Source organism: Microcaecilia unicolor, chromosome 3 (genome assembly GCF_901765095.1).
Source record: "Microcaecilia unicolor chromosome 3, aMicUni1.1, whole genome shotgun sequence".
Classification (NCBI taxonomy): domain Eukaryota; kingdom Metazoa; phylum Chordata; class Amphibia; order Gymnophiona; family Siphonopidae; genus Microcaecilia; species Microcaecilia unicolor.
Window position 1 is genome coordinate 404,443,887 of NC_044033.1, and position 288,358 is coordinate 404,732,244.

Genomic DNA, 288,358 nt, shown 5'->3' on the forward strand with positions numbered 1-288,358 from the left:
GCCCAGTCAGAAAGAAAATACTTAAGCGAAGTCATCTCTACCTCTCTACATACATTTACCCATATTTTTAAAAAAGACTCTAGTCCTTGAGACTTGCGGACAGTGGTAGTGTTAAAACCCAACAAACAAGAAAAAAAAAATAACCCTGAAAGAATCGAGGCAAAAGAAAGAAGAGCCCGTGGATGCGGTGTACCTCTAGCCGTGGGGTGCTCATGTCCTCTCGCAGCTGAGCGAGCCGCAGCTCGGGCAACTCACGGCGTTCCTCCTGCCCTGTAGTGGGGTTGGGGGTGGGCGCGAGGGGGCTCCGGCGTCTCGCGCTGTCCAGAGGAAAAGACAGGCGCGCGCGCGCGCTGGTGGTGAGAGGACCCGATCCCAACAGAGAAAGACGCACGAGAAGAGACTGCAGAAGAACCCGTGCCCGGGACGCGCGCGCGCGCTGACACACACACACACACACACATCCTCTTTCCATCCACACGCGCGCGCACACACACACACACACTGTAGAGCAGAAGCGGCGAGAAACGCTCAGCGAGCCAGGGACACGCTCTGCACCCGCTCTCCTCTGCCACAACCACCGCCGCCGCTGACACAGTCCGGGAGCCTCGTCCTGCCTTCTCTCGCTCAAGCCTCAAAAACACATTCTCCCTGGCTCTCGTATCACCACCGAGCGGGAACTCAAACTAGAACTTGAAACCTGATTACCGCTGCACTTGAAAAAGCCAAAAAGACATTCTTTTTTTTGTTGTTGTTGTTGTTTTGATTTTCTTCTTCATTTTTGGGGGTCATTTTGCTGCACTTTGATTTTTCTTTTATGCCACTTCGTGTTTCTTCTGACTCTTGTTATTAATTTTTTTTGTTCTTGTAGGTGCCTTGTCCCATTACCCCGCACCCTTGCCCCCCACCCCTAGCCCCCCACCGCTCCCCGAGTGGCCCCCCCTTTTGCTAACTTGTGGCTGTTGTGATGCGTATTCCCATAGATCCGAGCACGAGCCGGAGGTTCAGCCCCCCCTCCAGCAGCCTGCAGCCCGTAGCCGGGAAGATGAGCGACGTGAGCCCGGTGTCGGTTCAGCAGGAGGCGGCGGCGGCGGCGGTGCCCAGACTGCGCCCGCACGATAACCGTACCATGGTGGAGATCATCGCCGATCACCCGGCGGAGCTGGTCCGGACCGACAGCCCCAACTTCCTCTGCTCGGTGCTGCCCTCGCACTGGCGCTGCAACAAGACCCTGCCCGTGGCCTTCAAGGTAAGAGAGGCTGAGACCTGCCCCGTTGCTCACAGCTTCCTCTCCCCGACCCCCATCAGGCTCTGTCTGTCTGTTTGCCTATCTGTCAGTCTGTCCATGTGCAGCCACCTCTGGCGCGCGCTCATCTTTAGCCTCCGACTCTTAGCTGCTCATAACCTGACTGCATTCCGGCTCTCTTTCCTCGCACCCTCATTCAGGAATCTTACTTCTAGCTCAGACTACACATGCAATAACTGTCTTTGCACTGCTAGCTTTGTAGTATCCAAAAAAGATCTGGGATTTTTAACTTACAGTAAAATGATTGCAGTGATATTTAGCTCCTAGAACCGTTGTTGTGTTTACCTAGCAGCCGCTGAAGAAGTCAGAAAAACTTTGTGTGTGGCTGGCGGAAGCGCTGCTGCAGAACCAGGTGTCAGCGGCAGAGACTTTCCAAGAGGACAGGCTAAGTAAACCCCCTCCCCCCCTTCCGGAACGCTGGGTCTCTGTTCCCAGAGCACAGGGCTCCCCGGCAACTGGGGGGTGATCGCTGCAGTCAGGGCACCCGAGCACACACACAGGTGATACATATGGAGAGGTACGGCTGGAGGGCAGGCTGGGTAAGCTCTGTCTGAGGAAGTCTCGAAGCGATCAGATGCTTCGCAAATTACTCATCTTTCTCCCAAGCTGACAAGGGCAGCGTGGTGGTGACTGATTTTTTTTTTCTGTAGCTCGTAGATGTTGTCAATTAAGTGATTCATTTTCATTTAGTGCAGTTTTTTTAAATTTCTAATTCTCACCCCCCCCCCCCCCCCCAGCGGCCCGTTCAAATCGGGTAGTTGTGTAGCCCTTGGAGAGTTCTCCCGTCCTGGGGAGTGTGAATGGAGCCTCCTTTATGCGGCTTGGTTGTAGGTCTTTGCGCCCTGCGGTGTACTTTGCCGACCTTGACCGCTTTTCTGTCACATCCTTTCCCTGGCTGATTGACTTTACTGATGCCTGCAGCTCCTGCTCTTCCCTCCCATTGCGTTTTGTGGTCGCCAGACCAACAAACTTCTTTATAGCCGTAGATCTGATCAGTTAAATTGGATTATAGTCACTCCCAATTTTATGCCCCCCCCCCCCGTCACTCCATCCTTAACACTGTTAAGAGCTGATAGAAAATAAGGTTAAAATCGCAACTGACAAATAATCATAAAAATACAATTCCTTCACCTGTAGGCAATTCAAAGTTGTAAATTCAGTTGTCCAGATTTTTTTTTTTTTTGGGGGGGGGGGAGGAGAGAATTCCTCAACTAGATCGAAACTTTATGACTTTCATCCCATCTAATATTGTTCACTTGTGGACCAGAATCCCAGATTAATTTTACATGGGGTGGAAAGATGCTAAACAAACAAACAAACAAACAAACAAAAAAGGCAGCCCTGATGCTGGAAGGTGTTTGCTTTTACTGTAAAAGTTCTCCTTGGTCTGTTCACAAATAATCGTCAGTGCTAAGCTTTGTTGCAGTCACTTCTCTACACTACCAGCACTCCTTTTCTGTTTTATCTTTTATGCCAGTTTCTCTCCAGTTTTGTCTTTTATGCCAGTTTCTCTCCCATTAACCTTTTACGCACCACCTTGGGTGAATCTCTTCATAAAGGCAGTTAATAAACCCCAATAAATAAATTAAATAAACAGGTTAATGTGTTATTTAAGTATTGAATAAGGGCATCTTTTACCAAAGATTATATTGCATGTTATCTGCAGCAGGACTCATAGGAATAAAATGGGCCCTGTGGCAGATAACATGAGCTAAGCTTTAGTAAAACACCCCCTAAGGCAGGACTTTACAAATCATTTCTCTTTTCATGTGAAATGTTTTTGTGCAATAATAATCAAGAAAATGATTTTATACAAGGGGATACATGTTTAAATTTTAAAAAAGTATTCTAACATTATTTTTTATGTATTGCATGTATACACTATTTTAAAAAAAGTGATACCAGTAACATAATGATTATTTATTTATTGCATTTGTATCCCACATTATCCCACCTTTTTGCAGGCTCAATGTGGCTTTCAATTCAACATGAGTTGTGGAAATCTGTCTGAGAAAATACATTTAGTATGGGCTCCTTTTACAAAACGGTGCTATTGATTAGCGGCACACTGAATGTGAAGAAGCCCATTCAGTTCCCATGGGCTTCTTCACATTCATTGGTAGCGCCGCTTTGTAAAAGGAGACCTAGAAATGTTTTATTGGAAATTTTTTTTAAGTGCTAACATTTAATGATGTGCAGAGCAGAATATGGTGGCACACTAACTCACAGGTGTCAACATTATCAAATGATTGGGGGGTGCTAAATGCTGCAGAAATGACCCTTTCTTGGGTGCAAAGAAAGAGCTTACTCAGTATTGGGGGGGGGGGGGGGGGGGGTTGCTCAGCACCTACTGGCTGCCACAGAACTGGCCCTGTGTAACTAAATTACATAGTTTTACCTTTTGAAAACTATGAGGGTTTTTTACAAAAAAAATGAGTCCATGTTATCTGCAGTAGGGCTCATGGGAATAAAATGGGCCCTGTGGCAGACAACATGCACCAATATTTAATAAAAGACCCCCTATGTTAGGCCTTAAACTAGAAACCATCTGATATGGAAAAAAAAAAAGCTATTTGGTTTACTACTGATGATGACACATACCTTATACTTCGTTTCCAAGTAAGCCCATTAAAATGGCAGATTAAAATAAATAGTTATCAATTTATTTTGCTTATTTATAACTCTAAGGGCTCCTTTTAAAAAGCCATGCTAGCGATTCTGGCGGGGCAAATGCAATGAAGGCCATTCAGTTCGTATGGGCTTTGTTGCACTTGCTGCACAGGATTCGCTAGTGCGGCTTTGTAAAAGGAGCCCTAAGGAAGTAACATGAGCAAGAACCAAAAGTAAAAAGTGCTGCTTCACAGGCATAAATTGATGGCATCATAAATCATAATCACAAAGGGGGGTATTTTACTAAGGTGAACATAAAAACATAAGAATAGACACACTGGGTCTGACCAATGGTCCATCTAGCCCAGTATCCTGCTTCCAACATTGACCAATCCAGGTCACAAATACTTGACAAAAACCAAATTAGTAGCAGCAAATATAAACACTCTTAACAATTAAAAAATGAATGTGAAAAACCAAAGATGCCATTACATGGAAATGAAACACAGCACTTCCTGATGCTGGCATGAGACTGCCCAACCTGGGACCCTAAGGTGTAAGTTTCAGTGATAAATCTGGCACAGTCGCGCTCCTCGTGTTGCTGTCAAACACAGTGAGGACAGCGTGTGCATTCAAAAATCATTCTGCAGAGAACTGGACAGCGTTTAGCGCCAGTTGATTTTTAAGCGTGAGCTAAAAATGGTAGTGCACCTTAGGAAAAGACCTCCCCCAAATCTCTCTTTCCTGACTAGGTAACTGGATATGAATATCTAAAAATAGAAAAGAATTGTACCTCAGTTAGGTGGCTGTGATGTGGGACGTATGCAAAATCATAACCTGAAAAGGGCATTTTCTCTGAAGATTTTTTTTTTCTGAGAATAGTAAGGTAGTAACATAGCACAATAATATATGTTATATAGTATATTGATGAGCGTGGCAACCACAGAACTATGGTATACAATTCTGCAAACAACAAAACAATAATCCTAAATTATTCACTATACTGAAAGAGAAATCACAAATCAGATAAATACTAATCCTTATAGATTATCTCAATTTTAAAGCATTTCACTAATGGAAAAATAAACAGAACAGATAATACCTCAATAATCCGATAAGTGGATGCATCATAATGTTCACTAAGTACATGTAATAAAATGTAATTTGTTGTTGGAAGCTATAATATATGTTTGATTTTAATATAGATCTCTTATTGTATAATATAATGCCAAGTAGATTAATTTTCAGTATCTACATTTATTTTGCAATCATTGCTTAGATATCTTCAGATGGATTGTGACTGTGGAGTGCAATTTTTTTGTTTTATAAGGTGCTGCTGATATGAACTTAAAGATAACAATGTAAAAATAACCAGATTCTCGGTTTACTGCTGTAACAGCTGATACAAAAGAACCCTTGCTAAAGTTATATTCCTGCCAAATGGATGCACATCTCATCTACTAAGCTGAGGTGTATATGGAAGCATGATTCACTGTAAAAGAATGTCTCAGAAGGATACCTGTCAAGGATGAACATTTTGATGGATGAACAGTGCAACATGCAACTTCTGTTTCACCAAATACTTTTTACTTACCTTTAAGCAATGAAGTTTATTAATAGCATAATTAACTACTTTGGATTTTCTCATAAATGTTAGTACGATCATAAACATTATTAGGTTAATCTGGCCCAGTTTCAGCAACCGAACTAATACCTAAAGAAACACTGGTTTACATATAATCAATATGATGAAAATATATGCTAAACTCTATCTTAGCATTTTCATTTGTGTTTTACAAATCATACCAGTTGTGAAGTTCAGCAAATTAGTTCAGCTGCTTTTTTTTTTCTCTGTCCTTATTTCTAGCTATTAGAGATGACTTTTACAGCTTGTTCCTCTTTTCAGTCTTCTCTTGAGAAAAGACATCATTACAGTTTAAAAAATCCTTATTGAGTTTATCGTTAACATTATTATGGCATAGACTTAGAAAACAGCAGACTTAAGAGAATAACTGCTAAAAGAGTGAAAGATACAGTAATTACTTTTTTTTTTCCCAAACCTGAAACTAGACAGAGGCATAGTGCCCTTCGACTAACGGACATAGTTTTAGGCTTAACGTGCTATAAAGCAGAATTTTAACATGTGGTAAGCCCAAAACTAATGCTGCATCTTCAAGAAGTGGTATTTCTTCTGTTTATTTATTGCAGGTTATGCATTAATGTTCAGATTAATACAAGGTACCTGCTCCTGGTTAATATGGAATCATTTAGCACCTCCTGTTTAGGAGGTGGTAAGTGGCCCTGTCTTATCTCAGCGTTAGCCAGTTAGCATATGATAAGTGTAACATGCTAGCTGGCTAATGCTTCCATGCTATGCCCCCCTGATAGAAAAAGTCAGAAAATTCAGTAATGCACGGTTTAATTTACGGAAGCAGGCAAACTACCGCAAAACTCTGTGCGTTAAGGGCTAGGTTCTATGCATGGCACCTGAAAATTCTGCGCGGAAAAAAATATGCCTAGGCATATTCTCAAAGTGCACCTACATTTTATAGAATTGGCTTAAATTTCCACACGGTATATAGAATTACACCGAGCGCCTCTCCACTTGACCAAATTTAGTTGTGGCCATTTACCACGTTTTACTTGGCATAAATCCCAACACCCACAGAGCGGGTGTATTCTATAATAACACCCATGCCCCACCCATGGCCAGTGCTCCCTTTTCAACTATAAGCATTTATCATGTTACAAAATACGCTTAGCAAGTTGTGCGTGTAAATCTTAATGCCAATTACTGCTTGTTAGCATCCAATTGACAGCGCTGATTAGTTAGTTAACCAATTAAGTTACACGCATTGTTATAGAATACGCTTCGATGTCCATGCAGAAATTAAGACACAATATATAGAATCTGGCAGTAAGTGCTTAACTCCCTTTTAGTAATAGGGGCCCCAGATTGGCTGAGATGATAATTCTTCCAGTGCATGATTGGGTAAATTCAGTTCAAAAACTGAAATATAAAGGAGTAAATAGATTGAGTAAAATTCTTTGCATCACAGCATCATACAAAAGTCTTATGTCTTTTTTTTAAAATGAAAACCTGTCCAGAAAATTGCATAAAGAGAATCTGTCTGTGTGTTTTAGAGTGTTCAGTGTTTTTTTGACTGTTATGTAAATTCTTTGTAGTCCTTTTAATAAGTGGTGGTAAGCAATAACTTGTGCTTTCCCTTGCATCAAAATGCAGTACCGCGGGGTGCACTCGGGCGCCCTGTGGTAGTTCAGGCATCTGTGCACGCTTCCTCAATGACGGGGGGGGGGGGGGGGTGTTTGGAGGGCGGAGAGTAGGCATGCCCAGTGCTAATCAATTAGTGCAGCTACATTGCTGCCTGCCAACAGGTTAGTGCATAGTTAGGGCAGGAGCCTTTTCTGCCTACTAAATAGGGGTCGTTAAGGGCTCACACGTCATTAATAGAAAAAAATGGAAAAGCAGCCAATTTACAGCTGCGCTAAAAGTGGCCTCAGTGTGCAGGGAAATCCATGTACTATTCATAGTTTGTTTCTTATCTGTCCAGGATGTTCCCATTTTGTTTTCATTATTATGTTAGAGCTAGAAAACTAACCCCCTTTTCACTAAGCTTTGCCAGCGGCTACTGTGCGCTAATGCCGACACAGCCCATTCACTTTAAATGGGCTGTATCGGCATTGCCGCGTGGCAGCTGCTAGTTTATTTATTTATTACATTTGTACCCCGCGCTTTCCCACACATGGCAGGCTCAATGCGGCTTACATAGTAACAGTATAAAGAATTACAAAGTCGTAAGAAGAATATACAATTTGTTGTAAACGTAATATTAATAGGGTTAATGGATAAGTAAATTGAACATAGGAGGAATTGGGTGCAGAAGGAAGTGAGCGTTGGGAGGTAGGCGTAGGAAGATGGAGAGGAGTAGATATGGGATAGCAATAAGGATAGTTCAGCTTAGTAAACATGGGGTTGAGGAAAAATATCAGTAATTCAAACTTGTGCTTTCAAGTTGCTCATCAGTGACAAACTTGTAAGCCTTGGGAGATGGAAAAGCCAAAAGTTGAATAGATCTATAAAATGACAAGAACAGTCAGTGAGGGTAAAACAAAAAAACCTAGGAATGACCTTTTTAGTTAGTGTATGAAAAAAAATATTAAGATTATATACTGTGTGCATTTTAAGTAGTGATTTTGTCAGTATGGAAAAGTTCACAGAATAGTTGACCCTTATTTATTTATTAATGTAGTTATCTACAGGCTCACTTGTTCAGAGCAGGAGAACAAAATTATACAGTGGATTGTTACCTGTGATATAGTGAAATATACTGCCAGAAAAGAGAACACTTGGTTGCCTGCTTGTTTCACAGATCCTTGTGTCCTTTACTTCCCTTCACCATAGGTAGTAGCCCTGGGAGAGGTACCAGATGGAACCGTGGTCACCGTCATGGCTGGCAATGATGAGAATTATTCCGCAGAACTCAGAAATGCCTCTGCTGTCATGAAAAACCAAGTAGCAAGGTTCAATGACCTGAGATTTGTGGGCAGAAGTGGAAGAGGTAGGCTGCAATGCTGACCAGTTGTCAAATAAATCACCAGTCTTTCATATACAGGGGGCAGCTCTTGTTTTTATTTGCAAACTTCAGATTTGTACAATGCATGTTTAAAGAGCAATTCTGTAACTGCATGCATAAATGTACAGAGTTCCAGTATTTTTGCGGGTAAGTGTACACTTATTCATGTAAGTTACAGGAAAGGGGCCCTTTTACTGAGCTGCATCAGGTGCTCTTTTTGGTGCTGATTTTTTTGGCACCCTATATAGAATCTAGCTCTTAGCGCCTTCTATTTAGAGGAGGTAAGTGGTCCTGCGTTAACTGTGCAGTAGCCAGTTAGCATTTGGTAGGTCCAGCATTCTACCTGGCTAATGCTTCCATGCCAGTTCTCCACTCATGCCACGCCCCCCAACACAAAAAGCACTTAACTTGAAGGTTACGATGCTTTAACTGCTAAACTACTGCACACCCTTAACTTGGTTGTGTGCTAGCAGTTACTGCGCAGTAACCCCGTGCATTAAGGAGGCAATTCTATAAAGGATACTTAAAGTTAGGTGCCCAAAATCTAGGTGATAAGCTAGTATTCTGTAACAGCAAATTTGTGCACTTAGGGGTGAATTCTATAAATCGCGCCTAAAAGATCAGTGTGGGAAAAAAATGTTTAAGCGTTATTTTATAAGCCAGTCCTAAAGGTAGGTGTGGTTTATGGAATAGTGCTTAAGCGCAGGGGTTGCGCAAATGCCCTCGCCTGAATTTATGCGCACAACCCCCTTATTCTGTAATTGCACGTGTAACTGGAATCCACGCCCACGCTCCTCCCCAGAAGGCCCATGACCCTCCCATTTCTGCTTCCCTTTTCCGGGTCACTCATACCTGTTAATTGATTTCAGTTAGCACCAATAATTGCTTGTTAAAAAACCAATTATTGGCTCTAATTTGCTCGTTATTCAATTAAATTGCGCATGCAAATTGGGCACCCAGCCAAATTAGCACACACAGAGGCATATTTTCAAAGCACTTAGCCTTCCAAAGTTCCACAGAAACCTATGGAACTTTGGAAGGCTAAGTGCTTTGAAAATATGCCTCACAGTGTTTGACAGCTTTGATAGAATTAGGGGGGCTAATGTGTTATAAAATACTGGCACAATTCAGCAACTAGGCATCTAAATGTAGTGGTGCACTGCTTATGCTTGCTCTACAGCAGGTGTAAATATGAATGCCTAATGCAGCAGTTAGGCGCCTAACTGACAGTATTCAGTAAAACATGTGCTGAACACCCATGAACTGCCTACGTCAAAGCCCCCTTTGCAGTTACATGCTGGAACACTTAAGTGCCCAGTTATAGAATAGAGCTTAAGGGGCCCTTTTACAAAGTGGCGGTAAGCCCAACGCGGGTTTACCGCTCGCTAAAAGGGAAGTGCCACCAGGCTACTGCAGCAGCCCGGCGGTGGTTCCCTCCCTCAGTGTGCACCATTAGCGTGGGAGCCCTTACCGCCATCTCATGGGTGGTGGTAAGTGCTCCCTTCCTGAAATGGCCACGCGGCAAATGCTTCACTTGCTGATGGCCTTTTCTTTAAGAAAAAGGAAACCTGCCATTTACCCACTGCGGTAAAAGGGGGCCTCGGCGCTCGTCAAAAACATGCGCTGATGCCAGCGCAAGCCCCTTTTGCCACAGCTTCGTAAAAGGACCCCTAAGTGCACTTAGGTGCCTAACTTTCACCCTTGTCTTCTGTTAACTGCCATTTGAGCACCAAAAGTTAGTTGTCTCATTGGAGTCTAACTTTATAGAATTACCCTGTAAGGGCCAGATTCTGTGTAAGGCGTCTAAAAAAATCCGCATGGTAAACATTTCCGCCTAAGTGTATTCTATAAGTGGTGCCTTGATCTAGGTGCGGTATATAGAATACGCTTAGTTGATATTCCAGTGCCTAAAAGTATGTGTGTCCATTTACACCAACGAAAATGTTCCATAAATCCCTGTGTGTAGATTTATGTGCACTGGGCCATATTCTATAATTATACTTCTAAATTTTGGAATGCCCACAAAACACCTATTTCCCCACCCATAGCCATGCCCCTTTTGAACTGCGGGCGTTAGAATTTAGGCACAGTTCATTACAGAATACGTTCAGCAAGTTGTGCGCGTAAATTCTAATTATTACCAGTTAGTGCTTATTTTTGCTTGTTAAGTGCTGTTATCAATGCTGATTAGCTTGTTAAGCCAATTAAGTTACGTGCGTTATTACAGAATATACGCTATATAGAATCCAAGGTATGTGTTTAATGCACTTTAGTAAAAGGGCTCCTTGGTGTTATTGCAAAAGTACACAGGACTATTTAATTTCACAGTATGCAAATCATATTTCACTAATTGTCAGAGCCTTGCTTATGTTCAGGGGCAGATTTCATTGTATTTGATTTTTTTGTTTCAATATTTATAGTTGTTTTCTGCTCAGCTATGCCCTAACATTTAGTACATTTGCTTAGTTCAGGGAGGCAGCGGGAACAGCCAGCAAATCCTAATTCCTTGAGGTTTGAGAAGTCTTAAGTTATCTATTTGCTTTTTAAGAATTTTATACATTTCAAAAATGTGTATTACTGAAACTCTGGAAGGTTTTTTTGTAATGGGGTTGGATTTCCTCTTACGGTTTTCACTCTTCCTCCTTTAACTGGAGTGTGAGTGTTTGGACTGGGGATTTAAAAGAACCTGATACTTGAATTTTTACATAACTAGTTCTTTGAGAGTTTATTTATTTATTTATTTATTTATTTATTTTTGCTGGCCACTGGTTTTCTTGTGATCTTTGCTGCTTATTTGAATTATTTTATTCCAATGCAAACTTGGGGGTCTGTACCTTAATTTCAGAAAACTTTCATTTAAAAATGATTTACAGTATGTTACCTGCCAAAGAATAATAACAACACAGCAGTCAGGTTCATAGATATGCATGAAGGTGTTTCAGTTTTGTGTGAGAAAGAGCAAGCAATTTGGGGGCAGAGGGTCCTGAATTTTAGATGTTTTCCACAAACACTGGGGGATGGGGGGATTCATGGAAAAATGGACTTGAGATGATAAATAATTCCAATAGATAAAGGGCTTCTTTTACAAAGCGACACTACCAATTAGTGTCACACTGAATTCAAAGAAGCCCATTCAATTCCCATGGGCATCTTCTCATTCAGCACATTCTAATCAGTAGCGCCAATTTACAAAAGGTGCCCACAATAACTTAAATACTTTTAATAATAATAATAAAATAAAACTTTATTTATAACCCACTATATCTATAGAAGTCTAAGCGGGGAACAAGCCACATACAAAATATAAGAGGACAAAACAATAAAAATTATTTCTTCGCTCAACAAACTATACAAAAATTGCTATATTCCTCTTAAAATAAAACATACAGCAAATTAAAATTTACATGATAATAAAATGTCATACATCAAAGGAACCAAAAGCCTGAAGAAATAAATGAGTTTTTAGAGTTTTTTTAAACTGATCTATGTTCTGCAGTAGTTTTCCTTTTAGGAGCAGAATAAGGAATATGTAGATATTAAAAAAAAAAAACCCCAACAACAACAAAAACGCTTTTTTTGAGACCCTTTTATTGTTAGAAAGTACCTTGGGGAGGGCACTGTGCAAATGCTGTAAATAAATATATCAAGCAGCAAAAGAGAGGGTCAAAGAACACACACAGGAATGAAGAAAAAAAAAAGCACCAAAATCCATCAGGTATGGGACAATGAAAAGTCCTTTATTAATAGACCCGACATGGGCTGTGTTTTGCCATCAGGGGCCAAATGAATTGGACTGTTGAAAAAGTATTTCAATAGTAAGCCCCCTGACACAGGCATATCTACGAAGAAACACGGCCCGTGTTGGATCTATTAATAAAGTCTTTTGATTGTGCCCTTGGTGCTTTTTTTCTTTGTAAATAAGTATATAAAACAAATCATGTTTTATTAAAAAAAAACTATTTAAAAAAGTAATATGATACAAAAAGAGGTCAGCACCTCTTGTAAGCATGTGGCTTGCAGAAATGCTATCAGGGTTGTTCTTAGAGAAACATGAAAGTTTCCAGAAGAAAAATTGTTATTTTATTGTTATTTGTTTTGCCTATTTAGCTGCGTGATGCATTCTATTAGTCTTGTGGCAATTTGGCTTTTTTCAAACTTTTTAAAATTGAGAAGGTTTAAAGCCATGGTTTACCACATTGCTTTGGCTGGTGTGTTCACTGCCTTCTGTGAAGCAGCAAGGATGCAGACCAAAGGGGCAGGGATTTGGCAGCCAGTTCCACTACTGCAGCCTGATTATCTTTGATGTTAAAATGCTAGCAATTTTGAAATAGGTGTAAAGTGGGATTCTTGGCATTTAGCGCACCTTAATAAAAGGATCCCTAAGTGTGTTTCCTTTAAAAAAACAAACCCTGAATTAGCCTCTGGGCACTGGCTTGCTTTTCTTTTGGCTAAGAGCATGATGAACTAAAGGGTTTCTCATAATTTGGGTCTGATTCAGTAAGGTTTATTGCCCTCCCCCCCCACCTCCACATTCTTTGTCTGTGAGGAAAAGGCTTAGGGGCCCTTTAACAAGCCACACTAAAAAGTGGCCTTTGATATTTTTAGTGTGTGGATTTTCCATGTGCAGAGGCCATTTTTAGCATGGCTGTAAAATGTGTTCAATTTGTTTTTTTTCATTAATGGCCACGTGCTAATTTCCTAATTAGCGTGTGGCCATTAGCGTGGAAGCCCTTACCCCGCCACCTATTTGGAGATGGTAGGGGATCCTGTGGTAATCGGTCAGCATGTGCTAACCGATTAGTGGAGGGCACGCCTACTTTCTGCTTCCAAACACGCCCTCCATGCGCTAAAAAGCAAAATCTATTTTTTTTACCATGTAGGAAGTGTGTGCTAATTCCAAAACTACCGTGGAATGCCTGAGCACATCCCACGGTAGTGCCTTTTTAAATTGCAGTCAGCATTAATGTGCGGCAGTTAACAAAAATTAGTACGTGAGGCCTTACTTCCACCTGTTTTGTAGGCAGTAAGTGCTCATGTGCCAATCAGTTAGCACACAGTAGTGCAGACACGCTAACTGATTAGCACAGAAACGTCCCCCTCCATCCTCCAACCAAGAAGTGTGCACATTTGCAACTTACTGTGGGACACCTTAGCGCATTCTGAGATATGCCATTGTAAACTACAATGAGCATGCATTAGTGCTTACCACACCTTAGTATAAGGACCCCTAAATGATTCAGTGTTATCTGTCTGGGCTGGAAAGATTGCATTTTGTAATATTGGTGCAGCACTGGCATACTGATACTAAGCTAGAGGATAACAGCTAGGATATATTCCAGCTTATTTTTGAAAGAGAAAGACGCCCATATTTCGACCCAAATTGGGAGATGGGCGTCTTTTTCCCGTGGACACCCAAATCAGTAAAATCAAAAGCCGATTTTGAGCGTCTTCAACTGCAATCTGTCGCGGAAACGGGCAAACTTGAATGGGGCATGTCGGAGGCGTGGTGAAGGCGGGACTGGGGCGTGTTTATCGGCCGAGGAAAGATGGGCGCCCTTGGCCAATAATGGAAAAAAGAAAGGCGTTTTTAGCGCGAATTTAGGTCACTTTTTTGGACCCTTTTTTTCACGAACAAGTTCCAAAAAAGTGCCCTAAATGACTAGATGACCACCGGAGGGAATTGGGGATGACCACCCCTGACTCTCCCAGTGGTCACTAACCCCCTCTGACCAAAAAAAGAAACAACTTTAACAACTTTTTTTTTCCAGCTTGTATGCCAGCCTCAGAGGCCATAGCCAGCTCCATCACAGCAGTATGCAGGTCCCTGGAGCAGTTGTTAGTGGGTGCAGTGGACTTCAGCCAGGTGGACACAGGCCCATTCCTCCCCTACCTGTTACACTTGTGCTGGTAAATGGGAGCGCTTTAAACCACCCCCAAAACCCACTGTACCCACATCTAGGTGCCCCCCCTTCAGCCATAAGTGCTATGGTAATGGTGTAGACTTGTGGGGAGTGGGTTTTGGGGGGGATTTGCGGGGCGCAGCACCCAAGGGAAGGGAGCTATGGACTTGAGAGGTATTTTACTTTTTTTTAAAATTGTTACAAGTGCCCCCTAGGTGCCCGGTTGGTGTCCTGGCATGTGAGGGGGACCAGTGCACTACGAATCCTGGCCCCTCCCACGACCAAATGCCTTTGATGTGTTTGTTTTTGAGCTGGGCGCCTTCGGTTTCCATTATCGCTGAAAAATGATACCGCCCAGCTCAAGTCCGCACAAATACGGTGCTTTTGCCCGGCACAACCCGTATTATCGAAAAAAAAAGATGGATGCCATCTTTTTCGAAAACGGTCTGTCCCGCCCCTTCACGTACCCGTTCTCGGAGATAGACGCCCATGGAGATGGGCGTTCGCGTTCGATTATGCCCCTCATTATGTCTTAGAACAGTGCTTCCCAATCATTTTGTGCCTGTGACCCTAAGATTGTATTGGAGTTTCAGAGTAACGATGTACCTATGGAGAATCCACCTAGGTTGTGACCCGTAAAACAGATTATGTGACCTGATGTGGGATCCCAACCTACGGCCACAGTAAAAATGGCCTTCATTCACGTGAAAGACCCCCTGTAGGGGTGTGCTAAGGCCTATTATTAGTAAATAGGTCCCATTGCACAAAATGACACTTGTAGTAAATTATTATTTTTATTTATTTGGATTTTGCTCATAACTTTTCAGTAGTAGCTCAAGGTGAGTTACATTCAGGTACATGGGGTATTTCTCTTTCCCTGGAGAGCTCACAATCTAAGTTTGTACCTGAGGCAATGGAGGGTTAAAGGGGGGTCTTTTACTAAGGCGTGCTCACGTTTCTGGAGTGCACTAAAATTGTAGGTGCGCTAAATGTTAGAGACGTCAGTACATACCTATGGGCGTCTCTAATGTTTAGCGCATGCTAAAAATGTGATTGCCCTTTAGTAAAAGACTCCCTAAGTGATTTGCCTAAGCTCACAAGGAGCAGCGGTGGGATTTGAACTGAGCACTTCTGGATGTCAAGACCAGCACTCTAACCACTAGGCTGCTCCTCCACTCTCTATGCCATAATGCACTTCTGAGTGCTTTAACATGGTAGTGCATTAGTAAATTAATGTCATTGTATTCCTTAACCTGGCGATTTTGTTAGTTAATTTTATCCAGATAATTTAGCCCACAACAACTCTAGGTGAATATTTGGTCTCAGGTTCAGCAGAGAAAACTGTCCGGCTAACTTGAAACCAGGTATTTCAGGGGCCAGACTTACTGATACAGGTTTGTCTGGACAGTGTTGAATATCAGTGCTGTCAGGGCAAAGTCAGACCATACGCCTGGAATGCCTTCAGCACTACCTCACTTTTGGTGCTTAAATTTTGCTGGGTTAACAATTTGTTTAGACAAAATTTTGCTAAAGAGTACAGGAATGGGAGTGTGCAGTTTTGAAACCCTTGGCTTGTCTGACTGATTCCAAGAGATAGCTGGACAAGGCGTTTGTGAATCTCATTCTGTCAGTATTTTGTTTTGTTTACTTGCCAAGTTGTTGTCCTCCTTGTTGTTTATGGAACACACGGCTTATTGACAAGTTCTCACTGATCACTCTGAGTAAAAACAATACTATATTCTGCAACCCTCAACATATATTTACTTTAGCAACTTCAAAGAAAAACAAAGGGAGTACGCAGTTTGACTGTATTGGCTTTTTGTGTTTTGGCTGGTTTCCCAAGTAGCAATTTTTATATTAAAAAAAAAATAGAAAGACTTAACTGCATGCAGGCTTTTCACGCATGGAAGATGAAGAAAGCTTCTTTTGATGAAGTGTAATTATGTCCAAATAAAGCTGACCCCCCCCCCCCCCCCACACACACACACACACTCTGTGCTTCTTATGATCTTAGCGGAAGAAAGTACATTTTTTTTCCTTTGAAGCAGCCGGGACTTGCTGGAGGATCTGAAATGCTCCAGTCTGCTGCCAGAGGCAGGATGGAGAAATTGGTCCCGACTTGTCTCCTAGACTTAGAAGAGAGAGGAAGAATAAGAGGTATCGCTAATGATAGATTTTTATATATCACCACTTAGTGTGGCAGGAAAGACAACAGTAGCTGCCAACTGGAATGAGAAATATACTCAACACAGGAGTAGGGAAAAAAATTAATGGTATTTTGAAGACAAAATCAATACGGGAGGGTTTACATCTGTTCCGCAGATCCACTTTCCTTCTTACTGACTGAAACAATAAATAAATATCATTTGCTTATATAGATCTCCTGTCATCCAAACACGATCCCAATATGCTTCAAAATCATGGGACTACTGAAATGTGTAGGTGACCAGCTCCGCAAGCAACTTTTACTAAGATTCACTAAGAAATGGGTTTAGTGCATTTTAATGTGGGGTTTTTCTCTTATGCTAAGCTGATTTCTAGTGCATCCCTAAAACAGGGCTTGTTTTCTTTTTCCTTTTTTGCAGGTCCCATGCTAATTTTTACATTAGCACGCGAGACCTGTAAAAATAATAAAGTAGAAGTGTTTAGTGCTTCTTATTTCAGACACGCTCAGTGCTCCCACATTAAGCCAGCATTATCCAGTTAATCCGTGCTGTGAACGTGCTAGCTGGATAATGCCTCCATGCCCATTCCCCCATGACATGCCTCCTCCTGAAAAATATTTAAAAAAAAACATAGCACACAATTAGCAAATGTGCAGACAGTTAAATTACAGTTTTTAGGGGCCCTTTTACCAAGCTGCGGTAAAAGAGGCTCTGCGGTGACATCGACATGTGGATTTGCTGTGTGGCGAGGTCCCTTTTTCAGCAATGTTAGAAAAAAAAAAAGGAATTGCCTGTACAGTAAGTACAAACTTGCCATGTGGCCATTTCCTGAGGGAGCCTTTGCCGCCTCCTATTTAGGAGGTGGTAGTGGCTTCCATGCTAACCCGGCAGTAAAAATAAAAAAATATTTCCAGTTGCGCCAGAAATGGCACACGGTGGGGGCGGCATTACCACCAGCTCCCATGGTGGGCTGGCGGCAGTGCCGGATTGGCGCACACCAATGCCACAGTAGCTGTACCACGGCGTTGTAAAACAGCCCCTTCTTGCTTAATGTGGTTTAGTTAGAGGGCCCCTTATCACAGGTCACGCAGAAAGTTTTAATATTTAGTTTGTTTATTTAAATCTTTTGTTAACTGCTTCCCCACAAAAGAAGCATGATGTGGTGTACAATTTTATGAAGCTATAATGCAAAGCAGGTATGTAACACCAACACAACAAAACATTAAAAGCAACAATAAATTAGGCCAATAAACCATCATGAAATAGACAAATAACAATCCAGAAACAATTAATTATTTAATTAAAAAAAAAAATTTATTTGTAGCATTTGTATCCCACATTTTCCCACCTATTTGCAGAGTCAATGTGGCTTACATAGTACCGTAATGGCGTTCGCCAGTTCCGGTATAAACAAATACAAGGTGTTATTATGGTAGAATAGGGTTATGAATGGTGGGTATATAGGGGGTTTAAGGAGGGAGCGGGAAGTTGGGCTATGTCCATAACGATCTTTGGTTTTGTTGTGTTACGGGTAGTCAGTCTTTTATGTTGGGTCCGTGGGATATGCCTTCCTGAATAGGTTTGTTTTTAGTTCTTTCTGGAAATGTAGGTGGTTGTACGTTGGTTTCACTATTTTTGGCAATGTGTTCCATAGTTCTGTGCTTAAATAAGAGAAACTGGATGCGTACGTTGATTTGTGCTTGAGACCTTTACTGCTTGGGTAATGAAGATTTCGTGCTGATCTCATTGTGTTTCTGGTTGGTAGGTCTTTGAGGTCTGTCATGTATCCCGGGGCTTTGCCGTAGATGATTTTGTGAACCAGGGTGCATATTTTGAAAGCAATACATTCTTTGATTGGGAGCCAGTGCAGTTTTTTCGGAGGGGTTTTGCGCTTTCATAACGTGTTTTTCCAAATATAAGCCTATTATATTTTTCCAAATATAATAACATCATTCACCACTGCTCAAACCTTGTAAGTCATTGTCCAACACAGAGAGGGGCATAATTGAATGGGGCACCCAAGTTTTCATGAGAGTGTCCTCGCAGGACGGCCCCACGAACGGTGGGAAAACCCGTATTATCGAAACAAGATGGGTATCCATCTTTCATTTCGATAATACAGTCGGGAATGCCCAAATCTCAGCATTTAGGTTGACCTTAGAGATGGTCAACCTAAATGTTGAGATGGTCGACCTTAGAGATGGTGGTTCCCGGTTTTCGGCCATAATGGAAACCGAAGATGCCCATCTCAAAAACGACCAAATCCAAGCTCTTTGGTCGTGGGAGGAGCCAGAATTCGTAGTGCACTGGTCCCCCTGACATGCCAGGACACTAACCGGGCACCCTAGGGGGCACTGCAGTGGACTTCAGAAATTGCTCCCAGGTGCATAGCTCCCTTACCTTGGGTGCTGAGCCCCTCAACCTCCCCCAAAACCCACTCCCCACAACTGTACACCACTACCATAGCCCTAAGGGGTGAAGGGGGGCACCTACATGTGGGTACAGTGGGTTTCGGGTGGGGTTTGGAGGGCTCACATTTTCCAACACAAGTGTAACAGGTAGGGGGGATGGGCCTGGGTCCGCCTGCCTGAAGTGCACTGCACCCACTAAAACTGCTCCAGGGACCTGCATACTGCTGTCATGGAGCTGGGTATGACATTTGAGGCTGGCATAGAGGCTGGCAAAAAAAATTTTTATGTTTTTTTTAGGGTGGGAGGGGGTTGGTGACCACTGGGGGAGTATGGGGAGGTCATCCCCGATTCCCTCCGGTGGTCATCTGGTCAGTTCGGGCACCTTTTTGAGGCTTGGTCGCAAGAAAAGATGGACCAAGTAAAGTCGGCCAAGTGCTCGTCAGGGACGCCCTTCTTGTTTCTATTATCGGCCAAGGATGCCCATCTCTTAATCATGCCCCAGTCCCACCTTCGCTACGGTGCTGATACACCCCCATGAACTTTGCTCGTCCCCGCGATGGAAAGCAGTTGAGGACGCCCAAAATCGGCTTTCGATTATGCCGATTTGGGCGACCCTGAGAGAAGGACACCCATCTCCCGATTTGTGTCGGAAGATGGGCGCCCTTCTCTTTCAAAAATAAGCCTGCGAGTATAATATAAAAACCCCTTACCACCTCGCAAAAACCTAAAAAGATGTCATTGAGCAAAGAGTGCAATATAGACTCCAATCACCATTTCCTATATAAAATAACTAGCTCCGAGTGCGAAATCATCCATCTTTTTTCCAAAGTAAAGATAATTCAACTCTAATCTGAACTCAATGGGAAAACTATTCCAGAACTGTGGAGCTGCTGCTGATACAAATCCCCTGGCTGTTCCCTGGACTTTCCAAATAGTCTTCTGCATGACTGGCTTAGTCATCAGATAAACTAGGTGCACACTAGTTTTAATTTAAGCACACGCGTATTTCCTGGCCTATTAAAAAAAGCCCTTTTTCCCAGCCATGGTAAAAAAGTGGCCCAGTGTGCACCCAAAACACGCACCCACACTACCACAGGCCACTTTTTACCGTGGCTTAGTAAAAGGACCCCTAAGTCAAGCTTTCTCAATATGATTTTCTGCTCTGTCCCCCTCCTGTTTCATCTTTGGACTTAGTGGTAAGGGCTCATGCGCTACCCATGTGGTTACCATCCAGCATACACTAACTGCTGATTAGTACTGGGAACACCCCCCTGCGGTAGAAAAAAGAAAATAATTTTCTACTGTGGGATTCGTCGCACACGAAACTCAGAATTACTGCTGGGCACAATTGCAAGCCCGGTGGTAATGCCAATTTGGTACACTCTACCCACGAGTTAGCCATCCTGCACTTTAGCAAAAGGGCCCCTAAATAACAAAGATTTTAAGAGTTTTTTTTTTAAGATGGGATATGAGGATTGAAGCTTAAGGGTCAGAGGCAAAGTATTCCAAAGTTGAGGACCAGTGTAAGCAAAAGCAGTGGCTCTAGTGGTGTCCAGTTGTATGACGAAGGGGGGAGGGAGGTGAAGAAGGTGCTGCTGAGAGGAATGTAAGGGTTGGGAGAGTGATATGGTGTAAGTAGTCTCAAGATGTATTCAGGGGCGGATGGGGAGTAGGCCTTTATGTACAAGTAGAAGGAGCTTGTATGTGATCCTGGAAGATACTGGCAGCCAGTGTTCTTGTTGCAAAAGTGTAGAAACATGGTCAAATTTAAGAGCGTTATATAGAAGTTTAATTTATGAGCGTTATATAGAAGTTTAACTGCGGTAGACTGTGTAAGCTGTAGACATTTTAATGAAGAGAGGGGCAGGCCAGCAAGAAGAGAATTACAGTAATTTAAGTGAGATATGATGAGAGAGAGAAGGAGAATATGAATACATGGAGTAGGAAGATAAGACCTGACTGACCAAATCCATTGTAAGGCAAAGAAGGAAGATTGGATAGTTTTATCAATACAGTGTTTATATGTACAAAAACAGTTTAATATTTAAAAGATGTCCAAAAATGCCCTTTTTATTGGATCATTTTGGGAAGGCAATGTTGGGGTGATCATGATTGTTGAGTTTAATTATCAAGATCTTGGGATGTGGAGGGAAGGACATAGGTGCCTGGAAGTTAATTGAAGTTGTGTATTTGTGTGTGTGTGTGTGTGTGGGGGGGGGGGGGGGGTGCCTTCTGTTGTTGCATTGATCCTGGTGTAAATCACTCTGACCTGAGCACAACAATTGCCCTGGATAACAGCATTTTCATTTTAATTTATTAGATTCTAAGAATCATTCCTTTTGATGAATGTGAACTTTGACTGTTTTTTAGAGTGGAGGATTAGCCTAATGGTTATTGCAGTGGGCTGAGAACCTGGTGAATTGAGTTCAAGACCCATTATTGTTCTTTATGGCCCTAGGCAAGTCACTAAGCTATGGTAAAAATTGGCCCGTGCTAGTTTTGGTGCATGAAAGTTAAGTGCACTATGCCACTTTTACTGCCGTGGAAAAAAGGCCTTTTTTTCAATGGAGCATTAAATGGGCATCCGTTAATATTAAAATTAGTGTGCAGCAATTTAATGCCTGAGCCTTTACTGCCACCTATTTAGTAGGCAGTAAGGGCTCACGCAGTATCCCGGCGGTAATCGGGCAGCGTGCATCAGTGTGGTCGCACTGCCAGTTACCGCCGGGAATGCTCTCCGTGGTAGAAAATTATTTTCTACTGTGGGAAATGGCATGCGCCAAAAGCAGAACTACTGCTGGATGCCTCAGAGTGCCTGGCTGTAGTTCTATTTTGGCGTGTGCTACTCGCGTGGTAGCCCTACCGTGCCTTTGTAAAAGGGTCCCCAAATCCTTCATTACCCTAGGTACAAAACTTAGGGCCTTTTGTACTAAACCATGCTAGTGATTCTTGGTATGGCTAATGCGACGAAGCCAATTCTGGACTGTGTTGCATTTCCTGTTCTGGGAATCACTAGCATGGTTTAATAAAAGGGACCCTTAGATTGTGAGCCCACTAGAGACAAAGAAAGTACCTGCATATAACAAGTTAAATTGCTTTGGTTGTACATCAGATCCAAGACCCTTTACCCCCTTTATGATGATAACAGTATTAGTTAATGAATGTTAAAGATATAAACACTTGGAAGTACTTAGGCCCCTTCCTCAGAATTACTGTTTTTGAATTGTTTTAATTCTGCTTTGGTTATGAACCAGAATGTAATCGTGTTCCCGATGAGGATGAGTAGAAGGATGTCTCATATTGTACAAATTCTCAGTTTTAGCCAAAAGGCAGATAAGGAACCAGATAATTGTGAAGATGCTAATGGTGTAGGAAGAACCTAATTGAGATTTAAAACAAAATTCTAAGCACACAAACAGAGAACGTAGGCAAACAAGCAGTTCAAGTGGCTGCACAATAATGACGGATTTGGATGTTAGATTCCTTTGTAGGAATGCACAGTTTGGGGCAGGTAGTCCAGTAGTTCTAAATGAGTCCTCTGTCAATGAATTTCATGAATTAAAAACTCTAATATTAATCGCTAACAACCACAAATAATAATTGAAGCTTTAAAGGGCAGCGGGAAAGCTGTAAGACAGTGAGACGTAGGCAGAAAACCCCTCTCCTCTTTGGCTGTTGATAGGTAAGTATGAGGTAATGCAAATCTTCTCTGAAACCACCATGTGATGAGCAACATAAGCAAACATTCAGACTTGCCATCGGGGAAAATACAGAGTACAGGAGAGTGTATCACTTGTAAATTAAGCAGGTGACATTCACCAAATGCAGATCCAGAAATAAGTAAGCATCTTACTCTTACCTAAAATAGGAAGCAGTGAAAAGGAAGCTTTTTGTATTTTGAACTGGATGTTAAGCATATTACACTGTTTGTTGGTTAGATTATAAAAAGAAGCACCTTTCAAGACCAGGGTCTTACTAAGACTTATTGGGATTGTTCATGTTTGGCAGTAGCATTAAAGGGAAGAATATTCTTTTTAAACTCTTATATGAGATGGTTTACAGCTTTTGGAATAAATTCCTAAGGTGTTACAGATCTTCAGAATTTTAGATTTGAATATGGACCATCTTAAATATTGGATTGGATTAGATTTATTGATTTCAATATACCACATTTATACCTTAGGGGGTCTTTTACAAAGCTGTGCTAGCATTTTACCTCATGGTAAAAAATCAGCTGTTGGTAAACGCTGAGTCGTCCATTATATTTCTATGGGCATCTCAGCATTTTTCACCAGCTGATTTTTACCGCGAGCTAAAAACACTAACGCGGCTTCGTAAAAGGCCCCCCCTTAGTGTCAAAGAGTGTCATATCCCCTACCTCAATGCAAGTGGCGTCCTCGGGCTGCGTGGGGTCCCATCGACACGCGCATTTGACTGGCACTGCCTGAGCCATGTGTGTGTAGTCCTCTCTGGGTTTGTTCAGAAAGCAGTGGTTGCAGGCTCCTTAATTGCTTTGCTTCCATGCACCTGTTTCTGCTCTGTCTCTCTGCCTGGCTTCCAGGCTCCTTGACTGCTTTGCTTCCACCCACCTGGGTCTTCCTCTGCCTGGCTTCCCTTGCTTCTCTCCTATTGGTCTTCCGGTTCCTCCTTCCCCTGCTCTTGTCCTATGGCTGTGCCCCTTCTCCCTGCTGATGTCAGATGCCAGCACTTTATCAGCTGAGCTCTCCCTGGACTCCATGCTTCGGCTTCTACTTTGGTAGGTGTTTCTAACTCTGTAGTCTGCTTCTTTTCTACTGGTCCCTTGTTCCTGACTTTGCCTGCACCTGGATTACTATTCTGCCTGCCGCCTGCCTACTGACTTGCCTGTACCTGGATTACTCTCTTGCCTGCCGCTTGCCTACTGACTGCTGCTTTTACCTGGATTACTCTCTTGACCTGCTGCCTGCCTGGCCGATACATTCATCACCCCGCTTCCAGCTCCGTGCCGTAAGTCCTGCAGGCCGCCCGCACCTAGGGGCTCAACCTCTGGGGAACTGCGGTCAGTGCAGGTGAAACCCGGGGTTGTCCAGCCACCAAGCAGAACCTGGTCCGAGTACCGGGCTCAGCAGCGCTGTACTTGGTACAAGAACTCACAAGTCTGACAAAGAGGTTTACAAGTGACAATTATTAATACAAAATACAATAAACATACAGGGATCCTTTTACTAAGGTGTGCTAACAGATTTAGTGCATGCTAATGATTAGTGTGCACTAAGGGCCTCTTTTATCAAGCTGTGCTAGCGGTCCCTGGTGTGACAATGCTGACAAAGCCCATTCACTTTGGGTTTCATCAACGTTGCCACGTGGGATCCACTAGCTGTGGATTTGTTCACGACACTATGCAGGTGTGCTTTTCAAGTCCAGAGTTTGTTTTAAAACACTTAGTTTTCATTTATCCACAAGGCTTGATGTCTATCGTTTAAGCTCTAGCGACCCCTGAGGAAGGCATTATGTTGAAACACGGCCCGTGTCGGGTCACTTGGGTCACCGTCTCTTTGCTTTATAGACTTGTGAATTTTGACAAATAGACTATTTTAGAAGCTTGGACTTTAGTCTTGCCTTTGTTTTTTTTAGAACATTTCCTACCTTCCACCCCTGCTTTGCGTCTTTGCTCTTTTTGTGGAAACTGTTTGGAGCCTCCTGCTGCTTGAACTGTGCCAAACTGTTAACACATATAAATGTTGGCAGTCACATGTATAAGTACAGGTTTATTCCCTGTTCATATTTTCCACATTTAGGAGCTTAGTTAAGACTTTATTTTACCACTAACTTGTGCTATTTTTGCACAGATCCACTTTTATGCAGTGAGACCTAGTTACTAATAACTAAGGTTAACAGTAAAATAACCCATCTTAACAGCAGCCCACATTGCTAACTTCTGCCCTTAGCATTGTAAAATGGAAGCTCCTGCCATGTGTATAGTCACATACCCATGCCTTCCTCAGGGACGTAGCCAGACTTCGGTGGGAGGGGGGTCCAGAGCCCGAGGTGAGGGGGCACATTTTAGCCCCCCCCCCCCCCCCCGGCGCCACCACCACCACCAACTTTGATCCCCCTGCCGACGACCCTCTCGACCCCCCCTCCCGCCACCAACCCTCCCCCGCTGCAGCCGTTGCCTACCTTTGCTGGCGGGGGACCCCAACCCCCGCCAGCCGAGGCCCTCTTCTTCCTTCGTTCTGTTTCTGTGAGTCTGACGTCGTGCAGGACGTCAGACTCAGAAACAGAACGAAGGAAGAAGAGGACCTTGGCTGGCGGGGGACCCGGTTGGGGGTCCCCCGCCAGCAAAGGTAGGCGACGGCTGCAGCGGGGGAGGGTTGGCGGTGGGAGGGGGGGTCGAGAGGGTCGGCGGGAGGGGGTCCAGGGCCAAATCTACGGGGGCCCAGGCCCCAATGGCCCCACGTAGCTATGCCACTGGCCTTCCTACATGTATTTCAGTACAGGCTCTACATTGGCAGATCCTGTTCTGAAATACTACCAGAACTGCATAAATCCTGACCTTGACATGCCCAGTTCCGATTTCTGCATTCTATTTGAAATGGGGCTCTTTACATACTTGTGGGCCTCATTTACTAAGCTGTACTAAAGTTTTGCAGTTATTGCAAAAACCACTTCATTAAATGTTGGCATTGTAGGTGCCAGTGGATGCGGAGCACTCATAATATTCAGCAAGCTCCTTCGTTGTGTCCAGGAAGGGGTCATTTGTATTGTGTTTAGCACCCCTAGACTTTTTGAAATCTTGGCACTTACTGTTGTTATCACACATTAATTGCATGGCAAATAATGCAAGATGTGCAGTTATCAATACCTCTTGAGGCAGTGGTATCTGCTTGTGGTTATCTGCCACTTCAACAGTTAATGCACAATAATAACCTCCATGTTAACATTCTTTACCCATTCCATTCCCTTTCAATATTAGCTGTTTAATGCGGGAATTACTTATGCACTGTTAGTACACTGTAATTTCTGCATTAAATGGCTAGCACAGCTCAGTAAATAGGCCATTATGTTTATAAATGCTCACTGATTGCCGTCTCCACTCCTGAGAACACCTCCATTCAGGTGAAAAACACTATGCTATACAGCCTATATTATGTGCATAGGTTTATTGATTTGATCTGAGCAGAGATGAGGGGGAGGTTTGAGGGATTAGAGAGGAGTTACCAGTTATGTGCGTACCTATTAAAAAAAAAATTCTGTGTGTACTAACTAGCAAGTATAAATGTGTGCATGCAGGCCCAGATTTAGATATAGACAATGTGGAGGGGCATAATCGAACTGGGCGTCCATCTTTAAGGGCGCCCATCTCTAAAGACGTTCCGGCGAAGGGGCGGAGCATCCCGTATTATCGAAACAAGATGGACGTCCATCTTTCTTTTTGATAATATGGTTGGGGACGGCCAAATCTCAACATTTAGGTTGACCATCTTGACATTTAGGTCGACCTTAGAGATGGGTGGCCTCAGTTTTCGCCTATAGTGGAAACCGAGGATGCCCATCTCAAAAACGACCAAATCCAAGCCATTTGGTCGTGGGAGGAGCCAGCATTCGTAGTGCACTGGTCCCCTCTCACATGCCAGGACACCAACCGGGCACCCTAGGGGGCACTGCAGTGGACTTCACAAATTGCTCCCAGGTGCATAGCTCCCTTACCTTGGGTACTGAGCCCCCTAAAACCCCCCAAAACCCACTACCCACAACTGTACACCACTACCATAGCCCTTAAAGGGTAACAGGGGGCACTTAGATGTGGGTACAGTGAGTTTCAGGTGGGCTTTGGTACACTGCTGACATGCCCCCTTGAACTTTGGTTGTCCTTGAGACGCAAAGCAGTTGAGGACACCCAAAATCGGCTTTCGATTATGCCAATTTGGGTGCCCTTAGGAGAAGGACGCCCATCTCCCGATTTGTGTCAGAAGTTGGGCGCCCTTCTCCTTCGAAAATAAGCAGGATAGGCAACTGCATCTTGTGAACATTTAAAAAAAATATATTTTTTTAACTATCAAAGAATGTTCATGCTAGATCAACTGTAATAATATAACAGGTTTCAAATATTGGTAAGTATTCTGTAATGAACTTGTAGAAATCTGAACCTATCAGTTATATCTATAATAGTTCCCCAAAGCTTCCTCCTTCAATAATTTCGCCTCCTCCCTTGGCCCCTCTCTCCCCATCCAACCCTTCCCCCCAAACTCCCCCATACATTATTGCACAGCAAAACTCACTATGGTCTGAAACTTTCCTCCAGCCAATACATAGGTTGGGGGCTAATTACCTCAGACTGATTCTTGCCATCGCTCATATGGTTCCCATATTTTTTTAAAAGCAGGCAAATAGGATTTACAAAGTGCCATGAATTTATTTATAAGGTAAACATATCCCAATTTTGCTAACACTCTCAGTATTGAAGGCGGTTCAAGTTGTCTCCAGGCAGCTGTCAAAACCATCTGACTCGTAGTTGGTATAGATGCCACCAATTTCCATTGTTCAGCTCTCACCTGAAGGCATCTCACATTAAGTAGGGATCACAAGTCTCGTAATGGCTTTGATCAGATCTAGCACCCTGTCCCAATATCTCTGGACCTTTACACAGTCCCACCAAATATGTTGAAAAGCACCCTGCTCCCCGCACTCACACCAACACAAATCACTGACTTTCACATACATTTTATGAAGTCTCACTGGGGTGTAATACCACATAACCATTTTCAATTAAATTACTCAATATCGGTACTCTGAGCAGGCTGGTAAATATTTTCCCTCACTGTTTTCCAGTAAAATGTTTTCCCAGCTCTTGGTCCCACTGGTCTCTATATTTAGATGGAAGTGCTTTCTGAAGGAGTAGAACCAAGTAAAGATGTGAAATAATCCCCCTCTCATTATCACTCCTGAGAGCCCTTTCCATAATACAAGTTCATCTCAAGCCTTGCAATGGCTAAAATCTTGTATTTGGATATACAGAAATCTCTCTTTTCTCCAACCCATATTCTACCACCAATTCTTAGAAGTGCAGGATTTGTTCATCTTCCACTAAGGTCCCCAGAACTTTTAAGCCTGCATCTTCCCATCTTTTGTAAGTGGCATCTATCCTTCCTGGGAGAAAACCCCAAGCATATTGCATGGGATGGAACAACAGTAGTTCCTATCATATAGCAAGGAGGAGCACTGCCTATACCAACATTCCAACGCCAACTGATGATAAGGGTTGGGCTGGTCCCATAATTGGAGTAGCTCATCAGATGGTAACCACGGGGCTGCCCATAAAGGCAACATTGTTCCATAGTTAACCATCTCCTAGGGGCCCCATCCATCCAATAGGTTTTTAATTGAGATGGATGATAGTATAGAAACTTTGGCATAGCTATACTGCCCTGTAACTTTGGCAAGTAAAGTACTGCCTTTGAACTCATGGAGGCCTATGCCTCTAGATATATGCAAATACCTTGCAATTAAACGTCTGAAAGAATTTCCTAGATAATATAATTGGCAATGCTGTAATAAGACATAAAAGTTTAGGCAGGGCTGTCATTTTGATAGCACATTCCCTCCTGTGCCAGGAAGTGCTAAACTGATCCTAATGTTTCAATTCTTTCAAAGTTCAGCTGGCAAGGGGGGATAATTTAACACATACAGTTACTCCAGGTAAACTGTAAATATAGAAAGGTTGCAGTCGAGAAAGAAAGGTATTGTTGATGTGACAAATTTTAATAGTACCAGAGCAATACCACTGCTGTTACTACTGTCGATTTGCCTCCATCTGGTCATAGTAGGCTTTACGAGCAGTTACTGTAATAGGAAAGTTCAGTGTGCTATGGAGCAGATGCACTGTCACAGGCTCTGTGGCACCCCACCCTATCACAACTCTCCTCACAGTACATGCTTAGGGGTTCCCACATTTTAAATCTAGTCCTGTGTGCAAATAGTTTCAGGGGAGTAATTTTCAAACCAGGGTGCTTTCTCTTCCTCAGGGTAGAGGTCCTCAGGATGGAGGATCGAGACATTTTGTTGCAAGTTTCGTTAGCAACGGAGAGTGAACTTGCAAAAGAATGTCTCAGACCTCTACCCTGAGGAAGTAGTAGAAACCTGGTCATGTTAGCAAAGGCTCCATTTTTGAAAAAGCTAAGTAGCTGTATTATGCTTTCAGTTTTTCACTGCATATTACTTTAAAGAAAATGTTTCAAAAAAATGGATCAGTGAAGAATGGTTAGTACTACATAATAATAATGTTCAGTGGAGAATGTTCGATTAGCAGTGACAAGATAAAGTTGTTAGTTTGCTGGGATTTTTTTGTTGGTATGTATAAATATTGGCATTGTGTTTCTGAGCACTTATTTTAAGCAAAGCTAACCCCTGCAGTTTTATGAGCACTTACTGGAGCACATGAAATGCTGTTCTAGACATTCAAGTTGCTTATGAGATTATCTTCTGCAGTGTTCAACTCGAAAGTTTTACTGTGGGAAAAATCACCCTTGAATGGGCTTCTCTCTTGAAAGCCCTTGGTGAAGCAACAGCAGCAGTAGCAGCGATGGGGCCTGAGACTGCCGAATACTTTGAGTCACTGCTGCACGCCCACCTCTTCCTGTCTTGAAACAGTTTTCAGTTTTGACTATCTGACATGACTAACCGTTGAAAAACTGATTACATCTGTCAGTGATCCTGGCAGAGCCGAGGCCAGGGGATCGTCTTCTGCTGAAGACGTGCACTTAGATCAGTCCCACTGGATTCAGGCCTTTCATTTTATTTATTTATTTCATTTGTAGGTCAAATGATTCCAGATATCTAGTTTAAGAGCCACTCTTTGAAATGTAATAATAATAATAATGTCAAATTGAAACACGACTGGAAGGACAATTTCCATCTCTCATTGTAGTTATTTTACAGAGATTTGATGAGAGCAAACTCTCCAAAATAAAAAAAACAAAACAAAAAAAGGGAATTTTTCTTCAGATTCTGCTGAGATACTGGATCCCTATTCAACAAGTTCTGAGATGACTTTATTGTATTTAATACATTTTTAAACTGAGAGCGCAGACAGCGTAAATTTTGCTGTATAGTCAAGAATGACTTACAGTGCTGTTATTCTATCACTGAGCTATGATTAACAATAGATAGAGACTCCCAGGCGTCAACTTTTTGAGAGCATTCCTGGCTTGCATGGAAAAAATGAGAAATATTTGCATTTCCTGTAATATTGCTGCTTCAAGTAAACTGTGCCAGCTAATGCAGCAGGGATTTGTATGCAGACATGCTTGATTTATTAGGGAAGCGTACATCCAACTTTTCATTTCACTGTCTTGTTTTCCTGTTTTCAGGAAAGAGTTTTACCTTGACGATAACAGTCTTCACCAACCCTCCACAAGTAGCCACCTACCACAGAGCAATTAAAGTTACAGTGGATGGACCCAGGGAACCAAGGAGTGAGTACTATATTTGTCTTTTCGTAGAACACTGTCTCCCAAGGTGAGCTTGCGGGAGTAAAATGGTGTATCTGTCTTTGAAATTGGGCCTCCAGAGATAGAAGCCAAGTTCTATGAAAATGAAACTTCTGTGCTGGCTAGGAGACTCCTCTGTGACTTACAGCTCACATCTGTATAGCTCACTGATTAAAATTCCTTTATACAAAATATAGTGACAAGACAGTATGGTACATCATGTCTTACAATGATTGTTTTAGGAGTTTTTACCATTAGATACTACCTTAATATTACATATTTCAATGAGAATGGGTAAGTACTAGCACTTGCTATGTGTACTTTTGAAATCTTACATTTTACAAAAAGCAGATACATTTTGTAGTAGCTACCTTTCTTCATCTGAGGGTAATGTTATCCTAACATTTCACTGGGGTGTTGTTTATTCCCAGGCATGGGTTGCTACATAATGCACAAATTATTTGATTGCAGCTATAAAAATAATACAGAATGATGTGTCAGCCTTCTAAAGAAGGCTGTACCTCTGTGTGTTGTGCAGTATACAAAAAATATACACAGCGAGCAGCACTAAAAGTTTTCATTACAGGGTGAACATCACTACTTTTTCTGTATTCTTATGAAAGGTTAAACTGTACTCAGAGGGTGCAGCTTTCTGATATATGTAAAGTAAGACTCCCATAGGGCCTGTGTTCATCACACAGGGGTCCCAGGCAAAAGCAAAAGAGTGGACCTGGCCTGTTTGAGATGCCATGAAACTCTGCATTAGTGCCATGACTGAGCTTTGTCACGGGAGGCTCTTTTGACGTCGAGGCCCTGGGCAGTTGCCCTTCTTGCTCTCACCATTAAAACCTGCCCAGAATTCCCAGGCAGAAGATATAGTTGCATTTTGCAAGCTTCTTAAGTGAATAATGTGTTTGGAAACAGTAGACAGAAGAATCTGTGGTACCAATGTTTGCATAGGAACTGTTCCTACCTGGATAAATCCCTCTCACCAAGGCCATACCTGGATTTTCAGCAGCATTATTTGTATAGTGCTGCTGAAAATCTGGACAGACCACCTCAGCAGTATCTGGGTGGTGGCAGGGGTGGAGCCTGGGCAAAGCCAAATCATATCTTGGTATCGGTGATATTCATCGCTGGTACCTGGATAAGTATGCGCTTAAGTTAGAACAGTAAAAAACTGGATACTTATCCAGGTACCAGTGCTGAATGTCATCGACACCTGGATAATGGTGCTAGATATCACAATACCAAGAGTTTCAGTGCCACTATCCATATACCACCAGATTCTATAAATGGTGTGCTATTCTGAGATGCATCTGCAACTTAATGGGCTAATGAGCCAATTAGCGCCAGTAATTGGGTGCTAACAATCAATTATTGGCATTAATTGGCAACAATTTGGATTTGTGTGTGCATCTTGCTAGGCGCTATTCTATAAAGATCTGCGTGCCAATCATATGGTGCACAGCTCAAAAGGGGGTGTGGCCATGGGAAGAGCAAGGGCGGGACGGGTGTTCACTAAAGATATACACAGTATTGCTGATTAGCAGGGATCTGCACCTAAATTACATGCCAGATTTTACACCAGGTTGCAGTTGCTGTAAATCCTCGCGCCCGAAGTTTGACATGGAAATTGGCTGTAAGTGCTATTCTATAAACAGCACTGTGACGGGGTTTAAAGAACATTGCCCGTCACCTTTAAGAAAAGTCCCTCTTTAAATAGCCTTGGCCACCTTAAGAGTGCAGATCCCACGTTGGGAGTAAGTAAATTGGGAGGGGCAGAGTCACTACCAGGAAGTTCAAAACACAAGGCCAGGCAGAGGTTAAGTAGGTCCATGGAGGGAAAAAGTGAATGCCCACTGTATCCTGCTGAAGCGCCCATTCCCTAATTTATTTATTTATTGTATTTGTATCCCACATTTTCCCACCTATTCATGACCTGGCTGAGGTAAGCCATTGTTTCTATTGAATTAACTGTGCAGGTTTAGCTTTGAGGTCTGGCTGGAGCCAGACCTGGCTCTCAGAGAAACCCGAGAATTTGTAGGTTGTGTTTGTGGCGTGGCAACCCCTGGTAGCCCTGGACTGTGTTTGGCCTGCTGCCAGAGGCCTGCCTAAGACCCTGGATGCTGAACCTCAGAGGGCTTTCCACCCTATGTCTCAGGCCCTGTTAAGGAACAGACTCGAGAATCCATTTAAATAAAACACTTATATTGTGTTTCATCCTTTTGTCCTGCTGTATCATTTCACCGACCATGCCTAACCCCTGCTCAGGGTGTCACAGGCACATAACTTAGAGCGCTGTTTATAGAATAGAGCTCTATGTGGATTTTTTTTGCACTGTCTTTTGAGCACTATTTACTGAATCTAGTTCATAGCAGCTGCTGCCGAAAATCCAGGTATATCTTTACACGCCATGGCCAGTGTTAAGAGAAACAGTAACCACAGAGTTTAAATCTTTGGGAGGAGGGTGGGGAGGATGTATTTATTCACTCACAACTGCAAGTGTAATACTTTTGCCTGACCGGCTGTTCACTCTGTGCTTCCTTCAGATCTCAAGAGCCAGTAGGGGGAAAAAATAGCAGCCTGTCTGAGGGTTGTTTCAGTTGTGTTCGGTCATGCTTCAGTAATTGTTACAGATAGTGTGCATTGATGGATTTAGTCAGGCGTAGTTAATCCAGCTTGGTTTATCTGTCTGTCTGGGTATCTGAAAAATTTAACCAGTAACCAGTCTAGTAGCACGTATGCACCACTGACATGATAATGCTTTAAAAAAAATTGAATAATATTGTGCAAACTGATTAGGATTAAGTGGGCCTGGCTGTATTTAATTAAATAAATGTAGAGATTAAAGTTTATTTTAAGATCAACTACCATTTCAAACGTCTCCTAATGGAATCAATGTGCTCATCATTTTGTCTTTGATCTATGTATCTACTTGTATATTCAGGGCTTAGCCATAGCTGCCAAGCTACCCAGTTTCAGGAGGGGAGATGTTAGGCCAATCCTGAATTTCTGAGAACCCTCTCATGATTCATTCTGAGACCGGCAGCCCTGATTGCAGTGGGCAGAATCTAGAGCTACAAATACCACACTGCATTGGGATGTAAGTTCAAAACCTGGACTCGCTAAAAGGCATCCCTCCTGGAATTGGATAACTTGGCAGATCTTCTTTGCCATTGCTTTGTTTTTGTTTCACATACCTGACAAACACAGTAGAGTCCCTTCACCTTTTGGGACCACATAAAATTAGGCATGAAGTCAAATTGTACACTTATTGAACAATGCTGTTAAGGTTGCTACTAGGGCTGGTTACAGGAGAACAAAAATTTGGTTCATTTTCAGATTTTTGGCTTTTCCCCTGATTTCCAGATTGGTTTCCAGTTTCTTTTATTCATTTGCATTAATAAAAAATTTGTTAAAGCATGTTATAACTTATTAACATGTGCAAATCAACTTTCCATACATTGATTTATAAGTTAACATACATTAAATCGATTTTGTATGCAATGTTTTTAGGGCACACTAATGAACCGAATGTATATGAACAAAGGCACCTTCTTGTCTGCCAAGCTAGTGAACTTGGCTGCTCTCTTACTCTGTTATTTGTTGTTTTGGCTTTACTTCTATTTCATCTTCATTATTTTTGTCCTAATAAATTTTATCTCTTCTCTTTTTGACCCTTTCTTGAATGAAACATTCGCCTTTTCTTATTTTCACATCACTTGTTTGCACACAGATTCTCCTTCCGTGAGGCTGCTCTTTCAGCTGGCTCGTGCGTAAGTACAAGATTACAAGCCTCAGTCATACTCCCATGAGGGTCAACACTAAAACACCCCAATTTACTCAGGTTCATAATGCAGGAGGTGGCTACAGAGGAGAACATTGCAAAGTCATGTTTCTCCAGAGGTGTACAATAAAATTCTGAAAGGAAAGGAAAACCCTAATACAGTAATTTTGTTTCCCAAGTTGTTAAAAATGATTCATCTGCGTTCAGAAATTTATGCACAGCTTGTGAGAACCCAGTGCACCCTCCTTCTCTTCTCAGAGCTTTTAGGCAAACCCTTCCTTAGAATTGCATTATAAACTTCATTACAGTGTACATAATCTTCATTATTTCCTTACCATTGTGATACCATACATATGGAACTAAACAATAGTAGTGATCTGAGTATGTTGCCATTGATGCCAAAGGATAGAAAGAAACTTAGGAGCCCTTTTACTAAGTTGCGGTAAAAGGGACCCCACACTAGAAGTGGTGGCCATTTTTGCACTGCGCCATGGCCCTTTTTACCGCAGCGGGTGAAAAGGGCAAAAAAAAAAAAAAAAGAAATGGCCGTGCGGTAAGTTTGTACTTGCTGCGTGGCCATTTCTGGAGGCAGCACTTACCACCACCCATTGAGGTGGTGGTAAGGTCTCTCGTGCTAACCTGGGTAACCCCTGCGCTAGAAAATCAGACCTGATCTTCTGTAGTGCTGGAAATGGCGTGCACTAGGGATGGAACTACCGCCGGCACCCGTGTTGGGCTGGCGGTAGTTACAGGTTGCCATGTGGCAACCCTTTAGTAAAAGGGCCCACAACCGTTTACCCACTTTTCAGTCACCACACTGCCTGAATTAAATATGCCCCAAACCCCAGCCACTTACATGGCCCCGGTCTGTAGGAATCAGCGGAGAGAATCAACGTGACGTACTGTAACAGGTGCTCATTTTCTATTTGTTTATGATTTCCATTTCTTTATCATCCTCTCAGCTATTCATCTGCTTAGCGCAGTGTACAACAATAAAGCTAATCAAACCACAATGGCAAATAAAAGTTTCTTTAAAAAGTTAAAAATCCTAGAAGTATATGAAATAAAACAAGAGTAGAGATGTTCTCTCAAAATAACCTCAGTGGCAGCCTGCAACAACAGTAAATATTCCCTCATACAGGGGAAACTGTCGAAATTTCCAAATTTCCTGAGTTTTACATAAGGCTGGGTTTTATGTGACTGGAGAGGTTCAAACCTGGGATGGTATTAAAGAAAAAGCTCTGTCTTTTTTTTTTTTTTTTTGTGGAAGCCTTGCTTCCAAGAAGGCTGGAAATTTCAAACACTTCTTGAGAATATTGCAGTGGATAGATAGGATTGAAGAAATTTACGAGCCAATATTCAGCTGCTACGGTCAGCATTATTTTTAAATGCTGGGTGCAGCAGTCAAATATTTGGATATTCAGCCATCATCTATGATAATAAGGTCCTCCCAAAAATATCCCTAACCACACCTTCTCCAAAGGACATCACACGATGTAACACCCTACGGTGAGGGTTCTCCAGAGTAGCCCCCCACACTCTGGAAGGCACTCCCTGAAAGGTTTAAGAATATCTGTACCTGAGAAAGCAGGTGACAACTTGACTTTCCTCTTAAGCCTTTAATGGAAGAAGTAACTAACTTGCTAGTCACACACACACACATAGGGCTAGATTCTATATATGGCGTCTGAAAATTCCATGCAGAAAAAAAATACTTCTAGACGTATTCTGTATAATTTGCCTAAATTTTAATTTAGGCTTAAATTTCCGCACAGTATATAGAATTACGCCGAGCACCTCTCCATGAAACCAAATCTAGTCACAGCCATTTACGCCATGTTTTACTTGGTGTAAATCCCAATACCTAAATTAGGTACAGAACAGGTGTATTCTATAACACTGTGCATAGAGTTTAGAAACACCTATGCCCCGCCCATGGCTATGCCCCCTTTTCAACTATGCGACTTAGAATGTACACACATCATGTTGCAGAATATGCGTGGAGGGGCATAATCGAACGCGAACGCCCATCTCCATTGGCGTCTATCTCTGAGGACGGGTACGTGAAGGGGCGGGCCAGACCGTATTTTTGAAAAAAATGGGCATCCATCTTTTTTTTCGATAATACGGTTTGTGCCGGGCAAATGCATCGTATTTGGGCGGATTTGAGCTGGGCGGTTTCGTTTTTCAGTGCTCAAAAACGAACAAATCCAAGGCATTTGGTCATGGGAGGGGCCAGGATTCGTAGTGCACTGGTCCCCCTCACATGCCAGGACACCATCCGGGCACCCTAGGTGGCACTTGTAACAATTACCAAAGAAAATTAAAATACCTCCCAAGTCCATAGCTCCCTTCCCTTGGGTGCTGAGCCCCCCAAATCCCCCCAAAACCCACTGCCCACAACTCTATACCATTACCATAGCACCTATGGATGAAGAGGGGCACCTAGATGTGGGTACAGTGGGTTTTGGGGGCAGTTTGGAGCGCTCCCATTTACCAGCACAAGTGTAACAGGTAGGGGGGGGGATGGTTGTGGGAGGGGCCAGCATTCGTAGTGCACTGGTCCCCCTGAGATGCCTCTATGCCAGCCTCAAATATCATACCTAGCTCCATGACTGCAGTATGCAGGTCCCCAGAGCAATTTTAGTTTAGTTGGTGCTGCGCGGGACCCATGCAGAGAGGAAAAATCGGAAGAAAAAAAAAAACAAGCAAGCAAGTGCAGTCAGGGACGTCCAAATTTAACCATAGTAAAAGGGGGAATCAAACCAACAACCTTCTGATTATAAGCTCAGTGCTCTAGCCACTGCACCACGTTATTCAGTTGCTTAGATGTCCTTCCCTTTCCATTAAGTCCCTCCAAGTTTCTGTCAGCCAATCACAGCTGTTGAGCTGACACGGATGTCAGCTAAAAGAGCTGTGATTGGCTGACAGAAACTTGGAGGGACTTAATGGAAAGGGAAGGATATTTAAACCCCTGAATAATGTGGTGCAGTGGCTAGAGCACTGAGCTGGTAATCAGAAGGTTGCTGGTTTGATTCCCCCTTTCACTGTCGGTTTAATTTGGACGTCCCTGACTGCACTTGCTTGCTTGTTTTTTCTTTCTTCCGATTTTTCCTCTCTGCATGGGTCCCACGCAGCACCAACTAAACTAAAATTGCTCTGGGGACCTGCATATTGCAGTCATGGAGCTAGGTATGATATTTGAGGCTGGCATAGAGGCATCTCAGGGGGACCAGTGCACTACGAATGCTGGCCCCTCCCACAACCAAATGCCTTGGATTTGGTCGTTTTTGAGCTGGGGCGCTTCGGTTTCGATTATCGCTAAAAAACAAAAACGCCCAGCTCAAAAAAACGCCCTAATCCAATGTATTTTCGAAAAAAAAGATGGACGTCCATTTTTTTCGAAAATACAGTTCGGCCCGCCCCTTCACAGACCCGTTCTCAGAGATGGACGTTCTTACACATAGGCGTTCGCGTTTGATTATGCCCCTCCATGTATTCTTATTTGAATATTTTTATTGATGTAATTGTCTATTACCTACATTTGACTTATTCTTGCTGTACATTGCCTCGTGTGAATTTCTTCTAAAAGGTGGCAAATAAATGGTAATAAATAGATACCATGTTTGTGGATAAGAACCATTTGTCTGGTTGCTCCTGTCTACGCCAATCTAGCTGAGGATATTTTCCAGCTGTTAGTAAAATGAATTTGACCACATGCAGTGCTCTAGCTCTGGTCATCACCCTGCTTTGTCCACTAACTGTGTTTGGGATATTTCCCAGCTGTGGGTCGTACAAGCTTGAACAAATGAAGGAGATTGCTCTTTTGGTATTTTTTTCATCCTTAGCTGGGACAAGTAGCCAAATCATTGCAGCCCAACCTAGGGAACTTGCACTTCCCTTCAATATATCTCAGAATATACCAAATCAGGGCTACTCAATTCCAGTCTTCAAGGTTCACAGGTAGGCCAGGTTTTCAGGATGTCTACAATGAATATGCATGAGACAGATTTGCATGCACTGTCTCCTTGGTATGCAAATCTCCTCTCTCATGCTTATTCATTGTGGATATCCTGAAAACCTGGCCTGTTTGTAGACCTTGAGGACCAAAGCTGGGTAGCCCTTTACTAAGTTAGCCTTACCGATACTGAAAGATGGTTGTTCTGGCCTCCTTTTCTTGGGATCTTACAACAATCGTGGCACCACTTTAGGCTAGTTAAAGCTGTTATTTTCCTTTTTGGCTTCTACTGTTCTCAGTAGCTGTTTATATAAATTTCTGATTCTAATCTAACACCTTGATCTCCTCAGTTATTTTAACCTACTTCTCTCCCACCCCTGCTTTTGAAAAGAAAAGAAACATTGAAATCTTTCTTTTGTGTTGGAAAAAAACAGTCATAACTAAAAGAATGCTATCCAGGAGTTAAGAAAGATACACATTTATACAGAAATCTAAAAAATGAAAATAATATATTTTGAGTTTTACATTTATCTTGCCTTCACTGCTTTTTCAGCTGCTTTGTACATTAAACAAGAACAATCAGCTCATAAATAACGAGGAGTGGCCTAGTGGTTAGGGTGGTGGACTTTGGTCCTGAGGAACTGAGTTTGATTCCCACTTCAGGCAGGTCCCTGTGACGCTGGGCAAGTCACTTAACCCTCCATTGCCCCAGGTACAAATAAGTACCTATATACAATATGTAAGCCTCATTGAGCCTTCTGTGAGTGGGAAAGTGTGGGGTACAAATGTAACAAAAATAAAATATTTCCATTACATAGCTTCTTACTTCTCAGTACCTGTGGGATAGCTGTGTCCATCAACCAGCAGGTGGAGAAAGAGGGGCTGATATTCAGACTGCAGGAGGCAGCCCCATTAACTCTTGTGGTTGGTGGTGAACATTCAATGTGGTTTATTTTTGGCCGGTTTAAACTTGACTGTCCAAGTCAATATTCAGTGCCGGCCGGTTAAGTTTTTAGCAGCCAAAGGTAGGTCTGCTATTTGGGCAACCTGATTTGGCTGCCAAAGCCAGCAATGTGCTGAATATTCATGGCTAGCCGGCTATATTGCGTGATATACAGTCGACGCCGATTATCTGTACTATCCTCTGCAGGGGTGGTCCGGATAATCATAAAAACTGGATGACTGGACATGTTTGGTGAAAGGGAAAATTACTGCAGCTCGTACATGGTAAAAGGAATACAGGCTATCTCAACTTAAAACACAGTTGGTTGAACATGAAAAGGGAATGTGATTTTTGCGTGCTGATGTTTGGATGCTGTTTAGGCACTGTGACTTTTGGGCAGCAGCAGTCTGCTTCTTGACTTGCCAGTGGGCATCATTGGTCTGTGCTGGCAGTGGTGCACTTCCCTTCTGTGAGACAGTGCTGGTCCTCGGAGCAGAAGGGAGATAATAGCTGCCCCAGACAGTGCCTGTGAGAAACGATGCCTGGGGCAGCTATGATCTCCCTTCTACTCCAAGGACCAGCACTGCCTCACGAAAGGTTGATTGGCATGATATTGTTTTCAAATGAATGCCAACAAACCTGCAAAACTGCTTAATTAAATAGGCAATAAATAAAAGAGTGACTAGTAAAACTGGCAGAGTCTGGTAACATCACTGCTTCAAGTACAATGGAAGGTATTTTCGCTAAATTTTACCACCTCCTCTACACCTTCCAACTTTTCTCTGATCCGGATAATTGGACATCTGGATAGTCGGCATTTGGATAATCAGTGTCATACTGTAGCTGGTTAGCCACTCTCCTCCTAATTCTATAAAAATTTCCAAAGGTTGTTTACTTGCTTGTTTACTCACTAGAACTAAGAGGCACGCAATGAAGCTAAAAAGTAGTAAATTTAAAATGAATTGGAGAAAATATTTCTTCACTCAACATGTAATTAAACTCTGGAATTCATTGCCAGAGAATGTAGTAAAAGCAGTTGTGCGGACAGGAAATCCTTCTCTCTGTCAGCTAGAACACCCAATACCTTCCAAGCTTTGCAGTGATGCAAGGCTGATCCGCTCTTCTCTTCCTCCAGTGGGAGGATGTATTCAGGAGTTTCGGGAGGAGTGGGCCAAAATCACATCAGACCAGTGGGTTCTGGATAGTCTTAGAAGATTACAAGTTGGAATTCTCCTGCCCATTCACTCCTCTCGTAGTCTCCTTGTTGAAAGGGAGCCAAGGTGGTCGAGGTTCAGGCTACCATAGATTTCTTTCTGGTGTTTTAGGTCATTGTTCCAGTTCCCCAAGTTGATCAGGGACAAGGCAAATAATACGTATACTTTATTGTCCCAAAGAAGGAAGGCACCTATTGTCTTAGATCTCAAAGGTCTAAACTGCTGCCTCTGAGTGTCCTTCTTTTGCATGGAAACACTAAGAGCAGTCATAGCCTTGGTTCAAACGAGAGAAGGTGTGCTTCTATATACCCATATGGCCACCGCATTAGAGGTTTCTATATTTTGAGGTGCTGGGCTGTCACTTCCAGTTCAGGGTTTTGCCTTTAGTCTTGCCACAGCACCAAGAATATTTATGGTGGTGGTGGTGGCGGTGGCAGCCTTCTTTAGTGCCAGGGAATCAGAGTTCACACATATCTTGATGACTGGCTCATTTTGTGCATCATCCTATTTGGGCAGTGTGGCAGCAATGGACAAAGTTGTCTGTCTTCTGCAGTTGGGGTTCAGTGATCAATTTCAAGAAGGCAGATGCTGGAGCATCTGGGCATTCAGCCATTATGGAACAAAATGAAAATGTCCAGAACAGAAACTAAGAGGTTTTGAGCTAGACCTGTTTTAATAATGACTAAGGGGAAAGGTTACCGCCTGTCTGTGGTTACATTCAAAGTGGTTTACATATTAGATACAGGCACTTATTTAGTACCTGGGGCAATGGAGGGTTAAGTGACTTGCCCAGAGTCACAAGGAAGATGTTAGAAGAGTCAGGACTGGAGAGAGGGCAGTCTGGGGGATTTTGTTAGCCATATATGGTGTCACTGGGGAGTAGGTTGTCTAACTGGGATATTAAGTAGAGGGATCAGGGCTTTCTTTTCCCTCTGAGGTTGGAGATCAAGAAGACCCTTTGTTTTTTGTTGTAAGGGATAGTGCGGGATTGGGGATTGGAACCTCATCCAGGTTGGCATTACTTCTGTTAGTAATACAGATATATCATATTATCTTAATGTCTGCTGTTATCTCATGATGTATTATAGGCATTTCAAGAAACCCCATGGATATTTTTCACATACAAGGATTGCTTCAGAGGTGTAGCCTTGGGTGGGCCTAGATAGATCATGGCATTGTTATCTACTACTACTACTACTACTATTTATCATTTCTATAGCGCTATAAGGCATACGCAGCGCTGTACACAATGGAGACAGACCCACCCAGTCAGCAGATGGACCACTGGCTAATGACAGGAGAACTGGAGGCTGTCAGGCTTATTTTCGAAAGAGAAGGGCGCCCATCTTCCGACACAAATCGGGAGATGGGCGTCCTTCTCTCAGGGTTGCCCAAATTGGCATAATCGAAAGCCAATTTTGGGTGTCCTCAACTGCTTTCTGTCGTGGGGATAACCAAAGTTCACGGGTGAGTGTCGGCACCATAGCGAAGGCGGGACTGGGGCGTGATTAAGAGATGGGCATCCTCGGCCGATAATGGAAAAAAGGGCGTCCCAGACGAGCACTTTGCCGACTTTACTTGGTCCATTTTGTCTTGTGACTAAGCCATGAAAAGGTGACCACCGGAGGGTATCGGGGATGACCTCCCCTTACTCCCCCAGTGGTCACCAACCCCCTCCCACCCTAAAAAAAAACTTTAAAAGTTTTTTTTTTTGCCACCCTCAAATGTCATACCCAGCTCCAAGACAGCAGTATGCAGGTCCCTGGAGCAGTTTTAGTGGGTGCAGTGCACTTCAGGCAGATGGACCCAGGCCCATCCCCCCTACCTGTTACACTTGTAGTGGTAAATGTGAGCCCTCCAAAACCCAACAGAAACCCACTGTACCCACATGTAGGTGCCCCCCTTCACTTGTAAGGGCTATGGTAGTGGTGTACAGTTGTGGGGAGTGGGTTTTGAGGGGGGGGGGGGCTCAGCACCCAAGGTAAGGGAGCTATGCACCTGGGAGCAATTTGTGAAGTCCACTGCAGTGCCCCCTAGGGTGCCCGGTTGGTGTCCTGGCATGTCAGGGGGACCAGTGCACTACGAATTTTGGCTCCTCCCACGACCAAATGGCTTGGATTTGGTCGTTTTTGAGATGGGCGTCCTTGTTTCCATTATCGACAAAAACCAGGGACGACCATCTCTAACATCGACCATTTCAACATTTAGGTCGACCATCTCTAAGATCGACCAAAATGTTGAGATTTGGGCGTCCCCGACTGTATTATCGAAACAAAAGATGGACGCCCTTCTTGTTTCGATAATATGGGTTTCCCCGTCCCTTCGTGAGGCTGTCCTGCGACGACGCCCTCATGAAAACTTGGGCTCCCCGTTCGATTATGCCCCTCCACGTCAACTTCTGTACTACTTAGTGCCTGGCACAGCAAAACAGGACAGAATCTCTTCAAAAGAGCAGCACAGACAGGGAAAAGTAGAGGCTGGCCAAAAGACAAACCACCATAGGTAATGTTCCTTAATACCACTTTATTCAGAGCACCAATCGAAGGACCCGATACTGGCTGTATTTCAGTGGGGAAGTCTGCCTGATTCATGGGTCACAATCAAATTCTCTATAGACAAGAGAGGTGTTTACTTGCTAGTGCAGAAATGCTGGTAAATCACAAGGAAAGCAAAAAGAAGGCACTGGTCAGACATAGAAGCCTAAACCAGTCACCATATCAGTTTGAAAACTGTGTCTATGGCAGATGTAGCTTATTTATTTGTTTATTTAAAACATGTATTAACCACTTTATCCACAGTTCTAGGCAGTGAACATGGTAACACTCATTACAAGTTTCATAATAGCACACAACTCAGAAAACAAACATAAAATAGATAAAAATTACTAACTCCATAAAACATAAAAACAGCTTGTCAAATCATATACACAGAATTAAACACACCGCAGGCCAGAAAAAAAAATACTTAATTACAATAGGACAAATTAACTAAGTAGGCCCTCAGTAGTTTTCTAAAACAAAGAACAGAATCAACACTGTGGTGCTCGAAAGGAAGTGCATTCCATAAACAGGCACCTTCAACACAGACCATAGTGATCCGATAAACATCAAGTCTGATTTGTTTAAACGAAGGTACTTCTAACAGTAATTTCTCTGATGATCTCAAACTGTAGCTAGGTTGATATACTTGCAGAGCAGCTGCATTGGCAGGTGATGTTTTGATACATAATGTCTTGTAAACCACAGTAAGACCTTTAAATTGCACACAGAACTTAATTGGTAACCAGTGTAAATCTCTCAAAACTGGTGTAATATGGCAAGAACGAGCAAGACTTGTTAATAACCTAGCTGCTACATTCTGAGCTACTCATAAAGCCTGTAAAATATTACTTGGGACTCCTAACAATAGAGAATTACAATAGTCCATGGGAATGTTTATTAATAAAGTGATAGATTTTTCCAGAGCCTGGGGGATGGGGGGCAGGGAGGTCCCTGTCAGAGGGCTGGAGGGTACGATGTCCCTGGGTGGAAGGAAGCCCAGCCCATGGGGAGTAGTTTTGAAATAAAATGCAGAGAAATAGTGCCCTGGTACTGAAGAGTGACAGGGGGAGGAGTTTGGAATGAGATAAAGCTAAAGTTATGTTCTTTAGGGGGGTCTTTAGTTGCTTACAGGTTTGGTTGTCTGCAGGTCTGGAGTTGCCTGTACATCCTCTTCCATTGACCAGGAGGAGAGAGATGGGAGTCTTAAAACTGGAGAGATCCACTGGCTGTGAGAGGCAGGTTACAACTCCAATAAGTGGCAACCGGGAGATATTGTGCTACGGGTGGGTAGAAGAGGGCTCAGCCCGGGAGCAGGGGACTGGAGCCAGGAAAACTATGTTAAAAAGTAAAGCAGAAAGTGCTGAACCTTGAGGAACACCAGCACAGATGGAAAACCAGTCTGAACATTCACTTCCACTCTGTATGCAAAAGCATCATTTAGACAAAAAGATCTAAACTAACTCAGAACAGAACTGTGAATCCCAAAACCATCTATCCTATTAATGTGATGGAACATTACATTTTTGGCAGGCCATTGGTGGTTTGCACTAGTATTCTATAACGGAATCTTGGCACAAAGGTCCTGCTATAGAAATGATACTCAGAGTGTGCCAATGGGGCAGCAAAATTGGTGCAAAACTTTATTTAACTACCCCCTACATTTGCTGTTAATGGCCTCATTGAAACTGGTGTGTTAGTAGGCAGTTTTAGCATGGCTTAGTTCATGGCTTCCTTAGAGTTAAAAGGTGGATTCATTCTTATTTATTTTTCCTTGTTTGGCTAAACACATTTAAAAAAAAATATGACAAAAGTCGCTTTGATAGGATTTCAGGTGCGGACTGTGGGAGGAGAATAAAAGGTGTTGATTTTGTTGAATATTTTTTGTGGGAATGAATGCGCAGGGACGGAGAAAAAAGCATTAATGGAGTAGCTATTGTAACACCTTGTCCTCTGCATTCTTAAGTTTCTTTTTTTTTTTGCAAGTCATGAGCAATCTTTTTTCTGATGTTGATAAATATCTCCTAAATAGGTTTTCTGAAAGTTGCTATCTGAATTTTATATATGTGTAGTCACTTAAATCACCCACATTCTGAAAAGAATTTGGGTGATTTGAGTTCTTAGTTATTATAAAGGAAAATTATTTGTATTCCTTTTGTCTTATTATCTTGAAATGGGGTTAATTAAAGAGTTCTGTGTGTGATAGCTTTTATGATGGGAGGTGTGGTTGGTTCTAAGACCTTCTGCTCCTTGGAAAATAAGGTTCCAACCCTGCCCTGAAATACATGTTTCATTTCTCTTTATCTTTGAAGGGATTTTTGGGTTTAGTTCACACCTTTTTTCAGTAGCAGCTCAAAATGAGCTACATTCAGGTACAGTAGGTATTTCTCTCTCTATAGGATGCTGAAGCACACAGGCTTTGCACTTATCTCATGTTTAATGCAAACATTAATGGGTGGTAAGTGCAAAGCCTGTGTGCTAAATGTAGGGGGTATGCCCAGAATGTGCTCTGCATTTAGTACACACAGCACACACTTAAAGCACAGCCACTGTGTTACATGCCTGTCAACATTACCCCCCCTCCCACACTTGATGGCTATCCGAACCCCCTGATTACAAATCTGCAATAGCTAACCCTAGACTTTTACTACACAAGGCCAATGCCCAACTGTCTAATATGACTCCCCCCAATCCACCAACCCCACCCCCTGGAGAAGCTCTGGTCTCTGACAGACTATGCCCCCAAAGCCCGGGAATCAACATTGGTGGGGCAATGTTTCCTGGTGCTAGTTTTCCTCTGCCATTGCCGCCAAGTTCCAAAATGGCGCTGATGACCCCTACTGGTGCCATTTTGCATAAGGGCACGGAACAGCTTAGTAAATCAGCCCCTAAGCTTGTACCCAAGGCAATAAAGAGTTAAGTGACTTTTCCAATATCACAAGGAGTGGTAGTGGGATATGAACCCTGTCTTCCCTGCTTCTCAGGCCACTGCTCAATAATCATTTGGCTACCAGTCTATTCTTCCTGAAGATTGTTAACGTTAAGACTGCTACAGAAAATGCCAGTTCATTTCAATATTCCAATACAGTTGTTGCGATTGATTCATCTTTGATTTCTGGTGTTGCCTTTGCTATGTGGAGTTTCTATGCCTTAAGGCTGCATTTAGTGATTAAAGTGGCTTTTGGAGGTGGAAGAACTTTAACCACAACCTGCAAAAAGCAATTTGAAGCTGCCTAACCCTAAGTGAGTGCAGTGAGCCTCTTGTGGAGGGCGGCGTGTAGGTACATGACAAGGTGAACCTGAACATTGGTTTCATTTCTTTGGTGGTTGTGCCCCAGATTCAGTGGAGTGTGCACGCCTAGCTATCATTTAAACCACAGGTGGTAAACAACATCCTGCTCTCTCCCACAGCCTCATACACTTTAGACAAGACTAGCTCTTTCACTGAACATTTTCCAGTTTGAGCAATATAGTGCTTACTATAAGGTGTTACAGAATATTCTGTAGTTTTGAATTCAAATGTTCAACCACTACACTCTTTAGGGAATAGATAAATGAATATTTGTGGGAATCTTCAGAATGATGTGGTATTCTTCAGTCATCTCTTTTGAACAGGGGCTCTCAATTCTGTTCCTAAAGGGCCACATGTGGGTCTGGTTTCAGGTTATCCCTGCTGAATATTCATTTTCCATTTATCAACTGTCAAGGACTCTGATTAAAGAGGTGGTTGTTGGAAGTTTGAATATTGAACTATAGATTATTCTGATACACTTACAGGCATTATGGTGCTTATTTTAAAAGTGATATTATCATTTTAGATGTGTATAAACTTGCATTTTATTGCATAAAAGTCTAAATTGTGATTTTAAAAAGCTGAGATATACCCATTTAAAACTCAAAATATGTGTATGGCAGGAGGGCATAGTCTGTGTGGCACTAGGGTGGGCCTAAAAAATAAACATGTATTCCCGATTTCAGATGGAGAATGCATATTCTGTGTCTAAAAAGATTGACATTGGGTTTTACACCTGCTTCCCAAGGAATCTAGGTTTCAGAAATGTGCTCATATTGAGCGACCATGTGGATAAACCCTCATGGTTGCACTTACTCCTTCTTCCCGAATGGGACCAATGGAGATACCTGTGGGAATAGAATCAGTTCGACCTACTACCCCTCCGGCCTTAGTGGTAAAGAAACCTTTGAGAGAGGCAGAGAAAAATAAATCTAAATTGTCTGATCTTTTGGGAATATTCACCACACTGGGAACACCACAGACATTTGGAGCTCCTGGCCTGAACTCTAAGGACCACTCCTTCATACCTACTCCTCTGTGGCTGTCAGTTCTTCTATCTGACTAGAGGCCTGTTAAAAAAAATCGAGAAGAAATCAGCGAGGAAGTGGCAAGACTTATTTTTAAAGTCTCCATATTTTGGTAAGAGACATTCTGCTCACAAGGAGGACTCTCCTCAGAATAAACAGGCTCATGACGGGTCTGACCCCTGTCCTCTGCCTATGCCTTCATTATCTCCTACATACATTTCTGGGCTTCAGGCTGTGGAGAATGAAAATACAGCAATTCCTCTCATCCTCCTGAAAAAAATTCTAAAAGAGAGAGCTGTCTTGTGCTTAGCCTCAGGAGCACAACCCAGTGACACTGTACTGAGTACCTCAAGTCAGCAGACAGGTCTTCTGGATGTTGGCACTGAGAGTTACCTTCCCAAGGTCTGTCTTCCCCGCCCTCACTCATCTCCTTTTCTGCGGAGGAAGTGTGGTCTTCACTAGATCTAGTCATCACTCTTAGGAACCCTAAGGATGAAAATTCAGTCTCATGTTCTCTGAATATCTGCCCAGCTACAGATCTTCTACAGGATCCCCATCCTGTGACACAAACTGTAATTATTACAGAAAATGAGCTAAGTGCAGAATGAGGTGGGCATTCAAGTGTCCTCACCTGAGTGCTTTGGTTTTATTTTCGAGTTTGTCTACTCGATAATTGTTGAATTCTGTGGATTGTCAGCTAGGTTCTATGTGCTAATGTACTATTCTACCTTTGCATTATTAGGTGTCTGCTATGCTTTTACCTTTCATCCCTAGGGGTCTTTTTTGGGGCTGTTTTGGTTGTGTTTGGGGATTTGTTGATATCTGTTTATTTTGTATCAAATATGAAAATATAGTAAAGAATAAAGTTAAACAAAACAATCTAACTGACCAGTAGGAGGGTATCTCTGCTCAAATTGATGAAAGCTTGATTCTTAGGACCTATGGAAACTCCATATTCACAGGGAGACTTCCAGTCCATTCTGAAAGCCATGAAGACATCAAAAGAGTTGCTAGTATTCCGAGCTGATCAGATTTTGCAGGACTTGCAGTTTGATTTATGAAAAACATGTATCCACACAGGCAGGAGTGAATTCAAGAAAAGGTACCAAAATTTAGGTGCTGGGATGATGTAACAAAGTATCATAGTAACATAGTAGATGATGGCAGATAAAGACCTGTATGTTCCATCCAGTCTGCCCGAAGAGATAAACTCATTACATAAGGTATCAGGTCATGCAAGGTGATACAACATATATATACTTGAACTTGATTTGTCCATGCTGCTTTCAGGGCAAAGATCGTAGAAGTCTGCCTGACACTGTCCTTGTTCAAAAACTTTTGATGTTGTTATCGAAGCCCTTGATAAGCTCCATTCCAGCCCATCCAAATCTATTCAGCCATGATCAAGGCACAGACCATAGAAGTCTGCCCAGTACTGGCTTTGCTTCCCAATTACCAGTGTTGCCACCTAGTCTCTGCTAAGCTTCTTTGGATCGATTCCTTCAAAAAAGGATTCCTACGTGTTTATCCCACGCATTTTTCAATTCTGTTACGGTTTTCATCTCCACTACCTGCTGCAGTAGGGCATTCCAGGTATCCACCACCCTCTCGGTGAAAAAACACTTCCTGACATTATTCCTGAGTATAAACAAGTTTTGTTTGCGGATTAATACCTGTCAAATATTTGAACGTATGTATCATATCACCCCTGGTTCTCCTTTCCTCCAGGATATACATGTTCATGTCATCAATTCTCTCATATGTCTTACTACGCAAAACACATACCATTTGTGTCGCTTTTCTTTGAACCGCTTCCAGTCTTTTTACATCCTTAGCAAGATACGGCCTCCAAAACTGAACACAATACTCCAAGTGGGGGTCTCACCAATGACTTGTACAGGGGCATCAACACCTCCTTTCTTCTACTGGTTATACCCCTCTCTGTGCAGCTTAGCATCCTTCTGGCCATGGCCACAGCCTTGTCACATTGTTTAGTCACCTTGAGATCCTCAGACACCATCACTTCAATGTCTCTCTCCTGAGTCGAGCTTATCAATATCTCCTATCCGGTACATCTCTTTTGGATTTTTGGACTCCAAGTGCATCACTCTGCACTTCTTCACATTAATTTTTAATTGCCAGACCCTTGACCATTCTTCCAACGTTTGGAGATCCCTCCTCATGGTTCCTACACCCTCCAAAGTATCCACTCTATTGGCTATTGTTATAGAATACTAGCATAAAAGCGCAAGCACTTACATCATGTAAAAGGCTTGTGAAAGTGCTCGCACCTAACTGTTGGCAGTTAGGCGTATAGGGCTAGATTCTATATAGCCCGCCTAAAACATTTGTGCAGAAAAAAAATGCACCTAGGTGTATTCTATAAAGTACGCCTAGATTTAGGCATACTTTATAGAATATGCCGAGCAGCCATCCACACAATTAAATTCAGTCACGTGCATTTACGCCAAGTAAATGACCGTGACTAAATTAGGCATGGACCAGGTGTATTCTATAACAACATGCATAGATTTTAGAAATGCCCATGATCTGCCTATTCCACGCCCATGGCCATGCCCCTTTTTCTAATCTGTGTCTTTGAATTTACGTGCATCACTTTACAGAGTACACTCAGACAGTTGTGCACGTAAATTCTGATTCATGCCAATTAGTGTCAATAATTGCTTGTTAATTGGCAATGATCGGTGCTGATATTTATTTATTTGGATTTATTTACCGCCTTTTTGAAAGAATTCACTCAAGGCGGTGTACAGTAAGAATAAATCAAACATAAGCAATAGACAGTTACAGCGGTAAAATATTCAATAACAATACAAAGTATGGCACAGTATGCTACATTACAATGCCAACACAATACATAATAGAACATTTTAATAGACAGCTTAGGTGTAACAAAAGATGGAACATATAGATAGGTAAGAGAGTAAGAGGAGTTAGAAAATAAAGTGACTAATTTAAGAAAGTTGCACATGAGGTCAGAGAGATGACTAACAGGCTTATTTTCGAAAGAGAAGGACGCTCATCCGTCGACACAAATCAGGAGATGGGCGTCCTTCTCCCAGGGTCGCCGAAATTGGCATAATTGAAAGCCGATTTTGGGCGTCCTCAACTGCTTTCCGTCGCGGGGATGACCAAAGTTCACGGAGGCGTGTCGGAAGCACAGCGAAAGCGGGACTGGGGCGTGCTTAACACATGGGTGTCCTCAGCCAATAATGGAAAAAAGAAGGGCGTCCCTGACGAACACTTGGCCGACTTTACTTGGTCCTTTTTTATGACCAAGCCACAAAAATGTGCCCTAAATGACCAGATGACCACCGGAGGAAATCGGGGATGACCTCCCCTTACTCCCCCAGTGGTCACTAACCCCCTCCCACCCAAAAAAAGAATTTAAAATATTTTTTCCAGCCTCTATGCCAGCCTCAAATATCATACCCAGCTCCATGACAGCAGTATACAGGTCCCTGGAGCAGTTTTAGTGGGTGCTGCAGTGCACTTCAGGCAGGCGGACCCAGGCCCATCCCCCCCTACCTGTTATACTTGTGGTGGTAAATGTGAGCCCTCCAAAAACCCCCACAAACCCAATGTACCCACATCCCTAAGGGCTATGGTAGTGGTGTACAGTTGTGGGGAGTGGGTTTTGGGGGGCTCAGCACAGAAGGTAAGGGAGCTATTCACCTGGGAGCTTTTACTGAAGTCCACTGCAGTGCCCCCTAGGGTGCCCGGTTGGTGTCCTGTCATGTGAGGGGGACCAGTGCACTACGAATTCTGGCTTCTCCCATGACCAAATGGCTTGGATTTGGTCGTTTCTGAGATGGGCGTCCTCGGTTTCCATTATCGCCGAAAATCGGGGATGACCATCTCTAAGGTCGACCTAAATGTTGAGATTTGGGCGTCCCAGACTGTATTATCGAAACGAAAGATGGCTGCCCGTCTTGTTTTGAAAATACGGGTTTCCCTGCCCCTTCACCGGGACGTCCTGCGAGGACGTCCTCAGGAAATCCTGGGCGCCCCATTCGATTATGCCCCTCTATATGTTATCTCTGCTAGGGTAGGAGTGGATAAACATGTTCTGCTGCAGTATGTGTCGCCTGTGTTACTCCGTGTGTGTGTATGTGTGTGTATGTGTGAGAGACTAAGAATTTAGTTACTTCTTCTATTAAAGTCCTGGTTGAAGAGCCAAGCTTTCACCTGCTTCCTGAAAGATAGTCTTGTGTTAAGTGGAGCCTTTCAGGTAGTGCATTCCAGAGTGTGGGGGCTACTCTGGAGAAGGCTCACTTGCGGGTATCACATCGTGTAATGTCTTTTGGAGAAGGCGTGGTTAGGATACTCCTTGGGAGGACTTTAGTGTCCTTGGAGGTGTGTAGATTGTCATCCTGTTCTTCAAGTACTTGGGGCCATTTCCTTTAAGGGCCATGAAAATCAGACATAGAGTTTTAAATTTAGCCCTGTATTGTACTGGTAGTCAGTGATAGGATTAACTAATTAGGTTGTGCGCGCAAATCCAGAATACAACTGAATGTGTGTGCGCAACTTAAATCGTGCTATATAGAATACAGCGGATAACTCTTAGTATTCTATAGCCTACATAGTTAACCCTTAGACATACTCCTGATTACCCATTCACCTCCCAAATCCACACCCCCTCCCTAGAAGTTGTGCACAATAGAATTTGCGTGTGCAACTTCTAGAATAGTGACTAGAGCAATTGGGCGTGCAGTTGCTAACTAGTGCCAATTAACACCAATTTAAGCCAATTATTAAATTAAGTTGCACACCCAGCTGACATATTGTATAAATTGTGCACAGAAATTTGTGCGCTAATAGACACGTATGTTTACTGAATTAGTGGGACAGTACCTATATGTAGCTGGTTTGAACTTTTCCTTATACACAGTTTTTACCTGCAGTTTTGAACAGTAACATATGTTCACGTGCACCTGAATTCCACAAGCCCAGGAAACTAAAAACTTAAAAGGTTTTTTCCAAGCACTAGCTGAACCTTTGTCATGACATTTCATGAAGTGGAAAGTACTGTACCTAAGCAGAGTTGAAGCTGCTAATGAATGTGGTTGAATATATCCCAAAGGCATACTGTATATAGCACTGAAATGAAATTAAAGGAATTCAGGGGGTCTTTTACTAAGCATAGCTTGAGTTATATGCAGCAGGGCCCATTTTATTCCTGTGGGCCCTGCTTCAGATAACTCGAGCTAAGCTTTAGTAAAAGACCCCGTTAGTCTGGTAAAGGGCACTGAAGATGAGATTACTTTGGGTTTTGTCTCACACTGGCTCCATGTAATAGAGATGTACACATGCTTGTCACAAGAACCATTGGAGTAATGATTATTGTCTCTCCCATAATGCTGACTGTGCAGGGATAGTGTAAATATTTGGAATTAGGTACATGGAGAAAGAAGGAGAAGGATAAATATATAGATCCCAGAAGGAATAAATAAATGCACCATTTGAAGTCATGGAAGAACAGTATCAGGAGTTGTGTTAATGTTGTATGACAAGCGATTAAACGTGAGTGGTACACTTCTTGTCTTCTCTTTTGTGTGCACCTGTAAGAGTAATGTTATAAGGGGGTACCTATTTTAAGCTTGAAATTAGGCATCTACTTAGACATTATATTATAAAGAAAAGTGTGTGCCTAATTTAAAAAAGAAATACTAGTGTGTATAGCATAACCCATGATTACATTGGAGGAGTGGGCATTTTATAATCCACTAGTAAAAAAGGCCAGTTTCTGAGACAAATGAAACGGGCGCTAGCAAGGTTTTCCTCGGAGTGTGTGTGTTTGAGAGAGTGTGTGTGAGAGTGACTGTGTGAGAGAGAGAGACAGAGTGAATGTGCGAGTGTGTGTGTGTGTGACATAGAGTGAGACTGTCTGTGTGAGAGTGTGTGTGTGAGAATGAGAGTGTGTGTGTGAGAAAGAATGAGAGTGTGCCGCAGGGGACCCCCTCCGTCTCCCGCCCTCCTTCCCCCTCCCCCCTGTCTTCCCTCCCCCCCTTCCTTCCCCTCCCCCTCCCAGCTTTAGGGTCGTGGCCCCCCTCCCTCCGCCTTCAGGGTTGTGGCCCCCCCTCCCTCCCTCCAACGTTCAGGGTCCGTCCCTCCCACTCCCACATTCAGGCTGGCTCCCTCCCATGTTCAGACTGGCTGGCTGGCTCGCTCCCTCCCTCCCACATTCAGGCTGGCTCGCTCCCTTGCTCCCACATTCAGGCTGCTTTCCTCCCTCGCTTCCTCCCAGTTTCAATGAAATGTTCCCGTTCGCCGTGCGCTCTTACCCGGGTTCTTTTATTCTTTGCAACGCTCTGTTTTTCTTTGAAGCTACGCCTCTGCCCCTGTGCCCGTACCTGTGTTGTTGTATTGGTCGCGACGCTCTGTTTTTCTGTGTAGCTCCGCCTCCGCCCCGTGCCTTGTCCCTTTCGCCACTCCTCCTCGCACCTCCAGCATTGTAATGAAGCTTTCGGTGAGTGTCAGTGCTCCGCTCTCAACGTCATCACGTTGTGACACGAGGGCGGGGCAGACACTCATGGGGAAAAAACGATCTACACAACTACATCTTCCGGTTTCAGGCGTCCTTCCAGCTTCATTAGAACATTGGAGGTGCATTCTATATAGAGAGATATGTATAACTTCGTACTCTGCCCATGCTGTACCTAAATTATGGCCGTGTCCATGCCCACCTGCAAACTGTGTGCCATTTCTCCTATGCACTTATTTATAAAATCATGCCTAGATGAAAAGATTTTATGTACGTGTGTATGTGATCACATAAGCAAGTACGTGACTGAAATGCCATCATTTATTCTTATTCCTACCAGTTAAAACGAGGTATCGCCTTATGAAATTAGCCTCATGACGGACAGTTCTAAAACAGGGTGCCTACAGTTGGGCACCTGGGGCCCGATGATCAGACCGCAGAAGGCAAGCCCAGTTACCTCTTGTGGTTGGTGCTGAGCCCGGATATTTAATTGTTTTAAATATCAGGGGGGCTGGAGTGTACCTGATAGTTGCCTGTTCATTCCTTTGTAGAACACTAGTCTTGTTGAGTATATGTGTGCAGACGTGCTTACACGTGAACACTTATGCCAGCCGTAGAGCTGATGTAACTGCTCACACTTCCGTGTTGGAGATACATGTGTAACTTACCATATATTGACCGTAAGCCCTCTGGGAACAGGAAGGTATCCACTGTTCCTGAATGTAACTTGTCTTGAAATACTATTGAAGAAAGGCATGAACTAAGTCTATACTGAAGTTGGACAAGAAATTCTCCATATAGGAAAACGGGATGAATCAATGAATACTTCAATGAAGTTGATGATGTGTTGGATGATTCTAAGCTATGGCCAGTCTAAAATAAAGGAGGTTTACTTGGTATGTGTAGTGTCTTTGAAGAATACACATTTGCCTCATTTAGTGTATTTATGTTAATATTTGGTCATTTTACTATTTCTATGCTGTTAACAAAATTGTAAGTTTTTTGTTAAACTGTACCTGCTACATGCCTCCTTGGGTGAATGTCTTCGTAAAGGCAGTTAATAAATCCAAATAATAGTAATAAATGTTCTTCCTGCAATCCTGACAGTAGGATACTAGCATGAACTGGTATTGGTAGGCCAAACTGTAGGCACGCAAATTTATGCCAAATCTATGGCAGGCATAAATATGCGCGCCTAAATGCGGCATTTACATGCATACTGTAACTTACAGTATTCTGTAAAGTGTGTATATAAATTTGGGCCGTGACTATGACACGCTCATGCCCCACCCCTGTGAACGTTCCTTGTAATTACGTGCGATCTATTTTAGTGCATAATTACAGAATAGCAGTTAGGCGCGCTACTGCCATTTTTATATAAGTGTAAGTGTACAGGAGTAACCTCATGGTTAGTGCAGTGGCCTGAGAACAAAGCCTATTCGAATCCATCTTGTCATTTGCGGGACACAGACTGTAAAAGTCTGCCTGGCACTGTCCTCACATTCCAAATTACTGAAGTTTCTGTTGACGCTCTCTACAGCCCATCCTAAGCTGGATTGCTATATGCGGGACTCAGACCGTTAAAGCCAGCCCAGCACCGGCCATAGTTGATATAACCAGGGTTGCCATCTATGCACCACTTGACATGCAAACACATATGCAAACCTTTAAGCTTTCTTTTTTTATCCCATTCATTTTCTAATTAGAGATCCCCTGTGTTCATTCCAGGCCACCTTGAATTCCGTGACCTCCCTTGGGTCATTTGCTTGCCTTCTTGCCCCTCAACTAGGTTTTTCCTAGAGCTGGAGGAGAAAATGTCACAAATGCACTGCATCATGGAATTTGTTTTGTTAATAGCTGAAGTGTAGCTTTAGAACCAGTCATGTCCCATGCTGTCTGCTAGAGTGCATGAAGTGAGTAATGCATCACTACACTAATGGTAGAGATTAATGCATTTGGTAGAAAGCCAGTGAGAAATAGGGTTTATTCTCTCTAGTGAGGTATATCAGTAAACAATAGCATTCTCCGAGGACAAGCAGGCTGCTTGTTCTCACTGATGGGTGACGTCCACGGCAGCCCCTCCAATCGGAAACTTCACTAGCAAAGTCCTTTGCTAGCCCTCGCGCGCCCGCGCGCACCGCGCATGCGCGGCCGTCTTCCCGCCCGAAACCGGCTCGAGCCGGCCAGTCTTCTTTTGTCCGCACTCGGTACGGTCGTGTTTTCGCCGTGTCGAGCCCCGGAAAGTCGACCTCGCGCGTCCAATTCGTTTGAACGTGTTTTTTTTCCTTCGGGAAAGCTTTGTCATAGTCGGGAAGTGCTCCGGAAACCCCCCGCCGGGTTTCGTGTAAATCCTCCCCGTACTTCCAGCTTTTTTGCCCCGGTAAGTTTTCTTTCGTCGTCGGGGTAGGCCTTTTTTCGGCCTCGGTCGAGATTTTTTCTCCCTCTAAATTTGGTGCTTCGAATTTCGCCATTTCGGCTTTTGATTTCGCCGGCGTGATTTTTCCGCCCATGACATCGAAGCCTTCCAGCGGCTTCAAGAAGTGCACCCAGTGCGCCCGGGTTATCTCGCTCACTGATCGACACTCGTCGTGTCTTCAGTGTCTGGGGGCCGAGCACCGCCCTCAGAACTGCAGTCTGTGTTCCCTGCTTCAAAGGCGGACTCAGGTAGCGAGACTAGCCCAGTGGAACGTGTTGTTCTCGGGCTCTTCGTCGGCATCGGCACCGGGATCTTCGAGTGCATCGACGTCGTCAGCGTCCAGACCATCTTCCTCGGCCGCCCCTGCATCGAGTGCATCGAGGCATCGGGCCTCTGCATCGGCGCCGAGACATCGGATAGCTGCATCGACGTCGGTGGTACCAGGACCTCGTCTGCTGATGTCGTCGGACGGTGGTGCATCGGGTGGAGTGCAGGTGAGGGCTGTCCATTCCCCTGCTGGTGGCGGTGAGCCCTCGGGTGGGTCTCCGCCTACCCTGAGGGCTCCTGCGGTACAGCCCCCCCGAGATCGACCTTCTTCAGTCTCGGCCCCGAGGAAGCGACGGGTGGATTCGACGTCCTCCTCGTCGGTGCCGGGGAGCTCCGGTGACATGCTTCGGAAGAAATCGAAGAAGCATCGACACCGGTCTCCTCCCCGTGTCGGCACCGAGAGCTCTGGGTCGCCGAGGGATTCGGCACCCAGCAGGCATCGGCACCGAGAGGACCGCTCACCCTCTGTTCAGGAGGTGTCGATGCGCTCCGCTCTGGACAGCCCGGAACAGCCTCCACGCCCGGAACAGGTACTGACGTCGACGCCTGCATCGACCCCTCAGCCTTTCTCTGCAGCCGCTCTAAACGAGAGCCTCCGGGCCGTTCTCCCAGAGATTCTGGGAGAGCTGTTGCGCCCTACCCCTCCGGTACCGGCGGTGCTTGCGCCACCGGTACCGTCGAGCGTGGCGCCGGCTGGCCCATCGCCCAGGTTGAGGTCCCCGACGTCGGTACCGCGTGCGGTACCGACCGCGGCCACCTCCCAGGAAGGCTCCCCGACTACGTCGGCGGAGGGAGCTTCGCCGATGCGGGCGAGGGAGTCTACCTCTCGACGCCCCCATCGTGGACAGGGTTCCACGGAGTCGAGCAGGGCGAGGTTGCAGACACAGGTCCGTGAACTTGTGTCTGACACCGAGGGTGAGGCCTCGTGGGAGGAAGAGGAAGATCCCAGATATTTCTCTGACGAGGAGTCTGGGGGTCTTCCGTCTGATCCCACTCCCTCTCCTGAGAGACAGCTTTCTCCTCCCGAGAGTCTGTCTTTTGCCTCCTTTGTCCGGGAGATGTCTACGGCCATCCCCTTCCCGGTGGTTGTGGAGGACGAGCCCAGGGCTGAAATGTTTGAGCTCCTGGACTATCCTTCTCCACCTAAGGAAGCGTCCACTGTTCCCTTGCACCATGTCCTGAAGAAGACATTGCTTGCGAACTGGACCAAACCATTAACTAATCCCCACATTCCCAAGAAGATCGAGTCCCAGTACCGGATCCATGGGGACCCAGAGCTGATGCGCACTCAGTTGCCTCATGACTCTGGAGTTGTGGATTTGGCCCTAAAGAAGGCTAAGAGTTCTAGGGAACATGCTTCGGCGCCCCCGGGCAAGGACGCTAGAACCTTAGACTCCTTTGGGAGGAAGGCCTACCATTCCTCTATGCTCGTGTCCAAGATCCAGTCTTACCAGCTCTACACGAGCATACACATGCGGAATAATGTGCGGCAGTTGGCGGGCTTGGTTGATGCTCTTCCCCCTGAGCAAGCCAAGCCTTTTCAGGAGGTGGTCAGGCAGCTGAAGGCGTGCAGAAAATTCCTGGCCAGAGGAGTTTATGACACTTTTGATGTTGCGTCCAGGGCCGCTGCTCAAGGTGTGGTGATGCGCAGGCTCTCATGGCTGCGTGCCGCCGACCTGGAGAATAGAGTCCAGCAGCGGATTACGGACTTGCCTTGCCGTGCGGATAACATTTTTGGCGAAAAAGTCGAGCAGGTGGTAGAGTCTCTCCACCAGCGGGACACCGCATTCGACAAGTTCGCCCGCCGGCAGCCTTCAGCCTCTACCTCTACAGGTAGACGATTTTTCGGGGGAAGGAAGACTGTTCCCTATACTTCTGGCAAGCGTAGGTACAATCCTCCTTCCCGACAGCCTGCGGCCCAGGCTAAGCCCCAGCGCGCTCGCTCTCGTCAGCAGCGTGCGAATCAGCAAGGCCCCGCGGCTCCCCAGCAAAAGCAAGGGGCGAGCTTTTGACTGGCTCCAGCAGAGCATAGCCGACACCCAAGTGTCAGTGCCGGGCGACCTGCCTGTCGGAGGGAGGTTGAAAGCTTTTCACCAAAGGTGGCCTCTCATAACCTCCGATCAGTGGGTTCTCCAAATAGTCCGGCAAGGATACTCCCTCAATTTGGCCTCTCAACCTCCAAATTGTCCACCGGGAGCTCAGTCCTACAGCTTCCAGCACAAGCAGGTACTTGCAGAGGAACTCTCCGCCCTTCTCAGCGCCAATGCGGTCGAGCCCGTGCCATCCGGGCAAGAAGGGCTGGGGTTCTATTCCAGGTACTTCCTTGTGGAAAAGAAAACAGGGGGGATGCGTCCCATCCTAGACCTAAGGGCCCTGAACAAATATCTCGTAAAAGAAAAGTTCAGGATGCTTTCCCTGGGCACCCTTCTCCCCATGATTCAGCAAAACGATTGGCTATGCTCTCTGGACTTGAAGGATGCCTACACACACATCCCGATACTGCCAGCTCACAGACAGTATCTGCGATTTCAGCTGGGCGCACGCCACTTCCAGTACTGTGTGCTACCCTTTGGGCTCGCCTCTGCGCCCAGGGTGTTCACAAAGTGCCTAGCTGTGGTAGCAGCGGCGCTTCGCAGGCTGGGGGTGCACGTGTTCCCATATCTCGACGATTGGCTGGTGAAGAACACATCCGAGGCAGGAGCCCTGCAGTCCATGCAGATGACTATTCGCCTCCTGGAGCTACTGGGGTTTGTGATAAATTACCCAAAGTCCCATCTTCTCCCAGTGCAGAAACTCGAATTCATCGGAGCCCTGCTGGATTCTCGGACGGCTCGCGCCTATCTCCCAGAGGCGAGGGCCAACAACTTGTTGTCCCTCGTCTCGCGGGTACGAGCGTCCCAGCAGATCACAGCTCGGCAGATGTTGAGATTGCTGGGCCACATGGCCTCCACAGTTCATGTGACTCCCATGGCCCGCCTTCACATGAGATCTGCTCAATGGACCCTAGCCTCCCAGTGGTATCAGGCCGCCGGGGGTCTAGAGGACGTGATCCACCTGTCCACGAGTTTTCTCGAATCCCTGTATTGGTGGACGATTTGCTCCAATTTGACTCTGGGACGTCCCTTCCAAATTCCTCAGCCTCAAAAAGTGCTGACCACGGATGCGTCTCTCCTGGGATGGGGAGCTCATGTCGATGGGCTTCACACCCAAGGAAGGTGGTCCCTCCAAGAAAGCGATCTACAGATCAATCTTCTGGAGTTGCGAGCGATCTGGAACGCTCTGAAGGCTTTCAGAGATCGGCTGTCCCACCAAATTATCCAAATTCAGACAGACAATCAGGTTGCCATGTACTATGTCAACAAGCAGGGGGGCACCGGATCTCGCCCCCTGTGTCAGGAAGCCGTCAGCATGTGGCTCTGGGCTCGCCGTCAAGGCATGGTGCTCCAAGCCACATATCTGGCAGGCGTAAACAACAGTCTGGCCGACAGGTTGAGCAGGATTATGCAACCTCACGAGTGGTCGCTCAATTCCCGTGTGGTGCGGCAGATCTTCCGGGCGTGGGGCACCCCCCTGGTAGATCTCTTCGCATCTCAAGTGAACCACAAGGTCCCTCAGTTCTGTTCCAGGCTTCAGGCCCACGGCAGACTGGCGTCGGATGCCTTCCTCCTGGATTGGGGGGAAGGTCTGCTGTATGCTTATCCTCCCATTCCTCTGGTGGGGAAGACTTTGTTGAAACTCAAGCAAGACCGAGGCACCATGATTCTGATTGCTCCCTTTTGGCCGCGTCAGATCTGGTTCCCTCTTCTTCTGGAGTTATCCTCCGAAGAACCGTGGAGATTGGAGTGTTTTCCGACCCTCATCACGCAGGACGAAGGGGCTCTTCTGCATCCCAACCTCCAGTCCCTGGCTCTCACGGCCTGGATGTTGAGGGCGTAGACTTTGCCTCTTTGGGTCTGCCAGAGGGTGTCTCCCGCATCTTGCTTGCTTCCAGGAAAGACTCCACTAAGAGAAGTTACTTCTTTCATTGGAGGAGGTTTGCCGTCTGGTGTGACAGCAAGGCCCTAGATCCTCGCTCTTGTCCTACACAGACCCTGCTTGAATACCTTCTGCACTTGTCTGAGTCTGGTCTGAAGACCAACTCCGTAAGGGTTCACCTTAGTGCAATCAGTGCATACCATTACCAAGTGGAAGGTAAGCCGATCTCAGGACAGCCTTTAGTTGTTCGCTTCATGAGAGGTTTGCTTTTGTCAAAGCCCCCTGTCAAGCCTCCTACAGTGTCATGGGATCTCAATGTCGTTCTCACCCAGCTGATGAAACCTCCTTTCGAGCCACTGAATTCCTGCCATCCGAAGTACTTGACCTGGAAGGTCATTTTCTTGGTGGCAGTTACCTCGGCTCGTAGAGTCAGTGAGCTTCAGGCCCTGGTAGCCCAGGCCCCTTACACCAAATTTCATCACAACAGAGTAGTCCTCCGCACTCACCCTAAGTTTCTGCCAAAGATTGTGTCGGAGTTCCATCTGAACCAGTCAATTGTCTTGCCAACATTCTTTCCCCGTCCTCATTCCTGCCCTGCTGAACGTCAGCTGCACACATTGGACTGCAAGAGAGCATTGGCCTTCTATCTGGAGCGGACACAGCCCCACAGACAGTCCGCCCAATTGTTTGTTTCTTTTGACCCCAACAAGAGGGGAGTGGCTGTAGGGAAACGCACCATATCCAATTGGCTAGCAGATTGCATTTCCTTCACTTACGCCCAGGCTGGGCTGGCTCTTGAGGGTCATGTCACGGCTCATAATGTTAGAGCCATGGCAGCGTCGGTAGCCCACTTGAAGTCAGCCACCATGGAGGAAATTTGCAAAGCTGCGACGTGGTCATCTGTCCACACATTCACATCTCATTACTGCCTGCAGCAGGATACCCGACGTGACAGTCGGTTCGGGCAGTCAGTTCTTCAGAACCTGTTTGGGCTTTAGGATCCAACTCCACCCCCCGAGGGCCCTGTTTGTTCTGTTCCAGGCTACACTCTCAGTTAGTTGGTAAATTTTTTAGGTCAATCTCAGTTATGTCCTCGTCGTTGCGAGGCCCAATTGACCAATGTTGTTGTTTTGAGTGAGCCTGGGGGCTAGGGATACCCCATCAGTGAGAACAAGCAGCCTGCTTGTCCTCGGAGAAAGCGAATGCTACATACCTGTAGAAGGTATTCTCCGAGGACAGCAGGCTGATTGTTCTCACAAACCCGCCCGCCTCCCCTTTGGAGTTGTGTCTTCCCTTGAAGTGTATTGTCTTGCTACATACTGGACTGGCCGGCTCGAGCCGGTTTCGGGCGGGAAGACGGCCGCGCATGCGCGGTGCGCGCGGGCGCGCGAGGGCTAGCAAAGGACTTTGCTAGTGAAGTTTCCGATTGGAGGGGCTGCCGTGGACGTCACCCATCAGTGAGAACAATCAGCCTGCTGTCCTCGGAGAATACCTTCTACAGGTATGTAGCATTCGCTTTGTCTGAAATATGGCAGAAAAAAAAGCATCCATCAAAGCTTGTTTCTGGCTAAAACATGAGAATATTGTATACCCTCTGCTATTTCCCTTTTCTGGCAGCAAAACTGATGCTGTCACATCACAAACAACTTCTTTTCTTAATAAACACATCTGGCGTTAGCAGTTGGACTAGCTTCATAAGAGCACATGATCGTCATTCATTACAAGATTAAAAAGTGCCCTGTGGCATCATTGCTGCTTTGTAACTTTGATCTTCTGCAGTTGCGATTCATCTCTGCCTTAAAAGTTCCCTCCAATCTAAAAGCTGGAGATGACTTATGAAAGCCTTCATGTGAAGTAGCATAAACAATAATTTTTGTACTTCTTTCGAAACTATCATTGACTTCAGGTTGCCTGCTTATTATTTTAAGGCATGACATCATCGACAGGTTGGTTCACCCTGTAGACTCGCTTTTCCTGGCAGCAGTTTGACATTTTAACGGCAGACTGACTCAACAGAAAAAATTGTTTCCCACACGGTGTCAGGCCAATTGATCTCTTGATCATTTGCATATTAGCTGTACTGACTTTGAAGTAATATCAGTTAATGAACCACATTCTGCAGTAAAGGAATCCCTTTTCTGCTGTTTAAATATGTTTACCAGCCTGGCCCATGTCATTTGCAACGGCTGAGCCAGTCCTGGTTTACCTTATTGTGCTTTTGGACTTATGGGGTAATTTTATGAATTATTTTTCATGTGTACAGGCCTTCTTATGTCTGCAAAAGGGCTTTAAAAAATTGCCCCAGGGATTACATAAATAAGGGTATGTAGAAGAAGGTGCGTACTTTTATGTGACCTGTGTGTAGGCGTGCACAGGAGCAGAGTTTGGGCAAAGTTGCAATACACACATGAACATGTACCCCTGCTTCCAAGCAGGTGTAAATGTCCACAGCTTTAATCTAGGTACAATTTCTGCTGCTTTGCCCTTAGCATTTTATAAATACACATAGGTGTCTTTATAATATAAGATTGAAATAGCTGCCTACTTGCTCTTCACATATAAGGTGACCTCTTATAAATTGTCTCTAAGCACTTATTAGGTGCAGTGGGGCAAAACGATTGAATCAGCCTGCCAAATGACTTGGACCCAGCTGGTAATGTTTTTTTCAAGATTTAATAAAAGATGTAAATCCTCAGGTGTTCTCATTTTGGGAATATCTTTCAAACACATGATGTATGCATGGAACAATGTGAATGCAGTATGCCACACTTTCCCAAAATTGTTCCTTGTGATCTCCAGTAAGGTACAGATGTCAGGATACCCACTGTAAATTTGCATGAATTCTATTTGCATGGATTGGATATACAAACTTGTTTAATTTGCATATTATGATTATCCTTAGAACCTGACCCATTAAAGATCCTAAGGAATGAAATGGCAGCGTACAAACAAGAAACAGTGACACCTACTGAAATCTTCAGCTAATTGCAATATTGCATTCCTTGAGTTCTTTATATATTTCTACAGAATGGGACATATATGCAATAATTAACATTTTTTCCTCATAGGCACAAAATAGTACAAACCCTTAGGTACCTCTGATTATGTGTTTCCTGTTCTGTGTGTGATTTCTTCTTTTAAAGTAAAGTTAACCCATAACAGCATACTACATTGCCCTTGTGTCTACTGTGTACGTGGAGGGGCATAATCGAACGGGGACGACCATCTCTAAGGGCGTCCATCTCTAAGGATGTCCCGGCGAAGGGGCGGGGAAAACTGTATTACTGAAACAAGATGGGCATCCATCTTTCGTTTCGATAATACGGTCGGGGATGCCCAAATCTCAACATTTATGTCGACCTTAGAGATGGTTGACCTTAGAGATGGTCGTCCCAGGTTTTCAGCCATAATGTAAACCGAGGACGCCCATCTCAAAAATGACCAAATCCAAGCCCTTTGGTCGTGGGAGGAGCCAGAATTCGTAGTGCACTAGTCCCCCTCACATGCCAGGACACCAACTGGGCACCCTAGGGGGCACTGCAGTGGACTTCACAAATTGCTCCCAGGTGCATAGCTCCCTTACCTTGTGTGTTGAGCCCCCCAACCCCCCTCCCAAAACCCACTACCCACAACTATATACCACTACCATAGCCCTAAGGGGTGAAGGGGGGCACCTAGATGTGGGTACAGTGGGTTTTGGGTGAGTTTTGAAGGGCTTACATTTACTACCACAAGTGTAACAGGGGGGGATGGACCTGGGTCCGCCTGTGAAGTGCATTGCACCCACTAAAACTGCTCCAGGGACCTGCATACTGCTGTTAGGGAGTTGGGTATGACATTTGAGGCTGGCATAGAGGCTGGCAAAAAAATTTTTTAAGTTTTTTTTTTTAGTTTTTTAAATTTTCTTTTTAGGGTGGGAGGGGGTTGGTGACCACTGGGGAAGTAAGGGAAGGTCATCCCCGATTCCCTCCGGTGGTCATCTGGTCAGTTTGGGCACCTTTTTGAGGCTTGGTCATGAAAAAAAATGGACCAAGTAAAGTCGGCCAAGTGCTCGTCAGGGACGCCCTTCTTTATTCCATTGTTGGCTGAGGACGCCCATCTGTTAAGCACGCCCCAATCCTGCCTTCGCTACACCTCCGACACGCCCCCGTGAACTTTGGTCATCCCCGCGACGGAAAGCAGTTGAGGACGCCCAAAATCAGCTTTCGATTATGCCGATTTGGGCGACCCTGAGAGAAGGATGCCCATCTCCCGATTTGTGTCGGAAGATGGGTGCCCTTCTCTTTCGAAAATAAGCCTGATAGTGTGCAACAATGAAAACATTTGAAAAAGAGTAGGGTTGAAAAGTGGAAGAGATATAGATATCTTTATCTTTCAGTACAGTAGAGGACCAGTAAGTAAAGGAACTTCTAGAGAAAATTAAAAATGTTTTTTTGTTGTTGTAGTACAGTACGGTGTGCAATAATGTGCTAAATAACTGTAATGAAAAAAGTGGTCACTCTATTTTTTAAAATTATTTATTACACAAGGAGAAAAGAACTCAGATGCCCAGAATGGGTCATGGCTGCAAGAAAATAATTTTTCTATTTTGTCAGCACATCGTCGATCACTGGTCTAAAAACTCCTTGAATTTTTTCGAAACTTTTTTGCTGATTTCTCATTGAAAGGTGTAACCCAAGACAAGACTTGATAGTCAAAAAACATTGCACATCAGCATTTATCTTAACCATTTAGCCCAACAGGACCACCGTTTCACTTGTAAAAGCTTCTTCAGGGGTCCATGCCGCTTAAAGACTTCAAACTTGACAGATTTCCATTCTTGCTTGGACACCACTGCACAGATAGGAGCAGCAGAGGAGAGGACAAAGCAAGGGAGCAGACAGAAAGGTGCAGGGGTGGCGGCCCGAGTGTTGAAGGGGCAGGGGTGTGGCACGGCGGCAGCCCAGGTGGGGGGGGGCATGGAGGGTGCGCACATGTATGCGTGCACAGTGGTCCAGTCCTGTCTCTCAGCAGCCCTGCCTTGAGTAATCTAAGAAACCTGTTCTAGGAATTATGACCTGATTGCTAACACAGCAACAAAGAGCACTAATTATTGAGCTACTAGGTTTGTCTTAGGACATAGTATTAATAAGTGCTGAAGCTCGCTAGGCAGAGATATCTGAGCAGAAATTATTCTTGTTTTTGATGTTCTAGGATGATGACTGGCAGAATAAGGTTCAGCAGTCGTGAATTGAATTTTATTTATTTATTTTTACTACATTTGTATCCCGCGCTTTCCCACTCATGGCAGGCTCAATGCAGCTTACGTATTGTATACAGGTACTTATTTGTACCTGGGGCAATGGAGGGTTATGTGACTTGCCCAGAGTCACAAGGAGCTGCCAGTGCCTGAAGTGGGAATTGAACTCAGTTCCCCAGGACCAAAGTCCACCATCCTAACCACTAGGCCACTCCTCCACTAAATTGTATCAGCTGTACATTCAATAGACAAAAAAGTTGGAGAAATAGTAGACTGAACCACAGGCAGTATGGTTCACAAGCACCTTTATTGATTAGATGTCTGACGCGGCTGCATTTTAGCAAGTGCCTCCTTGGGGTAAACATCCATAATTCTCCAAACGTGCTCAAATTATCTCCTTCATAATGCTGAAGATATGCCAATGGAAGAGGAATACCTTAAGCTACTATTGAACAGGTGTGAGCCAAATCCACCTGGGTCAAATGTACCTTTCTGAAATACAATTTGGACCTTTGTGACTATTTCAGTTTTGAGCTTCTTGGAGTGGAGGAGTAGCCTAATGGTTAGTGCAGCAGCCTGACAACCAGGGGAACTGGGCCATTCCCACTACATTTCCTTGTGACTCTGGGCAAGTCACTTAAACTTTCATTGCAGCATGTATAAAATAAATACCTGTATATAATATCTAAAAAAACAAACAAACCAAAACCCACTTTGATTGTAACCATGGAAAGGCAGCATATCAAATCCCATCTGTTTTCCAGAGAGATGTTCTTGTCTCTCAGAACTTCCTCAGTTGTACATTCATATAAATACAAGATAATTATTAATTTTTGTGTTTTTGAGCTAAAAGGCAGCAGGAATAGAGGGGTCCTTTTACTAAGGTGCGCTGAAAAATGACCTGTGGTAGTGTAGATGCGTGTTTTGGGCGCACGCAGAATCAATTTTCAGCGCACCTGCAAAAAATACCTTTTTAAAATTTTTGCTGAAAATGGACATGCGGCAAAATGAAAATTGCCACACGTCCATTTTGGGTCTGAGACCTTTTCGCCAGCCATTGACCTAGTTGTTAAATCTCATGCGGTAACCGGGTGGTAATGACCTATGTGTGCCAAATGCCACTTGGAGTACGTAGCTGACGCGCGCCAGGCAATTGTTTTTCAGGTGCACGTAGTGTGCGCGCACAAAAAATGAAATTATCACAAGGGCCATGCGGTAGTCATGCGGTAACTCCATTTTGGCGTGCGTTGGGCGCACGTAGATGCTTATGCGGCTTAGTAAAAGGGCCCCAGAGTTCCTTATCTCAGTTTCAAAGACTTGCGGTTCTGTACCTAACTGATTAAAGATGAAATCAAACACTGCTTTCTGTGCTCAGTTAGAAGACATGCAAAATTCAGGAAGGAATGATTAATCTGCTCATTGTCCGTTTGTCTAGTCAATTTATTAAACTTGACTGAATGACTGGAGGGGTTCTTAGACTAGGTACAATAACATATTTTTTTTTTAAAGGAAGGATTCATTTCCCTTCTTTTAAGGGGGAGGAAAGGTTATGTCTGGCATTGGAGGAATGTACTCCTGAGCAGAGCAGCTTTAAATCTCTTTCAGTGTTTTGTTTTATTTTTTTGTTGACTTTCTGTCAGGAGCTGGGCACTGTGCCAAGCAGGAAATGACACATCGAGAAGCAGTTGTGTTGTGCAACTTTCTGGGGAACTGATTCAAAGATACAGGGCCTGTTTATGCATTCCTGTACTAACAGACTTCATGGAAGTAACTTCACTCACATACACATTGCATGCTACAGCAGGGGCATCCACAGTCTGTTAAGTTTTTAAAAATCTATAGAATTGCATATGAAGATGGTACGTAAAAGGGGGCCTAGGGGAAAAGTGGAAATCATATTAAAGGTATTGATGACCATAGAGGATAAGGGCGCATTTCTGAAAATGCTGTGTATCCCTTTAGCAACAGAATTTTGTTGTGGGCACAGAACAGGAAACTGACATTTTGAAAACAGGGCCCCTTAATTTAAACAAAATATATGTATAAAACATTGAACGTGTTTGTAGGGAAGACTTAAATGGCCCAAAATGCAGACTGAAGTACTCCAAACCAGCCTGAAAATGTCAATATATTTAAGCTTCAAAATCCGTTATATGGAACCTCAAAATGGATAACAGAGGCATGAGCTATGCAAAATCCAATACAAAATATGAATCATACTTCCTTGTAGTGGGCCATAATAACAAATCACAGAAACTGTATGGCAGTATACTTGTATATTTTTAGAAATGTTCAGTCTTGTTGGATAGCATAATCTTCTTAGTCACTAAACCAGTCCATCCCTGAGATAAACTTCTAAAGTAAACTATAGAACATCTGTTTTACCACACATTATGTACAGCTGTTCTGCATTCTGTTTTTACTTTCACATAAAACCTTAATAATTTTTCTGTTTAAAGAAAATGTTCTACAATGCTGTTCTTAACATTTTTCCCATTTATTTTCGATCTTTGCAAAATCTGTTTGAATAAGGATCTCAGAAGCATAGCAAAGCAAATGTGGTGTGGAGAAAGATATATATGAAGCAATTCTATAAATTGGCGGCTCATTTTTGGCACCTGCACATAGTGCCAATTCCATAACGGCATCTGGGCGCCAAGATTCTGTTATAGAACACTAGCATATGTTGGCATTGGTTCGCCCATATTTAGACGGACCAGTGCCTCTTACGCTATGTCAATAGCAGACAGAAGTTGGCATGCCTGAGTGCCCCAAATGATGTGCATAATTTATAGTGTGTAACTGGGAGAAATCCATGGCCTGCCCATGCGCCATCCCTGTGTATGCCTCCCTTGCAGTTAGGTGTTACCATATAGAATAACGTATAGTGTGCATAGGTGCCTAATTGTCAATTAATGGCGCCTTTAGCACGCGTAAGTGATGGCATACCTCTTAGGCACCAGTTTATAGAATTGCCCCAATAGATTACAAAAATGGGGCTGTAGTGTATAGATATGTTACAGAGTAACACAGTGAATGATAACAGATAAGGAACAATTAGCTGATCACGTCTGCCCAGTGTAGATTCATTCTCTTGGTAGATGTGCATATCAAATTTCTAAATGAAACCCAGTACCAATTCTCTTTTTGCTCGTGTCATCCACCCAACCCTTTCTCCATCTGTCTCCCAAGCATGACTAAAATATATTATAGCGGTGGCCTTTTTTGAGTCAGTTGTATCACTGCTGTTTAGGGTTGTAACTGCTGCTCCGTGCATGTCACTCCCGAAAATTTTTGAGTCAGTTGTATCACTGCTGTTTAGGGTTGCAACTGCTGTGTAGAAACTGACCAAATTTTTTGTTTTTGGTTTCAGTGCTGAAACTGGCATGAAATCTGTATTCACCCTTGTTTCAATTTCATCTGAAAATGCCAGTGCATATTTGGCTGAAACTGAAACCTTGTGTTCCGTAGCTCTCCCCGCGAAAAAGTTCCTTCTCCCTTCTCTGCCTCCTTCTCACTCTCCCCTCCCCTCCCCAAAGAGAAGTAGCCCCTCACAGGCCCATTCATAGGCCCCCTGTGTTCTACCTTACAATCACTGGTGATCTAGTGATGTAGTCAGGGCAGGAGCAAACCCCTCTTGTTCCTACCAATGCCTTCTCAGCTGTCAAAATGGCTGCCATGATCTCCAGCTACTGTCTTTGGGAAAGGGAAATGGGACTTGATATACCGCCTTTCTGAGGTTTTTTGCAACTACATTCAAAGCGGTTCAGGTTCTTATTTTGTACCATGGGCAATGGAGGGTTAGGTGACTTGCCTAGAGACACAAGGAGCTGCAGTGGGACTCGAACTCAGTTCCCCAGGATCAAAATCTACTGCACTAACCACTAGGCTACAAGTCTTGCAAGACTTCCATTAGAGGTTGTGGCAGCCATATTGAAACTTGAGCCAGCATAGGCATGCTGACTCCAGTCTCAAAATGACTGCTGTGATTTCTAACGGCAGTCTTGCGAGACTGCTGCTGGAGATCGTGACAGTGGAGATAGCATGGGCAGGAGCAAATTGCCCATAATTGTCTTAATTTTAAAAGAATTTTTTGTCATAATTTATCTCTGCTTCAAATGTAAGCTTTGAATCTACAATTACTTCTAGAATTCTGGATTTATGTTCAATTTTTAAGTCTTCAGCAGAAAGTAATGCTAATTTTTTTTTTGGTAAATATTAAAAAATATCAGTGTATCTTCAAATATATCCAGTGCCAGACACATGTGCAATGTAAAAATAGAGGCTCCCAACTCTTTAATAGCTTTGCCCAAAACTCTGAAGTAGATATTAAATAACAAGGGCGACAGTGGTGAGCCCTGAGGAAATCCATAGTTTGGTTGCCAAGACTGCAATATAGAAGAGCCCTTCCTTACTCCATATGTATGTTCTTTTATTCAAGAATTCTTTAAACCAGTTAAATACATTGCCACTCAAGCTCCACTCCTGGACTCTCTATAGAGAAGCCCAACTAATCTGGATAATAGTGCCCATTATCTGCTAAATGGCTTTGAATATTGCCCCATGTATTTGTACACTGCTTTCAGATCTTTTGTATGAATATATTTATAAATATTTGTATAATCCATTTTTAAAACAAACATGCTTAACACACTAGGGAGTTGATATTCAAAGTGATTTAATTGGCCAGAAATGGCTCCTGGCCAGTTAAATCACCTGTTCGGGGCTAAATGCTAATTTTCAGTGGCATTTAACCTTCACTATCTAGGGGTCACCTTTGACTATTTATCCTTTGGCCCACAGGTTTCCAATGTACTCAATATGGTCATTATTTTTCATCAGCTTCGCTTGGCCAGACAGTTCTTTGACCAGAACTCGCTTCATGCTCTCATTCTTTGTCTATTTACTTCTAGACTAGATTACTGTAATGTTGTTTACTATGGTCTTTCATGAGTCAGTTGGTGTGAGCAAAATCTAAATAAATAAATAAAATAAAATAAATTAACACATAGCCGGTTAAGAGGGTCTTTACTAAGGCGCACTCATGTTTTTGGCGCACGCTAAAATTGTGGGTGCACAAAATGTTAGACGCCAATGCATTCCTATGGGCGTCTCTAACGTTTAGCGCACCCACAATTTTAGCGCATGCTAAAAACGTGAGTGTGCCTTAGTAAAAGGCGCTGAATATCACACTTAACTAGCCATGTGCTAGCTAGCTCCAGAAACTCAAAAATTCAGTGCCAGTGCCTGGACATGGCCCAGCATTGAATTTCCGGGTTTAATACCGGAGGCGGTCAGCAAAATGCTGATCGCTGCTAGGTGAATATTAGGCCCTAGATTATCACTCCCCACCCCAAAGAGAGAGAAGAGCTAATTGCAAAAGGAAGAACAGAGCACTGCACATACCAGTATCCTCTCTAACTCAGGAAGAGTGTAGTTTTTAATGAACTGTGTGTTATTTAAGGGAAATGAATAGCAAAAGCATTATCTACAAGAACACCCAAGCACAACAACTCTAAAGTGGCAACTGGGAGGGCATTGGCTGGCTGTGCAGATTAGTTATTTATGCACCCTGACTTTAGGCAGAAGGAAGTGCTACATTTAGATTACTTAAGGCAAGCGTGCAAGTCTGAACATATGCTGTTTCCGGAACTATTTTAGTGCTGAAAGAGCCTTGGCTTCTGTCAGGAGAAGCCTGCTTACTCAGCTCCTCTGACCAAGTTAGACAAAACCATTGCATAAGAAGGTGATAAGTAAAAGGATGGAGCCCTAGGGGAAAAGAGGAAATCATATACAATACAGTATGAGTACTTATAGCCTGCCGTTGTTAATTAAGGAATGATTCCAAGCATATCGCACCAAATAAGCTAATCAGTTACTAGGGATTACAAAGAAATAGAAAACAAAATGTTCAAAGGTATTGATAAGGATGTATTTCTTAAAATGTAGTGTGTCCTGTTGGTAAAATACTTTGGCTATGCACAAAAATGGGAAAACTCAGACTGAAAATAGAATCTGTTAATTAAAAAAAAACGTGATATTGAAAATTTAGGGGCCCTTTTACTAAAGGATTGCTGCATGGCAACCCAGAACTACCACTGGCCTAATGTGACAACCAGCAATAGTTCTGCCTCCAGCATTTGCTTAAAAAAAAAAAAATACCGCAGGGGGTTACCGCCGGGGTAGTGTGGGAGCCCTTACCACCACCTCAGTGGGTGGTGGTAAGTCCTTCCTCCCCTCATGACAATGTGGAAAATGCAAGCTTACCTCATGGCCATGTGTTTTTTTGGGCTTTTTAAATGCTGCAGTAAAAAGGGCCCTGGCGCATGGCAAAATCAGCTCCTGCTGCTACTGCAGGGCCCTTTTTACAGCAGCTTGGTAAAAGGACCCCTTAGAGGGTTGTTTACTAAAGCTTAGCTCGAGTTACTTGCAGCTGGGCCCATAGGTATAAAATGGGCCCTTCTGCAGATTACTAAAATAAAGCTTAGCGTGAGTTAACGGGGTGGGGATGGGGGGTTAGTTTGTAGAGAAGGAAATTAGGGCCTCTTTTACAAAGCCGCACTAGTGATTGCTGCACAGTAAATGAGACGAAGCCCATAGGGATTGAATGGGCTTCTTCTCTTTTACCACTTTGTAAAAGAAGCCCTTAAATAGAAATGGATTTTATTTTTTTTAAAGAATTTTTGAGGTCAGTATTCAAAAAGCAGTCATATGTTTGACATACATAAATAAAAAAAAAAAAATTCAGGGGTCTTCTACTGTATATATAGGTCTCCATTTAGATAGGCCATAAAGATCATTAAACTGTTCTGGTAGTGTTTTACAAATGGCTTTGCTGAAAGTCAAGCTTTTTATAAAATACGTATAAGGAAGTGCAGGAGAGCATATGTGTGTTATCTGCAAGTCTATACAGCAGGAGCATCCATTATAGAAATATACATGTGCATAGCAAGAGCCACTGTAATGTGGCATTTTTCGTGTGTAAGTGTTGGAACTTACACATGGAAGCAGCCATTTTGCAATTTCTTTATGTAACTGCCAACACATATACATGTAGCTGGTCCCATTTTACAAACTGTATATCTAAGTGCTGACTATTAAGTAGTAAGACTCCCAATATGTATTGTAAAGGGGTCCGCTTCTTCCGCTCTCGGTTGGTGCCGGCAGCCTGGTTAGGCTCACAGGTGGCTGATAAAGAACAAGACTTAGGGCCAAAGTGTTTTATTCTCAATTCAGTTCCACTCCCAACATCAAAATGCAGTTCACAAAAATGGTTCAGGCTAGGTTCAGAACTCCAAGAAACATTCAGTTCCTTAACAGTTCAGGTCCACTTCCTTGGCACTACCTTACCTCTCCCTCAGAAGGGCTCAGTCAGCGTTCAGCCAGCTTTTCTATACATCCCTATAGTTCCAACACTTTCACAAACAGTCTCTTCACAGGAAACCAATACTCAATTCACCTGTCCTCTTCACAGCACCCAGGATGACCCTGTACCTCACAGCACCACAACCTCTGTGGCCTCTCACACTGCCTTCATGTGCTGGACAGGCCTGCGTTTTCATTCTCACCCTCCATGATAGCTTACTCTCCCCCCCAACCCCCTCAGGGAAGCTCCAGTGGCAGGCCCTCTCCATCCTCCACCTACTCCATGGATTCTCTCTCAATCAGTTTCCTCTCCCCCTGGTGGCAAATCTCTCCCTTCTTTCACAGCTGGGGGGAATTATATACTGGCAATGAAGCCAAGGGACTGAGCTCCACCTCCCCTTCTCCCTCTAGTGGGAAAGGGAGTAACTGGCTCACCTAGCACTGAGCCATTGCTCCCCCTGCTGGGGTTGGAAATCCATTCCATCCTTTTGGGGCTACCTTCCTCTTTCCTTCTTGCAAGGGCTTCTGGGAATCATAGTTCGGGGATTAGCTGCCTCTCTACAGGGCCCTGGATGTTAGCCTTGTCACAGTATATATATATATTTTTGAGGCAGAAATAATTAATCAGGATTAAAGAGAATTACTCTCTTAATCCCTCTTGTAAATCCGTGAGTGATGGTGAAATTTTTTAACACAGATGTGTATTTCATATGTTAAAATGGGGAATCCGTGAGTAGATTTTTGGCCTATGGCCCGGTGGTATCTACATGTACATTGCAGTTTTCTGAAATTACCATCTACACAGGTATGCAATCTACATGTTACATGCTGCTATTTTCATCTGGAGATGCATTTGAAATAGAGGTTGTAGTGTTATAGGTATTTTCAACTACACATACAAATCTGTACATAGAGCAGTGAAGTCTGGATTGTGGTGTTCTTGGGACAGAGCCAAGAACACCTATGGGGGCAATTCTACACCTGAGTGCCTCCATTTAGGTGCCCTGAGGCCATGCTGTACGACCCTATTCTATAAATGCACCTGGGTACCCCAGTTCTGCTATAGAATACTAGCATAACCCAATATCTGTGTGCCTAACATTTGTGCACAACAGTAACACGTACCATAGACCTGACATAACTGCGGGTGTCAAAATGTGGCTGGGATGTCCATTATTTACAGTATTCTGTGAGTTATAAGTGTAAATGGGAGCCCTGTCCATGTCCCACCTATGTGTTTGCCCCTCTTGAATTTATGCACTATGGGGTCCCTTTACTAAGCTGCAGTAAAAAGTGGCCTGTGGTAGTGTGGGTGCGTGTTTTGGGCATGTGCTGGGCCATTTTTCTTACCACGGCTGGAAGAAAAGGTATTTTTCAATGGGGCAGTAAATGGCCGTGCACTAAAATTAAAGGCAACGCATGGCTATTTACTGCCTGAGCCCTTGCCGACAGCCATTGGCCTAACGCGCTACTTGCACAGTAATCATGCAGCATGCGCCAGTGTGGGTGCGCTCCCAATTACTGCCAGGAACACCCCCGGGTAGAAAATTATTTTCTACCTTGAGAACCAGCGCACACCAACTTCGGAATTACTGCTGGCCGCCTGCACTATCCCGGCAGTAGAGCTGATTTGACTCGCACTACCTACATGTTAGCCCTACCGCTGCTTTGTAAAAGGACCGCTATATAAGTTAGGTATGCTAGGAGAGAAAAGTGCTTAGGCACCCTGCTGGCGCTTTCACAGGAAAGTGTACGCTTACTGTATAAGTTTTACTGTTCTAGACATTTATGTATTATAGGGCGCATAAGTGCGGGCCTCTGGATTACAGAATTGCCCTTCACACATATATGTTTATGATTATGTTTATTAAAACATTTTTATATACACCGCTTAAACGGGACCGTTGGAATCATCTAGCAAGCTGGAGTTCAATTATGCGAGATAAGTGCATTGAGCTGTAAAGCTGTGACACCGTTATTGACCACATTTGTCAAGTTTTTTGATGAACATGTAATTATGAATATTTTATTGATGTATTGAAAAATTAAGAAAAAGAGATATAAAAAATTCATGGGAGTTTTGAGTCGATGATGACTTTTTTTGCGTGCAACAAACCAGTTTGAAATGAAATGTTGCCGTAATTGTTGAGATTTTCCCCTCGCAGACATCACTAAACTGCTCAGTTTGGGAGCTTTGAGTGTGTGCTAATTTCACAATTAGCTTGCGGCCTTTACTGCCTGAACCAGGGGCGTAGCCAGACTCTGGTGGGAGGGGGGTCTAGCGCCCGAGGTGAGGGGGCACATTTTGGCCCCCCCCCGCCATTGCCGCCACCACCTTTTGACAACCTCCCGCCCTCTCGACCCCCCCTGCGAACCCTCCCCCGCCGTCGCCTACCTTCGGTTTTGCTGGCGGGGGACCCCAATCCCCGCCAGCCGACGTCCTCTTCGTCCTGCAGTGAAAAAAGTCTTCGTTCTTCTGTTGCATGCTACGTCCTGCTTGGGCGCCCCCGTTCGATTATGCCCCTCAATATCAACCAGCTCACCTTTATCCACATGCTTGATCACCCCTTCAAAGAAATGTATTAGTTTGGTGAGGCAAGATTTCTGTCACTAAATCCATGTTGGCTTTGTTTCATTAATCTGTGCTTTTCAATATGCTCTGCAATTTTGTTCTTTATAATGGTCTCTACCATTTTACCTGGCACTCACGCTAAGTGGAAAGCTTTGCAATAATTTAGTTAAGGGCCCCTCTGGTTGTGCTTCATTTTTCCTCATTTGAAAAAAACAAAACAAAACATAATGAATGACTGCTCTGTGGCATACAGAGGATGCTGAACGTATGAAAGAACTGTTGAACTCTCATGCATCCACTCTCATAGTGCAGAATTAAAGGCAGCTTGCAGGTCAGTATAGGTTATAGATCAGGGATGGGCTACCTTGGTCCCTGAGGACCTCACCCAGTTGGGTTTTCAAGATTTCTCCGATGAATATGCATAAGATTGATTTGCATGTTCTGCTTCCATCATATGCAATTGGTCTCATGCATATTCGTTGGGGAAATGCTGAAAATCTGACTGTATCCCAGTTTGGAACTGGGTTACACGATAGCTATGGGATCTGAGATTCTCTGTAACTGTTAGAAGTACATCTTCATGCATTCGCTAGGAGAATAGTCAGGGCTGGCTCAGCCTGTACCCATTGACATGGAGTTTTGCAGCCACTCTAGTTACAGGGTACAGTTGTAATAGTCACCCTGATCCTACCTCTAGCTGTACTGCCTGGCTTTTGTTTACCATTTAGTCTCAGGACTGAATAGAATGACTGTGCTACCACATTCCATGGGGGCCTTTAGATTTAATCTAAATCAATGTAATTTTTGGCAAAAAACAAATAAAGTAAATTTGCTGGCTTGGTGTATCTTACATATCACCTCATGGACAACTGTTTAGCATTTGAGTTGATTAGCATTTATAAGTGTGATACAAAGATTCTTGTATTGGTGACCATGTGAATAATAAACAGTAGGTTAGGATCATATTGCGGTGGGGGGTGAGGGGATGTGCATTAATGTCCTAATTTTCCTCATTTTATAACACTCTTTTTCCAGATAGCATACCTAGGAGACACATGATCCCTTGTTAGACAAGGGCAGAAGGGGAAGTCTTTTTTTAGGGAGGAAGTTATCAATGTGGGCTACCATTAAGATGGGTTATTTTACCACAAGTCATGCTATTTTAGCATAGGATCTCATTGCATAAATGGGACCCTGTACTAAAATAGCATCGGTAGCCGACAGCAGTAGTTACAACCACAGCAGGATCAACCTCCTTCCTTCCCTCCCAAAAACATAAATATGACACCTCCATGATGTGCCTTATCCCTTTTGAGATTAGGTACATGAGACTTGGGTTCAAGCCTATCACATTGTTATGCTTCATGGTGTGGACCAATCGCAGGGCAGCTAGGCATAGTGAGACCACAGCCTACAAAAAGTGTTTGCAAAAAACAGGTTTATTTTGTTCTTTGGCTGTGGCAAAAAAAACAAACAAACAAAAACAGATTGGAAATGGGATCGGGATCCTTTATAGTTACATTGCATATGTTTTCTGGTGACTAGTCAGGCTGTTTTTCATACTATAATTTATGGTTAATTTTGTTCTTTTTACATGAGACTTAAATCAGTTTAAAGTGCTTTGAGTTTCCAGGAATCTAATGTGAAACACTGCTAGCGTTATGAAAAATGTGCAGCACAGCAATATTTTGAGATCCCCTTGTTCTAGCATAGCAATTTAAAATTATTAGAACATAACATATTTTTATATGCCCTCTAATTGGAGGGTGAGTGGGGTACACAGCATGTTCAGCTCAATGCAATTTAAAATATCTGGAAGTCTGTAGTCCTGGACTGTGAAAACCTGCACTAATGTAAATATGATACTTTGCAGGAAATCTGTTTGTTTGTCTATCCTAATTTATAGTCAATTTTGAAAATTTATTTTTCATATTCAGCTCCATTTTAGTAAAATTGTGGAAGTGGAAATATAGACATTTTTGCCAAACATCTACAGCCTGTGACATATTTTACAAATGCAGGACTGAACATTTAAGACTATTGTAAAATCGACTTATCTCCTTCCCCTGACCAAGACACCTTAAAGGCTATAAAAAATGTAGAGTGCATCAATGGTGATGTGTCAAAATGTGTGAATGTGAAATGTATAAATAAACAAGTGTTCCAAAGGGTGGCCATGAAGCTGAAAACATCCCACATGAGCCCACTCCAACATGTCCTGCCTTCATGGGACAAGCACAGAGCACCCACATGGTCTCTGCGGTTGTCCCAGGTGTGCATGCAGCATCTGCGGCAGAAAACATGTAGCACCACCTGTGGCAGTGGGGCAAAACGTACTGCAGCAGATGCAAAATGTATAGCACCATCTGTCTTACACCAGGAGCAGTGCAAAATGTTTAGTGCAAGATATAGAGTCCCTCCCGCCATGACTTGGTCAGCCTTATGCCTGTGGGTCCCACGACTACTATATATATACTGCAGCCGCTACTGAGCCCTCACATGCATGTGGAAGATGGAGGCCAGGAGGGAGAGAAATTTCCCTGACAAGAAATCAGACTACCCCCCACCCTCCTGGACCTATGAGGACAGGTTATCTAGGGAGGGCAGGTGGAGGGTGCCCCTGCAGTTGATGCCCCATCTCTGCCGCTTGTTTCCCTCCCTGCTACCCATGGTGATGACTATGAAGACCAGGAGTCATAGTGGGTGTGTGAAGTCTGACAGGAGTTTACCAATCTTCATGGGCACATGCTGCCGGCCTTTACCCATCTACACAGGATCATGGGCCTCATGCTTACCACAATAGAGGGGATGTAGGCCAAGATATGTGCCTTAACGGTGGCCATGAGGCACCTAGATGCATGTATCTTGGCTCACGTATCCCATTCCCCTCCCTCTCCCCCTCCCAATTGTAAAATCTGTGCACCACCAGTAGAGCTGGGTGCCACATGCCACCCTGTTACTGCTGCTACCTGTACATATTGTACCCCAGTGTGGTTCAGTGATATGTTGTGAACAATATGCTGTGTACATACGTTCATTTATGATTAGTACAGTTAGACATCTATTTTTGTAGGAACTCCAACATATGTGAGAGATACATACATTGTTTTTCATAATAATATGTGCATGATATGCAGGACATGCAGGGCATGTCTTCTCATTTTGAAATCTACAGCCCAATTACTAAACTGAGTCACCCTGCTGCTCCCTGTCTGCCATTCCATGTAATAGATAATGCAAGTGACCGATCCCCAGGCAGTGCATCACAGCTACCTGTGGATCCCCACCTCTATGAACAGTCTCCTAGATTGTATTAACACCCCACAACTGATAAAACCAAAGAAGGCACATACCAAATCCCATTTAAAAACACCCTCAACCTACAGACTAACATTACAAACTACACAATTAAAAACAATTTCCACCCCCTCCCACCCAATGTCAAATCCCGCTTGGCATTAATCAGTACAACTGTCAAATTTCATCCCATGCATCGTCTGCTTCACACTGGAATCTGTGAAATAGGACAAGGACAGAAATAAGCAACATGTTTTTAGAGAAAAGGTCTCACCTACTCTCTCGATGGTGTCATCAAATCACATCTCGTGCGGCCAAAGGTCTGGGGGAACAAATACACATTGAACTATGTCTCCCACCAAGGCACTTCCAGGTGTGTCATGGCAATCAGGGTGCCTCACACATACCCATAGTTCTGCATAAGGTTTTTTAGGTATGCTTCATTGGCCAGGCTATTGGGGGGTCAGCATGTCTTGTGAGTAAACACATGGGCTAGGCACCAGTGCTGCTTCACACAGGACATGTGTCCACTTTACTACTACTACTACTATACTATTTAGCATTTCTATAGCGCTACAAGGCGTACGCAGCGCTGCACAAACATAGAAGAAGACAGTCCCTGCTCAAAGAGCTTACAATCTAATAGACAACAAAAAACTAAAGTAAGCAACTCAAATCAATAATGTGTACAGGAAGGAGGAGGAGGGTTAGGTGGAGGCGAGTGGTTACAAGTGGTTACGAGTCAAAGCAATGTCAAAGAGGTGGGCTTTCAGTCTAGATTTAAGGTGGCCAAGGATGGGGCAAGACGTTAGGGGCTCAGGAAGTTTATTCCAGGCGTGGGTGCAGCGAGACAGAAGGCGCGAAGTCTGGAGTTGGCAGTAGTGGAGAAGGGAACAGATAAGAAGGATTTATCCATGGAGCGGAGTGCACGAGAAGGGGTGTAGGGAAGGACGAGTATGGAGAGATACTGGGGAGCAGCAGAGTGAGTACATTTATAGGTTAGTAGAAGAAGTTTGAACAGGATGCGAAAATGGATAGGGAGCCAGTGAAGGGTCTTGAGGAGGGGGGTAGTATGAGTAAAGCGACCCTGGCGGAAGATGAGACGGGCAGCAGAGTTTTGAACCAACTGGAGAGGGGAGAGGTGACTAAGTGGGAGGCCAGCAAGAAGCAGATTGCAGTAGTCTAAACAAGAGGTGACAAGGGTGTGGATGAGGGTTTTGGTAGAGTGCTCGGAAAGAAAGGGGCGGATTTTACGGATGTTGTAAAGAAAGAAACGACAGGTCTTGGCAATCTGCTGGATATGAGCAGAGAAGGAGAGAGAAGAGTCAAAGATGACCCCAAGAATTACATTTATTCATAACCTTTTGCAGCTGCTTTGTAAAATGGCAGGCATAGTTATTTTGCAGCCCTAAATGTTTGCACCTGCCGCTAATTTCAGAACCTCACCGTACAACGTAACTATGTTTACAGCCTTCCCACCTAGATGTTTTTATAGTACATACTTAAACCTACAGCTTGCAATTTTACAATCTCTGCCAGTACCTGCACTGGGATATTTGTAATGGCTCCAAAACAGCAGCTCATGTCCTGCAAGGGAACGTTCTCAGGGGCAATTTCTCCAAATGGGTTAGTTTTGTGCATACCATGACAGGAATGAACCTCACTCCTAAGTCAGGTAGCACAGAGCACATGCAGCCGAGCTGTGACATGATGTGGCATCATTTGGACACTTTCCTGAAGGATGGAAATCAAATAACAATGCAATATATTGCTATCTATAACTCCTGTTGCCAGTTGGCTGGACATAATTAGATTTTCAGTTGACTGAATCTGACTTTTTTTTTTTTTTTTTTTGCCACAAAGCATCAAAACAATCAGGAGTTACTGCAGCTGGACTTCACATATTGGCTTCTGGTGTTTGTGCTAAAAGAGGAGAAATTGTAAAGTGCTAAGTTTGATTTTTTAAAGAATTGGTGCTGGTTTTTAAAGAATGTTCTCTGAAATATGGTCTGTAGGAAGGTGTTTGGCATATCTGGTGCTTGGCATTCTATTCATCTCTTTCCAAAAAAAATGAGGAAAGAGAAAAATTCACTGTGGAAAAAAGCTACTTCAATGATTCTAAAGAATAAACATACCAAAACTGTGTCCTGTTTACTCAATCTACAAAATTGCCAAAAATACATATATACTCAGTTCCAAGGATAAAAAAAGGCAGGCCCAACATTTAAACTTATCTGATAGGAAATCTTCCAAATGTCCAAGTAACTCATCCGATCCGTCAAGATAAAGAGCTGCCACTTGTGAATCCTGTACCCCGAAAAGGACCCCCTTGTTTTGAATTCTGCTTCAAGAGGAGGAACTTTACTATTGGAACAGTTGATTTACAATATGGCATCCGGTCTTATAACATCCAATCAAAGGAGAGAAGGAAGTGATCCTGCTCCAATCTTAACTATCAGTAGAATACGTCCTATTCTATAGCACCATTCAAACCTCTGGGAGCCATTGTTTGTAAGTGCAAACTCCAGTGTTGTTCCCGCTGTCTCAATAATTTTGAAATATCACCTCTCCACTGATTATCAATGAGATAGTCAATGGCCTTACATCTGAGATCAGAACACACATGATCATGTTCTTCACAGTGTTGTACTATCTCAGACCACACCTCCCAAATTGCAAAAAAGCGATCTACAAAACTGTCCACTCTGCAGACTTCACTTAACTAGGAACCAAATGGTGGAACTCCTTACCATCCAAAATAAGAAATATACAGGAATATTCTAGATTCTGCAAAATCCTCAAATCGTTCCTATTCAAACAAACCCTCACAAAGAACAACCATATATCAAACAATTAATTATTACCTGAATTGGTTATTGCTCTATTTACCATTAACTTTCTCTTTGCTTCATGTACAATTTCTCATTCTTAATAAATTTTCTAAATGCTAAATATCTATAGCTATCCCAGTATGTTTATGATATTGTATTATAAAATTGAATTCTTACAACAAATTACTTTCTTATGCATTATTCTTTGTTAAGTATCCTATACTGTTTATTGTAAGCCACATTGAACTCAAACTTGTTTGGGATAATGTGGGATATAAATGTCACAAATAAATAAAAAATAGGTGCTTGTACTTTCATGTCTAAACAACTTTTATGCTCCACAAGTCTTATCCAAAAGGAGCACTTCGTTTGACCAATATATGCATGGACACACGATTATGTACACCACACTCAATAGTACATGTCGTAGGGCTTAAAATTTGAATCATCCTGTTAACTTTAGGCCACTGTCTCATTGATAATCAGCGGAGAAGTGATATTTCAAAATTATTGAGACAACGGGAATAGGAACTTGGAATTGGGAAAAAAAAAGGCTCAACAGGAGCACTTTTGGTTGTTATTTTTAGGAAGTAGGGATTTCATAGAGCTTGGTGGAATATTTAATCTAAGCAAGCATGGAAAGGAGCTACACAGTGCTTATTAGTGTCTCAGGTTATACTTTGGAATCGTTTGTCATGGTTAGGCTCTTTGGTTTTGTGGGTGTTTTCCTAGTGACTAATGGGATGACAGCTCCACATGTTCCAGTCTAATGCTGTTCTTCACAATAGGAGCTGAAGTCGTGTGTGTTTGTTGGTGATATCATTGATGTGATGGATTGGAGTTTGGGTTTTTTTTTTTTTTTAAGCAGCTTACTGGGTTGCTAAGGCTGATTTCTAGCCGTGGTTTGGAGGTTAAAACCAAAAGTGTGTATGAAAGGAAATGTGTCTCCTTCTGAGCAAATAATTTTGATTCCAGATGAATGAAACACAAGGAGCTGGGCACCGAGTTTGTGTTCATTTTTGACATAACTGTCTGGAAATCACCAATTAAAATATTTGTGTGAGCCCTGGTGTGGTATTGTCTTACGGTGCAAGAGGAGAACAAGCTGCTTGCTTAACCCGGGCCTGGAGCTGACTGGCCAGAGTATTCGACTGATGTCATTAGCAGCTGGAACAGTGTAAAAGGTACAGTCAGCTGGCAAAGGTAGCAGCTGGGAGAGGGAGAGGTTTCCAGTAGCTGAAAGGAACTGCAGTAAAATGCCTTTGATCAGTGCCAAGACTGCTTTATATGGAGCTTTCTGTTTCAGTTTTCTTTCCTTTTGTTTCTGGTTTGTAGACAGTAGTGATCTTCAGCTTTGCAGAAGTGCCAGAGCTATGTCAAATCTGATAAATGCTGTGTACATAGGAGAAAAGTCTGCATCCTGCTGCTCGTTAATTGATTTGCTCTGGAATTAATTTGTCTATTCTGTGGTCAACCTGGAAACCAAAGCTAGTGTCCCGCACTGGAGGGTCACAGCTGCCTTTCATCTTTATAACTGCCTCCTATACTAACAGCATAGGAAAAACAATAAAATGTTCTGCTTTTCCTGTGGAGTGTGACTGTTTTAAGAGTGCATTCTGCTGATCCAGCACACAGACATCAAACTCCTTTTGGTTCCAAACTCTGCACAATAATTCTTGTTCTCATGCTATTACAGGGAAAAAAAAAATCTAACACTGGTTTCTGCGGAGGTGCTGCAAGAGATGGTGCTCATAGATGTTGGGAGTGAAGATGGGAGTCACAGCCATTCTGCAACAGCTACACTTAGTGGTTGGATTTTGGATCCATGGTTATATTGCTGTACTTGGGGGGGGGGGGGGGGGGGGGGCTGATGCAGAAAGACATGTGGTAGAGCTGGCTCAGGGCATGGCTTCTACTGCAAAAGTAACTTCCCAAAAATTCCACGACCATGCAGTAAGCAATGATTATTCAAACCACCACCGTATCAAAAATGTGCCTAAAAGGAGGAGTATTCTATAAAGGAAAGTAGGTGCCCAATTTCCTTTATAGAATGCTGGTGTAAATGAGCACATTCAGTCACCCGGTGGTAGTTCCCTACCCCAGCACACACCATTTCCTGCACTGCCAAAAATATTTCAATTTTTGTAGTGCTGTGTGTGTACTGGTGGTAATTGGGCAGTGCTGTGTGCTGCCTGGTTACCGCTGGGTTAGTATGGGAGCCCTTACTGCCACCTCAGTAGGTGGCGCTAAGTGCTTTCCCCTGAATGGCACTGTGGTAAGTGCTTCACTTTGCCGCACGGCCATTCTTGGAACAAAAACCCCAAAGGACATGCTTTTACCCGCTGCGGTAAAAGGGGGGCCTCGGCACACATCAAAAAACATGTGCCGATGCCAGCGCATGCCCCTTTTTGCCCGCAGCATCATAAAAGGACCCCCATCGTTTGTGTTCTGTAATATATGATTAGTTACAGCATAGGGCATTAGCCAGATTCTCGCATTTATGTGTATGTGCGTATATATGTGCTGGCATTCCAGATATTTATGCACATATTGCTGCATAAATGTTAGCACCCTTCGGCAATTACACCTGCTGCAAGTCCAGGCTTAAGTGTCAGCTAATTGCACTTTTGTAGTTAGGCTTTGTAGGAATGATTGAGGGAGCAGTTTACGGTACCCTTTCTGGCAGTTCAGATCACCTGAAAAAGTGGAATATTAGAGTTCAGAGCTTGAATCCTTAGTTGACTCCCCTTGTAAAATTCAGCAATTAAGTATGCAAGCGGCAGTGCTTTTATGTTCAGAACCCTGTAGGATGTTGCTCCTTTTGAATGTGTTTCTTTGTAAAATGGTTATTCCTGTTATATGTCCATGTGTATTTTTTCCAGTGGCCTTATTGGTACTTTAAAAGGGCTTTGCATTCAGTGAGCCTTTTTAAAAATACTCTGCCAGTTCTGAATATCCAAACTTGGATATCCTTTTTTTTTTTTTAACTTCTTGACAACTTGTTCAAATGTGGGCTTTATATTTGGGTAGATACCTGCTGTTTATACTATGTACATTAAGGATGTGCCCTCGTTAGCATTAGATTATTAAGGGGCCCTTTTACTAAGCAGTACTAAAAAGTGGCCTGCAGTAATCCTAACACGGGTTTTTCATGTGTGCTGAGGACACCTTTAGTGCTACCAGTCAAAAGCATATTGTACAAAACCAAACTAAACAATATTAGAAAATGGAGCCGAGGAATTTGTAAATTACCGCACTTCATCAGTAAGACTCTTCGTTCTGGTTAGCATTCTCAAGTTAGATCGGGAATTTAGTATCTAGAAACAACTGAAGATGTTAAGGGTCACTCCAGGTATAGAATTGTTTTCCAAGTCTAATAGCACATGTGAAGAAATTCCTATTGAAATGAAAATATGAAATGAATTGAAAAACAAATCTCCCTTTTAAGGAAGGCACGTCTGTATGATGTTGGAATAATGTTGTTTTGCATTTTTTTCATGTGTGTTTAGATTGCTTTTGCCTTGCTTCTGCTTTCATGATTATCTATATGTGACTGTGTAATAAAAAAAGTCCCAAGATTGGTAAAAAAGCTTAATTGATCTGAAAATGAACCGAAATGTTTTGCTTTGCTCTCATTCTTAATGCACATGATTACATTTTCATTTTTCTTCACAGAAAAGTGTTAACATTGATAGTTAGATGGATTCGTCTCATATTCCTAATCCTTTAATGTTCTCCGTCCTGCAGTTGTTATGGCTGAGAAACACTCTTTGCCAGTGCTTCTTCTCTGCACTGCGTTAATATGTGTGCTGCAAATAGGAAATAATTGCCAGCGGTTTTTGAAATAACTGTTTTGACATGTTTGCGAAGGTGCCATGCCAATACAACAAAGGTTAAACCAGCATCTTGAAATAATAGGTTTCATAACCACTAATTCTCTCCATAATTACCTTAGGACTATTGTTTTCATTATCTTCGTTAATTAGTTTGTACAGTGCACATGTGAACGCCGTTGGGCTGGATAATATGCACAATAGCGAAGAAGGCTTTTCCTCAGCACATGTTGTAAAACTGCATTCCCTACGTTGTTGGTGTCTGATTCATGAGAGCGTATTGCAGTTTTGTTTTCTGTTGCCTCTGTTCTGAAATAATTCCTTGGCCATTGTGAACGACTGAATATTAGAGGGTATTCACCCACAGCAGTTTTTCTGTGCTATAAACCAGCTACTGGGCAGCCTCAGTCCATATTCATCTTTGTTTCACAGAGATTTACTCCTAGGCATAATTTGTTTTTGTTGTTGTTGGTTTCCTAATTTTATAAGGCAAAATCCTACTCTTGTATTGACTGATTAGGACTTCTTATTTTAGGTTATTTTTAACTGCTAAAATACAACATCAGTAAAGACGTTCTCAATGCTAAAAAGTAAAATAGGTATTTCTTGGATAAGCACCAGAAAATCACAACTTCTCCTAGGGGTCCTTTTACTTTAGGGTTGCTGCTTGCCAGCCCAGATCTACCACCAGGCTACTGCAGGAGCCCGTTGGTAGTTCCCATCCCAGTGCACGCCATTTCTGGTGCTAAAGTAATTTAAAAAAAAAAATTTTGTAGTGCTGGAAATTAACTGGTGGCGCTGCCCTGTACCATTGGGTTAGCATGGGAGCCCTTACTGCCATCTCAATTGGTGGCGGTAAGGGCTTCCCACCAAAATGGCCAGCGTTTAACCTCTGAGGTAAAAGGTGACCTCAGCACTCATCAAAAACATGCGCTGATGCTAAGGCAGACCCCCTTTACCACAGCTTAGTAAAAGGACCCCCCTAGTACCCTCCCATTGGGGCCCTTTTACTAAGAGGCAGTAAGCACGGTACAGGCTTACCACACACAAATCTGGAGCTACCGCCTTCCCAATGTGGGCGCCAGTTCTACCCTCCCGCATGCAGCATTTCACTGAACTTTTTGTATCCTCAAGTGAACCCTACTTGGCTAGAAAATAGACACCTATTTTTACATTTATAAATATCTAGGAATAGAAGCCCTAAGTATGATTAATGCCTTTGCTATAAGAATCTGCTTTTCTTCTCCTCAGTAAAAGCTGCCTCAGACTAGTATACAGTAGTAATGGAATTAACTTTTTTAAATTAATTTATTTTCAGAAAAAAAATATAGGATGTAACTGTTCAGGTTTAATACTCTTTTTTTGTCAAGATAGTGCGGAAAGCACTCATGTTTAAATGTGAAGCTGTAGCTGTTCAGAGTTTTTTCACATAGAAGTTGCTGGGATTGTTTTGCTTTTGAGGCCCTATTACTGAAGCTTAGCGCAAGCTAGTTCTATTCTATTGTATGTATTTATATCCCGCTTCCATCAATAAAAAATCTAAGCAGGTTACAATAATATATAAAAAAAAAACCACACAAAAAACAGAAGTCAATAAGTATCCTTGTTATTTTCTAGATATTTTCCAAAAGAAAAGTTTTTAGTGCGTTACCAAACAGTAGGTATCCTGAAAGAATAATTTTGCTCAGGTATGAATTCTATAGTTCACTAGCTAGTAAATTAAAGAGCTATCAAAAACTTTTTTATAACAAACTTTTTTTAAAAGAGGAATCCCAGTAATAGAGTAGAATGTAGACAAGAATTTTTCCGAAAACTGGATAATCTATTATTTGAGTAAGAAGAGAAGAACATTAGCTCACGCTAAATTCTGCACATCCTATTCTGTACCTATGGGTTCACATGGCACTTAGGGCCCGATTCTATATATGGCGCCTAAAATAATGCGCGCTAGGTAATTACGCCTAAGCGTATTTCTAAATGCCGCATGTAAATCTACGCGCAGTATTTAGAATATGCTTAGGTGTAGTTAATGTGACTGAATCTATGAGTGTTCATAACGCCAATGAAATGGTGGGTAAATCCCTGCATGTAGATTACGTTCACTGGCCCATATTTTATAACAACAAGTGTAGATTTTGGAACACCCATGAAATGCCCATTTTCACGCCCGTAACCATGCCCCTTTTGCACGTGCGCATCAGAATTTAGGTGCAGTACATACAGAATATGTTTAGTAATGTACGCTTGTAAATTCTATTTTGCCAATTAGTGCTCGTTATTGCTTGTTAAGAGCTGTTAACACTTAATAGCTTGTTAAAACAATCTACATGTGTAGTTATAAAATAGTCCTAGATTTACGCATGGAATCGCATGTAACTCTAGGTGCGCTAATAGAATCCAGGGGTTAGGGCCTCTTTGTTTGCTCTGTGTTCAGTGCTTTTGAGAGGTGTTGGGTTGATCCACAGAACACAGAGTAGTACTCTAAATTTTCCTAGTACTGCCTCAGTGTGCTCCAGATCCTGCTGGAGAGACCAACTCTTGACAAGGCAATTCACTTATACATTCAGTGTTTGACTCCTTTGCTGATTGCCAACGCGGGTGACCGGTTATGGAGAAATTATGCTGTGTCGTAAACACCTGTTCATTGAAAACTGGACTAAGACCACAAACCTTTTCATATAGACCGCAATATAGCTTTTATTTATACAGTTGGAGAACAAGGCCAGTACTGGGCAGATGTTCTGTGTTCTGTGCCTGATTGTGGCCTGGACAGATTTGGATGGGCTGGAGTGGGATTCGATGACAGCTTCAGTAGTTGGAGAATAAGCCTAATGCCGGACAGTCTTCTATGGTCTGTGCCTTGAAAATGGCAAGGCCAAATGAAGATCAAGTATGCATATGTAGTATCACATCATACCTTATGCTATGAGTTTCTTGTTGGGCAGACTGGATGGACTGTACAGGTCTTTATCTGCTGTCATCTACCGTGTTACTATGATAAAGGCTTATGATCACCACCAGTTTTGTCCAATCCTGCTAAAGCTAGATGGAAATTGACTAGGACTAGCGCATTCTATATTGTGGCTTCTGCACTCTGGAATTCTCTACCAGACTACCTCAGGCTTGAAAAGTCTTCTATTACTTTTCACTCTTTATTAAAGACACATTTGTTTGAATTGGTGTTTTGCAATTACTAAGTACATTAAGAAGATTTTTTTTTCCCAGTTGAGGGGGCCCGCCAGCTTTGAAGTACAGGGGCATCAATCAATGTGAATGGTTCTTTTTCTTCTATTCTGTTAGTAAGAGTGATCCTATCCTATCATTTTGTGGAGTTCTGCTTTTCATTTCTTTTAAAACAAAAACAACCACAAAAGTGGAGAAAACTGGATCTGCTACGAGGGGGAAACACAGAGACAGAGGAGTATGATGATCAACAGGACACTTCCAAAGAGACCAAGGAGACAAAAAAAAATAAGGAATAAAAATGTTCTTTAATAGTGGAAGATAAGACTGAACACGGTTCTATGTTTCGATGATAAACTGCAAGAAGAATCTTGTCCACAAGAAAAAAATCTTGTCCACAGCAGTTTTGCTCGTGCTTTTTCACTAACATATCATGTATATTCACCAATCAGTCTTTTTAAAGGCTTGATTTGGTTCAGCTCTACCTATTGGCGTTACTACATACAGACTCCTGAGGCAGGCGTACGGTGCCATGTCGAATCATATCTTCCATTATTAAGAACATTTTTTATACCTTATTTTTTTGTCTCCTTGGTCTCTTTGGAAGTTTCATTTCTTTTAAACATGATTTATTGTTAACCACTTTGACTTGTTTGACAAAAGGAGCTGTAGATTTAAAAAAATGAATAATGATAAACCTGAATCAGCTCTGAGCCGGTGACCTGGAGGTGAAAGGTGAAAGGTCCAGTGTCCAGGAGCACTATGGGAATGCTTAATGGTAGTGGTACTCTGCAACTGCTTGGAATCCAATCCTGTAAAATGCTGAATATAGATTTTTTAAAAGGCTAAAACAAAGAAAGGAAATGATCTATCCATAATTTCACCCGCATCTTTTAACTTGAATAGTAAAGCCAGTTTGAATTTTTTTTCTTGCATGTTGGTAATAATTGCATGTGAACTTGAGGGGTTTGACATAATCATAATGTCTGTTTGAGACTTTGTTGCTGAAAATGTTGATGTTCTGTTAGTTTTCCTCATTCAGCTCTGACATCAGAGGATGAGTGCTCTACTGGTTAGTGAAATGGGCTAAGATCCCCACTTCTGCCACTGACACTCCTGGCACATCACTCTCTCTCATTGCTCAGGTACCTGCTTCAATTATAAGCTCTTTGGGGCAGGGACTTAGCACAGAATTGGAATATCCAGTACCACTCTATGGGGCCCCTCTAATAAAGAGGTCCCTTTATGAAGCTGCAGCAAAAGGGGGCCTGCGCTTGCGTCAGAGGTAGGAATTACCGCTGGGCTGCTGTGGTAGCCTGGGCGGTACTTCCCTTTTAGCGAGCAGTAAGCCCGCATTGGGCTTACTGCCGCTTTGTAAAAGGGCCCCAAAGAGCATTAAGCACTTAGGGACTAAATTCTATAAATGGTGCCTAAAAAACTGGCACTGAAAAAACAGCGCATAGCACCATTCTATAAATGGCAACTTAATATTAGGTGCTATTTATAGAATAGCGCTTGCTGCTGTGAACCACGTCTATATTTAGGTGCGACCATTTACATCAACGAAACCTTGGTGCAAATCCCCACGCCTAAATTAAGCGAGGATTCCTGCTATTATATAATAATGCACATAAATTGTAGGAATGCCCCAATCCACCATTACCCTCCCATGGCTGCACTGCCTTTTTGGATCTGTGTTTAAAGTTTATGAGCGTGTCCTGTGCCGAAATTTGCTTGTGTAAATTTTAATTAAATCCAATTAACAAAATAATTGTGTGTTAGGAAGCCAATTATCAGCTCTAATTACCCTGTTATTCAGTAAATTGTACACGCAAATTGGGCACATGCCCAAATTTCCACACACAATGTTATCAACTTTTAGAGAATTTGGGGATTAATGTTTGGTTAATTCGCTGAAAGAGGCTACAGTGTGGCTGCGTTAAGGAGTTGCGCTGTAGTTTGCCTGGTTTCTGTGGCCCTTTTACTAAGCTGCGGTTGGGCTAATGTGTGGTAGCTCGGGTGCCCTGCGGTAGTTTTGAAGTTGGCGCGTGCTGTTTGCCGTAATAGAAAATATTTTTCTATTTTCTACTGTAGGGTGTGTTCCCGCTGGTAATCGGCAGCGTGGTCACATTGGCGTGTGCTGCTGATTACCGCACGAGTAGCACATGAGCCCTTATCGCTAGGTCAATGGGTGGCGGTAAGGGCTCAGGCAGTAAATAGCTATGCCCTACTTTAATTTTAGTGCACGGCCATTTACTGCCCCATTAAAGAACTGCTTTTTTTTTCCAGCTGCGGAAATGAATGGCCCAGTGCATGCCAAAAACACATGCCCACATTACTGCAAGCTGCTTTTTACCGCGGCTTAGTAAAAGGACCCCTCGGTGTCTTAAACTGTATGCTACTGAATTTTTCTGTCAAAGTTGTGGCATGGGCGGAGAGTGGGCATGGAAGCGTTAGCCAGCTATCGTATTCCCTTTACCACTTTCCAACTGGCTAACTTTCTCTTCTATAAGAGGCAGTAATTGCTTCTGTGTTAACTGGGAGCAGACACTGTATGTAAATCTGAATGTTAACACACAACTTGCAATACAAAATAGGGGGACTGCCCCCTTTTGATGCAGCATTAGTTTAGGGCGTACTGCATGTTAAAATCCCATGTTATAGAGCGTTACACCCAAAATGTAATGCTTTTTTGTAGAAGGGCCCCTAAAATAGCTGTATATCATCTCCCTTTATTCAGAAATGAATATTCTTCTGTTATGGGGTAGTACTACAATATTATGTAGCGAATTTTCAGTACAGGCAGTTGGAAATTAATTGCCTTCCAATGCCATGTGGCTCCTCATTTTAAAGCAGGGGCGTAGCCCAGGACTTCGGCGGGAGGGGGGTCCAGAGCCTGAGGTGAGGGGGCACATTTTAGCCCCCCCTGGCGCGCTGACCCCCCCCCGGCATGCCCGCCACCAACATTGACCCCCCCCCTGCTGATGACCCTCTAGACCCCCTCCCGCCACCAACCCCTCCCCCGCCGTTCGCCTACCTTGCTGGCGGGGGACCCCAACCCCCGCCAGCCCAGGTCCTCTTCTTCCTTCATCTGTTTCTGAGTCTGCGTCCTGCAAAGTGGAAACATTAGGTCCTATAAATGCATTCCCTTTATGAAATGGGAAACATGTGTAGATTTTTGACCCATTCAAGCCACTGCTCAAACCACTTCCCCTTGCAATTTTTTATGTATTATGGGCATCCATGTGTAAACTGAGCCCTTTCTAAATCATCATTCACAGATAGATGTCGTTTCCACATGTAACCCCCATACGTAAGTTTGTGCCACAAGACATATGAGAAAGACTTGATGACATGGAGATAAGGAGAGACAGTGGTGATATGATACAGACATTCAAATATTTTGAAAGGTATTATATACAAACAAACCTTTTACAGAGATAAGAAGGCAGTAGAACTAGAGGGCTTGAATTGAGGTTTCAAGGGGGCCAACTCAGGAATAACGTCAGGAAGTACTTTTCACGGAGCTGGTGGTAGATACCTGGAATGCCCTCCCACAGGAGGTTGTGGAGATAAATATGGTAAGGGAATTCAAAATGTGTGGGATAAACACAAAAGAATCCTGTATGGAAAGAGAATGGAATCAAACAAACAGAGGGCAGCTTCAGTAATGGGAAACAAAGCCAGTGCCAACTTCTATGGTCTGTGCCTGAAAATGGCAAGAACAAATCAAGATAAAGTTTCATATGTAGTATCGCATCAACCTTATTCTATGAGATTAAATCATTGGGCAGACTGGATGGACTGTACATTCTTTATCTGCCATCTACAATGTTACTATGGCCCCTTTTACAAAGGCGCGTTGAAAAATTGCTGAAGTAATGTAGATGCGTGTTTTGGGTGTGCGCAGAACCAATTTTCACCGCACCTGTAAAAAAATGCCTTTTTAACATTTTTCTGAAATGGATGTGCGGCATCCAGGACATGTTGACCCAGAGGTGTACTCTGCACCTCACCAATAGTGCTGGAAGGCTTTCCTCTATCAGTGAACTCCTCCAACAATACACATAGGGAATCCGAGAAAAAGTCTCCAGAGCTCAATGAACCGGGTTGCAGCGGGGGAGTTCGCATATCAGGGGTGAGTGAGATGTCTGAGCCAAAGCCCGATGCAGCCCCACCTGGTAGCAGCGTTTGGGCAACTGGCAAACCCCAACCCTCTAAATCTAGAGGAACCGGACCCCTGTGGGCCACAAAAACATCTATAGGTCCTGCATTAGCGAGGGTTCTGAGAGAAAAAACCCTCACTTTACCCTTCATTTTCACCGTAACTGCTAGACCTGAAGGGAGCACTGCTACTGTGGTGCTGCCATCTTGAAACCTTCTTCAATTACATCAGTCTTACCGCATGACTTGCAGAATGTCAGGATTGGCTTTCTTGTGTTAGAGGATTCCTTCCAATACAGAGTTAAGTTTAATTTGGGGTGGTAAGACCATGGTTTTTTTTTCCTAGGATAGGTCCTCTTTTAAAATTATGTTTTGCTGGAAATCTGTGTGCTAGCAGATCTAGGATACGCCCCTTTGTGTGTGTGATGTTTACCTACGGACTGTAGCAGTCCCACAGTTGTAGGAATTCCATGCAGTCTTTGGTGTTTTCATCGGCTGGATTGTCTAGGTGGAGATTGATATCCCCTATTAAGAGCACATTGATGTAGGTGACACATATATTTGAGATGAAATCCTTGAATTCTGTCCGTACTCCTGGATTTGTTTTTGCAAATTAAGTCACTCTGTTTAGAACTGGGGGGGGGGGGGGGGGGAGTAAGTTTAAAGAATAGACCCTAAGTGTGGTTAATCGTGTAACTGCAAATTAGTGCCGATTAGCACCAACTATTGTCACTTAAGGGCTATTCCTTTTCGTCCATTCCAGACCAGTCCAGATGAAAGGGTTATGTCCATCTACCAGCGGATGGAGACAGAGAAAAATGCACTGGACTATGGTTAAAGAGAAGTCCTGGCCATGTCTTCAATTACTTGTAAAAAGAGTAGCCTAATAGAGCAGTGCCCTGAGCAGCAGGGAAACTAGGGTTCAAATCCCATTCTCCCCCACCCCCCAACTCATTCTGTCTTGGGCCAATCACTTTGGAGGTAATTTTAGAAGCCTTGTGCAGGCATTTAAATGTGTAGATGGCATTCGTGTGTAAAACACTAATTTTACAGTGCTGCTGTTTGTGTTTTGTAAATGCTGCTAAATGAATAGATTAAAATGATGTGTCATAGGAATGGTTTGGAAAGGTCAAAAAATTATATAGTTAATTCAGATTTTGCTTGAGAATGCACATATTTTAAAATAATACCCTTGTTGGATTTTGTATGTTAGCTGAGTCATGCATAAGTCAGAAAACAGCTCATTTCCAACAGGTTGTTAGAGCAGTGATTGAAGGGGCAATTGTACTGAACTCTTTGGTATTTTAAATGACCATAAGAATGTACAAAATGTGACTTCAGGAGCTTGACTTCTTAATTAGATACTATTGTATGTGTAGTTGTCTGAACTACAGTACTTATAATGTGTAAGTGCCAAAACTTACACCTGTAGGTTACAAAATTCAGCACTTACACATGTAAGTACTGACACCTGCATGTATAAGCTGCAAAGTAATGCTGAGTTTTTTTTTTTTAATGTGTATTTTTATTAGAGGGTCACTTCACATTTCCTATGAATCTGTACATATTTTACAGAAAGCTCCACATTCTACGAGCCTTTTGTAATATAGGTAGGAAATTACGAACATCCTGACTTGGATGTCCCATTTCTGACCTAGATAAGCCATATTAACAACTGTACTGCATATTTCCCATTGCTTCAAATACCCACCTAGATTGTATATTCTTTGGTACAGAAACTTATTCTGCCAGATTTACTAATCAAGTCCTAAACTTCCGGAACATTTATTTAATTATATTAGAAAGGAGGATAAAAATCCAAATTATGTACATTATATAAGGTACCTACCCCATTACTATTGATGCTCTATGGTCTTGGGAAAGTCATTTATCTCACTCTAGCGACCCAGTACCAAGGCACTTGCTGTAATCTTCCATTGTCAATCAACAATTTAATTCTTGTAAGTATATGTAAGAAGTTGTAATTCTAGAGCAGGATGGAAGGTCTCTTTCTTTTATCATGCTCTCTGCTCTGGGGTTTCAGATCAGTCCCTGAGGCCGCTTAGAAGAATAGAATCCCAGTACTATTTTTTGGATGATGTTATGGGGTAAATACATAAAGAGGTATCTCCTCTTTTGTGTCTGTAAGAAAAAGGCTTAGTACATGTGGCCTCATATCCTTTCAGCAACATCTGTTGGCTGCTTACCAAAATTTACAGGGAGTTGCAAAGATAGCCATGGGCTATCTTTTGGTCTGTTCTGTGGTTTGGCTGTAGTAGGTCTTATCTGAAGTCCCTGCATCCCGCTCTCCTTAGTCATTTGATCTGGGAAGTTTTGGGTTCACTTCAAACTTCAGTGATTGCCATGCATTTGCTATTGCGCACAGCATTCTTACAGGAATGCATGTGCTCCACATGCATGCAGCATGTATGCTCTCCGCCTCTAAAGCATTGCTGGATCCTAGAGATTTAGGTTAGTTATAAACCCTCACTAGATAAAAACATTGTGAATCTTAATACTGAAAATCATTTATCTGGTTTGCAGTGGTGCTGACCACATGAATTTTTTTTGTTTTAAATCTCAGGTGATTCTACTTATACCTTTGACCATTTTATTCACAAAACAGTCCACGTTGTATGTGCAGAAGAGGAGAATAGTTTTGAAGGAAAGGCTAAAGCAGCTAGGGCTCTTCAGCTTGGAGAAAAGGCGGCTGAGGGGAGATATGATAGAGGTCTATAAAATAATGAGTGGAGTTGAATGGGTAGATGTGAAGCGTCTGTTCACGCTTTCCAAAAATACTAGGACTAGGGGGCATGCGATGAAGCTACAATGTAGTAAATTTAAAACGAGTTGGAGAAAATTTTTCTTCACTCAACGTGTAATTAAACTCTGGAATTAGTTGCCAGAGAATGTGGTAAAGGCGGTTAGCTTAGCAGAGTTTAAAAAAGGTTTGGACAGCTTCCTAAAGGAAAAGTCCATAGACCGTTATTAAATTGGCTTGGGGAAATCCACTATTTCTGGGATGATCAGTATAAAATGTTTTGTACTTTTTTGGGATCTTGCCAGATATTTGTGATCTGGATTCGCCACTGTTGGAAACAGGATGCTGGGCTTGATGGACCTTTGGTCTTTCCCAGTATGGCAATACTTATGTACTTATGTAGGGGCAGAGAATAAACTAACACATTAACTTCTTAATTCTATATATGGAGCTCAAAATTGCACATGCAATAACATTTCATAATGTGCCAGTTAGTGCCAATAATTGGGTGCTAATCGGCAATCATTTGGAATTTACATGCGCATCTTTGTAGTCAATATTTTATAAATATGTGCGAGTAAGTTTTTACGTGTGGATTCGAAAAGGGGGCATGGCTGTGGGAGGGGCATGGGGCATTCCTAGAATTTGCATGCAGTTTTATAGAATAAGGCAGATTCGTGCATAATTTAGGTGCGAGGATTTACACCAGGTTTCAGTTGGTGTAAGTCCTTGCGCCCAAAATTGGGGTTGGATCCTGGCGCTAAGCACTATTCTATAAACAGTGCTCAACTCGGAGCACCGTCTTTAGAATAGCACTTAGTGCTCATTTTTTTCAGCGCCAATTTTTCAGTACCATATACAGAATCTAGTCCTAACTGGGTAATTCTATAAAGAGAGTGCCAACATTTAAATGACCAGAATACCAGCATTCTATTGCCCTCCAAGTGGATAAATTCAGCTACATATAAGTTATCTGTCTAAGTGGCGATGGGTAAATGGCAGGTTTGTTTATTTTAATTATTTATTCATTCTTGTATGTGTGTATTGAGATTACATTGGTGCATATGGTATAAATGTTCAGTAGTATAGTGTTACAACTGGTGCATTATGATTACAAGGTAGTGTAGGGTACATAGTTTTCAGTTATTTGGTGTTACATTGGCGCATTATGGTTACGAGTTGTGTTGTGCATGTGGTTATCCATAGAATTTCTTGAAAAGGTATGTCTTTAGGCCTTTTCTGAACTGGATATAGTTCATGATTCTTCTTGTGATCTTGGGTTTTGAGTTCCAGCATTTAGATCCCAGATAGCTAAATCCAGCTGTGTAGATGGATGGTCAGACTGGATGGACCGTACATATCTGTTGTCATTTACTATGTTATTTCTATGTTATATTTCTGCAGTTTGGAAGGTGCCAACTCCGACCCCAGACCGCCCACAAAATAGCTGGTTTTTAATTTGGCATTTAGTGCTGATATTCAGCAGATAGCTCTGCACAAGCGATTTATTATTTAGATTTAGATTTGCTCGCACCTTTTTCAGTAGTAGCTCAAGGTGAGTTACATTCAGGTACACTAGCGCCTATGTTTACTAAGGTGCACTATAGGCACTTTATTTATTTATTTATTACATTTGTATCCCACATTTTCCCACCTATTTGCAGGCTCAGTGTGGCTTACAGAGTTTGGTTATGACATAATCATTCCATGATATCAGATACAATTGGTGATGTACAAAGATTGAGTAAGGGAAGAGAGAAGGAAGGTGTTAGGCAGGATAGAAGGTGGACTTTAATGATTGGGTGGATTGGTGAGGTAGTTATGTAAGGTTATGGGTTCTCTTTGTAGGCCTTGTTGAAGTAAACATGGGCTTACCACTCGCTAAAAAGGAAGTACCACTGGGCTACCGCAGCAGCCTGGTGGCACTTCCAACTCCCAGGCCACCATCATATCTGGTGCTACAAAAATATATTTATTTTTGTAGTGCCGATGTATACTCGGCGGTAATCAGGCAGTGCTGCTCGCTGCTTGGTTACCTCTGGGTTAGTTCAGGGGCTCTTATCGCCACCTCAGTGGGTGACGGTAAGGGCTGGCCCCCGAAATGGCCACGCTGCAAGTGCTTTACTTGCCTCACGTTCATTTCTTTAAAAAAAAGAAAGACCTGTCTTTTACCCGCTGTGGTAAAAGGGGGCCTTGGCGCACGTCAAACACGCCAATGCCAGCGCAGACCCCATTTGCCGCAGCTTGATAAAAGGGGCCCTATGTGACTTATAATTTAGGTGCACTGCATAACAGAACAACACTTACTAGTGCTTATAAATTGTAATTAATGCCAATTAGTGCTGATAATTGCTTGTTAACATCCAGTTATCAGCGCTGATTAGCTTGTTAGCTAATTAAGTTGTGTACATTGTTATGGAATATGCTTTGATTTCTACGTGGAAATCTCTGTGCGATATATAGAATCGGGGGATATATGCTTAAGTGGCATTTGCAGTTAAAAACATGTTGTAGGTTTCATATTCTCCCAGCTAGTTAGGGTAATTAAATCAGATAAACACTATTTTGTTTTCCCTTGGAAATGCTGTGGGTTGAAATGTTTTCCTGCTGAAGGACAGTTTACCCTTTCAAGATAATTTCAATTACTATGCTCCTTCTGAGAATATAACTCTAACTTCTAATCATCTGTGCTTATTGTTTTACAGCCTTTATCTTGTTTGGATTCCCAGCTGGGTAGGCAGTGTTTATTCTTTGTCCTTTAGAAAACTGTAGGGATGCAACTGCTGGGGAAGGAGGGAGTTGCACCTGTCCCTACTTGTTAAGAAACAGGCTAATCCAGTCCTGATTTTACTCCAGTGCATGCACAGACTTGTGACCCTCTGTTAGAGAAGTCCATCCGTTTAAGAGTCAAATTGGGACCATGTTAGATTGCTTCTTATGAAACAGAAACAGATGGTAACCTTATTTGGGTTGATATTCAATGTGATTTAACCAGCCAGAAACACCTCCTGGCTGGTTAACCCTTTAGTGTCCAACGTTCCCGTAATAAGCCATATGGGAACAGATTGATGGGAACATTGGACACTAAAGGGTTGTTAAACCACTTTTTTGGGGGGGACTAACTGGTCATTTTCAATGGCACTTAACTGGCTAGTGCTACTGAAAATGTCCGGTTAGCGCCTAACACAAAATCAGCTATTTTCAGGGCATTCCGGGGGCAGAGTCAGGCCAGTTAAGTACCAATATTCAGCATTTAACCTGCCCCACAGCTGGTTTAATGTTGAATATTGTACTTAACCAGCATTATGGTGTAGCTGGCTCCATAAACCTGGAAATTCAGTGCTGGAGCCCAGACATGGCCTCATATTGAATTTCCAGGCATAATGTTGGTGGTTAGCAAAATACTGAGGGTTTTTTTTTTACAAAGGCGTGCTAGCATTTTTAGTGTCCCTCTGCTCTGCCAGTCCTGCCTTCCTGGCCCTGGTGAATGCGAGGAGCTGAAGTAGTTCCATGTCGCTCCTGGTCTTGCTTCGTGCTGTGGGTACCGCTTTCCTGGCTCTGGTACCACTGCTGTAGCTGCGGGTGCTGGGACAATGCCATTTAGCGCTGGTCTGCAGGTTAGAGATCTCTATTGGTTATTCCTTCACGTGAAGAAAGGGCGATGGATGGGGAGAAAATATTAACCCTTGTGGGTTGTTATTAACTCCTGCCAGGGCATGGCAACATTAATGCCCTTTCCTGGGATATAAGTTTTGTTTGTCCAATTAAAAAGGCATCATCTCTTTTTTTGTTTTGTTTTATTTCTATTTATTACCTTTTAAGTGGACTAATAGGGTATCCATCCTTCTTTATTAAAAGTTTGTAAAACCTTTTCAGGAGATATGACCAGGTTGTGGAGTTCTTTTCATGGTATTGCCCTTGAAGGATTAAAAAGTCTAGTCTGATTCCCTCCAAGAAACAAATGTAAATATCATCCTGATATTATTTTGGTTAACCCTAAAGGTCAGCCCTAAAGGTTGTAACTGTGTCCCTGAAGGACCTGGGCTCAATTCACAGATCAGATCTTCTGCTCCCTGTGGTGGCCATGGTTGGGGTCACTGCAGAGCAACTCTTGTATAACCCTATGAATTAGGGGAGGGGTGGGGGTGTGTTTGTAAGAGTTATAGCTGTTGTGCAATTGTGACACCTTGTGGCCAGATTTAGGACTCATGATTACAGGTTTCCTGGTGCATGCTCCTCCCCCAGTAGGACCATCACTGCAATGACTGGACTAAAACTTAAGTTGGGAGGGAATATAAAATATGGCAGAACTTCCCATGAAATTGTAAATTAAGGTTGATGGTGCTTCTCTGGTTCCAAATAACCTGAAAGCCCAATTGGTATTAAAAAAAAAATGATTCTCTTACATTGATAACAAGTTTATGAGAAAATGAATATTTTAATATTGAAATCTAAGAACCAAAGTGGGAATTTACTATGAATGATGGGAAACAAAAGCTTGTCCTCTGTGTCTCTAGGGAGGCACTGCTTTAATGTTTGTATATGATCTTCTATTCAATATGTCATTTGTATTTCCCATTGAGCTATCTGGAGATCCATCATGCACAGTCTCTAGTTTTTCCATGTCCCATGTCTCCTCCTGTCTCATCAGCCAAAGGCAGGATGTTGGTCTTTAATAAGCTATCTCCTGGTTCATAGGGGTGAGCATTAATCACTAGCCCATCAGGCTGGCCCCACTGTTCATTGTTAAGCTCCTATTAATTTTCCTTGGCGTTTTGTAACAGTTGAAGGGATTTTAATAAAACAGTAGAATAGATGTCTATGCAGTATGGCAAGAGCTAATCTTACAGGATGTTTTTCTTCCATCCCACATATTACAACCGATACCTATAAAATATAGCTTAATGTTTCTTGGTGGTGTCAGCAAACATGTGAATACTGCGCAGATTAGATTTGACTGAAAGTAATAGACTGACATTTATTTTTCTTAGTTGGATTGAGAATCTGTAGCCTTCCTTTAATCCACTCTGCAAACCTTATGGTATTGTTCTCCAAAGATGTGCAGTAATGGGGTGGGGGTGAGGGGCTTCCTCTTTTGTTCATCTTAACCTAGAACACACAGTATCAGGTAGATGTGTGCAATGTTAACTAGCTTCCATTGTGAATGTTACATCATAGTAGCAGGATTTCTTCAAAATGTATGAGCTGAGAATTGTGGTTGACGTGGTTGTTCACTTGGGGATTTGGAAAAAAGGTAATCAAACAAGCTGTAGGTGATACCTTTTTATTGTAGGTGCCTGCAATCCTTCTTCACAAACTTGTTGAACAAAAGATAACTCAGAAGCTTGTCACAGATATATTCAGCTAGTCCAATAAAAAGAAATAACTTCCAATTTGTTTGTTGACCCTTATTTTTGAAATATACACAATGACTTGTTTTTTTTTTTACTGCATATACCCCTATATAAAAAAGCATAGCTGCCTCTGGTAACATCACCTCAGTCATTGCAGGGCTGCTGCTGCTGGAAGGACAGGTGAAATACATCCTCTGAGCTTGACCCATCAGTGCCCTCATACGCCCCGCTTAGGGTTCTTAAACTGCTCGAATTGCTCATCTTAATAGGGTGCTATTAAGCTGTAAGGAAGATATATCCAAATTCCTTGCTCACCTTCTTGACTCAATTGAAAGCAGAGTTTTGCTGTTGGGGAGCCTACGTCACTTTCCACTTGATAAAACTGGTGGGGGAGCACCCTCCATCTGATATGTTACACTTGAATTTTGTTGACAAAAATCTATGACTGAAGCTTCAAGCATGTCCTGTAAGAGAACTGCTAATGGGGGCCCCTATTGTATTCCAGCAGGAAGCTGCTCTAAGTGCATGACTTAATTCAGGAGTGCATGTCAGGAAAGTGAGGGAAGAGACAGAGGAGAAACAGTTAGAGCTCATCGAGATATTAGTTGAGTTCAGGGAGACAGGTGTTGAAGTGGAATATGTCTATGAAGAGTAAAGCAAGGTATTCTTTGGTTCTGGCTAAATTTATCAGAACATCTAGAGATCAGACTGGAGAAAAAACCAGTATGGCTGAAAATTCAGAGAGTAGTGTTCCTGTGAGTGTGAGATTACATAAAGTTTACTAGTAAATGAGTTAGACCTGACCAAGCTAGTTCAAGAGATTAAAATATTGCATACGGACCTGTCTGATGTTGGGATCTGAGCTCAAAATACCGCATGAACAAGTGATCAAAATACATGTTGATGAACAAATTGAATTTGTGGCCTTTATCCAAATGAAGATCAAATCCACCAGAGCTAAAGACAAATAGAATGACTAGGAAATGGACTGAAATACTGCATCAGAAGCCTGGGGATAGTGGAACTAGAAGAGGGTAAAAAGGATGCATTTAGAATACTTAATAACCTTTTTGAGGGCAATATTCAAAGCCATTTCTGTGCACAGTACAATTACAGTTACAATTAATTAATGTATAGCCCACTAATACTAATCACATTACAACTAAGATACTAAATTACAGTAAGTCTAGGATGTAACAATATTGATCCTGAGTTACCATAGGTAATAGTATCACAATTGTCACTGTACTTCACACAAACATGTATTCACTGTTAACTGCAGTATATTACTTTCTAAGCACATGTTTATAAAACAACAGCATCTTTAATCCCTTTTTAAAACTACCTTAACTAGAAATATGCCTTAGTTTAAATAGCAGAGATGTCTATAAACCAACAGTCTATCTGAATAAACAGGTAAACAATTTTCTCAAGGTAATTCCCCGATGGCTAGGAAAGGAAAATAAGAACGAACTTCGAGTATTGTAATATTGTCCTACAGGGTTTTTTTTTTTTGCACAGAAATGCAAAGTTTGAAAATTGCCCACCCTATCCAGAGAGAAATTGATATGGATAGTTCCACTAGTTCACCCACACATCATGAAGGTATTACTGGGCGCATTGCTTGGTGGGGAGTAGGGGAAGCCACACAGAGAATTGTTTTTGCAGTCTTTTGTATTGCAATTGTTGTTTGAGGAGGTATTCTACAGATATACGTCTTGTGCTTTATTTCTGATGCAGGTGACAGCTGAAAAAAGGGCTGTGTCAGGTTTGAATAAAATATTGCTTCCTCTGAGATCTGAATCTGATTTCTTTGTTCCATATGTGGCCTAATACATTCTTCTACTTGACACCTTAGCAATGGAGCCATTTTACAGCTTCCATAAGGAATGGGGATGGTGTGCAAATGATTATGGTGGGTAAAGAAGTGCATGCTTATTTCATTGCATGCTGTCAGACTTGTGAGTTCTTGTACCAAGGATAGCGCTGCTGAGCCCAGTATTCGGACCAGGTTCTGCTTGGCGGCTGGACCCCGGGTTTCACCTGGGCTGACCACCGTTCCCCAGAGGTTGAGCCCCTATGTGTGGGTGGCCTGCAGGACTTACGGGATGGATCTGGAAGCGGGGTGATGAATGTATTGGTCAGGCAGGCAGCAGGTCAAGAGAGTAATCCAGGTACAAGTGGCAGTCAGTAGGCAGGCAGGCAAGAGAATAATCCAGGTACAGGCAAGTCAGTAGGCAGGCGGCAGGCAAGAGAGTAATCCAGGTACAGGCAAAAGTCAGTAGGCAGACGGCAGGCAAGCGAGTAATCCAGGTACAGGCGAAAGTCAGTAGGCAGGCAAGAGAGTAATCTAGATGCAGGCGAAAGTCAGTAGGCAGGCAGCAGACAGAAGAGTAATCCAGGTACAGGCAAAGTCAGCAACGAGGGACCAGTAGATAAGAAGCAGACTACAGAGCTAGAAACACCTACCAAAGTAGAAGCCGAAGCATGGAATCCAGGAGAGCTCAGCTGATAAAGTGCTGGCGTCTGACATCAGCAGGGAGAAGGGGCACAGCCATAGGACAAGAGCAGGGGAAGGAGGAACCGGAAGACCAATAGGAGAGAAGCAAGGGAAGCCATGCAGAGGAAGAGCAGACCCAGGTGGGTGGAAGCAAAGCAATCAAGAAAGATCAGAGCCAGGTACATGGAAGCAAAGCAATTAAGGAGCTTGTAACCACCGCTTTCTGAACAAACCCAGAGAGGACTACACACACATGGCTCAGGCAGTGCCAGTCAAATATGCGTGTCGATGGGACCTTGCACAGCCCGAGGATGCCGCTTGCGTTGAGGTAGAGGACATGACACATGCAGATGACATGCTGCTGTACCTAATGGATCTGATTGCTTCACTCCCACATGTTACGGATCTAATTATAGAGTTTGGATATGTTTCAGTCTGTACTGTGAATTATGCTAAATCTGTAATGATGTCATGCAGCTGGAGATTGTTGAACTCTGGGGTATCGGCTTTCAGATAGAATTAGAATATTTATTTATACACCGCCTTTAGCCAAGGCAGAAATACAAAAGAAACATACATAATAAAAACACAAACAAAGGCATATTCAGACAGTGAAGGACGATTGCAACACAGGCAAAAAAAATATCAGCTTAGAGTGAGTCCATGAGTTCATAAAACAGCAAAATCAAGAGGGCAAAAAAAATGCGAAACAGAATAAGTAGTCCCTCAAAATCTTCTTAAAAGACACCCTAAAAATTCTTGGAGTTACCATTGATCGACACTTAACACTTGAGAGTCACGCGAAAAACACCACCAAGAAAATGTTCCACTCAATGTGGAAATTAAAAAGAGTAAGACCTTTCTTCCCAGGGACCGTCTTCTGCAACCTGGTACAATCAATGGTACTCAGTCATCTAGACTACTGCAACGCACTCTACGCTGGCTGCAAAGAGCAAATAATCAAGAAACTTCAGACAGTTCAGAACACTGCAGCTAGACTCATATTCGGTAAAACAAAATATGAAGTGCTAAACCCCTACGAGAAAAGCTACACTGGCTCCCACTTTTAGAGTGCATCACGTTCAAAATATGTACCTGTTACACTACTGTCATGTTTTATCATTATCATGATCCTTCTGTAATACCAAATGTCTATATTCTTATATATTTTCACTACTCATGATGTATTGTAAGCCACATTGAGCCTGCAAAGAGGTGGGAAAATGTGGGATACAAATGCAATAAATAAATAAATAAATAAAAGTCTTGATTCAACCTTCAGTCGTAAAGGCAACTTGTTCCACTTCACTGGCGCAGTAATAGAAAATGAACCAGTTCTAGTTAGATTCAAACGAAAGTGTTGTAGAGCAGGCACCATAAGATTATGTTGCTCCTGTGATTGCAACGCATGTGCCGGCACATACCACGTCACAGCTTGCTTCAATAAGTAGACGAATCATGATACAATGCACAATGAGTAAGCAATAGCAATTTATACAAAAGATGGTACTTAACAGGCAACCATCTCAAATGTTTAAGACAGACTGTCACATGCTCAGACCTAGACAATCCAAACAGTAACCTCACCGCTGAGTTTTTCCCTACTTGGAGTGACTGTACACAAGGAATGGGTAACCCCAAATAGATGACATTACAGTAGTCCAGACTTCCCAAAATCAGAGCCTGGACTACTTTTTTAAAGTCATTCTGCAATAACAACAGTTTCAATTTACACAAGATACGCTTCTTAAAATACACATTGCATACCAAAACCTGCTCGTGAGGTGAAAAGAAAAACATATTATCCAGTAAAATTCCTAAATTCTTCACATGTAAAGATGTCAGAACCCCAGATAGCATTTACTAATTGTCCCCAGTGATCTAGGATTAGATTTACTAAAGTGTATTACTAGGTTTGCCATGTTATTGCGTTTAGGGGGTATTTCTGTAACATAAATGCTAACATTTATTTATTTATTACATTTGTATCCCATATTTTCCCACTTATTTGCAGGCTCAATGTGGCTTACATAGTACCGTAATGGCGATCGCCAATTCCGGTATGAACAAATACAAAGTGATGTTGTGATAGAATAAAGATCATGTACACATCCATCACACATTCTGATGTTTAGATAATGGCATTTACATATATATATAAGTGCGTACATATTAAATGCCAAAATTCTGCCTAAGTACTATTCTATAAGCACCTGTTTAACTTGGTGTGTATTTGGGAGGGGATGTACATATGGGGCTCACACTTACAAATGTAAATTATAGAATGCTATAATTTATGTGCATAACTCTGACATTTAGGTGCTAAAACTTATACTGTCTCTATGCACGTATATATCCAGTTAGGTATTTTGATAGAATGGGCTCCTACTAGCTGCCCTTTGGTTGCTTAATTTTAAGTGCCCTGTTAATAGAATTGCCCTGCACATGTGTGCTATTAGTAAGTAGGTCCCATTGTATAAATTGGTTCCTCTGGAAAATAACAGTAGTGAATGCATATTAGCACACTGTAACGTGGTTGTGCACTGTAGTAAATCTAGCATTTAAGTCTCTTAAATTCCCTGAATTATTATCAATTACTTAAAAGTTTGGTGCACGGAAAGTTGCACCAATTTCTTGGCCTGATGAACTAATATTAAGAAGATAGTGCTCCTTCATACTCTTTTCTTCATTTTCCCCAATTCCATTCTCCTTTAGGTGTGTTTTCTCTGGTTTTATTTGGCAGAGACGCCAGCAAAGCCAGGCCTGTTTTTGAAACCTTATCACTACCAAAAGAGGAGTGAGCTTACCTAATATCAAACCGTATCACTGGAGCATGGCTTTCCATACTGTTTCTTATTGCTCAACCTGTTGTCTATGATATGGGAGGAAGGTATGGGACATGGTCACTGAAGGAATGAGAATTGTGTCTTTTTGATCTGTGTAGTTGACAGATTTCCTTTATTCCAATTTTTTTTCAAATTTCGATTTCACAGATCTATGAGGCTTTGGCAGAAGTAGTTTGTGTTATACCATATAAGTATGTGAGCTGATGGGAGATTACTTTTGAGCCACAGGAAGAACAGTTTTTTTGCATTCCTCATTGAAAATACACTTTTATCTGTCTTTAAACGAATCTCTTCATAAAGGCAGTTAATAAATCCCAATAAAAAAATAAATAATCTTTGAATATGGTGAAAACACATCAAAACCTTTGATGCAGTCTTGTTTAACTTTGCAAAGGCTTTGCAAGGGTGGTTCCAAAATTGACCTATTTTTTGTTGACCTGTGTGCTAGTGGAAGATTTTGAGCACACGTGTGGCAGTTCTATAAATGGGCACCTCTTTGTGGGCACTCTAATATTGCATGGTGAGAGTCTATTCTATAATGGCATCTGGGCACCCAGATTCAAGTGTAACCTGGCAGTTAGACCAGGCTTAGACTTAATGTAACTGAGTGTGTATAAATGCAGGAAGGGCGCATGCAACTTATAGGATTCTATTAAGGGTAAAAGAGTCATGGATTTGATATACCACCTTCAAGTGTGTACAGCTAAAGTAGTTTACATATATTATATGGCGATACTTTATCTGTCCCTAGTGGGTTGACAATCTAAAGGTCCTTTTTACTGAGCTGAGCTATAGGTGTGCTAGCGTTTTATCACATGCTAACGTTAGAAACACCCATAGGAATATATGGGTGTTTCTAGCGTTTAGCATGTGCTAATTTTATCACGTGATAAACATGATAGCACACCTTAGTAAACAGGTCCCTGAGTTTTGTAGCTGGGGCAATGGAGTGTTAAGTGAGTTGCTCAGAGTCACAAGGAGCTGCAGTGGGAATTGAGCCCCAGTTCCCCAGGTTCCACCCATCTATACTTATATGTGCCCTTAAAGAATAGTGCTTAGGGCACTTACATGTGTAAGGGATAATTTGTGTCAATGGGACATCTAACCTTAGGTGCCTACTTGTAGAATTTCCCTTATTTATTTATTTAGATTTTGCTCACACCTTTTTCAGTAGTAGCTCAAGGTGAGTTACATTCAGGTACACTGGATATTTCTCTGTCTCAGTACGGCTCACAATCTAAGTTTGTACCTGAGGCAATGGAGGGTTAAGTGACTTGCCCAAGATCACAAGGAGCAGCAGTGGGATTTGAACTGGCCACCTCTGGATTGCAAGACCAGTGATCTAACCACTAGGCCACTCCTCCACTCTGCTTATGGTGTGGGAAGTCACTGGGGGTTAAAGATAAAGGAAATGGTGAGCATGGAACCAGCATGTGGGATCCCTTAGAAAAAGGAGGAGTTAGTGGTTACTGAGGAAGGGCAGAGTATGGGCCATTTGGCCCTTATCTGCCGTCATGTTTCTGTTTCTATTCAAAGAGCAGGAACCTTAGTTTAGTTCATTTTTCTGAGTGCAGGGTGTGTCTTGGTGAGACACTGGAAAAGGAACACTCCTCCTCCCTGCTTTTAATGCAAGGAGAAGGTTTGAGACATATTTTGTCATGGAAAAACTGACTTATGAACTGCAAATTAAATTGCTAGGGTCAGTTTTCAAAACTGCTCAAGCAGGCCACGGCAAGGGCTGACCCCATTAGTGGTTTGTGCTCAGAATCATAGGGCTTTATGCAAATACATCCATGAGGGGGTAATTTCATAACAGGGCATCTAGGTAATATTTAAAAAAAACATAGGCCCCTAAAGACCCTTTATAAGATTCGTATAATTATCACTATTACTGCCAAATTCTCCCTTACAATGTTATACCTGCTCTGAACGAGGTGTAAATGTGTGCAGGTATTCTACGCATGTGCATACATAGTTTATAAAATATGTACATATATTGCAACTCTGCCTGTATTGAGCAAATTTCTTAATTGTGTCCAGAAAGGGATAGTTTAGCACTCCCAATGATTTTGAAAAGTTGACTATAATGTGGAAGTGGCAAATAAATATGAGTGGGAGGATATGGGTAGGGCAAGTGTGCACTCTCTCTCTCCCCCTCTCCCTCCCTCCCACCCTTAAAGCCTGGCCAATCAATGGACATCTGTGGTGGGAGGAGGAAGTTCACACTCCTGCCAATCTGATCACCCTACACCTTGCCACCCTTACCCACAAAGTAGGAAGTCAAACACCACTTTTGACATCATTACAGTATCAGTTAGGTGTACTTTCTTTTGGAGATGAATATTTAAGAATCATTTTTTTTGTATATTAATCTTCTGTGTGCCAGGCACACACTCAGTGCACATAATTGTAACACATATTTGGGTGTAGGTTTGTCAAGCAAAACTTCTATATCGTGGTTCTTCTCACACATTCATAGAGTTATAAAAAAAAAACAACAAAAAACCTGTGAGACTTTGATGGGCTACTAAGAGACTTCCAGCATATCTGTGGCATACAGAGAGGTGTTTCTGTGGAGAGAACAAGAAATCTCATAAATAAACTCTTCAAAAACTTCAGCCATGCGTTTATCAGTTCAGTTTGCAGTTCAGTAAATGACTTCACCCTCTGCTTGTGTTGGATATGCTCCAGCTGTTTTTCAAAGACCTATCCTCTCCATTAACTCTTGCATGCACTAGCTGGTGTCTGGTTTTTTTTTTTGCCCACCAACAACTACTACAGTGGGAAAATGTGGGATACAAATGCAACTAATAATAATAATAATAATACAAAAATAAAGACTTGTATGATGAGCATGTTTGGGGGCTTTCTATCTGGGACCTGTGACTGTGCACCACTTGCCAAAGATACAGTATTACTGTTTATGTTACTTAATTGTGACAAGTCAAATAGTAATTTTGAGTGAATATCAATTCTTTATTTTTGCAGAAAACTCACTGTAAAGTAATAATATGATCTTCCCAGTTTAACAGTTGTGGCGTCATAGGGCAAAGGGTATTTTTCACATTCTTTGTCTATAGCTAAGGTCCTTTTAGAAAGCAGATGCTTAGAAAAGGTTGGGTCAAACTGCTTTGTCTTTCTTAGGGAAAATTAGGGAAAATTTGTTTAAGCATGGGTGGCTGTGGCCCGCACAGAGTGGAGGGCATGGCTCTGGCTACCTTGTTGGACTGACTGGATGGACCGTGCAGGTCGTTATTTGCTTCATACTGTCCACTGGGAAAATCTCAAAATATAGTGCCTTCAGCCCCCACACCATTCAAATGTAGTCTGTCTTCTTAAAATATACACTTATGCACAGCACTTTCTTCCATATATATATATGTATATAAGAATATTTTGACACACTGTCTCTCCACTTAAATTGGTGACCTCAGCGGTACAACCTGCTAGTATATAACCACTATTGCAAGGCTATCCTGGATCCACTTCTTCATCGGAACGCCCAGCTAACAAGCTTTAATATGTCTTAAATACTTTAGAGGTCCTTTTAAAATGGTTGCTGAAAAATGGCTTGCAGTAGTGTAGGTGCGGGTTTTGTGTGTGCCAATCCATTTTTCTGCGCACCTGTAACAAAGTCCTGCCTTTCACAGAAACAGGAAGTCTGTGTCGGGGGTGGGTGTGTGTGTGTGTGTGGAATGCTGCAGAGTCATCAGCATGCACGTGGCTGGGAGGGCCTGCGCTGCCTTCTGATGACTGCAGGTCCCCGAGAGGCCTAATGGCACTTATGGTATTGGCTACTTTTCTGTTCTGGAGAGGTTCGAGGAGCTGTGCCAGAAGCAGCAGTGTGTTGGTCGAAATTGACATCGCCGGTCTCCTTGCTAAGACGGCACCCAGCGTTATTCTCCCTTCTTACTACGCTACTGATTGTTCATGTCTCAGTGTGCTCTAACAGAGTAAAAGCTAGATGAGGATATGCAATTTGTCTGATTGTTTATTTATATCCAGTCTGGACCAAGGCGGGTCACAAGTAGGACATACATAGTGTTAAAATTACAATAACACAGAAGGAAACAAAACAGGATGAAAAGGAACAAATAAAAGTCAATTTAGCAGTGAATTGCTCCATGGAAGTATGAATGGTTGTGTGATTGATTCATAATGGATTTAGATAGATTGTTTTGAACTTAGGTAGCCATAATAGGAAGTATTTCCACATGTTAGTGGTTTGCATTAAAAAAATTTTTATTAAAAAAGAAGAGTGTTAAAATATAATTAATAATTGTGGAGTTTTTTGACTGGCATTTGATGTAATGATAAAATTGTTTGCTCAGTTTGGAAAGTTTCCTCGTTTAGTATTATATTAATAATTTTTGAGAAAATGGCTCAACCGAGTTGGCACTACAAAACGGGAATGTCTACTGACCAAATTTCTGAATTGCTGGCTGGACATAGATTGTTTGGTACGGCTGCAGAGGAACCACAAACAGATTGGTCAGACATTCAGAAATTAAACAGATATCTTATTAGGACGGAGTTCCATTCACGCACGCTAGTAGAGTATTGTCATGTGCAACGGTTTCCTAGAGGTTTAAGACTTTACAAAGAACCCAGATTTTTAGATGATGATCATTTTGTTAAACAATGGAATGATTTAATCTCACAATGTTCCTTGGATTTAATGCTAATGAATATGGATGAGATTGATTTGCATATATAGATCGCCTTCACTGAATGCAGATCTATTCAGTGCATATTCATTAGTATATCCTGAAAATCTGGCCTGTTTACAGCCCCCGAGGACTGAACTTGGACAAGTCTGATTTAGTGGATTGGCAGAGAGCTACAAAATCTTTCACCTCTAGGTCACCTGTTTCAAGTTCCACTCCAAGTTACTAATGATCCAAAGTTATCACTTCCGGCAGATTACTTGTGTAAAATGAGTTAACATCTTCCTGTGATTAGTATCACCATTACAAAAGAAACATTCTGATAACTGGCATGAATTAGCGCCTGGTTGACAGTCTTAAAATAAATTAAAGACTACATGTGCATAAGGTAGTGAAATAAATACACTTCGACGTGCTAGAAGTACTCCTTCCAAAAGAGGACTGGTTTACGCTGGTGTGGGAAAGGTGTTCTAACCTGCACTTTTCTGCTGCAGTACCCATACTCTGGCTAAATGTAGGACATTAATTCTAATTGATGTTATAGTGTCACGTTTCTTTAACACCATATTCTCTAGAATGCATACCGGTATTTATAAAGTTGCAGTATCTTAAACACTAGCTACCTGTCATTTGATTTTAGGTTCCCTTTCAGGCTTATTTTCGAAAGAGAAGGGCGCCCATCTTTCCATACAAATCGGGGGATGGGCGTCCTTCTCCCAAATTGGAATAATCAAAAGCCGATTTTGGGCATCCTCAACTGCTTTCTGTCGCGGGGACGACCAAAGTTCACAGGGGCGTGTCGGAAGCATAGCGAAGGCGAGATTGGGGTGTGCTTAACACATGGGTGTCCTCGACCGATAATGGAAATACTTTAAAAAGAAATAGGAGAAAATATTTTTTCACTCAACGAATAGTTAAGCTCTGGAACTTGTTGCTGCAGGATGCGGTAACAGCAGTTAGCATATCTGGGTTTAAAAAAGGTTTGGGCAAGTTCCTGGAGGAAAAGTGCATTGTCTGCTTTTGAGACAGACATGGGAAGCCACTGCTTGCCCCGGGATTGCTGGCATGGAATGTTGCTACTATTTGGGTTTCTGCCAGGTACTTGTGACCTGGATTGGCCACTGTTGGAAACAGGATACTGGGCTGGATGGAGCACTGGTCTGACCCTGGATTGCTGGCATGGAATGTTGCTACTATTTGGGTTTCTGCCAGGTACTTGTGACCGGGATTGGCCAGAGGAAAGACCCTCACCAAATGACAGACAGAACAAAATAGCATATTAAAACAGTAAAGGGCTAAAAGAAACTGCATGATATGATCTTCCAGGCTGGTTATAATACGGCACAGTACATCGTCAGCTACAATGCATTATTACTTAACTGCACATCTCCCACGTCTGGGTTCAGTCATCAATCTCATTGCTCGGTTTGTGATAGCTCTTGGTTGCAAAACACAAAAATACTTATTATTGTGTCTTAAAAAGGGCACTAAAACCTAGTGCACAATTGGAGAGGCCTTAGACTAGATTAAAAGTAAGCACCTTAAATCTGTTTTAATAGTTGTGTTTACATTGTCTTCTCAGTCCTGTTTTGCCAGTGTTAAGAAACCCATCCTCTTGTGCCAGCTGGAACATGGCCAGTTCAAAGCTAGTAAATTAAAAAAAAAAAATCTTTTCCAAGATCTTCACTTCTTTTGTGGTGCAAGAGAACACTAACAGGCTTATTTTCGAAAGAGAAGGGTGCACATCTTTCGTCGTTCTCCCAGGGTCGCCCAAATCGGCATAATCAAAAGCCAATTTTGGGTGTCCTCAACTGCTTTCCGTCGCGGGGACGACCAAAGTTCACGGGGGCATGTCGGAAGTGTAGCGAAGGCGGGACTGGGGCGTGCCTAACATGGGCGTCCTCGACCGATAATGGAAAAAAGAAGGGCGTCCCTGATGAGCACTTTGGCGACTTTACTTGGTCCATTTATGACCAAGCCTCAAAAAGGTGCCCGAACGAACTAGATGACCACCAGAGGGAATCGGGGATGACCTCCCCTTACTCCCTTAGTGGTCACCAACCCCCTCCCACCCTAAAAAAACCTTTGTAAATACTTTTTGCCAGCCTTTATGCCAGCCTCAAATGTCATACCCAACTCCATGACAGCAATATGCAGGTCCCTGGAGCAGTTTTAGTGGGTGCAGTGCACTTCAGGCAGGCGGACCCAGGCCCATCTCCCCCTACCTGTTACACTTGTGGTAAATGTGAGCCCTTCAAAACCCACCAGAAACCCACTGTACCCACATCTAGGTACCCCCTTCATCCCTTAGGGCTATGATAGTGGTGTACAGTTGTGGGGAGTAAGCTCCGAAGGTAAGGGAGCTATGTACCTGGGAACAATTTGTGAAGTCCACTGCAGTGCCCCCTAGGGTGCCTGGTTGGTGTCTTGGCATGTGAGGGTGACCAGTGCACTATGAATGCTGGCTCCTCCCACGACCAAAGGGCTTGGATTTGGTAGTTTCTGAGATGGGCGTCCTCGGTTTCCATTATTGCTGAAAATCGGGGACGACCATCTCTAAGGACGACCATCTCTACGGTCGACCTAAATTTCGCGATTTGGCTGCCCATCTTGTTTCAATAATATGGGTTTCCCCTCCCCTTCGGCGGGACATCCTGCGAGGACGTCCTCAGGAAAACTTGGGTGCCCCTTTCGATTATTCCCCTCCACGTGGCCCTTTTACTAAGCTGTGCTCAAACGTGGCCTGCAGAAGCCGTTTTTAGTGCGTCGGTAAAATGGCATTATTTCCTATTTTCTGTATTAATGGCCACATGCCAATTAGCTCATGGCCATTAGCGTGGGAGCCCTTACTGCCACCTATTTACTAGGCGGTAAGGGCTCATGCACTAATCGGTTAGTGTGCAGCGAAAGAGCTGTACTAACTGATTAGCGCTGGGCATGCCTATTTTCTATTTTTTATTGCTTGGGTAGCACACGCCAAACACAAAACTACCGTGGGGGCGCCTCAGTGTGCCCTGTGGTAGTGGATTTTAACCTGCAGTAAACACACATTAGTGCTTACTGCAGTATAGTAAAAGGATCCCTTGGGCCCCTTTTATTAAGCTACGATTTGGGTTCCTCTTTCCCACATGCATCACTTTGCACTTGCTCACATTAAAAGTCATCTGCCATTTGGATGCCCAGTCTCTCAGTCTCTTAAGGTCCAGATTGCAAATTTTCACAATCCTCTAGTGATTTAACAATTTTGAATAACTTTGTGTAGTCAGTCAGTTATTTACCTCACTAGTTATTCCCATCTCTAGATCATTTATAAATATGTTAAAAAGCAGCGGTCCCAGCACAGACCCCTGAGGAGCCCCACTATCTACCCTTCTCCACTGAGAATACTGACCATTTACCCTACTCTGTTTTCTATCTTTTAACAAGTTTTTAATCCACAATAGGACACTATCTCCTTTCCCATGCCTTTCTAATTTCCTCAGGAGTCTTTCATGAGATACTTTCATGAGGTCAAATGCCTTTTGAAAATCCAGATACACAATATCGACTGGCTCACCTTTATCCACATTCTTAGTCACCCCTTCAAAGAAATGTAGTATATTGGTGAGGCAAGGTTTCCCTTGATTAAATCCATGTTGGCTTTGTCTCATTAATCCATGCTTATGTTTATGCTCTGTAATTTTGTCCTTTATAATATTTGGGATACGCATGCCATTTTTTGTTTTCATTTTAGGATATTTTCCAGGATTTTCATTTCATTGTTCAGGTTTTTTTTCCCATTTCATTTTGTTTTCTGTTTAGCACCTACTATATAAAATAAAACAAAATGAAACCATAAATGTTGTTGCCATTTTAAAAAATTTTGCTTTGAAGTGAAACAAGTTCATTTTATTCACTTTATCATTTTGTTTCAAAACAAATGCACATCCCTGTTGGCTAATATCTCCCTGATAGGAGCTGCATGTTGGAGGCAATGTTTAATAGATTTGTTCTCCTTTTCATCTTTAAAATATTTAGAGGAATCATCTCATTTTCCTTTCTTTTGTTTTCTGTTGATTACATTTAAAGTAGACTAACACGGCAACCACACTGTTTTTTCCTCATTTGTAAAGGCAGTCCTCTTTAGCCCGTTGCGTTAATAGCAGTTTCTGGTTCTCTGCTTTGTGCTTGTTGATGACAAGAACAGATGCTACATTTTCCCTAATATCATTTTGTTAGAATATCCATAAACTTTTGTGTGAAATTACCTTAAAAAAATTACAACTGAGTGAACCAAGGGAAAAGAGACAAAAAATGTTATGAAGAAAATTAATGTTCAGAAGCCATTCAGTAATTTTTCAGGAATAGAAAATACTTCAATAGGCTGAGTATTTTTTTCAGGGGTCCTTTTATTAAAGTGCGTTAGGCATTTACTGCTGGATTCTATGTAGTTCACCAAGAGATTCGTGCCGAAATCCAGGCGTATTCTATACAACGTGTGTAACTTAATTTCCTTAACAAGCTAATCAGCACTGATAACAGCACTTAACAAGCAATAATGAGCACTAATTGGCAATAATTAGAATTTATGCACACAACTGGCTATGCATATTCTGTAATGAACTGCGCCTATATTCTAATGCATGCAGTTTAAAAGGAGTGTGGCTATGGGCGGGGAAATGGGGATTCCGTGGATATTGCCAAATTTGCACACATAGTTATTGAATATAGGCCAGTGCATGTAAATCTACGCACGGGGATTTACACTATGTTTTCATTGGTGTAAATGGAGACGCATAGTTTTAAGCGCTGTGATATCAAATACATGTATTCTACATACTGTGCCTAAATCTAGGCACCATTTATAGAATATGCTTAGGTGGAAATGTTTACCGTGTAGATTTTTTAGGTGCCTTATATAGAATCTAGCCCTTAATGAGTAGTTAATATGTGAAAACAGGCTTCCGTGAAATGAGTTAAAGTATTTCTTTATATGTTCCCTGTTTGTGTGTGCTAAACTGTGCAATATTGAATTTTTAAGAATTTTTCTATTTGGGGCATGGAACTCCTCTCATATGAGAAAAGGCTTAAGAGGTTAGAGCTCTTCAGCCTGGGAAAAAGAGAGCCGAAGGGCAGAAGTGGAGCCAGGTTGATGGCGCGGGGGGAGCGAAAGTGGCGCGAGAGCGGACTTCTGCCGGCTCGAGTGGACTTCCACCGGTGCACATTTTCAATGCAACACAACTTGAGAAAAAATAGGCACCAGCAGAACTCTGTTTGGGGGAGCGGCCGCTCTCCTGGCGCCCCACCTAGCTACACCACTGCTGAAGGGGGATATGATTGAGGTCTATATAATCCTGAGTGGTGTAGAACGAGTAGAAGTGAATCCATTTTTTACTCTTTTAAAACGTACAAAGACCAGGGGACACTCGTGTAGTTATAGAAAACACAGCTTCAGTGAGCTTAACTTGGGCACCAACACTTACACCAGGTTTCAGCAGGTCCCTAAAGTTAGGTGAGGGAATCAGCTAAGCGTGATTCTATAAATGGCATGCACCCTTATTAGACTCGCACTTAACACCGATTGTTCCGGCTTCCAATTTTGAGCACCATTTATAGAATTCCACCCTGAATGTACGGAATCAGCCTGCCACACAACTGCATTAAAGGGTTTCCTTGGTAGTTTGCCTGTTTGCGCGCATTACAGAATTTTTCAGAATTTTGTGACGGGACATGGCATGGGCGTTTCTAGGGGAAGCCAATCAATCGGTCGAAGATAGCGATCTTATGAAGAGTGAAGTGACAATTAAAAAAAAACCTCTTAGAGATAAGTTCATGTTTTGATTTATTTATTTGGAATTGGAGCACTATTGAGATAGGCAATAGCACATACAGAAAATTAAGAGCAACCTGATGAAAGAAGTGCTGTACCACTTGGCAAAGAAATGTATTGCCTGAAAAAAGTGGTTTTTGCTGAGGGATCTCTTTAATATAAAAAAAGAAAGAAAAAAGAAAAAGGAAAAAAGTAATTAGTAGAAATTGTTAAGTACCATCTTCAAGCATATAATAGAAGCATTTTGGTCTGTATTGCTGTTAGTCATTTATGTAGCAGCGATTAGTCTTGGTTCTAGTCCACTATTTTGTCATTTGTTACCATAGACTGTGGGATTCGATTTGTGAAATACCAATGGGTAAAGAGTAGACATTGGAAGCATTAGCCAGCTACTGAGTTACACTTACCATGTGCTGGCTGTTGCACAGTTAATGCAGGACCACCCCACTGCCTTCTAAATAGGAAGCGCTAACTGTCGGATTCTGTATAGCAAGCCTAGAGATCCGCGCCGAAATCCAGGAGTATTCTATAACAATGTGGGTAATTTAATTGGCTTTTAACCAACTAATCAGCATCGATAGCAGCACTTAAGCAAAAATGAGCACTATTTGGCAATAATTAGTATTTACGCACATAACTACTACTACTACTATTAAACATTTCTTTCTCCGAGGACAAGCAGGCTGCTTGTTCTCACTGATGGGTGACGTCCACGGCAGCCCCTCCAATCGGAAACTTCACTAGCAAAGTCCTTTGCTAGTCCTCGCGCGCCCGCGCGCACCGCGCATGCGCGGCCGTCTTCCCGCCCGAAACCGGCTCGAGCCGGCCAGTCTTCTTTTGTCCGCACTCGGTACGGTCGTGTTTTCGCCGTGTCGAGCCCCGGAAAGTCGACCTCGCGCGTCCAATTTATTTGAGCGTGTTTTTTTCCTTCGGGAAAGTTTTCTCTTAGTCGGGAAGTGCTCCGGAAACCCCCCGCCGGGTTTCGTGTAAATCCTCCCCGTACTTCCAGCTTTTTGCCCCGGTAAGTTTTCTTTCGTCGTCGGGGTAGGCCTCTTTTTGGCCTCGGTCGAGATTTTTCTCCCTCTAAATTTTGGTGCTTCAATTTTCGCCATTTCGGCTTTTGATTTCGCCGGCGTGATTTTTCCGCCCATGACATCGAAGCCTTCCAGCGGCTTCAAGAAGTGCACCCAGTGCGCCCGGGTTATCTCGCTCACTGATCGACACTCGTCGTGTCTTCAGTGTCTGGGGGCCGAGCACCGCCCCCAGAACTGCAGTCTGTGTTCCCTGCTTCAAAGGCGGACTCAGGTAGCGAGACTAGCCCAGTGGAACGTGTTGTTCTCGGGCTCTTCGTCGGCATCGGCACCGGGATCTTCGAGTGCATCGACGTCGTCAGCGTCCAGACCATCTTCCTCGGCCGCCCCTGCATCGAGTGCATCGAGGCATCGGGCCTCTGCATCGGCGCCGAGACATCGGATAGCTGCATCGACGTCGGTGGTACCAGGACCTCGTCTGCTGATGTCGTCGGACGGTGGTGCATCGGGTGGAGTGCAGGTGAGGGCTGTCCATTCCCCTGCTGGTGGCGGTGAGCCCTCGGGTGGGTCTCCGCCTACCCTGAGGGCTCCTGCGGTACAGCCCCCCCGAGATCGACCTTCTTCAGTCTCGGCCCCGAGGAAGCGACGGATGGATTCGACGTCCTCCTCGTCGGTGCCGGGGAGCTCCGGTGACATGCTTCGGAAGAAATCGAAGAAGCATCGACACCGGTCTCCTCCCCGTGTCGGCACCGAGAGCTCTGGGTCGCCGAGGGATTCGGCACCCAGCAGGCATCGGCACCGAGAGGACCGCTCACCCTCTGTTCAAGAGGTGTCGATGCGCTCCGCTCTGGACAGCCCGGAACAGCCTCCACGCCCGGAACAGGTACTGACGTCGACGCCTGCATCGACCTCTCAGCCTTTCTCTGCAGCCACTCTAAACGAGAGCCTCCGGGCCGTTCTCCCAGAGATTCTGGGAGAGCTGTTGCGCCCTACCCCTCCGGTACCGGCGGTGCTTGCGCCTCCGGTACCGTCGAGCGTGGCGCCGGCTGGCCCATCGCCCAGGTTGAGGTCCCCGACGTCGGTACCGCGTGCGGTGCCGACCGCGGCCACCTCCCAGGAAGGCTCCCCGACCACGTCGGCGGAGGGAGCTTCGCCGATGCGGGCAAGGGAGTCTACCTCTCGACGCCCCCATCGTGGACGGGGTTCCACGGAGTCGAGCAGGGCGAGGTTGCAGACACAGGTCCGGGAACTTGTGTCTGACACCGAGGGTGAGGCCTCGTGGGAGGAAGAGGAAGATCCCAGATATTTCTTTGACGAGGAGTCTGAGGGTCTTCCGTCTGATCCCACTCCCTCTCCTGAGAGACAGCTTTCTCCTCCCGAGAGTCTGTCTTTCGCTTCCTTTGTCCGGGAGATGTCTACGGCCATCCCCTTCCCGGTGGTTGTGGAGGACGAGCCCAGGGCTGAAATGTTTGAGCTCCTGGACTATCCTTCTCCACCTAAGGAAGCGTCCACTGTTCCCTTGCACCATGTCCTGAAGAAGACATTGCTTGCGAACTGGACCAAGCCATTAACTAATCCCCACATTCCCAAGAAGATCGAGTCCCAGTACCGGATCCATGGGGACCCAGAGCTGATGCGCACTCAGTTGCCTCATGACTCTGGAGTTGTGGATTTGGCCCTAAAGAAGGCTAAGAGTTCTAGGGAACATGCTTCGGCGCCCCCGGGCAAGGACGCTAGAACCTTAGACTCCTTTGGGAGGAAGGCCTACCATTCCTCTATGCTCGTGTCCAAGATCCAGTCCTACCAGCTCTACACGAGCATATACATGCGGAACAATGTGCGGCAGTTGGCGGGCTTGGTTGATGCTCTTCCCCCTGAGCAAGCCAAGCCTTTTCAGGAGGTGGTCAGGCAGCTGAAGGCGTGCAGAAAATTCCTGGCCAGAGGAGTTTATGACACTTTTGATGTTGCGTCCAGGGCCGCTGCTCAAGGTGTGGTGATGCGCAGGCTCTCATGGCTGCGTGCCGCCGACCTGGAGAATAGACTCCAGCAGCGGATTGCGGACTCGCCTTGCCGTGCGGATAACATTTTTGGCGAAAAAGTCGAACAGGTGGTAGAGTCTCTCCACCAGCGGGACACCGCATTCGACAAGTTCGCCCGCCGGCAGCCTTCAGCTTCTACCTCTACAGGTAGACGATTTTTCGGGGGAAGGAAGACTGTTCCCTATACTTCTGGCAAGCGTAGGTACAATCCTCCTTCCCGACAGCCTGCGGCCCAGGCTAAGCCCCAGCGCGCTCGCTCTCGTCAGCAGCGTGCGACTCAGCAAGGCCCCGCGGCTCCCCAGCAAAAGCAAGGGGCGAGCTTTTGACTGGCTCCAGCAGAGCATAGCCGACATCCAAGTGTCAGTGCCGGGCGACCTGCCTGTCGGAGGGAGGTTGAAAGCTTTTCACCAAAGGTGGCCTCTCATAACCTCCGATCAGTGGGTTCTCCAAATAGTCCGGCAAGGATACACCCTCAATTTGGCCTCAAAACCTCCAAATTGTCCTCCGGGAGCTCAGTCCTACAGCTTCCAGCACAAGCAGGTACTTGCAGAGGAACTCTCCGCCCTTCTCAGCGCCAATGCGGTCGAGCCCGTGCCATCCGGGCAAGAAGGGCTGGGATTCTATTCCAGGTACTTCCTTGTGGAAAAGAAAACAGGGGGGATGCGTCCCATCCTAGACCTAAGGGCCCTGAACAAATATCTCGTAAAAGAAAAGTTCAGGATGCTTTCCCTGGGCACCCTTCTCCCCATGATTCAGCAAAACGATTGGCTATGCTCTCTGGACTTGAAGGATGCCTACACACACATCCCGATACTGCCAGCTCACAGACAGTATCTGCGATTTCAGCTGGGCACACGCCACTTCCAGTACTGTGTGCTACCCTTTGGGCTCGCCTCCGCGCCCAGGGTGTTCACAAAGTGCCTAGCTGTGGTAGCAGCGGCGCTTCGCAGGCTGGGGGTGCACGTGTTCCCATATCTCGACGATTGGCTGGTGAAGAACACATCCGAGGCAGGAGCCCTGCAGTCCATGCAGATGACTATTCGCCTCCTGGAGCTTCTGGGGTTTGTGATAAATTACCCAAAGTCCCATCTTCTCCCAGTGCAGAAACTCGAATTCATCGGAGCCCTGCTGGATTCTCGGACGGCTCGTGCCTATCTCCCAGAGACGAGAGCCAACAACTTGTTGTCCCTCGTCTCGCGGGTGCGAGCGTCCCAGCAGATCACAGCTCGGCAGATGTTGAGATTGCTGGGCCACATGGCCTCCACAGTTCATGTGACTCCCATGGCCCGCCTTCACATGAGATCTGCTCAATGGACCCTAGCCTCCCAGTGGTATCAGGCCGCTGGGGGTCTAGAGGACGTGATCCACCTGTCCACGAGTTTTCTCGAATCCCTGTTTTGGTGGACGATTTGCTCCAATTTGACTCTGGGACGTCCCTTCCAAATTCCTCAGCCACAAAAAGTGCTGACCACGGATGCGTCTCTCCTGGGATGGGGAGCTCATGTCGATGGGCTTCACACCCAAGGAAGTTGGTCCCTCCAAGAACGCGATCTACAGATCAATCTTCTGGAGTTGCGAGCGATCTGGAACGCTCTGAAGGCTTTCAGAGATCGGCTGTCCCACCAAATTATCCAAATTCAGACAGACAATCAGGTTGCCATGTACTATGTCAACAAGCAGGGGGGCACCGGATCTCGCCCCCTGTGTCAGGAAGCCGTCAGCATGTGGCTCTGGGCTCGCCGTCAGGGCATGGTGCTCCAAGCCACATATCTGGCAGGCGTAAACAACAGTCTGGCCGACAGGTTGAGCAGGATTATGCAACCTCACGAGTGGTCGCTCAATTCCCGTGTGGTGCGACAGATCTTCCAGGCGTGGGGCACCCCCCTGGTGGATCTCTTCGCATCTCAAGTGAACCACAAGGTCCCTCAGTTCTGTTCCAGGCTCCAGGCCCACGGCAGACTGGCGTCGGATGCCTTCCTCCTGGATTGGGGGGAAGGTCTGCTGTATGCTTATCCTCCCATACCTCTGGTGGGGAAGACTTTGTTGAAACTCAAGCAAGACCGAGGCACCATGATTCTGATTGCTCCCTTTTGGCCGCGTCAGATCTGGTTCCCTCTTCTTCTGGAGTTATCCTCCGAAGAACCGTGGAGATTGGAGTGTTTTCCGACCCTCATCACGCAGGACGACGGGGCTCTTCTGCATCCCAACCTCCAGTCCCTGGCTCTCACGGCCTGGATGTTGAGGGCGTAGACTTTGCCTCTTTGGGTCTGCCAGAGGGTGTCTCCCGCATCTTGCTTGCTTCCAGGAAAGACTCCACTAAGAGAAGTTACTTCTTTCATTGGAGGAGGTTTGCCGTCTGGTGTGACAGCAAGGCCCTAGATCCTCGCTCTTGTCCTACACAGACCCTGCTTGAATACCTTCTGCACTTGTCTGAGTCTGGTCTGAAGACCAACTCCGTAAGGGTTCACCTTAGTGCAATCAGTGCATACCATTACCAAGTGGAAGGTAAGCCGATCTCAGGACAGCCTTTAGTTGTTCGCTTCATGAGAGGTTTGCTTTTGTCAAAGCCCCCTGTCAAGCCTCCTACAGTGTCATGGGATCTCAATGTCGTTCTCACCCAGCTGATGAAACCTCCTTTTGAGCCACTGAATTCCTGCCATCCGAAGTACTTGACCTGGAAGGTCATTTTCTTGGTGGCAGTTACTTCAGCTCGTAGAGTCAGTGAGCTTCAGGCCCTGGTAGCCCAGGCCCCTTACACCAAATTTCATCACAACAGAGTAGTCCTCCGCACTCACCCTAAGTTTCTGCCAAAGGTCGTGTCGGAGTTCCATCTGAACCAGTCAATTGTCTTGCCAACATTCTTTCCCCGTCCTCATTCCTGCCCTGCTGAACGTCAGCTGCACACATTGGACTGCAAGAGAGCATTGGCCTTCTACCTGGAGCGGACACAGCCCACCAGACAGTCCGCCCAATTGTTTGTTTCTTTTGACCCCAATAGGAGGGGAGTGGCTGTAGGGAAACGCACCATATCCAATTGGCTAGCAGATTGCATTTCCTTCACTTACGCCCAGGCGGGGCTGGCTCTTGAGGGTCATGTCACGGCTCATAATGTTAGAGCCATGGCTGCGTCGGTAGCCCACTTGAAGTCAGCCTCCATTGAAGAAATTTGCAAAGCTGCGACGTGGTCATCTGTCCACACATTCACATCTCATTACTGCCTGCAGCAGGATACCCGACGCGACAGTCGGTTCGGGCAGTCAGTTCTTCAGAACCTGTTTGGGCTTTAGGATCCAACTCCACCCCCCGAGGGCCCTGTTTGTTCTGTTCCAGGCTACACTCTCAGTTAGTTGGTAAATTTTTTTAGGTCAATCTCAGTATGTCCTCGCCGTTGCGAGGCCCAATTGACCAATGTTGTTGTTTTGAGTGAGCCTGGGGGCTAGGGATACCCCATCAGTGAGAACAAGCAGCCTGCTTGTCCTCGGAGAAAGCGAATGCTACATACCTGTAGAAGGTATTCTCCGAGGACAGCAGGCTGATTGTTCTCACAAACCCGCCCGCCTCCCCTTTGGAGTTGAGTCTTCCCTTGAAGTGTATTGTCTTGCTACATACTGGACTGGCCGGCTCGAGCCGGTTTCGGGCGGGAAGACGGCCGCGCATGCGCGGTGCGCGCGGGCGCGCGAGGACTAGCAAAGGACTTTGCTAGTGAAGTTTCCGATTGGAGGGGCTGCCGTGGACGTCACCCATCAGTGAGAACAATCAGCCTGCTGTCCTCGGAGAATACCTTCTACAGGTATGTAGCATTCGCTATAGCGCTACTAGACTTACACAGCGCTGTACAAATTAACATGAAAAGACAGTCCCTGCTCAACAGAGCTTACAATCTAAATTGGAGAGACGAACAGACAGCTAGGGGTGGGGAAATTGCAGTGGTAGGGGTGCTAAGTGAGGGTGTTGAGTAAGAGAGTCATGGTTAGGAGTCGAAAGCAGTAGCAAAGAGGTGGGCTTTAAGCCTAGACTTGAAGACAGCCAGAGACTGAGCCTGATGTAACATATCATGATAAAGCGTATTCTGTAATGAACTGCACCTAAATTCTAATGCGCGTAGTTCAAAAGGGGCATGGCTATTGGCGTAGAAATGGGAAATGAATGGGCATTTTAAAAGTTACATGCATAGTTATAGAATATGACCCAGTTTGCGTAAATCTACATGCAGGGATTTATGCCACGTTTTTGTTGGTGTAAATGGAGGCATATAGTTTTAGGCACATGGATATCAACTAAACATATTCTATATACTGTGCCTAAATCTAGGTGCTTATAGAATACACTTAGGAAGATATGTTTACCGCATGGATTTTTAAAGCGACTTATATAGAATCCGGCCTTAAGTGCTTCCGTGTTAACTGAGGGCAGGTGCATTAATCTGAATATTAACATATGATCTGCACTGAACAATAGTGGGATTATCCTTTCTTGATGCAGTGTAAGTTTTGGGCTGCTGCTCAATAAAATTCTGACTTCTGGATCCTCCTACCTTGATATTATGGCGGAATCAGATGAGTGAACTGTTTAACATGGAACATTTATCTGTAAAAACTAAAGCTGTCCAGGTATGGAGGGAATTCTTGCATATCTAGACTGCATATCTGTATACCTTACCAACTAGAGCACGCTCTGCTATCCTGAACAACTTGGAACTTTAATTTTGATTGTTGTAAGCTATGAGTTTATCAGATATATGACTCACGGTGCTGGGTTTGCTAGTGAAAGATTGTGTAAAGGGGGAGGGCTGGGAGTAAGGGGTATTTTGATATCACTCTTAGATGTTGCGCATTTTGCCATGTTATTTCTTCCTGTTTAATACTAGTAAACATACTTAAACATAAAATTCTAAGTTTTTAGTTTATTAAGGCCAAAACATAGGGGCCCTTTTACTAAGCTGCGTAAGCGCCTATTCATGTCCAAAGCACGCCAATTCAGAGTTACCGTCTAGCTACCACATAGCCCTTGCGGTAATTTCATTTTTGTTGCACATCTGAAAAATATTTTTAATTTTCTGGCATGCTCAGCTACGTGCCAAGTGGCATTTGACTTGCGTAGGTCATTACTGCCCGGTTACCGCATGAGGCTTTACCACTAGGTCAATGGCTGGCGGTAAGGTCTCAGACCCAAAATGGATTAAAAATGAAAATTTTTTCCCTAGCACACGTCTAATATAAATACAATAACTCTCTGCCCTTGAGACCTTAGACTGATTGGTACAGGAGGCAAAAATCCTTAGAGATGTGTATTCACATAAATAAATATGTATATTACAGGTCCAATATTCAAAGGATTTATGCTCCTAAATTTGGGGCCCTTTTACAAAAATGCGTAAAAAATGGGCTTAGTAGGTTTTAACACGGGTCTTTCTCATCCATTAAGCCCATTTTTAATGTAGCAGAAAAATAGGGCCTTTTCTTTTTATATTTTTACGGGTCCTGTGCTAATTTTGCCATTAGTGTGCGAGACCTGCAAAAGATTAACACTTGGGTCCAAGAAAACAAAAAGGCAGACAGTCTGCAAACTCCAAAGTGGAAAAATAGAACAAAGCAGATCGTTAAAAAACAAAATATAATTTATTAATGAGAACCAAAGAATTGTATATAAATCAGCCCGACACAGGCCATGTTTCACCCAGCAGGGCTGCTTCAGGGGCTACACAATGATCCTTTACTGTCACAATATAGTGGATATATATTGATGAAAACGACTGCAAAAAATGTACAGAAGATCGCAATCATTGATCATCTGGATTATATATTGAAAAAACAGCTCAGTCAAATAGACCAAAAAAGAGTACTGACATGAAATCAATCGGACACCCTCTTGACTCTGTGTCGGGCTGATTTATATACAATTCTTTGGTTCTCATTAATAAAAGATTAACACTTGAGCACTTACTTCCTTCTATTTAGGCAGCGCTAAATGTTCCTGTGTTAACCCTGCGGAAGCTAGCGTGCCAGCTGGTTAACACTTCCACGCCCATTTCTCCGCCAATGACTTGCCCCCTGTTAAAAAAAAAAAATACATAAAAGTAACGCTTGTCCAACCAGACAAATTACTGCAAAACGGTGTAATACATTTTATGGTAAGCCTTTTCTCGCATGCTAAGCCAACGTTAGGACTTAGCACACTGGAGCCTTTTTACTAAGCCATGGTAGGCTCCACACACATGCAACGTGTGCCAAAATGAGACTACCACCAGGCCAGCATGCCCTCTTGGTGGTAATTTCAGATTTGGCACGCACCCATAACGCCTGAATGAATAATTTATTTATTTCCTGCTACAAGTGCCGGTTCCGGCGGTAACCGCCACTTGTCGTGTGCCAACCAGTCACAGCACGTGTAGCGCGTGAGCCTTTACCACTTGATCAATGGGTGGCTTTAAGGTCTCAGGCCGGTTTTGGGCGCACGCTGTTTTCATTTTTACTGCAGGCCCGTTTCCCGTCCCATTAACCCCCCCCCCCCCCCCCCCCCCCATTTTATGAAGATGCGATAGAGACTGGCCCGGTGCATGCCAAATACACACGCCTACTCTACCGCAGACCACTTTTTACCGCAGCTTAGTAAAAGGACCCCTTTAATAAAAGGGCCCCATTGAGAGGTATGCTCCTAAATTGACTTCCTAAATTTATGTTTATATTTTCACTAAACTTGGGCAGGGAAGAAATTTAGGGCCCTATTTACTAAGGCGCGTTAGCGTTTTTCACGCACCTACAATTAGCGCGCATGCTAATTGTGCCTGTAACGCGGCTTAGTAAACAGGGCCCTTAGGAGCTTAGCACTGATTCTCCTCACTAGGCTCATAAAACATAACTTTTAAGCTTCTAAACTCAGATGAATTTTCAGCTGAAAACTTAGGCTCCTGAAAATAGGTTACAAATTTAGGGCTTCTTTTATCAAGCCGTGCTAGCGGTTCCTGGTGCGGCAATTTTGACAATGCCCGTTCACTTTGAATGGGCTCCGTCGGCATTTCTGCATGGGAACCGCTAGTGTGGCTTGATGAAAAAGGACCTAAGGAGGCTAAGGGCCCTGTTTACTAATGTGCACTAATGTTTGTGGCACACGCTAAACGCTAGAGACACCCATATTTTCCTATGGGCGTCTCTAGCATTAGCATTCGCTAATTTTTAGGGCATGCTAAAAATGCTAGTGCGCCTATAGCGAGGCTTATTAAATTGGGCCCTAACGTAAGAGGCTAAGGGCCCTGTTTACTAGCAACACTAAGGGTGCATTAGCGTTTTTAGCATTTGCTAAACGCTAAGTCACCCATAGGAACATATGCGTGACTCTAGCGTGTAGCGAGTGCTAATTTTAGCATGCGCTAAAAATGCTAGTGCGACTTAGTAAACAGGACCCTAAATTTAGGAACTCAGATTTTTTTTTTTTAATATTGGGTCTACATATGCAAGTAGATATTGTATAGTACATGATTTACTACGAACAACAACAATAATTCTTTAATGGTTTGCTGTTTTCAGGGCACAGACAGAAGCTTGATGACTCTAAACCTAGTTTGTTCTCTGATCGCCTCAGTGATTTAGGGCGCATTTCTCATCCCAGTATGAGAGTGGGTGTCCCAACTCAGAGTCCACGACCTTCCCTGAACTCTGCACCAAGTCCTTTTAATCCACAAGGGCAGAGTCAGATTACAGGTAAGGGACAGAACCATTTGTTTGGGTTGCATGGACAATGGTAATCACTGGTGAGGGATTTTTTACACTGGGTGATTGTCTGACGCTGTTTCAGAGTGAAATAAAACTTGCAGTCTGTAGTGGAAGCCATTGAGACATCTCAGACTGCAGTGTATGATTTCACGGGTGGTTTCTTTTGAAATGACAGAATACTTTTTTGCTGATAAAGTACTGTACATTTTTCGCTATAATTTAGGCATGTTAACATCTTATCTTAAAAACTACAGATGTTGGATTTTAGTTTTAATTGCTCGACTTTTCTAAATCCAATCTGAAGCTGAATTATAATTCTGGTGGTGTAGTTATTTCCCACCCTAAGGGGCTTAAATTAAAGGACTAGATTTATGAACCTAAGTTAGGGGCCCTTTTACTAAACTGTGGTAAAATTTGTAGCTACTGTGGCATAACGTGAGAATATACCATGCACTAGCTGCAAATTATATGCACCACCCAGTGTGGTGGAACCAGCATTAAAGTAGCAATTAGCATGCGGTACCTGGTCGTAGTTAATGCTTGTTATTTTGAAGGCGGTTAGTGCTTCTACATTAACTGTGTTAACTTCTTAGAGCTTGGTAAGTGTAACACCTTTGAAAATGCTAGTTCTGCCCCTACTGATGCTAGTTATGACCTTGAGCAAGTCACATTGCTTTCCTTTGCCTCAGGTACAGCTTAAACTGTAAGCCTACCTGGACAGGGAAATAATTTGTGTAATTTGCCTTGAGCTCACATTTGCATAAGCAAGTAACAAAATCTAAAATTACAATATACTGTAATTCTCTGTTTTTTAAAAATAGTTTTTGACCCTGCAGCTTCCTCCTGCCCGTTTGGGGGTCCAGGTCAATCATAACCATGCCTAGAGTGAAGGGGTACGCAGAACACTGCCCCTCACTCTTAAGAAGGATCACTCAGGTACTGCGATCCACCTTAAAACCCTTAGCCCCACCCAGGGAGGAAGAGAGGTAGGAGGGGTGGAGTCAAAATCAGGAACTATAAAAGGCAGGGCCAGAGTTGGGTTAAGGAAGCCCAGGGAAGGAAGAACTAAAGCCCCAGCCTTTACTGAATACATCTAGCTGCTGTGATCTGGCTGTTAAGCCAATCTTTTGTTTGAAGATTTGTGAGCCTTGTTCTGAGGTCTGGCTGGAACTAGAGCTGGAAATCCAAAGAGAGAAACTACAAACTGTGTTTGGAGCTTGGCAGTAACAGGCCATAGACTGTGTTTTGGGCCCTGTTAGCCACAGGCCCATGCTAGGACTTTCCCCCCCTCTGAAGATAATAGACTTTACCTTTGTGAAGTAACAGGCCTCAGATTTAAGTTAATAAAGCACTTATTTCATGTTTAGAACCTTGTCCAGCTGTGTTATTGTGAAGGTCTACCCTCAACACTCGCTCTCAGTATTACATTTGGTGTTAGAAGTGAGATCTTTGAGCTTATCCTGCCAGAGGAAGCTGGATCCTTAACCTCTGGGCCTCTTGAAGATGCCATGCTGGGACATTGAGCAAAAGGGGTTAGCCCTGCCCTTGTTAGGGGAGGGGAGTGTATATTTAGTGCTCAACAGGCAGGTTTTATTTTTGTTTTCCTCATGCAGTGTGCATTTCTGAGTGAAACCTCTACAGCAGAAGCATGGAGAGGCTGCTCCAGGCCCTAGTGGAAGCCCAGCAGAAGCTGCAGCAAGTAGCACAGAGGCAATGGGAGCACTAGGAAGCCTCCAAAAGATCTGTGGAAGCCCAGAAGAGTTCCCTGACCCAGGTGACGCAAGCCTTACAGTTTCCCAGATCGCACCCTCCGGCTCCGGTGTTACAGAAGATGGTACTGGAGGACAACCCGGGCTATTTCTTGACCAATTTTGAAAAAATTCCCGCCTTGCTGGTTGGTCAGAAGCATCATGGACAACTTGTCTAGGAAATGTACTGACTGGTAGCAGCCAGAAAGCATTCCAATATGTCAATCTCGGGATGGCCAACTGTGCGGAAGTAAAAGCCGCCATTTTGGAGAGGGCGGGTTGCACCTAAGAGGCCTACCAGCAGCGCTTCCGGAAGGGGTCCCTGCAAGTTAAAGAAAACCCCTGGAGTTTCTTCTACTGACTGAACATAGTAAAATGATGGCAGAAAAAGACCTGCATGGTCCATCCAGTCTGCCCAACAAGATAAACTCATATGTGCTACTTTTTGTGTATACCTTACCTTGATTTGTACCTGTCCTTTTCAGGGCACAGACCGTGTAAGTCTGCCCAGCACTATCCCCGCCTTCCAAACACCAGCCCCGCCTCCCACCACCAGCTCTGGCACAGACCGTATAAGTCTGCCCAGCACTATCCCTGCCTCCCACCACCGGCTCTGGCACAGACCATATAAGTCTGCCCAGCACCACTGATTAGTTAGTTAACCAATTAAATTACATGCATCCTTATAGAATATGCTCTGATTTCCACACAGAAATTAAGGCGCCATATATAGAATCTTAGGGTTAACTTGTATATCGCATATTTGCAAGGGGACATACAAATGGGCAGAGCTTGGGCACAGTAAGGATAGGGCTCAAATGTGCGTACGTTATAGAATGGTGCAAGTTATGTGTGCATCTGCAGCTTGATGGTTGGCGTGATTATGCCTAATTTGTAAGCATACTGGTATAAAAGGAAGTAGGCACCTATATTCTTTATAGAATAGTTTATAGCTTATTTACATATATATTCAATAGGCTCCTACCAGATGCTCAGTGATAAAATTATGCTCAAAATATTTAAATGAGCTGCCAAAATAAAATAAGATCATGCAGAGTAGCTCCTTTAAGTATAGAATGGCTTGCATTAACACTCATACCTGTGTTAATGTGGGCATTAATGTAAAAGGTTTGACCACAACTCTGAAGGTGCAGTTAAAGATTTCTGTGCTGAAAACTAGTCTAGACTGACTGGCCCTACCAGCAGATGGGAGGCATGGAGGGGCATAATCGAACGCGAGCACCCATCTCCATGGGTGTCTATGTCCGAAAACGGGTACGTGAAGAAGCGGGACAGACCGTATTTTCAAAAAAAATGGGCGTCCATCTTTTGTTTTGAAAATACGGTTTGAACAGATCAAATGCCCATGGATTTGGTCCTTTCTGAGCTGGGCGTTTTTTTTTTTTTTGCGATAATGGAAAATAAAAACGCCCAGCTCAGAAACGTCCTAATCCAAGCCATTTGGTCGTGGGAGAGGCAAGTTTACAACACTGCCATAGCTTTTAGGGGTGAAGGGGGCAACTACATGTGGGTACAGTGGGTTTCAGAAGCCTCCCATTTACCACCACAAGTGGTACAGGTGGGGGGGAGGGGATGGGCCTGGGTCTGCCTGCCTGAAGTGCACTGCAGTACCCACTAAAAGTGCTCCAGGGACAGGACTTTTTGCTGGTGTATAACCTTGGCACAGCAGTTGACATCTAAAGACTAATCTCGCTGAAAACGTCCTTTATTTGAATAAGCACCTTTACTCTCAGTTAACTGCAGATCAGAGGTTGTGCCCACTGGCAACGAGTCTCCCTGGTACTGAGATGAGCAGTAGGTCAGAGCTGGCAGAATGGTGTACAATGCCCTCTTTCAGCCACATTCAAGGGAAGAACTAAGTTCTGTAACATGGCTAACAGGTGAAAGGGATATAAAACTGACTTACAAAAATGGCCACTACCTCATGGACTACCGGAAACACAACAGGGCACACTCTGACCCAGTAAGCAGAGGGAAAAGCACCATGGGAGTACAGCCTACCAACTACCAACATCGTGAGCATTTAACACAAGCTAGTGGAATCACAGAGCCCAATACCCTACACCCACCACAATGCATTGCTGATGTGACTGCAGTGCCCTTATCAGAAAAGGTGTCACACTCACCCGAGAGCCACATCAGAACCAGGGAAAGGCTGTCACAGGATAGAACACATTCTGCTGTCATTCAGGTGGGTACGGAATTTGAGGCTGGCATACAGGCTGGGAAAAAAAGTTTGTAAAGTGGGTTTCTTTTGGTGGGAGGGGGTTAGTGACCACTGGGGGAGTCAGGGCAGGTGATCCCCGATTCCCTCCAGTGGTCATCTGGTCAGTTGGGGCACTTTTTGGGGGACTTGTTCGTGAAAAAAAGGGTCCAAAAAGTGACCCAAAATCGCGGTAAAATGCCTTTTTTTCGATTATCACCTAAAGACGCCCATCTCTGCTCGGCTGATAACCACGCCCCAGTCCCGCCTTCACCACGCCTCCGACACGCCCCATCAACTTTATTCGTTCCCGCGACGGAGTGCAGTTGAAGACGCCCAAAATCGGCTTTCGATTATACCGATTTGGGCACCCGCGAGAGAAAGACATCCATCTCCTGATTTAGGTCGGAATATAGGCGTTTTTCTCTTTCGATTATAAGGTGGATAGTATCTGAATTGTTTCAATGAATACCAGTAACAAGAGTGATGCAGCCTGGGATATCTCTGTATTTCTCTGCCTTCAGCAGATGGTTCCATGTTACAGGGAGCCTTATCTCAGGTTTGACTGGTGCCGCAAGATATTGCTTCTATGCAGACCTTCTCCCCATGGTATAGTTCATGGCCTGGAGCTCTTGAGGTTGAGTCTTGGCCTAGGCTTTGATTCCAGGGGCTGTCCATGGATCTTTATCTCTTTGAGTGTGGATATATCCTTCCCTCCAGGGCTCTGAACTCTAGTCCACAGGCTTCACTTGTGAGGCCAGCCAGCAATGGTCCTTAGAGGTCTCATCCAGCGGGGTGAGAAGTTTTCTTCTTCCTCCCACCCACCATCTCCTCAGATTTTTCCTATAGACTTAAAAAACAAACAAACCAGGGTGTCATTTTGTCTGCCTTCTTAAAGTTGAAAACAAAAAGGGCCGATATTCAGTGTTTATTCCGAACCCAGAAATTCAATGCCACATGTGTGTTCTGGTAGCACCAGATTAGCCCTGTCAGCTGTGGTAAGCTGTTCTTGTTTAAGGCAGGAGCCGGTCTTCATGGAGGCCTGGATCCCTTTTGGCTTACAGCATGGTCCTTTGCTGTGGGCATGTCAGCCTTCCACATCTCTGGCATATCTCCATGGCTTATAGACTTTTGAGTGCTAGTGTGCAGAGCAGCAGGTCTTGTCAAGGTGTTGTGGATCTGTCATTGATCTTGGCCTTTTTGCTGTGTGATCTTGACCAGGGCCTAACGTTTAATTCTCTGAAGATTCAGAGATAGGATTGATGAGCTCTCTCTGTCTGCGCAGCTGGATGTAGATTGATTATTGCAGGCAATTAAGCAAATTCAATCTCTGTTGGAGGGGTAATGCACCCTTCGGATCTTAGGGCCCTGTTTACTAAGCTGCGTAGGCATTTTTAGTGCATGCTAATGCTAAAGACACCCATAGGAATATATGGGTGTCTCTAGCATTAGTGTGCTAAAAATGCTACAGAGTGGCATAGTAAACAGGGCCTTTGATTTGTTCCTTTGGGCTCTTTCAAAACCACCTTTTGAACCTTTGAAACCTACTTCTTTGAAGGATTTGTCATTGAAGATGACCTGTTAAGCAGCTATCTGTTTGGGTAGGAGGATGTCTGAATTGCAGGCTTTTTCCTTACCTTACCTGTTCTTTTTGACTGGCTCTGACTCCATCAAGGTGGTGCCTTCTTTTCTTCCAAAGGTGATTTCTCTCTTTCATCTAAATCAAATGATAGTGCCTCCAGCATTCTCAGAGACAGTCAATTTGAGTTCTGCCCAAACCCTTCATAAGCTGGATTTCTGCAGAGACCTCTTGCATTACTTAGAGGTCACAAATTCCTTTCAAAAGATAGACTTTTCACAGGTTGCTATACACAGAAATGCAGTCCTTGAAAACTGCACTATATGTAGTTATGCTTATGACTGTGGCCTCCACTACATGAATAAGTTTTAGTCTGAAATGAACAAGGTGTTTCTGGGAATGGGATGGGAGCACATATGCACATTCTGTTTGATTTTCACAATTCTGCTTGCAAGTTTATGAAAATGTACTTACATAAATGGGTGAAGATTTTTGCATATATTTTTTCTGGCCAGTTTTCTTTTTGAAAATTAATTTAAGGTTTGCAGGTAAAAAGTACCAGCAAGTACATGCACTTTTTGAAAGCTGCCTGCTTAAAACTTTGTAAGCTAATGCCAATATTTTATATTGAGCCCTTCAGCACATTGACAGTGGATTTAACATCTAATAGAGAATACGCGAGAGTCAGTTTTAGATCTTTTATGTGATCAATGTCTGATCATAACTATGATTGTTTTTTCACTAGGAAAAATAAATCTAGTCAATTGGATTTTCCTTATAAGTCTTATCTAGTGAACAAACATCAGACATTTGACAGGAGTTTGAGTCAGCTCTTAGTGATTTAGTATTTTCTTGCCAGTTCAGTATATAATTTTTAACACTCAGAACTTCTTTCTTGCCAGGGGTTGTACATTGTGTTACAGCTGGGTGAACACCGATTTAAGGCCAGGGCATTGGTAGACTGCTTTAATTATACCTGCAAGGAGCACTTGCACCTTTTTGTTTATCTTGGTGTATTATTTTGTAATAGTGTAGGTGTTAACCTTGTTGTATTATGCCAATGAAATACAGATCATTACAAAGAGCAGATAGCTATAGACTGAGGTAAATATGTAGAAGAATTTCCCTTCCGGGAATAAAGAACCTAGAGAGATTTTCAAGACTGAACATGTGACCAGCTGTAAAAATGCATAACAAAGGGCACGAGCATAGATGTAAGCTTCATATGTTCCAGGCACAATGAAAAGCATTCTAGAAGTTCATTCAGTATAAACAGAGAAAACGTCTTTAGAGTTTCAGGCTCTTGTATAATAATTGAGCTCGTTCATTTGTTTGACAGTGGCACTCACAGTATAGAGTGATTTTAGGATTTACTGTTTCAAATATGATTAAATATGAGTCAACAGTTGAATTATGCACCTCACTATCTCATTCCAGAGCAGTAAAAGCAACATGTTAAAAAATCTAAAAAAAAAGGAGAGCTTCAGAACTTGCACTTAAAGCAAAACCCCTAATTCTATAAAAGTCCCCCAAATTGTGGCGCTCAATTTGCATATGTAATTTAATTGAATAACGAGCTAAACAGCGCCAATAATTTGCTTTTTAACGAGCAATTAGCATTAATTAGATATAATTAGCATCTACAAACGTAAATTTAAGTGTGGGATCCATGCCTAAAATTTACGTGCGATCTGAAAGACGGTTGTGGAAATGGGAGGGTCACGGGCGTAATGAGGGCATTCCTAAAATTTATATGCGCTGTTATAGAATAACGGGAATACACACCTAACTTAGGGCCTCTTTTACTAAGCCGCGAAGGCGCCTACGTGCGCCCAACACGCACCAAATTGGAGTTACCACCCGGTTACCGTGTGGTCCTTGCGGTAATTTCAATTGTGGCACACGTCCACTACACGTGTCTGAAAAATATTTTTTATTTTCTGGCGCATAGTGGACGTGTGCCAAGTGGCATCTGATGCGTGTAGGTCATTACCGGCCAAATTCTTTACCGCTAGGTCTATGGCTGGCGGTAAGGTCTCAGACCCAAAGTGGACGCGTGGCAATTTTGATTTTGCTGCATATCCATTTTTGGCAAAAAAAGGCCTTTTTTACAGGTGGGCTGAAAAATGATTCTGCATGCGTCCAAAACCCGCGCCTACACTACCGAAGGCCATTTTTCAGCACGCCATTATAAAAGGACTCCTTAGGCATTTACATTTGCAGCATGTATCAGTTAGTGCCTAAGTTTAAGAGTGGCTTCTAGAATAGCGCTTTTTTTGGTGCCATATATAGAATCTAGCCTATAGGGAGTAATTTTGAAAAGATCGCTGACATTTAGGAGATAGGATGCTGTGCAGTACGCACAAATTCTATATTGGCAGTTACACTCATAATTGCTATTATAGAATACTAGCATAAATCGGCACATATGCACCAGTATTTGGGTGTTGCTGCTTACACCATGTAAACTGCAAATGACCACATGGTATTCTATAGCAGAATCTGGGCGCCCAGGTTGCATTATAGAATGAGTTTCTACTGAGCGTCCTTGGGGTGTTAAAATGGAGACATCCAGTTGTAGAAAGCTACGTACCATTGCAGCTGGCTGTTAGCTTACAGGTTCTTGTTTTTTAAGCTTCCTGGTGAATGCAGCTTTTTAAAAAGATGAAGTATTCCTATCTGACATAATTTCCTGTTGCTCGGCATTGCTCAGCATCTGTTACAAACATGGCATTTAACCACTGAGTGGAAATGTGTGAGTCTCTAAGGCACAAGATGGTGCAGTGAAAGATACTAGTCTTATACAATGGCACTTGAGTTTAGTAAAGACAGTATTCAACAGGGATTTAGAGGCTATATTATAAAACATTTACAGTGAAAAGCAAATATTAAAAAAAAAAAAGAAAACAACTTGTGCTACTGGAGGAGAATGTTCTTCTTCTCCAGGATGTGGCTGTCACAGCTCAGTCTGCATTAATAGAATGTTTTTGCCCCTGCAGAAGAATACCTGCAGAGGTTCATTATTTGCTTTTTCTGACATATCATGCATATGTAACAAAGTGAAAGAAGATATAAAAATTGTGGGGGAGGGGGTGAGGAACCATGCACAGAAGTAGAAAATAAGTACATAAGCATCGCCATGCTTGGACAGACCAAGGATTCATCGAGCCCAGCACCCTGTCACCGACAGTGGCCAAAACAACAAGCAATTTGTCCCGCCCATCCTAGAAATACTCGTCCATTCAATAACATTCTATGGCTTTTTCCTCCAGGAAGCTGTCCAACCCTTCTTTGAAATCCGCTAAGTTAACTGCCTTAACCACCTTTTCCGGCAACTGAAAATGGTTGCTTGCTTTTAGAGATTGTAAATGGCAGGGATATACATCAAACATATAAACGGCAAGCGACCGACTCACCTGCAAATGCACAGTCGAGTCGGAACGCTGAGAGTGTAGAAGTCCAAGCCCCGCCTCCACCAGCAGTACAGCCCAATAGGGAGGAGGGCTTGGACATGGGCGTGGAAATCGGAGGAGGAGGGAGCAAGGAGGGAAGGAGGGGGCGGGACTGAGGGAAACAGACACTGGGGGGAGGGCAGGGGAGAGAGCAGGGTTGGTGGATGGGGGGGGGGGGGAGGCCATAGGAAAACAAAAAACTAGCCCGTTGTTACGGGCTTAACGGCTAGTAAGTACATAACAAGTATATAGTACTGCTATACTGGGACAGACCAAAGGATCATCAAGCCCAGCATCCTGTTTCCAACAGTGGTCAATCCAGGTCACAAATATCTGGCAAGATCCAAAAAAAGTACATAACATTTTATGCTGCTTATCCCAGAAATAAGCAGTGGATTTTCGCCAAGTCCATTTTAATAATGGTCTGTGGACTTTTCCTTTAGGAAGCCGTCCAAACCTTTTTAAAACCCCGCTAAACTAGCTGCCTTTACCACATTCTCTGGCAACAAATTCCAGAGTTTAATTACTCGTTGAGTGAAGAAAAATGTTCTCTGATTCATTTTAAATTTACTATTTTGTAGCTTCATTGAATGCCCCCTAGTCCTAGTATTTTTGGAAAGAGTAAACAGGCATGCTTAAGTGGATTTTAAATCATCTAAAAATATATGTATAAGTTCACAATGGGCCAAATTCTATAAATGGTACCTTAAAAATCGGCCCCAAGAAACCATACGGTTAACGTGATTCTGTAAACTACGCCTAAAATTATGCATATTTTATAGAATATGCGAACGCACAGTTCTTGCAACTAAAATTTAGGCACACACATTTAGGCTGCTTAAAACAAGGCCTAAATACCTGTGTCTAAGTTAGGCGCAGATAGGGTGTACTCTATAACAGTATGCCTACAACCCACACCCATGGCCACACCCTCTTTTCGACTGCACGCGTGAGAATTTATGTGCACCATGTTATAGAATATGCCTCGAAAATTGTGCTCATAAATTCTAATTAAAACCAATTATTGGTGCTGATTGGCTTGTTAATCAATTAAGTTGCGCATGCAATTTGGCCATGTGACCAAATTAGCGTGCACAACTTACCCTATATAAAATTTGGGGGAGTGGGGGTAATGTTATATAGCCTTTTCTGTGTGTCAAGCATGTTTTAGGGAAAATGGCTCTTATAAAATTGCAGTCAGACATTCTCTCTCTCTCTCTTTTACCTTCTTTGGGGAAGAGGTAAATATGTGTGACCCTTGCGTGATACTGTGGGCCACTGGAAGAGCCTACTTTATAATGGCTTTTATCCTGTTGTGAAATCATCTTCCTATATTTATAAATTGGACATGATAAGAAAAGAGTAATTCTGGGGAACATTTCAGGCTTATATTGTGAACTCATGTTGTAACTTACATTTTCAAAGTTATCTGCTCATGCGCTAGCGTTTCTGCCTAGACTGTTGTTTTGTAAGCACACCAGTTCTGTCTTTCAGTGGCCCTGGTTCACCAGAAGGGTTTTTGCAAGTGTATGGACCTAACTATCTGTGTTACTACCATGATGTCCTATACAAAGTTATCCTATAATTTCTATGTATAAATGAGGTAATTCTATAAAGTCATTTTTACTTACGAATGGCTTCATAAAATACCAGCTGTCATAAAAGTACATGCTATGATATGATGGCACATACTTTGCCAGTAGGCATGCACAAGGACAGAGTTTGGGTGGAGCATGGACAAAGTTCACAAGAACACTGTCTAAATCAGGGGTGTCCAACCTCAGCCCTAGAGGACTGCAGTCCAGTCAGGTCTTCAGGATTTCCACAATGAATATTCATGAAATCTATTTGCATACAATGGAGGCAGTGCATGCAAATAGATCTTATAAATATTTACTGCTACGCTAAATAATGAGTACACTCTTTTTCAATCTAGTTACTAATACCAATAATTCCCTTCAAAAGTAACTGCACATGTTCTTTTCTACAAAGTTTTAATTATTATTTCAATCACCATTTAACAAATCCAATATATATTTTTTAAGTAACAGTTTCTCCTTGCCTACAACACCAATCACACACAATCATACCCTCTCATACTCACTCATCCTATCTCTAATTAAAATGCAATTTAACTCTTTCCCACAAAGAGATGAACTTAGAACATTTACCTATTGCTTAACCCAGTCACAAAAAGATTTACCAGATCACAAAATGTTTTAACAAAACTATCATATTCTTCAGTTCTCTTGCTAATCTTAAATTTATGCTTTTTTTGCCAGAAGCTGAAGCACATAACACTGGCGAGACCCACAGTTTCAATGTTAGCAAACTGAATCAAATGGTTTTAACCACATAATCCTTATTATAGTCCACTGTTCATTCTCTTCTTCAGTACTCAAGTGACCTATAAACTCTTCAAAATCCAGTTCTATGGTAGTTTGGCTTACACTGCTCCTCACATGTACCCTGTTGAAATTATCCAGTGATAGAAGCCGGCATCAAACCCGACGCAATCGCTGCGTTTCACACAGGCGTCATCAGGGGTTTAACTTATCACAAATTCAACACACATCCTCGGCTGCATAACCAAAGCGGGCCTCCCACAGATGCCTGGAGCAATGACGTCTTGTTCTTCAACGTACTGTAGGCAAGGGGAAACTGTGTTACTTACAAAATACGTATTGGATTTGTTAATTGGTGATTGAAATAATAATAATAAACATTTTGTAGAAAAGAACATGTGTGGTTACTTTTGAAGGGAATTATGCATATTGACTGGGGAAATCCCTGAAAATCTGATTAGTTTGCAGTCCTCGAAGACTGAGGTTGGACACCCCTAATCTAGACAGTGTTCTTGTAAACTTTGCCCACACTCCACCCAAACTCTGTCCTTGTACGTGCCTACTGGCAAAGTATGTGCCATCATATCATGGCATGTACTTTTCTGACAGTTGGTATTTTATGCAGCCATTCATATACAAAAATGACTTTATAGAATTACCTCCTTTATGCACAGAAAGTAGTGAATAACTGTATAGGACATCATGGTAGTAACACAGATAGTTAGGTCCATACACTTACAAAATCCCGTCTGGTGAACCAGGGCCACTGAGAGACAGAGCTGGGCCCAGGGCAGGGCCATCACAGCTGCAGCCGCTGCCCCCCGACTCGTGACAGAGCCACCACCCCCCACTTGGGAAGCAGCTCTCGCTACCGCCCTTCACTTGCTCACTCGCTCAGGCTGCCACCACCCCCGCTTTTACCTTCCTGCTTCAGTGCATCTGCTCCTCCCCGGCATCTAAGGGGGGGCCTGGCGCTGGGGTCTGTCTTTCTTCTGCTCCTGTGTGCTGGGACTGGGTTATCATATTAACTCAATCACCTGGTACCTGACTGGAGCAAGAGAGAGACAGACCCTGGCACTGGGCCCCCCTTGGATGCCAGGCCTGGGGAATTTTGCCCCTCCTGCCCCCCCTTTTGACAGGTGAACACAAGACCCTTTCTAAAACACAAATAATGTTGCCAAAGGAGCATATGTATTTGGCAAGATGCACATTAAAAAAAATCATTTTACAAAAGAAAATGTTCAAAAAAGAGTGGGATCACTTGGAGCTTTGCATGTGTAAGCTTGATTTTGCTGCTTGTGTGCATAAGTGGCAGATTATGTAAAAGTATACATTTGTGGGGAACTGATTAAGGAGCCGAGCTGGACTGCAATGATTTTTATTGATTTTTTTTATGTTGATTCTTCACAACTACAATTGTTCTTTGATCAGAGAAGTGGTATAGAAATGTGTCAAAATGTTGGCATTTTGAAGTGGTTTTGAACACCTGAGAGGTAAACCCAACTCCCTCTCAAGCTGCCCTCCAATGCCCAGATCGAAACTGTTATATGTGATTCAAAGTAAGGGTAAGGGCTGATGGGGAAATAACTTGCCCAGATAGCTATCCAGGCACAGGCACCAAACATCACCGATTGCCGGACAAATTCTGGGAGCTGTGGAGCATTTAGATATTCAGTGCTCTATATTGACTTCTACTGACAAAATTAGTTTCTCTGCTAGTGGGAATTTTTTATTTTTAATATTTTTATTTTCATTGCAGTACAGGAGCACAACACATCAACCAACAATCAAATAATACAGAAACACACCAAGGAAGTATAAAATACCAGCATAGACCAACTGGAATGACAAACAGCAAGAATTTAGGGGTCCTTTTAGAAAGGTGTGCTAGTGTTTTTAATGCACGCTAAAAATAAGCATGTGCTAAATGCTAGAGATACCCCTAGGAATATATGGGTGTCTCTAGCGTTTAGCATACTCTAAAACTTAGCACGTGTTAAAAACGCTAGCACACCTTTGAAAAAAGACCCCATAATATAAGCAAACTAGTCACACTATAGAATTTAAAATTCCAATATGGCATCCCTCTTGAACTCTATAAAATGAATGACTGCATTGCCTTTTTTCTAAACAAAGGAAAAAGAAAAATGCAAAATTCCTTGCCCATTCAAACCCTAATATACACCATTCCCAAAGGGTTCCTCACATTCACTCATCCAAGCATCCCCAATCCATCCCCCACTCCCCGCTTCCCCAAATGTGTGAGAACAGTTAGGGTCTCTATTCATGATACTGTTTTCTTGGGTAAGTTAGGAAATTTTAAAACAAAGCACCTATGCAGTAGGTACTTGATATGAATTGCATAAGTGCTTTTGTGCATTCTTATAATTATTATGCAAGCAACTTGTAGTTAGGCACCCTACTGAAAATGAGGAAAGAAATCTGCCAAAATTTATTGCATAGATTTTTGACTCTGAAATATTTTTGAGGAACCTTGCAGCTCTTTTACTAAGCTGCACTAGTAAATGGACTTAGCGTGTCCTTAGACAGGCCTTTCCCACATGAAGCCCATTTCTAGCACAGGGCTTTTTATTATTTGTTTAATTTCTGGCCATGCGTTATGGTTAGCATTATAGTGTGCAGCAATTTAAAAAAATTATCATGGGAGCACTTACCACGTGCTGTTAAGGAGGTGCTAAGGAATCCCGTGTTATAAATGCACTAACCAGTTGGCGTGTCAGCACTGTCAGCATGCTAGCTGGTTAGCACATCCATGCCCTTTCTCTGCCCCTGACATGCCCCCTCCCCCCAAAATTACCATCTGGTTAGTGCATGTAGATGGCAAAAACTAATGCAGAATGCTTTAGTGCATTGTGTATTGAACATTTTTGTTGCATTAGGCATGTGTTCGCACCTAATGCAGTTTAATAAAAGAGCTCCCATATTCTTGACACATGAGTTGTTTTTCCTTTAAGAAAGGAAAAGGACTTGATATACTGCCTTTCTGGGGTTTTTGCAAGTGCAGTCAAAGTGGTTTACATAATGTATACAGGCACTTATTTGTACCTGGGGCAATGAAGAGTTAAGTGACTTACCCAGAGTCATAAGGAGCTACAGTGGGAATCAAACCCAGTTCCCCAGGATCAAAGACCACTGCACTAATCACTAGGCTACTCCTCCATTCAAGACATTGTGATAAGGGTGGGAATGATATGTTCATATCAGAGGTTCTACTAGTTTAAAGAGAGATTGTACAACAGAATATCTCAACCTAAATCAAGTAGGCGTTGCAATCAACAACTTATGGCTTTTCCATCTATTAAGTCAGTTAGACTCAAGACTTTATTTTCTCACTCTTTTTTGTTTCTGGCTGTATGTTTATGGAATAATCTTACTTTAGAATTACATTTGATGAAGTATTATTCATTTTGTAAAACTTTGAAAATGTGTTTTTCTTAGTTTATTGTTGTGTAGTTTTTGTTTTTAATAGTGAACTTTTTTTATTGATTTTGTATACACTCCTGATGTTTTGTAATCAGTTTTCTTTATTGTATCTCGTCTTGAATTTCAACTTGCGGGAGTTGGCGGTTGCTAAGTCTGATATAACATAACATAACATAACATAACATAACTTAAATGGTATTTACTAAATAAAGGAATGGAAAGAAAGCAGTTGAGACAAGACACAAATATTTTTGTGACAGCACTTTTTGTAGGAAAACTGCAGTATTGGTGGTAAGGCTATGAAACTGTGAAGTGTGAGTTAAGTGAGGTTTCATGCTCTATCACAGTTGTGACACTAAATTGATCTACAGCCCGGCATTTTGTGATTTTGTAGTAACTCCAATAACAACAGTGAAAGACAACTTCTGTGAAGCACCATTTTTCTTCCTGGTGTAAATTCCCAGGACTTATCACAGGCTTGAACCGACTTTTCTAATTAACCATTATAGTTGGGTGTGGCTAAGTGAAAAAACACAGACTGTGTTGTTTGATGGAGAGTTCTCAGAAAGGGAAAATAGCAATAGCATGACTAAGGCTTAAGGCTTCTTTTTTTTTTTCTTTGTGAAGAACATTGTTCAAATCAAGCCTTGAAGCATTTTGTGGCAGGAGCGTAGCCAGACCTGTTATTTTGGGTGGGCCCCTGTCCATACATACAGTTTTTTGTTAAACTTTCCCTCTGCCCCTGCTATCATCATGCTTCTCCTCCCCCCTGCTCAGCATCCGTTCCTCTTCCCCCCACACCTAGCATCTGTTCGTCTCTTCCCCCACCCCACGTGGCCTGCATCCGTTCCTCTCTTTCCTTCCCCTGCCAGCATCTGTTCCCCGCTCCCTCTCCGGTCTACCTCCAAGCCATCGCCGGCAGCGATTCCAGTAAGCAGCCTGCGCCAGCCCTGCAGGCTTTCCTCTACCGTGTCCCCACGAGAGAAGAAACAGGAAATTATGTCATCGAGGGCGGGACTTGGTTCAGGGAAGCCTGCAATGCTGGTGCCGATTGATTACAGGAATCGCTGCCTGCGATGGCTTAAAGGTAGATGGGGGCGGAGGTGGGGAATTTAGAGAGCGAGATGGGCAGCTGCCATGAGGGTGAGAGAGAGAGGCGTGAGGCATCACCAATGAGGTGCTTTGGGGGTCACTAGACTGAGTGGGCCTGAGGCAAAAATGGGTTGGCCTGTGCCCATCCAGGCCCACCCGTATCTGCGCCACTGTTTTGTGGGCTACAGAATTATTATCAAACAAAATGGCAACAAAACTGTGTTAACTACTTTAGTGTATATAAAGATTTTTTTTTGAGTGGGTTATTGAGATGATGGCTTCAGTTAACATTTTAAAAACATTCTGCCGACCTTGAGACCACTGATAAAAATTAGATTCCAATGCAAATTTTGTTTTGTCTAATTTAGTTTATATGCTTTACTGTTGTTAACCATGCAGACAAAGGGGTTGATTAGTAGCAGTCTGTAATATGTGAGCAGTAGCATTAATCATACTACTACTACTACTACTTATCATTTCTATAGCGCTATCAAGGCTTTGACTGTACCTGCTGAACACCAGTGTGTTTTTTAAATGTCTTCATAATTCAGTAAGCTTAAAACTATGTTTATGGGGCTCAGTGGTAGGGTTGTACACTGTAGTATGGCAGGACCCCAGTGTAATTTTTGACTCAAGTCTTCTTTTACCTGGCTCAGCTGGGGCTGGAAATGCTGCAGAAACTACAGTTCTGTGAGGAGGGAAGGAATGTCACTGTGCAATGGTGACAATTAGCCACCAGATTTAGGGCCTATGATTGCAGGGTTCCTAAAGGATCTTACCCCTCCAGTGCATGGTTCCAAGCTGAGAACTGTAATTATAATGACTGGCAAAACTAAATAGGGAGGGGATGTAAAACTGGGCAAAAATCTTTGTGTAGTTGCAGATGAAGGTTTTAAGGTGCTAGATCCCCAGGCTTGGCTCCTCTTGAGCTGAAAGTCCAAAGGAGCTGGAGAAAATTGCTTGGTCACAAAAATAACTTTCAATCCAAAAAAAAAAAGTTTTGCACTCACTTTACCTGTTAACCAAAATGTTTAAATATAAAAATCTATGGAGAAAAATCATAGAAGCCTAAAAAGCATGCTTGAGAACAGTTTTTTTTTAATAATAGTGGTCTGTTTTGCACATCTGTAAAAAATTAGTCTGAGCTCTGTTTAGACCGTAAATATAGACATTTTAGTTTATGTATTACAGAGGATATCATCATAGCTCCCATTGTTGATATGATGTGGAACATACAGCACGTCTTTTCACTTCTGGGATTAGAATACAAACCTGATTTGTAGTCCCACGTGAAATCTACAGTACTAGGAGGTCCAAACAGTTCCCACTAGGCAGCGGTCCACATCAGAAAGCCAACTATATACCCTGTAGATACTCGCATATAGTTTGGTCTCAAGTATAAATTGTATTCTGACTTTCACCTTTAATCACTAAGAAACTGTGGTGACGCATATAGATTGTATTCTCACAGTCCCATGGCTAGCATCTCCCCTTGTTCTCTCTATCCCCCTCAGGGTCCAGTGTCTCATCTCCCATTCTCTGTCAAGCATCTCCCATTCCCCTTTCTATCCTCCTTGGGGTCCAGTGTCTCATCTCCCATTGCTTCCCTGGCTAACAACTCACCTTTACCTCCCTATATCCCCAGAGTTCAGCATCTCATTTTCAATTCCTTCTATCCAGCATCTTCCTTTTCTGGTCCTGTGGCCAGCATCTCTCCTTCCGCTCTCAATCCCCCCAGACCCAGTGTTTCAGCTCCTACTCCTTCCTTGGCCAGTATCTTCCCTTTCCCTCCCTGTGTATCCCAGGGTTCAGTCTCTCATCTCCAATTTCTTTCCTGGTCAGCATCTACCCTTCCCGGGTCCAGTAGCCAGTATCTCCCTTTCTCTTCCCTATACCCCCCACTTCTCAACAGGAAATGCATCAGAATGTGTCACTATGCTTGAGCACAAGCCTGTACAGGAAGGCCCCACACCAACGCACAACACCTTTATAGAACTGGGTGTGGGTGACAGCAGCCACATAGGGAAGGGAAGTGGAGAAGATGTTACCCATGGGACTGGAGGAGGGCATGGGAGATAAGATTCTGGTCCTGGGAGGGGGTAGAGGAAAGGGGAGGTGCTAGACCCAGTCTGGGTGGGTAGGTAAGGGAAGGGAAATGCTGATAGATTCACATATAGATCACCTCCCCAACTTTTGACTTTTAAATTGGTCATACATTTTGCAGACCATACACAAGTATCTATAGTAATGTAACTTGGCTGAGAGAATGGTTAGAACTGAACTGGTGAGAAGGTTCAGACTTTTAAACCTTTGGGCAGGTGTTCCCTTCAGGGCAAGGAATGAGATCACTGTTTGAGCTGCATGGAGAAACTTCATGTTACAGTTGTCCAACTTCATGCATGGAAGCAGAACATCAGAGTCCTCTGCCACTATTCCCTAGTCCTTAAAGCAGTCAATAGAAATAGAATAAAATAAAACATAGAAAAGAAAATAAGATGATACCTTTTTTATTGGACTAACTTAAGCAGGCATAATTATCCCAAATATTTTAAGAAAAAATTGAATAGGTGATGTGGTATGGCTGCTTGAAATGTGTGACACCTCAAAAATACCATAAACAAGGGAAACAAATGAGTAAAATGTCAATGCTATAAATCTAATACCAGCTTGACTACTGAGCTGTTTATCCCACAGTCACCATAAACAAATATATAACATAAATAAAAGAGACCGCAAAGCTTTCTAGTGAGACAGTTCTATGGACCTGTGTTTTCCCTTTCTGGATAAGTACTGATTGGTGCACCACTGGGGGGGGGGGGGGGGCTTTATGGTTATTCATATCTGCTGATTATTTTTTATTCTTGTTGGTTAGATTGCGTGTTCTTAAATAACTGGGCACTTTCTCTCACAGTCTCATTTTCTTAAGCATTGAAAAAAAAGGGGGGGGGGTGATTTTTTAGGAACCAATCGTTTTTCTTTGTAACAAGAGTTTTTTGCGTTGGTTCGTGTTTTTCCCTCTTCATAGATTATGGAGACCGATGATAGTATTTTGCTCCAAACATAGCTGAGACGCACCTGGTGAGGGAGGCAGTTATTTGTCATAGAACTGTCTCACTAGGAAGCTTTGAGGTCTCTTTTATTTAAGTTATATATTTGTTTATGTTTGAAATGTATGTAATTTTTATTTATATTTATTCTTTAAAACAATGCAGTCAAAATTCATGGCAGCTTTTTCTTTGCTCACCTTATGTGTGTTGTTTATATCCTTAAAACAGTTAATAAAACCAGTAACTACTGACTCCTCATAAAGTGCAGGATCCTTATAAATCTACTTTGATATATTGGCTGTTGGCATTTTCAGCTTGATCCTTATCATCAAGGCTGCATTTTTGCTTGGCAGTATTACATATAGAGTCATGTTGCATTTTTCTGTGCCCAGAAATAAGCATATGATTTATTGTCTTCTTTATTTAATGCTTGTGTTGGCTGCTTTGGGTAATGACTTTCAGGGTTATTTCTAAGAACCCAGGCTTTTCTTCCTTTCTCCATAGAACTAAAGTAATGAAAGGTTGTGTGTTTGAACTACCCTTTTTAAAATTTACATTTATAATATTTTTTTGTTTAAATCTTTTTATTGACGTATTATATAAAGCATCGATACACAATGTCAACGAATAACCTTCCTAATACAACAGAGAACTATCAATCCGTCCACATACGTCAAAACATTTTCTACTTTTTATCCCCAAACAACCCCCCTCCCCCCACCCTCCCCTCCGTTTAATTGTAAACCTGTGTTAACTGAATCCCCAAGACTCACTTTTAACATAATATTAATCAGACCGTTCTAATACACACGTAACTGCCCCTCCATCTGAAAACTCCAGTCTCTTCCACTATTATTGAACAAGTTGCATGCCCTCCATCTACCCCAGCAAGGACATGGAACTCCAGCAGTGAACCAAAATACAGTGTTTCCACAAAACTTTGTTCCCTCCCCCTGTTCCCCCCCACTCCTTAACCACCCATAACTTGACTTACTAAACAGCAATTCCCCTCTCTCCCTCCCCCCCCCTCCCTTCCCAAATCATCTTACAATTGTCTCGAGTGTAAGCAACTTAACCTCCTTCATCTCTTATGGACTTTACCCCAGGAATTTACAAATTGTTAATAATGAAACTCCTACCTCTTGGGCTCATTATTTGCAAATAAGGGTCCCAAATTGTCAAAACTGTTTCTTGCGTCTTAGAGTGCCTTTCGCATCTCGAGCTTTCCATGCCATCAATTGGTGTATCTGATTCCTCCAATGCCCCAAAGCGGGAGTCTCCGTCCCCACCCAGTATTGTAAAATTGTTTTCCGAGCCACCAAGCATAATTTCCTACAAAGCAGTCGCCCAGGCCCCTTTAAACTGCGAAATGCTCCAGGCACATCCAACAGTAATTGTTCCATTGAACCTTGAAGAGATCTGTCCACCAGGCGTTCCAAAAAACGCACCACCTGGTTCCAAAATCTCCTCACTTTCTGGCAAGCCCAAAATGCATGATAGTATGTATGTCTAGGATGACCACATTTGGAACACTGCGAATCTTGGCCCCCTTCCACATGTGCTAACATCGCCTTAGTCATATATGCCCGTAGGATCACCCGAGCCCCACATTCCCTCAACCGCATATCAGATGTTAAAGTATAAACTCCTTTTAAAGATTGCAAAACTTCCCAAGTACCTAGCTCCACCCCGGAATCCTCCTCCCATTTTGCCTTGATCCCCTCAAACCCTCTAGCAGGGCATAGCTGAACAAGGGCCTGCACTAACCCAGAGATGGACAACCCACTATCAGTAATCTTTGAAAAGAATGACCTGAGCTCTACTCCTAGCTTGAATTGCAACTTATTCCTGTCCAAGGTCCTTACGTAGTGTGTTAGCTGTACGTAGGCAAACTGTGCACCCCACCCTCAGAAGACTCTTCCTCCCAAGTTCCTAACGGTTCCAACTCACCTGTGGCTCCCATTACATGCTCCAGAAGATATATCCCTTTTTGCTCCCCATTCTTAAACCAAACATTATCCATCCTGATCTAAACCTTCCATTCCCTCTAATAGGCACTGATCCGACACCTCAGGGTCCCCACCTAACCGCCTCACTAAAACCTTCCACCCCTCTCTCAATGAATTCAAGAGCACACTCCCCCTTTATACCCTCAGGCAACTGACTTTTTTGCAGTGCAACAGAAATAAAGATGATAAGGCGCAAAATGTTCCTGTTCTAAATCTAATGGTGTGTAAACAGTTGTCCCCTCATCCAATCTCCCACATGCCGAAGCATACAAGCTTGGTTATATAACTTCAAATCTGGCAGTCCCAGACCACCCTGCCTCCAATGACCTATCAATAGTGCCATTCGTAGCCTCGGCTTTTTCCCTGCCCAACAAAAAGCACTCACCCATTTATAAATTAATCTCAAATCTTTCTGAAGAAGGCGTATAGGCAATATTTGAAGAACATATAACCACTTTGGAAACTGAACCATCTTTATTAAATTAATTCTACCCATTAGAGAAATTGGCAATAAACGCCACCGCTCCAGCTTCTCCTTCGTATCTTCGATCAATTTCCCCACATTAAGCTGGTATAGTTTTGTCACATCCATGCTTAAATTAATCCCCAAATAACGAAATGAATCTGATGCCCACCTCAAAGGGAAACCCTCTCTCCATTCATCCTTCACTTGGTCTGAGGAAGGTAAAGCCTCCGATTTCCCCAAGTTCAATTGGAGACCTGCAAAGTCTCCATACTCACCAAAGATTTCCAAAAGAGCCGCCAAGGAACTTCTAGGACTCTCCATATGTACCAGTATGTCATCAGCAAATGCCGCTACTTTGAAACAGCCCTTCCCAACTCGAATCCCCTGAATCTCATCTGTTGTCAGTATCTCTCTAATTAAGGGATCTAAAGTCAACACAAAAAGAAGCGGCGATAGAGGGCATCCCTGCCGGGTACCTCGTAGGACTGGAAACATCGCTGACGACATTCCATTCACCAACACTGTTGCCTGTGGCTCCGCATATAATGCTTTTATTCCTGAAACAAAGAGACCCTCAAAGCCATATGCCCTCAATACTTCAAACATAAAGTCCCATCTCACCTTATCAAATGCTTTCTCTGCATCAAAACTTACTAGAATAGATGGTATCCCTCTCTTTGATCTCTGCTCCAATGAAGTCAAAATTCTCCTTACATTCTTGGTGATTGATCTTCCCTGCACGAATCCTACCTGTGCTTCATGTATAATTTCCGGAAGCACCTTAGCCATTCTATTAGCTAAAACTTTTGCCATCAACTTCGCTTCAAAATTAAGCAAAGAGATCGGCCTATAAGATTCTGGCAACAACGGGTCCCTACCCGGTTTTGGCAGTACAATTATTTGTGCCACCGTTAAGGACTGCGGCATAGATTCCAATTCTATAATTTTATTAAACATAGCAGCCAACGGGGTTGTGATCTCCATACCCATTAGTTTGTAAAACTCGGCTCTATACCCGTCAGCTCCAGGTGCCTTGTTCAACGCACTTTTCCCTATCGCCCCCTCCACTTCTTCCACACTTATTGTTCATTCAACTGTCCTCTAGTTCCCTCATCTATCATGGGCAGTAGCTTGGACTCCAAATATACGTCCCCCCTCAAACCCAAGTCCGGAGGGCTTTTATATAGTTCTGTATAATAACGGTGAAATACCTGAGAGATCTCCCGATCAGTACGGACTAAATGGCCCCTTGACTCCTGAATTTGCAGTATCCCCTGAGGGCGGGCTCTAGGTCTCAACAATTTGGCCAACAATCTCCCCGTTTTATTACCATGCTTATATAGCTGATATTTATAATATGTTTGAGACTTTGCTGCTCGCTGATGGAGCAATGAGTTCAATGCCACCTGTGTCTCTAGTACTAATTGCCTGGTCTTCCCCGATTGTTCCTCCCCCAATCTCTTCCTAGCCCTGCGCAACTGCTCCCCCAATCTTAATATCTCCTTATCTCGAATCTTCCTACTCCTACACGTGTAGCTAATTATTTCCCCCCTGAGAACTGCCTTTGCGGCCTCCCAATACAGAATCGGGTCATTTATATGTTCCTTATTGTGACTCGCATACTGATGCCAACAGTCAATGATATGTGCTCTAAATTTTCATCTTTGTATAATTCAATGGGAATTGCCAGCTCTTGGGCCTATCATCTGCCATCCCACCGACCACTCCATTAGCACCCAAGCGTGATCTGATATCACATATGGTCCCAACTCCCCTTTCTCCACCTTCCCAAATACCCCCCTAGAAACTAAAAGATAATCTATCCTTGCCTGAGAGGAGTGTGCTCTCGAAAGGTGAGTATAATCTTTCTCAGTGGGGTGCAGCGCTCTCCAGCTATCCACCAAATCGAACAGATGAACCAGCTGCCTTAGACCTCTATTCCCTCTATATGTCTCTGAAGCCCTCCTCCCCGTGCTGTCCATCTCTGGGTCCCACACTGTGTTGAAATCTCCCCCCACCACCTTATCCAAATTCCTTTGTTGTAATAATAACTGTACTATACGGTTGTAGAACTGCTTGTCATACTGATTCGGGGCATAAATGTTGCATAGCAGATAGGGGCGACCTTTTATTGTTACTTCCACCATTATATATCTCCCCCCTGAGTCTACATATACCACCCGATGACTATCAATGGTACCCTTCTTACATAAAATGGCTACTCCTCCTTTTTTATGGATGGCATCTGCAGCCCAGCAATCGCCTACCCACCAGGTTTTAAGCTTACCATGTTCTCCAGCGTCCAAATGGGTCTCCTGTAAAAATGCAATATCAATGTGATTCCTGTGTAGGTGTTGTAATATTTTTGTCCGCTTAATGGGTGAATTTATGCCACCCACATTCCATGTTACCACCTTCACTCTATGAGCCAATGACCCCAAAGTAGCATATCAAAATATCTTTTCTGTGAAATTGGGAGGAGATAGCCCAGCCTCCACCCCCTCCCATACAGACTCCAACTCTTTCCAACTCCCCTCCGGATTCTCCACTCGACACACTCCAATTGTAAACATATCAAATAATCCCCCCCATCCCTCCCCCCGATCTCCCTCCCCCCCCTCATAATCCTCCCTTTCCCATGTTCCAGAACACACATCTGGAATGTCACATCTAGTGCCTCTCCAGGTTCCCTCTCCCCTCAAATGAAAACCAAACAATAAATCAATTCCCCGCACCCATTATTAACCTCTACAGGGTGTCATCAAACTCTCCCACCTCACCCTCAATAACCCCATCACAAACATATTCTCCCCAGCCTCTACCGCTGACTTGTAACTTTGCACCCGAAAGTCTCCGGTCATACCAAACCTCATGCTCTATTCATGTAGCTTGTCCACTGCTGCTCAGTTGCTCCAAAAAAAGTTTAGCTTCTTCCACCGAATGCATGATACGTGTTGTCCCATTCCAGGTCACTCTCAGCACAGCCGGGTATACTAAAGCAAACCGCACTTTCCGCTGGAATAGTTGTGAACATACCGGTGCGAACATCTTCCGTTGTGCCGCCACCCCGGCTGAATAATCTTGAAAACAAAGGATTTTTTTGACTGATACATCAGTGTTTTCCCCGACCTCAGCGCTTGTAAGATCTCCTGTTTCTGGCGAAAATTCAACAGCCGAAGAATAACCACTCTGGGCCGTGCCTCTATCCTCGTGCCACGTGGACCCACTCTATGTGCCCTCTCAATCTGCAGAGATTTAAAGTTCCCATCCAGGGCCAGTTCTTTAGGAATCCACCTTTCTAAAAATGATATTAAATCTTTATCTTCCAGCTCTTCAGGTAGACCAATTAGCCGCAAGTTATTCCTCCTCGAGCGGTTCTCGAGATCTTCCACCTTCGCTTCCAAGGCTGCTACTGTTTTCCTCAGCTGTTCGTGGCCGCCTTCCAATTTTGTAGCGCGATCTTCCACCGCATTCACTCGTTTCTGACAGCTCACTAAGTCCTTGGTAAACTCACCAAATTGGCCACTTAGGGTCTCCAGTTTCGTGTCTATAGGCGCTAATCGTCGTTCCAGCGATGTTTCAAATACCGCCGACATTTCAGCTGTTATTTCCGCTACCCAAGCTGATGATATCGAGGAGTCCGCCGGGCTGGACGGCGCCGCCATTTTGTCTTTCCCTCGTGCCTTTTCTTTTTGGGCGGATTTTGTTGCCATCTTCCCCCTCCGGGAATTGTTAACAACTTTTTAACACACTCCTGCTTCAGCGCTTCTTCTGAGTTTGAAAATTATCTGCGGAGGTGCGATATACAGGGAGCGGGGAACCTCGAGGAACGGAGCAGCTCTTACTCGCGTCTAGCTCCGATCATAGCACCACGTGACCTCATTTTATAATATTTTTATATACCAAGGAGATTAGGTGTCAAATGCCATATATGTCACCAGGTGTGGACTGACAGTGATTGGATCCCCGGGCACTAAGGTTCACAGGCCCCTAACCACCCTCCAACATATATTACTAGCTATTACTGGTTAGGGGAGACTGGGGCTGTTGCTGCTGTGTACCCTCAGGCATCACTGCACTGACAGAGGGATCAATCCACACCTTCATGTCACATCAGTACAGAAACCTTCCAACTAAATCTGTAAACCCTTTGGGAATTGGAAAATGCCTACTGGTCTTGAGCTACAACTGAAAAATGTGTGAGCTGAATCCAAAATCCCATTCCTCTTACCCCTTCTTTCATTTCTTTTAGTGGCATTCTTTTCATGAATAACAGAATCAATTAGTTTATTTTAAACACGTCTTCCCCAGAAACTGTTTATTCATGCTTCTTAGTGAATCATCAAGTAAGAATATCCAAAATGTGTGACTAGCATTCAGCATAAAATAATTCTTTGCATAAAACAAGATACAATATTTGATCCTGCACATGTAGTGGAAGCTTACTTTGCCCGAAAACAGGAAGGGGCTGCTTTTCTATTAGTTTAGGCCTCGCCCCTACTGACTTGTTCTCGCTGATCTGTGCAGGAAGCTTAGTTCTGTGTGCCTGATGTGCCATGCTGCCATTGTTATGAAAGCAGCAGTTTTGTTCACACCCACACAAGGCATAACAAAAATGTTTACAAAAGGATTAGTAATTGCACTTGAATGAATTTTCAAGTGTTCAGTTACCTTTCAGGAGTATCACAGTTAAGCCATTAGAGTTTAAAAAAACAAATGAAAGCTTTGCTCATATGATTTGGGGGTCAACATATGACAGAAAGATACAAATAGGTAGACAAAACAGCCATCAAATTGACATTTTGAATGATGAACCAAATTTTAGGGATGTACCAGTGATCCTTAGTTATAGGCCTGATATACTAAAGGGTTTTTCCTATTTTGTATCTATGGGAAAAACATTTAGTATATCTGGCTCTTATGAGTTCCATGCATACCTGGAATTGGAGTAGAAAGATGGTGGATGCTGCAGCAGTCAGCCACTTTGCAATCAGTGTGGGCCCAGAGAGTATGGCAGACTTTTAGAAGGAAAGTGATGTGTACTCTGCCTATCCCTGTTCTTAAGCCCAGTCCCTCTTGTGCTCTTTTCAGTTTATTTTCTATCCTGCTTCTCAATAAGGAGTCTGTCTGCTCTACTCCACAGAGCCTGACTTTTCTGTGAAACAAAAATTCAGTGCATAGTCCCTGTGTACCTGAGCCCTGTGTGTGATGTTTATTTTCTGTCTCTAAACCTGATAATTTTTACCCCTTTCCCATCTGAAGCCTCCACCATTCTAACACGCTTTTTTCCTTTTTAAATTTAAGAGAAAAATAGCAAAATATGGTGCAGGTCTTAGATTCATGATGACATCATCAGCTACAAGATTCAAAAGAAGTGAGGTTGGGATAGGTCTGTTTGTCTGCTTGTTTAAAAGATTCACTATATTAGGCTACATTATACATGCTTCTTTTCTATCCCATCCCAAAGTGTCTGTACTCTGTATGGTGCATTGGGGATGAAGCACATGGCCCTTAGATATGAAAGCTGGAGACTTATAGCTTAAGCCACACAAGCAAGGTAGAATCCACTAAATCAGTGGTTCCCAAACCTGGTCCTGGAGGCACCCCAACCAGTCAGGGTTTCAGGATACCCACAATGAATATTCATGAGAGAGATCTGCATGCACTGCCTCCACTGTATGCTAATCTATCTCATGAATATTCAGTGTGGATATATTGAAAACCTGACTGGCTGGGGTGCCTCCAGGACCAGATTTGGGAACCACTGCACTAAATGGTTGCCCTCCAGGTATCAGGTGTACCATGCCTCCAAAGGAGCGAATTGAGCCAGCATGGAGTGTGTCCTTGATTGGAGACTAAATACCGGTCCAGTGGGCTCCCCCAGGGATGCTGCACATCCTCTGCTGCCCAGAAAATAACTATTCACTGATTTCTTCCTTGCATGTGCAGTTTCTGTGGCTTCAGCTGCAAGTGTCTAGCCTCTACTCCTAAGTCGATCCCCAGTAAACCACAGACTAACCAAGCAAAACGAGTGTTGCTTTTTAGGCCACATAGACTAGAATGGTGCAGAAAACAAACGTGGTTTTGGTTCATTCAGGATCCAAGTAGATTTGGTTTGTCTAAACATATATGAACCAAAAATACCCTTGCTCATTGCTTTTCACCATTCATTAAAAAAAAAAAAGCACTTTTCTCAATCAGAGTTCTGTAAATGTTATAGTACTGAAACCATCTTAGGGGCCATAGTAGCAAATGGGAAATATCTGTTGAATCATGGTCAATATTCCGTTGTCATCTAATTTGACTTATCAAGCGCCTTTGATTTAGTAGACCATGAAATACTGTTACTTATGTTAGACAGTTTTGGAGTGCAAGATGCTATGCTAATTTGGTTTAAGGGATTTTGGACTGGTCGTTGTTACATGGTAAAGATGCAGAGGGTCTTGTCAGATGATTGGACTCTTCTATATGGAGTACCTCAGGGTTTACCCCTGTCTCCCATTTTGTTTAAACTCTTGTTACAGCCATTGGAGAAAACACTTGATAGATTGAAGTTATATATTACAATTTTGATGCCATCTCCTAAAGATTATGATGAAATGTTGAGAGGAATACAGAAATGTGTAGAGGTGATAGAACAGTGAGCTATTTGTTTTCATCTAAAGTTTAACCAGGATAAAACAACATTTTTATGGTTAGGTCTGATTAAGACCGTAGGGGGGAGATTCTATGTATAGCGCCTAAAAAAACAGCGTGGAAATCAATGCCGACTAAGTGTACTCTATAAGCGGCATCTAGATTTAGGCATGGTATATATAGAATACACTTAACTGATATCTCAGCACCTAAAACTATGCACCTCCATTTACACCAATGAAAATGTGGTGTAAATCCTGGTACGTAGATTTAGGCACACTGGGCCATATTCTATAACCGCATATAAATGTTGGTATGTCCATGAAATGCCCATTTCCCCACCCATAACCATGCCCCTTTTTGCCTGTGCACGTTAGAAGTTAGGCACACTGCATTACAGAATGCACTGAGTGAGTTCTGCATGTAAATTCTAATTATTGCCAGTTAGTGCTCATTATTGCTTGTTAAGAGCTGTTATCAATGTGATTAGCTTGTTAAGCCAATTAAGTTACGCACGTTATTATAGAATACACTTGGATTTCAGCATAGATCTCTAGGCACACTATATGGAATACGGGTATGGGTATAGAATATTATCGTGGGAGCCCTTATCGCCACCTCAATGGGTGGCAGTAAGGGATCCCTGCCTCATGGCAGTGTGGTAAGAGTTCTCTCACCACATGACCATGTGTGCCGGGGGCCTTTTTACCCACTGCTGTAAAAAGGGCCCTTTTTCCCTCAGCTTGGTAAAAGGACCCCGGCCAACAGTCATCCAGATTTGAAACACCACCAGCCTATATTGTCGTAGTTTTTGAAATTGCTAAATTAAATTTAATGATCAAGTATCCTTTAGATTTGCTCAGGGATACTTTTGTTAACCATTTCCAGGTCTGAGAACATGTGATAGCAGACCTTTAGGAACACTCTGAAAGTGAAATTGGAAGTCTGTTTTTTTTCCCCCAGTTAGTGCTAGATTCTATATATGGCTCTCCTATATCTGAAATGAAAATTCAGCACGGAAAAAACCTACACCTAGGCGTATTCTGTAAAGTACGCCTACATATTATAGAATAGGCTTAAATTTCTATGCGGTGTATAGCAAAAATGCCGAGCGCCTTTCCACATGACCAAATGTAATCGTGGCCATTGCGTAAATCCCAACTCCTAAATTAGACACAGAGTGGGTGTATTCTTTAAAAGTGCACACAGATTTTAGAAATGCCCACACCCCGGCCATTGCCATGCCCCCTTTTCAACTATGTGACTTAGAATGTAGGCGTACCACATCACAGAATATGCTTAGCAAGTTGTGCGTGTAAATCTTAATGTCAGTTAGTGCTGATAATTGCTTGTTAACATCCAGTTAACTACACTGATTAGCTAGTTGACCAGCTAAGTTATGCGCATTGTTATAGAATGTGTTTTGATTTCCACGTGGAAATTGAGGCACCATATATAGAATCCTGGGGTTAGTCTTTTTGCTTCAAGGTATGTCTGTTTTCCAGACATCTCTTTTAAAAAGTCATGTTTGAGCACAAAAAAGTAAAGAAGGGATTGTTGATGCTATAAAACTTGGGCTACACTGAGGAGGAAAACTCTTTTAAGTGATGAATTTTCTGAAACAGATATCACCATACAAAAGAGTATGAAATCTAAGAAAATAAGGTCTATTAAAATAAAGAGTAGGAGGCTTGAATGTTCAGAAGCACATTACTCTAAGAAACCCTCATTTCAGATATAGGAGAGGTAAATTTCCTATGCTGTTACATGACAGATCTGCCAAACACTTGACAATCTTTCTTCAAGGGACGAGAAAGGGTAAATGTATTACATGTGAAGTTAAAATGTTGATTGTTATTTATTCACTGTTTCCCTACAAACAATCCTTCCTCTTCATGGTACTCTGCCATGGGAGTGCAGTGGGGGAAATGGAGGCAGGCCTGGGGCTGATAAAGAAGAATCCTCAGTAGGGAACTCTTTGAAAACACAAAAGCCACAATTTAAAAAGTCCTTTATTTAAGTCTTTCCCCCTTTTTTTAGTCAAGAAAAGTGAGGCTTTCTTGTAGGATGAAACTTACTTTAATACATTCTACGCAGAAGAGCGAGCTTTTGGCTGCTGGATTGTAACAATGGCAGATTTTAGCAAGCACTTTAATATCCACATTTACAAGTATAATTTAGAGAATACTGTAAGTTACACACTAAAGTGTCACCTTAAAGCACACGCATTTATGCCTGCTATTGACATGGTGTAAGTGGATGTGTCGAAAATGTAGGTTGATTTACACTATTACTCTTTAAAACCATTTGAGTGCGTAAGTGCTCTTTTAGAATAGGCTCACAGCCTGCATAATCTGGGTGCCTAAACTGTAGCGCCCAGTCCTAGAACTGCTCCCATGGTAACTGAATTGTCTCAGTTTTAAGTGATTGGGAATCTTCTTGGAATACCCTCAGTACTTATTGCTGAGGTTCTGCCATTATCATGCATTCATTTTGGTAAACAATGGGGTCCTCCCCCCCCCCCCCAAAAAAAATGGCCATGCAGCAAGATAACTCTTACTGCATGGTCATCCGGCGGGGAGCACTTACCATCACCCATTGAGGTGGCGGTAAGGTGGTAACCAGGCAGCACGCGGTGATGCCCAATTACTGCTGGGTTAGCGCATGCTATTAAAAAAGTTTTTCCAGCACACTGGAAATGGCGCACATTCAAGCACAAACTACCATGGGTGGCCGCGTTGGCCAGTGATAATTCCAAGTTAGCTTGCATAAGCGTGCGTTTGGCTTACCGACGCTTTGTAAAAGGGCCCCAGTGTGTTTGCTCGCAAAATACGGTCCAAAGAGGTTCAGTAGATCAAATATTGTTTAGCCTTGTGATGATGACATTGAATGCCATAGGCATACCTTCAATTTGCCTGTTTAATTATTTGGTTCAGAGTAATATAGATTACAGTAAAGTGTCACCTCAAAATATATCTGAACTTTTGGTTGTCCCGTATTTCAATTCGGTACATATGAAAAGTTTGGTGAGTCTAGGTAATACTGGACTGCATTCCTAATGTGATTTCTTTTGGACAGTGGTTAATAGGATTAATGACATTTTCCCTCTTGGATTACTTTTCTCAGCACCAAAAGCTCTTCTGTGTACTCTTGAAATTGGAGAACAAAGTAGTTTTGCATTCTTGACAGGAAAGTGCATCTGCATTTACATTTTTTTCAAACTTTTCTTTCTTTCTTTTCAACTGAGGAGTGGTGATAACTACTTAGAAAATCTGATATCTATTAAACATTGTTCTGCTGTGAATATCAACAGAGCAAAGCTGATGAAATGGCTTTGAGGGCTGGGAGGGACATGTGCAGTTGCACCTAAATTTTCAGATATCTGAAGTTCAAATCTGTTCTATAGATATCTCACCGGTGAATGTGGTTTTTCCTACTGCTTTGCAGAAGTTTCTGTCTTTCCTCTGCGACTCCCTTTGCAATGTGGAGAATAGAAACACATTAGGGGAGTGGGGTGGGGGGACTCATTACTTATGCATTTTCGTATTCATGATTCAGCTTTCTTTATATATTTTTAAGACACTTCCATCAGTGGCAAGCCTGCTGGTGTCCCTCATATCGTTTTTCTTTTCTTTTGTTTTCTGTTTTTAGACCCCAGACAGGCACAGTCATCCCCTCCATGGTCATATGACCAGTCCTACCCATCCTACCTGAGCCAGATGACTTCACCGTCCATTCACTCCACAACCCCCCTGTCCTCCACCCGAGGCACAGGACTTCCTGCCATCACCGATGTGCCCAGACGCCTTTCAGGTAAAGACCGCATTTCAATTAAAACACAGACTATGAAGACATATATAGGTCAGTAAATGCTGTTTTAGGTCACCAGGTATGTGTGGCTGGAGCTTAGCAGTACCGAAGAAGTCTACTTGTTTCAAACTTTCATAAGATGGTTTGTAAATAATTTTTTAAAAAAGTACTTGGGTATTTTTGAGCATTTTTGTTTGAAATTTTATTTTTGGTTGGTCAGGTTGAAAATCTTTTCTCTTTCAAGGCCTCCAATCCATTTTCTTTGATGGAGAAATTGTATTCACTTTTGTGGCCTAAGCTGCTGTACGTTATGCAGTTTAGAAAGCACATTACTGATATACCTTGTATTTAAGTCAATGTTTGTAGTTAGAATTAACTCAACTTCATTTAAACCCATTAATTTAGACACATACACACACACACACACAAAATAATCGAATGCCTTAGCTAATTTGAAGGCACACCTGCCCACAATGGCAGGAGAACCATTAAAAATAACATATCCTGTCATTCTCCTGCCATTCCCCTTTCTCCTAGCTTGAAGTAACTGATCTGCAAAAAAAAATTCCCCAGTATAGTTTACAGGTCGAGATGGATTTATGGTAAGGTTGGGAGATGGAACTCTCAGTAGATGAGGAACACTGAAGGCTGCTATTTACCTGAAGCATTATATTGCTATGTGAGTCAGCTGCAGCAGCTGCTGCATTGAGAGAACTAGAATTTGATCCTGTCTTTCACCACTTCTGTGCTCCTAAAATGTCACCCAAAATAATATACTTATATTCATCATCAGCTGCCTTCAAAATACGGGATATGCTGCCTTAATTCTAAAATACTAGATCATTCCCATGTTGTTGTTGTTAAAGCGCAGTCAATTCGGTATCAACTCATGGTGACCTCTGGATAGTTGCCCTGAAATAAGCTTTGTTTTCAGTCAGACAGCTAATTGTTGATAGAGTAGTATTGATAGCTTTGTTATTGTATCAAAACCATTGTATTGCTGGTGTTTTTTGCGTTGACCTTCTACATTGCCAAGCACGATGTCTTTCTCTGATGATCTTTCTCTTTGCATAATGTGTCTTAAGTATGAAAGTCAAAGTCTGGTCACTTGAGCTTACAAATAAATCTGATCTCCTTCATTATGGATTGATTTGTTTTCAGGCAGTCCATGGTATACACGGTATTCTTCTCTAGTGCCATAATTCAAAGGCATTAATTTTGTTCTTCTAATATGTAGCTTCCCATTATTCTAGAACCTGTGGGATAGTTGAGTACATCAACCAGCAAGTTCTAGAATAGTGGGAAGAACTAGTGGAAAGAAAATTATCAGGTAAGACCTAATTTCTCCTTGCCTTGCTTCTTCGTTATTCAACTTTCACATCCGTATGGATGAGTCGAATGTTTGTATGCAGAAATGCATCTCCCACATGAAGATCTTGCCTAGGTCCTTCATAGCCTTTCTACCAAGTGTGATACATCATTGGATTTCTTGACTGATATTGTTTCATTATTGATTCCAAGCAGATTTATTATTTCTATTACCTCTCCATTAGGGATTAAATTATTGATTTTACCAGTTGTCAGGATCTTCTTCAAGGATTTCTCTCATGTCTGTGATGATGTCTCTTATTACTCACTCTTTCCTCAATACTGCCTGAACTTCTGGCAGTTCTTGATCCAGGAGTTCTTGTAGTCTCCATTGAATGATCTTGAGTAGAATCTTGCTGGTATGTGGGATCAGAGTGACTGTGTCTTAATTTCCACCGTCAGATGAATCTATTTTCTTCAGTATTGGTATGAACACAGTCTTTTCCAGACAGTTAACAATGATGCCTTCCAAACTTCCTGGCAGAGCCTTGTAAGTATTGTAATAACTGCATCTTGTTGCTAAAATGGAATGGGAAAGAGGATGGGATTTGATATACCTCCTTTCAGTGTTTAAAATCAAAACAGTTTACATATTATATACAGGTAATTATTTTGTACCTGCGGCAATGGAGGGTTAAGTGACTTGCCCAGAGCCACAAGGAGCTGCAGTGAGAATCAAACTCAATTCCGTAGGTTCTTAGACCTCTGCACTAACCATTAGGCTGCTCCTTTACTGTAATACTTCATTGGGAATGCCATCAATGTCCTATGTTTTTATTTTTGATAAAGCTTTCAGTGCTGCTTTGACTTCTTTCATCACCAATAGTTCTTGACTGTAAGGTGCAGATTGAAATGCTTTTCATTTTATTTGATACTTATGGTATAATGACTCAGTATATTCTTTCCGCCTAAACATGGATCTTTATGCATCTTTTAGCATTCCAATTCATAGATTTAGAAAAGCCAATCTTGTTCTTCCCTCTCTTTGTTCTGATTCTGTTTCCTTTCATGTATTGTAGTTCTTCTCTTTGGAGTTCATTTTTGAAAGAGAAAAACATCCAAAAAGTGTTATAAAGCACCATTTGATTGATTTCTTCTCAAAATGTCCAAATCGCTATTTTCAAAACCTATTGTACAGACGTTTATCTGAGCATTTCGACTGCAGTGCATCCAAGTCATAAGGAGGCATGTCAGGGACATTGCGGAGGTGGGATTAGGGCAGGCTTAGGATGTGCCTAACACTTGGTCGTTTTATAGACATAATGGAACAAAATGAAAACTTTTAGGACTAAAACTTCGTTTTGGTCTAGGCCTGTTTTTATAATGAATAAGGCACAAAAAGGTGCCCTAAATGACCAGCTAACCACTGGAGGGAAAAAGGGATGACTCGCCCATACTCCCCTAGTAGTCGTTGACCTCCTTCCACCCCCAAACGTGTGACTAAAAATAGTACTCACCTGCCTCTTTGACAGTCTCAGATGTTATAGCTAGGTCCGTTAGAGCAGCATGCAGGTCCCTTGAGTAATGTAGTGGTGGGTGCAGTGCACTGTAGACAGGTGGGTCCAGGCCCATACCTTCCCCTACCTGTTACACTTGTTGTGGAAAGTGTAAACGCTCCAAAACTCACCAGAAACCCACTGTATCCACATATAGGTGCCCCCTTCACCCACAAGGGATGGGGAGTATTGGGTTTTGGGTGGATTTTCGAGGGCTCAGCAGACAAGATAAGGGAGCAATGTGAGATGTGTCCCTGGGAGCATTTATATGAAGTCCACAGCAGTGCTCCCTGGGGTGCCCCATTGCTTTCCTTGGCTGCCTGGGAGACCAGTCTGCTAAAAATGCTGGCCCCTTCTACATCCCAATGACTTGATTTTCTGTTTTTCATTTATATATATATTTTTTTAAGTGGCCTGAAAAAAATAAACACACAGAGCACAAAACCTTGTTACAAATGGCATTTTAAAAAAAGACATTTTGGAGGAAATTCTATATATGGTGCCTAAAAAATCGGCGCTGAGATCAGTGCCGACTAAGTGTATTGCATACCTAGATATAGGTGCCGATTATAGAATATGCTTAGTTGATATTTCAGCACCGATATCTGCTTGCATCCATTTATTCCAATGAAAAACTGGTGTAAATATTAGCATGTAGATTTAGATGCACTGGGTCATATTCTATAACGAGGCTCCTAAATTTTGTAATGCCCAAGAAAGGCCATTTCCCTACCCATAACCACACCCCTTTTGCCTCCACATGTTAGAAGTTCAGTGCACATCATTACAGAATACGTTTAGTGAGTTGTGCGCCTAAATTCTAATCAGTTCCAATTAGTGCTCATTATTGCTTGTTAAGTATTGTTAACAGCACTCATTATCTTGTTAAGCCAATTCATTTTCGTGTGGTGTTATAGAATCCGCACCGATTTTGGCGCCTAAATCTAAGCGCATTATATAGAATCTTGGGGCTTGCGGTTTCAAAAATGGCCATATTTCCTATTCGGATTTTGGACGTTTAGCACAAAACATCCAAAGTCTGACTTAGACGTCATATTGAAAATGCCCCTCCATGACTCATCTTGTGGCATATTTGAAATTCCAACCAATTCTGCAACTGCCTCTCGTTCTTCTCTGGTTTTAGCTTCTTTACATCTCTGAGCAATTTTGAGTTTCTTCAGTCATCCATTTTGGCTGTTTTTGAATTTTCACTTTCTTCTAGTACAACTTTCATGATGTCTTACCAGACTTATACAGTCTGTGCCAGAGCCGGTGGTGGGAGGCGGGGATAGTGCTGGGCAGACTTGTATGGTCTGTGCCAGAGCGGTGGTTGGGAGGCGGGGCTGGTGGTTGGGAGGCGGGGATAGTGCTGGGCAGACTTATACGGTCTGTGCCCTGAAGAGCACAGGTACAAATCAAAGTAGGGTATACACAAAAAGTAGTACACATGAGTTGTCTTGTTGGGCAGACTGGATGGACCATGCATGTCTTTTTCTGCTTTCATCTACTATGTATATGTTACCATAACTCTTCAGGTACTCTGTTGTTAGCATCCAGTGTGATGAACTAATTTTGCAGGTGGTCTTTAAATTTTCAAGATCATACCTTGCTATGTTTATAACAAGCTTTCTGTTTTTCAGCTATAGCTTCAGTTTGCAGGACCTAGCTGTATCACAATCAGCTTCAGATTTTGCCTTGGTTGATGTTTGCTGACTTCTACAGATGTAGTCAATTTGATTTTTATACAGTCCTTCGGGTGAAGGCCATGTGTACACTTGCCACTTGTTGCTGGAAGAATGTGTTTGAAATGAACAGATTGTTCTTTCAGAATTCTATCAAACATTTTCCAACTTTATTCTGTTAGTGAGCCCATGTTTTCCAACCACTTGGCCTTCTTGGGTCTCAATCTTTGCATTCCAGTTGCCCATGACTATCAGTATATCTTTTTTTTTTTTTCATCTCCTGTTAGTTTCAGCTTGTACTAGCTTGTAGAACTGATCAACTTTATCATCTTCTGCATCTGTTGTTGGCACATATACCTGAATAAGGATTATATTGATAAATGTTCCTCATAGACAAACAGAAATTTAGTATTGACTGGCTATATTGTATTGCATTACAGTTCTTTCAAGTTTCTTCTTCATTATAATGCAACACCGTGTTTTCTTTGTCTTTCATTTCTGGCATAGTATACCATGTAATTATCAGATTCAAAGTGTCCGATGCCAGCACATTTTAGTTGTCTGACATCCAACAGATCAAGTTGTGTGCATTACATTTCATTCTTGACCACGTCCAGTTTTCCTTGGTTCATGCTTTGGTATGTTCCAAATATCTAAGACGTCTTTCCAGCTTTTGACTCTCATTTCATGCACAGCTACATGAGCAATCAGATGTCCTGAGGGCTTTGTTCCAACTACTTCACAAATGCCAGCTCTACTCTGAAGTCTTTAGATCTTCCCCAGTAGCCCATTGAGTGCCTTCCAAAATGAGGTACTCATCTTCCAGCGTTATATTTCAGTTTGTTTTGTTGTAACTATCCACTGAATTTGTGTGGCAAGGTACAGAAGTAGATTGCTAGGCCTTTCATCTGCACAGGCAATGCCAGCGTTGTTGCTGTTCTCACAGAAATGTGATCCTCTGCCACCAACACTGTCCCATACTGCTGCTACCCAATGGGCGGTTTGTCTTAGTCTGGCATGTCAGCCGAGACCTGCCACCCTGAAAGTAGTTAATCTACCAGTGGTATACCTCTTAGCATCACTGATGCACGCAAGCCCTTGTAACATGACAAACCAAAAACTAAGCAAGGAACCAGTCCTCTACCAACCAATAAGCATCCCAACAAGCGAAGGAGGAAAGGGTAGGGAAAGGCTGTGCTGTCTGATTATGACATCTGATGTGAGGTAAAACCCAGGCTAGCTGCTTAATGCAGCTTAGTAAACTGGCTTCCTAAGTGTCACAGCTGTGCAGTAACTAACTGTTACTGTGGCTGTGTGTTAATTCAGAAGATAACTGCTTGTTACACTTTAGTAAACAGGCTTATTTGTATTCATACTTTGCATGGATCTGACTTGTTTATGCTTGGGGTTTTCTTGAAGTTCACCATAACGGCTTCCCTCAGTTTATGGTTAGGATAATGGGAGTGATATATAAGAGAAACGTTCGGAAGCTTTGAACATTAAGGGCCTCTTTTATGAAGCCGCGCTCGTGGCTCCTGGTGCGGTAATGCTGATGAAGCCCATTCACTTTGAATGGGCTCTGTCAGCATTGCCGTGCGGGAAATGCTAGCACGGCTTGATAAAAGAGGCCCTAAGGGGGGATTTAATTTCAATGGGGTAAACACCTACTTGTAATTTGGTTATCTTTAAGAAATCTGGATTCTGGGGTTTTTGTTTTTTTTTTTGCTTTTTATAAATTTTTCTCATTTTTATTTTTTCAGTATGTTTACAATTAAGGGGGCAATTATTAAGGTGTGTTATGGCAGTAGTGAATTTTGTTTTACTCTTAATGCCTGCTAAATGGCAATCACAAAACACAGGAGATAATAAATGAAAAAACTGAAATTAGAGGGAAAATCACAATAGTCATCAAAGAAAATCTCCCACACAAGTATTAAAGCAATCAAATATAATACAAAAAAGGTTTTTAAGTGCTCATAATTAGTGAGAAGAAAACAATTTTTAAATTGGTTTCTAAATTGCAGAAGAAAAAAGTTATTGTGAAATCATCTAAAGTACATTAAGGGGCCTTTTTACTAAAGCTTAGCATGCACTAACCCATAGAGATAAGTGCCCTAATTCTATATATGGGAAAGGGGATAGGGATTGGGATTTGATATACTACTGCCTTTCTGTGATTACATTGAAAGTGGTTTACATATATACAGGTACTTATTTTTGTAATATCATGTGAGCAGAAAAGCAGGTCCTGATATTCAAAGGCACTTATCTATTTAGCAGATGCTGCTAACCGGATAAGTGCCGGTGAAAGGGATATTTGGCAGCACTTACCCCCAGATTCTATAAACAGCAAAGATGCATGCACAAATCTGCACGTGCAACAAGCAAATCAGTGCCAATAACTAACTGCTATTAAGCAATTATTGACACTAATTGGCACTAATTAGAATTTACATGTGCAACTTTATAAGCTTATTCTGTAAAGTGGTGTGTGTAAATTCTAATGTATGGATCACAAAAGGAGGTGCGGCCATGGGAGGGGCATAGGCATTCCTAAAATTTACATGCACTGATACAGAATATGCCTGATCCTCTCCTAAATAGGTTTTAGTTGGCATAAATGGCTGCACCTAAATTTTAGTCACGGGACGGCTGCTAAGTGTATTCTATAAACTGCGCCTAACTTTAAACGGGGTTTATAGAATAGCGTTAAGCGTGGTTTTTTTGGCAATGACGTTTTTGGTGCCATATATATATATATATAGAATCTAGTCCTAACTAAATGGTGCCATCGAATCTTTCCTCTGACCTTGGGTGGAGCTTGTGCAGAGCGATATTCAGACTGCTAACAGGATAAGGTTAGGTCAGCTAAAAGGTTGTCCTAACTTTGGGGGTATTTTAATAAGGTGCAGTAGAGTATTTAGCTTGTGCTAGAAATCAGCTGGCACTAAACACTGAGTATGAGTATCTCAGCATTTAGCGCCAGCTGATTTTTAGTGCGAGATAAAAAGGCTAGTGCACATTAATAAAAGATTCCCTTTGTGTGGTTAGTTATCCAGTTTGCAGTCTGAATATCGCCAATAACCAGATAGCACCACTGAGCAGCACTGTTTCTGGATGTTCAGAGCTGACCTGTGGCAGCTAGCATTTAAAAAAAAAAAAGTGCTGATTAATGTGAATATCAGGAGGGATGTGACAGTATTTTGGTTGAAATTCATTTGCTTTTTCTTAACTTACAGTCCCTGTGATTTTTTCCAACTTGTGGACTCTTTGGTTCTGAGTCCTACAATATTCAAAGCAAAAATACATGTGGAAATATCAGTGAATTTTTTGCCAAACACATATGTCATGTAAAGAAAACATGTACCATTAATTAGTAAGCAAGCATCATTGTTCCAATGTATATTTGTCATGTTTGCCAGAGACATTGGTAGTCTTAGATTTTTTTTTAAAACTGTTCACCTGTTTGGCTCTCTGTCCAGGTCAATTCTCTCTGTATAGATATTTTTGAACTTCACAAAGCCCGCAACCAGTGTTATCCTCTTCCATGAACTTCCTCACTGACAGTCTGAACTTCGGCCAGCAGGCTTGTAGGATTTGATTAGTTCAGACTACAGTACTTCTTTTTATCTTGGAGAAGAGAAACTTTGTTCTTCCAACAACAGCAACGATATCCTTGCAGTCCTAATGCCCACTGGATTTCTGTATGTTTACTTAACAGGCTTGCTTGGGTTCATAAATCTAAGTCACTCTGATTAACAGCCTTTTACTGGCAGTGGGGAAAAGAGGTTTTAATGGAGCCTGCCTTGTACCCTTGTTGCTGTATACCGCTTCATTGAATTCGCTTCCCAATGACCTTACAGCTCTTTTGCAGTTTAGTCTGGTGAACCCAAAACTGTATTTCTGGAATTTTTGAGTCTCTGTTATCTTCCCTATACAAGCTTTGTTGTTTTCACGGTTGTGTTTTTATTAAAACTAAACTGTGAAAACTGTTTTCTTAAACTGAAGATATTGATTCAACTACTAGGACATGAAAACATAAGCATTGCCATACTGGGACAGACCGAAGGTCCATCAAGCCCAGTATCCTGTTTCCAACAGTGGCCAATCTAGGTCACAAGTACCTGGCAAGATCCCAGATAGGTAAAACAGATTTTATTCTGCTTACCCTAGAAATAAGCAGTGGATTTTCCAAAGTCCATCTTAATAATGGCTTATGGGCTTTTCTTTTAGGAAATGGTCCAAATCTTTTTTAAACCCTGCTAAGCTAATTGCTTTTACCACATTCTTTGGCAATGAATTTCAGAGTTTAATTTACACGTTGAGTGAAGAAATATTTTCTATGGTTTGTTTTAAACTTATGCCCCCTAGTCCTATTATTTTTGGAAGCGTAAACAAGCAGTTCACCTCTCCCCTTTCCACTCCACTCAGTATTTTATAGACCTCTATCATCTCTCCCCTGAGCTGCCTCTTCTCCAAGCTGAACAGCCCTAGTTGCTTTAGCTTTTCCTAATAGGGAAGTCGTCCCATCCCATTCATCATTTTCATTGCCCTTCTCTGTACCTTTTCTAATTCTGCTATATCTTTTTTGAGATGCAGTGATCAAAATTGCACAGAATATTTGAAGTGCAGTCACACCATGGAGGGATACACAGGCATTATAACATTCTCATTTATGTTTTCCATTCCTTTCCTCATAATGCCTAACATTCTATTTGATTTCTTAGCTGCTGCTGCACACTGATCAGAGGGTTTCAACGTATCATCAGTGATGACACCTAGATCCATTTCATGGGCAGAGATTCCTAATGTGGAACCTTGCATCACATAGCTATAGTTTGGATTCCTCTTTCCCACGTGCATCACTTTGTACTTGCTCACATTAAACATTATCTGCCATTTGGATGCCCAGTCTCCCAGTCTCGTAAGGTCCTCTTGCAATTTTTCACAATTCTCTTGCAACTTTGAATAAACACATCATCAGCACATTTAATTACCTTGAGTTATTCCTATCTCTAGATCATTTATAAATATGTTAAAAATCAGCGGTCCCAGCACAGACCTCTGGAGAACCCCACTATCTACTCTTCTCCATTGAGAATACTGACCATTTAACCCTACTCTCTCTGTTTTCTATCTTTTAACCAGTTTTTAATCCACAATAGGACATTACCTCATATCCTATGACTTTCTAATTTCCTGTGGAGGCTTTCATGAGATACTTTGTCAAATGCCTTTAGAAAATCCAGATACACAATATTGACCGTCTCACCTTTATCCACATGTTTGTTCACCCCTAAAAATGCTGGCTCCTCCTACAGCTCAATGGCATAAATCTCTACGTTTTGCACTTATTGTTTTATTTTTTTTCGAAAATGGACCACAAAGCACAAAAACTTGTTTGAAACAGTATAAAAAAAAAAAAAGATTGACATTTTTCTTTTTTGAACATGACCTCCTTTCCTATTCAGATTTTAAATCGGACTTAGATGTCATATCGAAAATGTCCCTCCTAGTCTAGTATGGACTGTATTGCAACCTTGCTATTAGGATGCCCTATCTTTCCTGTTTTGCTGATATCTTTTGAGTAAATTTTGGTCTTCCTCCAGTTTCTGGTTTAAAAGCTGCTGTATTTCATTTGTAAATGTTAATTCCAGCAGTCTGGTTCCATCCTGGTAACTACAACAGTTGAAGTAGTTAGTTGACCTGTCAGTATCTATTCTGACTTGAGTGCCTGGCATGTTGGTGCAGGCAAAAGGACGAGAGAAACAGCTGAGGCCCAGCTGTGAACTTCATGGCAGTATAAGGTGGTTTGTTGAGCTAGTTCTTAAAAAAAATATACCTGAAAGGCCAACAGCTTTCTGCAAATTACTAATCTCTTTGTGTAAACTATACTACAGGAACCTGACTTTCTGGTTTAATTGTGACTGCATAAAGTTCTTCATTGCATGTAGGGCCTCTTTCAAAAATGACATTTCCTATTCTTTGCTTACAGAAAACACCTTCATAGAATAATTCCCATAGAATGCAAAGAGGTGCAGAGGCCCTATGGAACTTTGTAAGTCTAAGTGCTTTGAAAATGAACCCCATAGGGGGAGATTCTATATATGGCGCTTAAAAAATTGGCACAGATCAATGCCGACTAAGTGTATTCTAGAAGCAGGGCCTAGATTTAGGTGCAGTATATAGAATATGCATAATTGATATCCCATTGCCTAAAACTACGTGCATCCATTTACACCAATGAAAACGTGGCGTAAATCCCAGCGCGTGGATTTAGGTGGACTGGGCCATATTCTATACGTGCGTAAATTTTGGAACGCCCACGAAACGCCCATAACCACAGCCTAAAATGACCTACCGTGGGATGCGTCAGGCGTCCAGTGGTAATTTCCAAATTTGCACATTTGGAGTGGAGGAGTAGTCTAGTGGTTAGTGCAGTGGACTTTGATCCTGATGAACTGAGTTCAATTCCCACTACAGCTCCTTGTGACTCTGGGCAAGTCACTTAACCCTCCATTGCCCCTGGTACAAAATAAGTACCTAAATATATGTAAACTGCTTTGAATGTAGTTGCAAAAAAAAAAACAAAAAACCTCAGAAAGGCAGTATATCAAGTCCCATTTCCCTTCTCTTTCCCCTAACCATGGGCTTTTCGTGGATTGTGGGCATTCCTGCACTAACCAGTTAGCACATCTACATTACTGGGCACTGATTAGCGCATGAACACTTGCCACCTATAAATGGGTGGCAGTAAGTACCCACAGTACTATTTTTAATGGCTGTGCACTAATGGCAAAATTAGCACATGTCCAAGGAGTGGAAAACATGAAAAAGGATCTGAAAAAGCTAGAAGAATGGTCTAAGGTTTGGCAATTAAAATTCAATGCGAAGAAATGCAAAGTGATGCACTTAGGGAGTAGAAATCCAAGAGAGGCGTATGTGTTAGGCGGTGAGAGTCTGCTAGGTACGGATGGGGAGAGGGATCTTGGGGTGATAGTATCTGAGGATATGAAGGCGATGAAACAGTGTGACAAGGCGGTGGCCGTAGCTAGAAGGTTACTAGGCTGTATAGAGAGAGGTGTGACCAGCAGAAGAAAAGAGGTGTTGATGCCCCTGTACAAGTCGTTGGTGAGGCCCCACCTGGAGTATTGTGTTCAGTTTTGGAGGCCGTATCTTGCTAAGGATGTAAAAAGAATTGAAGCGGTGCAAAGAAAAGCTACGAGGATGGTATGGGATTTGCGTTACAAGACGTATGAGGAGAGACTTGCGGACCTGAACATGTATACCCTGGAGGAAAGGAGGAACAGGGGTGATATGATACAGACGTTCAAATATTTGAAAGGTATTAATCCGCAAACGAACCTTTTCCGGAGATGGGAAGGCGGTAGATCGAGAGGGCATGACATGAGATTGAAGGGGGGCAGACTCAAGAAGAATGTCAGGAAGTATTTTTTCACGGAGAGGGTGGTGGATGCTTGGAATGCCCTCCCGCGGGAGGTGGTGGAGATGAAAACGGTAACGGAATTCAATCATGCGAGGGATAAACATAAAGGAATCCTGTGCAGAAGAAAGGGATCCTCAGGAGCTTAGCCTAGAATGGGTGGCAGAGCTGGTGGTTGGGAGGCGGGGCTAGTGTGGGCAGACATATACGGTCTGTGCTGGGGCTGATGGTTGGGAGGCGGGGATAGGGCTGGCCAGACTTATACGGTCTGTGCACTGAAGAGGACAGTACAAATAAAAAAAGTAGCACATATGAATTTATCTTCTTGGGCAGACTGGATGGACCGTGCAGGTCTTTTTCTGCCGTCATCTACTATGTTATTAAGTTACTATATATTGATGATTTTATATTTTTTTCAATAATTATTTTGTTGATTTATAAAAAGGAAGGAAAAAGCCTCATCTGACTCCTTTTATGAGGCAAAATGCCTTAATGTCCTGGAGTACAAATTATCATCATTGACTATGAACATAAGAATAGCCATACTGGGTCATGCCAATGATCCATCTAGCCCAGTATCCTGTTTCCAACAGTGGCCAATCCAGGTAAGTATCTGGCAGAAACCCAAATAGTTAACAACATTTCATGTTACCAATCCCAGGGCAAGCAGTGGCTTCCCCATGTCTGTCTCAACCTTCCTTAATATGTTTTATTTCAATATTCAAACAAAATAACGAACAACTACTTAGCTTTTAGCTCGTCTCATTTTGGAATAGTGGAATAGCATTACGGGACTGAGATCCAGCAAATTGAGACGAGGATTTTTAGCCAATGATGATAAAATTAAAAGCGGTGCATGACTATTTACTGCCTGAGCACTTAACATCACCCATTGACCTAACAGTAAGGGCTCATGTGCTACTTGTGCGGTAATCAGGCAGTATGTGCCAATGTGGCTGCACTGCTGATTACTGCTGGGATCGCCCCCGCAGTAGAAAATAGAGAAATATTTTCTACCGTTGGAAACAGCATGCGGCAACTTCAAAATTACCACAGGGTTCCCGTGCTACCCCTGCGGTAGGGTCGATTTGGCGCACGCTACCCACACATTAGCCCTAACATTGCTTAGTAAAAGGGCCCCTAAGCTTTAGTAAAAGTGCCTCTTTGCTTTTGGACCTGGAGTTTGGAGGAGTGCATGAGGAGGGACTTATCCTTACCTCTCTGGCAATCAAAACCACCTTCTTGGGAAATTAGCATTTAGGACTGCTGTCTGATTAACTGCTTTACTTTGACATGTCAGTAACTAGAGTTCCACAAAATCTGGTTCTTTAAACAGGAGAATTACTGTCCTTTGATAAATCATCTAGAGTATTAGGTTTTATTTTGGATACACAACTATCTATGAAAGACCAAGTTGATAGCTTGTGCAAAGGGGTGTTTGCTAAATAATGACAGCTTAGAGCTATAAGATCGTCTTTCTTTTGACACAGTTTAGATTTCTTGTACAGGCTATAGTTTTGCCACATCTGGGCTATTGAAGTTCTTTGCATGTTGCATCAATCAGGTTCTTTTAAAAAGACATATTACTGCAGAACTGTGCTGAGAGATTGATTTTTGGCAGGGCTTTTTTTGAGGGGATACTTGAGGGTACTGAGTACTGGCACCTTTTCCATTGTCTGCTAAAATTGACTCATGGACCCCAAGTTTTAATGACAGAGCTCAGGCTCTACACACCAATTCTGCCTTGTCATAGATTCGGTAACTGGTTGCAGGGGGCCTGACTATTGTAGGGTGGGTCCCTTAGTGATCACACTACCCCTGAAGGGTGGCCTAGCATTTCAGTACCGGCATTGTTTTTGCTAGAAAAAATGCACTGATTTTTGGTCATAACAAATGTGAACATGTGACACCACTGTTTAGGAACATTCATTGGTCGCCTATTGCTGCAAGAGTGGACTTTAAGATGGTTTGTTTATCCATAAGGTTTTTTAATGGATGTAACACATCAGACCACATTATTTTAGTCCAGTTTTTATCATTAGGTCGGACTACTCGTAGACAGCATTCTTTAAATTTAGCTCTTCCCTCAGTAAATAAGGTTCGCTATAAACATTGTATGGATTGTTCTTTTAGCTATTTTGCTGTTAAATTATGAAATTCCATCCCTACCCAACTTTGGGATATTTCAGATTATTATCTGTTTAAGAAGTCTTTGAAAACCTTTGTATTTCAGAAATATTGTGATTCATGACATTTGTCTGTGTTTTGATCATCCACTGTAAACCACTATGATTCCTTGAGGGAAATTAGCAGGATAGAAAAGCTGGAGTAGAATGACAGAAGAACAATCCCCCACAGAGTCAAAGAATGCCAGACACAGTGAAGGTCTAGTTATGCTAGTTATTAGATTGGAAAGCAAATTTCTAGAAAAAGTAGGTTTTTATATGTTTCTGAAATTGAAAATAACTTGAAGCATTTTACTTATTTAGATTTTTGCTCACACCTTTTTAATTAGTAGCTCAAGGTGAGTTACATTCAGCTACTCTGGATATTTCTCTGTCCCAGGAGAGCTCACAGTCTAAGTCTGTACCTGAGGCAATGGAGGGTTAAGTGACTTGCTCAAGATCACAAGGAGTAGCAGTGGGACTTAAACTGGCTACCTCTGGATTGCAAGACCAGTTCTCTAACCACTAGGCTATTCCTCTAGTTTGATAGTAACTAAGGGCCCCTTTTACTACTACTAATAGCATTTATATAGCACTACCAGACACACGCAGCGCTGTACATTTTACTAAGCTGCGTACCGTCTACGTGCGCCCAACACGTGCCAAAATGGAGTTACCACCCAACTACCGCGTGGCTCTTGCACATTTACAGTCAGTTGAATCTCATTGAAGTTTTTGACGCTTAGGCAATGCATGAGATAAGTGTTAAAATCTTTTTTCTTGGTGTATGGTTTTTGGACTCTGCTTTATGTATTAATACAGACTTTAGTATTATATGACTATACCATAACACCAATTTTTTGAATTTTTTTTGTGCAGTGCTTGAGATAAGGTGTGTGGATATGGTTTGTAAGTCACAATTGGGCTCATTTTTGAAAGAGGAGGGCGCCCATCTTTCGACACAAATTGGGAGATGGGCATCCTTCTCACAGGGTCGCCCAAATCGGCATAATCGAAAGCCGATTTTGGGCGCCCTCAACTGCTTTCCGTTGTGGGGATGACCAAAGTTCCCAGGGGGCATGTTGGAAGCGTAGCGAAGGCGGGACTGGGGCGTGCTTAACACATGGGCATTCTTGGCTGATAATGGAAAAACGAAGGGCGTCCCTGACGAGCACTTGGCCGACTTTACTTGGTCCATTTTTTCTTGCTACCAAGCTTCAAATAGGTGCCCGAACTGACCAGATGAACACTGGAAGAAATCAGGAATGACCTCCCCTTACTCCCCCAGTGGTCAATAACCCCCTCCCACCCTAAAAAAATCTTTAAAAATATTTTTTGCCAGCCTCTATGCCAGCCTAAAATGTCATACCCAGCTCCATGACAGCAGTATGCAGGTCCCTGGAGCAGTTTTAGTGGGTGCAGTGCACTTCAGGCAGGCGGACCCAGGCCCATCCCTCCTTACCTGTTACACTTGTGGTGGTAAATGTGAGCCTTTCAAAATCCTCCACAAACCCACTGTACCCACATAGAGGTGCCCCCTTCACCCCTTAGGGCTATGGTAGTGGTGTACAGTTGTGGGGAGTGGGTTTTGGGGGACTCAGCACACAAGGTAAGGGAGCTATGCACCTGGGAGCAATTTCTGAAGTCCACTGCAGTGCTCCCTAGGGTGCCCGATTGGTGTCCTGGCATGTCAGGGGGACCAGTGCACTACGACTGCTGGCTTCTCCCACGACCAAATGGCTTGGATTTAGTTGTTTCTGAGATGGGCATTCTCGGTTTCCATTATTGCTGAAAACCGGGGACGACCATCCCTAAGGTCGACCTAAATGTTGAGATTTGGTCGTCCCCTACCGTATTATCGAAACGAAAGATGGCCGCCCATCTTGTTTCGATAATATGGGTTTCCCCGCCCCTTCATGGGGACGTCCTGCGAAGACGCCCTCAGGAAAACTTGGGTGCCCCATTTGATTATGCCCCTCTATGGGACACTGATTATTTCTGAGCTCTTTCACAGTTGTTTTAGTATGTTTTGAATTTATAATCCTTGATACCTTTACACTTTACATATTTTTCTTCAATTCAATTTACAATCCATCAATATTAACAACTGTACACTGCCTTGAGTGAATTCCTTCAAAAAGGCTGTAAATAAACCCTAATAAATAAATAAATAAATAAATTTTACAGCTCCTCTTGTTTTTACCCATCCCTTCTGGATGAAACAATCTAAGGCTGTGCCTGCAAAACTTGTGCAGGAAGCAGATCTTCCTGTGGATCAGTCCTCCTGTGGAACCTCTCCTCCAAACGAGTACCTCTGTGGGCTACCACTTTTGACTTCAAGCAGCTCTTCACTGTACCTGTTCCCCGGCTGAGATCCCCTATTTCTCACCTGGAGCATTTCTCCTTCTCACGGTTAATGCTGCAATTTGCAGAAACCATCTCCTTGGTCAGCCTTAGTGTTTTGAACCTATCCAGGAGTTCCCCTCTCCTTCTAGGGTCCCAGCAGGGGTACAGGCAACCAAAGAGCGTGTGCACTCCCTATCAGCATTATTTAACTCCTAACTCCTTTTCTACTGTCACTTAACAACCAGAAACATTTTCCTCTGCAACTTACCCAGGAACCCACCTCCTCGGGCTGGATCTTTTATCACCTACTACCTCAGAACTTTCCCCTCGGAAACTGTGGAGGGTTTGGGGGGAGGGGATTACAGTTTTAAATGGGCAGAACTAAATGTCCATCTTCCTAGCTAGACAATGCATTTATTTATTGAGATTTATTAACTGCCTTTATGAAGATATTTTAACTTATTCAAATGTAGTGGCCCTTTTACTAAAGTGTGGTAAAGTTTTGCACTTACTGCATGATAAGGGGGTAATTATATAGCTGGGCATTTGCCAGGAGCCTATAATATAAAGGAGCCATTCCCAACCCAGTCCTCAGGGCACATCTAGTCCCACTGGGTTTTCAGGATATCCACAATGTTTATGCATGAGATAGATTTGCATGCACTGTTTCAATTGCATGCAAATCTAATTCATGACTATTCATTGTGGATAGCATGAAAACCCAATGAGACTAGGTATGCCCTGAGGACTGGGTTGGGAATGGCTGCTATAAAGGAACATAGGTGCCTATTTTTCTGTAAAGAATACTAGCACAACAGCAAAACTGTGCGCCAATAATTTAGGCATGAGCGCTTGTGCCAGGCATAGAGCTGGCATGAGTGCACGTGGCTGTTTGCCAGAGATACATATGCAATTTATAAATTCTGTATGTAAATATGAGTCTTGCCCATGTTCTGCGCAGACTCCACCTATGTGTATGCCTGAGTGCACTATGGAAGTTATACGCATATTTACAGAATAGCTCTTTGGCGGAATTTTGTCATTTATGTGTTCGTGTGTACACATGCGTGAGCATATGCCATTATTCTAATGAGTTATGTACGTAATCATAGAATTGGCCTGTAAGGGCTGGATTCAGTAAATGGCATCCAAAAATTGGTGCTGGAAAGATCCACGATAAGCTAGTATTAGAACTTAAGAAAATAAGGATAGCAATACTGGGTCAGACCAATGGTCCATCTAGTCCAGTATTCTGGAAGAAACCCAAATAGTGGCAACATTCCATACTACCAAACCCAGGGCAAACAGTAGCTTCCTCATGTCTGTCTCAATAGCAGACTATGGACTTCTCCTCCAGAAACTTATTCATTGAGTGAAAAAATATTTCCTCCTATTTCTTTTAAAAGTATTTCCATGTAACTTCCTTGAGTGTCCCCTGTCTTTGTATTTTTGAAACGAGTAAAAAATCAATTTACTTCCACTCGTTCTACACCACTCATGATTTTATAGACCTCAATCATATCTCCCCTCATCCGTCTCTTTTCCAAGCTGAAGAGCCCTAACCTCTTTAGCCGTTCCTCATAAGAGAGTTATTCCATCCCCTTTATCATTTTGGTCGCTCTTCTTTGAATCTTTCTAATTCCGCTATATCTTTTTTGAGATACAGTGACCAGAACTGAACGCAGTACTCAAGGTGAGGTTACACCATGGAGTGATATAGAGACATTATAGTATTTTCGGTTTTATTCACCATCCCTTTATAGAACAATGCTTAGAGCGGATTCCCAAGCTCAACTTTATGTGCCAGCATGAAACCTGGTATAAATTCTGGGGGATTGGATGCGTAAATGACAGTGTTCTATAATATCGTGCCTAACTGTTAGGAATTCCTCCTGATTCACTCATACCCCTCCCATGCCCACATCCCTTTTGAGTTGCATGCTATAAAATTTAGGCATAGATATTATTGAATAGTGATCGTAGAAGATGCGCACACAAAAGCCAATTAATTCCAATTATCTACTGTTAATGCTTTGTTACTTCATTAATTTGCATACGCATCTGCCCTATGTGCTCAAACTTGGGCGCCCAAAGTTTGGCGACTTATGTAGAATCCAGAGGTAAGTACCCAAATTACTGCCCAGTAACTGGAAAGTTTATGTGGGAATTTTGACTTTGAGTGGGGCGGAAGTGTATGCCATGGCATCTGCATTATATAAGCTGTTGCAGTTTGCAGATCAGTGTTCTGGGACTTCCGCCTTGCAGCAGAGTTTGGAAAAGTAGTTGGAAATCAACTTTCATGAGTTTAGTGGAGGAAGTTTTGGACTCAGACAATATGATGTGCTGCATCAGCTTCGTTAACACAACCTCTGTTTTTCCTTGCACACTGGGCATTGTGGACGCCTGCCTGGCGTCATTGTCTAGGCTCTGGTGCGGCTAATCTTTGCTGGTCTTGTGCATCTTCAGTAGGCACCCTAGACCATATGCTTTTTTCATGTCCAATTGTACTGTCTTTTTGGCAACAGGTCTGGCAGAGGGTGTGTGTAGTTTTCCAGTTCGAACTCCCCTTGTCCTGTGCATTTGGGGTTAATAGATTAGCTTAAGACTGGATGGACCGTACAGGTCTTTATGTGCCATCATTTACTATGTCATTTATTATGTTTGAGTTTGTGATGGTGTGGGATGGAATATACATAGTCTGGCATTGCTCTTGACTATTGTTAATATATAAAATAATACATTCTGCAGCAAGACATGTTTACCCACTCCTATCCTAACTGAGATAATATTTAACCATCCCTCTGACCTCATGTGCAACTTTCTTCAAATCTGTCACCTTACTCTCTAATTCCTCCTACTTTATTACCCATCTATAAGTTACAACTTTGCCTTACCCTTCACTACCAGTTATAATGTTCTATTACGTATTGTGTTGACATTGCAAGTAGTATACCATGCCATACTTTGTATTGTTATTTGAATATTTTTACTGCTGTAATTGCCTTTTGCTCTTGTTTGATCTATTCTTTCTGTACACCACCTTGAGTGAATTCCTTCAAAAATGCGATAAATAAATCCTAATTTTAAAAAAAGTTTTGAACTTAGGAAAGTGTGTGTGGGAATTATTGAGGGTGTTCTCTGCCTCTGCAGTTACCACAGAGGAAAAACCTGCCTCGCCTCACCCTATGTTTGGAACAACCTTCCTGAGCCCTTAAGCCAAGCCCCGTCCCTGCCCGTCTTCAAGTCTTTGCTTAAAGCCCACCTCTTCAATGCTGCGTTCGGCACCTAACCCTTACTGTTCAGTGAATCCAGACTGCCCCAATTTGACTGCCCCTATCGTACCAACCGTTCACTTGTCTATTAGATTGTAAGCTCTTTGAGCAGGGACTGTGTCTCTCTTTGTTAAATTGTACAGCGCTGCGTAACCCTAGTAGCGCTCTAGAAATGTTAAGTAGTAGTAGTAGTAATAGTGGTAAGTTCAGTGACAGTTATCATGCACTGAATGCAAGGTGCAATCTCTGCCTATAACCTGACTATTTCCTACTTCATCCCAGGATTTAAAGCTAGTGTGTGAATTAGCATACCAGTACGGTATCTTTTATTGTGGTCATGCACTATTGCTGTGTGATAACTGACATGATAACTGCTTACCACACCTTAGCAAAAGGGCCCCTTAATATTTGGACAGGATGCAAAATAAAGCTTTGATGATGGCCAGACTGCAGCACACAGCAGTTGTGTAACATAATATTTTCCCACAGCGCTCCCCTTGAAACCCCAGAAGCTCTGTGGTAATGGAACTCCTCACATTAGCTAAATACATTTTGCTTTTTTTTTTTGTTTCAGTTTAGAATTTGTTGGTAAAAGAAGTTAGATTCACTACCTCCTTTGATTTTGTTTGTTCTGTTTTACCAGTTCATCATCTATTACTCAACTGAGTTCCATCAACCCTCAGCTGAGGATTTACCCCCCCCCCCCCCCCCGTTTACTAAGCCACACTAGCAGTTGCTGTAATGCATTCACTTCGAATGGGCTGGGTTGGCATTGCCACGTGGCTTAGTAAACAGGGGGGGTTAGTGCATTATTTTGTAGATAAAAAATACATAATACATAATAACAAATTGACTAACTTTCTAATACCATTGGAAGATGATTTAGCTTAACCTAAAAATACTTTTGTGGATCGATTGTGGTCCTCTTTTACTTTTGTTCAGGTAAATGAATCAGGTTTGCATGAATCTCAACATGGTTTCCAATCGATGCATAGTATTGAGCCTTTGCTTCTTATTCTTGTTTCTTTTTTTTTTTAATTTCTGGAAGATTTTATTGAACATTGACAAATGTACAAACATCGGCATAAACCATCGAACAAATTCAGCACATAAAATCCAACGAGAGCTTATCTCCTCAGCCCGAGGAAAGTATTTGGTGCCAAATGTCAACAAGATACCCTGAGCAGTCAGTATCTTCAACTTTTTCAACAGTTTTAGAAATATCCCTACAACCCTTACCCACAAAATCCACCCCCCCCCCTCAACACCCCACACCCCTCAGAGCATCAGAACCCCACTAACCTTGTCGTCTCCTCGTTCCCCCCACCCCGCCGGGCCTATTAACAAGAACAGTTCTTCAAGAAGGGCTCCCACAGGCTCTCCCACTTCGCCACAGTACGACTTTGCTCGGCACGAAGTCTCTCCCGCTCACAGATATACCACAGCTTATTCAGCCAACGCACTTTTGAAGGGACCTCGGGAGCCTTCCAGTGTGCTGCCAGTACCACTCTCGCCGCCAACATGGCCTGCCTGGTCAATAGCCCCTGAGATTTGGTGAGGCCTGGTGGTTTTTTAGAAAAGAGAAAGTACTCCGGAGACCACTTAACCGGCCTCCGGAACCAGCGTTGTAATCTATATTGGATGGATTTCCAATATGCCCTAATTTTTGGGCAAGACCACCAAATATGACCCATGGTGCCTCTCTGGCCACATCCTCGCCAACACAGGGGGGATGCATCCGGGAACATGTGGCACAGCCTCGCAGGTGTCAAGTACCATCTATAAAGCACTTTTAGCACATTTTCCTGAAAGGGAACAGCAATCGATACCCTCGCCCAGCCGTTCTCCCATTCCGCCCAATCAGCCTCGTCAAAGGTAACCCCTAGCTCTTGATGCCAGCGCTCCCTATGAAGTAAGCTGGGGCGAAGTTGCTGGCTCAGGTGAGAATAAAGGCAAGTAATGAGACCTCTGGTAGTCCGAGAATCTTCGCAAAGATCTTCAAGAAAAGAATCATCTCGCAAAACTATCGAGCGAATCTCTCGAGAGGACAGAAAATGCCGTAGCTGCGTATACGCAAACTGGTCTTGGGGCAGAAGCGAAAACTGTTCCCTGAGTGAGTCAAATGAAATCAAGCGATCATCTTCAAAAAGCTGGCCCCAGGACACCAATCCCAGGGAGGCCCAACGAGTAAAAGGCCCGGGCTGAAGCCCGGGGGAAAAAAGCGGGTTATTAGCTATAGGCGAAAACCGAGAGAGCCTCCCCTCAGACTTAGTGAAAAGGCCATCCCAGTAATAAAAGGTGGACGCGATGGAAGGACTCAGATCACCACCCAAGCCTCTAAACCTGTTAGGAAGCCATATCAAGGAGCGAAGAGAGCGAGGTCCTATCTCGGCCTGTTCCATATGTACCCACAACTTTTGAGGGTGAGCCTGAAACCACTCTAGGGCCGATCGCGCCTGAGCAGCCTTGTAATACCACAAGATGTTAGGAACGCCCAACCCTCCCTTCTTCCGTGCCCCATACAACAACGCCCTAGGCAGGCGTGGACGCTTATTAGACCAGACGAACCTAATCAACCGATCCTGCAACTTGGATAAGTAGCTCCTGGAAATCCGCAACGGTAATACCTGAAAGATATATAATAATCTAGGCAAAACATTCATCTTTAGCGAAGCAATCCTGCCTAGCCAGGATAAATCAGTGTTCTCCCACCTATCCAAGTCCCTATAGATGGATGTTAACAAAGGAGGGTAGTTGGCCGAAAACAAGTTCTCGAGACCAGGCGTAATGGTAACCCCCAAATATTTGAGGCCTTTTGTAACCCAACGAAAAGAAAAATTTGCTTTTAAAGAGTCCAAGACCGGAGACGCAATCCCCATAGCCAAGGCCTCAGTTTTACTCATATTTAGTTTAAACCCCGAAACCTTAGAGTAGGCACTCAACTTCTGCATAAGGTTCGGGAGGGAAAGCAAAGGCCTAGTCAAAGAGAGCATGACGTCATCCGCGAAAAGGGCCAATTTATACTCCTGATGACCCACCACAATTCCTGTTATATCGGGATCCAAACGGATAGAGACCGCCAGAGGCTCCATCACCAAGGCAAACAGCATCGGGGATAGCGGGCATCCCTGTCGAGTACCACGGTAAAGTGAAAACCCCTGCGAATTGCCACCGTTTATACGGACACACGCGCTTGGGAGATGATAAAGAGCCTCCACCCACCTGCGAAACCCCGGCCCCACCCCAAACCTATCTAAAACCTGGAGCATGAAAGGCCAGTGAACGCGGTCAAAGGCCTTCTCTGCATCCAAGCCCAACAAACAGACCGGGAGTTTATTCTTCTTTGATATATGGATCAGATGGACCATACGACGAACATTATCCATAGCTTGTCTACCAGGGACAAAGCCTACCTGATCTGGATGTATTAAATAGGGCAGGACCTTTGCTAGTCGGTTGGCTAACACCTTCGCTATGATCTTTACATCGGAGTTTAATATAGAAATTGGACGGTAGGATGCACATTCCGTCTTGTCCTTGCCAGGCTTTGGGAGCACCGCAATCCAAGCTTCCCGCATGGAAGAGGGAAAGTCCTCTCCCGATAAAGCTGCATTAATTAGCTCGGTCAGCAGAGGAGCCATCTCCCCCCTGAAGGTCTTGTAAAATTCGTTAGGCAGGCCATCAAGACCCGGTGATTTCCCAGATGGCAGAGCTTTAATAACCCGCGACACTTCCTCCACGGTAACCTGACCGTCCAATCCTTCTTGCTGAGCCACAGATAGTTGCGGAAGGGAGTGGGCCAAGAGAAAGTTACTCATCTCCTCCATAGACGGATTAATATCAGGAGAGTACAGCTCTTGGTAGAACTCCTGGAAGCGCTGACGTATCTTTCCCGAGGAAGACACATATCCACCCCTGCCATCCCCAACTTTCAAAATAGTGCGATCGGTTTTTCGCTGTGCCAACTTGATTGCTAAAGCCCTACTGGGTTTGTTAGCCTGAACGTATTGGGAGCACTGATACCTGGCATTAACAAATTGCAATTGAGTGGAATAAATGTGATCTAATTTTAACCGAAGACCCTGAATCTCTCTTAATGTGTCCACCGAATGTGAAGTCTTGTGCTGGTCTGAAAGAGTTGATAAACGGGACAAGCACCCCGCCACCTCAGCCCGCTGTTGCCTAGCCCTAGAGCCAGCCTTCTGTAAGAAATACCCCCGTGAAACAGCCTTCAGGGCATCCCAGACCACTCCCAAGGCCGGGCCCGAATTAATGTTAAACTCTATATACTCCTTGAAGAGCTGTCTGTAGCCCCCAAGTATCTCTTCATCCTTCAATAGGGTGGTATTTAAGGTCCACCTCCTATCCCTGTCCTCCTTCCCCAGGGAGGGTAAGCAGGTCCAAACTGGAGCGTGGTCCGAGAGAGTGCAAGTACCAATGTCCGCCTCCCATCCAGCATGAGTTAATGAAATGTCCAGCAACACATAGTCAATTCGCGAGTAAGTGTCGTGGGAGTGGGAAAAAAACGAATAATCCCGAACTCGTGGATGTATAACCCGCCATGCATCAACTACTCCAATATCTCGCACAAACTGATTAAAGGCGTTAGATAATTGACTATCCACTGCAGATGACTTACCCGACCTATCAAGGTCTGGATGTAACGTAGCATTAAAGTCCCCCCCGACAATCAGCTTACCCGAAGGACATGAAATGATACGACCCACTATCCTCTTGAAAAAACCCCCTTGACCCTCGTTCGGAGCATATAAGGAAACCAGATTAAGAGCCTCATTATCAATTGTAAGATGTACAGACAAATATCGCCCCTCTGTATCCCTCTGCACCTTGCCCACTTGGACCTGCAAAGACGAGTGTAACAATATCGCAACTCCCCTTTTTTTAGAGCCATCAGATGCAGAAGCGCAAAAAACCGTCGGGTAATAAGGTGAGGTCAGGTACCGCTCATGATCCCTTCGCAAGTGCGTCTCCTGGAGGAACACCACATGGGATCCCAGATGCACCAATTCCCTGAAAACTTTTTGGCGTTTTTGAGGCGAGTTAAGGCCTTTGACGTTGTAAGACAAAAACTTTAAGGCTTTACTCATGAGTATGGTCTACTCGCTGCCAAGCAAAGCAACTGCAAAGAACATGTGGAACTAGCAAAGTGAGAGCAACATAAACAGTGAGAGCCCCCCGGACCCAGCCAAAACCAAAGCCTCCGACGAGGGAGGATCCCCCCCCCCTGCTATCTGCCGTACCCCCTCCCCCCTCCCCTCCCCCCCTCCCCTCCCCCCAAGTCCCCCCCCCCTTGACCGCTACCACCAGGCAGAGAACCCAACTTGTCCTTCTGCCTAGGAAAATGGAGCAAGGAGCCACAGTACCCCACGGCACACTCAAACCACCCCCCCCACTCACCCCCACATCTCTCAACACTTAACCGCCTCACACACACCACTCCTAGCATTTACGCTGACCCAGCCTTAAAGTCTAACTCAACATCATCCCCATTATGTATACTTCAAGCCCATTCTATAACAGCAATCATACATAGCATTGAAACCCCCACTCACTCCACACAAGCCCCCTCCCTCCTATGAAGCTGTTTAAACGATCTCCATATCCCTTCTCCCCCCTACCCCAAACACATTTTCTAAAACAGATTATGAAAACATCAAGCAAAGCTACAAAAAGGGGGGGGGGGGAAAAGGGGAGAAACAACATATGATAAGTCCAAATGTTAGAGCGCCCACAGGCCTTGCTAACTGAAAAGTCACAGAGTAAAGGACTTCAGATTGATAGTACTGTTCACTTCCCCCTACGAGAAACACGCTTCCATCGCTGCAATTTCTCCCTAGTATCAGACGCGAGTTCCACAGGAGGCGAGGCATGCTGCGTCAAACCTGCTTCATGTAGCTTCTTCCAAGCCTCTGCCACCTGTCTCACCCGACATGCTGCCCCTTTAACAGTAAAACAAAGCGCGAAGGGGAAAGCCCAACGATAGGAAATCTTTTCTTTAATTAGAATGTCAAGTGCTGGCTTCATAGCTCTTCTTTGTGCCAGCGTGAATAACGAGAGGTCCTGGAACACCCCCACACGAGCCTCGTTGTATTCCACTGTGCCCGCCTGACGAGCACTTTGCAAAACTTTTTCTTTTAAAGGATATGAAGCAAATCTGGCAATTATATCCCGAGGGCGATTATCCTGTTGTTTTTTCAAAGCCCTATGTGCACGTTCTATAGCGATTTCACGAGGGTCCAACTCGGCTCCCATCAGCTTGCCACACAAAAGATTCACAATGGCGGGAACGTCTTCGCCATCTCGCGCCTCCGGAACTCCTCTGAAACGGAGATTCTTACGGCGGCCACGATTCTCCAAATCATCGATCTTGTACTGTAGATCATCGCAAGCTGCAAACACCTGGGTAAGCCTTGTTTCCACAGTGCTAAGCTGCTCTCCTTGGTCGTCGACGCGGGCCTCCAGTTCTTCCACTCTGCCTCCAAGCTCGCGAATATCCACATTCATGGCATCGATCCTTTCCAGGATCTCCTCCTTAGACGATTGTATTTCTGCCCGGATTGCTTCCAAACTTTTCGCTAAGTTATGGGAAGCTCGCTGTTTGGGACTCTGCTCCCGCTGTTCTGCATGAGAAAGTGCCGACTCCGAATCGGACCCTGAAGGCCCCGCCGGCGACACGTGGCGCTGCGAGCCCCTTCCCTGTTGTCGAGCGGAGTGGCGCTCACCATCCCTTCTGGATGCAGCCCCCGATTTGCTCATGGCTCCCGCTGCTGTTCCCTTATCGGGCACTCGCTTTATCTCGCTGGAAAGCGGCCAAAGTTAGCGAAATTCTGGGGGAAGAGTGAGGAGCTAAGAATTCAAGCGGCCATCCAGCACCGTGACGTCACTTCCTCCCTCCTTATTCTTGTTTCTAAAGTGAAATTTTTATTGTCAAAAATGTCCTTCTCTCCTTCTGCAATTTGATGTTTCTGGAGCATTCAATACAGTGGACCAAGCTCTACTTATTTAGCAGTTAATTGAGCTTGGTTTTGCTGGACAAGTTTTAAAATGGTTAAGTGCTTTCTTACAAAAAGGAGTTACTGTGTGAAGAATGCTAAATTTTGAAAATCCTGGACTTGAAAATATGGAGTTCCCCAAGGTTCTCTGTTGTCTCCTATACTTTTTAATGTGTTTATGAGTTCCTTGGCTGTTTTCTGGACTCTTCTCAACATTTGGTTTTATCTTATGCAGATACCATTTTTATTCTGGTACCATTAAGTGTAAATCATGATTTAGGTTACCAGCTGATTTTGGACTGCATAGAAAAAACCCAGTTATGGGCTTCCATGAATTTATTAAAACTTAATACCACCAAAACTAAGTTATTGTATTTTGGTACTTCCATTACAGATATTCCAAAGCTTATAATATTAAACTCTGGTGAGGAGCTGTTTTTTGAAACTTCATCCAGGATTTATTTTGGATTCCCAGTTGACTATGGAAAGTGAATAATCTAAGTAAGAAGGTTTTTTTTTAAATAAATTGTGCTAAATACGAGCAGTGAGGTCGCTATTTTTTCCAGTGGACTTTTGGATACTAGTACAGCATTGGTTCTGAACCAAATCAATTATTGCACTGTTTATGCTGGGTTACAACAAAAGTATAAACTTCAACTTCTTGACAACACTGAAGCCATGCTAATTTATAAGAGTAAAAAGTTCAATGGGGCATCTCCTCTATTGAGGGAGCTGCACTGGCTTCCCACAGAGGCCTGTGTAGAATTTAAGATAGCAAGTTGGGTACATAAAATTATTTTGGGTTGTTGCCCAATATCTCTTGTTGATTTGCTAACTTTTACTTCTTTAAGATTGACTTATCGTTTTAGTTCCACACTTAAGCTGAGTTTTCCTTTAAAATGATTTCATGAAAGCTCTTTTTGCTATCTGTCTAACAAGATCTGGAGTATGATACCTCTGCAGATTAGGTCTCTACCTAACTATCTTCATTTTTGTAAGTTTTAGAAGCTTTTCTTTTTAGTAAATATTTTGGTTTAATTACTGAGTTGTAATTTTTTATTTTGGTTGCTCCCTAACTGGTAGGATATTGTCTTTAGGAAGTTAGCTCTGTGTTACCTGTTTGATTCCTTATCAGATGCAAGCGGGATAAAATGCCAGAATAGTATAGTATAGTACTAAAATGTCTTATCCTTTTCAGAACTGGCTCTCATCAATTCTTCCTGCTCCCCACCCCCTCCAGAGCAGGTTGTTCTAACAGTGTTTTATATTTGTTTTTCTAACCTATAAACAACAAATGCTAACACAGGCCGCTATTTTGAGAAATGTGAACTTCTGCAAAAAAAAAAAAAAAAAAATTATGTAAAGGAGTAAATATTCACCACAGTGAGTCAAATATTCCTCCCCTCTAAACTCTCTTCTGTATCTTTAGTTTCAACATAGGAAAAATGTTGCAAGCTAAATAACTCTACATATTGACAATCTACATGGATGAGGGATCTTTCAAAACTGAGGCCTTAGAAAACAGGAACATTTGGTTCTGTAAACCTGAACACGTTGCTCAGGTATAATTATTTTTTTTAACTGTTTGGTTCTATCGCAGTTACCAGATAGTATTTGTAGGCACATGGAAGTCTTGTCCTTATCAAATGATTCTGCAGTCTCCTATGTGTATATGGCATTTGGTACTTTATCATTGTAACACCATAATCTTTAATTCATCATGTACATGCGGTAGATATGTGCAAGAAAGATGGAATTTACCTGCCTGGTGGAAACTGGAAAGTGCCAGCTCTTGGGGGCATATTATTATTTGCTAGTAGCAAAGAGGAATGTCTAATGGTATGCGCAATGCTTGCAAATGATACATGTGGTAAGTTTGTGGGGATAAAGGTTTTTTGGCACAAGAAGGTTGTGCCAGACCTGGAAAAACCCTTATATAAAATTAGTTCACTTGCATACAAGTACATGCAGTAACAATTTACACTTACATGTGCTGCATAGTGTTCCCTGGGATATTGGGGGGGGGGGGGGGGGGACTAGAATAGTGGAGTTGCAGTGTATAAGCATAATTTACACACACATTTACGCTTGCTTAGGAGCAGTTGTAAATGTGTACGTTGACATGTACATGCTACAGGGGCTGGTTCTGGGAGCCTATTTTATAAAAGAACTTGAGGAGTCTTTTACTAAAGCTTAGCTCGAGTTAATTGCAGCAGGGCCCATAGGAATAAACTGGGCGCTGCTGCAGATAACTCGAGCTAAGCTTTAGTAAAAGACCCCCTTAGGCACCTCTGTTACCTGTGCCTTATTGGACTTCTCACACAGGTGTCCTGTTGTTAAATCATTCCCTTAAATTTTCAAATGCATTAAAGCAAACAAAAAATGTGTCTTCCAATTCACTATAACAAGAGGTTAATTCCTGGCCTGGTATGCCCAAAACTAACCCATTTGGAGAAATTGCTCCCATGAGATTGCCTTAATTAGAGAGGAAATCTTCAATATAGGCAGTGTTTATGCTATTAATTTATGTACATAGACCTAATAGAAAATGAGGTGCAGTCTACTAAATTATGTTAGTGACATTTACATGTAATGGGCAATTCTATAATGAGACATCTAGAATCAGGCACCTGTTGGAAGGCTATTCTAGAAAGGAATGGAAAAGATTGGAAGAGGAGCCTACTGGTTAGTGCAGTGGCCTAAGAAACAGGGGAATTGGGTTCAATTCCCACTGCAGCTCCTTGTGACTCTGGGCACGTCACTTAACCCTCCATTGCCCCAGACACTAAATAAGTACATGTATATAATATGTAAACCACTTTGATTGTAATATATCAAATTCCCTTTCCATTTATAGAATACCAGTGTACCTGATTATAACACCTATAATTGAGGCATGAGCGGTTGCACCAGCTATAGAGCTAGAACAGAGGTTCTCAATCCAGTCCTCAAGACACACCTAGCCAGTCAGGTTTTCAGGATACCCACAATGAATATCCATAAGGTAGATTTGCATGCCCTACCTCCTTTGTATGCAAATATATTTCATGCATATTCATTGTGGATATCCTGAAAACCTGACTGGCTAGGTGTGTCTCGAGGTCTGGGTCGAGAACTCCTGAGCTGGAAATATGTGCTCAAGTATACTATTCTATAAATTATGCCAGGGCTTCTCAACTCAGTTCTTGGGGCACACCAAGTCCCATCGGGTTTTCAGGATATCCACAATGAATATGCATGAGATAGATTGGATGCACTTCCTCCTTGGTATGCAAATCTATCTCATGCATATCCATTGTGGATATCCAGAAAACCCGATGGGACTTGGTGTGCCCTGAGGACTGGGTTGAGAAGGCCTGAATTATGCATAGAAATGCGAGCCCCACCCACATTCTGTCCAGACTCCACCTGTGTATATGCCTATATGCAAAATCGGTTTTACATATAATTACAGACATTTACCCATAATTGTACTCATACATATGTGCCAGTACTCTAGTCATTTATGCATGTATGTTGCGTATAAGTGTTAGTGCTTCCTTTATAGAATTAGCCTCTGAATTCCTGTATTATGTAATACAAATATTTAACCTGGAGTTAACATTGCTTTTTATGCTAGTTATGTAGCTTGATTCAACATCTATGCTAATGAGGTAATGAGATGCAAAAATTTGCTAAATGGCCCATTAGCTATTAGTGCAGTAAAAAAAGCATATGATAAGATGCTGAAAATATCATGCAAACCATGGTCGTTGCCAACCCTCCAATTTTGGGGGTGCCCAGGAGTGGACAGGGGGCAGTGCATTCCTCTCTCCCCCTTTCCCCTGTGTGCATGCGATAATCATATTTTACTGGCAGGGATGCCGGTGACCCACCAGCCAAATAAATACAGTGCCTCCACTCCCCTCCTTCTCGGCTGCTTCCTTCCTGCAGATGTCGGGGGGCACCGGAATTTCTTGTCTGTAGGATGGAAGCATCTGAGAATGAGCGGAGTGGAGGCACCGTGTTTATTTGGCTGGCAGGGCTTCAGCATCCTCAGCAGCAAAGGTAAAGGGGTGCTGTAGTTCTGGAGGGGGCCCGAGCCCAAAGTGTGTGTGTGTGGGGGGGAAGGGGTACGCTACTGATACAAACCTATTAATGTAAAATTGGCTCTTCAGGGAGGTGTAGCTAACATTTTATGTTGCTGTCTTTGTTAAAGCACATGCCATTTGCATCTTATTAGCATTTAGCTGTTAATGTATATGTTAAACACTTTATTAACCTGTGTTAGTTCATTGACCACCAAGTTTGATAAATGGAGCGAAAAACCATAACTGAGAAATAGAAACAATTACAGTTCAATTTTACATTAGTTGGGCAGGCTTTGATTGAGTAAAAAGTTTTTTAAAGGTAAGTTCCAGAATTGTTGCTTTGACCTTTCTGCATTTTGTATGTTGAAAGCTGTATCTGAAGATATCTTTAGGTTATTTGTGCCTCTTTGACTTCCTTTCCTGTGCTCAAGGAGGTCTGACCAGACACAAATACTGCACTGTACTCAGAAGGTATTAGGTTTTGTACACTTGAGAAGCTTAAAATTACCAACTGGCTTGGCCAGTGTTCAGATTGCTTTTTAAACACATATTCTTTGCATACAATTGTACTTGTGTCTTGGGCCTATTATGTACATGTCAATTGCATTTTGACTGTAAGAAAAATCAAGGTAACTACAATTTTTAAAAGGAGCCCCTTGTAGAAGTCAACTGGAGCAGTATTTCTAGGATATTCTCAATAGAGGGGCTGTGCAGTAGCTGTTTGGGTTACTCTGAAATTCAGGTCAGTTTCACAGATATTTTGATAGCAGATTATGTTCCAAATGTTGTGTGATCTAAGATAAGCTGTATTTGGGATCTGAATTGGCCTCTGAGAAATAAACGAGAGATGGAGCTGTCCTGTGAATAGCAGGTTGCAGATAAATACTTCATCTCTTCCAATATACAATTACACATTTGCACTACTGTTAAGGAGCAGCAGTAATGAATCTGTAGTCATTATGAATCAGGGAAAACAAAAGATCTTTAGAACTTAACTTCATCATTTAACAATTAAAATAAGAAGAAGCAGGAAACTATAACCAGAGCTATAGGTTAATGGGTATTGAATGGGAATCCTGTTGCTGGAGTTGATGTAATAAAATGCCCTAGGCTGAGAGCACCGCTTTACCTTATCACATACTGTGGGGTTTAGTTCTATAAAGTGAGTGCTAACATTTACACACCAGGTGCATGTGATTGATTAAAATAATGGCATATATGTGTCTGTGTGTGCATAAATGCCAAAATTCTAAGTGTATACTTTAGATAGCACATATTTTACAGATAAGCATACATATGGACGGAGTCTGGGTGGAGCATGTGCAGGACTCACCTTATACTAAACATTTTCAGAGCGTTTAGCAGTGAAAGCACGTAAATCGACAATTTCCTCCGAGGATTATTTAACCCCCAAACCACAGATACTTGTGTTTAAAAGTTTTCAGATCATTGTGACTGTCTTTTGAGGATAGACCTGTTGGTCTATGCTTATTATTATTATTTTTTTTTTTTTACAATAAAAGTGGCATTTATCATTCTTTGACTCCAAGGTTCCCTTTTTTCACGTCCGTTTCCCCCTCTCAGGACCACTGTTTCCTCTAAGCTGAGCGGGAATCCTCCACCTATAGTCCTGCCAGTAAACGGCACTGTTTTATTATCACATTCTCAATAGTGAGAGACAGGCAAACTTCAGGATTCCAGGGAACCTGTCTGCCCCTAGTGAAGCACTGCCCCCCACTGGCAGCAATGCAGTTGGAGGGCTTTTGCCTAGCTTAGAGAAAACAGTGCCTAGGACTTACAGTTAACCATGCAACTTATAGAATACTATAAATTACATGAATATCTCTGGTATTTAGGCATAGGTACTTCCACAAGCTCTATGACTGGCAAAAGTGCTGACGCCTAATTTATAGGCACATATTTCACCTGTTATGCTAGTATTCTATAAAGGAACGTGGACACCTAAATATAGATGTACTGGTATAGAATTGCATTCTTTCTGTGCTCTAAAGTTATTTGTCCTCTAATAAAGGTTTTTAGCACACATAAAATATGTGTTAAAAAAGAAAAGAGCAAGCTAATTTTAGTGCACTTTCCATAAAAATGCATGGTGACTTGCATATGGCATGAACTTCAGTACAGATTTTTACTTACATTCTAGCTTGATTTTTTTTACTTCACTTTGTACAGCTGAGTTTTGACTTCAGTATACTTAAAAAGAATGTAAAAGGAAGTTTTAAAAAATCAGCCCTTCTACTCGAGAAAGTGATCTAGAATCACAGTTAACTTTTTAGTTTACTGCTACTTTTTTAGTAGTTACAAGTGAAACTTTAAATTTAACGTACCCTCTAACCACTGAATTGAAAATTAAATCAGATAGTTTCTGCTCCTGGGAGCCCAGCTTGGGGCCTGGCACAGAGACTGGGGCTCCTGTACCAGGGAGGCCAGAGTCAGGGACCTCTGTACCCGAGAGGTCCCAAACTAAAGCTTCTCCTAGGAATGCAGGTCCCAGACTTGGGGGTATCCGATGTAGGGTTCCAGACAGGGCCGGTGCTAGACATGATGGGGTCCAGGGCAAACACTAGGGAGAGGTCCCCAAAATTTGTTTACAGACTGTCTTCTTTCAACTTCAGGTAGATTTGGGTCCACCCCCAGTAACATAGGGGCCCAGTGTAATTGCCTTGTTTGCCCACCCCTTTCGCCAGCCCTGGGTCCAGATCAAGGCCTCCAGTGTTTGAGGGACCTGGATTTGAGTCTCCAGGGTCTGGGGACACATGAGTCAATCGAGCAGCTTGATTAAATGACCTTTGGTACTTTGTAATGGTAGGGTGGTAAACGATACAGAAAGGCTTATAGCTCACTGTTTTGGTTCTCACCGTAGAGCTGATGACTGCTTCACAGTAGTTACTCCAGCAATAATAATACTACTTTCCCTATCAAATTCACAGGGAAGCTGACGGTCCTGTTTTTCCAACAAGTATGTGAACTGCTAGAGCTCCTTATGTTTTCTTTTCACATATTTTGGGTTCTGAAAACAAGTAGCAGCCTTCAGACATCTTAGCAGACAATTGGGTGTGTCTGTTTATATTTAGGAGGCAAAGGATTTCATACCAGAATAATATAAGAGAACTGGAAAGAGTCACAAATTGAAGTTAAAATGACAGTGTTTTGAAACATAAAAATAACTTCAGTGCCACCCCTCTCCCACCTTCTCCTTCAAGCAGCTATATGTTCTTAGCCTGTGCTGGGTACGTGAGCTGGTGGAAAGTCTGTTTTTCCAGTCTATACTCTATAATTGTTTATCTGGTATAACAAGGCAAAATTGTCCTCTTTGAACTTTAACTGCTGGAAAGATGTTGCCAAAAGCTCAAAGTTGTGTAGGGCTTGATTTCAGTCAGAAAACCTCTTTGAAAACTATTCCCATAGTGTATCCAAAAAGTATTTGTTTTGTTTAAATCATTCAATGGAGACATCATCTCTTGTTCATTGTTAAAAGGAGAGCAGAATCAAAGGGCACTTTTACATATTTTAAAATATACAGACATCTCTTTGAAAAATTAAGCCAAAGAAAACTTGAAAAGAGCCTTTTCTCTCGATGCAGAAGTTTTAAGTTAGTCTACTGTGCTGAGCTTGTATGGGAAAAACTTTCAGAGAAACAAATCCCAAATCTACATTTGTATGCCTTCATTGTATATTCACTGTTATCTGAGGTGCAGTTGCCCTGATAAGATTGATGATCAGTGATTGAGTCCCGGCTCATACATGGACAAAACCTGTGCAATCCCTCTTCGGTGGGACTTGATCTAGATAGAAGTAAAGAGGTTCACCTTCAGCTCCTGGCTGGTTAAATGGCACTTAACTGGCTATCTGGCAATATTCAGTGGGAGATAGCTGGCTAGTTCCCACTGAATATCACCGGTTAGCACTTAGCGGATAATTCATTATATTGTGCAATATAACTGGCTGTCTGCTAATAGTCAGTGCATCACTGACTATGTTTGGCAGCCAAATTAGGCTGCCAAAATAGCAGGCCTATGTTTGGCCTGTTTCAACTTAACTGGCCACCGTTGAATATTGACATAGCCAATTACGTTGAAACCAGTCAATTATAAACTGAATATTCAATGCCAGTCACAGGAAACAGCCCGGCATTGAATATCCGGGTTCAGTGTCAACCGCGGGAAGCAGCCTGGCTACCTCACGGTCTGAATATTGGCCCTTTTGGGGTGAATACTATAAATTGTGCCTAACAAAATCGGTGCTGAAATCAACCTGCTTAAGCGTTATTCTATAAGCCGCTCCTAAAGTTAGGTGTGGTTTATAGAATAGCGCTTAGGTCCCGGGATCACACGTAAATTTAGGTGCATCAGTTTGTACCAATGAAAACGTGGTGGAAATAGCCCTTCCTAAATTTATGCGCAGAACTCCCTTATTCTAGAATTGCATACGCAACTCAAAACCTTGCCTACAATCTGCCCCCAAACCACCCATGACCCTCCCATTTCCACCTCCCCTTTTTGGGGATGTGTAAAATTTAGGTGCGTATATCTTAATTGATTATAAGTAGCACCAATAATTGCTTGTTAAAAAGTCAAGTATTGGCACTAATTGGCTAATTGTTCAATTAAATTGGGCATGCAAATTTGGTACACACCCAAATTTATGTGCACAATGGTGGCTTTTATAGAATTAGAGGGATAGAGGGTGATTCTGTAGGTGGATACCTCCTTTTAGGTGCTCTGATGCCATGTGGTAAGAGCTGTTCTATAACGGCATCTGGGCTTCTAGATTCCATTATAGAATAGTAGCATAACCCAGTTTTGGCACACCTTATTTTTTTTTTTGTTACATTTGTACCCCACACTTTCCCACTCATGGCAGGCTCAATACGCGCTTTCCCAATCATGGCAGGCTCAATGCGGCTTACATGGGGCAATGGAGGGCTAAGTGACTTGCCCAGACTCACAAGGAGCTGCCTGTGCCTGAAGTGGAAATCGAACTCAGTTCCTCAGTTCCCCAGGACCAAAGTCCACCACCGTAACCACTAGGCCACTCCTCCACTCTTGTAATACTACAAACTCTTCAAAATACCTCAGCTAAACATATTGTCGCCACTAGGAGTTGCCCTAGTGCCCATTCCCTGGTCTCTCTAGCCGTCCTAACAGAGATGGCTTGCCTCAAGAGAGTCCAACCTGGCTAGATTGCCTTTCTGGAGAGAATTCTACTTTCTGTATGCAGCCTAACATGGTCCTAAATGAGGCCTCCTCAAATATACCCCCATTGTACAGTGTTTAACATAAAGATTTATCTTTTATTAAGGTTGTGATAAACTCATAAGTGAACATGACTACACCTCTTTTATTCAAGGAAGCAAATACCATCAAAGAACACCAAACACAGTAACATATTATAATCCCTCCTCTATTCTTGGGGTTTTTCTACCCTCACAGAGGTAATTCTAAAACAGGGCATTCACATTTATGTGCCACTTGAGTGTGTAAGTGTACAGAATCTGCCACTTTTGTGGGCAAGTGTATACTTACACACAAAAGAAGCAGCAAAACACCTAAGAACTATTCTGTAAGGGCATGCATAATTGGTATGGCGAATAAGTGCAAGGGAGCATTCACATGGGGCAGAGCATAGGTGGTGCTGTCACTTATGCATGCAACTTAAAGAATACAGTCAATTACATGCCCTTGCCGCATTTGGGCACCCGCAGTTACACCAGATTCTAAAGGAGGAGGGAAGGGAATAGGCAGGAGCTATAGCTAAAGAAGAGAGGGAAAAGAGAGTGGCATATCTTACATAAATCTCAGATTTTCCATCTGCAGAAGTCTGAGATAACTGTATGTTCTTATCCAGTCTGCAGATTTTGTGTAGCAGTCATTATAATTTAATTGAAAAATTACTCAGTCAAAATGAAGAACTCCAAGTCTTCTGCTGTATGGGGCCTATTTGCTAAACCACATCGTGGATTTGTTTTTTAAATTTTATATTTATAAGTTTAACAAATGAATCATGCAAGCATTAAACTTTAAGGGCAATTCTGAGAAAATTCATAACACCAAAATAGGAAAATCCAAAATGAAATTTAAGAAAAAATTCTTTAACTCAGTTGGCTCTCAAACTAAGTCCACAAGATTGGGGAGGAGAGACATTAAAGGAGGAAAAATTAAGTAAAGATTCATAAGGATGTAACAACTATGAAGTCTTAGAGCAAGATTCTTTAAATTGCATGTTTCATATCAGGTTCACCAGATTCAACATCACCCTTAGTTCTATCTGCAACAAGCTTATCACTCAGAAACATAATTAGTTGAGGTTCTTTAAGGGCATATTTATTAAGCCACATCACAAATTTAACATGACTTAAAACTTTTTTGTAACAGTGTGGCGCCATGTTAACTATTACTGCATGTTAATTTCCACATTGAGCATCTGGGAGTCATAAAAGGGTTCTAACATTTAGGTGCCATATTTTTGTGGGCAGTGAGTCTATTCTATAAGAACAATTACATGCTTAAGCGTTCTTAGAGTACTAGTATAAACCCTCATCAACATGCCAAAATTTATACCAGGTCTATGACTGGCATAAATGTTAGTGACTAAATGTGACATTTACAAGCATAATTTACACTGTTCCATCAGTTAAGCATGTAAATGTGCTCTATCCATGCCCCTCCACTGTGAGTGCCCCCAAACAATTACGTGCTCTGTCATTTTAGGATGTAATTGTACAGTAGAATAACGCTTAAGTGTGCTATTGCCTTTTACGCACCAAGTGTACACTTATCTGTGTGAATGCCAGCGTTGTATAATTTAAGTTTGCAAAAGAGCCTTAAATTAAGGGGACCTGTTATAGAATGAGGGGGCAAAAGTGGAAATTTCTACAAGTGTGTCTGATATGACTGGTGAATGAGTCTTTTACTAAGCTGCGAGAAAAAGGACCCTGCAGCCGGTAAAATGGCCCTTCCCCCAAAAATGGCCATGCGGCGGGGAGTCCTTACCGCCACCCGGTAAGGGCTCCTGCGTGGCGATGCCCGATTACCACCGGGTTAGGGGGAAAGATCTCCTGGGGTGCTGGAAATGGTGCATGCTCCAGTCGGAACTATCGCCAGTGGCCGTGTTGGACCAGTGGTAGTTCCGTTTTAGCGTGCGTTAAGCTCGCGTTGGGCTTATTTCCGTTTTGTAAAAGACCCCCTTAATGATGTGTAGCTAATTTCATTTCATATTAGCAGCTATATTGTTAACATCTGGTAGACCTTTGAGAAGCCAGTATGACATCCTACTCCAGTGCCATTTTATTGCAGTACCACCATATTCCTTCTTCCAGCTGGTACTTCCAAATTAGTACAGAACTGGGAGTACCCCTTGTAAGTCCCCCTGTTAATTCCAGGAAGCATGCTTTTTTCCAACATCATTTTCTGTGTGAGGTATTGTTTTTTTACACATTGTTAACGGGTCCTATGTATGCTGCCAGACTGAGAGTGGCCAGCGTATTGGATACTTAAGTTGTTCAGATCTTGGCTAGATTCTGAATTAATGAATATATTCTCATGTTTTTCAGACTGACTTGGACCTGGCAAAGATCCTTCTGTTGGTTTGGGGGGTGAGGTGGGACTACTGTCTGGAGAGGGGAAAGGTGAGAGGGTGGGCAGCTCCCTCTTGTTTGGGGGGGGGGGAGGTTGGGGTAGCTACAGGACAAAACTCAAAAGTTTTGGTTTCTGCTGAAAATACAGAGACATTTTTGGTCAAAAACAAAATCAGGCTGAAAATGGATTTCAGGTTGGTCTTGGCACTAAAACCAAAACCAAAATTTGATTGGCCTATACTCCTGCACTGAGCAGAAGTAAATATATTTGAGGTTCAAAACTCCTAGTTACCTGATGCTAGGGTCCACTTTGGGGTTCAGCACCCAAGAAAAAGATTTAGGCATCGTTGTAGATAGTACGCTGAAATCTTCTGCCCATTGTCTGGTGGTGGCCAAAAAAACAAACAGGATGCTAGGAATTATTAGGAAAGGGATGATAAATAAGACTGAGAATACTATAATGTCTCTGTATCGCTCCATGGTGTGACCTCACCTTCGGCACTGTTTATTAAGCCACCTTATAAGTGCGTTAGTATTTTTAACGTGTGCTAACAATGTACGCGTGTTAACTGTGTATGCGCCTACAATATCCCCATAGGCATCTACATGGTTAGCGCACACGCTAATTGTAGGCACGTTAAAAACACTAACGCACCTTAGTAAACAGGTCCCCTGGAATATTGTGTTCAGTTCTGGTTGCCGTATTTAAAAAAATATCTAACAGAATTACAAAAGGTTCAAAGAAGAGCGACCGGAATGATAAAGGGGATGGAACTCTTCTCATAGGTGGAAAGGCTAAAGAGGTTAGGGCTCTTCAGCTTGGAAAAGAGACAGCTAAGGGGAGATATGATTGAAGTCTACAAAATCCTGAGTGGTGTACAACAAGTAGAAGTAAATCGATTTTTTACTTGTTCCAAAAGTATAAAGACTAGGTGACATTCAAGGAAGTTGCATGACAATACTTTTAAAACAAATAGGTGAAGAGTTAAGCTCTGCAACTCCCTGCCGGAGGATATGGTAACAGCGGTTATCTCAGTTTAAAAAAGGTTTGGACAAGTTCCTGGAAGAAAAGTCCATAGTCTGCTATTGAGATAGACATGAGGAAGCCACAGCTTGCCCTGGGATTGGTAGCATGGAATGCTACTACTTTTTGGGTTTCTGCCAGGTACTTGTGACCTGGATTGGCCACCGTTGGAAACAGGATAGTGGGCTAGATGGACCATTGGTCTGACCCAGTATGGCTATTTTTATGTAAACCATGGCTGGGTCAGGTTGAAGCACTGTGAAGAGTACTGCTGGTTCATCTTTGAGGACTGCCTCCTGTATGTGCTAAGTATCTGTTTTTGGATTTTTCAGAATAGATATTTTCCTGAACTGATCATGAACCTGTTTACAACAATTGCTGTTTGGTAATCCCAGTTGTTTGATTTGTCCTCCATGCATTGGACTCTTTCTGAATGAATTTACATGCATGTCTGGATATCTCACAACACTAGGGAATCTGTTGCCACACTTGTTCCAGTACTCCTCATTCAGTCTCCAGCTATGATCCATTACCCTATTCAACAGCATGACCACTTTCTTGATCTTGTTTTCTTCCTGCGTGCCAGGGCCCTTTTTACTGCAGCCGGTAAAATGCCCACTTTCTAATTTCTCCACCTCAGTTCTTCCCCTCTCTGCCCATCATCTGATAACTTTTATACTTAGTCACCCTCCTTCTCAGTTCTCGTTCAAGCTCCACCAACATTTTTAGGACTGTTTAGGCTATGGACCCTTGCACTCTCTCCACTACTGTTTCACCTCTCTTCTCATCCACTGTGTTATCCAAGTCTGTCATTGAGGCTGTCTCTTCCTAAAATACTATTCTGTCCTCTGTTCTGGACACTCTTTCTTCTCCCATTTCCCATTCTGTAAGGCGTACCAAACCCCAGCCTTGGCTGACCTCCAGAATCTAGTACCTGTGTTCCTGTTCCACTGTGCTGAGCACCTTTGGCTAAAATCCCATGCCCATGCTGATTTCATACATTTCAAATTCTTGCTGACCTCCTTCTAGTCTGATCTTGCACTTGTGAAGCAGGACTATTGCATCCATTTTACAAACTCTGTTGGCTCCAACCCTTGTTATCTTTTTGCCACACTGCACACTGTCCGCAAAGTGCCTCCACTTCCAACATCCCCTCCCCCAATTCACTTTTTCCCCAGACCATGGCTGATTTCTTCCACGACAAGATTCATGAGATTAACTTTGAGTTCTCATCACCTCCATCTCCTCTTCCCCCACTTTTTTTCTATTTATTTATAGGTTTAATGATTTACATTCAAAGAACAAACTTATAAATGCATGACAAAATCAGCAATACAATACACATAGAAATTAAAACTAGGAGAAAATACCCTCAAACTTAGTCCACAATTACCTGAACCAAGATACAAGGAAATAACTAAGGAAAATACTTCATAATTAATCTAGATCAATTATTAGAGCAGGGAAAAGCCAAACAGTCACAGCCAGTCTAAATTGCATATAATTAACAAGTGGGCGCATTCAGGGCAATATTTCTTTCAACTTCCTTAAGAGAAATAAATTCCAGCAATTTTCTTTGGGTCAAAGAAAACATAATTAATTGCATTTAAAGACACCAAACATCTACAGGCAATTTTTAATACAAAAGGTTCTTCCAAAGAGAGAACTCTAGGTTTTAATACCAGGAATTCTCGTCTTGTTTTCTGTGTCTCTCTAGCTAAATCAGGAAATTTTTGAACTTAGTCCACAAAAAAGATGCATTCATGTAACAGAAATATAGCCAAAATATATTGTTTCTATCCAGTTCCAGAACAAAAGTCACTAGAAGAGTGATTCGTTCAGTTATAACCTCCAAAGAGCTCTCCAAAAATTCTGTGAGATTTAACTCAGGTTTAGGATTCACAGAGGAGCTTCTCATAGTGTCGGATAGGTATAGGGCTCTAACTAAGAGTGGAAAACCCTCGGTTGGAACTCCCAATATCTCATGAAAATATTTCTTTAGCATATGTAAAGCAGGTATTAATGGAGATTTAGGAAAATTTAAAAATCTCAAGTTATTCCTCCTTCCATGATTATCTAGATATTCTAGCTTCCGAGCCAGATCCCTGGAAGTCACTGATGCAAAGCTCTGCAATTGTTTAACTTCAGCATTCAATGAACCAATTCTAGCAGACTGAAGGTCCAAATCCTGAGATAAAATCTGATAATAATGTTTTAAATTAGAAACTTTGCCCCTGTTGGAGCTAGTAATTTGAAGGAGGGAAGAATTTCAACCTTGAATTGCAACCCACAAGGACTCCATGGTCACCACAGCCGGATTTTTTAAGCCTCTAGTTCCAGTGAAACTAGATCTCTAGTTTGGGGGGAGACTAGAAAAAGTAGCCTGCACTCTGTCAGATGTTACAACAAGTGGGGAAGATGCAGCGACAGGCCCTCCACTTGCTGCTGGGAAGACAAACTCCACATCAGGCGTCTCGCTACCCTGCATCTCAGGCGACTCTAAACTGCTTCTGGGTCTTGTAGGAGCTGTGCCTGAGGGAGGGCTAAGCAACACTCTCTCTGTGCTGCAATCCAGCGAAAATGCTGCGGATCCAACTGAAGCAGCTGCTGGCTCTTCCAGCGGTTGAATGCCGAATCGCTCTAGGGTTGCTTGGCGCAAGGTAAAGTTACCTCTAGGGTTAGAGGAGGGAATAGCCCTGGTTTTCTCCTTCCATTTCTCCATGTTTAGCATGAGGAAAGTCACCAAAGTGTCAAACAAGAAATCAGGAGCTCAAAAACACCTGACTGCTCCAAGCGCCATCTTGATTCTCTTCCCCCACTTCATTCTCACAAACATCCTTCAACTCCTGCCACCCTTTCTTTATTCACTAACACCATTGAAGAGGAAACTACACGTCTTCTTTCCTCCTTCAAACTCACTACCTGTTCCTCTGATCTCATTCCCACCCATCTATTCAGCTCTATTTTCCTACAGTCATCCCTTCTATCAACTGTTCCTAATGCCTTTAAACATACTGTGGTTACATCATTCCTCAAAAAACCATCACTGGACCCTACCTGCCCTTTCAACTATCATCCCATCTCCCTCCTCCCCTTCTTATCCAATCTTCTTGAACATGCTGTTCACCGCCAGTGTCTTGACTTTCTTTCATCTTAAGCTATTCTTGATCCACCACAATAAGGCTTTCACCCTCTACATTCAGCTGAGACAGACCTTGCCAAAGTCTCCAGTGATGTTTTCTTCTTACCTCTCCAATCGTACTTTTAGCAAATGCTCTGGTGGATCCTTTTCCACTGCTTTCCCATGTCAGTCGGTGTACCTCAGGGCTCTGTCTTGGGGCCTCTCCTTTTTTCTCTCTATACTTATTCCCTTGGTGCTCTGATCTCCTCCCATAGTTTTCAGTATGATCTTTATGCCAATGACTCCCAGATCTACCTCTCCACACCAGGCCCAAGTCTCAGCCTGCTGGTGACATTGCTGCCTGGATGTCTCACCACCATCTGAAAGTGGACATGGCCAAGGCTGAATGTCTTATTTTCCCCACTAAACCCACCTCTCCTCTTTCCCCATTTTTGGCTTCTGTGGATAACACTTTCATCCTCCCTGTCTCAGTGCTTATAACCTTGGGGTCATTTTTGATGCCTCACTTGCTTTCTCTGCACATATTTCTCTATAACATCATCAAAATTTGCCCCTTCCTTTCTGAGCACACCAAAACCCTAATCTCATCACCTCACACTTAGATTAATGCAATTTGCTTCTCACAGGTTTCCCTCTAAACCATTTCTTTCCCCTTCAATCTGTTCAACATTCTGCTGCATAAACTTATCTTCTGTCAGTGTCGCTACATCCACATAACCCTTCTCTTCAAGTCACATTATTGATTCCTTATCCATTTCAATATACAGTTCAATCTCACTTTTATCTGTATCCTTCTCGCTGTTAACTCCAAACTCCTTTCCTTTTACCTTGCTGCACCATATGCCTGGAATAGACTTCCTTAGTCAGTATGTCTTGCTCTGTTTCTTGTCCTATTCAAATCTAAGCTAAAAGCTCACCATTTTGAGGCTGCTTTTAACTCTTAGCCCCCTATTCACCTGTTCAGTACCCATGTCTGTTTTAATCATTCCCACAATAAATAGCACCCTAATCTCTTGTCCTGTTTGTCTGTCTTGAATAGATTATAAACTCTGCCCAGCAGGGACTATCTCTTATGTGTTTTGTGTATAGTGCTGCATACATCTAGTTGCACTATAGAAATGATAAATAGTAGTAGTAGTACTGCAGTGAGGATTTATCAGGACCATTACTGTTGTAAAAAGCAGACACTAGAGGTAGGTATATAAAATAATGTCCCACATTCGCCTGTTTCATATCTTAGCCTATAGGAAACAGTGATTAATGCTGTGGACTTCCTCCTCCCAGCTGGTCTAATTCTAGGAACTAGTGGTCTTGTGCAGGATAGCACACCATAATGCAATAAGTTTAACTTTGGGCTAGTATGAATTGTAGAGAACCTGAGCATCTAAGCCAGGATTCTTCCACCACCCTTAACTTTCAAAACGTCATGTTTTAAATACATAGGAGTTCAGTTCCAAACACTAAAGACCATTTAAAATTATAGGAGGGTGGGTCCTAAATGCTATCATTTTTGAAAGATTTTATTTTCAGAAATTGCAGATAAATGATGATTTTTAAGTGATCACAATTGCATAAGCTGTGAAACAGAGAGCTCCTTAAACTTTCTTGCTGCACCTCAGGAAGAGGAGACAAATCCACAGCAGACAAATACTTTGATAGTCAAGACTCCTCTTCATTAATTATAAGTGTATTGATATTAGAGGTTCTATTTTCAGTGAAAGGAGGCCTCTCTTCTCTCTCTTGTGGCTCTTTGTACTGGTAGCCATCACTCATTAGTGGTTTTTAATTTTTCTGAAACTCAAATAAGGGCTGAAAGGGTGGATTAGTGTGCTCCTTTTTTTTGGCTAATCTTGGGCACACAACCACATCTGAAGCCGCTTGGCTCATTATGAATTTCATGGAAACTGATTCCCTGAAAGTGTTTCCATATGTGCGTTCCCAAATATATCCTCATCCTTTCTAAATGGAATCCAAACTCACGCATGGGCTAGAAATGGCTTCACGATGCAACAGAGAGAGAAAAAGAGAGCAAGAGAGAGAGAGAGAGTGTGTGTGGCCCCTTGAAAGGCACAGAATCTTGGGGTCCCATGTGCTGACTTTCGCCTTGTAACATGTCCGGTTTTGTAGGAAAAGCTGCTTCCCTATTTTTCAGCATTCTTGATCAGCCAAGCAAAGAATCATTTGACTTTCCACAGCGAATGAAGTCTGCTGTTTTGAAGAGGATTCTGATTTGATAGAGTGGGCTTTTAAGAGATCGAACTCTCAAGAGGTTTTTTTTCTTTTCTTGTCTTTCTTTCATTCTACATGGCACTGCATGAGCTGCTTGAGAATCAGATGATCTTTCAAAACTGAAGCATGCAATTAAAAAAAATTCATGAAAACACTAAAAATAAATATTTAGACTGTGTTTAAACTGTATAAGTAACCCATGGTTTCCTTTGAGGGAAAAAAAAAGAAACTAGACTGTTGTTAACCAGTTTGATATTTGCACATGAAAAAGAGAAAGGCAATATATTATGTTCAGGGATGTCCTGTTCGCAGTATTGGATGGGAAGTGAATATTCATTTTGGGGTAATTCTATAATCTGGTGCTTTGATTTGGGTGCCGTGGAGGGGCATTTTCGAAAGGGACGTCCATGTTTTGATTTGGACGTCCTTGCAAAACGTCCCGATCCAGGAGCGGGGAAACCCGTATTTTCGAAACAAGATGGGCGTCCATCTTTCGTTTCAATAATACGGTCGTGGACGCCCAAATCTTGAAATTTAGGTCGTCCCTAGAGATGCTCGTCCTTAGACTTGGTCGTTTCTGCTTTTCGGTGATAATGGAAACTAAGGACGCCCATCTCAGAAACAACCAAATGCAAGCCCTTTGGTCGTGGGAGGAGCCAGCATTCGTAGAGCACTGGTCCCCCTGACATTCCAGGACACCAACCGAGCACCCTAGGGGGCACTGCAGTGGACTTCAGAAAAAGCTTTCAGGTGCATAGCTCCCTTACCTTGTGTGCTGAGCCCCCCCAACCCCCCCCCCCCCACACAACCCACTACCTACAACTGTACACCACTACCATAGCCCTTATGGGTGAAGGGGGCACCTAGATGTGGGTACAGTGGTTTTGTGGTGGGTTTTGGAGGGCTCGCTGTTTCCTCCACAAACGTAACAGGTAGGGGGGATGGGGTAGGATCCACCTGTCTGAAGTACACTGCACCCACTAAAACTGCTCCAGGGACCTGCATACTACTGCCACGGACCTGAGTATGACACCTGAGGCTGGCATAGAGGCTGGCACAAAATATTTTTACAGATGTGTTTTGAGGGTGGGAGGGGGTTAGTGACCACTGGGGGAGTAACGGGAGGTCATCCCTGATTCTCTCTGGTGGTCATCTGGTCATTTCGGGCACCTTTTTGTGCCGTAGTCGTAAGAAAAACAGGTCCGGGTGAAAACGTCCAAGTGCTCATCAGGGACGTCCTTGTTCTTTCGATTATGGGTCTAGGACGTCCAAGTGTTAGGCATGCCCAAGTCCCGCCTTCGCTACGCCTCCGACACGCCCCCATGAACTTTGGCTGTCCCTGCGACGGAGTGCAGTTGGGGACATTCAAAATTGGCTTTCGATTATACCGATTTGGACGTTTCTGTGAGAAGGACCTCCATCTTCCGATTTGTGTCGAAAGATGGGCATCCTTCTCTTTTGAAAATGAGCCCAGTAGTATAGCATGCTTAGCACCAATTCTATAACAGCTTCAGGGTATTGCTAAACCGTTATATAATACTAGCATAAAGTCACATTGCTGTCTCAGAAGTCAGGTGTGCCCACTTATAGTCAATGGCTGGTGTAAGTAAGCAATTGACAGTAATCTTGGCAACATGCCTATGGCCCACCCCCTTGTATCTACATCTTAAGCAAGTTTGGTGCATACTTTATAGAAGAATGGTAGCACTTACACATATAAATACCAATTATTGCTGCCTCTGATATGCATAGGGCTAGAATAATATAAACTATGTGCCTATTTGGAGCCCAATATTAGGCACCAGCTTACAAAATTGCCCTTTTTGTGCCCAAGAAGATTTTTACAGATGAAATTTAGGTAAGCCAAATGGTGCAACCTGTATTGTTGTTGCTGGGTAATATTCTGTCCTCCTACTCTTTATTTTCATCTTTATTTATAGGAAAATAATTAATACTGCTCTTCTCCATTTTTAACACATCATAAATGTAGGCATGATGGTTTTGCCCTCTCCACCCACATATGGACAGGATCATAGCTCTCTTCGTAATACACTTATTTGAATGCGATATTCAACCTGAGTTCTTTCTCATTTCTGGAAACTAAAGGTCACATGGCATTCCTGAAATTAAAAATGGTTCTGGTTTAATACCATAAGAACTATGGTCCCTTCTTTCATGTGTGGGTGGAGAGAGAAAAAGCCATCATGCCTATATTTATGACTCTTTAAAAATGGAGAGCAGCTGTAGACAATCCTATTCAAAAACAGTCAAACTACATACAGCTGTATGCCGCTGATTAGCTGCATTTTATGTATTTATATTTGATTAGTTCTTTTTTAGTATTTATGGAAATCAAGGATTGATCACAATAGCCTGAGCCAGACACATTGTAATCAAGCACTATGCAGAGACCTTCCAAAGAACTCTAACAATGTGCTTTCATTGCTTCTGTTGTTTTAGTCTTGGCTCTGTATTGTCATTGACTGCTGTGCCAAACTGTGTGGCCATTAGAAGCATGCAGAAACATTTGCAGATAAGGTGAAATTAGATAAAACTAAGTTGTAGGAGGTTGTAGAAATTGAAATAAAGTCTCTGAATATCACTATTGAATCTATTGAATCTAATTAAAAAAATACATTTTCAAAACATAGAAAGACGATGAAATTTGCACTTTAGTCTATTGGCAAACCTTCCCTTTTTTTTTGTTAAACAAATTTGGGTGGAATGTTGTCAATTTTGCTATTTTTCACCTTTTGTATTTACAGTAACCAAATAAAATCCATAGTTTTGTGAGTATGCAAATTTTGTGCAGCTCTTGCAAAATGAATGTTTTACTTTAATGGCCATGTAAAGTAGAGAAATGGCCAATAACTTCTAAGGTGAAACCACCAGATTGTTTTATTTAGTTTAGTTTGTATTTGATATACCACTTTTCATATTAAACAACAAAGTGATTCACAACCAATAAGAGCAGAACAGGGGTAAAAAACAAAAGGAAATAGAACTAACAATGCTTTATTTATTTTTATTTATTTGTTGCATTTGTATCCCACATACTGGGAAAAACAGTCACTGACCAATTACATAGCAATAAGACCAGTTAAAAATGTAAGTAAAACATAGGTAAAAACTCATCCTCCACCCATGTTGCTCAACAGCACCCCAAAAGTTCTCAAAAATAGAGTTTTAAGCCCTATTCTAAACCTTCCATAAGATGTCTCAGCATGTGGGTAAGCAGGCAAAGAATTCCAAAGTGCTAGACCAGTGAAGAAAATGGCCAACTGATGTGCTGATTCCAACTTGGCGCTTAATGGGTGGGGGGAGATGGTAGAGGTTACTATAACTTACACCACATTTTAGACACAAGGTCTGCAGAGGTGTAAGCCAAGTGCATATATTTTGTCGATTTGCAAACTTACAGCTATGGATTGGGAAAAGGAATAAAAAAAGAGGTGATAAAGGGACATTGGTAGTCTTGTGCAGGATAGCACATCAGAATGCAATAAGTTCACCTTTCTACGCCAAGATTCTGCCACTACTCAAAACTTAATTTCAAAACTTAATTTAAAAAAATACGTCTGAGCTGTTAGAGGACATTAAGCACTTACCCCCAGATTCTATATAGTGCGCCTAGAGATCCATGCCAAAATTGGCACGGATTCTATAACAATGCGCATAACTTAACAAGCTAATAAGTCTTGATAACAGCACTTAATAAGCAATAATGAGCACTAATTGGCACTGATTAGAATGTAGGTGCACAACTTGCTAAGCGTATTCTGTAACGTTGTGTGCCAAACTTCGAACATGTGCAGGCAAAAAGGAGTGTGGTTATGGGCAGGGAAATGGGCATTTCATGGCTATTCCAAAATTTCCGTTACTAGTTATAGAATATGGCCCAGTGCACCTAAATCTACCTGCTGGGATTTATGCCATGTTGTTGTTGGCGTAAATGGGTGCGCATAGATTTAGGTGCTGAAGTATCAACTAAGCGTATTTATTTTTATTTTGTTACATTTGTACCACGCGCTTTCCCACTCATGGCAGGCTCAATGCGGCTTACATGGGGCAATGGAGGGTTAAGTGACTTGCCCAGAGTCACAAGGAGCTGCCTGTGCCTGAAGTGGGAATTGAACTCAGTTCCCCAGGACCAAAGTCCACCACCCTAACCACTAGCTAGGCCATTTCAATAATCGGCATGGAAGCATTAGCCAGCTAGTGTGTTACACTTACCACACGCTAATTGACTAACACAGAGTTAATGCTGGACCCCTTATCACCTCCTTTTGCTTCTGTGGTAATGTGGATCAGGTAACATAGAGGCCCTTTTGTGAAAGTGTGGCAAACCTACCACGGGCTTGCTGCACAGCAATTTGGCTCTACCGCCAGGCTCCCGGGGGAGCCTGGCAGTAGTTCTCACCCCCAGTGCATGCTATTCTCAGCACTAGAATAATGTTTTTGTATTTTTAGCACTGAGGCAAGCTCTGTTGAGCAGGGACTATCTTTTCGTGTTAATTTGTACAGCGCTGCGTAAGTCTAGTAGCGCTATAGAAATGTTTAATAGTAGTAGTAGTAGGGGCATGCCCACTGGTAATTGGGCAATGCTACGCGATGCCCGGTTAGCGTTGGGCTACCATGAATTGGCAGTATGGCAAGTGTTTAACTTACCGCATGGCCATTTCTTTCTTTCTTTTTTTTTTTTTTTAAAGGCTTTTACCGATGCCGGTAAAAGGGGGCCTCAGCATGCGGCAAACCTGTGTGCCAATGCCACCACAGGCAATGAACATGTGTTGCAGTTCCTGGAAATATTTCTTAAGAACCCTACTAACCTGCAGAAACCAAAGAAATTCTAGCACATTGCTGTGTTTGTAAGTTATCAAATGATTGCAGTTATCCTTAAACCCACATTATTATTATTATTATTAACATTTGTATAGCGCTACCAGACGCACACAGCGCTGAACACCTGACATAGAGAGACAGTCCATGCTCAATAGAGCTTATAATCTAAAAATAATACAGACAGACAAGACAATTAAGGGTGAGGGAAGTACTGGGTGAGAAGGAACAAGGGGAGGCAATTGAGTAGTAGCTAGGAGCCAAAAGCAGTGGTGAAAAGGTGGGTTTTCAGCATAGATTCGAAAACAGGTAGAGATGGAGCTAGACGTACAGGCTCAGTTAAAGTATAATCTTAGGAATTCAAAACAGTGCATATATATTAATGTAGAAGTCCTTTGTGATTTAGTTTTTGGAATTATAATAATAATAAGACCATAGTTTAAAAAAAATAAAATATAGGTTTTTTGGGTGGGGGGGGGGGGGGGGGGGATTCAGTACTTTCTTATTTTTGGAGGTTTTCACATTTTCTTTTTCAGAGGCAAAATGCTTCCAAATGCAGGTTAACTGTAGCCCTGTCCACATCTACATCATATAGCCAGAAGGAGGTAACGCACCCACTGAACTAATAACTGAAAGTGATTGGCCACAGTGTCTCTAAGCTGGCAGAAAATTTGTGGCATTGCTTTTTGAAAACCACAGTCAGGGGGTCAGTAATTGAAAAAATGAATGTCAACTAGCATTAAGCTTAACTTGAACCATTTTGGCATGTCCCTTGGCTGTAAAACAACAATTACCATTATTGAAACTGCAGCAGGTAGAAGGAAGGGAAAAAGGGAAAGGGTGGGGCACGCATTAAAATAATTACTTATTTAAAATCAGCAGAATTCCTTGGCTGGTATCCAGGTCTGGGGTTTTAATGAGGCCTCGACAACATAATAAATGAAACCACATGGAATTTTAATTGTTCTCATTTTAAAACCCAGCGAACCCAGGCTCAGCATTTTCTGCCTAGGAAACTGTAACAGTATGGATCCTGAGCATCTGTGTGTCATTTTTTGTCTCAGTTTGAAAAGGCCTGTGTCTTCCATTTCTCTCGTCTCAGCTTTGCATTGAACTAGGTGTAAGCACATATTGTCAAATGTACACTGTGGAAAAGAAAAAGCTTTTGTGCTACTAGATCTAGGCATTTTTATTTGCTTATTAATTATTTATTTACAGTATTATAAAGATTTTCTAGACCACTAATCAGGGCAGGCCCCTCTGAATGGTTTAGAAGCTAAAAACATACTGGTCAATTTTCAGCTGGCTGTGGTCAGCGTTTTGTTAAACACTGACTGTCAACGGCTAAGTTAGACTCAGTTGAGCTAGACTCGACATCAAAAATCTGGGTCTGACCAGACTGCTACTGGCCACCTGAACTTACATAGGTAGATTTTCTTCCACACCTGCCCCTGCTGATTCTGACCCCCTTCCTCTTCCCCCACCCCCCTCCAGAGATCAGACTCTCTTCCTGACCCCCCTCCCAGGGCCTCGATGGAGGTTGGACCATGTTGGGGAGGTGGGAGGCAGAGGAATGTATCCATATCTTTGGCTGCTACCTGGAAGTTATGTGGGTGCCGGCACCTATAAAGCTAAGTGTCCAAAATTAGGACTGCTATTTATGGGGTACTAATTGGTCACTTAACTGTGGGGCCCTTTTACTAAGCCGCTTAGGCACCTACACATGCCCAGCGCTTGACAATTTTGAATTACTGCTTGGCTATCGTGTGGCCCTTGAGGTAATTTCATTTTTGATGCACGTCTGCTACGCACGCCAGAAAATATTTTGTATTTTCTGGCGCGTGGGTGGTAATCATTCTACGCACGTGGACCATTACTGCCCAGTTAGCACGTGAGACCTTACCACTATCCAGCTTATAATCGAACGAGAATAACGCCCAAGTTCCGACCTAAATCGGGAGATGGGCGTTCTTCTCACAAAAACAAATAAAGCGGCATAATCGAAAGCCGAACTTTGGACGCTTTCAACTGCACTCCGTCGCGGATGCGGACAAAGTTGACGGGGGAGTGTCGGAGGCGTGGTGAAGGCGGAACTGGGGCGTGGTTATCACCCGAACAGAGATGGGCGCCCTTCGCCGATAATGGATGCGTTTGTAGCTAGAATTTAGGGCACTTTTCCTGGACCCTGTTTTTTGACGAATAAGGCCCCAAAAAGTGCCCTAAATGACCAGATGACCCCCAGAGGGAGTCGGGGATGACCTCCCCTGACTCCCCCAGTGGTCACTAACCCCCTCCCACCACAACAAATGATGTTTCACAACTTTTTACTTTCACCCTCAAATGTCATACTCTCCTCCCAAGCAGCAGTATGCAGGTCCCTGGAACAGTTGTTAGGGGGTGCAGTGGACGTCAGGCAGGTGGACCCAGGCCCATCCCCCCCTACCTGTTACAATTGTGCTGCTTAATGCTACTAGTCGTCCAACCCCCCCAAACCCCCTGTACCCACATGTAGGTGCCCCCCTTCACCGCTTAGGGCTATAGTACTGGTGTAGACTTGTGGGCAGTGGGTTTTGAGGGGGATTTGGGGGGCTCAACACCCAAGGGAAGGGTGCTATGCACCTGGGAGCTCTTTTACCTTTTTTTTTGTTTTTGTAAAAGTGCCCCCTAGGGTGCCCGGTTGGTGTCCTGGCATGTGAGGGGGACCAGTGCACTATGAATCCTGGCCCCTCCCACGAACAAATGCCTTGCATTTATTCGTTTTTGAGCTGGGCGATTTCATTTTCCATTATCGGTGAAAAGCAAAAACGCCCAGCTCACACCTTGGCGAATAAAGCATGGGCGTCTATTTTTTTAAAAAAATACGGTTCACTCCGCCCCTTCACGGACCCGTTCTCGGAGATTAACGCCCATGGAGATAGGCGTTTCTGGTCGATTATGCCCCTCTATGTCATTTTGCCGCACGTCCATTTTCGGCAAAAATAAAAAAAGGCATTTTTTTACAGGTGCGCTGAAAAATAATTCTGCGCACTCCCGAAACACACATCTTCACTACCACAGGCTATTTTTCAGCACGCCTTTGTAAAAGGTCCCCTATATGGGCAGCAGCACTGAATATTGCCGGCACCCACGTAGCTGCTGGCTTCTCCCTCACTTCACCCTCAGAACAACTGCCCACTGTAAAAATGGCCTCTTAGTGCCACTTTTCAGTGGAACTGCTTGGTTAAGTGCCGCTGAATATCAGCAGCCAACCCACAGAGCATGACATAAGTGGGCAAGAGTTTCTCTTACCCACTTAAATTGTTTTGAATAACAGGCTCATAAAATAAAAATAAAGCACAGAAGAATGAAACAGTGATTTATGCCTAGTCTCACCCTAAGTGTCATCATTAACCCCCAGATTCTATATAGCATGACTTAAGTTCTGCACGCATATCCGGTCATATTCCGGATTTGTGCATGCAACTTAATTAGTTAACAAGCCAGTCAGCACTGATAATTTCCACTTAACAAGCAATTATAGACTCTAATTGGCATTAATTAGAATTTACTCTCACTTCTGTCTAAGTGTATTCTGTAACGTGATGTGTGTAAATTCTAAGTCGCATAGTTGAAAAAGGGATGTGGAATGGGTGGGTCATGGGCATTTCTCAAATCTTTGCCTAATTTAGGCGTCGGGATTTACACCAAGTTTTACATGGTGTATTTGCCTGCAACTAAATTTAGTCATGCAGACAGGCTCTCAGCATTTTCTATAATCCATGTGGAAATTTAGGATTATTCTATAAAGTATGCCTAAATTTATAGAATAATCCTAAGTAGAGGAGTGTGGTAGCCGTGTTAGTCCACTCTTAAGGTTATCAATAGAAATCAAACAAAATAAAACATGGAAAAGAAAATAAGATGATACCTTTTTTATTGGACATAACTTAATACATTTCTTGATTAGCTTTCGAAGGTTGCCCTTCTCCCTGTTTATTTCCGATCTGAGGAAGAAGGGCAACCTTCGAAAGCTAATCAAGAAATGTATTAAGTTATGTCCAATAAAAAAGGTATCATCTTATTTTCTTTTCCATGTTTTATTTTGTTTGATTTCTATAGAATAATCCTAAATTTCCACACAGATTATAGAAAATGCTGAGCGCCTGTCTGCGTGAGTAAATTTAGTCGCAGGCAGATACACAAAGTAAAACTTTTTTTTTTGGTGTGGATTTTTGAGGCACCATATATATAGAATCTAGCCCTAAATGCTTGCTAAATAATGTTTTGAGATGAATTTTGAATTTAGTCAATGAGGATTCCTGCCACAAGCTTAGAAGCAAGCTATGCCAAAGAGCTGGACCTAGATTTAAAAAAAATGCAGAATGGTGGGTGCTTTCAAATTGCACTTGAGGCAAAGAGGAAATTTTGAGCAATACAGCCTGAGAGAAGCACAAACAAATGTCACAAACCGATACAACTGACACCCCCTCCACTCTTGCCCACTGGAAAAGATTGATCACATTTATGACATTCATAAAGGAGATCTTGCTGACAAAAGTTTGAGATCCTTGCTTAGCATTAGTGATGAGATCCTTGCTTAGCATTAGTGATATGCACTTGGTAGCATGCATTGAGATCATTTGGGCATCTTCAGATTTTTAGTGTGGGAAAAATTGATTGTATATGCAAAATCCTATGAATTAATCTATGTGCAATTAAAAAGTTCTAATGTGTACAAAAAAAGTTATTAAAATGAAGATGTGAAGCAAATGTAATCCCTCATCATAATGAGGATTACTAAGAGTATGTAGGTAGAACTCTCCAGAGTCATTGGGTGGGGGGGGGGGGGGGGGAGAATTAGAGGTGTAAGAGGCATAGGGATCCAAGCCCAAGGGGTGGGTTCTGGGATAACTTGCAGAAGAGAAGTGCTATTAAGTAATCATTGATAGTTGGGGAGGAGTCAAAATTGATAAAAGGGAATACAGAGGGGAAACACAGGGTCTTTGGTTGCCTGTACCTCCGCTGAGACCCATGGAGGAGAGGGGGATCCTAGAGTGGCAGAATAAAATGGGGCTGAATTAAGAGCGCTGCTGACCCTAACAAGGCAACTGAGAAGGAGTGAGGATCTCCGGGTGGGTAAGGGGAACCCAGCCCGAGAACAGGAACTTGATCAGGGGAAGCCTATTCAAGGCTGGGGTGCAACTCTGGGAAGCACATTGCTGGAAGGAGGACAGCTGAAAGGGTCTCTGCCTGAAGGGGAACTAGGTTGTGATCAGGAGTATCAGGAGCAGCCTTGGATTATTTCTAGGCCAAAGGGACGCGTGAAGGACCGGTGGGGCTGTAAATATGTAAATACTTTGAACTTACTAAGGGGTCCTTTTACTAAGGCACGCTAAAAAAATGGCTTGCGGCAGTGTAGGCGTGGGTTTTGGGCACGCACCGATCCATTTTTAGTGTGCCTGTAAATAAGGGCTTTTTTTTTTGCCGAAAATGGATGTGCTGCAAAATGAAAATTGCTGCGTGTCCATTTTGGGTCTGAGACCTTACTGCCAACCATTGACCTAGTGGTAAAGACTCATGTGGTAACCAGGCGGTAATGACCTATGTGCGCCAAATGCCACTTGGCGCGTGTCTGTTATGTGCGCCTGGAAAACTTTTTTCAGATGCATGTCTCAGACTTGCACCAAAAATGAAATTATTTCAAGTTCCACGCGGTAGTCAGGTGGTAACTCCATTTTGGCACGCATTGGGCATACGTAGACACTTACGCGGCTTAGTAAAAGGAACCCTAAGTGAAATGAGTTGGAAAGTGATTGAGGTTGTATCACACAATCTTGACTAGACAAGAGGACTGTTGAGACCAAATGTTAATTGAACAAAGAAGATATAAAATGGTTTACTTGACAGTTGCAGAAAGTTGAGTAAAGTTGAATTTGCCTAAAGGCATAATTTTTGGAATGCTGTGTGGTTCTTTGGATCAAGAGTGAGGACACTTGCTCCCAGGTCTGGCAGAGAACCCTTTCTGAAGCCCAGCTTCATTCCCCATTGCTTCTAGATCGCTGTTCCAGACCTTAACCTACGCCCAAGCTCAACTAGATAGGACTGTATATTATGGGGCGTGTGGAGTGAGAGAGTGCAGTGGTGAGAAAGAAACAAAAATCTTTTGGTGACCAGGTCGGATGTTGGAGCTGAACGAGCTGGTAGTGCGGCGAACGAGACCCAGGTTACACAAATATTTTAAAAATTCTCCAAAACAGAAAAACGTTCAGAAAAATCTGAAAATGCAGAATTTTTTTGGACATGTACATCCCTACTCAGCACCATTCACATCTGCGCTTTAGCGGTGTTGCCTTCCATTTTGAAAAGGGCATTATTATTATTTTACAGCCTTTTCCCTTTGTCACTGAGCAAATCAAGGTAATTATAATGCTAACACATAAAGAATGTCATCAGAGGGTGACAAATATATAGTGGTACATGTCAGATTTTCTTTTCTCTTTAAATTGACTCATTTTTAGTTTCAGAGATTGCCTACTGTACATTTCATATTTACTCTGGTGTTTACTAAGCCACTACCGTTGCTGGCTGTGCGCAAGTTCCGACAAAGCCCATTCATTTTGAATGGACTGTGTCAGCAATGCTGGACGGAAGATGCTAGCGCAGCTTAGTAAACCCTAGAGTAAATATGAAATGTACAGTAGGCAATCTGTGAATAGGGTCTTTTCTAAGGCTATAGTTTTAAAATATTTAAGATAAAACCCGTGAAATATTTTGAGCTATCAAAAAACTCAAGTCAAACCAAAATCTTACTCATAGAGTCAATGATAGGGAGATTTTGATTTCAGTGTTTTCCTGTTGACACAGAAAGGTGGAAACTTTCCTGAAAAGGATGCCTTTTATGTGTAATAATTTCCTTTTAGTTTGTGGTGTTTGGCATTTAGCAGGTGTTATCTATCGAGAAGATTGAGATGACGGTGTAACACCTGGCTTCCTTGATGTTTTAACAGTTAAAGACAGATTTCATGAGAAACTAAGGGCTCCTTTTACCAAGCTGCAGTAAAAGGGGGTCTGCAATTCCTGCAGTGAGTAAAAGGTGGTTTTCAGCAAAAAAAAAAAAAAAAAGAGAAATGGCCCTGTGCTAATCACAGGGATTGGTGTGCAGCCATTTCCAAGGGGTGCCCTTACCACCACCTATTTAGGGGACAGTAAGGGCTCGTGCGCTAACCCAGCAGTATGCAGGCAGCAGGCGGTGCTGTCCGATTACCGCCGTGTAAAATATTTTTGTCACACCAGAAATGGCATGCACTGGGGGTAGGAACTACCATCGGGCTCCTGCAGTAGCCTGGCGATAGTCCTGATTTGGTGCGCGACAATGCCGAGGTAGCTCTACTGCAGTGTTGTAAAAGGGCCCCTCAATGCATGACATTCCAAGTTCTTTTAAAATTATGCTTTTCAGCTCATATATAGGAAATAGAGTTAGTTTTCAAAGAGTTTATGCTCCCACCTTTGAGTATGAGGCTTTTGGCCTCGCTGAAAATTTACTACAGCCGCCCTCCTAAATTTTTTTCTCAAAATTCTACTAAATTTCTGAACTTAGGAGCCAATAAGTTAGGTGGTAACAGGGGATGGATTTAATGCGGTAAAAAAAAGTTAGGAGCCTAGCATTGATTTTCAGCACTAGGCTCATTAGGCTTTTAAATCTAGGCAAATGCATGGCAGACCTAAATTTAAGAGCATAATTTTTAAACTAAATGTAGGTGAGCTTTCAGCGGAAGTTTATTGAGCCTTGAAGTCTCTCCACTGTTTCACCTCTCTTCTCATCCACTGTGTTATTGAAGTCTGTCAATACTTGGATAACACATAACACATGGGTTTTCCCTGCATTAACTGCTAGTGCAGAGCCGCTCTTAGGAGCTGTGCATTATTTTCACAGTTAGCACACGGTAAAACTGGGTTCTTTTTGTGGTAGGGGTGTTGCATGGGCAGAGAGTGGGCAAAGAGGCATTTAATATGCGTTTACTGTGTGCTAACTGCCTAATGTAGAGTTAACACGAGACCACCTTCCGCCTCCTAAATAGGAGATGCAAAGTGCTCCCACATTAACTGGGTGCAGGTATCGTGTGTTAATGTGAATGTTAATTCATAACCTACAATAAACAAATAGTGGGAATACCATAATAGGTACCCCTAGGGTGGCATCAGCAGATGGGTTTGCCGCGTATGAGGTCTTCTTTTACTGTAGCGGGCTAAAGGATGTTTAAAAAAAAAAAAAACGGAAATGGCTATGCGGTAAGTTAAGTACTTAAGGCCCCTTTTACTAAGACACGTAGGTGCCTACACATGCCCAACGCGCGGCAAAATGGACTACCGCGTGGCTCTTGCGGTAATTACATTTTTGGCATGCGTCCGCTATGCGCGCCTGAAAAATATTTTTTATTTTCTGGCACGAGTCTGCTACGCGCACCAAGTAGCATCTGATGCATGTAGGTCTTTACCGGCCAAATTCTGTACTGCTAGGTCTGGGGCTGGCGGTAAGGTCTGAGACCCAAAATGGGCGTGCAGGAATTTTGATTTTGCCGCATGTCCATTTTCAGCAAAAAAAAAGGCCTTTTTTACAGGTGTGCTGAAAAATGATTCTGCGCGCATCCAAAACCTGCGCCTATACTACAGCTGGCCATTTTTCTATGCGCCTTTTTAAAAGGACCCCTTAATGTACGGCCGTTTCCTAGGGGGGGCCCTTACCACTTCCTATTTAGGAGGCAGTATGGGCTCCCATGCTAACCTGGTGCTAAAAAAAAAATTAAGCTTTGAACTCCGGAAATGGCACTTGGCACACACTGGCACTTCCTTACTGTGGCTTTGAAAAGGGCCCCTAAATTTGTAGCTACCACATGGTAAAATTTTGTGTTAAGCCACGGTAACTGCAATTTTTACTACAGTTTGTGTAAAGGGCCCCCCTAGACTTCTGTGTTTGGCTAAAATTAGAGGACAAATCTAGGGCCCTGTTTACTAAGCCATGCTATAGGCATGCTAGCGTTTTTAGTACATGCTAAAAATTAATGCACGCTAACGTTAGAGACACTCATATATTCCTGTGGGTGTGTCTAGCGTTAGCACTCGCTAATTTGTAGTGCATGCTAAAAATGCTAGAGCACCTTAGTAAACAGGGCCCTTAGGAGCCTAAATGTTAGGTACTGAGCTTTTTTTGAATATTGGAACCAGTGGTTTTCCTTATTGAAAACTGATTTATTTAAATTACTATGTTAATGAATTAATGTTCATGATGTTTATTTTTGCTTCTTTTTTTTTAACTAGGTGCTTCAGAACTGGGCCCATTTTCAGATCCCAGGCAGTTCCCAAGTATTTCATCCCTCACCGAGAGCCGCTTCTCCAACCCTCGAATGCACTATCCGGCCACTTTTACTTACACACCGCCAGTCACCTCAGGAATGTCGTTGGGTATGTCTGCAACCACTCACTATCATACTTATCTACCACCGCCTTACCCGGGCTCTACCCAGAACCAAAGTGGACCATTCCAAACCAGCAGTACCCCGTATCTCTACTATGGTACTTCTTCAGGATCCTACCAATTCCCCATGGTGCCTGGTGGAGACCGATCTCCTTCTAGAATGCTTCCACCCTGCACCACCACTTCAAATGGCAGTGCTCTGTTAAATCCCAACTTGCCCAATCAGAATGATGGCGTCGATGCAGATGGAAGCCACAGCAGTTCACCAACTGTTTTGAATTCTAGTGGCCGAATGGATGAGTCTGTCTGGAGACCTTATTGAGATTTTTTTGCCCTGTAATTGGGCTAAAATAGGTGAGCCTGAACTAGTTAAGTAACTCACAAGTGCCTGTTTTAAAGATTTTAGTAGTGATATATGCAATTGATGAGATGCCACGTTAAGAATGGGATGACAAATCAGCATAATGCTCCCAAAAATGAGTCACTGAGATTCAAATTACGGAAATAAAAGCATTTATGTCTTTAGTGCATTTACCTTATCTAATGAGTTAAAGGTATTTTTCCACAGGAAAAAAATGTTTTTTTTAAATTTTGTCCAAATGTTTGTAATAAATAGTGGACACTTACAACCCAGTACAAAGACATGGATTGTAGGTATCAGCAGACGTGGCATACAGCATTGTGAGATAAAGCCATACAGTGTATGGGGTGCACTTATACAACCCAGTTTACCGGCTTGCGTACAAAAAGTGTCTATTTCCAGTTGGGTAACTTTTTGAAAATTGAAAATATTGAAGCAAATGAAAGCATGCCTGAGCTCTCGATTTTCCATGGTACCAATCAATGCTGTCTTGCTTTGTCTGATTTTTGCCTTTACGTCAAATACCAAATAATAATAATAATGTTTATGCAAAATAAAAATAGCAATAGCAATATTAGCCATAGCGGTACAGATAATATTTCTATTTGTGTATGTTTTCTTTAAATTATAAATATGTATAAAATTTGAGGTTATTTGCTAACACAAATCCTCCTATAAGTTTAAGGAAATATTTATAATTATTTAATTGCATTTGGACCCAGAATTGTTTTTTTTTTATGTTGACTGGTCCCTAAAAGTGTTTTTTCTAATTAATTATTTTTTGTAACAGAATTTTTTCAGTGGATTATATGCAAAGTTGTACCTGAACTTTCATGAATAATTCCAGCAGATCCAGGCACACTGCTGTATGCATCTATATATTTTTAACGCGTCCATCCTTTGGTACTATGGATGTAGCATATTTCTGTAACTTATGAAGGAAGTGTTGTGTTATATTCAGCTGCCTTCAAGGCAGATTTGCCATTTAAGCAATAATATTATTTTTTAATTAATTAAAAACAAGATTGGCTTTGGCAAAAAAAAATATAATTATATATGTGTATTTAAAACCCCACAAGCATAAAATGCTAGAGTGGGAAAGATACTTTGTTTTCCATAATACAATTATGGCCGATGTCATGTGTAGAAAAAAGCACAAGTTAGAGTAGTCAAATGAACCTTAAATCTTCCAGCTCAATAGGAAGCGCAGACGTCACCTTAAAGCCATTTACCTGGAAACTCACTTCCTGTTTTGGTGTACTTATATGTACAGATGAAGCGGTATAGCACACCCCTAATAAACCATAAAGCATGGTGCCCCTAATCAGGAAAACTATATTTCATTTGGTACTCATTCCTTCGGTTTCTAGTAGCAAACACCATTAAACATCATTGGTAAAAAAAGCAAACAGACTGCATTATAGGGGCCTTTTACTAAAGTGAATTAAGCAGTGAACATGGGAATTATTGTGCGCTAACAGTTAATATGATGGCTTGATGCAGCACATGCTAATTCGTGTGTTAACTGTGCAGTGTGGTGTGGAACAAAGAATAGGGAGAGAAGGGAAATGGGACTTGATATACTACCTTTCTGAAGCTTTTTGCAACTAGATTCAAAGCGGTTTACAGACATTCAGGTACTTATTTTGTACCAGGGGCAATGGAGGTTAAGTGACTTGCCCAGAGTCACAAGGCGCTGCAATGGGAATTGAACTCAGTTCCCCAGGATCAAAGTCCACTGCACTAACCACTAGGCTACTCCTAGGTGTGGACTACCTTTTACAAGTTAACTTACAGTGTGTTAACTGTTACTGCGGAAGATAACATATATCACAACGTGACTAGAGGCCTTTTTACTCAACCAGAGTAAGTTTTTGCACTTTAACGGCAAATATTAATGCATGGCCTGTGCGATAATTCTTTGAGGGTGTGCCTAGCATATCCTCTGCAGTTATTGCACACTAAAGTTCTTTATCATATGTTAAGACTATCTGCAATTGGTTTGGTGCATTTAGGGGCCCTTTTACTAATCCGTGCATAAGCGCCTATGCGTGCCCAACGCGTGTCAATTCTGAGTTACCGCCCGGTTACCGCGTGGCCTGGGTGGTAATTTCATTTTTTACGCGCGTCCGCTACGTGCGGCGGAGAATATTTTAATTTTCTGGCCTGCGGATGGTAATCGGCATTTGAATGCATGTTGACCATTACCGCCCGGCTAACACGTGAGACCTTATAGCTAAGTCAATGGCCGGCGGTAAGGTCTCAGACCCAAAATGGACGTGCACCAATTTTCATTTTGCCTCACGTCGATTTACGGCCCCCCCAAAATGATTCTGTGTGCAACCAAAACACGCGCCTACACTACCGCAGGCCATTTTTCAGCGCACTTTAGTAAAAGGACCCCTTACTGCTTCCTCTTGAGGAGGTGGTATCAGTGCTAACTGCACAAGGGACAGTGATTGGTTATATCACGCGCTAACTGCAGTGAACAGTCTATGCCCATTCTTGACCTATAACCCCCCCCCCAAGTTCCCAACCCTTAACACAGCATGCATTTAATGCATAAATTAACACACACTGTCATGCCAGCATGGTAATAGGTATCATGCTCCTGCAGTAATAGCATGTCCTAATGTGCTCGATAACTGCTAAATGCATTTTAGTGAAAGGGCCACTAGGCATTTTTCTCTGTTAACTGCATAGGTTAATACTGAGCACAGAGGCTTTGCAGTTACTCCACACTAATTTTTGCAGGGAATGCACAGTAGGTGCAAATTTGTACTGAACTTTAGTAAAAGGGTCCCTATGTGTAAGTTCATCAGCTAAAAGTGTGCTTGATGCTACCAAATATTTCATTTCTGGTATGAAATTATATTCTTAAAGTAATGCATGTATGTCCTTGCCTTCTAAAGTTTGTATACCAAATATGTTTTTTAATAAGACTATTTTCAAAGGCTTGTTTTTTTTCTTTAAAAGTGGAAGCTGTAATTGATGCTATTTATTGTTCATTTGTGGTAGCTGGAAGCTGGCCATCCTCCACTTATTTGTAAACAGTAAAGTTAAATTTGTTAATTTCAACAGCACTTAAAAACCAGTGTCTGGTTACACATTTCAGTTTTGGTTTTAACTGAGAGTGAGAGAAAAAGAAAAGTACTGCCAGTGCAAATCATCATTTATTTAATAAAAAAGGTACTATATTTGTACGATAATTTTTTATTGCTGAGGGCTTTTTAAAAGACTTACTGTATGCATATTATGCCATTGTTTTAGGGATGCTTTTGTGTTACAGTGCTATTGTGGCTGCAGGCAGCAAACCAAAGACAAATTGTTCAGGTTTTGGGGTAAAAGTGAAGCACCTTCCTTTGATCTCTGAATAGATGCAGTGTGAGATATGATGTCGGCTAAATATATGTGACCAAAAATTTTATAGAAGTCCAAATTGAGCAGGTGAATAGGGGTGGGGTGGGGGAGAGAGAATGGGGTAAAGTTTATTTTTGTAACCTTATGGATTCTAATTTCATGGATCCAGCAGAGACAGAAGTGGTATACTTGTGTCTTCCCTTGGTTAGGCATTGTTTGCTGAATATAGGAAATTCACATTCCAGTTCTGCTCGCGAATTTGACCCATTGCAAAGGTTCATTCGTCAGAGAACATGCCTGATTTGTTTCTTGCATGGCATTAATGGAACACCATTTGTACTACGGTTGATACCACAGTCAACCAGGTCAACCTGAACAGACTGATCCAGACCTGGTTTTGCCTTGTAATGTGCTTGGAAATGTACAACTTTGTAAGGGGAAATCTATATCTGGGTACCTGCATTTATGCACCACTTATGCACGTAAATGTAGAGAATTTCAGCACTTTCATGGGTAAGGTAAACTTACATACATAAGTGGCAGGAAATCAACTAAGCATGGGGAACATGGAATAGGCACAGACAGTATAGAATACCATATGTTTTGCATGCCCTTGCCACAGTTAGATTTTGCTTTCCAAAAATACTAGGACTAGGGGGCATGCAATGAAGCTACTAAGTAGTAAATTTAAAACAAATCAGAGAAAACCACTCAACGTGCAATTAAACTCTGGAATTTGTTGCCAGAGAATGTAGTAAAATTAGTTAGCTTAGCAGGGTTTAAAAAGGTTTTCATAATTTCCTAAAAGAAAAGCATATAAGCCATTATTAAGATGAACTTGGGAAAATCCACTGCTTATTTCTAGGATAAGCAGCATAAAATCTGTTTTAGTGTTCTGGGGTCTTGCTAGGTACTTGTGACCTGGATAAGCCACTTTTGGAAACAGGATACTGTGCTTGATAGACCTTTGGTCTATCTCAGTATGGCAACGCTTATGTTCTTATGTACAATTAGGCCAGTAATTTGGCTGGTGTAACTGTGGGTGCATAAAGTTTAGGAACACTGATGCCAGGTCATGCTAGTATTCTATAAAGGAACCTGGGCACCCAGATGGTTTTATAGAATAGGTTCTCACCACGTGGCTTTGGCACCCCATATATAGAATTACCCCCTTGTATGCAATAGGACTAAACCAGGACTAGATCAGCTTGTTCAAATTTGACATGGGTGAGCTGGCAACCTTACCCTGCAAGTCTTGTGTTCTGGAAGTGGAAAATCTGCCTCTTGAAAGTAGACTTAATAATATTATCTCAGTAATTAAAGATAAAGATGGTAGTTTTAGGAAATCAGTTCTCCCTTGTTTGCAGGTTTTGACACCATCTTTATATTCTAGGGCTTCTAAATGACACTGTTAGCAATCCTGCTCGCTTGTTTAGCATTTCCCTGGTCCTTCATTAGAACACTGACCATGTGTATCATTACAAAGCTTTCTATAGGCATTCCTCTTGTTAGAATACCTGCGAAAATGTTGTAATTTGAGTACTAGAATTGGACTTTAGGGAGAATGAGGAGTGGAATGGTACAGGTGTGGAAAAAGCAATAATCGTTCATACTATTCTTCTGTATGTGTTCAACAACCTACAACCATCTGAAACTTTGAATTTATCAGTTTTAAAACAAAATTTTATCATGGATTTCAGTTTAGCAGTTTTCTTCTCAGAAGTTTTATCTCTGTTTATGTTTACAAATACGCCTTTGCTTTTGAATGCAGTACATTGAAATGTATCAGCCAGAACCTTATTTTACCATATTTCTTTCTTGCTTGCTTACTATAAGTGACATTCCATTTTTTAAAACTTTTTTTTTATAAGTGCTAATGATTCTTGAATTTTCATCTGGAACAAAATACTTGTAGCATTTTGTGTAAATATGAGCTTTTTTTTCCAGATACATTTTGCCCAATATTTACTGTTCTTACACATACTGTACAAATGAATTGTGCTTTGTGCCACAGACAGTGATTGTGGATGAGTTTACTCTGACTTTAAAGGGAATATCTATATTGTACTTTGCAACTGTAAATTGAATTACATTTTCATATGATTGTACTATTTTAAGTTTGAATTTAATTTCCAATAAAATGGCTTTTTTGTTAAACTTCTGGATTACGTTGTCCTTTCTGTTGTGTTTTTCATACTATTCATGGGTCATATAATACACATAACGCTTGTTGGATTTAATTAAGAGGCCCCTTTTTCTAAACCGTGCTAAGCATTAAGGATTAGATTCAGCTGGAAAAAATGAACTGTGAGATCTATTCTGTAAACGGCAGTTCGCGTTGGGAGTCATGTAGGGGCCCTTTTATTAAAGCACGTAGACAGCTGCGTGCGTCCAATGTGCGTCAATTTGGACCTACCGCCCGGCTATCGCGTGCCCCGGGCAGTAATTCCATTTTATACGCGCGTCCGATACTAACTGGGCGGTAATCAGCAGTGTATACGCACTGACGATTGCTGCCTGGTTAGCACTTGAGATCTTACCGCTAAGTCAGTGGGTGGCTGTAAGGTATCAGGCCCAATTTTTATTTAGCTGCACATCCATTTTCGGCAAAAAAAAAGACCTTTCTTGCAGGTGCACTGAAAAATGGACCTGTGCATGTCCAATACACATCCCTACACCAGCGCAGGCCATTTTTCTGCGCACTTTAGTAAAAGGACCCCCTTATAGAATAGTGCATAGCGCTGGGATCCAAACCCAACTTTGGGTATAAGGATTTACGCCAACTGAAACCTGGTATAAATCCTTGCGTGCAAAGTGGGTGCAGGTCCCCCAAATTCTATAATACTGCATGCATCTTTAGTGAACCTGACCTGCCCATGCCCCTCCCTTGGCCACACCCGTTTTCCAGCTATGCGCTAAAAGATTTGCACGTGCATCTTTATAGAATTCAGTGGCGCAGCCACAAGTGGGCCTGGATGGGCCAGGGCCCACCCACTTAGGGCTCAGTCCCACTCAACAGTAGCACACATTTAGTGGTAGCTGTTGGGGATCCCAAGCTCCGCCAGCTGAGGACTTCCCCCTGATGGTAACTAACATGCTACTCTCCATGATACCGGCATCTGCACATTCTCAGTTTTCAGCGCATGCCTGCTGCAGACTGCCAAGGTGGAAAGAAGAGTTTTCTCGCCAACTGAGATATTTTTTGGTGGTGGGGGGGGGGGGGGGGGGTTAGAACACTTGGTGCCCACCCACCTCTTGCCTAAGCCCACCCAAAATCTATTGTCTGGCTACGCCCCTGATAGAATCGCACTTAACAAGAAGCAAGCACAAATCCAAATTATTGCCAAGTAATGTCAATAATTGATTGTTAATACCCAATTATTGGCACTAATTGGCTAATTACTCAATTAAATTGCATTAGCAAATTGGACATGCACAATTTTCAGCTCCATTTATAGAATCTGGGGGATAGCGCCCAGTTTATGCTGCCAATAAATAAATAGATAGTGCAAAGCCGTGTTAAGGGACTTTGCAGTATTTTCACAGTTAGCGTGCAGTAAACCAGGCATTAAGGGGCCCTTTTATAGAGGCGCGCTGAAAAATGGCCTGCAGTAGTGTAGATGCGTGTTTTGAGTGCACACAGAATCATTTTTCAGCGCACCTGTAAAAAAAATGCCTTTTAAAGTTTTTGCAGAAAATGGACGTGCGGCAAAATGAAAATTGTCGCGTGTCCATTTTGGGTCTGAGGCTTTACTGCCAGCCATTGACCTAGCCGTAAGGTCTCATGCAGTAACTGGGCAGTAATAGTCTATGCGCATGAAATGCCAATTACCACCCGATTGCCACTTGTGCGCCAAAAAATAAAAATATTTTCCAGCCCGCATAGCGGACGTGCATCAAAAATGAAATTACTGCCCGGGCCATGTGGTAGCCGGGCGGTAACTCAAAATTGACGCACGGGCATGCGTAGGTGCCTTCGCGGCTTAGTAAAAGGGCCCCTAAGTGTTTTTTTTATGTTGCAAGTATGGCATGGATGGAGGGAGGGTGGTAAGGAAGGTATTTGGCAGTTAAAGTACTGCACTTTATATTCAAGTGTACTTATGTGGCAGCATAGAGCTCCCTTTACTAAGTGGCAGTGCGCCCAATGCGGGCTTACTGCTCGTTATATAGGAAGTACTGCCGGGCTACTGCAGCAGCCCTGTGGTACTTCCCACACCTAGCGTGCCGTCATTTTAGGCGCTACAAAAATTTATTTTTGTAGTGCCGGAGTGTATATGGCGGTAATCGGGTAGTGCCGCGCGTTGCCCGGTTACCACCAGGTTAACGCAGGAGCCCTTACCACCACCACCTCACTGGGTGGCAGTAAGGGCTCGCTCCCGAAATGGCCTCGCGGCAAGTGCTTTACTTGCCGCACAGCCATTTCCTGTGGGAAGGAGAGACTTCTCTTTTACCAGCTGTGGTAAAAGGGGGCCTCGGTGCGCATGTAAAACACACACCGGTGCCAGCCCTCTTTTGCCACAGCTTGGTAAAAAGGGGCCCATAGTGTAGTATATTTATAGGGGGAATTCTGTAAATGGCATTCAAAAATCAGTGCTGGAAAGAATCAGTGCTATGTGGTATTCAATAAAGGGTGCTCCAAGATGAGTGCAATAGCACTTAAAGCCAATTCCTATGCATAAATTGAGTGCTAGAATTTATGCCAGCTGAGGTGTACAGACAACGAAAAGGACCTCGGGGTGATAGTGTCTGAGGATCTCAAGGTGGCAAAATAATGTGACAAAGCAGTGGCCAAGGCACCAAACTCATGGCATTTCAGCGTGTAAATGGCGCTATTTTATATGAGTATGAACAACTTTTTGGAATGTCCCTGGTTACGTCCCCTTTTGAGTTGTGTACTAGATGATTTAGGCACAAGGGGCTAGACTCTGTATATGGCACCTGAAAAATCTACATGGAAATAAATTACGCCTTGGCATATTCTCTAAAGAATGCCTAAATCTTGTAGAATAGACTTATTGTTTCTGCATGGTATATAGAATATGCCAAGCAGCAAGCTGGGTGACTAAATTTGGTCGCATCCATTTAGGCTACGTTTTACTTGGTGTTAGTCCTGACACCTAAATTAGGTGCAGAGCGGGTGTATTCTATAATAACTAGTAAAAGAAGCCCGTTTCAGAGGAAATGAAACGGGCGCTTGCAAGGTTTTCGTCGCCAACACCCTCCTCCCTCCCTGGCCAACCCCTTCGTTGTTCTGGCATTGCTCCGCCCCCAACGTCATGACGTTTGACGTGAAGGTGGGGCCTGGAGCGATTTCCCACCCCCGCCTCCCTGCCTCCCTCCCTGCCAACCCCTTCGTTGTTCTGCCATTGCTCCACCCTCGAGGGCGGGGCCCGGAGCGATTTTGGTGGCTTCACCACCACGAACCTTCGAACCTTTTTGAAGGAAGTCAAAGCTTGGCTTCACTGACGTCAGTGTCCTCAGAACGTTGAGGGTGAGTTTTATTATAGTAGATGTGCATAAATTTGAGAAACATCCACGCCCCGCCCAAGGCCATGCTCCCTTTTCAACTATGCGACTTAGAATTTAGGTTCAACACGTTACAGAATACACTTTGTGAGTTGTGCATGTAAATCTCAATTAATGCTGATAATTGCTTGTTAACATCCAATTAACAGCTCTGATTAGCTAAACAATTAAGTTATACGCATTGTTATAGAATACGCTTTGGTTTCTACATGGATTTTCAGGTGCCTATATAGAATCTGGGAGAAGGTGTTAGCGTGCAAAAAGATGCATGTGCAAATTCCAATTAGTGCCAATTAAGTGCAATTATTGATAAAGCTCATTCATTCATACCTGATAGCTTTCTTACCAATTTAGTTGCATGTGCATCTTGACACAACACCTACATTTCAGCACTGATCTTTCAGGGCCATATATAGAATCTGGGGACATGCGGGTAATTCTCTATAGGTTGTCTAAGGTTAGGTGCCTGGAGTTGCAGGTTAAATGTGGATTTTGTAATGGCAAATTGTATATGCAATTTCTGTTGTAGAATATTAGCCTAAGTCCACAGTTGAATGTCTAATGTTCGCCGTGAGCACCTATTCGATGTCTGCTGTAAATGCTTATGCCTAATTGTAGGCAGTTGGGCATGTAAATGATAGTATTCTATAAATTGCACACACATCTGCTAGGCACTCCCCTGACATGCCCATGCCCCTCCCAGATCATGCCTTCTTGTAGTTGCACATGACAGATTTATGTACTCATTTTTGCGGAAGATGTCCAAAACTCCAGTGGCAAACATAGCCCTTTTTGAACCTGAAAAGGTCTCTCTTTTTTTTTTTTTTTTGAAAATAGCCATTTGGTAGATGTTCTCAGTGCGTCTATCTTTTTGGACCATTTATGAGGAAAAAACGTCCAAGTGAAAAATGCACAAAATCAAGCCATCTTAGTAGACTGGCCATCCCAGCAGAGCAGTGGGGCACCCTAGGGAGCACTGCAATGGACTTCACTTAAAAGGTCTCAGGTGCACATCTCACCATTACACCCTTATATTATATAGTGAGCCCTCCAAAAGTCACCAAAACCTACTGTACCCAAATGTACATCCCTACAATAGCCCTTATGTTTGCAAGTGTCACCTATATGTAGGTATAGTATGTTTTGGGTAGGTTTTGGAGGGCTCACACATTCCACCACAAGTGTACCAGTTAGAGTAGGATATGGACCTGGGTCCCCTTCTCTACAGTGCACTGTTTGCTGCTCTAATAGGATTGACCATAACATCTGATGCTATCACAGAGCCTGGTATGTACTGTTTCTTTACAGACAAAAAAGCAACACTGGGCCTTCAAGAGTGGGACAACAGGGGTTCTTTATTGGCAGATGACCCAACACGGGCCATGTTTCGGCGTTAAACAATGCCTGCTTCAGGGGTCAAAGTTTGGTTCTGCAATGTGCACGTTGTATAAGTTCAATGCCCCCAAAAGTTGGAACAATTGTTTGTAGTTCACTGCAATGCGAAGGCTGAACTCTTTAGAGAGCCTTCCCGTTTGCATAAAGACACTGGATGGGGGATGGGGGGGGGGGGGGGAGATGGGGGTTAGTGACTACTGGAGGAGTAAGGGAAGGTAATCCTTGATTCCCTCCAGTGGTCATTTAGGGCACTTCTTTGTGGCTTATTTGTTAATAACCAAAACATACAACTTATAGCCCTGGATGTTTTTGTTTTGATCCATTACAGCAGAAAAATGTCCAAGTGTTAGGAACGCCCAGACCCCTCCTTTAATATGCCCCTGACACGCCCCCTTGTGATTTGAATGCACTTCTGATGGATTTCATAGAAAAAAATCTAAAAATTGGTTTCAAAAATACCAATTTGGATGTTTTTGTGAGAAAAACATCCAAATGCAGATTTATGCCACTTTTTGGATGTTTTCCTCTTTTGAGAATGAGCCCCTTGGTGGCTTGATACCAAAATAACCCATTAAACATTGTTTTAGAACACATATATTTAGGGCAAGGATATGAAAATAACGATGGAAGTCTATCAGAGCAATCTCTGTTTCTTTGAGGTAAGTTAACCCATTTAGACAAATATTCAGGAAGCATAACATGTAGAATAAGGAAAACCATAGTACAGAGCTTGAAGATAATCTGAGCTCTGATTGGGAACAGTGGCGTAGCTAGGTGGGGCCACGGGGGACTGGCCCCCCCCCAAAATTTGCTCTGGGCCCCTGGTTGGCTGGCAGAGGTCCAGTGCTGGACTGTTGCAGCACTGCCGCATTGCCTGCCCTGCTCTCTCTTCCCTTCATGTCAAAGTCTTCAGCTGGCGGGGGACCCCTGTCAGCCAAGATGCTTAGAGGTGCGGTGGAGGGGGGTGGTGGCGGAGGGGGGATGGCAGAGGTGGTGACCAAAATGTGCCCCCCCCCCCACCTTGGGGCTCTGGCCCCCTCCCATCTCGAGGTCTGGCTACACCCCTGACTGGGAAACAAGGCAAATTCCTCAAAAGAGGGGAAGCCGATTCAAATCCATAAATTAGATGAGTGGCCATATTCTGTAGGGTCTGTAGTTTCTTTTTAAACAAACCCTCAGACAACCCCACAAAAGTAGCATTTGAACAAAATATATGAGCTAGGATTAAAGATTGTACAATGATCCTAAAAGCACAATAATTGAAATTAGCCCTAATTCTTTAATTTTTTCATGTGTATTTTCCGCATAGCCATTTCAGGGTGGCCGGTAACTGGGCAGCTCGCGGCACTTCCCGATTACCACCGGGTACACACTGTTCCTACAAATGAATATATTTTTGTAGCGCTGGATCTGACGGTGCGCTGGGGGTGGGAAATACCACTGGGCTGCTGTGGTAGCCTGGCGGTACTTCCTTTTTAGCGAGCAGTAAGCCTGCATTGGGCTTACCACCGCTTTGTAAAAGGGGCCCCTAAGTACTTGTGCATAATATTGAGCCTGCAAATAGGTGGGAAAATGTGGGGTACAAATGTAGCAAATAAAATAAATAAATAAATAAATAAAATAATATGTAAATGGCCCAATTCCAGGAGATGTGGAAGCCTTTTTGGTTAACTTTATCTTCCACTGGTCAAAGTTGGTAAATTTTTGATTGTTAACCTGCTATATGTTTTCCTTTTAGGGGGGATCCAGGGGTGAGTGGGGATGTGGGAGGGCTCAAGCAAGACAGTTATGAGGGCTCCGACTGAATATTGGCCAGGACCCACGTGACTTTTTTTTTTAAATTTCAGCACTGCGATTCTTCTCTTGGCCCCTTTCTTCACTTACACCTTCTCACCAACCTGCATCATGTAAAAGCCTAAGCTCTACCCCCTGAAATGTCATCTCCCCCACCCCGGCTGTCTAGTTAAGCCCCTTTAGGCCTACTTTTGTTTCCTGGTGGTTCTGTGGGACGTTGGGGGCATTAGTGAAGCCCTCTCACTCCTACCTCTTGCAGCAGGCTGGCGAATAAGGCAGAGCCGTAGCTGTAGCGAGGGCGGCTGACACCCGGGGCAGGTCGCCGCTGCGCATCCCCCTTGGGTGCAGCATGGCGCCCCCCCCTTGGTGCCCCCCCGGAGCGCACCCTCCACCCCGGAGCGCATTCTTAATTGACGAAGAAACGAAGAAGCGAGGGGCGGGCGGGAGGGCCATTAGAAGTCTCGGCAGTCATGTTTTCCAACCTGCTGCATGGGGCAGGAAAAGGGGGCTTTGCTTTTGCCCCCAATATACCACTAAACCACTAGGGAACAGAGGTAGGCCTGTTGGGGGCTACCTAGTCCACTAGGGTGGGGGGGGCAACATTCCATGGTGTAGAGGTGGGGGTGGGGTAGGGCATTTAAATGATACTAGCTGGGGGGAGGGTAAGAGAGAAGGAAGGGGTCAGGAGGGGGATCCTGGTGCTGAAATAAAAAAATAAAAGTTATATGGGTGTCAGCACCTGCATAACCCACTGTTCCTCCCTAACACTGCCCCCTGTACTGCCCTTGACCTGCCCTCTTTTTCTGGGGCTGGTCAGAGATGATATTGAGCAGCACTGCCCGCTCTAGTACTGCTGAATAGGCTGTGACAAGTCTGCTGCATTTTTATTTTTCTAAAGTGCTTCTGAAATGTGGATGATTGACAGCTCTGTAACTAGAGCCCTTCCATAGGCGGTAGGTGGCCCAACTGTTTGGGGAGGCTAAAGGGGGCGGGGTTAGGGGTGGGGCCATGGGTGGAGCTTAAATCCATAATTGTCTGATAACACACAGAAAAAATAAATAAATAAAAATAAAAGTCACAATTAATACCTTTTATTAAATTTAGATATTAGATATGTATCATATGTCAAAGAATAAAGTGGTTGCTCAAAGCATATACTAACCACAATCGCTCAACTACAAAACACTATGCACAACTTTGTGCAAAAACACACTCAGAACCTTACTGTACCATAAATATTACACTGGGCAGAACCTAATACACCAATATACCACCCATACGGAAAATGCAGACCGTCAACAATATGAAACAAGGATCATAATATCACAATTCTCATGCAGAGCCACAAAACATCCTAATTCATGTTTAATGTGGGATAAAATGCCATACATAAGTAAATAAATATAAACATTTAGTGTTGAGCACCTGATTCTCAAAGTGGACATATTCCAAACACTATAATGAAAATAAAATTGTCTTTTCTACCGTTGTTGTCTGGTGACTTTGTTTTTCTGATCATGCTGGCCCAGTATCCGATTCTGCTGCTATCTGTCCTCTTAACTCCGTTTCCAGGGCTTCCTTTCCATTTATTTCTTTACTTTCTGCCATTCTTCTTCATTTCTTGTCCTCGCTCCCCTGCCCCCCCCCCTCCAGCCATCCATACCCACCCATTGATTCTCTCCTCTCCCCTGCCCCCCCTCCAGCCATCCACACCCACCCACCCATTGATTCTCTCCTCTCCTCTCTGTTCCAGGGCAGATTTTCTAACAGGAGCTGCTCATCCAATCAGAGAGCTCTATTTGAATGCAGATTAACATACAGATACTCTAATGGGAATTTTTAGTCAAAAACACTTTGTTTTTGGATCAAAGTTCACATTTTTGATCAGAGCCATGCCCTAACATTAAGGCTGTAAACATTTCCAACAATTTTTACCCATAAATATGCAAACGAGAACCTCCCAAAAACGGACTAATTTGCATATGGCTTGAGCAAATTTGAGTACATAGCATACCAATCCCACTTCCTAGCACCTAAATTCTGCAATTAGATTTAATGCAAATACTTTTAAAATTTATTTTTAGCACTTTTAAAATTTCAGGGGTCAGTGCAAGTCTCTTTGGTGTGAACTGCTCATGTGCAGGAATTCATGATCCTAGTTAAATATCTCCCTGGCAACCCAGGACACCTCCAGCCAACCCCCCTGCTCTGCTCTCCCAGCAGTAAGATAATCAAATTACAACTGGTTATACACAAGGCTAGAGACGGCTTTCACACAGCTGCTGCTATTTAAACCCCCCAGAGCAGCAGGACTCGCAGGAGAACTACTACTAATACTATTTAGCATTTCTATAGAAACAGCTGATCCATCCTCTTATACCGGGCGCCTATGAGCCCTTCCTTCATTTGTGCACAGATCAGGTGCAGTAGAAGTAGCAGCACTGCGAGCTTCCCCACACTGCCTCTGCCAATGCGTTTCAGATTCTGCCCTGGGGAGACCACCTCTGAGGGTGAGAGGATTATTTAGCCCCCATGCCTGTGTAATCGCTGGGCTCTCAGCTGAGACACTGTCAACAATGATATCCATTAGTGACAAATCGTGCTGATGGTTTCATTGCTGTGGATTCCTGTCCTCTGGGGACAGCACTGATACCAGTAGCTCATTCCACCTAGGCCTTGTTTTGTAGGTCTCTATCAACTGGAGTCAAATTTGAACTAGTGACCTAGAGGTTAGAGGCTCCATAATTCTCTGTGAATTCCCTCAAGCCGTCCAATTCCCTGAATATTTTCTGATACCTTTCAACAGGGTTCATGAAGCAAGAAATTGACTTTTCACACATTCCTACTTGAACAGCTGTATTCCAGGTCTCTTGTTTCTATTTTACAGGAAATAATGGTGGTATATTCAAAACATTTTGTTACTGCTTTAGATAAGTAACAATAGAGACATTATTGCTAAGCAAATTTCATAGCCGTTCCTTGTATAAATGAATGTGAATAGTCAAGACTTGCTATAATAAAAATTTTTCAGACAGACCGAAAGAATCTTTCTTTTTCTTAAAAGAGTATGGTTAATGTTATCTTTGCTGTTCTTTACTATAATATCCTTGGTGTGGAGTCAACTTCAGAAGTACAGAAAAAAGGAGTGGCTGATAGCAGTCATGAGCAAGAGGCAGAGCCAACTTTTCAAAATTATTGGGGGTGCTAAGCCCAATGGAAATAACCTCTCCCTAGACACATACACAGAATTTTCTCAATATTGGGGGTGCTCAAGCACCCACAGCACCCACAGAGTCGACTCCAATGGGCAGAGTTAGTTTGGGCAGGTACAGAGTTTATTACATAGTACTACCAATACATCTCAGTTGCGACCAACACTTTGCTAGCCTAATCCTAAACAGGGAGGGACTTCCTGTGCTTTGTTTTCTAATATGTTAATGTCCTCAGGGGTGTCAGAGTGAGATACATAATTCAGTATAGATTCAGACCCCATTCCAAACTATGAGAAGGGAGTCTAAGGTGATTTACTAGGCTGGCTCTCTAAAACCGTCAGCCAATCAAGACATCGCACAATCCAGTTGGTGAATATATATATTTGGCAATAATTTAAAGAATGTAGGAAAAAATCATATGGGCTTAACAGTGTAGATATATAAAAAGAAAATCAACATTAAAAGACAGAATTCACCCTTCAAATAAGACAACTATGACTCCCAGAGAGACAAAGATATTGGCTCTTTGAGATGAGAAAATGTTGCAATGGTGTTTCTCCACCACTGAGGTCTCCCACACATGGGCGGTGGAACATCTTTTTGGTTGGAGGTGCCGCACGTACCAATCTCTGCCCCACCCCGAAAACTCTTTAGCACGGTAAATCAAGCTTAAGAGCTCTTGATTTTGCTGTACTGAACATGTGTGGGCATTCCTGCTTCAGATATTCTACGTTCTCCATGAAGCCCAGAAGTCACATTCTTAGAGTTGGCACTTGTCACTCTATGCCACCCTGTGTGTATTCTTCCTTTTCTTCAACTGTAGTGTCACTTTGATGAGATTTGGTATAGATTTTACACAACAGAGTCACCCCATGAAGGTACTCAACAACACTTGAGGAAAAAATGTGTATTTTTCCCCTCTCAGAGATAGCAATTCACCAGCTGCTATTGGTGAATTTTATGTTGTGCTCCTATTGGAGCCCTAAGGAGAGACATTAGTCTACACTTAACTTTGAAATGGTTCACCATTAGTAATCCTTAGCTGATATTAAATAAGGTAATGGTCACATCAAGAAATTACCTCACTGAACCTGAGATTGCTTGGGATAAAGTAAAATCTCCCAATATACAGTATTAAAGTTTTTAACTCCAGCTTCAGATAGGCAAATATTTCCACACTGATCTGAGGGATGATGCACAAGAAATGGCATCCAACTGGTGCCAGAAAGGAGGAGACCATCACATCCAACCTCTAAGTGTAAATTTACTTCAAAGTGTATGATGGTATGAAGTGAAGGGCAGGCTTATTGATGTGTCCCATAAAGGAGATAATCTCTTTAGAGAAAGATCAAGAAAGTTATGGATCACATCATAGCCACTGTTTGACACTTTTGATTTTCGTTGTATCTATTTTGAACCTGCACTCCCTATTATCTAGGAGGTGCTCAGGTAGGATATCAAGAAGACACTCCTGTCCTCTGAAAAGGTGTTACTCTCTGTTCCCTTATTTTGGATATCAGTAATAAAGACCAAGTGTTATCCCACTTGTTACCTTCCAACTGTCCCCATTGTAACTGTCCCCAATGTTCCCTGTAAGCCACATTGAATAGATAGGAAAATGTGGGATACAAGTGTAATAATAAATAAATAAATAAATAAAGTCCATATGGCCTATCCAGTCTGTCCATCCACAATTTCTACTATATTTTCTTCTCACCTAGAGATCCTATATACTTATCCCAAGCTTTCTTGAATTCAAATACAATCTTCGTTTTCACTACCTCCACCAGGAGGCCATACATAAATTCACCACCCTTTCTGTGAAGTTTTATTTCCTCAGTTTACTCCTGAGTCTGTCCCCTTTCACCTTCATCCTATCCACTGTATCTAGTGTAGCATATCTGAACATAATTCACCTTGAATTACTACTGAAAAGGTGTGAGCTAAATCCAAATAAAATATCTTTAGGTTTCTATTTTTTGATATCAGATGAATCTGAGTCAACCCAAAAGAAGGTTACCTTTTGATTAACTGGCATAAATAATTGTTCCAATGAGTAACTTTAGGGTTCTATTAATGCTATCTGGTGTTATAAGTCTCAAATCTAATATTTCATTTACACCAAGTATGTTGAAAGTACCAAACATGAAATAACATTCAATTATTTGTCATTTTTTATTTGTCTTTTTAAATATGCAGTGCTCAGGATGTGCTATTGTGCCAATTTACCATAGTTCATGGTGACAGCCTATGGCACAACGACCCTGAACCATCATAGCACTGAACCTGCCTGCCTACCTTCTTAGTAAGATAATTCAGTCAGTATAGATGTAAATGTCACTTATATTATCGGCAATTCAGTCCAGTGCTGGGTTGTGTGCTGCTGCTGATTGATTAACACCCATGTGTCAGTGCTCAAAAGTTCTTTAAAACCAAGCTAACATTCTCATAGTTGTTCCCGACGTGGAGCCACGTTTCACCGTGACGGCATCTTCAGAACATATTTTCAAAACTAAAAAACAGAAACCAGCACATTGTTACACCCGTTCCTTCTTGTTTCTGATTCTCAATAGTATGTAACTTAAAGTCTCTAATTTTCAATAATATATAACGTGAAATTACCTTTCGAGTGAACATTTCAAAACAACTCTTGCAGTCTTACCGGGAGGTGAAACCGTGTTAAGCTCCTCCCTGCAACCAGAAGCCTGGCGCATGCTCTAAAATCAACTTCTTATCAACTTCTGGAGGAGCAACAAGTTCCCAGGCTGGACAAGCAGATATACATATATACACATACTCTCCACCCATTTACTCCCATTCTTTCCATACATGACCCACACATCCATTCATATACACCTGCACAAACACAAAGCCTACTCACTTTTACACCTATACCCCATATCCCTTCACACAAACAAACCCATGTTCCAAAAACCTCTGCACACACACATCTACCACTCCCCTACCTACCGACCCATGCATATCTACACATTCCCCACACAATTAAAACTATACCCTACCCCCACTTATTCAGATCCCCCATCAAAAACCGCCATACCTCCAACACACTGCTCCCACACAAACCACATATTTCTACAATCCCTTATACACATACCTATTCCAATTCCATATTACTCCCACACTCTCCTATGAACATAAACTTCCCATATATACACAGACACATAGCCTTTAACCTCACATCATACCTTCCCACATCAAAGCTATAACTGACATACTCCTATATCCACATATACACAGCCACAAACCCAGTTCAACTCCCAATATACCAATACATATTTTCCATACACAGTACTCATACTAACCACACCACATATATCCACCACATGTATACCCATCCACCCAAACATACATATGCCCTAACACACTCCAGTGAAAATCTGCCTAGGCAGAGGAACACTGAGATCCCACGGTACACAGACAGGAATGAAAAGTGAGAAGGAGACCAGGCTGATCAGGAGCAAAACGTGGAGACTTGTAAGGCTGATAAAACATTTATTGGTGAAGAAAACACAGAACTGTGTTTCGGCAGTTAGCCTGCTTCAGGAGTCTTCATATAATGTATGTATGTAAAAAAGTCACAAGGTGAATGATGGTTGTTTTTCCACAAAGGTCTTTTTCAAGACCAGATTTTCTCATCCATTTTTATCAACCATCATTTTTATCAATCACCTTGTGACTTCTGATTTCTAGCAAAAAAGTAGAACTGTGTGTCCTTGGATTTCCTGGGATAATCCCACGACCAACTCAGCCTATGATAGGTGTTTATGAAGTCATTTAGAAATATGAAGTGAACAATATTAGTGAACAGCTATTAGCAGTTTCTAATTCCAGTCATCTGCCTACCTCAGGAGATCTGATTAATTAAATAACTCCCCCTCCAAACAAAAGCTTTATCTGAGGTGAAGAGTTTGAGTGCTTAGACCAAGCTCCAATACAGGTTGGATAAATCAAATACTGGCTTAGGGCATTCGCTTTCTTTTTAAAGTGGTTCCAATTGATTTTTAAGAGTGCATAGCTATTTATACAAGTATAACATATGGCTGAGGACCCTCCCATATTAAAGGGTTTTTCTAATTTTGCATTAAACTGCTTAGTCAAACAGACTTGAAGTCTGTTGATGTTTTCAGCTAACAAGTGTTACTGCCTAAAATGTTCTGGTTTGTTTGTACTGGCTCATACATTTATCACATGATACAGAATGAAATATCACACAATATTCCTTCCCACATGTAGTATAATACAGTGTGTTTAGCATGTCAACCAGTTTTACCAGCTTGTGCACACAGTTCAGCTATATCGGAAAGCTGAGAAATATGCAGCATAAAACTGCATGCAACTACTGCATTACCTATAATGAAGCAGAATTAAGAAGACACACATTTGCATCATTTTTCTGTGTCATCAGCATGGATTGAATTTCAATAAAAGAGTATAGAGGACTCAACATAGAGAAGTTCAATTTTCAATAGGTCTTCTAGGCTGGGAAAAGGATGTTCAAGTCAGGACAGTCATAATTTGCAGTGTATTTTACAAAAAGCTCACTGAACATGGAGCATTTTATTTATTTTTTTGGATTTATTTACTGCCTTTTTGAAGGAATTCACTCAAGGCGGTGTACAGTAAGAATAAATCAAACATGAGCGGGAGGTGGTGGAAATGAAAACAGTAACGGAATTCAAACATGCGTGGGATAAGCATAAAGGAATCCTGTGCCGAAGGAATGGATCCTCAGGAGTTTAGTCAAGATCGGGAGGCGGGGCTGGTGGTTGGGAGGCGGGGATAGTGCTGGACAGACTTGTACGGTCTGTGCCAGAGCCGGTGGTTGGGAGGCAGGACTGGTGGTTGGGAGGTGAGGATAGTGCTGGGCAGACTTATACGGTCTGTGCCAGAGCCGGTGGTTGGGAGGCAGGACTGGTGGTTGGGAGGTGAGGATAGTGCTGGGCAGACTTATACGGTCTGTGCCAGAGCCGGTGGTTGAGAGGAGGGGCTGGTGGTTGGGAGGCGGGGATAGTGCTGGGCAGACTTATACGGTCTGTGCCCTGAAGAGCACAGGTACAAATCAAAGTAGGGTATACACAAAAAGCAGCAAATATGAGTTATCTTGTTGGGCAGACTGGATGGACCGTGCAGGTCTTTTTCTGCCATCATCTACTATGTTACTATGTAACAATACAAAGTATGGTATAGTATACTACTTACAATGTCAACATAATACGTAATTGAACATATTAATTGACAGTGTATGGCTGTAAAATATGTAAAGCTGCTGTAAAAAATATGTGCTTATGGCAACAAATGCAGTGAGAATAGCCTGTTTATAAAAATATATGTGCCAAGAAATAGCAGCATATGTCAGGGCTTTGTACCTGTATATACCCATACTTACATTTGATTTTGCTACTTACACATATAAATATTTATTTAAAAAAATACAGCCTGCCAATCTACAATTCTTGGTGGGTAAGAATTAAAACATATGTGGAGGGGGCATAATCGAATGGGGCACCTAAGTTTTCCTGGGGCCGTCCTCGCAGGATGGCTCCGCGAAGGGGTGGGGAAACCCGTATTATCGAAACAAGATGGGCGTCCATCTTTCCTTTCAATAATACGGTCGGGGACGCCCAAATCAGCAAATTTAGGTTGACCTTAGAGATGGTCGACCTTTGAGGTGGTCATCATCGATTTTCGGCAATAATGGAAACCGAGGATGCCCATCTCAGAAACGACCAAATCCAAGCCATTTTGTCATGGGAGGAGCCAGCATTCATAGTACACTGGTCCCACTAACAACGGAAAAGGCCTTTCCCTTACCGATCCCTTAGCGATTCGGAAAGGAACAGGCATGCATGAAGAAAATCGCATGCAAATGAGCTGCTCGCTGTTAGCTCATTTGCACACGATTTCCTTCCTAAGGAGGGGAAGCCAGTGCAGAGCAGCCAAGCGTTATGCGTGGCTGCTCTGTGCATGCCAAAGACGGCTTTATACATGCAGACAAACTGCATGTATAATAGCCGTCTACAACCTTAGAAAAACACAAGTCCAGGTGAAAACATCAAGTGCTCGTCAGGGACGTCTTTTTTTTTAAGAGTATGGGTGAAGGACGTCCTTCCTATTCTTCCGTCCCTGCGATGGCAGTTGAGGACATCCAAAATGTGGATGTTTCTGTGAGAAGGACATCCATGCATTTGCTATGTCTCTGACACCCCCTTTGTTTATTTGGATTACAAGTAGCAGCAGTGGGATTTGAACTGGCCACCTCTGGATTGCAAGACCAGTGCTCTAACCACTAGGCCACTCCTCCACTCCCTTGAAATTTGGCTGTCCCTGTGTTGGGGGGGGGGGTGTAGTTCAGGACGTCCAAAATGTTTGAAAGAAGGACGTCCACGCCTTCGCTATGCCTCCGCTACTGCTGCGATGGACCTGAGTATGACATTTCAGGCAGACAAAAAAAGTTTTTAAAATTGTTTTTTTCAGGGTGGGAGGGGGTTAGTGACCACTGGGGGAGTCAGGGGCGGTCATCCCTGATTCCCTTCGGTGGTCATCTGGTCATTTCGGGCATCTTTTTGAGGCTTGGTCGTAAGAAAAAATGGACCAAGTAAAGTCACCCAAGTGCTTGTCAGGGACGGCCTTCTTTTTTCCATTATCGGTCGAGGATGCCCATCTGTTAGGCACGCCCAAGTCCTGCCTTCGCTATGCCTCCAACGCTCCCGGGAACTTTGGTTGTCCCCGCGACGGGAAGCAGTTGGGGACGCCCAAAATTGGCTTTCGATTATGCTGATTTGGGCAACCCTGAGAGAAGGACGCCCATCTCCCGATTTGTGTCGAAAGATGGGTGCCCTTCTCTTTCGAAAATAAGCCTGTTAGTATAAATTCAAGATAAAACAATCAAACAACAGAAATCAAAACAAACACAAATAAAATAACAATCAAATTAACCTTGCTTCTGTGTTAAAATACCAGCTTTTGGAAATGGGCAAAGCAATATGGCGGACCTGTTCTTCTAGTGCTCTGAGCTTCATTTTTTGCTCATTTGTTTAACTTCCTCTTACCCTAAGATGATGAAGAGAAAGGAACATGTCCAAAAAATTTGGGGGGGAGTGTCTTCCTCTGGCTATGGTTGCTGGCCCAATTGATAGTTTTGTACGATGGAGCTCTCTCTCTTGGCTCGAGCTCTGGTTGCTGTGCCACTGGGAGATTCACAGGAGACGGGAGCTCTGGAATCTCCTCAGTCCCTAGAGGTCACCTTCGACCTGGAGCAGCACAGATAACCACCCTGTTCCTCTTTCAGTCAAGAAGGGGCTTCAGAGGAACAGCTGAGTATGGTGTTGGCCTTGGAAGGTATTGACTACCCAACATGGAGTGAAAAAGATCCCATAACAATCTTCGTATAAGTGTATTGGCTCTGGACCCAGTGCAGCAATTAATGCCACCACTGGAGATTTTAACATTAACCCAAAACCACAAGTAATAACTTTGGATACATTGTGGTGTGCGATTTATGACCTGAAAAGGACACTGTCTGCTCAATTTGAAGGTTAAACTGCCTAGATTTATAAATTAATGGAGATTACAACTGCTCATTTGGCACAGATAGCTGATCAGGAGAAAACAGCAAGACTTAGTTTTAAAAATTGTCAAGTCAGACACTTTGCAAGCAGCAATAATAAAGAAGAATACAATTTTTAAGTTGAAGGTGTGATATGCTGGAAAATGTTTCACATTGATATAATTTAAGATTTATTAATTTTCCAAAGTACTCTGGAGTATCAACTGTGGAAATGTTGATTAAGTATGTAAAGGAGATTTTGAAACTACTGTATCTCCACTACCAACTATTCTATGAATACCATATTGTTTCTAATAAATGCCCACCTCTAATAATCGCCCCTCCCCATTTCAGGCCCAAACCCCCCAGAAAATGTATTCTTTAATCCAAATCAAGATTCCTCCAAAAATCACCCACCTCCTAGGATTCAATAGAAAATTTCTCTCCTCCACCCTTTCCTGCCATGGTAACCAGCATTGCTCTCCTCCACCCTCCACATCCCCCTCCCCTCACGATGACCAGATCTCTCTTCTTACCTCTTTTCTTCTGGACTGGTGCAGATGGGCCTTTTACTCATGTAAATCATACCTAACCCTTCTAAAAATGACCTCCAGCATGTATTAATTCATATAAAATATGGGATTGACATTTAAAGGGAGTTAGCCAGACACACTTTGATGTTTCAAATACTAGCTTAACTGTAGTGCTTTAAAATTGAAATCGTTGGTCAAAAAACCTCCTTTTGAAATCAATCCAAAAAATTTCTTTCAAAAATATCGTCAAAATTCCTCCAGACATAAGGAAGTGGCAATCATAATAAATTGGATTCCGTGCATTGCTGCCAAATTACCTAATTCCTGGATTTTTGACAAACCCATTCTGAATCATTATGGGGCCTGTAGCACTGATTTCAATGAGTAGAATCAGCACCTACAAATACCACACTCTGTGGTCCTTTTACAAAGGTGAGCTAACAGATTTAGCGTATGCTGAATGATAAGACGCCCATAGGAATATGGGGTTAGATTCTACCTAAAAAATCTGTGGTGAAAAAAAAGCACTATTCTATAAACTGTGTTTAAAGTTAGGTGCAGTTTATAGAATTGCGCTTATGCCCAGGAGCCATGCCTAACTTTAGGAGTCAGAGCGTGGTATAAAGACCTCAGACGTGTCACACTGTGGTATTATACTTTTGCCACTGCGGATTACACACCAATCTCGTCACTGGTCTACACCATCTCCCTACCAATTTTCTAATAATAAGTTTATTAGAAAATTGGTATGGATGTGGTGTAGACCAGTGACGAGATTGATGTATAATAGATTGAAAAGAAACATTAGGAAATTTTTTATTCATAGGGTGGTGGAGGTGTGAAATGCCCTTCAGGAACAGTTGATGGTGGTAAAGCCCTAATGGAGTTTAAGAGGACATGATATGATATGAGTCTTATTGCCCGTTAACTCCAAAATAATGGCTCAAAGGGGGGGTTACAATTCTAAAATGAAGAAAACAAAAAAATAATAACAAAACTAATTATAATCTTTTTAAAAAAGGTAGGTCTTCAAGCCTTTACGAAGAGAGCAATATGAAGAAATCTTTCTAAAAGAAACAGGTAATGAACACCACAATTTAACTGGCTGATAAGGAAATGATTTCTTATAGTTAACCCCACCAATGTTGGAAAATAAAGAAGATGAGACATCCCTGCTCTAGAAGATAATGGTGACCGTGGGAATGAAAACAAATTAACCAAGTATTCTGGACTAGAGCCATCAAATATTTTATAAATCAAACATGCAAGTTCAAAAGAAATCCATGCAGTCAATGGAAGCCAATGCAGTTTTATTAAACATGAGGTAGCATAGTCAGATCTTTTTTTTAAATTAAAAATTAACTTTGCGGCTGCATTTTGAAGAATCTGAAGCCTAGACAACGAAGTAGATGACAATAAACAATATATGCAAATTTATTAACTCCCCAAAACAGAAGTAATCAATCACAAAAATAACTTACAAGAGATTTTAAAAATGTGGAAGAAAAAGCCTCAAAATGTTGTTCAGATAAAAAAGGACGAACATTTCTCAACTGAGGAACGAGATAGTAAAGTATCCAAATATACTCCTAAAATGTTGGAAACCCTCTCTAACTCAAAAGTCAAACCATTACCCACTGAAATATTTGAAGAAATAAATATACCAGAACACTGTAACCATAATAGGTTCATTTTTTTCTTTATTAAGCTTGAACCCATGAACAATACTAAGATGCTCAATTCTTTCTAAACATCCTATAACATTGGGTAAAATAGAAATGATATCTTTCTCAACTGGAGGTAATAAAAACATATTGTCTGCATAAGAATAAATTTGGCACCAAAATAAAGAAAACCACGGCAAAACAGAGACATATAAATATTAAACAAGGTCAGAGAGAAAGGAGAACCCTGTAGAACTCCGCAAAGAGACCTCCTCTCAGATGAACATTTGTTGTCCATCTTAAGTTTAAAGTGTCTATGGGTCAAGAATTCCTTAAACCAATCTAATACGCTGCCTGTGATACCTAGTAAACTCAATTTATACAACAAGATGTCATGGCCCAACGTATCAAAGGCAGCGGTAAAGTCAAGTTGCAATAATATTGCAGTTTTGCCCTGGGCAAATAGTAATTTTGATTCTGATTTAATTGCCAACAAAATAGGCTCAGTTGAATGAAATGGTCTCAAACCAAACTGCAAGGGATGCAAACAATCATATTTAATCAAAAAAATCTTAAAGTAATTCTGCAACATAGGCTTCCAATAATTTCACAAGAAAAGGAATACTGGTGACAGGTCGATAACTGGCCGGGTGAGCAGCATCCTTCCATGGGATCAGACAGCGCTAAAAGATATAGAAAAGAAAACACAACCTAGGAATATATATATTTAAATATTCATAGTACTGTGTTTGCTCGATTCAACATTGAGTGTTAGGGCAGCCAGAATATACGTCATAGACATAAATATGGAATCTCAGAAGTCATAACAGTGGCTGGGTTTTTTGACAGACTATTATGATAGAATTGTTTAGCAGCTGGATCTGTCCAGCAGGCTGCATGTTCAGTAATAATTAGAAGTCCTAGTGCAAATGCAGGCACTCATGTAGCTGAGTCTGTCTGGCAGATTATGCAAGGGACCTGTTCTCATGAAGTCCTTTCATGCAATAAGAATAAATTTAGCCCCAGCTTTCAGGCATGTATGATACTGTACATTGGTGCCCCTAGTTATACAGAACATAGATTACTACAACTAAAAGAGTCAATCAAACAGCATATGATGGCTCACGTGGACATGACTTTGATGACAATACATACTGTTAAAATTGGTTACTACATCAAGAATACACATTGAGGGAAGTTCTATAACTGAGCGCCATAATTTAGGCATTCATTTTACGTGGGATGTGAGCCTATTCTATAAATAAATAAATACTTATATGCATAAGTATCCTTATAGAATACTAGCATAAGTCTGCATCAATGTGCCTACTTTTGGGTGCACCCACTTTGATTAGGTCTATGGGTGGCGAAAGTGGGTGAACCCAAATGTGGCACTTACATGCATAACTTGCACTATTCTATAAATGTAAATGTGAGACCCATCCATGTCTCTCCCCTATGAACTCCCCTTGCATTTATACGTTAAGAGCCAGATTCTATATATGGCACCTAGAAAATCTGCATGGAAAACATTTCTGCCTAAACGTATTCTATAAGCGGGGCTTAGATTTAGGCATTGTATATAGAATCTGCTTAGTTGATATCCTAGCGCCTAAAACTATGCGTCTCCATTTACACCAATGAAAATGTGATGAAAATCCTGGTGCTTAGAGTTAGATGCAGAGGGCCATACTCTATAACAATATGTGTAAATTTTGAAATGCCTATGAAACACCCATTTCCCCACCTATAACCTTGCCCCTTTATGCTTGCATGCATTAAAATTTAGACGCAGTGTGTTACAGAATAAGCTTAGGGAATTGTGTGTGTAAATTCTAATTATTGCCAATTAGTGCTCATTATTGCTTGTGAAGTGCTGTTAACAATGCAGATTGGTTTGTTAATCCAATTAAGTTATGTGTGGTGTTAGAACATAAGAACATAAGAGTAGCCATACTGGGTCAGGCCAATGGTCCATCCAGCCAAGCATCCTGTTTTCCAAATAGTGGCCAAGCCAGGTCACAAGTACCTGGCAGAAACCCAAATCGTGGCAACACTCCATACTACAAATCCCAGGGCAAGCAGCTTTTCCTCCAGGAATTTGTCCAAACCTTTTGTAAACCGCTGTTACCACATCTTCCAGCAAAGAGTTCCAGAGCTTAACTCTTCGTTGAGTGAAAACACATTTCCTCCTATTTGTTTTAAAAGTATTTCCATGTAAATTCCTCGAGTGTCCCCCAGCCTTTGTACTTTTGGAACGCGTAAAAAATTGATTTACTTCTACTCGTTCTACACCACTCAGGATTTTGTAGACCTAAATCATATCTCCCCTCAGTTGTCTCTTTTCCAAGCTGAAGATTCCTAACTTCTTTAACCTTTCCTCATACGAGAGAAGTTCCATCCTCTTTAACATTTTAGTCGCTCTTCGTTGAACCTTTTCTAATTCTGCTATATCTTTATTGAGATACGGCGCCGAGAACTGAACGCAATACTCGGATTTCAGCATGGATCTCTAGGCATGCTATATGGAATCTGGGGGTAAGTGATTTGTGCACTAATCAACCAATATTCAGTGCTATTTAACCAGCCAGGAACAGCTGGTTTAATAGCATTTAGCCAGCTAACAGCTAATCGCTGGAGATAACCCCTGAATATTCACACTTAGCGTATAATGGCTAACTGGTTATATCATGCAATATAACTGGCTATCTGTGAGTATTCAAGTTCTGGCCGACTAAGTTTAGCAGCCAAATTGGACCGCCTAAATAGCAGTCCTATCTTTGGCCACTATAAACTTAACTGGACAGTGCTGAATATTGATATAGCTGGTTAAGTTTAAGCTGGCCCAAAAAATCCTTGGATATTCAATGCCAGTCACAGGAAATGACTCGACATTGAATATCCAAGTTCAGCACCGATCCTGGCACTTAGGCACGTGCAGCTAAACTGGGTAATGAGCCAATTAGCACCAATAATTGGGTGCTAACAATTATTTATCGGTGTTAATTGGCAATGATTTGCATTTGCATGCATATCTTGCTACATGGTATTCTATACAGATCCATGTGTATTTCTTATAACATGCAACTCATAAGGGGGCATGACCATGGGGAAGCATGGATGGATCATGTGTATTCATGTAAGTGCTGCCATACTGGGACAGACCAAAGGTCCATCAAGCCCAGCATCCTGTTTCCAACAGTGGCCAATCCAGGTCACAAGTACCTGGCAAGATCCCAAAACAGTACAATACATTCTACTACTACTACTACTACTATTTAGCATTTATATAGTGCTACAAGGCGTACGCAGCGCTGCACAAACATAGAAGAAAGACAGTCCCTGCTCAAAAAGCTTACAATCTAATAGACAAAAAATAAAGTAAGCAAATCAAATCAATTAATGTGTACAGGAAGGAGGAGAGGAGGGTAGGTGGAGGCGAGTGGTTACAAGTGGTTACGAGTCAAAAGCAATGTTAAAGAGGTGGGCTTTCAGTCTAGATTTAAAGGTGGCCAAGGATGGGGCAAGACGTAGGGGCTCAGGAAGTTTATTCCAGGCGTAGGGTGCAGCGAGACAGAAGGCACGAAGTCTGGAGTTGGCAGTAGTGGAGAAGGGAACAGATAAGAAGGATTTATCCATGGAGCGGAGTGCACAGGAAGGGGTGTAGAGAAGGACGAGTGTGGAGAGATACTGGGGAGCAGCAGAGTGAGTACATTTATAGGTTAGTAGAAGAAGTTTGAACAGGATACGAAAACGGATAGGGAGCCAGTGAAGCGACTTGAGGAGAGGGGTAGTATGAGTAAAGCGACCCTGGCGGAAGACGAGACGGGCAGCAGAGTTTTGAACCGATTGGAGAGGGGAGAGGTGACTAAGTGGGAGGCCAGCAAGAAGCAGGTTGCAGTAGTGTAAACGAGAGGTGACAAGGGTGTGGATGAGGGTTTTGGTAGAGTGCTCGGAAAGAAATGGACGGATTTTACGGATGTTGTAAAGAAAGAAATGACAGGTCTTGGCGATCTGCTGGGTATGAGCAGAGAAGGAGCGAGAAGAGTCAAAGATGACCCCAAGGTTTTGAGCTAAGGAGACAGGGAGAATGAGAGAGCCATCAACAGAAATAGAAAACGGGGGTGGGGGGGGGGGGGGGGAGATGGGTTTGGGGGGAAAAATGAGAAGCTCGGTTTTGGTCATGTTTAATTTCAGGTGGCGTTGAGACATCCAGACAGCAATGTCAGACAAGCACGCTGAAACTTTGGTTTGGATGCAAGGTGAGATATCAGGGGTAGAAAGGTAGATTTTGGAGTCATCAGCATAGAGATGGTAGGAAAAGCCATGGGATGAGATTAATGAACCAAGGGAAGAAGTGTAGATAGAAAAGAGGAGGGGACCAAGAACAGAACCCTGAGGTACGCCGACAGGCAGAGGGATAGAAGTAGAAGAGGATCCACCAGAGTGAACACTGAAGGTGTGGAGGGAGAGGTAGGAAGAGAACCAGGAAAGGACAGAGCCCTGGAATCCAAGTGAGGACAGGGTATCGAGGAGTATGCTGTGATCGACAGTGTCACAAGCAGCGGAAAGATCAAGAAGAATGAGAATGGAATAGAGACCTCTGGATTTAGCCAGTAATAGGTCATTGGAGACTTTAGTAAGCGCAGTTTCGGTTGAGTGGAGAGGGCGAAAACCAGATTGTAGTGGGTCAAGAATAGCATGTGAGGACAGAAAATCAAGGCAGCGGCGGTGAACAGCATGCTCAAGTAATTTGGAGAGAAAAGGAAGGAGGGAGATGGGTCGTAATTAGAGGGACAAGTAGGGTCGAGCGAAGGCTTCTTAAGGAGAGGTGTGACCACAGCATGTTTAAAGGCAGCAGGGACAGTCGCAGTGGAAAGTGAGAGGTTGCGAATGTGACAGATAAAAGGAATAAGAGCAGGAGAGATGGCATTAAGAAGGTGGGTGGGAATGGGATCAGAGGAACAGGTGGTACATTTTGAGGAAGAAAGGAGAAGTGTAGTTTCCTCAATAGTAACTTCAGGAAAGGAGGAAAGGGAATGAGGGGGAGGAGAGAGACGGGAACGGACTAGTGGAGGGAGAGGTGGTGAGGTAGAGAATGCAAGGTTTATCTTTTGAACCTTGTCGTGAAAGAATTCAGCAAGGGTCTGAGGAGATAATGAAGGGGAGTTGGGGGAGGGGGCACCTTGAGGAGAGAGTTCAATGTGGTGAAGAGAAGTCGAGGGTTAGAGCCAAGAAAGTTGGTCAGTTGGATATAATAATCCTGTCTGGTGCGTAAAAGAGCAGATTGGAAGGAGGTCAGCATGAACTTAAAGTGTAAGAAATCAGCAAGGGCCCAATATTTCCTCCAGAGGCGTCCGGCGGAGCGGGTACAGGAACGTAGGTAGCGGATATTAGAAGTCAGCCAAGGCTGGGGTTTTGTACGCCTTATAGGGCGGGTCATCAAAGGTGCAAGAGTGTCTAAGGCAGAGGATAGAGTATTGTTGTAAGAAGAAACAGCCTCGTTGACAGACATGGATGGTGCCACAGTAGAGAGGAGGCTTGAAACATGGGAGGATAGAGATGAAGGGTCAATATCGTGAATAGTCCTAGATAAATTAGATAAGATAGGACGGGACTGGGAGGGAGGAGATTTAAGTGTGAAAGTTATAAGATGGTGATCAGAGAGGGGAAGATCAGAGGCAAGGAAACTAGAGGGTGAACAGTTGGAGGAGAAGATGAGATCAAGACAGTGACCATTTTGATGAGTGGGGGAGGTGGAACATAGATGGAGGTTAAAGGAGGATGTTAAAGTGAGTAACTTGGAAATATAAGAGTTGGAAGGATCATTAGCAGGAATATTAAAGTCACCAAGGATGAGAGAGGGGGAGGAAGGATCATGGAAGAAGGCAAGTCAGGCATCAAAGTCACTGAGAAAGGATGAAAGGGACTTATCAGGGGGACGATAAATGACCGCTATTCGAAGAGGCAGAGGAGAGAAAAGGCGGATAGAGTGGACTTCAAAGGAGGAAAAACAGTGAGATTGAGGTGGAAGAAGGGGTTGAAATCTGGAGGAGGGAGAGAGAAGTAGTCCAACACCACCCCCGCGACCAGCAGGGCGAGGAGTATGTGAAAAAAGATAACCGCCATGGCAGAGGGCTGCGACTGAAGCAGAGTCATCAGGGCAGAGCCAGGTTTCTGTTATGGCGAGCAGATGGAGGTGACGCGAGATAAAGAGGTCATGGATATAGGGGAGTTTGTTACAGATAGAGCGGGCATTCCATAGGGCGCAAGAGAAGGGCAGAGAAGAGGAGGGGAGTAGAGGAATAGAGATGAGGTTAGAGAGGTCATGGTGAGATCTGTAGAGTTGGGATAATAGTTGGTGAGGAGGGCCAGGATTCAGATTGATGTCACCGGCTGAGAGTAAGAGAAGGAGTAAAAGAAAGCGGAGGAGAGTAGGAGAGGTGTGGCCACGAAGGCGTCGAAGGCGTGAGGTATTTAGGTGGAATGGGGAAGGCAAAATGGAGGGAAGGAAGAGACGGAGATTAAAAGCCAAGAGGGAGGAAGAGGGTAGGAGAGAAGGTGAGGTGATGAAGTCAATGGATGGGCAGTGAGTTCCTGTAGTGGAGAGAGGTAGGGGGGTGAGGGAAAAGATTAGGAAGGGACAGAGCTAGGAAGAGAATGTGATTTGGGGCCATAAACGATTGAGGTACTTTAGCAACTGGAAAAAGATTAGATATAAAGAGAAAAATGCCCCGCGCGCCGTTAGGCATGCGGCACCTAGAGCGGAGGCCCTGAGTGGATCGGAGTGGACCTGGGTGTCACCCCGGAGAAGGCTGTAAGGATATGCAGAAGAGCTGTAAGTCCTCCACAGCACCAGAAAGGCAGCCGGTGGTAGAGCTGGGCACCTCTCAGCTGAGGAAAGGCTTACCAGGGGTTAGGCCGAAGTCCAGCATTCCTCCCCCTGAGGGTCGCCTGATTCTATGCTGCCCATCCTAGAAACAAGCAGCAGATCTTTCCCAAGTCCATTCTAATAATGGCCTATGGACTTTTTTTTTAGGAAGCTATCCAAACCCTTTTAAAAACCCGCTAAAATAACTGCTTTCACCACATTCTCTGACAACGAGCGAAAAAATATTTTCTACGTTCTGTTATAAATTTACTACTTTTTAGCTTCATTGCATGCCCCCTAGTCCTAGTATTTTTGGAAAGAGTAAACAAGCGATTCACGTCTAACCATTCTATTCCACTCATTATTTTATAGACCTCTATCATATCTCCTCTCAGCTGTCTTTTCTCCAAGCTGAAGAGCCTTAGCCATTTTAGCCTTTCCTTGTAGGGCAGTTGTCCCATCCCTTTTATCATTTTCGTTGCCCTTCTCTGTACCTTTTCTAATTCCACAATATCTTTTTTGAGATGCGGTGACCAGAATTGCACACAGTATTCGAGGCGCGGTCACACCATGGAGTGATACAAAGGCATTATAATGTCCTCATTTTTATTTTCCATTCCTTTCCTAACAATACCTAACATTCTATTTGCTTTCTTAGCCACCGCCGCACACTGAGCAGAGGTTTTCAATATGTCATCAACAATGACAACTAGATCCCTTTCCTGGTTGGTGATTCTTAATGGGGAACCTTGCATCACATAACTATAGTTTGGGTTCCTCTTTCCCACATGCATCACTTTGCACTTGCTCACATTAAACATCATCTGCCATTTTTATTTATTTATTTATTTATTTGTAGCATTTGTATCCCACATTTTCCCACCAATTTGCAGGCTCAATGTGGCTTACATTTGCCGTAGTGGCGATTGCCATTTCCGGTCAATAGGATTACAGATGGTATTATATTCAAGTGCGTACATACATGGTAGAAGAATACATTATGATATTACTTAGGTATCAGCATTATGTTGTTGCATAGGTATCGACATTAGGGTAGAAGTGTTCGTGTTTGTTCAATATGCCCAGTCTCCCAGTCTTGTAAGGTCCTCTTGTAATTTTTCACAATCCTCTTGTGATTTAACAACTTTGAATAACTTTGTGTTGTCAGCAAATTTAACTACTAGTTACTCCCATCTCTAGAGTATTTATAAATATGTTTAAAAGCAGTAGTCCTAGCACAGACCCCCCTGGGGAACCCCACTAACTACACTTCTCTGTTGAGAATACTGACCATTTAACCCTACTCTCTGTTTTCTATCTTTTAACCAGTTTTTAATCCACAATTAGTACACTACCTTCTATCCCATAATGCTCCAATTTCCTCAGGAGTCTTTCATGAGGTACTTTGTCAAATGCCTTTTGAAAATCTAGATATACAATATTGACCGGCTCACCTTATCCACATGTTTGTTCACCCCTTCAAAGAAATTTAGATTGGTGAGGCAAGACTTCTCTTCACTAAATCCATGTTGGCTTTGTCTCATTAATCTATGCTTTTGAATATGCTCTGTAATTGTGTTCTTTATAATAGTCTCTACCATTTTGCCCGGCACCAACGTCAGGCTCACAGTATTACTGAATACTGGGGATCCATGCCTAAATTACATGGTAGGATTTATACCAGGTTTCAGTTGGTGTAAATCCTCACGCCCAAAATTTGACATAGAAATTGGCCCTATGCACTATTCTATAAATGGCACATAACTTGGAATGCTATTTATAGAATAATGCTCCGCATGGATTTTTTTCGGCGCTAGTTTTTGAGCGCTTTGTACTGAATCGAGTCCTAAGTGTGTGGTTGCCATTTACAGGCATAAGTGCACGTGCACATTGATGGCAATAGTCTATCAATTTTGGCGCACAAATGATGCTTAACTTAAAGTGACCTGCTATAGAATGAGGGGGATTTAGTCATGAGAAAATTTATTTTGCAAGGTTCATTGTCTGATGAGGGCTCTGAGTTGCCAGCAGCGGCATCGTAGCTATATGACTTCTAGAAGTGAACCCCAGATTTATGATAGTTTCCTACACTGAATCTGCATAGCAATAAAGGATGGCTTGCATGAAGTTTACATTTTTTCATTATGGAATATGACAGGACTTTGGTCTGGTCTGGAATGGCAGGATGGAATGTATATTTATTTATTTTATGAAATTTTACCACACCCCTTTATCTGCAGACACTCTGGGCGAGGTACAAAGTAACATAAACAATATATAACAGGAAACAAAACAAAAATGGGAAAGACATAAACAAGCCGCAATGTTGTGGCATTACCACATAGCAGTGCCAGTCCAAGCCAATAAAAATACAGGATTTTTGATTGGAACAAAAATGTAATAGAGGATAACAGGCCAATTATAATTAAGATGGTACAAAAAGAATAGTCTGCATGTGACCGAGGTAGTACATCTTGCGTAATGCTGGACTTGAAATGATTATTAGTGGTTTTATTACTGTCGTGTCCTCTGTGGAATCGTTCAATGTGTCTTGACAAAATATCTTCTTCTTCAGGGTTCTGGAGGTCAGAATGGAAGCCTACTGGGCAGAGAGACGACAATCAAGTGTTTTTCAGAGAGATGGTAATAGTCTCTTCCACATGCCCACAGTGACTTTGTCGAACAACAAAACAGCTTCCTATTATCGGTTATCAAAACACATCCTGGTCATATTTATTTATTTATTTGTTACATTTGTACCTCACATTTTCCCACCTATTTGTAGGCTCAATGTGACTTACATAGTACTGGAGAGGCGCTTGCAGACTCTGGTGATAACAAATACAAAGTGATGTTGTGGTAAGATAGAGATCATGTGGCATAGCCACATTAGAGAATCATACAACGGAAGAGTTGAGTTTTGTCCATTAAGTACTTTAGTTTTGTTGTGTTGCAGGGATCAGGCATTTAAGTAGGATCGGTAGGGTAAGCCTTTTTGAACAGGTTGGTTTTTAGTGATTTCCGGAAGTTTAGGTGGTCGTAAGTCGTTTTCATGGCTTTTGGTAATACGTTCCACAGTTGTGTGCTTATGTAGGAAAAGCTGGATGTGTAAGTTGATTTGTATTTAAGTCCTTTGCAGCTTGGGTAGTGCAGATTTAGGTATGATCGTGCTGATTCTGATGTGTTTCTAGATGGTAGGTCGATTAAGTCTGTCAAGTATCCCAGGGCTTCACCGTAGATAATTTTGTGGACCATGGCGCAGATATTGAAGGTAATGCATTCTTTGATTGGGAGCCAATGTAGTTTTTCGCGGAGGGGTTTTGTGCTTTCAAATCGCGTTTTTCCAAATATAAGCCTAGCTGCCGTGATTTGAGTGGTCTGGAGTTTCTTCAAGGTTTGTTCTTTGCATCCTGCATAAATTCCATTGCAGTAGTCTACGTGGCTTAGCACCATTGATTGTATCAGGTTGCGAAATGTTTCCCTCAGGAAGAATTGTTTCAGGCGTTTGAGTTTCCACATTGAGTGGAACATATTTTTTGTTGTGGTTGCAACTTGGCTCTCTAATGTTAAGTTACGGTCTATTGTTACACCAAGGATTTTCAGGCTGTCTGATATAGGAAGGGTGTAGTCTGGGGTGTTGATACTTGTGGGGTTGTCCGCGCTGTGTTGGGATGAGAGGATGAGACAATGAGTTTTTTCTTTATTGAGTTTTAGTTGAAATGCATTTGCATATCACCTGCTTCACATGGTGGTGTTAAAGTAAGTTCCCTGGAAAATCCTTCCTTACTTATACAGACTGTGCCTTACCAAGCCTATCTTTCAAATGAGATATTAAAACCATTATCCCATTCGCCCTAGGATCCCTTGCAAATACTGGTGCATCAATAGTAACAAATGTCTTACCACAATTGTATACTGTATGCTAAAAGTAGGTGACCCAAAGATACATCCAATCAGTGAGCCTCCAACTCATAAACTTGATGTTCTATTTTCATGAAATATGGCATGTTATTATTACATATGAGATAGCATACCATGCCAGTCCTCATAGGTTTAACTTGCAACATTCTATTATCACAGGTTGAGGTTTGGTACTACCGAAGCCAATGGCACTGCAGCAAATTACCACAGTAAGACTTTGAGTCCATTGGAAGTATGTTGAAACTCCATAGGGAACAGCTTCCTCTACCTGACCCACAGTCAATCAGATACTCATGATATTTGGCGGCTCAGTCCACTAAGGAGTTCTAAGATTGAGTAGGGGTTCATCTGAAACCTCTACTAAAAAACTCTATATGTAAGTTACTTTTGAGACTCTAAATTGCTTAGTATTTAAATCAGAGCTCTCACTGAGCCTAGCTGTTTTGGCTTTCAGTACTATTCAAGTGATTATACCATCCTTCACTGAGGGGGTCATTTATTAACAGTTAGCATGCAATAAGACCATTATCACACATTATCTGCCATAGGACCGACAGGAATAAAACGGGCCTCGTGGCGGATAACACATGATAACAATGTTACTATATACTAACCATTAATATATGACTCTCTAATTTTTATGAGGAAACTAATGATTTGACCCTAAGGAATTTTGATGCTTTCTAAAGATAAAAATATAAGGTCAGGAGCTACTCCTGCCCAATTAAATTGCACTGGGCAGCATAGGAGTACTTAACCAGACAGTGCTGCTGAATATCAGCTCTGACCACTGCGGCACCTGCTGGTTAGTGCTAGGGCCATCTGGGAGCCAAATTGGGGAGGAGCTGGGTGATATTCAGTGCAAATACCTTGACAGCTAACTGGGCATGTAGGACCACACAAAAGGCAGTCCTAACTTTGCCCAATTAGCTACATGCACACTATTGAAAAGAGGCCATACCCATATAACTTCCAGGTACTGCCAAACACTGTTCCCTCTAAGCTGACCATGAGTCATCCAGCTATAGTCCTGCCAGTAGAGGGCGCTGTTTCACTATCATATTCTCAACAGAGAAAGACAGGCAAGCTCTGCAGGGCTCCCGGGAACCTGCCTGTCCATAGCAATTGAAAATACAATGTTGAAGCACCACCCTGCCACTGGCAGCAGTGCAGTTGGAGGACTTCCCAGCAGTGTACCAAGGGCGGGGTGGTGGGGGCGGTCCACCTCAGGTGCAGGCAGCAAGGGGGTGCAAAGAGCAGTCGCATGACTGTCAGCTCCGCCAGTTCCCTGCTCCTTCTGACGTTACTTTCTGTTCCGGGGCAGGGGACAGGCGGAGCCAACAGCTGAGTGACTGCTCCATGTACCCCCAGGCTATGAGGATGATGCGCTTCGGGGGGGGGGACGTGGGTGATACGCTTCAGGGGGAGGGTGGATGATGTGCTTCAGGGGGAGGGTGGATGATGCACTGAGGGGGGGAGGTGGGTGATGCACCAGGGGGCTGTGATACACCGGGGGGAGTGTAGCGGTGACCCACCTAGGTATGCCACAGGGACTTCCGATCATCTTAGAGGGAACAGTGCTGCAAAAGATCCAGATATTCAGTGCTAGTACTTGGATAGGCTCTGGAACTAGAGTCTAAACTAGCTGGCAGAGGTTAGTGTTTAAAGGAAAGGTGATCACCACCAACTGAATATTGACCCATATGTTGTTTTGAAAGTAATTTGATTATTTTTCTTAACAAGCTTTCTTTAAATTTAACCATGCAAATGGTGCTTAAATTTAGGCAACCAGTTATAGAATTAGTGGGATAGGTACCTATGGATGTCTCAAAATGCCCAAATGGACGTCCGTATGCTTGAAATGTCCAAATCTCAATTTGGCAGAGGCAAAAAGGGATGTCCAACACTGCAGCATGTCCAAATAGCAAGGGGGCATGTTGTGGGTGTGTTTTGGACAGGACTAGTGAGGGCCCAAAATCAGAATGTCCAACATTGACCACATCTATGAATAAATCTGACTGAATATGAATTGCATTGTCTTATTCATAGAAGTCATGGATGATGCAACCATAACTCAGCTTATATCACTCTGCTGAACAAATTGCCATATATCAGCTTCAGAGATCATATTGTGTTATGCCCTCATACTTGTCAGTGTTTGATTTTGCAAAGGGGCACATTTCAGTTTAGCCAAAGAGATGCTGTGTACTTGTTTGAACAATGCAGATACCTTCTGCTATAGTGTGGTGTGCATTTATAGCAGTTTGATTCATATGTTAATTGTATTAAAGATAAGCTGCTTCAAAATAAAGCTGAAAACTTGGAGAATCATATGTGAAGAAGATCATTGCAATTTGTTTATTTTCCTAAGAGCCCTTTGGTGTTACCAGTAAATATTCTGAGAAGATATTTTGCTTAAGTTTTGAAACATCAAAGGAGGCCTTCTCTTCATCACTCAGGAGGAAGGAAAGAATAGAGGTTGAAAGGCATCAACTAAACTCTGGACTGTTTGGGATCTACTGCAATGATTTTCAAGTGCTAAGATCAACTCTATTGGTTATGTTTGTCTTGGAGTCAGGTAGAAACTGGACTTTGCATTCTTTGGTTCGGTCTAAAAAAGGTAAGTTCTTTCTTGACCAAAATATTAGCACTTAATCTTGATTGCTGTAAAGGAACTTTGGCTAAGTGGAAAGCATTTTTTTGCATTATTAGCAGCAAGTGATAGTGATGGAAAATGTTTTTTCTTTGCTGCAAAGTGTATTATTTACTATGAAGGGGGTCCATGATATAGTTCTCAGATGATGAAATTTGTCAAGGGGAAAAATTGTCTCTATACAATGTTTTTCTAGTTTCACCATTCCATGCATAGTTGAGCAAGCTATTTTCTGTCCTCAGCCACATTGAACTTGATATTTGAAGTGAGTTATGAGTTTGTTAGCAGGCAGTAAATGCATAAATCACCTACCTATGTACATTCCATTATGTGGATAAAATTTTGCCATTTAACATGCTAAGGGGGGAAGTTTATCAAGGTGTGGTGAAAGGTGGACTTTCACCACACCTTGATTTACCATAGGAGTCACCAGCCTGTGTAATCTTAGACAGCACCCCTCCTGAGACATCATATTTGGTTGGCAGATGGATGTCTCTGCACTCTTTAGAAGGAAATCACTGACCACCACTTCTGTCCTAGCTTGCCTGTCTAGCTATCTGTGTACGTGGGTTGAATATCGGTGGTATCCTGAGAACTTTCAGCTGCTGCCAATGAACTAGATATTCAGCGCCGGTATCTGGATATAGCCTGATGTTGACTATCCAGTTCTAAATCAGCCTGTGGTGATGACTGCCACAGGCAGAAAGTTGACCTACAAACAGATAGTCGCCATTTTCGAAATGAAAAGATACACTTTTTCTGTTTTGAAAATGGCTATATTTCCCACTTGAATTTGGATGTTTTTAGCAAAATGACGTCATATTGAAAATGCCCCTCTCTGTATCACAAAATAAGAATATATTTTTTTTTCAATGGGTTGTGTGATGCCCGAGATGTGTGGTTGACCTCAAACAACAAATGTGTGAATCTAGAGAGAGAGAGAGAGAGAGAGAGAGAGGGAGGGAGGGAGAGAGAATGTAAAATACCTTGGAAATTAAAGAGAAACATAAGAGACTATAGGTGAGAAAAATTGTTCTTTTTAACAGTTAGAATGCAGTGTTGAATTCACTGACAGGCAACAGCTGTGTGTAAGGAAAATCAACATGAACAGATGTTGAGCCAAATCTCTATACCAGACATGGCATTACACATTTCTATGCACTCCTGAGTACTAGTGTATTCTGGTATATGCATACTAGGGAGTATGAGCAGAAGGGCAGGGGCCTTCAGCTCAGTCCTTTGAGTCAGTCTGCTTTTCAGACTATCCACAATGAATATATGCGAGACAGATCTGTATGCAATGCCTTTGGTTTTATGTCAAATCTATCTCATGCATATTCGTGATGGATGTCCTAAAACCTGAATTATTTGGTGTGTCTTGACGACTTGGTTGTTCTAGAGGGTTGCTGAGTCTGCTTTAGGTTTTGGAGGAGTAAAGAGCTCCTTCCTGGAGCTGCCTGGAGTGCTGGCACGGTGAGGAGATGTAGAGAATGTCTCAGGTGACCAAAGAAATTCACGTTCTTCTACTTCAGTCCTGATGACTTTTGTGCTCTACCAAGAGCTATTGGAGAGAGATTTCAGGGTATTGGATCCTTGTGTGACTGCCTGGATCTGAAGGATTTTATTTAGGTATCAGATTTCATCTGCATGGGGCAGAGAGAAATGGTACTTCAAGGACTTACTGGCGAGGGCAGTAATTCACTGGAGGCCAGCTTTAAAATCAATATATGTCATACAGATGGTTGGTATTCTAAGGAATTAATTTTATTCAACTATAAAGACAAAAGCAATAAGGATAATCTGACAACAAAAATGTACCTTCATTTTCAGAAACAGTTTTTCCTAATACACAGTGGAATTCTACACTCAGAGAAATCAGTGCCATTATAACTCTTCACTCATCTGTCCCTACTGCTAACTCAGTAGTTGGATAACGAATATTTACTTTATCCATCTAGAAAATCTGAAGCACTTTATATGACTGGAAGTCTTTCTTTTTCTGCACATTGGGAAGAATAATCCAAATCATAGTTACCTGATGCTAGGGTCCACCGTGGGAATCAGTACCCAAGAAAAAGATTTAGATGTCATAGTAGACAATACACTGAAATCTTCTGCCCACTGTGTGGCGGTGGTCAAAAAAGCAAACAGAATGATAGGAATTATTAGGAAAGGGATGCAAAATAAGACCAAGGATACTATAATGCCTCTGTATTGCTCCTTGGTGCGATCTCACCTTGAGCATTGCGTTCAAATCTGGTCACTGTACCTTAAAAAAGATATAATAGAATCAGAAAAAGTTAAAAGAAGATCGACCAAAATGATAAAGGGTATGGAACTCCTCTCATATGAGGAAAGGCTAAAGAGGTTAGAGCTCTTCAGCTTGGAAAAGAGACAGCTGAGGGGAGATATGATTGAGGTTACAAAATCCTGAGTCGTGTAGAATGGGTAAAAGCGAATCAATTTTTACTTTTTCAAAAAGTACAAAGACTAGGGGACACTCAAGGAAGTTACATGGAAATACTTTTAAAAGAAATAGGAAGACATTTTTTCACTCAATGAATGTGGTAACAGTGGTTAGCGTATCTGGGTTTATCTTATAAAGAAGCTTCAGACTGCTCAAAACATGGCAGCCAGGCTTATATTTGGAAGATCGCGATTCGAAAGTGCCAAACCCCTTCATGAAAAATTACATTGGCTCCCAATCAAAGAACATATTACTTTTAAAATCTGTACCATAGTCCATAAAATTATCTATGGTGGTGCCCCAGGATATATGTCTGACCTCAAGGACCTGCCAACCAGAAACTCAATCAGGTCATCACGTACTTACTTAAATCTCCGCCACCCTAGTTGCAAAGGTCTCAAGTACAAATCTATTCATGGTTCCAGTTTCTCATATGTAAGCACACAACTCTGGAATGCACTTCCAAAAGCCGTGAAAACTACACACGACCACCTCAACTTCCGGAAATCACTAAAGTCCAACCTGTTCGAAAAGGCTATATCCCACTGACCAACTTAAGTACCTGAACCCAACAACATAAAGATACCTAAACTTGTAATGAACACTATGAACTTTACATAACTTCTCTCTCTATGATTCCCTAATGTGTCTGTACATACCTATTTCATTGAAAATTAACCTCACTCTGTATTTATTTCTTCACCGTAGGTAGCTATCACCTTACGGTATTATGTAAGCCACATTGAGCCTGCAAATAGGTGGGATAATGTGGAGTACAAATGTAACAAATAAATAAATAAAAAAAGGTTTGGACAAGTTACTGGAGGAAATGCCCATAGTCTGCTATTGAGTCAGACATGGGGAAGCCACTGCTTGCCCCGGAATTGGTAGCATGGATTGCTGCTACTATTTGGGTTTTTGCCAGGTACTTGTGACCTGGGTTGGCCACTGTTGGAAGCAGGATACTGGGCTAGGTAGACCATTGGTGTGACCCAATATGGCTATTTTTATGTTCTTATGCTCTGGGATTTTACCTACAATTGACATGTCCATTGATTTACTTCCCATTTTACTTTTTCACTGCTAGCTGCTCCCTGAAATGCTCTAGGAAACAGATGGGCAAGCAGTCTGCTAGTGCCAGTAAAATGGAAGTTGAAAAAGTAGACATGATGAAGGTATATTTAAAAAGCCTTTATTGTAGAAAGCTGGATAAAAAGGCACCTGAGACGACTGTGTTTCAACCAGTAGGGCTGCTTCAGGGGTGATATTTATACCTTAAGGTGTAAGTGCCACTTCACCCAAGATGTAATACTGCCAATACACCCAGGTGAAACAGAGCCTCCAGACACAGGGGGATATCTGCTCATTTATGAATCTGAAGATTGAAGATCGAATACAGTTCAGGGCAACTATCCACAGGGTCTCACTGAATTAACACCAACTCAATGGCACTTAACAACAGCTGGAGTCTAGCCAGCATAAGATACCTCAGTCTAAACTTGTGAGCTCTTATGCACTAACAGGCCCTGTGAAGCTCTATCTTTTCCAAAGTTTCCTTGATGAAAAGAATGCTATGCAGGAGGAAATGGCTGGATGCTGTAGGGTCTGTCAGTACATGATGTCTGAAGACCAGGGCCATTCAACAGAAAATGAGGATGTGAGCAGGACTGATGTGGTGGAAAGGGGAAATGATGACTTCTTGAGGGTGGGGCGGGGTCTTCTCAGTGCCTGTGGACACCCATAAGTTAAATATGGGCCTCAATATTTCCCTGCTCCCTTAGTTCTCTTTTGATGATTTATCTTAAGTAACTGTGACAGGGAAAAAAGTCAAATCGGCTACAGGGGTTTACAGAAAAGAGGCCCAAAATAGGAAAAAAATCCATTACACAAGCAGTTTTCTAACATTTTTCTATTGTTTAGACTCCAGGTGTACTTAACATAGCCTAGTGCCCCTTGTCTTTCTCTAGAAACCATTTTATTTCTTTTCATTTACTCTTGACTCCAGGTTTGCCACAAATAGGTCTCCTAAGAATACAAGACAGTAAGGGGAGGGGTAAATAAAAAGAGGAAGTGTTAAATGGTTGCTGAGGTTTCAGACCTATCTAGTTCACTCTTTTAAATGCCATAAAAAAGTCTTTGCCACCAAAATAAAAATAAAATTTATGTATTTTGTATTGTGGTGTGCCCCTCTTGTTCTGCCAGACAGCTTTCAAGCAAGTTCCCCAGCCATCTTTCTGCCCCACCCCAATCCTGGGACTGACTTCAAACTGTCCTGCTTGTTATAAATCATTCAGCAGTATAATCATTTTCAAATGTTTAACGCTAATGAGAGCTTTCCTCTAGTTTCTAAAAGCAGACTCTTACATGTGCAAATGAGAGAAGCTTCCAGAAGACACGACAATGCTAAAGAAAACCACTGCTTTTAGTTCTTAGGAAAGTTTCAGACATCTTGGCGTTGCTTGTTCAATTTACTGTTCCTTGGAGAAGTAAGTGAATCAGATGTCATTTCCTTTCACGATAATTAGTGCAGCAAGAGCAGTCTTAAATTTGTAACTTCACACACGTTGTGAGTTTAGTTCTTGGATATCCCAATTTTTTCCATTCCATTTCTTGCAACTGCATCTGACAGGCTGAATAAAGACAACTGTCAGAACAGAGAATAATAGTTGATATATTTCCTTGAGAAAAGAAAAACAGAAATAGCCTCTGAAAGTGGTTACATGTGAGAAGCAGCACGTAAAAATAGCAGTGTGATCTGTGTGCTTGGTGCATGGATAAATCAGCCTCTTCATGACGTCTATTGTGATCTTACTCTACTGGAATGAGTGGCACCTGAAAAAGACTACAAATGTCAGAGGCAGATTTCCCCTTTTCATTTACCCCGTCTCCAAAGTCATCATGAGAAAAATGACTGTTCCTACATCTTAGATCTATGGAAATCTTACGAGCCTTTTCATGACTGTATCCCCAGGAACTTGTGCCAGCACAGTTGGGATCTTGGAAATTTACTGTTCAACATCAAAAATAAGGCAGCAGCCCAACCAGACATATCCAGTCTTGCAAGAACTTGCTGCTTCATGAGCAAAGGGTCTCCCAGCTTAAAGCAGATGAAAGGCTTGGCTCCTATGCTATAATTCCACAAGCTTTGTCATTTAGATGTCTTCTTCTTTCTATAATGGTGAGATTGTTTTCAGTTGTGATTCCCGAGGTCATGAGGTAACCTAGGGCCCTACTAAGCCACGTTATAGGCGTATTAGCATTTTTAACTCGTGTTAACAATATACGCGCATTAACCGTATACATGCCTACAATATCCCTATAGGTGCCTACATGATTAGCACATGCGATAATTGTAGGTGTGTTAAAACGCTAACGTGCCTTAGTAAACAGGGCTCCTAAGCACATTTCTCTTGGAAATTGATTATGTATTTATTGATATGCAAAGGCACTGCTTGACTTAGCAGCAGTATAAAAGTATAAAGTGAGTAAGAAATTTTCTAGTTGGCTTTCAAATTGGAAAGTTAGCAGAAGAGAGAGTTTGAAAGTGCACCAACAAGAACAGCAGAAAAAACACACAAGGTCGCCTTCAAAGAGTGGAACAATCAGAAGTCCTTTAATGAATAGACCCTACATGGGCTGTGATTTGGCATTTGGGCTGTAAACCACGACATTCCTAGACATGGTCAACTTGGTGCTTGCTGATTGCTATACCATTGGACTGAATTCCTGCTTCTGTGTTGAGATTCACAAGCAGTGCGCTGTAGTGTTTTCAGTTGCTTTGTTTATGACTGTGCCTGCTTCACTTATAAAGGAGCTTTTTTGATTGTGTGTTTTTTAAGAGTTTTCACTCTTTTTGACCCGTGATGCAGGCGTATACATGCTGAAACACGACCCATGTCAGGTCTATTCATTAAAGGCTTCTGATTGTTCCACTTTTGAAGGCCCTTTTGTGCTTTTTTCTGCTACTTTCAATGTGGAAACCCAGAAGAAGAATTAAATGAGGTAACAGAGTTAATAAAAGGAAGACATTTGGAAGAAAGCAGGTCTTTGTTCCATTCTGTTTTACCAACTGTTTGGGGTGCCAAACTCCTGAATCAGTGGGGTGTGGGCACTGACTTGGGACCAGGACAAAGAAAAGGGATGTTATGAAAAGTGTATCTATCCTTTCACTGGTGAGAGACGTTGAGAGAGTGACTGCACAGGCCCTGTGACTATTTGAGAGAACTGGTAACCTGAAGGTGTTTTGGGACTAAAGGTCTGTGACTGGCTGGAAGAGAGCTAGGGGAGAGGACTTGTAGCTAAAATCAGATTGCTGATGAACCTATGACCCGTGAAGGCTCTGGATGAGGAAACCTTCGGCAAGATTTTGGGGTCAAAGAAGTCTTGCCACTTAGAAAATATTTTATGGGAACCCACCAGCTAGGAGAGTGTGTGGAGTAAGGGTAATGCATTTGATACAGCTAAAATGGTTTACATATTATGTACAGATACTTTCTCTGTCCCTAGTGGGCTCACAATCTAAGTTTTTGCACCTTGGCTAATGGAGGGTTAGAACACTTGTGCAAAGTCAAAAGGAGCTGCAGTGAGAAATGAAACCAGTTCCTCTGATTATCAGGACACTGCAGTAACCATTAGGCTACTCCTCCACTTCACTACTGCTAAGGGTGCTACTAATTTTAGACTCAGAGCTGATATGGTAGGAGCAGAAAGGGGACTGCTCCAGCCCTGTCCTACTAGACACCAGGGAACTCCCCTAGATAAGTTTCAAGGGTGAAGGAGGGGTCCCATCCAAAACAATCTTGTCATATACAGGATATGGTCTGTAGAAGTCTGCCTGGTACTGGCCTTAGTTCTTCATAGCCAGAGTCACCATCTAAGCACCACTCATTTAAGTCATTTAAGTTTTGTTTTTTATATCATCCATTTTCTAGTTAGGGATCCTCTGTGTTCACCCTATGCCTTTTTGAATTCCATCACTGTTTTTGCCTCCACCACCTCTCTCAGGAGGGCATTACACACATCGACCACCCTGACTTTATGCCTATCCAGCTCATTTTTGAAAGAGAAGGGCGCCCACCTTTCGGGAGATGGGCACCCTTCTCTCAGGGGCGCCAGAATCGGTATAATCGAAAGCCGATTTTGGGCGTCCCCAACTGCTTTCCGTCGCCGGGATGGCCGAAGTTCCCGGGTGCGTGTAGGAACAGTAGTGAAGGTGGGACAGGGGCGTGCGGGGGCGTGGTTAAGAGATGACCGGCTTCGGCCGATAATGGAAAATAAATGGGCGTCCCTGGCAAGAATTTGGTCCGCTTTTTTTTGTTCCCTTTTTTTTTAGGTCCAAGTCGCAAAAAAGTGCCCGAACTGCCCAGATGACCACCGGAAGGAATTGGGGATGACCTCCCCTGACTCCCCCAGTGGTCACTAACCCCCTCCCACCCTAAAAAAACAACTTTTAGAACTTTTTTTTGCCATCCTCTATGCCCACCCTCAAATGTCCATACTTTGGTCCATCGCAGCAGTATGCAGGTCCCTGGAGCAGTTTTTAGTGAGTGCAGTACACCCCAGGCAGGCGGACCCAGGCCCATCTCCCCCTACCTGTTACACTTGTGATGGAAAATGGGAGCCCTTCAAAACCCACCAAAACCCACTGTACCCACATGTGGGTGCCCTCCTTCACCACTTAGGGCTATGGTAGTGGTGTATAGTTGTGGGGAGTGGGTTTTTGGTGGGTTTTGGGGGGACTCAGCACCCAAGGTAAGGGAGCTATGCACTTGGGAGCAATTTGCCACCTACGCTTCAGGAGAACACTAAAAACTTACTTGTTAAAAAATGCATACCCTACAAACCCAACATAAAACCTGACCGACTGCAAAACAACAAAACTATGATACAGTATGGACACACCAAAACCCAAAACACAGTACGGACCCCAATAATAACAAATATATCATGGCCACAACACAATTCCCCCGAGTACAATGCCCCTATGTGGCCATGTCACATGAACCTTATCCTATCTCATGTGGCTATACCACATAAACCTATCTTATCTCTACATCACTCTGTATTTGTTTACACCGGAGCCTGCAATCGCATCTCCGGCACCACGTAAGCCACATTGAGCCTGCAAATAGGTGGGAAAATGTGGGATACAAATGTAACAAATAAATAAAATAAATATAAATATAAAGGGATGCCTACTTTTAGGTATTCAAGAAGACATCTATTTGGAGCCTATTCTATAAACATAACTAATATTCTATAAAGTAAAGTAGGTGCTTACTTCCTTTATAGAATAGGGTCCTAATAGGCATCCTTTATAGACTTGCCTTCTCAAAATGCAATGAGAGAGTTTAGAAATCCAAATGAGGGCAGAGTATCAAGGAGTAGGCGGTGATCATCAATATTGAAGGCAGCAAATAGATCAAGAAGGATGAGAATTGAGGAAAAGACCTTGGATATGACCATGAATAGGTCACTGGAGACTCTGGCAAATATTGTTTTTGTAGAATGTAGATGGTGAAAGGCAGATTGGAGTGGAACAAGAATGCAAGGGGATGAAAGAAAGTTAAGATACACTATATATTATTCTGCAAATAAAATCAAAATAATGATAGTTAAAGATTAAAAAATCTAGAGTTTTATCACCAGGAAAAATATAGGTAATATAAAAGGTAATAAAAAACCTTCCACTGTGGACTCTGCAAATCTGACGAGATAAAGACTATGTAGAGAGAGAGTATAATCCTCCTTTACGATTCCCACAAAAATTTGAAATACATAACCTAGAAACATAGAATTATGGTAGCAGGTAAGGGCCAAATGGCCCATCCAGTCTACCCTTCCTCAATAACCACTAGTTCCTCCTTTTCCTAAGGGATCCCACATGCCTGTCCCATGCTTTCTTAAATTCCGACACAGTCCTCGTTTCCACGATCTCCACCGGGAGGCCATTCCATGCACCTACCACCCTTTCCGTGAAATAATATTTTCTTAGATTCTTCCTAAGCCATTTTTCTCTTAACTTCATCCTATGCCCTCTCATTCCAGAGTTTTCCTTCATTTGAAAAAGGGTCATCTCCTGTGTATTAACACCACTGAGATATTTAAATGTCTATATCAATCCCCTCTCTCCACCTCTCTTCCAGTGTATACATGTGAGTTCCATGAGCCTGTCCCCATATGTTTTTATGACAGAGACCATTTTACTAATTTAGTAGCCCCCTCGGACCGACTCCATCTTGTTTATATCTTTCCATGGTGCGGTTTCCAGAACGACGCAGTATTTCAAATGGGGCATCACTAGAGATCTATACAAGGGCACTATCACCTCTTTTTTCTTGCTGGTCATCCCTCTACTTATGCAGCCAAGTTTCCTTCTGGCTTTGACCGTCACCTTTTCTACCTGCTTGACCACCTTAAGGTCTTTAGACACAATCACCCCCAAGTCTCTCTCTTCTTCTGTACACAGAAGCACTTCACCCCCTATACTGTACCGCTCCCTTGGATTATTGCAACCCAAGTGCATGACCCTACATTTCTTAGCATTATCCTTAGTTGTAAATTTTCAGATCAGTCTTCAAACTTCGCTAGATTCTTCCTCATGCCATCAACACCCTCCGGGGTGTCCACCCTACTACAGAGTTTCGTATCATATGCAAAGAGACAAACTTTACCAGACAGCCCTTCCACAATATCATTCACAAAGATGTTAAAAAGGGGCGACCCGAGGACCAATCCCTGTGGCACACCACTGATAACATCCCTTTCCTCAGAGCAAGCTCCATTTACCACTACCCTCTGTCTATTCCCATTTAACCAGTTTTTAACCCAGTCAGTCACTTTAGGTCCCATACCAAGGGCACTCAGTTTATCAGTCACCTGTGCGGGACTGTGTCGAATGCTTTGCTAAAATTCAAGTACACCACATCTAGTGCCCCTCCTACATTCAACTGTTTGGTAACCCAGTCAAAGAAATCAATCAGATTCATCTGACGTGACATGCCTCTAGTGAAGCCATACTGCCTTGGGTCCTGCAGTCCATTCATTCAACAAAACCTCACGATCCTTAGCTTTAGAAGCGTTTCCATTAGTTTACTCACCACAGAAGTCAGACAGGTCTGTAATTCCCAACCTCCTCCTTACTTCCATTCTTGTGTAGATGGACTACATCTGCCCTTCTCCAGTTCTCCGGGACCACTCCAGACTCTAATAAAGCACTGAAGAGGTCAGACAGCGGAGCCACTAGAAAATCTCCGAGTTCCTTGAGTACCCTCGGATGTATCTCATCAGGCCCCATCGCTTTGTCTACTTTTAGTTCAGCTAGATCCTCACGAACACAGTCTTCTGATAATCGGTCCCAATCTACCTTACGTCCATCTTCCATAGCTTTTGTTTTCTGCAGTTATATCCCCGGCCTTTCATCCGTGAACAAGAACAGAAATAATTGTTAAGCAATTCAGCTTTATCCTTATTTGCTTCTACATATTTCTCCCCCTCGGCATTGAGCCTTACAATGTTATTTTGGCATTTCCTCCTGTCACTTATAAAACATCTTGTCCTGCAATTTTACCGTATCAGCTATCTTTTCTTCCATTTGTCTCTTCGCTTTCCTGACAGCTTTTTCATCTTCTCTTAGCTTTTCCATGTATTTTTGCCTGTCTTCCTCTTTCTGAGTCCTCTTGTAACTTGTGAAGGCTAATCTTCTTTCCCTTACCTTTTCAGCTACTGCATTCGAAAGCCAGAGCGGCCTTCTTTTACTTTTATGTAATTTTCTCATATAAAGCACTGCTAACTTCTCCCCATCTCTTGATATAACCTTCAAAGACAAACCACATCAATTCATTGAAAATTAGAGGTTGCACATTTATTAAACTGAATATCATAAAATAGTCTTTGTTGTCTGACTACTGTGTAAATTAGCTTGGTAGGCTATGTTTTTCTTTCACAGTTGCTAATCCTGCTGCATTCCCAGTGAGGTCCTACCTAATGAGTTTACCTTACCTCTGCTTCTGCCTATTGCCATGTTTCTGAGCTAGGGGTTACTTCTTGAGAAGTTTGCATCCTGTTCTTGGTAGCAGTTTCTCCTTCTTGCGATGGAAGTTGGTTCCCTGGTATCTGATTAAAACTACACTGTTAATTCTGCTTTCTATTCTATGCACTTCTTTACTTAAGTGCCTGACATAGTTATGGGGTAGTAATGATTTGATCCCCCTGCCCCATTTTGCCAGCTGTTGTGGCTTAGTAACACGGACCAAAACACGGACCGTGTAGGGTCCCAAATAAAGCTTTCTTGGAGCATCTCACCCCTTGTCTCGGATTGATCTCTTGAAGTTGTGTTTTTCCACTTTTTTCTTTTTTGTGTGGCTTAGTACATCTAAGAAACATATCCATTCTGCCAATCTAGACCATCTACTCTCCCTATCACTCCCTTAGAGATCCTGTGCACTTGTCCTAAGCTCTCTTGAATTTAGATACTGTTTTTGTCTCCACAACATCCACCAGGAGACCGTTCCACAAGTTCACCACTCTTTTTGTGAAGAAGTATTTCCTCAGGTTACTTCTGAGTTTGTCCACTTTAAATCCATCCTTTCCCTTTTTTCTTCCCACCCTATTCCTTTTACCTTATCTAATGTAATTGTAATTGATTCCTGTACATTGTAAGCCACTTTAAGTCTGCTTAATGTGGAAAAAAGTGGGGTATAAATGTTCATAAATAAATAAATAAATAATTGTCATCCTATGCCCCTCATTCCAGAGCTTCCTTTCAATTGAAAGAGACTCACCTCCTGTGCATTTATGATGCATAGGTATTTAAATGTCTCTATCATATCTCTTCTCTCCTGCCTTTCTTCCAAAGTATACATCCAAATTTAGATTTAGACAGATCAAAAATGCCCCTCCATATGACTTTGTAAGTCCAAGTGCTGTGAAAATATGCCTCATGGAGGGGCATAATTGAACAGCGCCGGCCATCTAGATGGCCGGCCCCGTAAAGCAGTGTCCTGACCATATTATCGAAACAAGATAGCCGGCTATGAGGGCCATGTAGCTGCCTTACAAATTTCTAAAGGAGGCATCAAAAAATACTTTGCCCATTATGCAGCTTGGCCTCTGGTAGAATGGACCTTTACTCCTTCTGGAATAGGTTTCCTGGAGAGCAGGCAAGCTGAAGCAATCATCTCCTTAAACCACCTGGAAATGGCAGGTTTAGATGCCGCCAAACCTTTCCAGGACCCTCCAATCAGTAGGAACAGATGATCTGTGTGTCTAAATTCCTCATTTGTCTTCAAATAGTGCTTTAAAACTTCACTGACATCCAGACACCGTAAGCGCCGCTGACCCTCCAAACCGGAGGAAGAACCTAAAACAGGCAAAACTACCGACTGAGACAAATGAAACCGTGACAAGACCTTAGGGAGAAAGGAAGGAACGGGGTGTAAAACTACCCACTGCTTAGAGAATTGCAAAAATGGAGATTGACAAGAAAATTCTTGGAACTCCGATACTCTCATAGCTGAGGCAATGGCTACCAAAAATACTGCTTTAAGCGACAAAATCTTCAGAGAGCAGGATACCAAGGGCTCAAAGGGGACCCTAGTAAGAACTGATAGGACCAGATTCAAATTTCAAACTGGAAAGATGGCTCTAGAAGGAGGACAAAGGAGACTTGCTCCACAAAGAAACCGAGAAATATCTGGATGTCTAGCCAAGGCCTTACCCTGAACATGCCCCCTAAAACAAGAGAGCACTGCAATTTGGACTTGAAGAGACGTTAGTACCAGGTCTTTAACAAAGCCCTGCTGTAAAAAATCCAAGATCTCAGTCACTAAAGCGTGAAATGAAGAAATGTTGCGATCTGAACAACATGTCTTGAACACCCACCATGTTCTGATATAATTAAGAGAAGTAGAATGATAACATGACTGAAGCATTGTGGCAATTACATTGGCAGAGTAACCCCTCTCCGTCAAACGAGACTGCTCAAGAGCCAAGCCATAAGACAAAATCAAACTGGGTCTGGGTGAACCACTGGACCCTGGGCAAGGAGCCCGTGAGACTCTGGCAATCTGAGTGGAGGGCCAATGAGGAGGCACATGAGTTCAGTATACCAAGGCCTGCAAGGCCAATCCAGTGCTGTTAAGATCACAAGAACCCTATGTGCCACGATTCTTTGAATTAGACGCCCCAGAAGAGGCCATGGCAGAAAAGCATACAGAAGCCCCAATGGCCAGGGCTGGAGAAAAGCATCTACGCCGTTCACTTTGAAGTCTTTTCTTCGACTGAAGTATTGAGGTACTTTCGCGTTGAGATTTGAGGTCAATAGATCCATGACGGGAAGCCCCCAGCAATCCACACCTGCTTGAAATGCTGTCACCTCGAGAGCCCATTCTCCCAGGTCCAGAGTGTGGTGACTGAGAAATTCCACCTGAACATTCACCGTCCCTGGTACGTGAGATGCCAAGATGACTGTCAGATGACATTCTGCCTAACTCATGAGCTGCGTTGCTTCTTGTTCCAACAAGTGACTCCTTGCCCTCCTTTGTTGGTTGACATACGCCACTGCCATGACATTGTCTGACAGGATGAGTACCGATTTGCCTACCAGCAGAGGATGAAATGCTTCCAACACCAACTGAATCACCCTGGTTTCCAAGAGGTTGATCGAGCAGTAACTTTCCGACCAAGACCACAGACCCTGTGCATACTGACCTTGACAGTGAGCTCGCCAACCCCTGAGACTGGCATCTGTTGTGACCTCTATCCACTTTGGCGGATCCAGAGGCATCCCCTTGGTCAGGTTGGGTGTCCAAAGCCACCAAGGTAGGTTATAGCGCTCCTGAGCTTTCAATGGCAATCTCACCAATAGGCAATCTCTCTGTGGGGACCATCTGGACTGAAGAGACTTCTGCAGAGACCTCATGTGCGCCTTGGCCAATGGCACCCTTTCTATCATTGCTGCCATAGAGCCCAATACTTGAAGATAATCCCTTGCATAGGGTACTGACCTGTGAAGGAATGCCTGAATTTGGGCCTGCAACTTGTGAATCCTGGTCTGGGGAAGAAACACTTGACCCCAAGCTGTGTCAAAGGAAACCCCTAGGTAGTCGAGGAACTGAGATGGAACTAGACAGCTCTTGTGAGAGTTTACCACCCAACCAAGGAAATGCAGAAACTGAACTTCTCGATCTGTGACCTGTAGACTCTCCTGATATGATTTTGCTCTGATCAGCCAATCATCCAGGTATGGATGAACTAGAATGTTGTCCTTCCTGAGAGCCACAGCTACCACCACCATAACTTTTGTGAATGTGTGAGGGGCCATAGTGAGACCGAAAGGAAGAGCCCGAAACTGGTAATACTTGCCCCAAACCGCAAGCGAAGAAAACGCTGATGCATGGGCTGAATTAGAATAAATAAATATGCCTCCATTAAGAACAACGTGGTCAAAACCTCCCCAGATCTGACCACCACTATAACTGACCGAAGAGTCTCCATATGAAAACTGGAGACCTTGAGGGCCTGTTTGACAGCCTTGAGGTCCAAAATTGGTTGGAAAGATCCCTCTTTCTTCGGGACTACAAATTAAATGGTATAATGACCCTGTCTGATCTCTGAGGAGGGAACTGGACAAATAGCCTGTAAATCGAAAAGCCTTTTTAGATTATCCTGGATCATGCCCACCTTGAGATGAGGATGACAGGGGGACTCCAGAAATGCGTCTGGAAAATGCTGTGCAAATTCTAAGGTGTACCTGTCTCGAGTAACCTCTAGTACCCACTGATAGGAGGCAATCTGGGCCCACCTCCAATAGCTGTGTTAACTGAGCTCCCACAGGAATGAGAAACTGGACCTGGAAACCTTCATTTGGCAGGACGGGAAGTGGACTGGAAAGAAGCTCCTGACACTTTGCCTCACCTTTGAGCCCCATGAAAGGACTGATTTCTCTTTAAAAACCGGGACTGCTGAGCAGGAGGCACTCTCTCTGGCCTATACCACCGAAAATGTCACCCCCATCCTCTACAAGCCAGCAGGGCATGACCCGACGTCTAAGGCCTGTCTTCAGGGAGCAGACCAGCTTGTCCAACTCTTCTTCAAAGAGAAAAGATCCATGAAACAGGAACTTACTCACCTTTAACTTAGAAGCTGCATCTGCGGACCAACCCCACTGCCACAGCGAGCTTCTAGAGGCTACACCTAAGGCTATGGGCTTAGACGAAGCTTTTAGCAAAATCATATGTGTCTGCCAAAAAGGCAGAATCCATCTCAATCATTGCCACTTTGGCATCTATTAAGGCCAAATCATCCAAAGTTCTGTCCAAAACCCGCTCAGACCAGTGGAACATGCCCTAGCTACTAAGGAACCACAGATAGCTGCCTGAACCACCAAGGAGGAGACATCAAAACTGCTCTTTAAGAGACCTTCCATATGCCTATTCTGAACGTCCTTAAGAGCCATGCCCCCATCCACGGAGACCGTATTTCTTTTAGTAACTGTTGAGAAACCGCATCTACCACTGGAGGCCTAAGAAGGGACTTGTCAGCATCCGGAGCTGGATAGAGATGAACCATCGACTTAGCAAGCCTAAAGGGGGAGTCTGGCACTTCCCACTGAGCCTGAATAATAGCTCTAATATCCTGGTGCATAGGATAGGTCTTACCTTGTCTTCTAATACCTTTTACCAGAAGATCCACCTTACTGCCCTCCATGGCTGTGGACTGCTCATCCTCAAAATATAAGAAATGAGCTCTTGCAAATCTTTATTGTGGAAAATCTGAACCACCGAGGGTCTTCTCCTGGGAGAAAGGGTTCCGCACCTGGTTCCACCAGACAGGAGCCTTCAGAGAGCATCACTTCTCCTAAATAGTCTGCCCCCTCCAAAGCGGGCATCTCCTGATTTGGTTCAGAAACCAGGTCCTCCTTCAGGTCCCAGGCCCCCCTGGGATGATTTGCAGGAAGTACCTGCCTCTCCAAGCCCTCTCCCAGAGGCAATGAAAGAGGACTGGACTTACGCAACATGAACACCTTATACATTTGAAGAACAAATTCAGGATGGAACCCCCCCCCTCCCATGAGAGTCCCGAGGGCATAGGCCAAGCCAAGGCTGGTTGCTCCATTGAGTGGAGCGACAGAGCAGCAGGCCGGTCTTCAGGCACAGCTTGAGTTAAAATGGCGGCATTTCCCACCATAACAGGAGCCGGTGCCTTATCACTATTGCCTGAATCCTGATGAACTGCTGCTTCTGCCAAAGAAGATGTGGCTTGCGAGGGACTGGCCTCCGCTGCACTATCTACAGCGGTGCAGTACTTGCACACCCCGCTAGACGCAAGTCCCCACCGCAGACAAACGGAACATCTGCAGAGCTTCTCTGGCATTGTGCTGCTGTAAAGCACTGGAGTGGCTTTTTTAAAAAAATGCTGCCGATCGAAACTATCAAAGAAACTAAGCCTGCGCTGCTCGTTTATGCCTGACTGCAAATGTAAGGAGCTTTAAAAAAAAAAAAAAACTTATAGCAGCTGCCTCTCCCAAAGCCTCAAAACTCTTTTCCCTTGAAGAGGTTGAGGCTGGCTACCAACCGACAGCTGTGCAGGGAGACCAAGGGAGGAGTGGGGGGAGGGACCTGGTCATCTGAGTTTGACACCCCTGGGGCTTAGGGAGACCCTCATGGGCCTCAGCTTCCAGAAACCACAAGAAACACTTGGGCAAAGAATAAATAAAGCTATAAATAAAGTCCAAGATACTCCCTACCCCAAACAAACTATTATATATTTAGTAAAAAGAACCAGAAGAAAAGAAAAGAAAGGAGAGAGAGAGAGAGAGAGACAGACAGACAGACAGACAGACAGACAGACAGACAGACTGAAATGGCTCACCATCTTCCACCTGCTGGAGACTGAGAATATTGAGTCTAGTTCCAGTTAGTCAGGGCTCTTATTGACTCTCTCTAGAGTCCAGTGGCGTACCAAGGGGGGGGGGGGGGGGGCGGTCCGCCCCGGGTGTCAGTGGGTGGGGGTGGGGTGCTCCATCGGCACTGCAGGCAGCCCGCGTCTCCTGCCTCCATCCTGCTGTGCCTTAAAAAAAAATCTGAAAAGCAGCATGGCAGGCATGCTTCGTGTCTGCCCTGCCTGCTTGTAAAGAAAGCGGCAAACCTCCTCGTTGACGTCACGACATCGCGTCGGGTTTTCCCTCACTGGGTCCCGCCCTCACGGAGGCGGAACCCAGTGAGGGAAGACCCGACGCAACGTCGCGACGTCGACGAGGAGATTTGCCGCTTTCTTTTACAAGCAGGCAGGGCAGACACGAAGCATGCCTGCCATGCTGCTTTTCAGATTTTTTTTTTAAGGCACAGCAGGATGGAGGCAGGAGACGAGGGCTGTCGTCTCTCCACGAAGGTGGCAGGTGGGTCGAGTTGGGGGGGTTTAGATGGGAGATGAGGACTGGGGAGGGGGTTTTCCAATGGGAGAAGGGAACTGGGGAGGAGGTTTTCAAATGGGAGAAGGGGACTGAGGAGGGGGGGCTCAGATTGGAGAAGGGGACTGAGGTGGGGATGGGGTCTCAGATGGGAGAAGAGGGGAGAAGGGGACTGGGGTGGGGAGGGGATCTCAGATGGGAAAAGGGGGTGGGGGGTCTCAGATGGGAGAAGAGAGGAGAAGGGGATGGGGGTCTCAGATGGGAGAAGGGGACATGGGGAGGGGGTCTCAGAGGGGAGAAGGGGACTGGGGTGGGGAGGGGGATCTCAGATGGGAGAAGAGGAGAGAAGGGGACGGGTGGGGAGAAGGGGGGGTGGGGAAGGGGCCATGCGAGAAAATGGGAGCCATGCCTGGGTCTGGTGGGAAAATGGGTCTGGGGCTGAAAAGGAGGGTAGGTGGGATAAGGGGGCTAGTACTGGAACTGGGGGCTGAAATGGGGTAGGGGCAGAGACTGGGGGGACTGGGGGCTGAAAAGGGGACAGGGAGAAGTGGCTGGGGCTGAAGCTCAGGACTGGTGAGAGAAAAGGGCTGGGCTGAAACTGCGGACTGGTGGGATAGTGGGACTGAAAAGGGGGGCAAGTGGGAGATGTGGGCTGGGGCTAGAACTAGGGGCAGGTGGGATAAGAGGGCTGGAACTGGTGGCTGAAAAAAGGGGCAGAGAGAGAGAGAGAGGGGACAGACAATGGATGGATGGATGGATGGATGGATGGATGGGGGGGGGGGGGGGAGAGGGAGGGCAGATCCTGGATGGATGGGGGGAGAGGGGAGGGCAGACCCTGGATGGATGGAAGGGGGTGAGGGAGGGCAGAGCCTGGATGGATGGGGGGGGGAGAGGGAGGGCAGACAGTGAATGGGAGAGAGAGAGGGCAGACAGTGAATGGAAAGGGCAGGGAGAGAGGGCAGACATTGGATGGTGGGGACAGCAGAGAGGGCAGACACTGGATGGCAGAGAAAGAACGAAGACGGATGCTGGATGGAAGGAAGACAGTGAAAAGAAGATGAGGAAAGCAGAAACCAGAGACAACAAACTGTAAATAAAATATATATTTTTATTTTTTTTTTGCTTTAGGATAAAGTAGTATTGTAGCTGTGTTAATAAATGTTTATAATAGAACATGTAAATAAGGTAATCTTTTTATTGGACTAATTTTAATAAATTTTGACTAACTTTCGGAGAACAAAACCCCCTTCCTCAGGTCAGGTTAGGACACTGTAACACACTATACTGTATTGACCTGAGGAAGAAGGTTTTGGCCTCTGACAGCTAAATGTATTAGTCCAATAAAATGGTATTTTATTTTCTATATTTGTTTTATTTCTATTTGTTAATTTGTAAAGTGGTGATTGGTACTTGTTAGTTTTTTTCAAATTTACATCTGCTGTCTTTATATTTTGCACAGTACTAGGGGACATTTTCTGTTTCTCTGGTGTTGCATTGTATGCAGAGTCTGGCATCTTGGGGGTTCAGTTTAATTTTTGTCTAAATGGAAAGTTTATGATTACTTATTCTATAGTGGATTAGGGTGTATCTGTGTTTGTGAAAAAGACATGGCTTTCAGTTGGCATTGACTGTGCAGGATCGACGATCTGTACTATTCTGTCTGGTTTCGTTTTACAATAGGTGAATTGATGTTCTAGTGCTCACTGTAGTGTTTAAGATGCTTTCCTTTTCCTTGTGTGACTCATAGAAATGACTGCTTATGGTATGGTAGAATTGCTCTATAGGTCCTGAGTGTTTTGTATTCTCGGTATGCCTAGTACTGGATTTTGGAGGGGGGTGTTAAAAATTGACCGGCCCCGGGTGTCAACTACCCTAGGTATGCCACTGCTAGAGTCAGAGTTTTCACTCTCCACCTGCTGGAAGGCGTGCATAAACCATCAGTCACATTCTGGGCCAGTCCAGAGGGACGCTAAGGAATGGAACACTGTAAAAACATTCAGGGCACAAATTAGAATGTTTTTAGCTAGACCTGTTTCAATAATGACTAAATGCCAAAAAGATGCCCAAACTGACCAGATAATCACTGAAGGGATAAAGGCATGACCCCCCCAATCACCCAGTGGTCACTGACCCCCCCCCCCTCCCACCGACCTAAGAGGTGAAAGTGACAGTAAATACCAGGCTCTATGACAGCTGCAGATCAGTGGCGTAGCTACGTGGGGCCTGAGGGGGCCTGGGCCCCCGTAGATTTCAGTCGGGACCCCCCTCCCAGCGAACCCGCCCCCGCCGCCGCCTACCTTCCGTTTTGCTGGCGGGGGACCCCACTCCCCGCCAGCCGACGTCTTCTCCGACCGTTCTGCTGCAGAGAAAAGTCTTCTTCCTTGCATGCTGACGTCCTGCATGTTGTACGTGCAGGATGTCAGACTCAGAGAACAGTTCTGTTCTCAGAGTCTGACAGGACGTCAGCATGCAAGGAAGAAGACTTTTCTCTGCAGCAGAACGGTCGGAGAGGACGTCGACTGGCGGGGAATGGGGTCCCCTGCCAGCAAAACGGAAGGTAGGCGGCGGCGGGGGAGGGTTCGCGGCGGGAGGGGGGTCGGCAGAGACGAGGGGCGACAATGGCGGCGGGAGGGGGGCAGCGGCGGGGGGGGGGGGCTAAAATGTGCCCCCTCGAGCTCTGGACCCCCCTCCCACGGAAGTCTGGCTACGCCCTTGCTGCAGATATAATGGTCATTCCTCTTCGAGCAGCAAGCAGGTCCCTGGAGTAGCCCAGTGGTTGGTGCAGTGGTCTGTACAGAAGGGGACCCAGGCCCATATCCCACTCTAATTGGTAAACATGTGGGAAGTTTACCAATTAGAGTGGGATATTGAAACAGGCTAGCCAACAACAACCTATTTCTTTGCCCTAGATATTTTATAATGTTTCATATCACAGAAAAACATCCAATCATAAGCCTACCCTATTCCCACCTATAACATGCCTCCAACACACCCTCTGAGATTTAGGCAAACTATACAGAAAAATGCCTTAAAAATTAGTTTTGAACATAGCGATGTGGATGTTTTTGTTGAAAAAAAAAAAAACCCCCTATCCATCTGCTGCTTTGAGCCATTTTTTGGACATTTTTCTGTTTAGAAAATGAGTCCCCTAATTTTCAAAGTCAGTCTAAATGGACAGGTTTTTCAACATGCAGTTGATGTTGGCTATACTGTTTCACAGCCCATAGTTATTTTATGTTGCAACATAACCTAGTAATTCACAACTTTGCACTTTTCCACATTTTTTGATAACATACTCATGAGGTATTGCTTAGACTTTAATACGGTGTACTTGATCAGGATTATGATATGATTAAAGTGTGTGAGAAAATACAATCACCAAGAACAGTAGTTATATTGTAATGCACCATAATATAATATATGTAGCCCCAGGTTACCATCTGTAACAGAGCCAAGGTCATTGAGTGGATATGGGCAGACATTCTACACCCCTTAGATCTGGGGCTGTGTTGGGTGTGAGGAACGACTGTCTTTCAAGGCCCTACCTCTGTGGTTTCTCTTCTCATTCCTCTAGTCTTCTAGCAGTCAACACATTCACTCCCAGGAAAGCAACTGTCTAGTCTTAATTGCTGAACAAACAAAAGAAGGGTTTACTGATGAATTCCTTCAGAACAGAACTCAGAACTGTATGTAGAAAAAATACCAAAATCCAGATTTAAACAAGTTGACACAGGAAAGCAAACATCTAATTTCTAGACTTCTTGGATCGGTCTCCTTTCTGCAATGCAAACAGGGTACAAAGGCATCTCTTCCTCATAGGTCCCTGTGGTCTCTCTCCAGGTTAATGGCCAGTTCCTTCTTATCAGTTGTCTTCTTCCTTAGAATATTCTCCTGTTCTATTTCATTGTCCAAACTCTACGTCCTATGGCTTCTCGAGTCTCCTCAGTAGTCAGTTTAAAAGACAAACCCCACTGTAGCACCAAAACAATGAAACTCCTTTCCCTATCCCAAGGACTCTTGGGGCCTTTGAAATTCACTCCCTGTAGCCATGCCACTCCCTTTACGTCCCAGCATACCCAAGGAAGAGAAGAAAAGGAAAGACCCAAGTCCTCTCCCTTATAAGGGTTTTATACTCTCACTGCTAGACATCTCCTCTTCTGGATAGTACCGTCAAATGTTATCTTGCCACTGTCATTACTACTAGAGATGAAAAGTAGTAATAGTAGTAGTAGTAGTAGCAGTAACCTAACCTAACCTAACAATTTACCTAAGAACATAAGTATTGCCATACTGGGACAGACCAAAGGTCCATCAAGCCAAGCATCCAGTTTCCAACAGTGGCCAATCCAGGTTACAAGTACCTGGCAAGATCCCAAAAACAGTACAATACATTTTATGCTGCTTATCCTAATTCAGTATCTAGAGGCTGAGGCTAAAGGTGTACTTTGGGGTACCACTGACCCCTGGAAGCAGATAAGGTGGGAGTTTACATATTACATTACATTTTTATACCGCAGCTATCTGCCAGGTTCAGACCGGTTTAAAATCAAGTAAAAGAGACTAAGAGAGTTTCTTGAGAATCAGCAAAAAATTTTAAAGTTACCTTTTCAGAAATTCCTTGAAAAGCATAGTTTTCAAGTTCTTCTTAAAATTAAGTAAATCATCCTGAAAGTTAAAATGAAAAAGAAACGAATTCCAGGCCCTAGGAGCTTGTACTACAAGTAAACTACCATATAATTTGAATCTCTTTACTCCTCTAATTAATGGAAGAACAAAAAAAAAATCAAAACCAATTATGACATGATCTTCTTTCTCTATTATCTACTATAATAAAACTCAACCTCAACGTTCTGAGGACACTGACGTCAGTGAAGCCAAGCCCTCACTTCCTTCAAAAAGGTTCGAAGGTTCGTGGTGGTGAAGCCACCAAAATCGCTCCGGGTCCCGTCCTCGAGGGCGGAGCAATGGCAGAGCAACAAAGGGGTTGGCAGGGAGAGAGACAGGGAGGCGGGGGTGGGGTGGATGGGAAATTGCTCCGGGCCCCACCCTCGCCTCAAATGTCATGACGTTGGGGGTGGATCAATGGCAGAACAATGAAGGGGTTGGCCAGGGAGGGAGGGGGGGGGGGTGTTGGCCACAAAAACCTTGCTAGCGCCCGTTTCATTTGCTCTGAAACAGGCCTCTTTTACTAGTTAGTTAATATTCCAAATGATCTATAATATAAACTGGACATTCACCCCTTATATATTCAGTGGCACCATCATTACCCTTGAACATACACATAATAGCTGAAATGAACAAACACTGAGTATTACCAATGTTCACCAATACAAGTAAGTGTTCCTGGATACCTACTTTGGAACATCTCTATGATCACAGATCAGTAATAGAAATAGGAAGGCAAAAAAGTGAACTGTAAATCTCAAGAAGTAAGACTCTGCCTGTACAGTAATACTAGAGAAATAGAAACTGAAATGCAAGATATCAGATATGCTCATTTTCCAAAACTGATGTATTCCAGTTAATAATGTCAACATAAAATAGTTTTTCTACTTTTGTTCTCTGAGCATTTTATGTTTCCATTTGCTTTGGCCTAGTGTCTCGTTTCTGCTTTTTTTCTGTTTTTTCTTAACTCTCTTTCCAGGGTCTCCTGTCCGTTTGACATTTCTTTTCTTTTGACATCCACTATCCATCTTCCCTCTGTGTCACTATCTGTTCTGTACAGCATCTCTCCCTCTGCGTCCCTGTCTCTATCCTCCCCCCATGTTCAGCATCTGCCCTCTCAGTGTCCCTGTCCTCATCCCATATTTACCATATCCCCTTAGTGTTCCTATCCCTCTCCCTGTATATAGCATTACACCTCTGTGTCCCTGTCCCATGCTTCCTCCTTATCTAGCATCTCTTCTCTGTGTCCCTATCCCTCCACATGTCCAGCTTCTCTCCCCTCTCTCTTCCCTTCCCCCAACACCCCCAGAATATCTCCCTCTCTTTTCTCTGCTCCCTGCCCTCCTGTGATCTGGCATCTCTTTTTTGTTCCTTCCATCCACTGGTGCAACATCTCTCTCCCTCTCTTACAACAGTCTAGTCTCTCTCTCTCTGTCTCTGTCTCACCCTCTCTTCCCTTCACTTCCCCCCAGGTCCAGCATCTCCCTTTCACTCCTTTTGGGTTTCATCTCTTTCTCTCTCCTCACTCCCATTCCTCCACAGGTCCAGCATCTCTCCTTCTTACTCCAACTCATGGTCCTCCAAACTTATTATGATCACTGGCAGTAGCAGCGATAAAGACAGGCTTTGTCCATCCAGTCTTGGGGCCTTCCCTCTGATGCAACTTCCTGTTGATGGGATGTAGCAGAGGTTAGGCCCTGGGGCCAGCTGGAGGCTGCTTGTCTTCATCGCTGCAGCTGCCAATGATCCATGACAAGGTTGGAGGCCTGCAAGGAGGAGAAGGAGGGAACATAGGAAGAGATGCCAGACCCATGGGAGTGGGAGAAGTGAAGGGAAGGGATAGAGAGAGACAGAGATGCTGGACTGCAGGACTGTGGGAGCAGGAAGCAGGGAGCCAAGCATGAGAGAAGGTAATTTGTTTCACAACAGGAGGCCCCTACCAGCAGGAGAGTCAAGTTTTTTTTTGATGGGCTTTGCTCAATGGTAGCTATACCCCTGATCAGACTAGGAAACCATCGCATAGTGCAAGACAATTGAAAAATCAACAATCTGATTTTAACACAGCTACATGTAAAATAGTAAATTATTTAACCCTCTTCATCATCTAGTTGAGAAATGACCTTCTTAGATCTCAGTAACTTCTTAATTTTAAAACTCTTGTTTAATTCATTCTTGTTCAAGAGCAACAAAATGAATATTGAAATATCCAAGATCTATAACTGCATCAGAGAGAATGCTTGCCAAATTTTCATTGAAGAAGCACTTCCTGAAGGACAGCTATACAATAAAAGCAAGCTCAGATGATCTTACCTGTAAAACATAGCAATAATGAGTCAGTGCCCTCTTTTTTCTTGCATTGATAATAGAATGGCCTTAGATAACATAAGAATATAAGAATAGCCATACTGGGTCAGACCAATGGTCCATCTAGCTCAATATCCTGCTTCCAGCAGTGGCCAATCCAGGTCACAAGTACCTGGCAGAAAACCAATTATAACACAATTACATGCAACCAATTCCAGGGCAAGCAGTGGCTTCCCCCATGTCTATCTCCAGGAACTTGTCCAAAACTTTTTTAAACCCAGTTACATTAACTGCCATTACCACATCCTCCAGTAATGAGTGTCAGAGCTTAACTATTCTTTGAGTGAAAAACATTTCCTCCTATTTGTTTTAAAAGTATTTCTATGCAATTTCAGTGAGTGTATCCTGGTCTTTATACTTTTTGAATGAGTGAAAAATCGATTCACCTCCACCCACTCCACACCATTCAGGATTTTGTAGACCTCAGTCATATACCATCTTACCTGCCTGTTTTCCATGCTGACAAGCCTTCACCTCTTTAACCTTTCCTCATATGGGAGCAGTTCCATCCCCTTTATCATTTTGATTGCTCTTTAAACCTTTTCTAATTCCACTATATCTTTTTTCAGATATGTTGACTAGAATTTAATGCAATACTCAAGGTGAGGTCGCACCATACAAAGGCATTATAATATTTCTGGTCTTATTTTGCATCCCTCTCCTAATAATTTCTAGCATTCTGTTGGCTTTTTTGTCCGCTGCACTGGGCAGATTTTAGCGTATTGTCTACAATGGACACATAGGACTTTTTCTTGAGTGCTGACTCCTAAAGTGGACCCTACCATCAGATAACTATGATTTGGATTATTCTTCCCAATATGCATCACTTGCATTGTCTACATTAAATTCAACTACCATTTGGGATGCCCAGTCTTCCAGTTTCCTAAAGTGTTCCTGCAATTTTTCACAATCCGCATGTATTTGACAGCTTTGAATAGTTTCAAGTCATCTGCAAATTTAATCACCTCACTCGTCATTCCGATTTCCAGATATTTATAAATATGTTAAATAGCACCAGTCCCGTACAGATCCCAGGGGCACTCCACTATTCACCCTCCTCCATTGAAAAAAATGGCCATGTACCCTACCCACTGTTTTCTGTCCAATAACCAATTCTTAATCCACAGAAGGACATTGCCCCCTATCCCATGACTCCTTAATTGTCTCAGGAGTCTCTCATGAGGTACTTTGTCAAAAGTTTTCTGAAAATCTAGATATACTACATTAACCGGTTCACCTTTATCGACATGTTTATTCACGCCTTCAAAAAAATGAAGCAAATTGGTGAGTAAGACGTCCCTTGGCTGAATCCATACTGACTCTGCCCCATTAAACCATGTTTGTCTGCGTGTTTTGTAATTTTATTATTTATTTGTATTTATTTATGCATTCTTGTATCCCACTATTATCCAAAAACAAGTTTCGGTTCAAAGTGGCTTACAGTTTATGTTTGTTTACAATTGCCTTCTGGTGGAAGTTGTGATGCTGGTTTCCATTTAGAAGGTTATTAACAGTTAAGAAACGACTAGAAATAGGGGTTTACAGATAGTGAGCGGAAAGTTCTTTGACAGTGTAGTTAGTTGTATAATTTTTTTAAGAGGTAGATTTTCAATTCTTTTCTGAACTGGAGATAGTTTCACTATTTTGCCTGGCACTGAACTCAGGCTTACTAGTCTGTAATTTTCTGGATCACCCCTGGAACCCTTTAAAAAAATGGCATCACATTTTATTACCAATGCAATGACATGAACTAGAATGGAATACAAATACTGAAATTATAATCTATATGTGGAAAATGCTTAAAATGAATGTGACCAATAAAGATAAAAACAAGAATGCGTTAAGGCAGTGGTTCCCAAACCTGATCCTGGAAGCACCTCAGCCAGTCAGGTTTTCAGGATATCCACAATGAATATTCCCAAAAGAGATTTGCATGCAGTGGAGGCACTGCATGCAAATCTCTCTCATGAATATTCATTGTGGGTATCCTGAAAACCTGACTGGCTAGAGTTCCTCCAGGACCAGGTTTGGGAACCGCTGCATTAAGGGCTTCTTTTACTAAACGGCGCTAGCAGTTCCCATGTGGCAAATGAGAGGAAGCCCATTCAGGAATCGCTAGCACAATTTAGTAGAAGAGGTCTTAAGTTTGGCATTGAGCTTGCCAAAATGCGGGATCTGAGAAGGGTCATACAGTTGTGCTGGAGAATAGTATGGAATTGGTTCAGAAATATAGGGACTACGTACATAGACTGATAGACTGGTGGCAGTCAGAGTTTTTTTTAAACATTGACCATTGCCACTTAAATTAGACCCACATATTCAATGCTAGGCCATGTCTTGGCACCAGCATTGAATATCTGGGTAAGACTGGAGATGTCATGACCACTGAAACTTATGCATGCCCTGGCCAGTATTCAGCTGGGATCTACATGAGTCCTGGGTGAATCACTTCATAAAGGCGATTGATACATCCCAATAAAGAAATAAAGAAATATCCGCCAGGACCTGTATAAGAGGATCTGTGAGGTTGTTGAATCCCTCATTTTGATCAACCTCATCCTCAAATATCAGCACCCAACCTCTATCAATAGTCCCAAAGGCAACAAAGACCCCATGATGCTCCTTCCACCCAATGACATCTCCTCCTTGAGGCAGCATAGCCTTCTTTCTCTCCCCATATATCTGATCTCCTGAGAACCCCGGCTGGACTTACTTGAGGATAATTATTATGATATATTGGGATTGGGCAGGAGAGGTCCCTTCTGCCTCTGGGTGTAAAATGACACCTGCTGACCATGGTGGTAGCCTTTAGGGTCAGTCTTCCATATAAGAGCCAGTGGGTGGGAAGAGCATGGGGTGTTTTTGGTTGATGTGGGGCCATACAAAGGGGAGTTGGTTGGGTAGAAGGAGCATCAGGGGGGCTTTATTGCCATCAAGGGGGGGGGGGGGGTTAGATACATAGTAACATAGTAAATGATGGCAGAAAAGACCTGCATGGTCCATCCAGTCTGCCCAACAAGATAAACTCATATGTGCTACTTTTTGTGTATACCTTACCTTGATTTGTACCTGTCCTTTTCAGGGCACAGACCATGTAAGTCTGCCCAGCACTATCCCCGCCTCCCACCACCGGCTCTGCCACCCAATCTTGGCTAAGCTCCTTAGGATCCATTCCTTCTGAACAGGATTCCTTTATGTTTATCCCACGCGTGTTTGAATTCTGTTACTGTTTTCGTTTCCACCACCTCCCGCGGGAGGGCATTCCAAGCATCCACTACTCTCTCCGTAAAAAAATACTTCCTGACATTTTTCTTGAGTCTGCCCCCCTTCAATCTCATTTCATGTCCTCTCGTTCTATCGCCTTCGCACCTCCGGAAAAGGTTCGTTTGCGGATTTTCAAATATTTGAACATCTGTATCATATCACCCCTGTTTCTAGATGGACTAGAACAGGGGGATCTAGGGGTAGGGATAGGGGTAGAGGTAGGGGAGGAATCAATTTGACAAATGTAACCTAGATGTTATGTGGGTCCTGGCCCCTGCCTAGTTATGCAGCCAAAGATAAGATAGCCTGTTATGCAGTCCTATCTGGTTATTTAGCTAGGTGAGCACTGGCACTGAATATCACAGGTGCTCACTTACCTCCTGTCTCCTCCCTTGGAATATCCCCTCACTGCCCGGATTTGCTTTGTGAGGACTTAGCTGATATTTGGTTGCATTGCCTGGTTCAGTGTCAATGAATATCAGCAGCCTGTCTGCAGAGCAGGGCCGCCGAGAGACTGGGCTGGGCCCGGGGTAAGGCCACCCCGGGGGCCCCGCCCCCACCCCCCGAGGTTGCTGCTGCCACCCCTCCCGAGGCCACCGCACCGCAGTCCCCACTCACCCACCTCCGGCCCCATCGACAGCCCCCTTCCGTCCGCCACCAGGCCGGACCCCCTGCATTCAATTCACAGCGCCTCACTCACCTCCGTGTGAAAGCACAGCAGTGGCAGATCGCCTCCCTGTGTCCCATCCTCGCGAAGGTTACATCAGATGAGGGCGGGACACAGGGAGGGAATGCCCGAAGAGAGGCGATCTGCCGCTACTGTGCTCTCACACGGAGGTGAGTGAGGCGCTGTGATTTGAATGCAGGGGCCTGTCCCGGTGGCGGACGGTCGACAGAGCTGAGGGCGGGTGGGTGAGACTGGGAACTGTGGTGCTGAGCCCTCTCTTGGAGGCCCGGGGAATTTTGTCCCCCCCTGCCCCCCCCTTGGCGGCCCTGCTGCAGAGTGCTATTTAACCAGGCATGAGACCTTCCTGCTCACTTAAATCATTTTGGAAATTGGCCCCTTCCAGATCCAGATTTGCCTTCCTTGTGACCCTTTAGTGAGGGACTCCTTTGTGGTTTTCTAGGCATGATACAGGAGTTGTTTGCCATTGCCTTTTCCCAAGGCATAAAGGTGCTTAGTTTGTAAGCTCTTTTGAGCAGGGACTGTCTCTTTGTATCAGGTGTTCAGAGCTGTGCGTCTGGTAGCGCTATACAAATGCTAATAATAATAATAATAATAAAGTAACTTGCCCAAGCAGCTGCAGTGGGATTTGAACTCCTAGTCCACTGCTCTAACCATTAAACTACTTCTCCACTCACTGACCTCTTAATGTATGTCTTTTTTCCAAGGTGAGTTACATTCAAGTACAATGGGTATTTTCTTGTCCCTAGTGGGATCACAATTTAATACTGTACCTGAGGCAAAAGAAGGTTTGGTGACTTGCCCAAGGTCACAAGGAGCCACAGTAGAATTTGAACAAGTTTCTCCTGGTTCTCAGCCCACTGCTCCAACTATTAGGCTACTCTTCCACTCCTACCTTTAGAGCCAGCCTACTTTGAAGAAAAAAATCATATACCCAGTGGAACACATCAGATCCAGATGGGAACATAATAGTCCTATGATCACAAGGGAGCTAATCTTTAAAAGTTCTAATAATAGTACACTCAAAATGAAGATGGCTTTCCTTACAGTACAATTGTCTTTATTTGAAGAGTGGTGGGAATATTGGAGAAAATGACTTTTTAATTGGAAATGCTGTGATGCTGTTACAAGGCAAAACCAAAATCACTGCTAAATTAAAAAGGCACTTCACACATACAAATAATAAGAGTAATACAAATGTGTGTGTGTTTTTGACTCTGTGCGAGTCTGAATTAGGGACTGAGCGAAACTATCCAACTAGCCTATATGCAGTGCATTTTTTCTAGCAAAAAAGGTGTTGGTACTGAAATGCCAGGCCAACCTTCAGGTGTGGGGTGATCACTGAGGGACTCTAATAGCCAGGTCCCCTGCAACCAGTCATAGAATCTATGACAAGGCAGAATTGGTGTGTAGAGCCTGAGCTCTTTCATTAAAACTTGGGGACCAGGGGTCAATTTTAGCAGACAATGGAAAAGGTGCCGGTACTCAGTACCCCCAAGTACCCCCTCAAAAAAGCCCTGCCTATATGTGAATTGAGCTGTGAAAACAAACAGACTGACCCAGTTTACTTGCGAAGTATGAAGAGAGATAAAGAGAGTCAAGAGATTGCCTTGACTTTAAATGTGACTCATCAAACTTTATTAATGACCACAGTTTTGTTTGATAATTGGATGAGAGGCTCAAAAAATGAATGTTGTAGGAAGGCTCATCATATATGAGAGGATGTTCTGCATTAAAGGAGTTATAAAAACATATGTGTAACTGTACTTTTCATGCTAGTATGGTTCACAATTTTAATTTAGTATGTCTTGGATAATTAGAGATTGCTCAGATCTAAGAAGCATGTAAAATTGTAGCAGAGCTGGAGAGCAGATGTGCAGTGGGAGACTTCCACTAAAGTGAGTTAACAGAATGCTGAACATGGGAGCAGCTCCAGCATCTTGACTACGCATTGCTGGATCCTAAGGGAGGCTATGCTTAAACCAGTATATAAGTATTGCCACACTGGGACAGACCAAAA

General features: G+C 43.0%; 1 protein-coding gene across 3 annotated transcripts; it reads left to right on the forward strand.

Annotated features, from left to right (window-relative positions):
- Positions 1–957: 957 nt before the first annotated feature.
- RUNX2 (RUNX family transcription factor 2) lies at positions 958–220,033 on the forward strand. Of its 3 annotated transcripts, XM_030198761.1 has the most exons (6): positions 958–1,246; positions 8,337–8,493; positions 30,333–30,437; positions 127,455–127,628; positions 159,334–159,495; positions 218,471–220,033. In XM_030198761.1, the coding sequence occupies exons 1-6, from the start codon at positions 965–967 to the stop codon at positions 218,947–218,949; spliced, it is 1,359 nt and encodes a 452-aa protein (XP_030054621.1). In that variant the 5' UTR covers positions 958–964; the 3' UTR covers positions 218,950–220,033. The 3 variants fall into 3 exon arrangements, with proteins under 3 accessions (XP_030054621.1, XP_030054622.1, XP_030054623.1); XM_030198762.1 differs by lacking the exon at positions 159,334–159,495; XM_030198763.1 differs by lacking the exon at positions 127,455–127,628.
- Positions 220,034–288,358: the final 68,325 nt, after the last annotated feature.

Bases quoted from the DNA above. Each gene is read 5' to 3' on its own strand.
- RUNX2 (XM_030198761.1), top strand. From the start codon at position 965: ATGCGTATTCCCATAGATCCGAGCACGAGCCGGAGGTTCAGCCCCCCC. The intron at 8,494-30,332 runs GTAGGCTGCAAT...TCCTGTTTTCAG, and splicing joins TGTGGGCAGAAGTGGAAGAG to GAAAGAGTTTTACCTTGACG. The intron at 127,629-159,333 runs GTAAGGGACAGA...TTCTGTTTTTAG, and splicing joins AGGGCAGAGTCAGATTACAG to ACCCCAGACAGGCACAGTCA.